Below are 257,230 nucleotides of genomic sequence, written 5' to 3'. Positions count from 1 at the left end.
ACGCACCTTGTCACTTTGAAAGCTCGTTTCAAAAATCCACGTGGGAGACAATGTAATTATTTGTGTACATAACAGTAATACAGTTTTATTGGTGCTGCCAGGTGGCTCAGTGGTAGAGCGAATGGCTCGTAATGAGAAGTTTGCGAATTGAAATCCTGGTTGAGAGCATAAACCATCACGCGGACTCCGGTAATTTTCGCAACGGCTCTTGGTTGGCCATCGGAACAAAAAGGGGCATTGCATCGCGCGCTTTCAGATGCACTTCTGCGGCCGTCTGAAATGCTCTTCCGATATTAGAAAGCTACTGGAGCTATGGGGTCGTCCATAAATGACGTCACGCGATTAAGGCCAATTTTTACCCCCCCTCCTCGTCAAATATGACGCCACAAAGCTCTGCCCCCCCCCAAAAAACCATATTTCCATTTTGAAAATAAAACATGCTTTAAATCGCTTTCAACTATCGTCATTATAGTGCTATTTAATGTGGCGCTGCACTCTGATGTTGTAGGAGAAAACACGTATTAAAAAGGCGTTGGAAAGCTGAAATTTAGCATAAAATTCACTTGAAAATATTCAACGTCTAACTAAAACTGCAGATTGCAGATGTTCAGAATATTATATTGAAATTCTCTTATAATTATACTTGAAACTTTGTAGTAGAACGAAGCAAAATGGAGAGTACAATTATATTTATCACATATTCATTCCACAGAATGAAAAGCTCTGGTAGAATCATTAAAATCAAAATGTTTAATAACAATCATTCAAAAAATGTACAAATTGCTCCTTCATGGAATAAATAAAAGGTTACCTTAGTAAATTTAAATAATCAAATAGTTAATAATGAAAATTAGTTAAAAACAATTGTGTTGTTATAACAATTATATTGTTTATATTTATTTAAAGTTGCGCATTTTGATGTGACGTCACATTTCTCACCTCCCCCCCCCCTCGTCACACATCGTCACAAATGTCTGACCCCCCTCCCCCCCTAGGTGTGTGACGTCATTTATGGACGGCCTCTATGCACTTTTAAATCCAGATTGAAAACTCATTTCTTTAGAACTGCATTTTGTGTTGCGTTTATTGTTCTTCCCCCGCACCTCCGATTAGCACGGTTGCCTACGTACAGTGTGAAAGAAGTTCAACATACATCCCATCATCCACCCGGGGTTAACAAAATAGGTACCACTTTGTAGTCAGTGGTTGTCGTCCCCTGCCATGAGTGCCTCCTCAATGCTCAATGGAGCAGGGTATTACAGGGTGTCAACACTTATATTGGACTCGTTTTTAATGGAAAACGAACGGATAATACACTATAACATGATAACAAATTTAACACGTAGGCTTTCGCGACCAATATTATTCATAATAAAAGATTTTGGGTTAGATCGCGTAAGTATAAATGTGTCGTAACCCTCCACCACCCGACACAGCCAATGAGTAAGGGATTTGTCACTTAAACAAAACGCCAATAAGTTTCTACTTCAGCCCACCGGTGTGTTGGAGAGTACTCACCAGTGGCGGCTCCTGCAAAATCTCTCAGGGGGGGCAAATGTCTGGATGATTGATAAGGATAAGGTCCACCCATGCAATGAATAAATTAACAGCTTAAGCATGTAAAGGCAACTTCACTTCTTTAATATTAATGAAAAATAAAGTGACTCTTACAATACATCTTGTTTGTTTATATACTCACTATTAAAACAAACCACTCAAGTTTATTAAAGATTCCACTAGGTGGCGATAAATTATATTGTTGGATGAAACGTGCTTACGTATGATGACGTTGGCACGTATGATGACGTAAGCACGTTAGTGCGAGCCCTCCCGGAAGCAATAGAGAATGCATTGCAGCGCCCCCGTTCGAAAAAAAACATCTTTGAATGTAAGTCTATGGGGCCACTCGGGGCGATTCTCAGCCGTAGTGAAATCGCCCAAAAAGAGGCGGTACTCCACAAAACGTGACATGACGCTGATTGGACTATATCCAGAGGCTGACAGTGACGGCTAGCGTGACTCTGTGGTTGAATGACATTGGTGGTGCGTCGCCCAATCGCCCTAATGAAGAAACCGCCCCTGGTACTCACATTGTAAATGTTGTGTATTTATTCTCCAACACACTGGTGTGCTCAAGTAGTAACTTACTAGCGTTTTGTTTAAGTGACAAATCCCTTACTAATTGGCTGCGCCGGGTGGTGAAGGGTTACAACACATTTATACCTACGCGATCTAACCCAAAAACCTTTCATATGAATGATAACAAATGTATGTTAATAGCTTCAAAAAGTCAAAGAGTCTCCACTTGTTCGCCATCATTGTCAACACGTGCCTGGAATCTTCTCCAGGTGGTCTCCAGAGGCCGGAGGCACATTTCTTGTGGTGTTGTTGCACTATCTCAGAAGTGTTAAAACATTTTTTTGAAGCACCCTGTTATTTGATCATTGCAAATAATTGACAGCTCTTCATGAATAGACTGCTGGATGAAGGCCTACCAGTGATGTGTGGGGCATGGGGGTTTGTTTGACCATGATTCGTGCTGGGTCGGTGCAGGTTGCTGAAGAAAGGAGGTCCCAGATACTACTCGCCACTGAGGAAACCATGTCCACGAATCAAACTTGGGCCACCGTGTTGACAGCGCAGTGCATAAACCACTGCACTGTCAGTCAGCTGCAGGAAACATGTAACTATATGCATATAAAATATATACATATATCAAGGTTTGCAGAAACGTATTGCAAGTTTTGGAATAATATTGTTTTCAATGTTCATTCTTAAATCGGGTATGTTTACTTTATGGATTATGGTTTTATACCACAGTAGTATGACGAACAGAAAAAATATATTCTCAGCACACCACATATCCAAAAATGTCGATACAGTAATCCCAAATATTTGCATATGATAGGCAAAGGATAGAAAAAGTCAAACAAAATAATATTGCAGCTTTTTTATTGTTTGACTGGCATGTAGTAATATTTTTCACATTGTCTCCAGGTCGGCAAACATCCCAGTCCATCCAATCCAATTTACCGGGAACTTTTTCTATTTTCTTTTGTCATTATTACCAAAGAACCTTTGCTGAGCTTAGAAGTCATTTTAGTTATCACGTGTCTACAGGAAGGCACCGCCACCACCATTTATGAGTATGCAATTTAAAGGTTTTTCGGGTGTATAGAATTATTGACATTAATCTTTCATCCATTTTGGGATGAAACGCCATAAATGGTACGCTGAATGATACGTCTGTATGTGGTTAACAGTTGTGCAGGGACTGTCCATGATCATTTCAATGGAAGGGAATGTTTATAATTATAGAGAGCCATATGAGTTTGTGAGTGTTGCAATGAAATGCTATTCTATCGTGCAGAGTTTGACATTGGTTGACCTTTACACTAAACTGCTACCATGGCTGGCCTCCAGCAGTAATGAGTGCTGCCCTGATGGCGATTGGTTTTCTACGGAGGATGCAAAGTGCTAATCAATGTTCCAGCCATCATTTCAGGCTGGGTACTGCTAGCCTTCACCTGTTTCCAAAAAAGACACCACCGATCACATTGACGTATTCATTAGAGACCCCAGGGAGGTTATGTGCCCCTTAGCCTCCCAAATTCTACATGGGCACTTGCTCGGTTGTCTACCCACAAATTGGTCCCTATACGTTTAAAGGCATGTGGCTTTCCTCAAAATTAAGTGCTGCCTCATAGTAGCCACTCTCGTTCTTTTCAGGAACGAATAATGTGCCAATGACAACAACTTAACACACACGTCGATAACGCTCACCGAAAACGCTTGCCCTCAGAGCCAGGGAGTGATGGGATCGGTTCGTACGCAGATGCTGTGTGGATTACATTACATCGAAGTATAGCGAGAGGTTGTGGTAGCTTTGGAAGGCAGCAGTGGATTGGTCATGGATGATGATGGTGCAGAGAATGATAATACATATATAATAGATGACGTCTCGGGCAATGACCTTTCTTTATAGCTGAGATGAAGAAGAGTAATTACTCAAAACATCGCCTGTCGATGTTTTTTGTTCTGTATTCGGGCAGCACTATTGATAAACGTGTCGAGTTTTTGTTATTGTGCTTTGTGCACTACTGCCAGAGCAGTATCACGACTTTGTTGTGATTTCATTTTAACATACCAAATGGTGTACGATGCTGTATTTTTGCCCGTGATTTTTGGTCACGTGAGGCTGTATTGTACTTAGTAATAAGGTCCAATGGACTTAAATTTGCAAGTTACAAGATTCTGATTCCTTATACATTTTTTTTTACCTTAGGCAAGCTCCTTCATCCACCACCACCACCTCCCTCAAGAGCAGTACATTGCAGCATGCCAAGAGGTCAATTTTTGTGGTGCAACAAAGTGTGAACACTTCCTCCATCCCAACTTGCCAAACACTTAAATATGTAATAACAATGTACAGTACCAAATATCCATGTAAGCTATACGGACCAATAATTTATGAAAATTGTAGTTTTATTCCATCATAAGCTACCATTGACCCTCATACGCCACCCTGTTGGGTATGCTGACTTGAGTGTCCATTGAAATAATTAAGGGCAAATTTGGTTAAGCGATTTAGATTAATTCATTTCATTAATTTGTATTATGCATGTTGGACTTCTTTGGCACCGTACGTTGCCAACCGTGCTAAACGGAGGTGCGGGGGAAGGACAACAAACTAAACACATCACGCAGTTAGAACTAAATTAGTTTTCAATCTAGGTTTAAAAGAGCATAGCTCCAGTGAGTCTAATATTGGAAGAGAGTTTCAGGTGGCCGTAGGAGCGCATCTTAAAGCGTGTGCTTTGTCCGATGGCGAGCCATTTACAGTCCAAATGCCACGGGAGATAAATGACTTAACAGTTGACACCATGCTGACTATTCCATCTGGATTCCAGACACCCGAATAACACTGTCATAACAAAGGTCTTTCCTGAACAACTCAACATCCGAATTTGTAAATATCCATTAAGCATTAAATATGCTTCTAAAATCTGCATGCACCTTGTAAAATAATAACTGTTATGCATAGCACACCACCACAGTTGTGATTAAAGCATACAAAAACAGTACGCAACATATGTAGTGTATATGCAACGGCCCAGCCAACAAAATATTAAACCGAATGATTTGGATTAGCATTACATAGGCGATGGGAGGAATGGTGGCACTTTCATAAGCACACTGCCACACTGCATTCTAAACCCAGTGGTCTAAGTTAAATTCCTGATCACGTTCAAGATCAGTGGCGAGTTATAGCGGAGGCAAGTCCTGAGTTTCTGACCCTTCACAAACCCGCACTGACCAGCGTGGTGAAGTATGGTTAAACAATTGTCATGCCTGACACGGCGCGGGGTGGGGCGACCTTCATCCAGCAATTGATTGATGAAGGGTTGTAATAATGATAAAAGGGAAAATGATTACAACCTCTCGATTGAAAACCATTTGAAAATGGCAATAGCTGAGGTGCCCAACGTTATTTTTACACACCCGTATGGACAGATTTTATTGCAACTGTGATGATAGATTTGTGCATTTCACATTAACTCCATTAGTCGCAGCTGACATGGGGATTTCGTAGAGACAGGGATGAAGTCCCTGGGCCTCCATCATCCAGAAATAAAGTGGAAAACCCACAGACGTTGCTGTGCATCGCATTCTTACCTGTGTCAGGTCTTCATCCAATCGTCGACGATACATCTTTCAAATATTTGCACAGAAATTAATCATGTTCCCTTAAATAAAGATCCAAATGTAACTTTGTGGATTAACTTTAACAGTTGTTTTCATGTAAATTTAAACAGTGCATATCTATGCTTTTCTGAACTATTAAAATACTACGCAAGCAGCCGTCTTCAGACGCTGTCGCCTCGACAGACCTGGTTTCACCTGAGGACGGCTGCTTGCGTTGTGACCGAAACGTCGTGAGAATTATGTTTTATTTGTATTATTTTATTGTTTCACTTCTACGTGACTTTACCGAAAGAACCAAGAATATGAATCTCTGCAGTCACGAAAGCTTTAAATCAAAATTTATATAAAAAAAACTACCAAGCTTTATCACCATACATTTGCATTTATCCCCAAATTCAATTCAAGTTTTTTTTTATATGAAACATTATTTTATAACGAGAGCGGTGGCGCAGTGGTTAGCACGCTGCGCCATAAGCCTCCCGAGTTGCGTTTGTTTCTCGGCCACGGCTAATGTCCATGGTCGAGTGAGATCTGAACGTGCCCGAGGCACTCCTTAGGATCAACCCGCAATTTAATTACATTCTGATAAGGATTACAATATTTTTATTACAATATTGTTGAATTCCAATATTGCGATTACAATACTGTGAATGAATCGATGAAGGGTTGTAATAATGATAGAAGGGAAAATGATTACAACCTCTCGATTGAAAACCATATAAGCTCCTAGCTTGGCAGTGTCTCATTCTTCACCTGAAGACGGCTGCTTGCGTTGTAGCCGAAACGTCGTGAGAATTATTTTATTATGTTTTATTTTGATTATTTTATTACTTCCCTTCTACGTGACTTTACCGAAAAAACCAAGAAGATGTGAATGGCAGTGAAACTCTGCTAATCTGTGGCCGCTATCCCAAGTGTCTAACATCAAACATCCACGGAGCCTGGCTGATCCATGAGTCGTATTCCCCTGCCCATGGAATTGGCGTTCCCCTCACATTTAATTTTGTGGATACGAGCCACAGATGGCCACTAAATTCATCATGTTGATATCCATCACTTGCTCCCATCAGATCACATTAAGGCTGCAAGAGAGTAAGGTAAATACATCCATTCCATTATCCACTATGATCGGTGGATAATGGATACGGTGGTAACAATGATGATGAATGTGTTGCCAATGATGGCTAAACTCTATCGTCGATGTCGCTTCCTTCGTCACGGAACGTGGCTGCTGCCGGCACCACTTGCCGCCGTCGTCAATGATTGATGATGACGATGATGTAGACCAGTGACATGCGGTGAGGTCAATGGCTGGGGAGGCACTGGTTAAGTGTCAGAGCCAGATTCACGCACTGACGGGGGGGGCGTGTCCTCACGGAGGAGGCGTGGCTTCGATGAGGGGGGCGTGTCCTCATGACGAGACCAGCGAACCGAAACACATTGTCCTGCGGAGGGAGCTGCTGGTAGGAACGTTGGGTTGCTAGGTCAATGGCCAGGGTCAACAGCGGCGTGGTGTATTCCGCAAATATGCCCGACTGTGAGGGCGGGCACAAGCCGGCGTGAGTAGGTTACACGTTGAGTTTTATAAGGGCACCACGGGGTGACCAGCCCCTCCCCACCCAGCCCCACCCCTCCCACCCCCCACCCAGCCCCACCCTCTCCACCCAGCCCCTCCCCACCCTCCCCTTCCCACCCTCCCCTCCCCACCCAGCCCCACCCCTCCCACCCCCCACCCAGCCCCACCCTCTCCACCCAGCCCCACCCTCCTCACCCAGCCCCACCCTCCCCACCCAGCCCCTCCCCACCCAGCCCCTCCCCTCTCCACCCCTCCCATTTTTGGATGAACGACGGACGGACACAATAATCCCCTGTGGGCTGGTGTAACCAGGAGGTTCCTACCAGTAATATATTTATACACATAAGTGAAATAAGTTACCTGGAGTATGGAAGGCGAGGAAATGAAATGAAGGGGTCTACAAACATCACATTGGTGACATACTGAGATAGTAACAGGCACGCGCTTGTTGCCCGCGCTCCATCCAGTTGCTGAGGGGTTGCGCAATCAGAGGGGAGGCTGAGCTCGTCGCTGCCTCACCTCTCGTCACTTCCTGTATTTGCAGCGGAGCTCCGCAAAAATAGGCGATTTTGACTAGAAAATTATTGGAATCGTATAGAAATGATATTTATAACACAGATCAGTCGAAAATTTTTAATATTTCTTTTATTTGATTATTCTTTTTTTTTTTCGTAACAGCTATTTTCACTGGAGTATGACAGGTGAGGCTCTGCCTGCCCTGCCTCCCCTGAGCGCACGTCCCTGATGTAGACTCCAAGTCGTCGCCGTTGTATCGTCTCCACTGCCTCCGGTCACTGTCGCTGAGATGGTTTCATGGGGCAGGCGTCGACAGACGCACCTCGAGAGGTGGATGACCACACAAGAGACGTGGATTTAAAAAAATGACGATCACGATGAAGATGATTCATTAATCTTCTTGGTTCTTTCGGTAAAGTCACGTAGAAGGGAAGTAATAAAATAATAAAAATAAAACATAGTAAAATAATTCTCACGACGTTTCGGCCACAACGCAAGCAGCCATCCTCAGGTGAAGAACATGTCTGTCGATAAGACAGAGTCTAAATGACACGTCTTAGGCTTGGAGTGTCTATTTAAGCTGTGAGGGAGGAGGAAGAGAGCCTTGACAAAAGAATTTGCATTTGAAGAGGAATTTAGCATATTTATGGGAAATGCAGGATTCATTAAGGTGATGATGCTAGGGATTGTCAACTGTGCTTGCCTCCTTCAACCTCTGCCAATGTCATGGCAGTCACACGATCCAACACATTGCAAAGACGCGAAGGATACACATTCATTTCGAAGTTCCACATCTGTTGTGAATAAGTCGCAGTACTGCATCGCATGTGAAATGAATCCTATGCAGAAGCCATGTAAAGAACGTGGCAGTGTCGTAGATAGAAGTAGGCAAAACAACGGTTGCGCTTGGTGAGATGGAGGAGGGACAATGAGTCCGGCGACCAAAGGGAAAAGAAGACTTAAGACCAGCAGATTGTGGGATACTCAAAAAGGGCATCTTTTGTATGTCTCGTATCTACTGTGCAGCAGTTGTGGCATCTGGTTTTCGGGGAGAGGTTGGTTAAGGCGTGGGGGCATCGATGGCTGAGGCCATGATTCTAGATTTGAAGCTTTCGTGACTGCCATGATTCATATTCTTAGGTTTTTCCGGTAAAGTCACGTAGGTAAAAAACATTAAAAAGTAAAATAAAATAAAAATCACGACGTTTCGGAGGCAACACAAGCTTCCGTCTTCAGGTGGTACCGTCACAGCCACGACAGCTGTATCAAGTAAAATGTGAGGCTATGATGACATCTTGATCTTGAATAGTGCTTTACCCTCGGTCGTCACAGTTGAGGAGTTCATTGAGTACTCTTATGAAACAAAGTATTCCATCTAGATTTGAAGTTTTCGTGACTGCAGGGATCCATACTCTTTGGTTCTTTCTGTAAAGTCACGTAGGTAGAAAATAAAATAAATCACGACGTTTCGGGCGCAACACAAGCGTCCGTCATCAGGTGGGACAACCACAGTAAGAAACAATTGCTGAAGTGGGCAAAAAAAACAGGATGATGGACGCTTGTGTTGCGCCCGAAACGTCGTGATTTAATTTATTTTATACCTATGTGACTTTACCGAAAGAAGCAAAGAGTAAAGTATTCCAAATTGTTGCGGCACTGATGCTCCTCCAATATCCAACACCAATTTTGTTGATCGTATTTCATTAATTCGTGAGGCTATTTTTCCCACACCCCTATACAACGGCATAATGTTTCGCATTTTCTTTCAACAATAAACATCACATTGAGCAGAATACAAGATGTATACAGCCTATGAAAATATTTAACATCCAGAGCACGTGCTTTCCTTGAAGGAGTTTAAAAGCGCAAGCCTTCATCGAAGTGAAATAAATTACGCTGAAAGAAAATGAAAGTTTCGTGCTCGTATTTCACGATTGGAGGTCCACGGTATAATTGGGCAGCTGCCACAAATTGCAGCAATGCTATCGGCCAGGATCAAGTGTTGAACATAAGTAGATGCCTAATGAGCATAGTTTATTATCCATCCGTATTCTCAACACTCGTGTGTGTTCGGCTGGCAAAAATCATATTTGCACTCCTTGGCAATGTTTATAAACCCAGCAATCCATGAATATTTGTCAAACATATTTTTGGAAATACAGTGTATTACCTTTTCGTAACATTTTTTTTAAACAATACCTCCTGAAGTAAATGATTTACGATTTATCGACTTCAATACATTCCCATTTAGTGTTTAATGATATAACAACAATTTACATCCCTTTGTCGATCCTATACCGATGAAGACATTCCTCACAATGCGCTGGTCGTAGGAGTTTCAACTTCCACGCCCGGAGTTGGAATCAAACCAGTGCTCTCTGTATTCCAAGTCCAGTGTGTGCTCACCTTTACACCATCTACATATATACTGGTAGGAACCTCCTGGTTACACCAGCCCACAGGGGATTATTGTGTCCGTCCGTCGTGCAGGGAGGGGCTGGGTGGGGAGGGTGGGGCTGGGTGGGGAGGGGCTGGGTGGGGAGGGTGGGGCTGGGTGGGGGGGTAGGAGAGGGGGGCTGGGTGGGGTGGGGAGGGGCTGGGTGGGGAGGGTGGGGCTGGGTGGGGGGGTAGGAGAGGGGGGCTGGGTGGGGTGGGGAGGGGCTGGGTGGGGAGGGTGGGGCTGGGTGGGGGGTGGGAGGGGTGGGGAGGGGCTGGTCACCCCGTGGTGCCCTTATAAAACTCAACGTTTAACCTACTCACGCCGGCTTGTGCCCGCCCTCAGTCTGGCATATTTGCGGAATACACCACGCCGCCGTTGACCCTGCAGGCCATTGACCGAGCAACCAAACGTTCCTACCAGCTTCCGCCGCAGGAATGTGTTTTGCAAATTCCTGCTGTTCTCAGTAATGAAGATGTTCAAAGCGACAGGTGAATAACCATTTTTCTTGCTGTGGTTGTTCCACCTGATGAAGATTGCTTGTGTTGCGATCGAAACGTCGTGATTTGTTTTATATTATTTTATTTCCACCTACGTGACTTTTCCGAAAGAACCAAAGAGTATTATACTGACGCTCAGGTAAAGTCTGTTCCAACTCTGGCAGAATATGTTGTAGGTATATACCCAGCAAGAGTTTTGACAGGGTAGAGAAAACATCGCAACTGTCAAAACTTTTAATAAAGTCAGCAAGCCAGGCTGTCATTTAGAAAAAAAAATATTCCTATCTTGAGCTTTGTTAGCCTCAGTGTCACTTTGGCAACAATTTAAAACTCGTTGCACCAGATAATAAGTTTTTCTACTTTCTCTGGCAACAAACAGGTGTTAAGATGTTAAAACACCAAACTGAAACCTTTTACAAGGAATCATGTCTGCATTAACCACAATGCTTGTGGTCAGAATGCAAACAAAACCACTCTGATAATATATGCATTATCTTTGAAACTGATTGGTCCACACCAGAGACAGCTTTCTTTTGAGCCTCGTCTCAAACGGTGTTAGACCAGAGGACGCCAAAAGGCGTTGCATCTTTTAGACATTCCAAAACAAAGGGACAATTCAAGTTCATAAAAAACTAAGATGTTCAACTTAATTGCCCTTAATTCAAGAGCACGAAATATTTCGCCTTTAAGAATTTGACTGCATTTAAACGCCGAGTATTAAAACGTACCAGCCGACAATTTTAAGTATTGATGACGGTTAGTGCTCAATTATACATCACCTTTACTCTTCACGCCCATCCGTTATTTTGCATCCACAGCAAAATTCTGCGACTCAAGTTAAAAAAAGTTTTTTTTTCCCTTCACAAATGTATGCAACTACATGAATATCTCAAATACCAGCTCCATTTCATTTGTTGTTTATTAAAACCTACCTAAATGCAAGATGATAATTAAGTGTGGTTGCAATTGTGCACGACTGTTCGCGACAAACCATAAGTCATGGTTGTCGCACGGGGAAAGGAATTGGAGGTACATTTCAAATTGAAACATTTCCCGCACCTCCGATTAGCGCGGTTGCATACGTACGGCGAGAAAGAAGTTCTACATGAATACACTGCGATTATGTGCATCTCTAAGATGCGTGTGCGTGCGTGCGACTTTCAGGTCCTGAAGAATTAAATGCCTGAAGAGGGCCCCCCCCCACCACGTGGAGTGAAACGTTCGGCATCGTGCCAAACAACACACTGCACAACCCCAAATCATGTCGAGATGCGCTGCTTACTCAGAATAATCTCGCACCCGCGAGGTGCATAATACAAACGTTGGCAATAACAAAAAAAAAATCCTTCAACGTGCAGTACATTTTTAGACTGAAAACAACTCTTCCTTACGATAGTTCTAAATGGCTTTCCAACGGCTCGCAAGAAGAGATAGCAAACTTGAGGTAATATTACTGTAAATGGTTTTGGAAATGCGTTTTTGCCCATTACCATCAATATATCTGTACATTGAGTATATATACAATCGACCTTATAAACTGCTTTAATACTTTGCTTGAACAGTGTGGCATAGCACAACTCTGCAAACCAGACAGAATCCAAAAAATATAATCGTGATTTACAAACTCAAAAGCATTTCACCCAAGGCTGGTCGAAGCTGGGATGTTTTCATTGCATATCGGATGGCTGCATTGAGAGCACGACTCTTGAGCAAACGAGCACTAAATGTAAAGTGTTACTTTTCATGTATGCACGTGTGAATGCGAGTGATGAGGTTCGTATTTCAAATTTTCTAAGATACAATTCCGGATCTTGTTTTTGGACATTCGCATCATTGACACTGTCAGAGTGCCTTTGTTCTAACGAAGGTGATGTAAACGGACACCACGTGACACCACTTTGTGGAATAGCATGGACATAATGATAAGATTACATCATTACCTGTGACATCATACTAGGATAAATCCAAAATATTTCACGTGTGGTTTTCTGATGGTTTAAATAATCCGAAATTTTTAAATACACCAGTAGATACATGTTCTACACCATGCTGTTTAATAAAATAAATGCATTTTAATAGGCTTGCTATTGTAAAATTAAAGTAAAAAAATGACTGTGATTTCAATTGGCAGGTTTTTTAATGGTAGCGTTTAAACTATACCCACAAGAAAATAATTTTGTAACTAATCCAAGCAGTTATTGTTTTTAGAACACCAGATTTAACTCCACAGGCCTTGTTTACAGAACTGTTTGTTGTGTATAGTTTGTTGTCTTTCCCCCACATATCTGAGTATACTGGTAGGAACCTCCTGGTTCCACCAGCCCACACGGGATTATTGTGTCCGTCCGTCCGTCGTGGAGGGAGGGGCTGGGAGGGGAGGGGCTGGGTGGGGAGGGGCTGGTCACCCCGTGGTGCCCTTATAAAACGTTTAACCTACTCACGCCGGCTTGTGCCCGCCCTCACAGTCGGGCATATTTGCGGAATACACCACGCCGCCGTTGACCCTGGCCATTGACCGAGCAACCCAACGTTCCTACCAGCTCCCTCCGCAGGAATGTGTTACCGGTTGGCTACGTACGGTGCAAAAGATATTCAACATACATACATACATTGTATATGTAATTAGCTGAAGATCACAGCAAGTAATCCATGCTGTAGCAGAGGCAAAATTAATCCGATACAATTTTTTGGTGAAAGTAGAGGGAAGGCGGTAATTAACGTAGACAAGAGTGACATTTAATTACTGCACCCAATCCAGGCTTGCAAGCATCTCACCACAAGCAACTGGCAACAAACCATCCATTACGATCAAAAGCACGGGTGGTATGGTGTGGGAGGGTGTTGCCTATTAAAAAGGAAATACAAACCAGTCATGATTCATTAAGTGGCTCATCCAGTTTCTTCACAACTTAAAGAATTTAAAATAGCACCGTGTGCAGCATCCCAAACCAGGGCAACTTGTTAATTATTATCGTCACATTCTCCAGATGTTTATGAAAGAAACCTGCCACATGCCATCACTCTGACTTCATTAGCAAATAGGAATAGTTCAGGCATGTAAAGTATTCCCAATGGGGAATTTTGTTTTAAAATGTACAAATAGGCGAACAGAAATTCTATAATGCCATACAAATTATCTGAGAATATAATTTCGAAAATGTAAAAAATTACAAGCACGAGTTTGTTCAGGAAACACTTGCAATTCTGTTGACTCACAATTGATGTAATAATTGGCCCAGGGATGAATTACAATTTGAAGACATTTGTAATCCATCGCAGATGTGACGTTTCACACATTTGTTTATCATCACATTCAAATACGTGTATAGTCGTGATGTGTGTGGAATCGTGAGAAAAAAAACTGACAATGAGAAAATGCATTCACTGATATTTGTTTTAATTCATCCAGTAAAGACATGTAGCTTCTATTGGTCAAACAGTAAGCTGCCAGTATACAGCAGTTCAAGGTAGCCAAACCAAGGGTTGTACCAATACTGACTGAAATGGTGAGCATTATCGACGATGATCTTTCACTTCATCAAACTAATTATAATTACATAGACTGTATATACCTTTCAGTCATATAATTAAAACAATGCAACGTTCCAAACAGCTTTCACAGATTCATGTATGGTCGAAGATGATTGTGGGTTTTGATTAAAAGGCAGAAACAACTGCGAGAAGTATGTTCATTACATTAATGACACGGGCACATAACATTTTGGAACAGAATAAGGAAGTTGCAATCGGTCATCAATTACAAAACTATTAAAATACTATTCATGTCACTCTCCCGTGCCAAAAAGAGCCCTGTTGATTTCTTTGTCACAGCTGAAATGTACCACATCCTACCTTAAAAGCATTTGGCATACGAAGAAATTCCCCACAGCCTGAGCAGTCTACCCCCCCCTCTCCAACTGACATCACAAGAAAGTAGAAGCAGAACTATCACTAGTAAATGGAGGCTTGAAATGGCACTAAGCAATAAACTGTAGGCAGCTTACAGTATTTGCAAGTTGATAAGATAGTATGAGAAATGGCTACATGCGACTTTTTTTTTCAGGTGAGTTTTTTTTTTCTCATTTCCCCCATGAGTCTGCTTGGCTCTGTCTAGCGTTTATAGCCAAACTCCACGGCGTCGTCTGCAGTGAAATCGCCATAGCGCCAAATGTTCAGCTGAAAGAAAACAAAAACACATGCAATGATCAAAAGAGCCTCATTTCTTGCTCATGCCACCGACGTCGGAAGGGCCCTCTACTAACTACAGGCAGCTTCCTTGAAAAGGTGGCAGTATACAAAACACTTCCCACCACCACCACCACATACGACCTACTACTGATCGACTAACTGTGCTATGGCCATTTATACAGAAGGGTGGACAGAGGCGGATGTAAGAAAAGTGGACATTGATTTGACTGCCGTGTCAGGAGATCAAACTGGAGAACCTCTCGATTGGAAGTCCAGTGTGCGAAGCATTAAGCCGTGGCAGCAGCCCATATACAGTAGAACTAATTCTAATAGATATGAAAACGACATCATACAGGCCAGTTGATCAGAAATTAAATATAAATATATTTTTTTAAAGATAAAAGTGAAATATTGAAATAAATGTTACCACATGTGACCAAGCACATTTACAGCAATATATTATTTTATAATGGTAGTAATGCCACTCCTCTCGATTAACACGGTTGGCTATGTGCAGTGCGAAAAAAGTTCAACATCCATAAAAACAAACATTTTCACAAAAATGTTGTAAATTTGGAGCTTTGTGACTGAGAACCACATACACGACATGTTTAGTTACAGTTCAAAGAACTATCAAAATATCTGAACTAAACAATAATACATCTGAAAAGTCAAATGAAAACTTACCCTGCTTCCTTTAGCAGACTCTTGTGCCTTGAAATACTCAGAGACCTGAATAAAATAAAATAAAAAAAGTTCTAACTAGGTCATGGGTAACAACAACAGTTGGAGAAATCAAAATACAATTATTTTGTGGTAAGAAATATTTATTATTTTCTGTGCATTATTGAAGCATTGTGATGATTTTATATTTTTTTGTTATCCTGCAAACCATTTCACTTATTACTGCCATTGTGTTTCGACAAGTGCAAATTGCACACTGGGTAGACGCTTCAATAACTCAACAATAAAATAATGTTTTTGGAAGTTTGAGGATTATTTTAGATTCTTATGAAATAAAATGATTATTTAGTTATTCATAAATAGTGGTTTTAAACTATTTCAATGTGCACTCACATTTATCTCATTACAAGCAGCCAGTTTGCAAATGTAGAGCGTGAATGTGGTGATTGTTGTTACTCGTGGTAAATAAAATACACCCCTCAAGCGGCATTCCTTTTGGAAGCTTGGCATTGTTCACAATTTCACATGCTTATTTAAGATTCACATTAGAGAACACATTTAGTCAAGATCATGTTTTAAGCTTGGCTGTAAGGAAGCCGAGTGTGTTAACCTAATATTGACAAGTGCTTACCGTAATTTAATTAAAATGTTGTGTCCATGGTGCAATGTGAAATGAGAACTCAAGTAAACAAACCCTGAGAAACCGGTTCAGTTACAAGCTGGTTGGAATCTAGATTCTCAACAGAAATCTCATCAGGGGTGCTGGCTTGGTGGTCTGAGCTCAAACTACCAATATTTTTTAAAGTAAAAATGTAATGTGTGTATATAGCGCGGTTGACTATGTACGGTGTGAAAGAAGTTCAACATCCAATGCATTTAATCACACTCCTCAAATAATTTTCGGGTTTCCCGACTCCACACCACGAACAACTTGGGGCTGATGTTGAAATACGTTTCCAGCATAATCCAAGAGGACACTTGCTTTCAGTATGGGATAATAAAACATGTACGCGTGCATGGGAAGGCATTAATATGTTGTGAAGGTAAAATATAAATAGGCAAATATAAATATATCAATAGACAAATGAAGGGTGCTTCAAAAATGTTTTAACACTTCTGAGAATTTTCAAAAATACTACGAGAAATGTGCCCCCGGGCTCTGGAGACCACCTGGAGAAGATTCCAGGCACGTGTTGACAATGATGGCGAACAAGTGGAGACTCTTTGACTTTTTGAAGCTATTAACATATATTTGTTATCATGTTACCGTTCTTTTTCCATTAAAAACGATAGTCCCATATGAGTGTTAACATTTTTTGAGGCACCCTGTATAAAACCATTTCAGTGAAATAGTTTCTTAAATTAGTTTTCTTTTGGAGCCAAAGTGACCTGGGGAGAGGTTTGAAGATCCGACAAAACTCATAAAACGCATGCACCTAAGAAAAACACGAATTCCAATTGCACCAGTCTGTCTTTTTGTTCTCTACAAACATACTGGACAATTCACATTTTTTGCAGATTGTTCTCACTACAACTGTCATGTAATACTATTATATTGAATATCATATTATTAAGAGTTATTTACTATGTAACTGCTAACAGCTGTTTTACATATTCAAGTAATTTTCATATTTGAATTCGAATCTGCAGTATCTATTTTGGGGATAATGAAGGAAATTTGGTCAAATATTCGATTAATGACGTTAGCCAATACAATTTTAAAACTGCTGGCGGTCTTAAGCAGTTTACAACGTAGGCTTTCGTGACCAATATCATCCATAATACAGGTTTTTAGGTTAGATCGTGTAAATATAAATGTGTCGTTAAACCCGCCACTACCCAACACAGCCAATTCGTAAGGTTTGAGATGTCTTTTTCACCCATTGCTTATCAAGCCATGACTAGCACTGACACACATACCAACTTGATTATATAAATTAATTCGCAGAACAATTTACCGTGCTATTTAAAACAACGGCAACCTGCAAAAGATAGACTGCTGTAGATTGTTATATTATTGGGTCTTTTGATAAAGTCACGTAGATAGGTTCAAGGAATATAACAAAAAATAACCTATCTACGTGACTTTACCGAAAGACCCAAGAATATGAATTGCTGCAGTCACTAAAGCTTTAAGTCAAGATTTGCTGTGGATTGCATACAAATAAAGCAATTTGGTCATAAGCATGCATTATTATGGAACAGAAAACCTGGTTTTGCTCTATGAACATTTTCCATGTCCACTGAATTTTGCTCTTGCATTATAGCATACTAAAACTCAAGACAGCCCCAAATTATTTTCATGAACCCGCATTAAGCGCCATTTAATAATGGAAGCAAGCCAAGTCATCCCCATTCTGAAACCTGGAAAGCCGCAAGCCTTGCTCTCCAGCTACAGGTCAATATCACTCGGAGTGTCCTCCACCTCCAAGCTAATGGAACGTGCCAAACTTTCCAGACTTTCCCCGACTCTCGACCACCAACTGCCTCGCCAATAAGCCGTGATGTCGAACTGGCCGTAGCTGCTGCTGCTGCAAACAGACCGTTACCGTCACCATCCTCACAGAAGCTGATTTCCAGCCTCAACAGAAAACTAGCACAGCAATGATTGACCTCTTTTGCTTGGCATCGTGGCCTACTACTGCTGTTGACCAAAGTAATCAAATACACATAATCAACCTACCTTCAGGGTATACCTCGCTGGAAACACAGACACAAGAAAATGATCAAACAATGGCCTCCCTCCTCAAGGTTTGGTACTAGTGCCGTCACTATTTAACATACACGGGACCTGCCATTTACATCATTTCGCAAGTTCATATGTGCAGATTACATCACCCTTGCTGCACGTGGCACATACCTTGAGGACATTGCCAATTCTCTAAAATCTGATCTAACTTTATTGGAGGCATATTATTGTCATTGGAGACTGAACAAATCCTTCCAAAACGATCACAAGGGCTCCCCATCTCAACAGTCATGCAGCAGATGCCACAATTGATGTGTCCTTCTGTGGTAGCCTAGTATGCTGTGACCCCCACTCCAGGATATAGAGGCGTTATCATGGATAGAAGCCTGACCTTCAAGCCCCACATGAAACAGATCTGCGAAAAACCCAAATCAGGAATTCCCCTGCTTCAGAAACTTGCAGGAATGACCTGTGGCACCTCGGCTGATGTGCTGCGAACTGCCGCCCTCTCACTGATCCACTCAGCGGCAGAGTATTATGCCCCAGCCTGCAGCAGGAGCTCGTACACAAAACTGCTACATACACAATTAAATAACGTAACGCGCATGATAAACGGAACACTGAAACCGATACAAATCCCCTGGTCCCCTTTATGCCAAACCACCTACCCATAAACCAAGACTTCAACAATGTACCTCATTGCCGATTCAAGTCACAATCCCATTTCTGGGCCCATGCTGTTACTATCCGAGAATCTCATCCAGTTCCAGACGAGCGCTGGCGAACAGAGGAACAACGTGGACATCCAGAATATACAACTCGTATGAGACCCAAGCATCGCACCTCTCCTGGCTTTGACATTCCTCTAAGACACTGGTATAACTAGGGGCCATCCATTTAGTACATACGCAAAAATCTGTCAAAACTTGACCCCTCCCCCCTCCCTGTACGCACGCGTACGTTTTACACCCACCCCCTCCCACCTGCTTGGGTACGCTTGACGCACCCACCCCCCAGAATCCTATAGAACGGCAGATATTTAATCCACGCAGAAACGATCAACGATTAATAATACTAACGTGTTGAAGCAAACAGATAGTCCACCGCCGGACTATCTAACTCATTTAAACGCGAATGTAGACAAATTATTATCGAGGCTTCACCCCCCCCCGCCCACCGTTTCCTATGCGTACATTGTCAGTAGACCCCCCATACGCAAGCGTACGCATTTGGGTTAACTCCCCCGCCTCCCCCCTCCATGCGTACGTACTAAATGGATGGCTCCCCATGAACAGCATCAGACCTTCAGCGGGCCGATGCGCACATCTCCTTCATGAATGGCAAATGAAGACGAGCCACAGTAGTGCGATCGTGGTCACGCAACTCAAACTATGGACCACTGTCGTCTGCCCTCCTTCAACGGAGGAATATAAAAACTGCACGAAATCTCACCTGAAGCCCTCTCGTGGCTAGCAGACTACCGTCATTGGCATTTAGCTCCTGAGCATATTGCCACACGCACGGCAAGAATAGAAGTATGATTAAGGGGAGATCTGTATTACATTTTATACTGCTCTTGGCATTGTGCCTCTTTGGGCCTGAGGGTTTTGCTCTCACTGTTTAATGATGCCCCTACCACTGCATGAAGATCGATAAATTGCACAGCTGTTAGGTGTTTCATAACCATCACTTATAAAGGTGGCAGAGCAGTCTTAGCCAGAATGTCTTTATTTATTTATCACAGCACACTAACCGATAAGCATGGTTGGCTACGTAAGGCTGAATGGTTGTCACGTTTCAAACTGCCAGCAATATAAGAAACTTATAATAATGCGTAGTGGCACCTGCTTGAACTATACTGCAAAGTATACTGCCATGGGAACACACTATAGGCCCCTGATCTAGGCCAGAGGGTGGGTGAAGGCTCTTAATAGGCTCCTTGCCATTTACAGGTCAAAGGACTATTCATAGGCCATGCCTACACATCCTGGCAAGCTCCAAACACTACCACCATGATTGCCCCTCGATATTTTTAGAATCTAGTGGAAATGCGTAATAGTCTATTATATACTCCAACCAGATGTAAAAAAACACGTTTATAAGAAGGGATGAGGGTAAATGCATTCACAATTTAACCATTAACATGAATATGCTTCGCTTTCTTTATATTTCCTGAAATGTTTATGTATGATCATGGTTGATGATGATGCTGTTTATGTATGTTTTATACATTCTTATGTAGAGGCAAAATTTAAGACTCCAATGGAAACTGATTAATGTGCAATTTTATTGGGGGACTGTGTGTTGTCTTGGTGAGGTCTGGGACTGTTTTTTGCTTGTTTTGCTGCTTTGCCCCAAGCCTTCATTGAGCTGAAAAGTCGGCAGGCATTTATGTACTTATGCAGGTTATATCATACACTTTATATCTAACAAAACAATGTTTATGTTGTTATTTTAATTAGCTACTTTTGCTTACATTTGCTCTATTTTCCACCCTATCGTTTATTGTATTGTATGTTGTAGCGTGCTGACATCTGTGAAAAAGAGCTCAATAGCTCATCGGATTCCTCCAAGATTCCGATTACCAAAGAAAACGATAACCCTGCATTTTAATGATAGTATTGCTTTACTACTTTATGATTTACTCAGCGTTACACAAATTGAGAAGTGCAATGCGAAAATGAAAATAACGCGCTGGATCTCAGGCCAGAATCTAAAATGGCTGGCCAACGTACAAACTAAAAATGTAGCACACAAAGAAACATTTCCCAACACTTTATCAGACGTCTAAAATTAAGTCTTGGCTAAGTTTAAACACAAGCGTCGGTATCTTCGAGCCCTCTGTGGATGCACACAATAATCAAGTCTAGTCCTACAGGGTTGGTTTGTGCACCCAAACAGCTCATCAACCAGCATGTGCCCGCGAAAGATGGGCATACAACCCGCTGGTAGAGGAAATTGAATCTGGCGGAGGGACTGTACATCACTCCCACTCAGCTTCGCAGCTGAACAAGAGCCGTCCCTGCATGCAGTCTCAGCCTCCCCCATCTTTGGGCTCCACGGATATACGATTAGTCAGCAACAGGATTGGTGATCTTTTTAGTGGCTCGTGTTAAATGTCACTGCCAGATGGCATCGTGGCTAAATGAGTTATCTCTTAAATTGATTGAATGTTTTCCACGTGTCGGTGTGGTACTTTGATAAATGAAGGCGTCGCAATGCAAATGACGGAACCGACGAGCAGTTGAGCGTCGTCGCACGAGCGTCTAGATTGGTGTCTCACGTTCCGTGGCGTTAATGCGTGCAAGGTGAGACGAAGAATACCGCAGCTTTGCTAACGAAACTTGTAACGTTCAAAAAAACCTTCATAAATAATAACCAACAACACGTGCGCTTGTTTTGTATTTTTGTAAAAAACTGAAAATAAAGCCAAATGGCTCAAACTAAATTCGTATCATTGGTTTGGGAAAACATCAAACCTCACGTGATTATTATAAAATAAATAATGTATTGACATTAACTCACTTTGCCAGCAGCATTATTGTGTTGCTATATGTCAGTATTTCAATATAATTGACTTGTAATACCCTTAACGCACCAATTTTAAATGTGATCAATAAAATGATATATTCTGAAAAAAAATCGGCCAAAATAAATGTTCACTCTACAGTAAGAGAAAATGTAAGTTGCATTTACAATACTTAACTAAATCATTGCGAAGAGTTCTGCCGTTATTACTGAATCACACTGTGTGGCTCCGCGCGTCACTCAAATAAAACCAATTTTTGTACAAAAATCCTCAAACTCGAGACTGCAAATGCCTCACACACAGTCAGACAGGGGTTTTATCGTCCACAACAATAAATGTCAAATGTGTAATCATACACTTGACATTTTTCGTTGGATTTTGGAATTCAGTACTGCCTCTTACTAAACAATTCTAAAGGTTTCTCTTGAGATAAAAAACTGATTCACAGCTTCATTGAAAAAAGGAAGATAGAAATGATACAGTAGCACACAAACAAACCTATCGGTTTCACACGTTTCTTGAGTCAACATCTCAAAAGCAACAAACAAACAAAATGGTACTGTACGGACTTCCACAAATGCTGAGCAAAGTCTCCAAAAAAGCAGTTTTGGCAATCCTCCTGAACCGCACAGCAATTGTCTGAAGCCAATGACTCAAGTTCACCTTCCTGAACGCCTTTTTCAATGAGAGGGAAGGGGGGAGTGTGACACAGATGCAAAAGCAGGGGACGATCACATGCAAAATGAGACTCACCAGCTTGGCCAGCCGCTTTTCTTTGCGAAGCTCGACAATGACAAGGCCCTCCTTGACCAGGCCCAGACCCACGTCATCCTGCGTGTCGGCGTAGAGCAGTGTGACGTGGTCGCAGGTTGCGCCACGATACTCCACGTTGAGGAGACACTGGATGTTCTGAACGTCACGAACCAGCGAGTCCACCGTATCCCCCTTGGCATCCTCCTGACATGCATTCAATCCGCAGACACGCGCACACGCCACCAAACAATGCACACGAAACTAAACAATGCACACGTTATGGAGTCCCATCGGGGAAACTGCCACTGGCTGCTGCAATATTGTAACATACTTACCATAGGGGGGTATTTATCACATTGCTGACCTTTTAAGCAAGCCAGAGGAGGCATCATAACCTTTTAAAATAAACACTGGGTAGCGAGTATAAAAAAGGAGATAGCTATGTAAAGCATGCAAACACACAATCGCTCCACCATTGATCGTGCGCCTTTTTCTACCATCTGTAGCCAAAAGATAAAGGTTTGTGCATCAACATTGCTAAGCTCTGACTGTTTGAAATACACCTATTTCTTTTTTAAACACTAGTCAAAAATATTTATCTTCAATATGGAAATGTTGAACAAGGGTCAAACAGTTGTACATTTAATTTTTGTACGCCTATTAACAATTTTTTTTAAAACGTGGCACAATAAACGTGGTACATGGAAATGGTACTTGAACTCACCTCTCAAAACAATCTTTTAATGATTATTATTTTAAAGATGTCTAATGTGGTGGTTTAGACTGCACAAAATAGTCGTTTTGTATTAGTACACAACTAAAAAGGAAAAAATCCTGTTTGAAAAAATAAGAAAATACAACAAATAAACCACCACACAAGAATATAGAAAAATGGTTGAGTGTGTATAACAAGAAAGACAAGCTAATCAAAAACAGTTTTCATATGAAAGCTAATGGAATGCTTTGAACATAAAGAGTCAACACCTTTTATCCAAATGAAATAGAATAGACTATTAATATAGTAAACTACAACGTTCATACAAATTAAAAATTTCCACAATAACAATTTCTCCAACCCAATGAGCAGATTTGCATTACACCAAATATTAAAAACACACACACACGGCATATTCTACAGCGCAGAATAGATCTACATCGTCAAATATTCTGTTTCGAGCTCGAAATGGTCTATTTCCTATTGAATGACCATTTTTTAAAATTAGCATAAAGATGAATGTACAGTTCATTCAATAAAGGCATTGCTTTTTGACTCTCCATACCAACAACTAGTTATTAAGTAAAGGTCTTGAACGGAGAGCAGTGGCCGTTTTATTAGGTTTTGCAGCAAAGCGCGGGCAAGCCTGTGAATACAAATCAGCTTGCAAGACAGTAGTGTTTATGAATTACTGGGTGCAGAAGACCTGACCCCCCCCCCCCCCCCATACAAAGCAATAAAAATGATGTTACATTTTCACCAGTGCTATTAGCTGCCAGGGTGCCACACATGTTCAAAGGAATGGGATATTGAGGCTATCTTAAAAATTGATGATGCGACGGGCTGAACCAGACAATTTAAAAAAGAAATTCCCGTACGATGTTCGAGCAAGAACATCAGTTCCATTGCACACGCTTGTACCACCAACACAGCAATCAAAACTTAATGTGGACTGCTGTACATAATGCTACAGCTATATATAACGTATTTGGTACCTTAAGAATTTTATGGAAAATGTAAAACACTTTCGTCACAGTGAGCACGTTGCATCCTTTAAAAAGCAGATGCACAAACGTATTATTGTTTGTATGCATTTTTCAATTGCAAACATTCTTTTTTTTCAACTATGTTTGTATCACATCCAATTAATGCATTTCAGCCATGATTACAAATCCCATGAAACGCAAAAGTATTTAGTTTTTATTTTGAGGCTCAGTTGAATGACCTTTTTGGACGAGAAAATGACTTTGTACGTGGTTATAGCACACTGCTGTTCTTTCTACACAGTACAGACCCGCAGTAGCAGCGTGAGAATATACAACGTGACGTAAGCTGATATATTGCGCAGATGTTTTTTTAATAAGATGAAACTGGCAAAAAACTATCCTTATTTTATAACTACTGAAAACTATCATAGGTGTGAAGGTACAGAAATGTTGTTACGTAAAACTGTTTATTTTTTACGATGAAAATACTAAAACAATCATCCACACAGTGCTTGCAGAAATAAGCCACCTAGAGACAAAAGGTAATGTTCATGTAAATGGATGATAATTAACATCGTTTAGAAGGACTATGTTTCAGCAATTATTGGTCTGGAAAGTGTGAACAAGAGGTTAAAAGAAGAATCAAAATAACCAAGACCGCTGTTGAAAAGGTCACAGGAATCTTAACAAGTCAGACACGACGCAGTAAGGCGAGGATGAAGATATCGAAAGCTTTAGTGTGGAGTATAGTGGGGATATGCCAGTGAAACATGGACACCGTGAAAAGGATACGATCAATAGACGAAATGTTTTTGAGATGCGGCATTATAGAAAAATGGACCAAGTACGCTGATGTGATGAGAAGAATAAAAAGCACGTGCTGTAAGAGAATGGCTACTGGCAAAAAATCAGAAGTCTGATGAGAAGATTGCTAATGCTGGACAAATGCTGAAGTCACGGCTGGAGTTATGATGAAGGTAATTATGCCAGGGATAATGGAGGGAAGAGAAGAGCAAAGATCAGTTGGCGGGACAATGCAAGCCGTTAGGATGGCACTCTCCAAGAGAGACTGAAGATCACAAAATATGGAAAGCATCAACATGGACGTCAACCCTCTGTCATGAACATACTGCTAGATATAGATGTCACATTGTTATCATTACGGTGATATGCTTAAATTTCGATTTAAAGCTTTCGTGACTGCAGGGATTCATCTTCTTGGTTCTTTCGGTAAAGTCACGTAGAATGGAAACAATAGAAATAATAAAATAAAACATAATAAAATAATATAATACTATAACATAATAAAAGAATATTTGATTTTATTATGTTTTATTTTATTATTTTCATTGTTTCCATTCTACGCGACTTTACCGAAAGAACCAAGAAGGTGATACGCTTCTCCCATTTATTGTAACATCCCACAAGTTGCACTTAAAATAGTCAAACTAATAATTTCTGAATTAAGGGCCTCCTCATCCCGTGTCGGCCATGTTGGTTGTTTGACCATGCTTCGCCATGCTGGTCAGTGTGGGTTGGTTTAGAGGGAGCAAGGATTCGTTCAGTTATCACCGACGACTGATGTTAGCCGGTGGCTTGGAATCAAACTCAGTTATCAGGTTTAAAGCTTTCGTGACTGCAGGGATTAATCTTCTTGATGGTATGAATGACTCGTACCGAATTATAACGGTGTGCTTTGTGTCAGTATTAATGGCAAACATAAACAAGCACTTCCTGTTCGAGCAGAGCAAAAGTTGTTCAACAACCGCCTAAAGCTCTCTTTTCACTTAAATTCACTAAAATGCATGTGAGGAAGTGCACACCACCACGCCTGGCACTAAAACATACCACTAAAACAAACCATGACCGTGTATTTTGATGGTTCAAAAAAATACCCAATGCAGGTACATGTGTCGGGGTGGTTACGGGAAGGGAAGCGGACAAACACACAGGGGGGTCTACACCCACACACAGGGGTGTCTACATCCACGTCCGCAACGGTTAACCCTGGGGGGCTATGGGTGGCGCTGTGATCCCCCATAGCCCCACCCCTCGGAGGCGATTCGTATAAAAGGCGGGGAGCCGGAGGGCTCGGGGTCCAGTGTGTAAAGCTTAACCAGCAAGACTTGAAGACCGGCAGATAGGCCCTGGAACTCCCCTGACTCGCTGTCCTTCTCAGGACCGAGCAGGGCAAGCCAGTGGTGTGGCCCTGAGAGCTTCAGGACCGATGCTCTTGTAAGAGCCGGTCTGGTTAGCTGGGTGCCGGGATCCGTGCTGGACCAGGGCCGGATCAGATAGCCTCCCCTAGCACTCTTAGCGGAGGACTGGGATTAGAACAGTCAGGGGATAGTGCTAGGGGTGTTCCCATTTAGTATGGGTGAAGGGGCCATACCCCTTCAAGTATTGTGTTACTGCGCTTTGGTTAAATAAATGTGCCTCCACTACGTCGTCTCCGTCTCACTGAGAACCCACTACACATGTAAAGGTGCAGAAGGACCTCTGCTAGAGGGAGCTCTGGAGAGGCCCCATCAAAAATGTGGCCTACTCTTCCATGCTGGGGAGACATCTTCGGAGACGGGCAGACTCTTAAGATGATGCCATCACACGTGATCTGCCGATCCACATAACTGCTCAATGCAAAAACCTGTTAAACTAAAAAAGATAGCGTAGAGTATATTGCAACTGACACGAGAACAAAAATGTATTCTAAACAATGTTCTGTAGATTGTCTTGAGATATGGCTGCATCGTAAATGCTATACAAATACAAATTGGATAGTAAAAGTCATTAGGTTGTGTATTGAGTTTCTGCTCAAACACAGCTCTGAACAGACATTGTGTATTTGTAGAAGTCCTTTGGGCAGGACAATTTTCAACCGCCTAAAATAACGACTTTGAGCATATTATGTCTTCTTATCTACACTCTGCTTGAACTCTCTTTCAGTGTCCAACGGCTAGCCTTGTGAATTATATACGAACCATCTCTTTCGTATAATTATTACGCAATGAGTATGCAGATAAATAGCAAGTCTGGAATATAACAGCAACCTTTAATCTTTCATTCTTCCAGCTGAAAAGCACATTTAGAGGCATCTCGCATAAAAAAGTACCCGTTCTCCCAGAGCCCCGACTAATATTCGGCAAGAATTGTTTTCAGCGTTTAACATTAAAACCCTCTTTTTTGCAGCAGACACTTCATTTGTAACACAGTCGGAAACGGCGAGGAAACCTTTGTGCGCTGTAAATAAAACATGCAGTAGAGCCTACCCATTTGATCATGTATTCAATCACCTGTTGCCACAGCTGCATTAAAGCACGAGAGCTTGTTAGGCTTGGGAACGGTACAATGTACACCCTAATTGCCTACACGGGAGAATCGGAATGCGTCGCCAAACTTTTTCCCGTCATTCACGACCACGATAAATCTTAACTGCTCAAGCACCGGTACAAATCGAATGTGCACAATGTATAAAAACGTGCAATGACAAGACGTTTGCATCCATATACCCATTGCATTTTTTGTTGTTGCTTAAATCGTACAGTGTCCTTTCGAGAATATGGTTTCTTTAAAAGTTACTCTCAGAATAGAGACAAGTCACTCTTTCTTTTAAATCATCCATGTAGGAAAGCTCCTAGAAAAATAAATGAAACATAACAATTGTACATTTCTATTGCAGAAAAAACTGAAAATATAAATATCTGAAAGCATAAATATTGATTCACTCATGTACTTACACATTTCCATTTTCATGGATGGAATGGAAATATTTTAATATTCAGCAACAACAAAAACCGTACAAATACGCACTTCACAAGAACAAAAGTGGTGTGTTTTGTGGCCATGAGTGCTTGAGAACTCACGTCGTCCGCAACCTGGATCAGGGCGAAGGCGTACTCTTTGGCCTGTGCTGGGAAGGAATGTACGCTGTAGCCCGTCGGAAGGGCTGCGAGTTTCGCGTTGGCCACCGTCTCCCTCTGCAATGGTGAACGATGACCGGCTTGTTTAACAATAACCGCAGCTTGTAACGCTTTCTCTTTGCCTACGATTGTGCCCAACATTTCTCAGCGTCATCTAGCCCCCAAAATGTGCTTGAGCAAATGGGGAAATAAATACATTAATGCTTCGGCATTATGTAATACATATAAATAAAGCTGCAGCCCTGCTTTACATTGTGTAGATTACTTTTAAACATGAGAACTAAACATGTATATTTGAAAGATGAATGCAAAAAAGTACAGTTGCAGATGGCAGACATGTTGTCAAGAATCGTGAATTGAAACATCGTTGAAAAATGAAGCTGCAAAAGCAAAAATATGAATTATTTAATTTAACCGCATTAGGTTACATCTTTCCTTTAAAAAAAAGTAACATTTGCTGAAAAGATACCAATGCTTATGTGCACTGCTTTTCAATCTGACAAACATCGTGTGCATGTGCGTGCGTGCGCGCCGCTGGTACTTTGAGATTGATGTGGCCATGACAGCTTTGGACTTACATTGCCGTAGTCAATGTAGAAAACGGACACCTTGGACAAGCCCTCCACTTTCTCAATGCGTGCCCGATACCTGTCAAAACAAACACACAGCCGATCTGATTTGCCATGCTGGGAGACACACACATAATTGGACAGATATATAGGCAAGAACCTGGCAGCCGAAAACGGTAAACCTTCCCATATATTGCAGACAGCAAAAAAGCTAACATTGCCAATGGCAGACTTGTTCAAAGGAATGTGTGTTGTTTCGCCTTTCTGCACCGTGACATTGAATCAAACTGGAAAGTGACACATTTAGCCATTATACTCATATGTTATGTTTAAATAGCACCGGATGTGCAGGCTCAAATGCTTCTAGGCGTATCAATACTGTAATTGCATTAGGGAGGAAACATCTGAAATGTGTTTACAACTGCTTTCCCCACCGCTTGAATTTTAATACATTGTAAGTGGAATGTAAACATAAATGGTAGCATTTCTCAACTCAAATGAGAATTGAACTAGTAACATATGACTGCATTAGTGGTTTGTAAACAGCAACCGCAGCAAAAACAAACTTCGTATATTGAAGGCCTGGAGAGTCAAATCGTTTTAGGATAATGAAAATACTTGAAAAAAAAAGATAATGAAATTGGGAAGATCGTATATGTATATACCAGTAAGGGTTAATACAGGCACGTGAACTCAAGGGATAAGTACGTGCACATAATTTCAAATACTTCACCGCCCTATTGTAAATGCTTTTTTTTTCCAAGACAAGCCAACAGTTTGGTTTGCTTTATAGGGGCCAAATGAGGGCAGATGCTCCCACATTAATGTTTAATGCCGCGTGACTTGCTTTCAGTCTTTCTGGCGCAGATTGTGTACATGAGGGAAAGGTGATCAGTTTACCATTCTCCGTCGGAAAAGTTAGAAATGCAGTAGTCTCCACGGTGAGGTGTAAAGGACCCTTCCAGGGGCGGGTTGGCTGCAAGCTCGGACCGCATGCTCTCCATCAGCTTCTCCAACTGTGCGCCTGGCACGTCGGATGCAGGCAGATCACATCGCAGATTTAAGCTTTCCGCAGCCTTTCTTAGCATCGGCAATGGTACACTTTAAACGTGGGTTTTTTACGTAGCCAGTAAAATGATCCGTATATGTTCTTGTGAAAGGCCACGTAGTAATTTCATGTCAAATGTCTTGTCATTAACCTGCCACCACCCAGAAATATTGTCCCAATTACAAAGATATGATTTGTGTAAATGTTTTACCATTTACAAATACCATTTGGTTCTTTCGGTAAAGTCACGTAGGTATAAAATGAAATAATACAAATACATTGGTGGCTTAAGATATTTCAGTGACTGATTTTAACATCAACATACTGCTACACAATATTACAATTCATATTCTAAGAACGTTACTTGTGTAAGACTCATCTGTATGGCTTCGTCACTAGAATATAAATTTTGGATGACATCCGAGTTCCCCTTTTTTTATTATAACCGATCAAGCTACCATTCATTTGCACGAATATATGGCACCATAATCATTACGTATACTCAGCAGTGTTTCGATGACAGCGTTCATTGTAATAAATACTTTAAAAATATGCAACCTATCTCAGTTTATTAAAAATATATGAGCTGCGGATATTTTCTTGGCTCCAATTATTAAATATGACGCGATTATTTTTTTCTCTTTCCGTGAAATGGAGATATTCCATGAAAATAATATTCTCTTATCAAGCTGCTAGGTAAGAAAATTCTAAAGTCTAACGGAAGCACAGTTATATCAATGGTAAGTACACTTAAATTAAAATCCGCTTTCAAGTGCACCACTAGATTGTATATCCATTGTGTGGTATCATTTGCGACAACGTAAAGGCATCAAAACGCCACCGCAAATTCATGTATGTGTACACATGCTGCAGAGTGGGCACTTAGCTGACTCTGAAAAAGGAAAACAAACTGAGACTTTGTGAATAATCAACTAATTCACAGCTCCTTTTGGCAATTGTCATCTGCTAATAAGTGTAATAAAAAGCAAATTGGAAAATATACCAATGTAAATGGATGATAATGTGGCAATTTAGCTTTCTGATTAATGGCTCAATAAAATACATTTTATTACAGTTGTCAATGACCAGAATCACATACGGCCATTAACGTGTAACCTACACGTATATTTCAACCACAAAGTAGTACAAATCAACAAAATGTGGTATGCAGTGGCCGAGCGTGAATACAGTTCCTGAAGGTGAGTGAATGTATATCTACAGTTTTGCATCCAATGCTGAAGAAAATCAAGACATCCACTGCAAATGAAAATTCGTAGTTTCCTGCTGCTGTGCAATTATCCACAGACACTGAATAGGATTAATTTAGCGTCTGTCTGCAACGAGTGCTAATTTGTGAATAATGGGAGGAATTGCACATTGGCCCAACCCAGAAAATAGTGGGCAGAGAAAAAGGGGAGATTTTACTATGCGAAAATTATATTTTGGTACAGAATGTTGAAGCCCGTGTGTGTGACATGTGCCACATGAGAGTTAATTGGAATCAAAATAAAGCTTTGAATTAACGATCACATCTAGGAAAGGTTTCTATTTTCTTAATTTAAACACAGTTAACTTTTGATTATCCAAGGGTGTATAATCCAGGTCGTGCATTAACCAAGCTTGCATGAGAATATACGTCTCTTTGAAAGCAGGTTTAATTACGAGCTGGCCCTTATTCTTCAAGGGTTGGCAACTGTGCGCAAGTGACCATAAACATGATCGCCAGTAAACCGATTACCTTAAAAAAATGTTTTAGATCTTCACTACACTTTCTACGGAGGTAAGCAATGTTTTTTTGTGTGGTAATTTACATGTGATTGTATTATCTGTGTTTTTGTTTTATGCATGCCACTCCCCTGCTCCCCCTACCTCCCCCCAATTACCCCGAATGATCCATAGTTCACTGTATCTGTATGACAGGACAATAATAATATACTTTTGCTCCAAGATGAACAAATCACAATTAATTCCACATGTATTTCCCTTGTTTTACGTGCCAAACACATCTAATTAAGAAGATGCATCAAAGATATTCATGTAATGCAAAACAAAATTCGACAGGTGAAAGCTATTTAAGGATTCAGGCTACATAGTGCTCCTGTAAAGCCAAATTTTTTCCAGCTTCGCCAAGAAAATTGTGTTTAAAACAGAAAATGGTAAAGCGTTACAATAATTAGATTCATGTATTTTGCGATAGAAATAAGCAGCCTGTTCTGTACGTATGCATGTAGAACTTCTTTCACACTGCACGTAGTCAACTGTGCTATTTGGAGGTGCGGCCCCAAATGGTTAATGGTGAGCTTGCTAATTGGTTTTTTACCCTTCTATCTGGCAACAAAACTGACACCTTTTTACAAGGAGTCATGTTTGCATAGACCGCAATACCTGCAGTCATAATACATACAAAAGACATAACTCTGATAATGTGCACTGTCCTTGAAGTTGATTGGTCCACACCCGAGACAGCTTTCCTTAGAGCCTAGTCTCACATGGGTTGGACCAGATGACGCCAAAAGGCGCACAACTCAAAGACAATGCACCATCAGAGTATGAGAACTCGGGGCAAGCATCTACACTATGGGAACCTCATTTGCCAGTAAAAATATGATAATTGTTTTTTTACCCTTCTATCTCGCAACAAACCTGACACCTTTTTACAAGGAGTCATGTTTGCATAGACCGCAATACCTGCAGTCATAATACAAACAAAAGACATAACTCTGATAATGTGCACTGGCCTTGAAGTTGATTGGTCCACACCCGAGACAGCTTTCCTTAGAGCCTAGTCTCGCATGGGTTGGACCAGATAACGCCAAAAGGCGCACAACTCAAAGACAATGCACCATCAGAGTATGAGAACTCGGGGCAAGCATCTACACTATGGGAACCTCATTTGCCAGTAAAAATATGATAATTGTTTTTTTACCCTTCTATCTGGCAACAAACCTGACACCTTTTTACAAGGAGTCATGTTTGCATAGACCGCAATACCTGCAGTCATAATACAAACAAAAGACATAACTCTGATAATGTGCACTGGCCTTGAAGTTGATTGGTCCACACCCGAGACAGCTTTCCTTAGAGCCTAGTCTCACATGGGTTGGACCAGATGACGCCAAAAGGCGCACAACTCAAAGACAATGCACCATCAGAGTATGAGAGCTCGGGGCAAGCATCTACACTATGGGAACCTCATTTGCCAGTAAAAATATGATAATTGTTTTTTTACCCTTCTATCTGGCAACAAACCTGACACCTTTTTACAAGGAGCCATGTTTGCATAGACCGCAATACCTGCAGTCATAATACAAACAAAAGACATAACTCTGATAATGTGCATGTTATGTCTTTTGTTTGTATTATGACTGCAGGTATTGCGGTCTATGCAAACATGACTCCTTGTAAAAAGGTGTCAGTTTTGTTGCCAGATAGAAGGGTAAAAAACCAATTATCATATTTTCACTGGCAAATGAGGTTCCCATAGAGTTGGCTTGCTGTTCAAGATACCCTCGTCAAAAATCTCGGTGCCGCATTGTGAGTCGACTGTCGGTTCACCTGGAAACCCATCGGCTAATGTCTACAGTACTTCAGTTTCAATTCACGTGATATTCCTAGTACTCTTTGAAGCCACATTTTGCACCGTGTGGAAACTCACATCTGGTATTCAATGCATCATCCTACTAAAGATGCTAAAATAACAAAACTGAAAAACATAGCTACACATTTATATTTATATCAGATTTTAGTCGTAATGATGTTCAGTTACAGGTCAAGGTATTCCCAAAGTTAATCAAGATACATAATTGCTCATCATCACAAAGTTGATTGTTATTTATGAGCACAATTATTAGGCTGAGTTGTCAGTTTAGCAGCAAATCAGATTTCACCCCCTCGCAGTGAATTTTTTTGAGATAACATACCATAAAATAATATCAACGACACACATCGCCACAAAATAACGTTAACAAATACTTGCGTGCAAACGGTTTAATTCATTAAAAAATAAACATGATAAAGTGACAATTAAGCAATCCTATTGTCAATGTCAAACGTTATATTTTCAATGTCATGGTACCTTTGTAAAATACATTTTAAATGGTTGCTATTAAAATATTTTTTTCTTAAATGAATGTTTTATTAATTAAAAATGAACATTTTCTGATTAAACCCAGAATTACTTCAATACGTTTTTCCTTCCACATTTATCTCAATACATATTTATAAAATAGATGAAATTTTATATATATGTACAATAAATGGAACTTGTTATAATAACATTAACTAAATGAAATGTCATACGTTAAAATACCCATGAAAGTGAATTTTATATATACATATGTGCTGAACACTTTCAATTAAATAGTTAAAAATGGACTTCATAAGTTACTTAATTATTTAGAGTTGAATTGCCACAAAGTTCTGCGTTTTTCAGTTGATGCATCTCTAAAAAAGAGGTTCATGGCTCATCTGATTCCTCCAATATAAATAAATATTCTGATTCTGAAAAATATCCAAGCTTATTTGTCTCAAGGAGGCTCCCCCGTGGAGTGGCGGACGCACTGAATGTGTGTGAAGGGAGACCACGCGTGCTTACCAGTTTCCACATCCTGGGCAAAGAAGTGCAAGTCATCGTTGATCTCTGTGATGACCACTTGCTTGTAGACGGTTTTACGCTCCGTCTCTTCTACGAGCGGCACGGTTGTCCCTTCCTCTGGCTGTTCCGTATAGTCGGCCCAGATCTGTTCAGTGAAAAGATTGTCAGTGGATCACACTAACAAGGGCTCACGGCGAGTATTTCGACAACACATTTGAACAATTTCAAAATATGTATGTTTTTTTTTTTACTACGTGCAGATTCATCTTCTTGGTTCTTTCGGTAAAGTCACGTAGAAGGGAAGTATTAAAATAATAAAAATAAAACATATTTTATTTTATATATATAAAACATATTTTATTATGTTTTATATAGTGGTGGGGGGGGGGGGGGGGGGGAGGCTCCCGGCTAAACGCTGTGGGATGCCTGCCTGCATGCCAGCCAGCAAAACTTTTTTTATAATAACATAGTATGACACTAAAACCATTTGATTGTCAGTGTGGTGTGATGTCTGGGATTTACACGTACGTGCATACAGATGATAATGCATGGGACCGTCCATAAATGACGTCACGTGATTTTGGACTATTTTTGACCCCCCCCCCCCCCTTTTGTCACACGGCGTCACAAAAAGTCAGACCCCCCCCTCAAATATGACGTCACAAAGCTCTGCCCCCCCCAAAAAAAAATTAAACATGCTTCAAATCGTTTTCAACTATTGTCATTGTAGTGCGTATTTAATGTGGCGCTGCACTCTGATGTTGTAGGAGAAAACATTTATTAAAAAGTCTATTTAATTAAGTAGAACGTGTTGTCTATATTTATTTAAAGTTGCGCATTTTGATGTGACGTCACATTTCTCAAACCCCCCCCTCGTCACACATCGTGACTGCAGGAAAGCTCCAAATTAAGATTGAACCACTTCTACGGGGAAGTTTTAAGCTTATCTTTTCTCTCTCTCTGGGTTTTTTGTTTTCTCTCTCTGCCTGTGTCCTCTCTTTGGAATTTTCACACTTAAATTCTAACTTAGCAATCTTTGAAATACGTAATCAACCAGGCAATGCGTTAATTGTGTGTTGACCGACTCTCTGTGTTGCATTACATTACATTTCGATAATTTGCAAGGTTATTTAATTTTATTGTGGATCTCCCCCGTTCTACTTATTGACATGCTAATTTTTTCTCTGCCCCCTCCCTCTCTCCGCCCCCGCCCCCTCTCTATTTAAGGCCTTGTTATAGAGACGATCTCTCTCTTTGGGCCGATACGTGTTCTCTCTCTGTGTATCTGTGTGATATCTGTCTGCTTATATGTCTGTCTATAGTTTTCTGGTTAGATTTTTGTTGCTATTTCTTTTATACCTGATGATGATTGCTTGTGTTGCAATCGAAACGTCGTAGTATGCTATTATTTAATTTATTATTTTATCTTTATACGTGACTTTACCGAAAAAAACAAAGAATTGATTTCCATGTTTACATTTACCAGACTTACCCCTGTGCATGAATTCTCCAATTATGCTAGCAATTTCGCTCACGTATATTAAAGAAGATGTGTGGCTCACGACAACAATATTACATTAGTGTCCAGCACAGAATAACATGAAATTATATAAAGTGGCTGTAGAATAGCTTGCGTGAATGTTGTATACTTTAACTATAGATATTTTTTTCATACATCCCCTCCCGTTTTCTTACCCACAATGAATCAATATGAAAGCTTCCGGTGACTCATTATCTCAATGCATGCAAACGCCTAGAGGATAAAAAAAAAAACTCGCCAGCCGCTTTTGAAGTGTCCCCATCGCGTAAGCTGGCGATTTGGCGGCATGTGCTACAAATACCGAGGTGCGTTTTCCACCGAGGATGCAAAACGAAATGAGACACCTCTCTTTCCAACAAGCCCGATCCATACAACGGCCCACACACGATAGCCCCGTGGTTGCCACAGCAGGTGCGGGTTCCCCTACACATTTGCTATACATGGGTTTGTTACACCGCGGTCTCATCTGCAGCTGCCAAGTACAAGACGGGAAACATCTTGCGTCTAAGGCAGGTGGCATTATGTGTACGGTAATTGTGAAGGCGAGATGTGCCAAATTAGCTTCACACACAATTCCAAGAGCTAATTATTTTTTTTTTGCCATAATTGTACGAAAAAAGCGAAATGAAAAACTTCAACAGAATGCCACTAAATTAGTAGTCCAGGGTAAATTTCTTTCCCAATTAAATTGTACTTCTGTCTCATAATAAGGAACGCTCAGAAGCTCAAAACATTTTCCAATTCAAATGGGATATTTTAAGTCTTCGTGCAAAATATGCTCTAAATTGTAGCAGCTACTCATCAAATGTATAAGGAAGCTGACACCAGGCTCCCAATCAGTCTAACTCATGAGTTCAAGTTGATTTTATATAACCAGGTGAGAGAACCCAAAGAGACCAGGATAGTCTCATTTGCAATAGTGACCCTGGGCATTAGGCTGTCAGTACCAGGCAATGATTTTTAGGCATGATCCAAACAGAGCAATTTGCAGGTAATTTTAAAATAGGAAAAAAATTTGGGCCCTGATGTCAGCATACGACGGCTTACTCTTGCGAATGGCGCCTTTAACGTCCACTGTAAAGCAGACAAGCGTGTACTATTATGGTTAATACACCTGCTGTAACAATCGGGGCGGGCAGCAAATGGGTTCCAACCGCGGACCTCTACTGCAAGAGGGGAGCACGCTGCCTACGAGGCCACATCACCCACCCAGGGATAATAGTTACCAATTTCTCAGAAGGTACGGTACACATCATGGTGAGGTCTATAAGCAGAAGCAACCTAAGGTAGAAATATTCCTATCAACATGGGATTTTAGAGTGGTGAAAACGGTAAAAGTTGCATGAACATGTTTATACACGTTTTCCTCAAAGTACAAAACATTTTCTTTCAAAATAACGCACGTGTCAAATCTTCCCCCCCACCTCCCTCCCCCCCCAAATTAAAATCTGGGTTTGGAATGCCCAAAATATAGCATCCCCTGCAAGAGACATTAACTGTACAAAGCAGAACAGCAAAAATATAAAACAAAAATGTTCAAAAGTAAATCCATCAATATATATTTTGCAACCTATGTAAATGGATTTGCTTAAACAGGATAAAACAAAACACATGTTTATACATAACATGGCACAATTATGCTTGGTACAGTATAACATACTGAACATATTCAGACATGTTAAATGACTGAGAAAAAATTGCATGCAATTGCACTGTATATAATATAAAAAACAAATTCTCAGCTGATGGTTCACATCAAGCTATATTGTGAGTTATATTTTGTACTACTGTATCATGAGCACAGAAAGATGTGAAAATGCCCATGTCTATAACAATCCTGTCTGTATATGTGCAGTAAAGTTTCTGGCAACTCGAAAAAAAATGGTGAATTGTAATGTCGGTAATGTGCTTCCTCAACCTAAAATTGGCATCAAATTCCATCTCGTCTTTTTTTTCTAGTGCTGTTGTATATATGTCAGTGCAAGAGCAACCTCTTAACAGTAGCATTAAATAACCGACGCTGTAATGCATGTGCCTCCTGCAAACAAATTTACTGCTCTTGCCATCGAAAGCGGTCGTTTTTTTTACTTACACATGCTTTATTTAAAGCTAGGACAGCCATATACTAAAAACAGCTACATTTAAAAATCCTCTCACGAACGTCTAGCTGTTGCGCCTGCTTTTATAATTGTATTCCAGTGTGGCATCTGTTATATAAGAGTCATCTTAGAATAGAAAACGTATGCTGAATGTCTCTCGTCACAGCATCGTTTCACCCTCCCCAAGATATCGCCCCTGTTACCAAGCTCCGTTCTTGGTCTTGTTTTTTTTCTCTTGATGCCAACTTAATCATGTGGCCAGATAGGTATTTTATACATCTCAAAACGAAAAATTACATAACATCATATTGTTTCATGTCATTTTGAGTGGAATACAGGTCCCACAGTATGTGATATGAGAACAGCAGTGGTTAAATGCAAGGTTCTATGTCCTGTTATGTTAAATGATCAACACTTTTTCCATTTACTATCCGCAGGCCCCTCCACGCAGAATACCACATGGACCTAAATGTGCATACAGCCACCCAGAAATGTTTTATATTTAGATATCAACTGATTTCATTTTTTTTTAAGTACGTGCTCAACACCAAACTGGCAACATGCTTAAAGCGATCCATTTTCTGAGAAGAGTTGAGCACGCGTGTGGCTATTAGCCCAAATGGACTCAACAAGGTGCAACTTTTAATGAGCCAAAACAAATGACTGGCAAAAGTTAAATGAAAACAAAAATGCAAATGAACCCAATTTTCAGTTTGCCTGATTTACAGTTTGGTGAATTCAGAACTCAAACAGATGTATTTTTTTGCCCATGCGCTTTTTTTTCCACCCCCTTACCAACTCCTCTAATGGTTATCCAAATGCAGCTAAAAAAACTAACGCGTAGATTATATTTAAATACCATGGGGCTAACAGCCACGAGTGTTGTTTAATCTACCATTACGTCGAGATGTCTTGGTGAGCTGCCAACAAGGTGGCATTTATCGCCTGCATCTAAAAAAAAAAGTCTCGGAAACTGTCAAGGGGACAACAATTTTGTCCTTTTAGATTTGAAGCTTTCGTGACTGCAAGGATTCATATTCTTAGGTTTTTTCAGTAAAGTCACGTAGGTAAAACATTAAAATTAATAAAAGTAAAATAAAATAAAAATCACGACCTTTCGGAGGCAACACAAGCTTCCGTCTTACAAAGGCTCACCCTCTTAAGCCTCACCTTACCATATTAATAAAAAGTGTGCTGTATTTGGCTCTTACTCCCCCCCCCCTTCTCCAATCATTATATAAACGGAGTGGTAGCTCCTGCAATCTCTCATTTACTTGATACAGCTGTCGTGGCTGTGACGGTTCCACCTGAAGACGGAAGCTTGTGTTGCCTCCGAAACGTCGTGATTTTTATTTTATTTTACTTTTATTAATTTTAATGTTTTACCTACGTGACTTTACCGAAAAAACCTAAGAATATTTGTCCTTCTTGTCTCAGCATTCATCCGGTCTGAAGGACGCTAAGTAAATCCAACAAAAAAAAGTGGAGAGGGCGCATTTACCTTCTCCTTTGCCTTCTTAGCAGCCTCCTCGGCGACCGTGAGATTTTTGAAATAGGAGCTGCGCTCGGCTGTGAAGTGCACCCGAGAGAGTGCGTGCTCAACCAGCGCCACTGACAAGTTGACTCCTTCCACCTGAAGCCAGCCGATGAAGTTTCCGGCCTTGTCCATCGTCTCCACTTCTACCTCCACCTGGGGCACATCGCAAAAGAAAAAAAGGGATGGCAGAGTTATGCTTGGTGAAGTTTTTGGACGCGCGTTGACGCGTCGTGCGCAGTGTTCCCAATGAGTAAGGTACTTTTGTTTTAGGCAAGACTTTGCACCCCCCCCCCCCGCCTTCACTAAGCTGTGCTGACCAACACGGCGAAGTATGGTCAAACAACCGCCGTGACCGACACAACGCAAGGAGGTTGCAATGGGAGGAAAATCTACATACATTTTTATGGTATTATATACATTGATGAACGTATAATATACAGAAATGTATTATAATTGTATATTATATTAAATAAGCATGAATATTACGTTATCGGTGTTATATAATTGGCCCATTTATAATCAATAAAAGTAAAAGTGTTTTGCAGTGTTGTGCCCAATAAAGTGATATAATATATCAACCTGTACATTGTATTGCACCTGCGAGGTGTTCTCTGAAGACTCTTCTTATGGACATATATTTTGTCGAGGTGATACTTGAGGGAAATTTGGAATGTCCCATATGCTGTGTGCCAAGGAATTACATGGGATTTATAACACTGGCAATCAACGTAACGTGCACACGCACAACACGACGTTGAATAATTTTAAAAATAATCTTCTCTCTGATAAGTGTGTAAATATGCAATTATAATATAAAATGGATAACAGCTGCAGTTGTTACTTTATCATTTATTAAAATATAATAGTTTGAACATAAAACATGCAAAAGGGTATTTTGAAAGTGCAACTAAGACAGATCCATGGAAATTGCATCCTCAAACCAAAGTTTATAACCCTAATCTCGTAATTTGTGAAAAAAATTAAAGCAAACTGGCTGTGATCTTGTGAAGAAACTTTCAGAGAGAGCCCCATTGCACATCGCCTTTGCTCATGAATTAGCTTTACGATTGCCACTTTCCAATTTCGCTAAGCTTGTACTTCAATACATGGTCACTGACCCTTGAGACCTTTTGAAGATGACAAATTCCTTGATATAGTCTTCCATTTCAAAGTGTTTCCAAATCGTGTTGCCCCCCCCCATCCCTCGTTAATTGTGTGCTTCAATCACGCCACCATTCCAGAAAATCCAATGTAATACTGTTTGGATCTTCCGTACGAAACACACAACTATTTACTATTTTTTTTCTTATTATTTATTCTACCAGGTGAGGCCCACTGAGCGATGTAGCTCTTTTTCAGAAGCGACCTGGCCACACGTGATAGCCCAACGAAGTGATTTGTCACGTGGAAAGGTACAGCAGCCAAATACTCTGAACACATATTGATTCTAAATGTGGACGGGAAAAACCGGCGGACCCGGATAAAAATCCACGCGACCACAGGATGAGAGAGACATGCAAACTCCAAATATACAGCAGGCGTCAGGGTCGGGATTAAACCCACGACCAGCATACCAGGCGACGGAGTTAACCACTCGCCACTGCATCGCCCCAAGAATGTCAGAGAGCTAAATACTGTGCATAGAAATTACACATGTTAAAACATGCTCTATTAGGATTGGCAAGGCAAGGCCAATAGTAACAAAATTCGGAAGTGCTGAGCACTGTGGGTTATTCATTACTCGTGGGATGCAAACTGAGATTCAATGGCTCTTTCAACCACCACACATTCCCCTCTCTAACAGGACACACCTAGCCATTATATGATCGTGAAAGGGGGCATTCATTATGCATCACTTTTGTAAATGAAAGAGCGCATAAGCAGTCAAAAGGATGGGCAGAATAAGCAAAATTATTGAGGCAAGGGTAATTTTTTTCCTTCATATTTAAATTTCATTCGCATAGATTATGTCATAAGCTTTGAAATGACGCCTCATTTATTTGAAATTGGTGGAGTGGTTCAGGAGGAGTTCTAAAAAATAAATGTAAAAATGAGTGGCTTATTTAGATGGTATGAAAACTATATAAGGAGACGGATGTAAAAATGATCCAGTACTGCTGAGTTGCAGAAACCCTCCCGGGGATGAGTACCCGTATTACATCTTAATAAGAGCTATAAGTCACAAAATATTGTCCTGGTGCAATAACAAAGGAATTTATTTTTAAATAACGATGTTCCCAATTAGATCTACATTTCCATGCAGAAAAATGAGGTATTACGTTCATGAAATGACAACAGAGGACTAACACGGGTAGACACAACATTAGATGACCTCAACTCATCATGTGCGAGTTCAAATCTTGGTCAACTCAAATCCTGTGACGAGTCAGCCCATCATCTCTCTGGGTTTGATAAAATTAGTAGTACCACTTTGTGGTTGTCCGATGGATAGATGTGCTACCGCCATATGAACGTGGAATGTCCACCACTCGTTCAGGGCTGCAAATGGGAGCAGCATGCACGTCAATGCTCATTTGAGCAAGAATCAGATTTACTTTTTAATTTAAGACACGGGTAACTCTCTTGTGAAACGTAGGTTTAAACCAGTTGTATACATTCTTACCAACAAACTTTCCTGAAATGATACACATTATACTACATAATATCCCAGCCATCAAATTCCATACAATTTAAGTATTACGATAACAGTGTTGTAAAACATTGTTTTTATAGCTCTGAAAAAAAATCTCATGTGGCTATCTCAATTTCCATGAGAGAATAAAAAAAGAAACAATCGTTGGAAAATCAAAACCATCTGTCATGCAAGATAATCCTCCCAAGCAATTATTTTTTTCTCCGAGTGACAACTCTGCCATTAGGCCGATTATCACAAGTACTGGACATTGCATTTGAAAGTTATGTGCTACTTAGAAATTTAATTTGAACATTGAGCATATGCCTGAGGATTAACGAACACTTGAGCTAACTGAGAAAACTAATACAGTCGAGAGGGTTTTTCTCACCAAAGTCTGCGAGATGTGGATTGCCAGATTTTCCTACTTTCTTCAAGAATAATCAGAGAGCTTTGAAATTTTTATTTATATACCCAACAGCAACATATGCATGTCAAGCAATTAAGATTATAGAAATTTAACGACTATCCCAGACGAATAAACACAATTAACTATTATTTTGAAACGCAAAAAAACCTTACATTTAGATGCATTGTGAACCTCACCGTTGCATCTATAATGCAGTGCAAATGTTTTTTTTACATGTTCAAAAGAAGGCATTGTTTGTGCTAATGTAAGCATTTCTGTTGACAAGGTAATCGTGCAGAGTGCCATGCTTACATTTCTAGCATTGTCGGGGAAACACAATGAACGTTTAAATAGAATGAACCAAAGGGTAGGCACAGATTAAGTCTGTAAACGACTTTCATTCCACCATGAAAAAGACCCAACCCAACCTCAACGTTTCGAATTGCTCCCCAACAACATTGGTGTAAATATGGGAACTTGCAAAAAGGTGAGCCACATCCAATGTGAGATATATATTTCTTACGGTCTATTTATTTCACGGGCAAAAGCTGTCAAAAGGCGTTTGATTGGCCGCTCAAGGGAGCTCCTGGGTTCTCGAAAGCATCTTCATGGTGCTCAAAACCTGCCCAGGAACCTGAGGCACATTTTCAAGACCTCAGCTAATTGACTTGAGTCAGCGGTAACAAAATAACAGAGCCATTTGAAAAACAAAAATTATAGCTTTAAGATGTTTTTTTCTTTTCTTCGTCAACACTAACCATGTTTCAAAAAAACCACACAAATTGAATGTCACATTTGCTGCATCAACCACATGTCACGGTGCGCGCCATTAACCCATATACACAAGCGGTATTGGTTCACCCCTTCCTCCAGAGAGAGAGAGAAAGAAAGAAGTTGCACCTGCAAACGTCCACGGATTAACTTTGTAAGCAGAACGAACAGACTTTTATAGGGGTGCTTGACAAGCTGGCTGTGGTGTAGACCTGAGTTGGTTTGGCCATCTGCCAGACAGGGGTCTCTGGGTTGCTTCATGTAATGGCTGCAACACACGTAAGCCAATCATTCTGATGGGAGGACACCGGCAGAAAATCTGCAACACTGGAGTAATTAATGTGGGAATAATCAGAGACCCCCAATATGATGGGCAGTTTCTGGAAAATGACAATGACTTCAACCACTCACTGATCATCAAAACTAGACTAAACTGGGTTAGGGCATGGAAAACTTTGCATCATGTATATCTCAGGCCTATTTTATGCATAGTGCTTTCCTGCTGATAAATGTGTGTTCAAAAATGTAACGGGAAAAAATGCGCTACTTCTACGGATTTACCACTGCATTAGCATCACAAAGAGTTTGGTCCACATACTCAAAATATCTCTTGATTTTGCTCACTTTAATTTAACAGAATATCCTCAAAATCAAACCAAACACCACGTGAAATTCACTGGCTGACTACTTCTGTCCAAAAGACACAAGCACAATAATAAAATGTGGGGGGGGGGGTTTCAAACTCTTGGACTACATTACAATTCGAAGGCAGTGCTTTTTGTGAAATGTGAAAAATTCATAGAAGGACAGTATCCAGTGTGTGATGTCAGAGCAAAGTGAACTGCTTTCCAGGAGCAATAAATCTTGGGCTACTTAAAAATTACATATACACAGTGAGCGTTCTCACTTTATTAATAGGCAAACTTATACAGTAGCAAGATATCAATAAGAATCAAGAATGTGATATTCAAGAATCTCTATTTACTAGTTTTCTTGACTTCGCAAAAGAAAGACACGCTATAACAGTTTCCATGTAATCGTTTTTCAGCCCTGTCCATTCCAATCGACCAATTGCTCAGTTTATTGGAGCACTTCCAGATGGACCTACTCACATTCATACTGTTTTGATACTTTAAAACATGTCGTACTTTTATTTAAACCTTGACACATAATTGTAGCACAATACAACTGAAATGAAAACCACTAACAGATGTAAAAGTGCTAGATGTCATGGGTGACAATTCACAAATCACCCCAGATGCCAAGAAGTAAGACAAACTGCAACATCAACACCAAAAAGGTTGTTGCCAAATTGAATCGGCTATTTTCAATACCATAAGTATTTTTTTTAGATAATGTATTAAAATATTAATCAGACCACTCTCGTACAACAAAGCACGTGATATACCTACGAACATATCAAAGGTACAATTCTTGCCAATGCTCCTGCTATACAGTGGATTTACAACAAAGCCCTCGACTGAAACACCGAAATGCGAAAGAGGTCAACATTCCCAAACCCACGGCGCTGCCCAAGGACCACCAACTGCGTCAAACTTCCTCACCTCAATTTGCCACTCCAAAGCCTGGTTTCACTGCGAAAGGAATGACAAATTTGTAACAAGACCAGAAACGTGGCCGTATAGTAAGGCCTTTTTTTTGGTACTTTTTTTTCCTCTCTCTCACCTCCCTTAGAATTTCGAGTTGAAGCCAATTACAGAACACTCAACCACGCTCTAAATGTTAGGCACCCCCAGCACGGGGTCGTCAGGCTTTGCTCTCATTAGTTTTCTAAATAGCACCAGTGCAGGGGAGGTGAATGGTAGAAATCAACGAGCACCATTGATTTAAAAATACTCGCATTACACGAGGATTTTAAAATACCAAATTGACCGAACAATCGAGTACCACAATACGAGGGAAGATTATTGAAACAGTAGGCTATGGTTATTATTCTATTATTAGAATGAAAAACGTGTGTTTTTAAAAATCTATTTAAAGTGCAGTCTTAAAAAAACACAATGACCTGAGTGTATTTTTGTTATCAAAGTATATTGTAATTTTTTAAAGATGTACTGGCGTACTGAAGTTACAATGAGTTTAGGAACTAAAAGAGATCATTTATTCGTGTAACTTTTGAAAATCCGCCATTAGCAATGTGTTATCAATGTAAATCCGACACCAAAGCTACATTCTGATGTAATGAGAGTATGATGTCGTATACATCATTGTGAATTAAGCTATGAACATTGAAGGCTATATTTACAGAAACATAACAAAAACTTTTTCCGCATTGATGTATACCAGGTCCTGTTAATATGTATTTAAATCACCTCATTTAGGAGATATGCATTGCATTGTGATTAAATAGATGCAAATTGAATGTTTAAGCTGAGACAGAATGCAGTAAACACAAACTGAGTATAAACGAGACTCACATGAGAAATAATCCGAATGAGACGAAAAATTATCTGTTTTTCAATCGAATCATGACCAATAGTCATGTAAATGCATCAGACTGATGGGGTGGGAGGGCGGGGAGCATTGCTGCTGGCCCAGTACATAATAATAATGCATCTATATAAATATACATTTTTATGGAGAATTCTTTTTTTCAAAATTTTGTTTTCTTTTTGCTGACAATATTCGAGCATCCTCAAATAAGACAAACGACTGAGCAAGACAAAGATTGCATCATTTTGCTAAGTTGTGTCTACGTCAGATCAGGACAATGCTTATTTTTGTCACTAAACTAAGCCATTTCTGATAGATGTATGTTGAACTTCGTTTGCACTGTACATAGCCAACCGTGATAATCAGAGGTGCGTGGTAAGAACAAATAAAACACAAAGCAGTTCTAAAGAGATGAGTTTTCAATCTCGATTTAAAAGTCCATAGCTCCAGTGGCTTCCGAAAATCGGAAGGAGGAGCATTCCAGACGGCCGCAGAAGCGCATCTGAAAGCACGCGATGCAGTGACCTTCTTTGTTCGATGACTAACCAAAAACTGCTACGGCGAGGATGACCCGAGTTCGCGTAACGTAACAGCAGCACCATCTGTAATGCACTCTCCCTGGATTCCACTTTGCTCATTCCAGCATTCCTCACAAGCAATGCCGAGTGCAAAAAGGAATCCTTGCCGCTGGCAAGAGAAAACCTGCCGAGTGTGCAAGGGACCTGCTCATTTCCATGACATCCTTTTTCACTGCAAGTGCTGGGCTGTCACTCTTTTCTAAACCAGTGTGGATGTACACAGTTTCTATCCGACCGTAAAATTATAGCGGTGTGTGTCACACAGTACAGTGCATTTTCAACAACCTCTTAATTAAATGTGTTTATGCTTTCATAGCCTATACCAGCATACTCTCTACTACCACGAAAGTAAACATCAGTACGTACATATAAATATAAACACACAGAGTATATATAACAAAACATAATACCGCGATGGCATGCAGTGTAAAGCAGTAATATTCAAGTTATTACTTGGCCTTTTTTCCCCTAAATAGATTGGAAAGGATAGGCGACGATGAAAAACACAGTTCACTTTTTCAGTGAATGGGCCTTTTACTTCCTGATGACACAAGGCTCAAATGTCAACCGCGGACAAAAGGGAGAAGCTGGTGAACACGAGAAAATGTCACGATAGGCACCAGACACACCGTCCTGGCAATGTCAGTTACCAAAAGAAAACATGTTAACAGATCACAGGAGGGTAATCTCTGATCCTTGAGGTGGGGCTTCAAGTCAGAGGTGAGGAAATTCAAGTGACTGAGCAATTAACTTACCTGTATTACAGATTGAACTGCCCATCTTAAAGAAAGCTTAATTTCATCTTTTCACACCATCCAATTGCAATTTCAGGAAATATCTCTTGGTCTTGCAATTTGGAGAATACGACCACGACTATTTTGAGACGGCTTGAAATGATACTTGGGACTTTTAACATCTCGTAGGTTTTCAGTGTCATCTAAATCAGAAAATATGCAATACTTTTCAATGTGAAATTTTCAAGGACATTCCATGTTCTTCAAAGAGTGAAAGTAAAATGTTGGACTCAACCATTTTGTTCAGATTATACATTTTAACAGTGGGTATGTCTACAACACGTTCATTGCCCTAGCTAATAATGTGTATTGACTAGCAATTGCCAAGAGTAGGGTTGAAAATGTCCTACAGCCTAATGAGAAGCTGTCGCGCAGCATTAGCCCAACTTGTGATCCAATAGCTCCAGGAGAACTGCTGCCACCACATTTTTACGTCCTTGTTCATGGAGACAATATCAGGTGTGATGTCTCGCCGTTTTAGGCTATCACCATTTAATTCCTTGTCCACAGAACTAGCTATTGGAGGACATTTTGTGGAACAAACAAGTGTTCAACGCTTTGTCCCTTTTGTTCATTCATTGACATTTCTGCCTGAAATCTACAAAAAAAGTTAAGCCTACCGCAGTTGCAACAGTACGAATGCAATTGAAACATGATGGAACAAACATATAATTCAAAGCTGCTGCAAAGCAAGAAAAAACACTTTTGTTACGAGTACAAATTATGAAAAAAACATGACAAAGCATGGCAGAAATATATTTGCAGTTAAAGTGGGGCAGCGCAAAATGATGTTGTTGATTTTAAAAAATTAAGGCAACACGTTTCAGCCGAGAGTTTGTACTGAACATCATAATAGTATAATTCACAAAATTTGCAATTAACACTTGCAAATAAAATTTATATTCTGTCCTGAGCAATGCTTTATTTAACTTCAAGGGCTTTACTGTATTTATTTGGTTAAAAACATTTATAAGTAAAGGTTGTGAATCTTAAATTCGTTTCCAAACTGACATAACCTATGGACGAATTTCATTGGGAAGAAAAGTATAATGATTTATAACACATTTTGCCAAATGCTTAATCAATAAACAAAAGTCATCAAAAACAGAAATTATTTTACTAAATTTATTTGAAACTATTCATTGACAGTATTCCATAAAATTAATATTTATTCTATCCATGTAAGTAGCAGATGTGACGATATAAAATTTTGTGGTAAACGTTAATCACGTAGCAATATTGCTCTTCGCTGGCTTGTGCTGGATGACAAATTGCCGAGGCTGGGTATCTGATTCACAGTTTTGCATGATTATATGCAAAGCACCACTGTTAGAGGGCCCAGTTATTGAATATGCACTGTGAAAAAAATGTAAGAATATTATATTTATTATTTATGATATTCAGGACACTGCATAGTGTATTTATGGAAGTCTATTAGTCGAAAAGATGTACAAATGCACAGATTTTGTTGATTGCTGCGCACTCAAAACAAGGCTGATTGATAACCACGATGAAGCACACACCGTAACGTACCCTGCCCAACAGTGTCTTATATAAGTTAATGCCCGGAATGTAACTGTTTTTTAATTGTTGCATTTAACAATCTGTCCACCCAGCAGCATAATTGAGTACATCGCAGTTAGTCGATCAACAGATCTCGTGGGGTGGGACAATGTGTCGGTACTCTCCCCTCTTTAAAGACATCTGGCGAATAAGAAGAGTAGGCCAAATACTCCCAACAAAGAATCTCTAGAGTTCCCTCTAGTGGAGGCGGTGTAATACAAACAATGGCAGGATTGCACCCCTTGACGTTAAGAATTGTTACAAAGTACGTACATGATATTTAATAATCTACATCAAAAATACTGGTTCTGGAGAAATACAGAACCCCTCTGAACGACTAATCGCTAAACGACGGGCCTCCATAGAGCCCGATGTGTATTGTATAGTAGTGTATAGTGTAGTGTATAGTAGTGATGTATAGTTGTGTAGAGTAGAACCCCTCTGAACGACCACCTCTGTTAAGGACTAATCGCTAAACGACGGGCCTCCATGGAGCCCAATGTGTATTGCATAGTAGTGTATAGTGTAGTGTATAGTTGTGTAGAGTAGAACCCCTCTGAACGACCACCTCTGTTAAGGACTAATCGCTAAACGACGGTCCTCCATGGAGCCCAATGTGTATAGTGTAGTAGTGTATAGTGTAGTGTATAGTAGTGTATAGTGTAGTGTATAGTGTAGTGTATAGTTGTGTAGAGTAGAACCCCTCTGAACGACCACCTCTGTTAAGGACTAATCGCTAAACGACGGGCCTCCATGGAGCCCAATGTGTATTGTATAGTAGTGTATAGTGTAGTGTATAGTAGTGGTGTATAGTTGTGTAGAGTAGAACCCCTCTGAATGACCACCCTTGTTAAGGACTAATCGCTAAACGACAGGCCTCCATAGAGCCCAATGTGTATTGTATAGTAGTGTATAGTGTAGTGTATAGTAGTGGTGTATAGTTGTGTAGAGTAGAACCCCTCTGAATGACCATCCCTGTTAAGGACTAATCGCTTCAGGACGGGCCTCCATGAAGCCAAATTGTTCGCTTACCAACCATTCCCCGGTTAACAATGGGCTGTTGGAGGTACAGAAAACACAAATGCATTTATTAACCATGTTTCTTTTAAAATTATGTGTTTATAATGTTGTTAGTACCGTTATGCATAAATAACCATTGTTTAAAAATTTCAAAAATATTTTTTTGGGGTGAATAAGGGAAACTTTCGATGCTATCGGAACGAATTAAGCCTTGAACATGTTTTTCCTATACTCGTCAAGGACTAAATCACTTAACGACCTGTTTAGTGGAACCAATTACCGTCATTAAGAGGGGTTGTACTGTAATCCCATTGCATTATATCAGCATGTGTAAAGAAAATCAGGTAGAACCCACAAAATAAGTGACAACTGCAGACTGTGCTACTCTGCAAACATGTACAAGCCTTCTGTTGTAAATTGAGGTATATTCCCTACTGGACATATGCCTCGTGCCTTTAATGGCTCAAGCATATGGAAAATGTGAGTATGCGCTACCAGTATGATACAGAAAAGAGCAAATTACCCTATGTTCGATACATTTGATGGGATGGAGAGAGGAGGGCAAACATGTTCAAACTACCGTTTTGGAATCATTTATACCATATGATACAATTCAACGGTACAATTGTAATCTGTGCTGTTTCCAAGATACAGATCATTGCATTTTCTTCCAAATATGCACTTTGTGTAAAAAAAAAAGTCATGTTCGGTAAGTAGATGGTTTTTTATTGCGGTTCTATGTGATATGCAGCAGGGGGCAATGTAGCAAAATACCACGTCGTGCTGTACCTTCTATGCTCCCATATCTTATGCTCACTGCCTTCACCAGCGTGGTAACGTACGGGGAAGGGGTGGGGGGGAGGAGGAGAGGCCCTCATCCAGCAGGTTATTGACATGCACATGCAGATAAAAACGGTGAGAAACGATTAACGTCGACCGAAAAAAAACCTCTATTACTGGGCAGCTCTTAAACCAACGTGCATTCTGGTCCAGAGGGGGGGTGGGCTGGGTGGGGGTTGTGGGCCTGGGTTGGGTGCGAGCACGCAACGCACGGCGCCCATCACTGGTGGGCCTCCTGCGCACTGCAAAAGCTGCAAGGCTCAGCTCTCCCGTGGCTCGCGCCGACTATAAACAGCATCAATCTTGCTTGTGTCTCAATTTTAATTGCCGCATGTGCTCGCAAAGATATGCACACGCCTAATAGGACATTCCTAATTAGCCATTTCAGAAAATGGGGGGGGGGGGGGGGGGGCAAAACACATTTTGCAAATGACACGATGCCTGGGATCCACCGATTACTTTTAAAGATGCACTGTTTTCTTTTGTACAAATCGTAGCAAGTGTTTTAAATAGCCCTTGCCGAATATCAAACGTGCATTGATATATTAGGCATTACACCGTAATGCAGATGAATTCATAATAACGTGTTTAAAGCGTTACTACAAAACCAAGATATTTTTACATGAAGTTGCCACAAATAACAACACGTAAACAGTTAAGGAGTGAACAAGAGTCAAAGATACTTCCAATATTTTGTTTCATCGTAATTTCAAAAGAATGTTAAAATGTAATTTTTTTAACAGATCTTTTCAAATTTGCATGGATTAAAACTATTACTACATTGACATCACCCACCACATTACATGAGTAGCACCCTTTCCCCCACACCCCCTTAGCATCCCAGCCCACATCAACTGAAAATTATCATTTTGTTTTTTGTTCATCATCACCAAACAGCCATTCTTAATCCACTGCTGCATGAAGGGTCATACCGTTAATCCGTTGGAAAATCACGTGCTGTGGTGTCAAGTGCAGGTACTCACACCTCTTCCAAGATGTCTACTCAGGGTGGAAGAGTAGGCCAAATACCCTTTAAAGAAGCTATATAAACTCCCTCTCGAGGAGGCAATGTGTAAGCAAGCAATTGCAGGGATAGACCTTGACCCCTACGATACATATGATGAAGGTTAGAGAACCACAAATGTAGTTATTTTACAAATAGCAAGTTCTGATTGTCTTTTAACTCGCATTATTAAAATTAAAGATCACATTTGCTTTGGACAACATAAAATAGAGAATGTGTACACACCTCTCATGCTTGTCAAAAATGTTACAGCTTTATAAAGATATTTTAATATTGTTTCCTGATTTTTCTCTGTTATTTTAGATGCAACCTTTGAAGTCCAGACAACCAAAAATGAAGTGTATTTTATTCAACCCCAAAATTCGAGCTATCCCCTCAGTTAAAGCTAAAGCAACTGCAAATAATTGTATGTTGCGATTAAAAACAAACGGATCAAATAAACATATAACCGTCATCTTAGTACGCTTTACGATTTAGTTTTATACAATAAAGATAAAGAAACCAACCACAAATAAATCCCAAAGCACATGGCAAATCAAACAATTCACTCAAAGCCTGCAGATTTCATTTCCGATTCCAGGAAGTCATTTGCTGTTGGGATCAACTACCAAAACCCTTTGATCTTCTAACCATCGCCAAATTGTGTTTTTTAAAGATGACACTTCAAGCTATGGATGTGGCTTTAAACATTAAATTACTCCATGTCCTCTATTGGCTCGGTATAGTGTTGATTCAGGATATTTGATGAGTTGCTCAGTTATACTTAGTTTTGAATGTTTTCTAGAAAATAAACGTAACGGCCAATTAATTGCAAAATTCTATTTTCAAGAACTACATGGGCAATTGAAAGACAAATTAACAATTAAACACTGCTACCAAAAACAATCTTACTAGGCTACGACCAATGCAATGAATGTTCAAAAAACAAGATTTGCACATATATGCATTAAACTAATTTACAGTCTAACCTAGTTTTTACCTGGATGTTGCATAAATGGAAAAAAAACATTTTACGTGAGTACATTTCAAAAAACGAATAACAAAGAAATACAGCTCATGTAGTTAACATGGCCTTGCAATTGTTAAATTTAAATGACTAAATATAAACTAGGGGTGTTAAACAGTCCTGTTTATATGCATATAAAAATGTTGTGTGGCAAACAGAAAAAAAACTATTTCCACAGTTCAAGTCCGTACACCATTCTGCGTCAAAACAGGAGCAGTGCTGCTTTTAGTTTTCACCATTAAATAAAAATTCCAAGCACATTCATTTCCAAGGATCAGCCATGTGGGCACAGACACTTGCAGTACAATGGATTTCAATCAAAGTGCTGTAGACTCATTCAGCCAGGAAATTGTTGCCGTTCCATCAAATGATCACCTTCAAAAGGACTGATATATGAAGGTCAGGGACAGAATTATTGCCGCTCGCTGCAGTACCGTTTTGCCGGCCAGATATGAACTGTTGATATGTTGGAAGGATGGAAAGAGACTGGCTTAGTTTTCCTTATAGACCCAGCAGGATTTGTCAAGATGTAAATTACTGGACCTTATCTTAAAAATGAATGTACAATGAAAAGGTCAATATTGAAGTTTATATGTCCATATTTTATAAGTTCATATGCAAGGTCCATTTTTTTTGTCCCATTAAAATGCACCACATGCTCGTAGGAAATATGAAGTCGTCTATCTGTGACATATAAAAACTAGCATGTTTCTTCAAATCTCTTTTGACATTCTCAAGACTAATCTCACATTCTAGCGCCCAACTAAACAAGAGTGCAGTAACAACATGACAAAAGTGAACGGCCCATTTCACGCCCATTGAACCATTAGAGCAGAACACTGGTAATACAATCGCTCCACACTTATAAAATCTCATTCCATGTTTAAAATTTGAATTGCATACCGTGAACACGGAATTGTAAACATAACGATGGGGACGGTAGGCGGCCGCGCGTTTTGAGAGCCTTTGAATTCACATCTCGGAAATAATGCACCTTAGGTGATACTCCAATGTGGTAATGCTACAGTGATATGCAAAGTATTGGTTAATCATTTAGCATATATATAACAAAAACCCAGAAAACATTATAGCAATAATAACAGAAAAAAATCCCACCGCATTTATAATAATGAGCTGTGACAGGACTGGGGATCGCTGATGGGACTCGAGGCTTCAGGTTCAAGAGTTTGGAAACCCCTTCGTGGCCCTCATTATTTGGGAACATCGCCCATGAATGTGCCATCTTTATTGAGGGGCATTGAAGTCCCTTCCTCCCAACTGTTTCTCTGCAAATTAGGGCGTTGAACAAACACTTGCTGAAGAGAGACATTATCATCATCATCATCGTCGTGGTCCCTGGGTCCAATGCCAATGTTTGAATGAAAGTTTGTCACGGTCAAAGAAGACCATCCACCGCATGGAAGACCGCTTAAAGGCTCCACTACCCACAGTGGTGTACAATCTTCTTGGTTCTTTCGGTAAAGTCACTGTAGAAGGGAAGTAATAAAATAATAAAAATAAAATAATTCTCACGACGTTTCGGCTACAACGCAAGCAGCCGTCTTCAGGTGAAGAATGAGACACTGCCAAGCTAGGAGCCTATATATAAGCTGAGTTGGAGGTGGAAGAAGAGTGCCTTAACAAAAAGAATGTGCATATCAAGAGGAATTTAGCATATTCATGGGAAATGCGTAGGAGGTGGGCGGGGGGGTTTCAAAGTCATATTATGCCCATGCATTATACAGGATCAGCAGCACCAAGGGAGGGTGCAGGGAGTAGCATTAACAAAGGAAAGGAATGTTAATAGTATGTAGCTGCAGTTACTAAACAACCACGTAGAAAAATAAAGTATACAAGTACGGCGTTTTGTTTCATTCAGCAAAACCTGTTTAAAATGTGCACATTTAAAATCAAAGAAGTGCATGTGTATTTCTAAATTTAATGCTGGTAGAAAAATAAAAAAACGCCTTTATAGTCTGAGGCTAATGTTGGGTACAAATAATCTCCGAGCTCTTTTTTTTGCATCCAATATATAAAGCATAGTCAAAACTACTTTAATTGCCACCTTGAGCCAAGTGGTGATGGATACATGGCCTGTAGTCTAGAGCTTTGGAGGCCAAAGTTTCTGGGTCACATGTTGATGAAACTCCCCAACCCACTACCAGTACCAACAATTAAAGCCATTGTGAAATCACCACAGATATTCTTCTGAGACGATAAGGAAAAGTTATTTGCTCAAACAAAACTAAATCAAAAGCACAATTATATTATTCCAAAAGAATTGCAATACATTTTAAATTAAAATTACTCAGTGTTACTGTTGCTCCCGGTTTGCATATTAAAAACGTATAAATTACTGCAATAAAAATATACCAGCTTAAATCATTTTTTACACGATAAAAAAATAACCCAAAATCACAGCTTTATTATAAAGAAGTCACAATGTATAAAAAAGATAAAAAGGTAAAAGCGCAGTACTGCAGTTGTTTACTCGCAACAATGCTGACAGAAAGGCCTCCATTAGAACTATCTGCCGTGTAGTTGTTTGGCCTACTCGTGCATGCTGGCGAGATGTCTTGGAAGAGGTTGCGTTACCCACACTTTACTCCACTACACGCAACCTGCCGATCCGACTGCGGTTGTACCCATTCTATTCTTGCGTATGGCAATATGTTCAAGAGCTAAATGCCAATGTTGAAGTCTGCTAGCCACGAGAGGGCTTCAGGAGAGGGTCCGTGTCGTTTTGCTATTCCAACCCCGGTGAAGGAAGCGCAAACAACAGTAGTTTACTCTATGGTCCATGGTTTAGGTGGCATGGCTACAATCACGCTAACTGTGGTGATTCCTCTTTAAATGTTCCGTGTATGGAGGAGATGTTTCGAATAATCTGTTGATGTTCTGATGCAGTTGATGGTCACACGAGTGTCTTGCAGGAATGTCAAAGCCAGAAGGTGCCATACTTGGCTCTCGAACGAGGCATTTTATTCTGGACAACTGCGTAGTTTCCACTGCTCACTAACGTTCTTCTGAATCTGGGTGAGATTCTCTGAAGGCGACAAGCGCGATCCCACGAGGGGGATCGCGACTTGAGTTTGGCGGCGAGGTACATTTTGTTGAGGTGTTGGTGGATGCATCTCTCTGCAGATATTTGGTGCCAAAAATGTTTGCCAGAACAGGGACCGTAGGGGATTGGTATCGGTTGCAGTGCTTCGCTTATGATGTGCATTGCGTTATTTAATTGTCCATTTGGCAGTTTTGTGTACGAGCTCCCGGACCAGGCTGGGGCACAATACTCTGCCACTGAGTGGATCAGTGAGAGGGCGGCAGTTTGCAGCACATCAGCCGAGGCGCCACAGGTCATTCCTGGAGGGTTTTGTAGCAGGGGGATTCTTGATTTTGTTTTTCACAGATCTGCTTTATTTGGACCTTGAAGGTCAGGCTTTTACCCATGCTAACCCTTAGATATCTTGAGAGTGGGGTCGTAGTCACTGGAATACCAGAGAACGACACATCAAGGGTGCTTGTGGTCGGTTGGAAGGATTAGGTCGGAGTCTCCAGCGACGTAAATATGCCTCCAATAACTTAAATCGGCTTTTATGGTATTGGCTAAGTTCTCGAGGTATGTGCCCTGTGCAGCAAGGGCTGTCATCTTCATATATAAACCTGTGAGATTATGTAAATGGAATTTCACTTATACATGGATATATGAAATCATGACAGGTGCGAGTAACGAGGGAGACCACTGTTCATGATCCTCTTGCGGCTGTGTTTACCAGTTGGTTGCTGAGCATCATGGCAATTAGGTGTACAATAGAAAGGCATGTGATGATTTCGGTCAAAAGCAGCAGTAGCAGCCAGGCCACGATGTCAAACAAGCATCATAGGCAGCAGAGAGGTCAATCATTGCTCTGCCAGCTTCATTGAGGGCGGTGAAGGCAATGGTCTGTTCGCAGCATCAGCTGCGGCCAGTTCGACATCCGGCTTAAATGGGAGGCAGCTGGGAGTTGATAATGGGGGAAAGTAATTTATACTGCTGGATCGACAAAGGTGGGTGATATTTAATAAACGTGCACGTTGATTCAACTGCCGTGCCAGGAGATTGAACTGGAGACCTCTCGATTGAAAGTCCAGTGTGCGAACCATTAAGCCGTGGCAATATCCCTTACAACACGATACAAATTCGTTGTGTAAAGTGAGATGAAAAAAATATATTTAAATGTTACAAGAACATCCCGTTTAAGCGGTCAGGGGGGGGGGGGGGGGCGGGGAGACGCCGGAGAGAAGCAGCCTTCGGCAAACACAGGACATCAAAACCCATTGAATCTTTCTCGACAGGAGCACATGTCAACAAGATATGTCGGCACTATGAATATATTATTCTCGACGCTGAGGTGGGAAAACCATAGCCATATGTTATGCAAAGACGATAACAATATACAAGTAACCTAAAACATTCCTCCACCTACTACTTTATCAGGTTACCAACTGCTTCTGGTAATCAGATTGTAGATGTATAGCTAACGATCAAGTCACTCAGCACAGTAATAAAAAAACTTGTATTTTACGTAATCTGCGTGGGACTTGTATGTAAATGCACAAACATGTTATTTAAATGCTAAAGCAGCATTTGTTTAAGTAAACGTGTGTCTAATATATAAGTCACCGATGTGTAAACAAATTCTGCTTGAAAATACTGTCTATATTGAGCCTGAAATGAAGAAAAAAAACGACCAATTTTGGAGATATGAACGAAAAGATGTTTTTTTATAACACATTTCCCCCCTCAAATCCTGAAAATGTATGAGCCCAATCCCATGCGGGGGTGTGTTTGCCAGGTTAATTGGCACAGGGCTCTGCAGTCATACACAAGGGAAGTCCTGGTCAAGAGGTTTAGCCCTTGTGGATGAGAGGCATTCCCTCTTCATAGACCTTCTCATGCTTGTTGACCTTCACCATCTGCAACGGTCACAGCCGCACCACTGGCTTTGAGAGGATGCCTCCGTGATTTTGTGGCTTTAGTTTTTAAAGTTTTGAAAGCTTTCGCTTTATCGGAAAACGATCAGAAGTAGCCTTGGAGCAGTGTCAAGGTTCAAAGTCTGACAGGCAGTCAATAGCAACAAAGTACAATTATTTTGAGAGATCATATTTTTTAAACCTCATGTTAGGATGGCTAAAATGGGCAATTTAAATAAGACACACACATTTTTTTAAATAAACACTCAAATCACAGATTAATCCAGCTATACGAACAAAGATGAACCCAGCTCACATTCCTTTGCTGCTTTCCGCTTGCTTACTCAGCACAAGGAGGCCATATGCTGGGTGTGGTCTCTTGCAAAAATGGGTACGTTTAAAAATGTCCCATACAGATATACAAACACATGCATGTGTAAAAAATATATATATTTGTTAGATTGTATTGGGATTGATTACATTGCACCATGGTAGCTATTAAATATTCGTCATTTAAAGTTTATTTTTTTCCAAAACAAATGTGTTGTCACTGTTGGCTTCAGAACCATACAGAAGATGCATTTGCCATTTCTAATGTTATCCATGAGTTTTTTTACAAACAATGTTTGTAATACAGTGTCGATTGGGGATAGCAGTTTGCTGCCATATTTCAGGGAGCTATTTTTCATCTTTCAGTTAGCTTGCTTTGTGATATACTGAATACCCACGGCTTACGGCATGATTTATTCATTAAAATATTTTGCATGAAGATAAAGCTTATCATAAGCAGCATATAGATAATATCTTCATAATATCACTCTTCAGCTGTGATGCACGCAAAAAATCAATTTGTTAAAATACCAATGTAATGCAAATGCTTTGAAAGCCTGTGCCTTATCAAATTATTGATCAAATTAAAATTGAAGGCTTTTGGACCACAATTGGAAATATGTGGTGGCTGAGGTACTTTCTGAAGTGAAACATTAAAAGGCAAGCAACTGTTCAATACGTCCTTTCATATAGCTCTGCTCTCAAATGCCAAATCAACTTCATTCAAGTGAAAGAACAATGATTAGCACAGTTTCCCCAAATGATGCATGAGTAATCTTTTTTTATTTCCAAGCATTCCACAAATACCTCCCTGGCAGCACTAAATAAAGTACTGCTGTGCATCCCTATAATAAGTGTAGCTTTGAAAGAGCACATTCACAAGCCTAATAGTGGGTCGATTGTAAATGGCCTTGACCTGAATGTCAGCCTCTCGTTGAGCAAAGGGACCGCGAGTTGAGCATGTTGCCGAAAGATTTATACACTCAAATGCAGAATGGGGTTTCAGGCAGCCGACTAAACTTGCGTCCAGGTGGCAGACAAGTGGCGCCTGCCCACACTAAATGGCCACAACTTCTCCAATGGCATTATCCAAGATCAATTGCTTATTTTGAAGCAATCAGCCCTTAATGTTGTCACAGGGCACTTTCTTTGCAGAAAATAACATGCTCTTTTCTAAAAGTGAGCAATCCGAATACAATGCCACCATTGCACAGCGGTCCCAACACAGCATTAAAACAGCTGTGCCAGAAACTGTGAATTAAACGGCGGCTTAACTACTTAAAATAAAAAAAAAACTGTAAAGACAACGTATTCCTAACGACCAGGTTACAGTTAAGGGCGAATTGATATGTAGCGATGGACGTAATTGTGAAGTAAGAAGATATGTGAAAATGAGATCACAATAAGATGAATAACTTTTTATATTTCAAAGAAACTCATTTTCATTACAATCATAGAAGGAATTTTTCAAAGTCTATGTAATCATCTCTCAACTCAGTAACATCACTTCCATCATATAAAACACATCAATATGAATCACTATACCAATGACATATTTCTGTGATGATTACAAAAGCAATGTTCAGTCCATTCAATTCAGCGTCGCACAACATTGAGCTTCCTGTTAAAAATCAAGCAAACTGCACATCCACAATCACAAACACACCATTTCCCTCTGCTGCTATTCTCACAGTAATATACAGTTTGCTTAAAATAAATAAGATGTCAGTATATATTGAAGATATTGATTGACACAAATTTGTGCGAATCAGCACCTGACAGGGAAAAAGATCAAATCCATTTCTTTCCGCTTGGCATCCTCAGCCACAATAATACTCCTGGGGCGCTGCACAAGGTTACAACAGCAGTTTTCTAAATGCTCTATAGATGCGTCTGTCTTCCTTCAACACCTGCCAGATGGAAGAATGCTTTCTGCTGCTGGCTATGTTGTCAAGTAAGCCTCGGATAACTAAAAATAAAAGAAATAATTTGGAGGACAGCGCACTGCACTACATACCTGTACCCTTGAGTTCAATTCTGGCCATGGATATAACTTGCGTGGTGAGTGTGGTGATATCTACATCGGTCGTGGGTGCGCCGCCATTAACCTACTCACACATGGTGATGTAAGGCCAAAGAACACCCATGACCGATATGATACTGGATTGACAAAGACCTGGCGTTTATTTGTTGACCACTGTTAACATTTTATTATCTATTTTTTTGCACCTCAACCATCGCCCACTTACACAATGGTAATTAAATACGTAAATCAAGTTGAACTCCGAAAATTAAGGTGATTGTTCGAGTGCACGCAACAGGTTTTATTAACTGTGGGTAAAAATGTATTTGTATTAATCAGCAGACTCTTAAGCAGCAGCCCTTGAAACCTAAAAACACATTGATCAGCACCCACAAGAGAATCAATCAATTTCTCACAAGGAATTTGTTTTAAGGGCCAGTTTATGCATAAAAGAACTTGCCTCATTCACCGACTCTCTCTTACCATTATTCCGCTGCCTCCGAAGCAGCCCCCAATGTGACACTCATCAGAAATCCATCAAAAAGCACCGGGCGAGAAAAGGAGGAAATCCCTGCGTATTGTGGAGAGGTAAATGGCTGCCATCAATCAAGGACCTGAACGTGCACTGGACACGTGGCACGCTTCCTCAGTCAGAACATCTTTCCTTCTGCAGCCCAATCAATCCTGATGTTGCTCCAAACGAGCCCCCCCCCCCCCTTATTACCTGCCATGTAACATTCCATGCTGCATTATTTAAAATCAAAGCAAGTCACTCTGCTCGGCAAGATGGCAGAATTTTGTATGTACATGACACTGCACAATAATGGAAACTAATTACCATCGCGCTGCAGAGACACTCATTCCAAGCCCGTGTTACTGTTATGCCTTTCATGAGAATATTACAACATTTTATTGTTTCCATGGCTATTTCATTTTACACTGTTTACTTGAAATATTCCCAGACTATAAAATGTATTATTTAAGAAAATACACAAAATTATCTCGGGCATACATGTTTGTTTTTCAGAATGATGTGCCTGTGTTTTCTTATTGTTTTATACTCTGGTAAGCTATATCACTGCCTATCACTGTAATGCTGGCCATCATTTTTTAAAAATACACTCCATGGCACAGCATGTTCCTAACAAACATGTGTATCTAAACAGGATACACATTTTACAACATTAAATAGAAAACAATAAAAAAAATATGATTATAGTGAACCCTGTCCTGGCAGTTAGATATTGACACATTCAGCAATAATTAAACTGTAATCTGTGCATTGTATTCTCTCGACTTCAAGAATCGCTCAGCCATGCAAATGCTTGCCCACACCACTGTTGGAAGACGTTCGTCCAAAGTAAACTCTAAGAGAGCTTCTGTTGAGGATAATAATATGGCCTGCTCGTGCATGCTGGCCAGATGTATGTAATTATGTATCTTGAACTTCTTTCGCACCGTATGTGGCCAACCGTGTTAATCGGAGATGAAGAGGTGGGGGTACCCACACTTTATCCTACTTCACGCAATCCGCCAATCGACTACCTGTGCTATATACCCAGTTTTCCTGTTGGGTGCACAGGGTCAGGTGATTTAAGAAACTTGCACAACTGTTTCAACTGCCACACGGGGAGATCGACTGGCGAGCTTTGGATTTTAAGTCCAGAGTGCTGCTAACCTTTGCGACCACACCAGTATTCTACAAGCTGAACCAATGAATAATTGCTCACAGTTCACAAATATAAGTATTATGGCGTTGCACCAACATGCACTACATTGTGTGGAAGACTGCACACCTTGCCCTTAGCGACAAGACATATATCTCACTTTGACAAAAACAGGTTTAACAATGATAGGTAGCACAATAGAAGAGGGGACTGAACATTCATATTAGACTTGTAGGTAGCAAGGTAAGGATAGAACTAGCAGATGTCAAGTTTGTGAATTATAAAATCCCAATTTTTACCACACTTTGTGATAAAATTATGTACAAGTGTAAACAAAAATAAACTATAATTACAGTTACCCAGGTCTCCTTTTGCAAGACGGCTATACAAAAAAAATCTCAATTGGAGCTTACCTGAATGTATTCCATTTCGTAACTTTACCACTTTTAAAATAAATATTTTAAAAGTTTGTTATGAGGTCAGCAACCCGAGTTCAAATCGTGCCCTATAGCTGACTCAGTGACAAGTGGTGGCTGAAAAAGTCCCAGGCCCTCCGACACCAACTCGCTTTGACCAGCGCGGTGAGGTATGGACAAACAACCCTCCTCCCTGCAGACTCGGCTGAGAGGCAGTCATCCAGAAGCACATAAAGCACAGCTGTAAATTATGCATTTATTTATTTTATTACGAATGGGCTCATGTAACGTCTGATAAACATTTCTACTTTTCTGCCTCTGTAAGGACTGCACTGAATATCAAATATTGCATTTCAACTTTACTAATTGAAATAACATAGCATACCTCGGTAGCTCATTATAACGCATAACAAATTAACATTTTAAATATAGATGAAGCATTTGCAAACAAAAGTGCATGTGAAATAATATACGCAATTAATCTGAAACGTCTTTCAGATGTTTCACATACTGTGTGTATTTCTGGCAAAGCCACCACTCTTAACTAATTACCATAATGGCAGGGCAAATTAAACAGTGCAGTCTGTTTCATCAGTACGAGATGCATATCAAATGCACAATGTGGTTCAAGTAGGACAATTGAACTGAAGCTTAAATTGTTTCCTGAAAAAGTTGTATTTCCTTGTAACAGGAAATTTGCACAATGTCATTGTATATCTATCAAGTACAAATAACTCTACTCCACATTTCTTACAAAGCTATTAAAGTAATAAGAAATAGCCACAATCTCTCAAACGTATACACAACCAATGACATCCTAGACATAGTGCTAGCAATGGGTAAAATACTTTGTGTGCAAACTAAGATTTGTGTTTCTTCCACGGTACTTTTGTTCTTGGTTACTGAGATTGCCTCATTGAATTTCCTTAATGTTAGTAGCATCACTAAGTCAAATGTTCTATCATAGCTTGCTATTGGATTCTTAAACAGTATTTTTCGTGCTAAATATTTTTGGAAAATGTTTAAATACCATATACTGCCTACAGACAAACTTAGCCAACCCTTCATTATCTGTGCGGCACAGACATCCGCGTCATTACTATTCAAGTAGCTTGAAATTGCTCCATTGTGCAGTGTCAAGCTGTAATATGGGGTATGATAATAGAGGCTATTGATGCCCTTAGCATTGAGAGATTCCAAAAGACAGGTCTCTACGCACACACATTGCAATTTGTAATAATCTGCTGGCAACAGTTGTAGGCTAGAGTCAACATTTTAAAATATTTAAATGCCACACCATTTGACATATTTTAGCTGCTATAAAGTGATTTGACAGCAGACTCATCTCCCCAATCCCCACTTTTGCCATAATGTACCCTCAACATGGCACTCAACTGCTTCATCAGGTGAGGCTGACAGTGGATTTTAAAAAGTACACAAAAACTGTTGTTTCGCAAGAGATAATTTTATCAATTATTATTGTGTACTTTCAAATAGTTTCTTTCAACGATTCCCTAATTAACCCTTACATTTGTCATGCATATCCCATACAATAGCTTTTCTCAACTTTCCATGCCTCTACTATCAAAATAGTTAAATTATGCTTAAGCGGGTTTAGTTTATCAACATTGATCAATTGTTATATTTTTTTGGAATGGGAAAAACTGTAAATTTAACATTGGCTCATTGACCTTAACATTTCAAATTCACTTCTCATTGCTAGTATTTTTTTTCATTACACTTTTAGAACATATAACAAGTCAATACTCTATAACAATGAACATGTGCAAAGCATATGTGGCCATAACAAGTAGACACGTACTGTATAGTCAAAGGGACCTATTGTGACTAATGCCATTTTCATCGCTCTCTTGAAGATAAAAAATATGTCTCTTGAGTCTCAAGCCACTAGATCTCAAAGTCAAAGCTCTTTTATTGTCATCATCCCTCAGGACTTTGCAAGCTTCCATGTTGATAATCGGTTTAGCTGTGTAAATGACAATACAGTTAAAATCTGAAATATGCCACTAATCTATATATTTTAAGTCAATGACTCCCAAACCTAACCGGTGACACAAAGTCAATACTTTACCAACATCTTGCTAAAATAGCAGGCACAATGGAGCCATTTTACAAATCTTCCACAAACTCTACATTTTCCAACTTACAATGTACAAGCAATAATCACCAATGTAGGATTTAAAACAACTGCTGAAGACAATAAGATTATATTGAACGGTTAAGAATATTTAAGTTCACTCAAACAAAGGTAATATCATTAACACTTATTTAATACCGCATTTATTTAATAAGTAACCAGATCCATTTCATCGCAATTTTTTTTTCAAATATGCCCCTGTAATATGTTTGCAAAATGGTCAAAATCTATCAATATTCGTTCCAGGACAAATATGTTTACAGTAACAGTTACAGAGCTATTGAGAGTAAGAAATCAAATAAGTGATTAAAACCTCAAAACATTGAGACCAGAGGAGCCAAGGGAGCATTTTTAGAAACAATCAGGCCACTTAGAGCAGACAATGTGGAGAGCTAACTGGGCCTCCAGTCAATAGCCAATTAACAACAACCAACAGCTGGAGAATGTTAAGGGTCAGAGCTTAGGCTGTGTGTGCACTCACTAATTCTTGTGCCACAAATAAAGGTTCTGCTGAATTAACCAAAATTTGCTTTTCTAGCATGACCCCAAGTGAATGTGCAAGGTCTTGGACAAGCAATGTTCCAAAGCAATCGAGCATTACCGCTCGAATAAAGGAAAGAGTTGTATTTATATCAGACATAAATTATGCGTGAAGTAAATTCTTCTTCAACAAAGCAATTAGTGAAACTTGGCTACCAGAAACACTTAAGCTCTTTTGTTTTTAATTATAAAAGAATACTGGCAAAATTGTTTTGTAAAAAAGAAAGTCGTTATGTCATTATCGTCGTCATCATCGTCTGTCATTCTTCCCCAAGATCCGCGATACCACAAGCAATCAAACACATCGGTTGTCGTCTACGGTGCATTCTCTCCTTTGGCTTGTGCATCAGCCATCAGCTCTCTCCTACGTTTGTGTCCTTCCCATGCCACTGAATTTCTTTAACGATCAATATTATTCTCTCGATTTGCATATGTCCCCTTAACCACGTGGTGCCCTTCTCGTCTCTCGTCTTAATTCTGAGCACGCATTTCTCGCACGCTTCTTTCCAAACTGTTCAGTTTTTGTTAAATTTTCTTTGTCAGTAATGACATATATGAACAGACTTTTGCTTTCAACTACAACTATGCTCAAAAGTGTCTCGAAACGTTCATTTAATCCTGGTGTTCGAGTAAATGTCATTTAATCAAAGCGCATAGTAAGGCAGTATATTATATTAATAATGTCAAACTTTCAAAATACAGGAGTCAAAATACATTAAAGACTGCTTTACTTTTAACGAAAAATAAACGGTTTAAATCTTAAGCGACTTTCACGAGCCCATGTTTATTGAGAACATGAATAATACCATTGTAAAATTAAGAGCATTTTCATAGAACGTTGCCTCTCATGTAAAGATGAAAGTGTGAATTGATTTATGACTAAAGAACATCCAACAGTCAAGGAGGCTAAAAACAACCATACTATTTTTTGTACAAGTCTTGGATGTGTGAGTCATCTACTTTGAATGCCAGTTTTCTATCTCGGTGTACTGTACTATAAATGCTAATTCAATCACAATGTCTGCCAACGGAAGATGTACTTAAATCAAGGTTACACGGAGAAAATGAAATTAGAAAGCTGATCAAAAAACAACAACTCAAATACACACAAAGGGACTGCCTTTTTAAATGACAGTATTTTTTTGTTGGTCACCACCAAACCGTACAAAAAACATTACAAGTTCACAAAGTAATCCAAAGGAGAAAACAAAAATGTCAACATGATCCCTCTCCCAAATGACACTTTTATTGCAGCCCACACACACACAGCCACACACAGCACACAGCACCACCAATGGGTGGAAGCACATCACAGCAGGCGGCTTTCGCTGTGTGCTAGCCGGTCTGTCTCGGGTGCTTGGCTTGGTGGTGGCAGTGGTTTGAGAGAGAGAGAGGAGGGTGATTTAAAAAAACCCTTCCCACGCTGCAGAGAGAGGTGGCGCAGTCTTAAGACTTGCAGGGAAAGGAAGGAGGAGAGGAGGAGGAGGGGTGTTCGATGTTCGTCACGTGGCATTGCAGCAGCCACGTCATGCGGTAATCCAATTGACCAATCAACGCGGAGATGATGGGGAGTAATTGGATGATTATGTTTTATTCATCACGTTGGGGGTGGGATTGTGAGCGGGGACGAGAGCACGGGGGGGGAGGGAAGAGTGAAAGCAAAGCCGACGGTGTAGCACTGGGGCTTGAAGCGAGTGGGTGAGCCTGCCCGGACGGCCGGCCAGCGAGAAGCGCTGCGGGATTAGCGTGTCTCGTCGTCTTCCTCCTCCTCTTCCTCGTTGGCGTCTGTGCGAAAGCATCGCAGCTGCTGCTGCTGCTGTTGTTGTGGCTGGCCGAGCAACAACCCCCCCCCCCCACCATCGGCCTTCGGAGATGCTGCGAGCGATTTAAGTCAACGAGCCCATGAGGATGACATAAAAGAAAGAGAGGTGCTTTGTGGTGGTTGAGGAGGGGGGGGGGTGTGAAGAAGGAAAAAGCCTCCACCCCGTGGCTGTCGAAAAAGACTTTCTCGTTGGACAAGAGAAGGCTGTTTTATCAAGAAAAAGGAAAGGAAAAGCCAAGCAAAACCGGGCGCTTTGCGAAATACGCGTTCGCGCGCGCGTTTGCAGTATACCTGTGGACTGTTCCGTTTATTATTTTCGTTTTTTTTCCTCTCCCCCCCCCCCCCCCCCCGAAGAAATGAATGAAAATGCGTCAAAGAGCCTTGCTGTTGATTTTCATTTCGTCGCCGACTACGACGAAGTGAACGCCGCGCTGTTCGCGAACTAAAGAGAGAAAAGATAGTGAAGGAATGAGTGTTCAGCAGAAGACGAAGACGACGACGACGAGAACGACGAAGAAGTGAAAAAAAAAAGAATTGCGCACCGCTGGGCCATTTAAACTTACCCCTGGGGATACAAACGTGCTCGCCCGCCACTCGCTAGCACACACCACCACACCACCACCAACAACAACAACAACACCACCACCACCAACAACACCACCACAACCCCACCAACAACAACACCACCACCAACACCACGACAGCTTCGCAAACAACACTTCTGCCCCGGCTGCGGTCTCTCTTGCTCCGGCGCTCATCATCTGCGTGCTTGCGAGCGCACCGGGTGGTGGTGGTGGTGGGTTGGGGGGTGATGGGTGGCTGAGTGGTGGGGCTGCTGCTGCTGGTGGTGGGTTGGGGGGGTGATGGGTGGCTGAGTGGTGGGGCTGCTGCTGCTGCTGGTGGTCACAGCGAGCGCACGAGGGAAGGCGGAAGGACCCCGCGGGTGCACGGGGAGGGGGTTGGAACAGAGATCATCGGCGGCTGCAGTAGCAGCAGCGGCAGCAGCAGCGACTGCCAGGTGGTGACTTGCTGCTACGGTCTTATCTGCTGCACAGCTCTTCTCGGACATTTGGAAGTTTAAATAACCAAAAAAACCTTCTAACCCTCCCCCCCTGTCCCCCCCGAGAGATATTGGGGGAGCTCCCCCACCGAACGACGAGCAAGAGGGTTTTTTTTTTGGGGGGGGGGGGTGTGTGATGGAAGCGAACGAATGATTGAGAGCTCCACACACAACAAACTCTGCCTGGGAAGAGGCTCGCGGGCCGTGCCAGGGTTCGTTTCAACCGGACAAAGGGGAGGAGGAGGAGGGGGGCAGTGAAAAGACTTTTTTCGAGCGGCAAAAACAGCAATTGTTGTTCGTGCACCGACCGTCGTCGAGAAATAAGAAACGAGGACATCGACAAAAAAAATCGCTGCCGCAACAGCAGCACCACCAGCCGCCTCCTCGAACTCCGCAACGTTCGAAGTGACGGCGCTAACGAATGGAAGTCATCATCTTCAGAAAGGTACCGAACGCTCAAGTAGTTATTATTGTTGTTGCTGCTGCTGCTGTTACATCGTCTTTCTGCATTCGGCACGGCGGTAACGCACGTAACGCACGCGCAATGGCTAAAACCTGATGTGTTTCTTTTGCTGGCTGATCTTTATGTCTTTCTCTCTCTGTCTGTGTGTCCCTCCTCTGTGCCTTGTTCTTTTGATCGCGAAGCTGCAGCTTGCGCCCGCCACACTCTCGGAGCAGCCTCCAAACGAAGGGGGCAGCAGCAGCAGCAGCTGCGCGAATGAAACGCGAATTTGGAATTACGCGAACGAGCAAGAGAGAGATCAACCTCGCCAGAAATACCAAGAGCTACACTTAAACCCATCGCCGCTTGAATGAGAAGGAAAACGCAGTAAGTTTTATCGATACGGTTTTTTTTTGTTGTTCTTCATCTAAGAACGATTTTTTTTTTTTGCTGCGTGTGTAAAGTACATCCTCTGCGAATAAGAACAAACGACAAAGCATATTGAACAAACAAAAAAAGTACATCTATCCGAGGAATAACGTAACGGGGACGTAGAAGACGCCAGTAAACCCGTTGTTTTTGTGCGTGCGCGCAAGCTCATTTTGGTGAACACGGCACGGGGACCCCCCCCACCCCTCCTGTCATTCCTCGTGATGTAGAGAGAGAAAGAGCTGAGAGCAAGGACGCGCTCCTATGAAAAGGTTCCACACGCAGCCATTTTGCTGCAAAGAAAACCGCCCTGCCGTCAAAAAGATGTGGTCGGTACGTGTTGGACTGACATAATAGCTGTCGCGTAATTTATTTGCCAAGTTTCGACGGACTGCGGCTAAAAAAATAACCCACCCCCCATGGACCATACATATGCGGAGCAATGCATCTTTGTGGACGGCGAGTGGAAAGTTGTACAGCACTCTTCAATGCACACTGCAATGTACATAGATTTAGAAAATTATGAACGTTGTCGGCGAGCTTTTAGAATCTTCTCTTGCTGCTTTAATCAGTTGCATTAATGATGACGTCAGATTTGGAGATTCCAAGGCAAATATCCGAGCTCCGGTTGCCAACGTCTATCACGCAATCTGTGACTCTGCTGTGCCTCTTTGCCATGGTTGTGACTTTATTACCACCAGTCAAGGGGCAGACCTGTCCAGCTGTGTGCTCATGCACGCAGCAGTTCAACCGTGTCATCTGCTCCCGCAAGGGGCTGAATCAGGTGCCCAGTGGCATCTCCAACACGGCGAGGGTTCTGAACCTGCAGGAGAATAGCCTCAAGATGGTGCAAGCAGACAGCTTCAGAAATCTGCACAGGTTGGAGGTGCTGCAGTTAGCGCGCAATGCCATTCGGCAAGTGGAGGTGGGGGCTTTCAATGGGCTGACGAGCCTGACCACTCTGGAGCTTCTTGACAACAGGCTTACGGCCATTCCCAGCGGAGCCTTTGAATTCCTTTCAAAGCTGCGTGACCTGTGGCTAAGGAACAACCCCATCGAAGACATCTCGGCATATACATTCACCCGCATCCCGTCGTTGCAGCGGCTGGACCTGGGAGAGCTGACAAAGCTGCAGTTTATATCGAATGAAGCATTCGAGGGCCTCAGCAACCTGCGCTACCTGAACCTGGGCATGTGCAACCTGCGTGAAGTGCCGAAACTCTCTCCACTGGTAAGACTGGAGGAACTGGAACTCTCGGGGAACCGAATTGAGGTCCTGAGGCCAGGGTCTTTCCAGGGCCTCGCCAACCTCCGCAAGCTGTGGATCATGCACTCCGAGGTGCGACTGGTGGAGAGGAATGCGTTTGATGAGCTGCAGTCCCTGAAAGAGCTGAACTTGGCGCACAATAGCCTCATGTCTCTGCCACATGACTTGTTCAGCCCTTTACAGAAGCTGGAGCGGGTCCATCTGCACCACAACCCGTGGACGTGCGACTGCGACATTCTCTGGCTCAGCTGGTGGCTCAGGGAGAACGTACCCAACAACGCCACCTGCTGCGCACGCTGCGCCTTACCTGCGGACCGCAAGGCAATTAACCTTTGGGAGCTGGACTCCAGCAGATTTACTTGCTACCCTCCATTAATCGAGGTTCCTCCGTCAGACGTGAATATCAGCGAGGGAATGGCAGCCGAGCTGAGATGTCGAGCGCCATCATCTGCAAGTTCCGTGACGTGGATCACCCCAAACGGCACGTCAATGACGCATGGATCTTACAAAATTAGGATTTCTGTTTTGCACGATGGGACTTTGAATTTTACGAACGTTACTGTGCAAGACACGGGGATTTACACTTGTCTCGTGGCCAATTCTGTTGGCAACTCTACTGCTTCGGCAACATTGAATGTGACAGCACCGGACACGGGCACCAATGGATATACCTATTTCACCACCGTGACGGTTGAGACGAGCGAACCGACGCGCGGCGGTGCCAGGGACGGCAAGGGGTTCACGCACTCCCCGCGTTTGACCACCACGCCGTTTTCCCTGAACGGGCCGTCGGATGAGACCGCCGTGGGCACACGGCCAGCGGCCGTCTCGGTGAGCCCCGGGGACGAGGCGTCCACGGCAGGGCTCGACGAGGTCATGAAGACCACCAAGATCATCATCGGATGCTTCGTGGCCATCACGCTCATGGCGGCCGCCATGCTGGTCATCTTCTACAAGCTGCGCAAGCAGCACCACCGTCAGGGGCGGCACATGATCCAGGCACGTGCCATCGAAATCATCAACGTGGACGAGGACGTGGGGGCCGGCGCCAGCGGGACTCTGGGAGGTCGGCATACGCAGCAGCACAACCCGCACTACCTTCACCATGCCTCGCCGCTGGGCCTGGACCTTTCGCTGGGATCGCCCAAGCAGAAAAATCACGACGGGGTCATTAACCCCACAGGGCTCTACAGCACATACAAGCCCATGTACGGCTACAGCAACCACATGGGGACTCTCAATCACACAGCGGTCAACTCATTTCACCATTCCATACATGAACCTTTACTGATACGTACAAACTCGAAAGAGAATGTTCAGGAAACGCAAATATAATTGCAGGTTGGGACTAATGTATGTACGTACGTATGCGTGAAAGGACTACGTGGGTTTTAATTGTGCAAAAACTCAAATATCTTGTAAAAGATTTATTTTATTCAAAGAAATATAAGGATGTGGTCACAATGTCCTGATAAGGTGGCCTATGTAAGATTAACTGGTCAATTTGCCAATTAAACCTCTGTTTTATATAAAAGTACAGTTCTTACAAGGTAAGTTAGTTATGAAACAGTTGTGGAGATATACATTGTTATTAGTTAATTTGGTGAAGTGATGTACGACTACTACACAACAATATGCGTCTTTTAAACATTTAAAAAAGACACAATTTGTAGCATTTGTCACATTACCAAAGTTTATTTTTATGTTGTCAGATCATCAAGCATCTATTCCATGTGAAGTTTGAATATTTACAAATGTAATTATGAACTGATTTGTAGTAGACATGCCAATAGAATTAAATAAAAAATTGATAGTTTTCAAACACTGATGACAGTCCTGTTTTAAGAGTGTTTTTACAAATGGAGAAAAAATATTTCTTCCAGGTTGATATAAACAGTATTTTACTTTACCACCTGTGATGGGAGGAAAAAAAAGAGCTGCATTTCAGTTCTTCATTTATTTCATTTATGTATATCTTTAGTTCAATATGTGTACTAGGTAGCATCACTGATAGAATCTGTTTTGATTTTGGGGAATGAGTTATTTATTGTGGCTGGTGTAACTGGACACGGAAACTGACATGACAGCCCACTTTTGAATCTGGTGTCGTGTGTTCTTTGGCATTCACGGAGGAAAACATATGACGCACTTCTTGATACTGTGCCCACGGAAAGGTATCGCAAGAAATGAGTCGAGGGCTTCTCTAATACTTCTAATGCATTGTCATAGAAAAGCCAACAAAAAGCTGCATTGCATATAAAAACAAATATTTAAAAGAATAATAAAATAAGAATGTTGCAGCCCATATGCCCCTGACAGTATTTTTGTGCCGGGAACAGTTTGTGATTTACTTTGCCCATTCTTGCAAAAAGCACACAACTTACACAAGATGCGGTACTGAATTTACGACCTGCTCTTTCATGGGGGAAAACAAATAACACTTTAATTTGAAGAGGTCGAATAGCAAGGGTGAGAAGGAAAAGAAAATGAAATCAACGGTTACTGCAAATGGTTATATTATTGCTCCCCTTGTCTGGATGTAGTTATGCCATGCCACCTCGCGTCATACGCTTGGGCAGCGGGCATCGTGTTCGGATTGCGCACAACTCCTTTACGATCTTTAAAGGGATTGGTTAATGGGGCTAAAGAAATAAACACCATTGGAAAAATGAATGTAGACAGGAAGGGCATTAAGAAGCCCCTACAGGGGACAAAAGGTTGTTCCCAAAAGGTTTGTCAATCCTCTAATAGTGGACTATCGACCTTCAGAATAAGCAGCCAAAAAAAAGTCTTATCATTCGTTCTTGACAGACAACTGGCCCCCTCGGGCTCACCATCATTCTAAGCGCACCGGGGTGCTCACTATTGATTTAATTATGTTCACATTCTGTGCCGTGACTTTAACTGTCATCAACACGATAATTAAGACAAGCTCTGGGTGGCGAGGCACGCCTAATGATATCACACCTAAGACTCATTTTGCGGTGTACGGTGCTGTGACAATTTCATAAATCCTAAAGGGTGAAAAAAAAACGATCCCGTAGGGTCTGAAAGTGAGGATTAACATTTCCGTGCAACAGCTGTTTGGCAGGAGAGCTAATTTTTCATAAACAAAAAAGGTTGACGAGGTTTGTGTAAGAAGGTGGAATTGGTGCGAGCTGCCTACCATTGGAATTTTTATTTTCGCAAAGTGGAGCCTTCCCAATTGCAGCGAATACCGCTTCTCTTTTTGAGCAGGAGCAAAGGCTGCGTGTCAGAAGGCTGCCCACGCCACCCACCCAGTCTTTGCAGACGTCGCGCGCTTTCACTTAGAGGCTCGTTGCAACAAAAGCGAATTTTTTTCTCTCTCAGTCTTGGTCTGCTTGCTTTCAATGACTAGGTATACGCAATGACGTGACGTCACGGACTTCTGGTAAATTCTTTAAAGATGTAGATGTCTCAATAACGTAATTAAATTTTCTGTCTCCCAGCACTGGTTTAAAAAAAGGGAAAATTATTGAATTCATTTGTAAATATGTTCCAGCTAATAGGGTTTGTAAAAAAGAAAAAACAACGTGAAAAATATACATCATCAGAAGGAACCGATTTAGAAAACGGATACTGTTGACAACAGTACCAAATAAGCAGCTCTAAATTTGGAAATCTAATTATGAGTTTAAAACCCCAGGCAAATGTTCTTCAAAAATAATCTCTTACCTGATACAAAACCCAATCAGGTAATAATTCGTGGTTTGAACGTCTACACTGAACAATTAATGCATCTCCAGGTTTTGAAAACATGAGAGAATAAGATTCATTTCAATGTATTTTGCCCAATGCAGGGCAATGTCGTAGAACTGCCAAACAGAATTGAAACCCTTGATGTTAATGGCCATCGATATATTTTAGCTGGCATCCGTCTGTCTTGAGAACCATTGATACCCTGCGAGTGTGGAAGAGGTTCAGTTACTCTGCGCAGTACTGTGGTGTACTCACAAGTCTTCGCCACAGAGTGTAAGGTGCAGGTGCAGGGCATGAAGCTGGTTCATAAGCGGCACTGGAGTTACTATATATGAGACTATTTCAGAATTTAAAATGTACAACTTGAGACAATTAAAAATGATATGTATATAAACATATGCTAATGAACCAGCATAAATTATGTTTATTACATTTATCCCCAGAATAATGAAAATGCTGTTTCTATAGCTTTTATAACATTTTTCAATGATAACCGATTGTTTTGTTCAAACATAAGCCTTGGTAAAAAAAAAATGGTTTGCCCTTTAATTAAAACCTATTTTTTGCCTACAAGTTCCATTACAATACACATTCCTAATTCTGTTGCTATGCAAGTGAGCATGTTTGAATCGCAATTTTACATCAATAGCCCGCTGTCCTTTCGGCTCCACCAGCACACAATGTTGACTCTAATCTGCCTGCACAAAAGGCCCAGCTAGTTGTTTTTTGGAATTGCATAATACTGCGTGTTGGGGATTGAATTCGAATCAAATGCAACAATAATTATTATATAATTGGTCTTGCCAGTCTCACCTGATATGGGTGCTTTGCAGAAGAATGTGTTGCTATTTGCGCAGCTGGTAACTCTAACCACAATACTGCGGCAAACGCCTGATGGCATAACCTATAATTTTAAATGGCATGGCAGGTCCGTATTGAACGACCAAAACACCGCAAACCATTAAATATTCCACCTCAGTTGTACAAATATTAAATACTGCGACAAGATGAAAAATAAAAAGTCAGTAAATCAAGAAATCAACCAGATGAACATATCTTGTCAGAATTAGGTAGGCAGCGAGCCTAGATATTCAACAGAGAGAATGATGGTCACATGAGCAATAAGGCGTAAAGCAATGTGCATTGACATTACTGCAATCTTAGAAACAGGTGCACACTAAAAAAAAATGTTCCAAATTTTTCACGAATCAAATATGAGCAGGACCATAAAGGTCCACCACCTAGCCGACTGATTGCCTCTACAATTTCCTCTAGCATGGGTCATTACTTCCATCTGTTTCCTGACAACTAGTGCATACAAAACATAAACATAACATCGTTCATAAACAAAACAAAAACCCCAGTAATTCAAACGCAGGTAGCTCGCTTTTCCCCTAATACTTATTAACCTTGTGGTGAATAGATGGAACCACACCAATGCTTATTTTTTTCGTGACAGGCGTCTCTTGGATGCCTATTTTTACTAATAATTGCTTTCAAATTCAGCACTGAGCAAGCCCCTGGTTCTTATACGTTCCCTCATAGATTATACTGCCAGATGACGCCCGGGGTAATAGTAGGGTGTAGTTTTGAAAGGCTGTAGCTCAAACATAATGACAATGCGGCACGTTGGCACTTTACATTCAAACCAAAGATACGCACAACTATAACAAACGAATTTTAACACTTGACTTTCTTTTAAGCAATCTTGCTGAACGTATATTGTACTTCTTAAGGACAATTAATTGGCACATTAGGAAATTAACCAAAATGTTTGTCCCTATTTCATTGCGGATATTGTCCGAATTCGGTGACACACCAATTAGCCAATAACTGGACAGTACACTGTACTATTTAAAGGACAGCCCAAGGAGGTGTTCCATACAATCACCCACCTCCTCCCTTTCCCTATTCTCCTCTCCTTGCCTGAGGCATGTGTGCGTCACACAGCAGTCAAGATACCCAGGTGCCAGCCCCCTGCGAGGCGGGAACTGCCTTGGTATACAAAAATGTTCCCGACCCGTGTATACCCCGTGTAACGGATGTTCTACTGCACACACCACGCTACAAACTTACTATCTGCATCATCCATTGCTCTGCAACAAGCTCCTCACTTTACCTCGCTGGTGCTCTGCAACTACAGCAGCAGCAGCAGGTTAAGCCTCAAAGAAAACATGGAAACGCGATGATTCCAATGTCCATCAACACCTTGGAAGACGGTCCTTGGCCTCACAGCAATGTGTCACACCCCCCCCGCCCCCCAGTATAAAACTAGGAATGTTCAGCTTTGAAGGCCTCAAGTGACAGGATGTCCTACAGCGACCTACCTTGAGACACAAATTATTTTTCGCCATATGAAGTGTTGTAACGTGGGATCATAGCAAAGGATTATAAGAGGGGACCGACATCCTGTGCTGCTGACAGCAAGAGCCCAAGCTCACACTGCGAAAACAATTGAAGCCAAAACAGCTTCAGTTTTATGAGAAGGAAAAAAAAATTTGGAAGCTACTTGAAAGCCAGATGCTTCCAAAAATAAGAAAATGGACAGCACTGGCATTTTAGTATCTTATTGCATCAGCAGGGCACTTCATTTATACCAGTTCACGTGTAGCAGAGTGGCTAGAATAAAAAACGTGGATAAATGGATACACAGATGGTAATGGAAGGATTGCTTCTCGAATGGGAACAAAAAGTCTAAAGTGTGGTCCTCAACTCACATTCCCACCACTTATGTCACAGGTGGAGAATATACAATCATACGGTAGAGATGGCTTCCCCTAAAGTGGTACTTATTTTAGACCCTTAATGGAATAAGGGCTGAGTCAACCTACGACTGGCATTCAACTGGCAACCTTCTGATTATAAGCCACATGATCTGATCACTCTGCCATCCAACTGGATGAAAATATGGTTGTAAATGGATGATATAAAGATGAGGGCATATACAAAGGAGACAAGCATCGGGTGAAAATGCAAAGATATGCCAAAGAAATGCTGTTATTACATATCACTAATTACCAAACGTTCACAATTCAATACAAAATGTTTAGTTGAAAACATTTAATTAATACTATAAATCTATCACAATACATGCTATTTTCATTGAAAGGCCAGTGTGTACAGAATGTCGAGAAATCGTAAATATTTTCATGACCATTTAGACGCTGGCCTAAGTTATATATTCCCAAGGATACGCGACAAAACAAAATTGTGTACATCTACAATGGTAAGTGCAGCAGCCTTGCTGTGCAACATACAGTACTCAATGCACGTATACTGCACATCAGCTGGTGTGTCAGTCACACTTACGTTCGGTTGCATGCAGGTGCAAAGGTATATACAGGGCTGTACAGCCAAAGCTATGGTATCATTGTTAATGCGATTACCTTACGCGTAACGCGCGATAAATTGTGATGCGACTTTTTTTTTGTTTAATCGCACTGCATGCACCACTTTGCATTACTGCCCGTCGTTAATGTCCACACATTATTGATAAAGACAGCACGAGGCGTCCCCCCCCCCCCGCATTTCAAAACATGTTTTATTTCTAGCTCTGGACCAAATCCTGCTGCTATTTTTACACTGCAGAGAAGGCAGAAAAGACATTTTGTACCATCAACGAAAATACAGAGTTGACAGGAAGGAAGCAGAAGAGAAACAAAGTAACCCCTGGGGGCTCTATCCAAGCATGCTCTGGCTCCGGCTCATCTTTACAGTGGGGTACACCTTCAATAACATCACCACAAGCCAATGTGAACACACACTTACTCTGTGCACACCGTCTAGCACAGCAAAGAGAATTTACCCAATACTCGGCACGAGTTTTTAATACACGCTGTACACAAGAAAGGAATGTTTCTCGTGGAAGGTGTGGAATAACGCAGAGATGAAACCAAATGGATGATGCCATCAAAAACCAGTGTGAATTTCTGAAATGTGAAGAGTGCTGTTATAACCATTGGCTGGGTTCATATAATGAATCAATAAAGGAAATATTTTATTTTATCAGTTTCTTTGGATCAACAAAAACGGCATGCTGTGTCATTTCTTTCCAGTTTTATAAATATTTGTATTAACAAATCAATATGATAAATATTTTAGTTCATACTCAAAAAAACAGTATATATGCTAATCCTTTAAACTTAAATTTATCGTGGCTTCATCCTTTAATGGACCCCTTTCTCCAATATTTTTTCCCCCTCAGTAAATCAATATTTTTGAAATGACCTTTCTCAGAACAAATGGTAATCCACAAGGTTTAAATAAGTGTCAAGATCCCAAAAGTGCGGGTATGCACCGCCAGCGACGGAATCCTCTGTGGTACCGTGGGGGCCTCAGTGCCTGGTAGTTAACCTTGGGAATGCCCTCCCTATTCAAAGACCAGGTCTGAACTTATCAGCACCGACAATTCCAATATAATTGTTGTTCATCACCCCAACGGCATCTGGGAAATGTCATGGATCAGGTAACAATGCCTGTGCAATTATGAAAAACACATTAATGTCTGAAAATAGTGATTAAAAGGCTGCATTAGCCGAAACAAATTTAATGGTTCGAAGCTTTGATTCAAGGTGTAAGCATCGTCCGAAAAATGTGAGGATTTACTTTCTAATTTTAACTTTTATTTATAATTAAAGGAAATAATACGCCGTGTGAGATTAATAAAACACAAACTGTGAATTATTATACGAACATTGTATAGCCTCAGATGCTAAAATTAATACACTACCAAGCAGATACAAAGCAGTATTCAAACAGCCTAATTAAATTGAGCATATCTTCTGTTAAACTGCTCTGTTGAACATGATACAAGGTGCACAAAACGGAGCATGGGCTGGGGGGGGGGACAAAGACAAAGAAAGAAGAGGACACAGCCAGAAGCAGCAGCGCAGAAAGGACAAGAAAACTGCCGAGCTCTGACAGGCCAAATTAGTGCAGCCTTCCCCTCACATGGCACTTTGCCACGGACAGCTTCCCCGCTGCACACTGCCTGCAAGTCACCCACATGGGGCCTTGTAAGCCAAGACTGGCCAATAGAGTCCAAGCTACAAATCAGCCTAGATTGGATGGCCGTTTATTGGCAAGGCACATTGTAGAATTACCGTGGAAGCTCCTTTGCAGCTTTTAGCAATAGACAGAATGCCAGAAAAGCAAATTACTGGAAGTACTATAACTGCTCACAAGTGCCAAAGAACTCTAACGTCAGCAAATGATTTACAACTATTCAAGTCTAACGGATTGCCTATTTGATTCTAGATTGTTTTTTATATAAATGGACAAACTGTGCAGCTTTAATACCAAGCAACGTATTGGAATAATGTTTGAAGCGTTCAACTGTTGCAGGTAGATGTGATTCATATTCCCTGGAGATTCACTTCTTTGTTAATTGCCATACTTGTGCTGTGTATTGAGACCCCAGTTTCCATTGGTTTTACTGCCTCCCTCTGTGCAAGCTTTGCAAGTATTCCCTCACCAGTCGAACATCTTTGGAAGAAGGTTTTCCTTTTCAGATTCCCCAGTGTCTACTTAATCAGCGTAGATAACTGAGCATATGTCCAAGATATTTATTTGTGCCCAATATGAGAAAAGAACCCAAGTATTCCCACAAGATATTACTCATTCCATTTGTTTCTATGCGTTAAATACGATAGTGCACATACGCCTCATCGTGTCTCGAGACTTTTCAGGAGGATTCTGCAAACGTTTTTCGCAGTGGGAAATTATTGCTTTTATCACCCAGTTAAGTTAGTTGTTTCCCAATTCAAGTAATTAGAATCTTTTTTTCAGATGTGGACCATGATGCCGGCACAATGGTTACTCTTTTTCGAATTATACCACGGGCTCGTGAACAACGTCAACTGTGGCCAACCTGCAGTATTAACCAGGGTGGCCAACTAGACTCATAAACCACAACCTGCTGAACCAGCGGCGAATGCACTACTTCCGGACCATGTCACCGCCCCAAGACAATGCACCTCTCCTTAAAAAAAAGTGATGACATCGTTCAAATCCCTGATATTCAACCCTGGTTCATTGTGGTCGACAAATGGCTCCACTTTTTTTACGTCAACAAAATTAAGAGCCTCACTAGCATCTCACATTTTGCTCTGTAAACTCCAACATGTTTATGCAGTACAGTACAACAATGGTGTATCCGTGTCTCTGGGGACGACTTGTGTGGTCAGATGTGTGAATATCTGGAGAAAATGTAATTACACCGTGCACAAATAGGTAATGAGACAAAACTATGCACAAACTGTTTTAAACATTCTTTAGTGTACTTTATAAGTAAGCGAATATATGTGAGATTAAGAACACCTTACATATTTGTGAAAAGGTTCGATTGTAAACACCTTTAGGAAAATGAGAGTTACGCCACGCACATACTTCATACGCTGGGTGCGGGCGGTTAATTGGGCACTGGGTGATGGTTGGATGTGCAACGCTGCACTTATATATACGTAATATTTAACATTGCATCAAAGTTTCACACTTAAATGCACATACATACATTCGCAAGCTTTATTTATACCTAGGTCAGAGCCCATTGCGGTAAAAAAGTCTATTTTTCAAGATGGACGTAGTATACGGTGCCCTCTGGACACATGCATGGAAGTGATTTAAGTGTATTCACTAGGGGAGGTAGGACAGTCTCCCGCTGGAAAAAGTCTAGTCGCTCAGACACGCCCCATCCCTAGCCCTTGACCCCACAACTGACAAACGGGGAGATTTTAAGTGCTGTGTTTGCCACCGCTAAGATTGTGGATTACATTACGTAACCCCACAGAATCCCCACATGATGGAATTCTCTGCCAAAGAAATCTGCACTGACAGTTGGGAATGATAAAGCTTGGACGGGTGTTATTATATGGTGCTTTTATTCACTTTTTCTCATAGTTCTGAAAGAATAAACAAATAAATTCACTGCACTGAAGCTAATAATGGATTCTGATGCAACATTTTTCAAACAATCTATTTTTCCACAAAGTTGCGGACTACTCTGCCCTCCCTAGGTAATTTATGTCACTCGTATTCCCCCTGGCGGCCTTGCAACCTATGAAATATGGGCCTTCCCTGTCTTTCAGCCTGTCCATTTAGTTGCTATATTTCTGGAGGCATGTACAGACACCCACATCAATAGCTGCCCATTTTCTAGTCCATGTCCCTATTGTTAAGTTAATTAAAAATCCACCTTTCCCAGGTCTTTCGAGGGTAATGAAGTGCGTTCTGAAAATAACGAACCAAGCCTCCAATTTGTGCTGCAGTGGACATGAATTTACAGCGATGGGATTTCACGGTAGCAAAAAAATAAAGCACAATAAAAAAAGAGACTGAAATCAAATATTTTTACAGTCCACACATTTCACTGCCATGAGAGCTCCACTATAAACTGGCCTTTGGGGTCAGTTATTTATATCAATCAGTACGAGTGCCAGGATGGAAAAAGTATAGTTGAGGCATCACATTTTTTTGAGAGCGCTGCATATGTCCACATGTCAGTTTACCCACAAAAATTCACAGTGGATACCTTCATACCAGCTATAGCATAGACATGTTCAAAGTTATTGTAATATTTCAAGAATGCGCATGCACAGCTCTTTGTCAATCAACTGCTGGAGAAAGACCTCCCACACCATGTGGCTCATGAAGTTATTTGATCATACTTCACCACGTCAGTCATCGCGCACATCTGTATTGGTGATGTGGGACGCAACGACGCAAGGTCATATAATGTGTGGTGCAAAGTTTCTTCACGATGCGCCACACTAACTCTGCCACTTACAACCTCCAGTATTTGTGCATGGTGGTCACGCATCCAAGTACTATCTAGCCTCAATCAACTCAAACAGCTGATGCAACTGTGTGCTTTCCGTGTGATTTGGTCACGTGCACATATAAACAAGAGCTGTACACATGAATGACAATTCATTTAATGCCCTTTGTTAATCTACTACAGTATGAAGGCTGCTCCAAACGCCCCATCTGTAATGGGGTTTTTTTTCCTTACCATAATTTCCATGCAGGTTGGTAAAGGAGGTGGGGCCCAGGACCAGGACCAATTCGTATATCATGAACCTCCGATGATAACTGTGCCTGGGAATCTGATTCAGGTGGCAGGGTTTGCAGTCCAATGCGCTCACCACTGTGCCACTACTGTCTCCCACCTATACGTTAATATATAATTCTCTTTTTTTCCTGGCCAAAATGTAAATTGTACCTATGGAAGTTGTTAGGAGTTTACATAGCATAATGCGAGCCATTAATAAGTACTCTGCAGCAATTTATTAAGTGACCTCACGAGAATAATGATCGATATAACCGAACGTTATTTTTCATGTAAAATGATAGTTCAAAGCTAGGTGCAGAAATATGAAGAAAAATATTTTAGGTCATGAGGTTGCCAAGTAACCTCTATACATGATTATAAGAATTTATTGTTGCTTCATAATTTAATGAGCAAGACACAAAAATCCTGCGGAGGGAGCTGGTAGGAACGTTGGCTTGCTCGGTCAATGGCCAGAGTCAACGGCGGCGTGGTGTATTCCGCAAATATGCCCGACTGTGAGGACGGGCACAAGCTGGCGTGAGTAGGTTAAACGTTGAGTTTTATAAGAGCACCACGGGGTGACCAGCCCCTCCCCACCCAGCCCCACCCCTCACCCAGCCCCTCCCCACCCAGCCCATCCCCACACGACGGACACAATAATCCCCTGTGGGCTGGTGTAACCAGGAGGTTCCTACCAGTACCAGAGCTGTGTAGTACATCTACTTTGAAGACGACAGTAATATGCAAAGAATGCAGTGACATTTACAATTGTGGTAGCAATACCCCAAAAAGAATGTTTGAGTGATGTATGTCAAGCATTGTGCATCTAAAAAACAGTGTGAGATAACGGATTGGTACAAAACTGATATCTTGACAGTGCAAATGTGTGATGCTGAAATTCCATTACATTTGCAATATACAGCCTTTTAACCAGATCCCAAAAAAATTTGCTGAAAAGTTTTTTTCTTAACAATACGGTTCTAATACTTGTACATGTCAAGCAACCGTGACCACAAATATATGACAAGGTCTGATAAAGATTTTTTTTCCAGCAGGCATCAAAAATAAGTGCTCGATTCCAAACATGTGGTGACAAAATTGTTATCTCCACAGATGAATGTCTATCTATGATGCCTGTGCATTAGTTTGCGAGGCTAGTCCAAGTTCTTCCACTTCTATGACTCTTCAAAACTTTTAATATGCTTATCTGCCGTTGGCCATATGTTTGTGTGAGAAATTGTAGGCTGTTGTAAAATAGAAACCCAACGAACGAATCTGCCTGATCTTGAGTATTACGAATTTAAATAATGTTTTAAATCTTCACACATGGTTCAAATTGTTTTTATCACAAGGGAGAATATGTACGCTTAAAAACTAAATATATTTGTTGGCACATGCTGTCTTTTTGGATTTGTTTTGTTTCGCTCAGTTAGCCTTTGAAACAGGAAATACAGGCAGGTGCTCCTGAAGTTTAAAATCCAGTTTGCCTCACTTGAAAGGGTGAGGATTAAAGAGAGAAATAGAAACTCTATGTTGACGTGGCAGTGGCCAAGAACTTAAAAACGTAACAAAGGCTGCACACATAAAAAATGTTAAGTCAAAAACGAAATTTACCCTTCAAAATATGCAAACAATCATACACAAAAAAAGTCGAGTTATTGGCATTACCATCATCAGCCAATGTCTAACACCATCACCATTACTCATGGTTTGTGATGCCACAATCCACCTCACTTCGGCACTTGACCTGATGTCATAACTCCCATGTTCATGGTGGTTGCCCTCTTTGGCACTTCCTCACCTTTGGCTGCCACTCTTTCATCAATCTGTTTCCCTGGCCATCATCCATTCCAGAAATATGTCCTGCCCAATCCTATTTACTTCCTCAACGGTGAAGACGATGTCTCTAATTAGCGTTTGTTCCCTGATCCATGCATTCCTTTTTCTGTCTCTCCGAGTAATCCCCTGTAGAGCCCTATGATTTTTTTGTCAGCTTTTGTTCCATTTTCTTTGGCAATTTCCATGTTTTTTCGAAGACACTTATCATTGCAAGTAATATTTCATAATTGAAAAAGAAAAAAATTTCAGGCATGGTGAGTGGGTTGTCTTTCATGATCAAAATTCAGTTTTACAAAATAACTTAATTCTGAGCCTTCTTATCCCGGAGCTTGTTGAAGGACAACAAACTTAATTCTGCCTAATTATTTCATAACTTTGATCTTTATTTCCTTAAGTATACATATTCTATCGTGGTTTTCCAGTTGATTTCCTCCAACAAAATTTTGGCTAAATAAGTATTGGCATAATGTTATTTTATTACGGTGCGCTTATGAAATGGCTTCAGTTATTCTCAGTGGGTCTCACTGCTAGGTCTCGTTCTGAACATTTTTATCAGCAGATGTGATTTTTGTCAGTCAAATGCCACCGTTACCTGTGCAATAAGTCTTATTGAGTAACATAGGTGAATCTACATACAGGCCCAGTTAATTCAGACCAAAGAGCTTCAATAACATAACCTATTTTCAGGTCAAGAGCAAGTTGCTTCATAATGTATGATGCAGGGCATAAAAATCTAGCACATGCCAGCAGACAGGCAATGAAAAAAAAATCATAATCACATTTTTCAGAAACAGATGGGTATCATGATGTCACGAACACCTGCTACCATGCCACCCGGTCACGGGCAAATTTTTACTTAAACTACACCAGATTTCAAAGCTCTTACCTCCCTTCAGGTCACGTAACTGCACGGCAATCGAAACCGTCATAGGTTCGTATACTACTAAAAGCAAATTTGTATTTGTATTAAATGGAGGTTTTATTTAACGTGGGATGTTATGCAATTTAAAAAATCTCCTACATTAGTATTGCAATCATGGTTGATCAGCCTTTTTTATTTCACTTCAGCCGACTTGGACACAATTAAATAAAATACAGTGACCTAAGGGATTAAGATACAACATATTCCCGTGGAAGAAGGCTTCAAGTAATTAATCTCATTTGGCCGTATAAAGTAAAGAGTGAAAATTTTCAATTAAGTAAAAGGTATACAAATATATTGTTATTTGAATTCTCCAAATTGCAATGGTTCAAAATAGGTAACCACATGTGTACAGATGTCCAGCCCTTGCTAGGTAAACTATTTCATCCATTAATTTTCCAAAATAGCAGTTGACCTTTTAGGTGAAGATACCCTTGCTCAAGTCGAGTTGTATCAGAGTTCGTAACATTTGCAGATCAGTTAGAACCTCAGATTTACATTTCATGCGAAAAAAGTGTAACTTTCCCAGCAGAGAATCCTGAATCCCAACCTCGACAGAAAAGCACTCCCTATTTAAGCTGCTAATGCAACTCACCCACAGCGACCTGATATTTCTTTGGTGCTCACCCAAGCAAATAATTATCTGGCTCGACACTGCTTAGCTTCTGAGCTATGATGAGATTGTGTTACCGGGTGATTTACATCTTCAATAATTACATCTTTCAACATTGCAACTCTTGGACAGAGATTTCACATGTTTGTGCTTACATCCCCAAGAGGTCAAACGTGAGGAGAAATTTGAAAATGCACGATCAATTATATATTTGCACAAAAGCTGCAGATATATGGAACAGTACAATTTAATTGTAATTTTTTTTTACAAAAATGTTACTTCGTCAATTATGCACTTTTATCATATATTCCTCGGTGTACAGAACATGTTCATGAGGAAACATTACAAATGGTATTTGCATTCAAATGTATTCAATACGTTTCAATAACATTGATTTGCATATAATGCAAAGCATGTAATTCATGTAAATTTAAACATTTACATCGGGCATATGACACAGGGCTAAGTGGCATGAACGTCTTTGTTTTTTTTAATATAAAATCTACAATGTGTCTCTGTAAACCGACTCGAAATGTCACCACCTTTGGATACCGCAAGCCTAGGAAAAGGCCAATTAATTCAGCTCTTGTTTAACACGCCAGAGTATGTGCTGATACGGGGTAAATTAAGAGGCACTTTTGTAGCCTAATAATTTATGAAGCCGCTGCTACCGCTGACAAAATTTAAAACAAGTCCTGTGAATTACGCCGTTACACGTTTTTTGTGACGGTCACCTGAAGCCGTCTTAATCCTCCACTTTTGCCCTCTTTAGTCAACAATCTGCATGACCATCTGCAGGTAGAATTTACTACGACAGAAATGATAAATTACTTTTTAGCACCAATACACAACTGCAACTTAACAAAGCGGCCCACTGTTGCTCTCAAAGAGCTGATCTCATCTTGGTCGTGGTCATTTGCAGTCTGACCTTGCTCAGTTTATTAGTCTGCTTGAGCCAGTTTTTCATCGTTGTTCAAGCCATGTTTTATCATCCCAATTTTTCCTACTGAAAATCAATGAGCTGTCCAAATACGACACATTTTGCTTCCTGTGCAGCCTTCGAAATGAAAAAAATAATCGGATGTGATGTTCTTGCAGGATTAAAAAAATGGTTGTGCACTAAACAACAAACATATTCATTATCAGAAAATGAGTCTCTTGCAACATTGCAGCAAAAAACAATCAATTACATTTTCAAAAGGTGACAATTAGTGTAAAGATGTCAATAATTGTAATGAAAATAAATAAATAAGCCTATATAAAAAATGTCGGCATTAAACTAATTGATCTACCTGTGATAAATTCACTAGCAGCCATGATGAATCCACTCCTACATGAAGGCCACCCCCCATTATCACCATCCCCCTTTCCAAGGTTTTGCCGATTCCCTAATCCATCCCCGCTCCTGCCCACGAGCAAATCTGATCACTCCATCTCTGTAGTGGTCGCTCTCTCAGGGTTCCATCAGCCACCATCCCTTCTGACAATGTGTCCTGTAAAAGCCCACTCGCCCTTCTTAAGTCAGCATGGTATCCCTAAATTGTATTTGTTCTCTGATCCACGATTTCCTCTTTCCATCTCTCGTGTAATTCAAAGCACACTTCTCTCCACACTTCTTAGTATACTTTTCAGTATTTGCTCCATTATCAACGTCCATGTTTCTGATCTATGTCACAGCAGGCAATATGCATCAGGGTGACAACCGTCCTCCTCAGGCAGATTGTTACGGTAACTTTCATTATTAAACTCCATTTTACAAAATCACTCTAACCTGTTCTCACTTCTTCAGGTGAGGTCTTCCAATGAATTCCTGCATACATTTTAGTTGGTTCTTGTAACTAGAGTCAGAAAATCTGGAATGGGTAATGCTTCTCTATTATGTTTACCTCTTTTGATTATGCAATCAAGTGTTTTGGAAAATATCTTCTTTCACTGAATTTCCCTGGTAAAAGCCTATCTCTCTGCAACACTTCTCTTCCAATTTGTGTTTTATTTTATACAATCTCAGTGTAGCTGTTCCATCTTTGAGTGGTTTTGATAATATCTATATAATATAATTTTCATTCAGGCCTTAGGTTTTAAGAGTATGAATGACTACATCAGTTTCTACTGAATCATATGTCACCATCTTCTACACTCGGCGTAATGATGATATAATGGCATTTAATATTAAGTTGTCTATCAATCAAATTCTAGAAAAAAAGACAAATGGAAGATTAGTTCCATTAATTAGTAGGAGGAAAATGCATTTTGCACAGTACACGTTTCCAAATCCTTTATATTTTAACTTGAGCGTATAATGTGCATTAATTACATTAAACTAAAAATACATCAGAATGTTCTCTAAAAAATGATCACATTCCTCACTACAAATTTGCCTGGAACATCATTATATATATGCTTCTCTTTTTATATATATATATATATAAAATGTCAAGGTAACGGAGGTTTCTATTTCCAGCAGCAAGCATCTCGTTCTGAAGTATAAGTCCAGTTCCATCCATTATTCGTTCTTTCCTTAATAGCCACGAAACACACAGTGCATCTTGAATAATCTCCATGTTCCCTGTAGAAACCGTCCTAATGAAGCACTATAAACTGCAAAGAAAACGTCCCCAGAGTGCTCACACTGGCTGATGCTGCAACACTGTCAGGACTTCCACTGAATGCATTGCTCCAATCGTACAGATTAGGGGGGGGGGGGGGGGAGTGAGATAACGGAAATGCTGCTCGCATCTCCCCGTGTCATAGTTGCGCGGAGTATACACGCTCATTACACTTAGATAAACGGAGGGCAGAGTTCACACCTTTTAATATGAGTGTCAATTAAAGGCACGGCGATTGCCCGAAAGAGTAGGTCCTTTAAAAGTGTATTTTTTTAGTTGTTTTCCCGGGCAGAAATGACCTTGGCATTACAAATAACAAACTACAGCTAGAAATCTTACCGCTGTGTAATGCCAAGAGGATTTTTTTTATTTCCTGTTCAACTGAGCTCCACGACTATATTAAACATATTAAAACGTGCATATCACGTTACATTCTGTTTTTATCATGCCGTTTAAAGCATCCTTTGTCAACTGTACAAGTTAAATGATGCATGATGTTAGCTAGAAAATTATAACCGATTTTAATTTATCACAATGCGCCTTCGATTGTAAAAAAAAGATTTCATCAAAATAGATGGAACCATCCCTTGGAAAAGGTTATTTTTAATCTTAAAATTTTTGCAATAGATAATGCAACAATGCATAAGCAAAATGACAGTCAAAATGAATCCGACTGATTTATACATCAATGCCAAGTAAAAACCTCATGGTTTATTCCTGCATTTGTGGATTGCATTTTGGACTTTACGGTCCTTGATAGCCATCATATGATCACAATTTATTCAAATATATCCAAAGTAGTAAAAGCGATTCATTTTTTTATGTTGCAATCCAAGATGCAGGTTTTTATGTACATCCGGTTCTCCAAGTGTGACTGCAAAAAACATTAAACAATTCAAGCACAACGCCAAAAGACACAAGCCATATTCTATCCACTGCTAGATGAAGGCCTCCCCCCATATCATCGCCACTGCTCACAGTCCCACGGCGCCACAATCCCCCCCCCCCGCTTGCTCATGCTCACAAGGCCGACGTCATTGCTCCACCACCGCAATCCATGCACGTATCCTGAACTTCATTCACGCCGTACGCAAGCCAACCCGTGCTAAGCGGAAGTGCAACGTTGGTCGGGTCCTCTCGGGTGCACTCCATCCCATCGGCTGCCACTCGATCACCAGTCCGTCCCTCAGCCGTCATCCCCCTGCTGGCGACGTCTCCTGCCCAAAGCTCACTTGATTGCCTGAGCAGTTAACGTGACGTCTCTAATTCTGCATCTGTTGTCCGGCCCGTGTGTTCCCTCTTTATGTCACTCGGTGTGCTTTGAAGGCATGCATCTTCTTGGGCTACTTTTGCACACTTTTCTGCATTTGTTAAATATTATTTGTCAAAGTCCATGTCATGGCTGGTTTTGCGCACCAATTAAAAACGTCATCATTCAGCACATTCTTTTCTCAATTTTCTGAAGTTTTTGCAAAGCTGTGTGCATTTTACATCGTGTTTTGCATTATTTGGATAACTTGTTTTCTGCCTTTCATGCCTACTTCCCCTGTCGGCATACACTGTCCATTACGATCTTATATATTTCACGATTGAATGTGGTAACATGTATTTAATCATTTTGCTTTTCTATGGATTTAATAAAGAGTTTAGAAACAGCCTAAATTCTCCTACCTCCTGAGCTAGTTTTTGATGTCAACCGTCATGTTCGTTCCTGTAATTAGCTTTGCCTTCTCCTTCGCAATTGTAAAAATGTAACTCACATGCCTGTCAGCACTTCCTGTTTTGAATTTGCTTATTGAAGATACATCTTCCGATAACACCGAGGTGTGTCTGTGAGAACCAAGTCAATGTAATTTATAATTTCTCCATTTGGGCTCGTCCGTGTCGATTTTGATCGAATGCATTTCAAACAAGATGCTCATTCCATTCCTGTCCTTGCTAGCTGGGAACTCAAGCGGACTCCCACTTCTTTTTGCCCTCTTTACAATGATAAATTGGCCCATCATCATCCTCCCATCTCTGCTCCTTTCACCACCTACCTTTGCACGGAAGTCGCACATTATGATACTCTCATTTTTTTCGCCTTCGTTTAGCAGTTGGTTATTTTTCTCATACATCTGTCCAATACTTGGACATGTTTGCAGCTTCTTGTTCGAGCGTACACTTTAATAACCTTCAGCTGAGAAGTTCGAGAACCTTAATGTTAGCCGAGTAACTCAACATAAAGTGACTCTTTAAACTTTCTGGAGAGACTACGAATTGCACTAATCTCCCCTCTATGATATACAAGGCTACCGTTATTGACATTGATTGAGTTCCCTCCTTGTTTTACTCACTGCACCAAGTACAACTACGTCCCAAATAATTTACGTGAGTTTTGTCTCCAGTTTCACAAGGTTTCATTTGTTCTCCACATGTTTTCCACATGTTTTCCACATGTTTTACACATGTGTTCAAAAATAGTTGATACTGAATCTCCAGTTGATAATATTAACTTATCTAGTGCAATGAGGCTTCCTCAAATGAGCAATTTTACTTTCACAAGAGTAAATAAAAAACATGTAGGTACGTATGTAACGAGAACAACCTTAACACGGTCTGCTGCAATACAATTCACATGTGATAATTTTAGGTTAAATATACTTCACACAAACCAATTGCATCGACACATATTTGAGCAAGATGGGGTTTCTAAACTAACAATGCTGACCCAGCATAGAACGATGATATTACGCAGTGGGAAATTTAACAGGCAAGCAGGCATATTGTGTGATGAACAATAACATGACCTGGTCTATCTAAAGCTTTTATTTTTACTTCAGAAAAACATTGCTCAGTGTAGTTTACATTTTTTTTTTACACAGAATGCCATGTGACACTTAAGGACACCGTTGCTTCAAATAAAGACATAAATGAAAACAAGCAAAACTCACTGCATCTTAAAGATGAGCATTTAAGTTCAGACAAATGTTGGTCCTGTGAACCTGAAATATAGCAATGCTTTCAAAATGAAAACTAAATAAAATTGCAATAATATATATTGTTTTAATCAAAATGCTACAAACACGCAGTATCCAGCCTGCCACCAGGAAACAAAGCCACAACATGACATTTTAAAATGCAAATATTCCATCTCAAGAGAATTATTTTATTAAACATATGCCAAGCTGCGATGTGCCTTCAATAAAAGCTTTTTCAACTCTTCAATTAAGCAGCTCTGCATCAATCACAAACGAGGTATTGAAGTATCACTGGAGTGTACAGCCGCCGTATCACTCTTCTCCCTTTCTCTCATCTCCCCCACAGTACACGTGGCTTTGATGAAATATTCCTACAAGTCACCTGTCATATGCTCATGATGTCAAAAGCGTAAGACTCGGTTGTTTGTTAAATGTAAAATTTTATGGACTATAATTGTGGGCGGCACTCTTTTGTTGAATTTTAACAAAACAAATATCGTATATAAGCTCAGGCACATGGGACGATTAGCAATCTCTGCACATGCATTAGTTACAACAATGCGTAAGTCTCATGCAGCCAAAATAAATACCTAAGTAAGGCAAGTAAAGTCCATTCCTGATCAATAAACAAGACACAGAACTGAAAAGGGTGGTCAAACAACTGGCACAGAGTTTGGTGACATTTAAATCTTACATAATAGAATTTTCAAGGTAATGGCATTCATGAACAAATACATCTATTCAGCTATAAACAAAATTCTGCAACTTTAATCGGGAATAATTTGCGAAAGTACCTATCCCTGCAACGGTTTTCACTTGAAATTATGTTTTATGTAAGATAATATTTTATGCATTGCAGGATGACCCATCGCACAATCCATATCTTCAAATAGCTGTGCAAAACTTACATTGCTTAAAAAATATACCAAAAAAAGATAACGTTACAAATATATCGAGTTTAAGCCACGTGAAAATCAACCAAACGATAGATTACAGTGCATATCAAAGCAACACCGGTGGCATGGTGGTGCTGTGGTTTAACGCACTGCGCTATGAACTCTGCAACCTGAGTTCGGATTCCCAGCCATGGCTAACGTAAGTCACAAGTGAAATGTAAACTAGCCCCAGGAAGATGACTACTCAGCGTGGTGATGTATGGTAAAAAACAACAACGCCGTGACTGACACAGCATGTGAAGGCCTTCATACGTCAGTGAATTGACAAAGGGCTGATAATTATTGCTTTCATTATCCACCAATACGACGCACACGAGCAAGCGCAGGGCATGCAAACATGACAAAGCCACAAAACGTAAATGACACGCGTACGTTATTACACGCAAAATAACACGTGCTCCAAGGGCACATGACCAATACGTCGTACAACACATGCCCTGTAACCCAGCCACTTGTTATGTGGATGACAAGGCGAGACCGGCTTCCAAGGCATGCCGAATCGTCCTCCTCCGACGCCTGCAGCTTCTCCGAGCCTCGAAATTGAGCGGTATGCAAACCTAACGGTTCAATTAAAGATATTCACTGCTGTGCCTTACCATGTGCAGTCATGCAGGTATATTTAAGCAAGAGGTGAAACGTCACGTGAGAGATCGCGCTTCCTTGGAAGCAAAAAGGTTTTGGTAAGTTAAAGAATGTACTATGTATGTATATACAGTACTACCATTTTGAAAATATACGCTGCACACATAAAAATTGGACAACATAATCCTTCTTTCAAGATTAAAGAACGTGTAAGATGTATGTGAATGCAAGGACCCTCAGATCAAATTAAATTAAATGGAGACGCTGACCCATGTATACGCAAGCGTCAATGCATATTTATGCAATTTTAAAGAAAAAATACGAATGTATAACGTATTGTGTTGCTAGGCAACTATAGAGTTGTGCAGTTTGTTGAATATAACGACATCGTCAAAATCGCCTTTTTCAACCAGAAATAACGTGGAAAAATCTGCCCAGAACCCAAGGAAAGTTATTAACTGACCAATATATATTTGGGAAAGCACTTCAGTGACGTCGACCTAATCCGATAGAGGAACAAGGCAAGATGAGGACAGTGTTAGATGAGGTGCAAATCCACAACAAGCCAAAGAAAGGTTGCCTCATGAATTCCAATCCTAGTTCCCTCTCTCTCTCTCTCATTCCCCCCACAGTCCAACCTATTACCATGGGCTGTGTGGCAGCTCCATTGTAATGGCCATGAGACAGGATCTGCATTGCAGTGGCTTGAATGGCAGCCATGGAAACCCTAACAAGCCACCCTGCATGATACCACAGCACTGGCTTGCATCGTGTGGTACTCCAATGTGTGCATGGGGGGTGTTGGGGTTGGGGGTGGCGTTGGGGAGGGGGGGCAGATGGGTGAAGTTTAAAGTGAATGAGTTGCTCAGCAAGCAGGAAGGACTGATGAAAAAAAAAATACCGCGCAACAATAATCAGAACACAATACTCGGAGGAGAAAGCCGTGGGTGACGAGCGGGCCGAGGAAGACGGCAATAAAAGGAAACAGCTTGTAGTGCTTGCCTGAGTGGCAGAAGAAAACCGTGCATACACTCCATGCATAATACATTTCTGTCACTCCGAAACTTAACGCTGCCAAAGAAATAATCAGGTTTTGGTTATGAGACAATGAATGAAGTCCGCTCTAAATTGAATAAAATTAGCTCAATCTTTGATTAAACCAAAATAATAATTTAATATTGATTACAACTTAATGCACTGACATATTCACAACATTCTTATGTTTGGTTGGCTAAACCATTTGTCAGAATCTTTTGATACATATTTTGATACTGCTTGGAATTACACCCAGTAGTGGCTTGGTGGAATGCAGTAGAAATACTAAATAACCTCAATAAAAGCGGATTCTAGGCAGCTAATTTCCAACATATGCGCTGTGCTAAAATAGCCTCGAGATTTAATCAATATCTTTGTGTGCATAATGTATCCTCCGTCTTGCTTGAGTGAAGCCAATTAATAGATAGTTTTATAAGTGGCATGCCTAGGTTTTACAAAAGTAATATTTTAGAGAGATTTTGCTCCAATATACATGTTGGTAGTGACCATCTCTAACTACCAAGGTTGGCACAAAAGGCAGTTCTATCAACAGTTAAATAAAGTTAACTGGAAATGTTTTAGAGTGGCGAAGACCTTTAGCAAGTCCAAAAACGTATTTACCACCAATTATTCTTACTGCTGACATCAATCTAGGCCTCATGTAAAAAAAAACTGAAAAGACCTTACATTTTGTGAAAGAAAATCTGTACCATTTAATTGGCTCACGTGTTTATATCCTTTTCCAGCACTTTTTCAGTGAAACTCAGAAAGCATGTATCAATTTATCGCAAGTCCACACGTTTTTCACTTTGTATGCTTCTGTATGCAATTGTAGTTATATTCCATCGTACGTATGTTTAACTTCTTTCACGCCAACCGTGCTAATTGGGCATGGTAATTTGGGTCACCACACATTATGTGGAGGGGTAAACTTCACTCACTATAACTTGAGGCGAGAAGACAGTGTGGCAACAACAATGTCATACGGAGACATTGCAATGGATCTCGTGTAAACAACCATTATTTATTTTGTATTACATTGTTCTATTTATTACCACTCACCCAGAAGTTTAGGGTGTATATCATTAACAAATTTTCAAATTCCATGGTCTTAATAACTTTTTTTTACATCAACTACATAATTATCTCGTTGCCATCATAAATTATATGAATTAACAAATATGCTAAAGTCTAAATGTGATTTCAAAGAAAAAAATGTCAGGTCTTCTGGGTTCACAATTAATGCACAATTTCACCATTGCAAACGGATCAAATTTAAGAGTGCATTTTAATGAAAATGTTGAAGATTATTTACACATTATATGGTGAAAAAAATATAAATTTGAACTTATGGGGTAAAAATCAAATTTAAAAAAAAAAAATCTGACACTGCCAAGAACCTCTGTAAATTTATATGCAACTCAGACCTCCAAGCACTTTCTTCAATAATGAACAAAATGGATTTTCCTGCCTGCGTTTGCCTGAAGGGCACATCAGGAAAATGCAAAGCAATTCTGCTCATAAACCAGCAGCCACCTTTACCCCGTGTGTTTGTAACTATGAAAAAACATGTTATCATGAATGTCCACAACACAAGGTCGAAAATATTGTAGGGATGCTATATGACAAGAGGACGCGATGCGGCAAAAGAGGACGCTATGCAGCCGAAGCTTCTAAAGGCAACCATCTCAGACGCATATGTGCAGAGAAAAAAAATACAAGGATGTTTCTTTTTGAAGATGATGCCTTTGGCAAGCAGGCAAGCAGACAATCAGCACACACTTGTCAATGTGTTAACCAAGGCATCTAATGCCATATCCGTACAATTTCTATGCGAGCTTCTGCAACACTTCAAAATACATTGACATTTCTGGGTCATTTAAAAAAAAAACCTTAAGTAATTGTTTTTCATCATATATTTAAATGTGACGATTTATCAAGAAACCATTTTTTCATTTCGCATTCTCTGCACTGAGAATGCTTCCCTTCTCCGTGTTTGTTGAGCAGAGATGTTCGCTCCTGCGGAATATCACCCTTTAGTGGACACTACTTATTATTGTTTCTGTAACCTTTTCTCTGGATCTCCACATTATTTCGAACAGCATACAGCCATTCCCAAATAAGTGTCCTATACTTAGCTTTATCTATTTTAAGAAAGCTCTTTGATCATCTCAGATTCAACACATTTTCATCTATTCCACTAGAGTGTATCTTGTAAAAATAAAATCTGACTTTTATGCCTAAATATACCTTATCATTTTGGGAAATCTAAAATTCCATATGGGACATTCAGCCTTGAAAGCAGCCTATCAAACCACGTAACAATCGATCCTCCTTGTTTTTTCACAATCCCCGGACGTATTTGCAATACCTTTGTGCTTAGTTTTATTCAAAATAACCATCTTGTTTATTCAATTTGGGGCCACAATGGTGGTTCTGCCTTTAAGAGTAAACACGAAATTATACATTAATATTCCTGTATACACTAAATTATATCACGAGAGGAACATCCTTGAATTGGCTTGGTCCAGGTTTAAACCAATATAGTTTGATGCATGTGCATATTTTCTGATCTACAACAACCATCACAGGCACTCATTCATTAAAAAAACATTATTATACCCAAATAAATTACAGCCATGTGTCCATCCCCTGCTGGATGAAGGCTTCCCATGAACATGTTAGTCATAGAGGTGTTGTTAGACGAGACTTCACCATGCTGGCAACTGTAGGATGATGACAGGAGGGATTCTGAGCACCGGTACAGATTTGACTCACCACTGATATTAGCCAAGCCTGGGAATAAAACCCAGTAGTTAGCGCAGCGCACTAAAATACTACACCACAACACCAGCTCATTGAGAAATTACGAACGTCACGACAGAAACTATTCATTGCATTTGCGTACGTAACTTATTCATCACCACCGGTGGTGGGGGTTGCTTTATGATGCGAAGATGTTCATGACGTGCAGTACCGCTGTTAAATCTGCCCAACAAGTTGTTTTGTTTTATTGTTCTCCATCGTTAAAATTATTTCACGTTCTTGCCGTGTTGCGAGATCTTTGTTGTGCAGACTTTTACATAAATAATCTGGAGCTGCTTTTTCATTGGGGATACTATATAAGTAAAAAATATTGACGTTTCACTGACCGTCAATGAATCATTGATTGCCCAAACAAAACTTTAACTATCAGAGAATTCCAAATCCATGTTTTCCATATGATATGCAAACATATGCATACATTGTAATTTTTAAGAGTTTGTTGTAAAATATTTATGTTAACGAAATATTTTTGGTTCATTATAATTACTGTAAACCTTTGATTGTAAAGGAGTATGGCAGATTTATTTTTACAATAAATTAGCATGCCATAGACTTCATTATTTTAAATGTGCTTTTTGAGATGTATTGTTTAAGCATCAATCAGAAATAGGATGGAACACCTAGATCAGATAGCATATACAAGTCAGAGGCCCCAAATGTATCATAAATAAGAGTAAATGGATTTGGAATGAACATATCAGGTCAAGACTAAAGATACAGTGGCACGTCAAATGAGGCAACACACTGGCCACAATGGAGATGGAACATTGAAATCAGCTCATGCGCAGGTGTGAGCTGGATTGTTACATCGCAAGATACTGAGAGATTTTTCGATTTAAAGCTTTCGTGACTGCAGGGATTCATCGTCTTGGTTCTTTCGGTAAAGTCACGTAGAATGGAAATAATAAAATAATTAAAATAAAACATTAAATAATTCTCACGACGTTTCGGTCACAACGCAAGCAGCCGTACCCAGGTGAAGAACAGGTCTGTCGGGAAGACAGCGTCATTCTTCCCGACAGACCTGTTCTTCACCTGAGGATGGCTGTTTGTGGCCGAAACGTCGTGAGAATTATGTTATGTTATATTTTTATTATTTTATTATTTCCATTATACGTGACTTTACCAAGAAGATACTGAGAGATGGTGAGGGCTTGGGGAGGCCCCTTCATCCAGCCATGGGCACATTGTGGCTGCTGATGATTTTGAGATAATAATAGCAATTGAAAGGGTAAAAATGCCAGAGATCGTGGCAGTCGCGCCAGCCAGAGCAATAAAGGAAAACACCACTCTGACCAGTCACACAATGAGCATGAAAGATGGAAATCCAACACATTCCTCTCAAATGGACCGAAACTCGTTGTTCCAAATCCAACCGTCACCAAACTGACAATGAAAAGGACCAAAAACCAAGTGCTTTCTGCCATCTCATCTATCATGGCTTAACCTCTGTTGCAGTAGGGCTCAAAATAATTTCCAACCCTTTCAAGGTTGGCCAAACATTTTTGGGTTTGACACATTATGGCAGATAGACTTATGGCATTGACCATGACCTTACAGGACACACTTTTCCCTAAAAGAAAATATATCTTAATTTAATATTTAAAAAAGTGCTTGTCAATATTATTTTTTCTGTAAACATAATTTTACATACAGCAAGGAATATACACGGGATATTAACATTCAATAAATAGTCCAATGCTCAAGATGGAATGGTATAATAGTACTTTGAGTTCATATAAATACAGCAATCCAATGCAGTCTAAATCCAATGTATCCTGCAACATTTTTTCATTAACATACAATTAATTTTCACAACAGTTTTTAACACTTAAGCGTAATCATTTTTGTATGATAACGTGTGGAAATAACAACAATGGACACAACTTAAAATTTGGTATTGAAATAAACATACATTTGGATGTGGTTAAAAAATATAAGGCATTAAACATAGCGATGCAAAGTTTTTGTAGTCACTCGACATCAACGTACTATTATAACATGATTATTACATATTTCAATGGTGTAAACTGTCTATAGGGAACGGGGAGATTATATTCTTTGGGTCTTTCGGTAAAGTTACGTAGATAGAACAATAAAATAGTAAAAATGAAAATAAAGTGAATAAAAAATATAAAAAATATCAAGCAATCAGGTGATGACGATTGCTTGTGTTGCGATCAAAACGCCGAGCATTTATTTATTTATTATTATATTATTTGCTTTATTTAAATTTTTATTATTTTATTGTTCTAGCTACGTGACTTTACCGAAAGAGCCAAAGAATATGAATTCCTGCAGTCACTAAAGCTTTAAGTCAAGATTTAACGGGGAGATATTCAAATTGAAATAGGGTCCATAACCCACTGAAAAATGGGTTACTTTTCGAAGCACTGTCATTCTCTCACCATGCATATCTATGCAGACAGTGCTCAAATACCACGCACAACAGAGTATATGATGGCGCACGTTCGCACACCTCTGCCTTTGTGAGGACCCACGCTCATGCTATGCACACAAAATACAAGATTGTGTACATTCGCAAGTGTAGCATGATGGAGACAATACATAATTCATAAGCAATAAAAATTCGGAATTTGTGCAGATTCTGTAATATTAAGTGCTTCGCTGAGCAAGCTTTTTGTACTTGTTCAACCAGCTTTAGCCCTTCCTTTGCACGCCCCTACAGAAAAAAGGATTCTAATGATGTCCCGAGGGAGATTAGAACGCAGATACCATCTCAGATGGGCAGATTCTGCAAGGACTGCGTTTGAATAAGGTCACCCCTCCACACCCTCCTGCTGTGTTTGCCTTGTGACAAACAGTTGGGTCTCCCAGACCAAAGCATCCACAACTACTTGTCCCAATTTAAACACCTGACGTGCCCCTCTGCTGCTCTCAATCTTAACTAGAGCTTAATAGGCCTGATGAACGGGAACATTTTTGCAAGGGGATGCATTATTGCATCAAATGTGGCATGAGAGGTTGTAAATACATTGGTACTAGGATTTTTATAACTTTGTATGACAATAACTCCAAACATGTAATATATTAAATACATCGTATGAGCAGATTAAGCCTGTATTACGCAATATAAACCGACATTGTTGTCTTTGAAGATGGGGAGTCAATATAAAATCACCATTAATTATATCAAACAATTGTTAGAAAATTATCATTATCAAATCCTTTCGTGTGTCCCTCCTAGTTCTATACAGGCAAACCATCTATTCACCCGAACACCACGGGGGCTCCTGTACAAATACAGTTGTAAGAAGGCGACAAATTTTTTTTGCAAATGACTGAACGTTTGTTTGCAAAATACATTTTGTAATGCACACATTATTATTACCATTGAAAATCTACTAACTGTTGGATGAGGGCCTGCCCATGCAATCTCAGTGTAGCTGCACGCATACATAAATACACAAATACCTAGAGATAAACCACGTGCACCATCGATACATCTACTGCTGGATGGAAGCCTTCCTAAGCAATCTCGGTGTAACCAAACATTCAACACCCGGTGTAAATTTCCAGGGAGATACCCCCCCCCCCCCGCGACCTGATTCGTGGCCTCTCCTCTGCGTCGTAGCCCGACCGTGTGCCCCTCGACCTCCTTCGAGGAAAGCCGAGATTGACGCCGCTCTGACCCTCAGGGAGGGCCAGGACCGAAAGTCTCCTATTGAATGCTTCCACCAATAATTTTTCAAATTTGCGCCAAATCCGCAAGACGCTGCGCTTCGTACTCGAAATTTGTTCCAGTGGAAATCGTACACTCGGCAAAGTGGACCTCCTCCTGGGGTCCAGGAGTAAATCCTGCACCCACCCCCCCCCCCCTTTTATGTCCAGACCTAATCTGGAGAACCTGGCCCAATAAATGTCCATGCCGTCAAGGTCAAGGCCTGCAGGTCCTGACACGGGAACTCCCTCTGCTAGAGTAGGTCTGGCCTCGACGGACCCTGCCACACTTCACCCACCAGAATGGACCTCAGGTCCAAAAACCAGGATCTACTTGGACCAGTTCGGGGCAATTAGGATTGTTCGAACGTCTTCCCTGGCGATCTTCTCAAATTGCCTTCGGAATTAGTTGGAAGGGAGGCCCCCCCCCCTGACCGACAATCGGACATTACGTCCGTTACCACAACTTTCTGCCGTCAGTATCTCTAGGTAAATCACCTCACTTGTGCGTTTTCTTTGGACATGAACCAGACAATCCAGGGCATCTTGAACCTCCTGGTGACCAACTTAAAAATCTTATGATGCAGTGACCACTCGGTCAGGCTCAGGGTTTCACAATTCAACAAACCTGCGGTCTGGCCGACTAGCCTCGGCGAGGTGACAAGAACAAGCCCAGCGGCAACACTCCCCTTCTTTCCACCCAAGCCAAAAGGCGAGCTGGCTCGCCCTGCTCGTTCACCATGGCGACCGCCGCAATATTGTCGCATCTCAACAGCACATCTGTTCCCATGACCATCGCTCCCAGTTGTTTCCGACGACAGCCTTGCCGTCCTGAGATTGATGTTCTCCATTCTTTCCTCTGCCGACCATATGCCCTATATGGCTCTGCTTTGGCAGCATGCTGCCCAGCCGAATAGGCTTGTGTATATCTCTGACCAGCTGCTCCTTGATGAAAACCCAGAGGAACAGCCACATGCAAAGCAAGCATACTCAAGCCACCACAGGGGGACCCTGCCTTGCCGGCAGGGAAAGTGCCTAATGTTGCCTCAGCAGGTGTCCCAATCCATTAGGAGACACCATTAGAGAGCCCTCATAAGTAACCTCACCCAAGGGAGCATGTCTACTGTTGCCGCCATATGGCCCAGGGTTACAAGGAAGCACCTCGCACTCCCCCTGACTGCCTCTGCTTTGAAGTATCAGATCTCCGCTGCGGGAAGAACCCTTCCTAGGACGGTGTCACTTATGGCTCCCATTCGCAAGTTGAACTTGGGGCCGTTCAGACGAACCCGTGCTTCTGCAGGGTTCGAACCATCTTGGACACGGATTTCTCCAAGGGCCACCTCGGAACCTGCTTTTATAAAGACGTCATCTGGGTATGGATACACGTGGATGCTGTTCTTCCACAGGTGACCACGATTAACACCTTCGTCAATACCCTCAGGGAAGCCAAGTGTCCGAATGGCATGACCTGAAAAAACACCCTGTTTCTTCTTGAAATGATCAAATGCAAGAACTTGTGGTTGCTTTTTAAATTTGACAAGCGCTGGTGCACGTCCTTCAGGTCTACTGACACCATCCAGTCACCGAGCCTGAGGGCACTTGTGATCAATGGCAATGGGTCTAGTGTGAATCGGCAACAGCTGAAGTACCTGTGGAGCCTGCTGAGATCCAGGATGGCCCTATAACTACCAGATGCTTTGGGGATCATTCAGAAGGGTGAGTAAAACCCCAACTCCCACAGCCTCCCTGAGACGTCTCTTATAGCCCCCATCTCCAATAACCTCAACATTTATGCGAATAAGTCTCCCTTCATATTTAGATCCAGCATAAGTTGAGGTTCTACCCAGGCTATCCGGATGACCCTGTAAACTCCAGCCCGTATCCTAGCCTGACTTTACTCAGGACCCATTTGACTTGAGTGGTCTTCTCCATGACTGGGGTGAACTGCATGCAGCTCACCTCCCCCTCTCTTCGTCGTTTGAAAGAGGTGGGCTCGGAGGTCTTGTCACCTTTATCCTGAGAGGGGGCAGCCTCCACCTCGGAGGTGCTTGGGGACTCACTCACACTACAGGTAGGCCCAGCAGCAGCAGCAGCAGCACTAGCTCTGGAACCTCTTTACAAGAGGCTCAACATTTCTGCCACCAGGCTACCGATGAGCTCCCTCAAACCTCCTAACAGGGCCCCCCCCCCCCCCCCCCTCTTGGGCCTGCCAGAAGTTCTCCTCAGTCTGAGCTGGTACAGGCTCTGCCACCGTCAATGACACCATGACCATACCCCCCCCCCGAAACTTGAGGTCCCAGTTAAAGGCCTGCTAAGAGGCACTTGACATAGGGTACATGGGCCATGAGTGCGTTGTCACGCAAATTCAGCCCTCCTGGCAGCCGATTTCTGGAGCGCCGTCGCCCAACGACGGTCAATGGCCTCCATTATTTTTACAGGCCTTGGCACTGCGCTCCTCCCCTTCCCCCCACCATTGCATGTGCGTACATCACCTTGGAGGGGCTGGGGATGCTCCCCGTCAACTCCACGTCGTCGTCCCTTGGCGGGCCTCGATAGCTCGGCAGGCGTATTGCGGGGTTGCTGACGCATGTCAACCCCCCGCTTCGGGAGCTTACGGGTCTCTGACAAGTTTTTTTTTTTTACCCAGGAGCCTCTACCTCACCTGGCTGCTCTCTCGCAACTAGGGGTGTCCAGTGCTAGCTCCGGTTGCCAATGTGCCTCAGTGGGGCAACTGCGTACTTTGGAGCCGCTTGGTGCACTGCCTCATTTTCGAAAAGAGCAAGGTGGCCTCTTGCCGGGCCGGCGCCGGCTATTCTCCATGGCATTTAGGTGCCAAATACACCGTACCTCCATGCTCCATCCGATCTGTCTCGTGAGGGTAATGGGCTGCGGTGAACATAGATGTGCTTCGGGTCCGAGGAAGTGAAAACACCGTGAATGCGAATCGCTTGCCATAATTACTGATCTGCAATTGCGGCAACTTTTGGTGCACGCAGGCACGTTGAACTGCCGGCGTTAAATACAGCACGTGCACACGCAGCAGTAAATTCGACCAAAAAGGCTGCGTTGTGCTGCTAACTCGGGGTAAAAACCGCTATGATTACCTGCAGGACGCTTTGTACATCTCACCTTAGCAAAGACTTCAACTTGAACTCTCGCATCTGAGCCTAGAACTTGAAAAACTTTGAGTAAGTGTTTAGCAGATGGTGAGGGAGAGGGCAAAGGGGCAAACTGCTGATCGTCCAGTAAAAATAATTTATCAATTTAGTGATTTCTGAGTCCCAGTACAGGAATGTACGTATGTTAAACCTCTTTGTAGCCAACCGTGCTAATCGGAGGTGCGAGGAAGGTTAATTAAACACAAAAAGCAGTTATAAAGAAATTCGTTTTCAATATAGATTTTAAAAGTGCATAGCTCCAGTGGTTTCATAATATCGGAAGAGCATTCCAGCCGGACACATGAGCGCATCTGAAAGCACGCGATGTGGTGACCGTCTTCGAACATAGTTCAACCATGTGGATTCAGAGCGTGTCAATGCATGAAAAAAATGTAACAAACACATTTCTGGTGTTTGTTACACCGGAAAAGGCAGAGCGAGATCAGACAGGGCGAGGATAAAAGAGTTTGGGGAATTAATTGAAGCTAGGGGGCTGCCCCTCGTATTATTATTTAGGAAACATAATTTCACGTAATTTTCAAATATGAAGACACACACAAATCGATTAATTGTTTGTTTCATATCTATCTGAATTGTTAGTATGTAATGCTTTTATTATGCAGGTTTTGGTTTTAACATCGAACAATACTTGTACGTGCGTATGTTGAACGTCTAACCCTAACCGTACATAGCCTCACCAGGTAAATTTACTTCCTTGCAGAGGTCGCAATCGGGTACCCGATACCCGGCTACCCGTACCCGGCCGGGTATCGGGTAGGGTACGGGTACCCGTTTGCGACCCTGGTGCGGCCGGGTACGGATAAGGAATCAAAACCCGATTGCGACCTCTGCTTCCTTGCTGGTTTAAAACCGCATGTATGTATTGGCACAAATGGTGAATAAAATAAACTTGGTGAGTGCCAAAAATAGTGTTGTTTTTTTCTCATAAAATCCATACCACCTTCAGATTTTCGATTTAAATGTAACACTTAGTGGGATGAGATTATAAAAACACAAACTCCGAGGGAAAGGATACTTCCATGAAGGTAGACGGTGATGCTACCTCTATAAAAAAGGCAAGACTGTGTTGGTCAAAACAACTTTAGTTTATCCAACCCCTGGCCATAAAAGCATATTAACGGCCATCAGTAGAGGCAATTTGCCTAACCCTCTTGCCCTTGCACTGTCATATTTGTTACCAGCAGCACTCTGGCAGATGAAACAGAGTCACAGTGACAGCAAATCGATTGCTGTGTTGTTCTCTGCAATGCCATCCCCATAACAATGTTAAATGCAACATGCAAGCCATGCAACTAAAGATTAGTCGTATAGCCTATTCGTTTAAGCTTAGAATTTCGGATTCCATCTTGTAATGAGCGGATTATGGTTCCGAAATATGAATTCAACATGCTTGTTGTCAGCAACGTTAATGAGAAACAATAAATAAAAAAAATTCCATTTAATTTTCATACGTACAGGAAATGGATAAAGCATATTTGATGTTGATGCTTTTGAAAACAAAATGATTGAGATGTTTATTTAAAATGTATTATAAATGACTAATTATACTATGATCATAAATGGTATGCACCTGAGTCAAAGCATAGTCACTAAAATGTATTTAAAATCTTTGTGCATCAGTCACCCACAGTATATACAGCACATACATTGTAGTATATTTATACGTATTGCATTTTATATTTTGGCAAAATCAACAGCCAATTTCAGTTACAAGAATATTCTTGTCAATAAAACTGAAATATTATGTGGCATGGGTTTATAAGTCATTTTATTTGAAAACAGGTATTTATAACACCAATAATTTGTGATTTAAACAATTGGGTGCATTAATAAGCCAAATAATACACTCTCAAGTCATCAGAAACGGCACATGCCTCACTACATAACCATAAAACTGGGCCGCATTCATTTTCTGAGAAGCCTCTCAAATTTTTCTACGTAGAATGCACAATAACTCTGCGGGTTATAATGGGAGGCAGTCAAAATGCATGTAATACTCTGCGCGCCTACATCCTCTTCCCATTCTACACCACCACCACCACGACCCCCAACCTTATTTCCTATCCTTGGCTCTCCTTAACCCCGGGCCCATTAGCAAGGGCGAGGACACTCCACAGAAAATAGAAATTCTTTACACCTCAAGCTTTTGTTCCAAATGTTAAAAAAATACTCATCAGATTGCAATGCAATTCCGTGAGAAAATATTTGCCGATACTCAATACCACATTCTCACCAAAATGAAAACTGTCAGTGCGGATGATACCAGCACCACTGTATGTTTACTGTTAGTGTCCTTTAGAAAAGGGCCTCTACATGTTTCAGCAACAAAAAATGCAGGTGCCAAAAAAAACAAAGTCCAAATTAATTTCTAACACGCGTATTAAAAGCTTCAATTAAATCAAACAACTACGTATGATTTACTTTCCATTAAAAGAGTGTTTTTGTGTAGATATCTAAATCATCATGGAGTAAGATTGTTCCAGTACACACTATGATCCATTACAATTTTGGCTGAGAAAATATGACAGGTTGCGATGACTACTAGGGTTTGTGGCAGAGGATAGGATGAAAGGTGGTGAAGGGCACCACTGTTCATGTCATTTTGCTTCGACATGGGCAGGTGTATTGGATGCCGGGCTTCATAAACATCAAGGAACTCCTGAAGGTAACCTTGTAATGCTTCTGAAAACGATTCCATTGTCTTTGGAAAACTAAACTGGAACACATTTTAGAGAAAACATCAACGTGGAGTTGCCTTCTTTCAGAATCACGTTACATTGTTGACACGTTCACACTTAAATTACAACGGGAGATTATCTGAGTTTTAAGCTTCATGCCAAATTGCATGTCAGTATAAATAGGTCATGGTTTCAAGTTTTGTACATTACCCACATGACAAGCTCGCACCTCTACTACTTTGTCGCATTTTTCGATTTAAAGCTTTCGTGACTGCAGGGATCCATCTTCTTGGTTCTTTCGGTAAAGTCACGTAGAAGGGAAGTAATAAAATAATAAAAATAAAACATATTTCTAACACACAGCTGCACAGCTGCTTGCGTTGTAGCCAAAACGTCGTGAGAATTATTTTATTTTATTATGTTTTATTTTTATTATTTTATTACTTCCCTTCTACGTGACTTTACCGAAAGAACCAAGAAGATACTTTGTCGCATTTAATGTCAGTAAAAGTAGCACTAAAATGTCAGACCTACACTGTTAAAATATATACATGCAAGTTAACTTCTTTAAAATAATTCCTTCTTTTAATAAGAAACGTGGCTCAAAAACAACTTCATCACGGGATCCAGTCGACGCTCCATGTGGATTCTGGCAATGTTTGTAGTCCCACTTTGTTTCCAAACTTTAGCACCAGTTTCTGAGTCCAAGGTCACCGAATATGCACCCACAACTTGGCACTCTTGATTGCATGCTGTGAGAATAGCATCAAAAAACGTGTAGTCCTTTGAAAAGAATGTTTGCCCTGCTGTCCCATCAGTTTGCTTCCAGGATTTAAAGATCCCACGGTGCTTCTTTAGATCTTAAGGCCATTGTTCACCAGTATAACAGCCAAATTTATCCTCTCGCAAAGAAGGTGCTTTCCACATTAACGCAGCATACATTTCCCGCACTAAGTGTCACGGCCGTAACCTCACATTAACTGATTACCACCTGATTGAAGCCCTTCACTCAAGTGACAAACTGCGAATCCCAATTAGATCAGGGCAGTGAAACCAAGTGTGCATCTGTAGTGCTGCTTGAACAAAGATTTCTGGAAGAGGAAATACATGAAAAATGGTCACGTGCTTGTAAATTATGATTCTTTTTCATATAAATTGATTAGTTATGGTCAAAAAAGAACTTGTTAAGGTTGATTGAATGAATTAATTTATAGCAATAATTATTTACTTTCTATAGCGATTGAAGCCAACCAATGCATTCATCTTTTTGTTAAAGAAAATCTTTCATAAAACGTACATAAGATTTATGCAATTTTGTGAAAAGAACATATTCTTTATTAATATCTAAAAAAAGATACGTAAAATATTATTAAAAATGTATGCAGGATGGAAAATAAAGAATTGTGCTGAAAATGTAATATTTTGCAGGTGTAAAAAGTGTACAACGTAACTCATGCTACCTGAGGCCATCTTAACCGCAACTCCTATTATCTGCCGGTCCGGGCTTTCACATTCATTCATATTATCTGTGTATCGGCCACCTAGCTATTACTTTGGAAAATTCATCCTAGGTTATCCTTGGTAAAAAATATGAAGATGATGATGATGAATGACGATGATGGTTATATTGATGACATTGAGAATTCGATATTTATTGCTTCCATCTCAAAGTCACCGGTTTACTGCAAATTACACCATATCGCACCACAATATATAGCCATGGCAAATCCTATCATCCATCTGTAGTGTGCTCAGAACAAAGCTGCAACACTTAAATAATAGGCACATGCAAACCTACCTATTTTTAAATGCCAATGAATGCAAACACTACGCAAGGTGGATGAGTGGTCAGTGCACTGAGCCGCCACTAATGCGATCCTCAGTTTCAATCCAGATTTCATTAGAGCAATTACACCGGTTTCTCAAGTGTAGTAAGTGTTAGTTCTCTGAGTGCATAAAAAAGCCATCATAATGAATTTGCTTTGTCGCGAAAGTTTACTAAATTACAGCTCTGAGAATTTATTAAATATCAGCTTGACTACCATATTTGGCAAACGTGTGTTTGGGATATTGCATGCATATCAACATAATCCAGGCCCTGCATCGGCATTGGTGTAGAAACACTGCCACAAACGGTATACAACAAAAACGAGCACCGCACACGTTGTTGTGTTTATAACATTCCAGTAAGCTCGTGTGAAATGGCTTGAAAATACATAATAACATGCATTGAGAATGGAGCACGATAAATTTAAAACAAATAAAAAAAAGGGGCAGATAAGAGTCAGCAAATATTTGTGGAACTCACATTGACTGAAACTATTCAGCAACATGGGGAATTCACTCCTAATTTAAAACACTGCATAACAATTATAGCGTGCGTGTCACAGTGGAAAGCTGTTTGTATATCTGTAAACAAGATATTTTGAAAATAAAATCCATTCATTTAAGAGAATACAGACTTAAATTAAATTGCCCAATAGGTTAAAATGCCTAATGATACGCAAAATAATACAGAAATATCAGAGACATATGGCAATTTAAAGGAAAGTTGCCACTGTTTGATATGCCAATGAAAGCAAAAGCATTTTTTTTTTACTTGTAGACACTCTCTGAAATCAATATCAAATAAATCCACAAGTAACAAATTGCCTAACGGGTGATTTGTAGTATTCAAAACAGACATGCTGTGCACACGCATGCACGGATGCAGGCAGAAGCAGCAGCAAACACACAGGACGTGACACAATATCCTCCAATGCTGCAGTGAGCCTACATTTGTCTCACCCGGTATCGTAAGATGAGCGGCCGTGGTGCAGAATATCAACCAGGGCCTCTGCGGCTCACCATAAATTTTCATTACTTGGGATCAAGCACAAACGATGCTGCTCTCAATTAGGCAGGTTCTTAAATCAAATTCTGTTTGGCAGGCCACGTTAATCTTTGTTAAAAAGCATCTATCCAAGCAACTTCTTTGTGGGTTAGCTGTCTCTTCAGCACAAAGATAAAACACATCCTTTTAACCAAGATGAACCTGGAAAAAGGTTGACTTAATTGGGCATGTATGCAGTTATTTGAAACAGCAAGAGACTAAATTGCATTCATCAAATACATTTGAAGCATTAACATGTGGCTTAATGTGCAGTGATAGAAATATACATAATATTTGTTTAAAGGCATTTGTGCGTATTACTTAGTAAAACACATCTGTTGTCCTGTATTATTAATATACCAAATTAGTATAAACTATTTCTACTAAAGAAAAAAAATCCACATTTCCCATTTTCCTAATTACAATTAAATTAATCTAACATGGTTAAGTGATACATTATAAACAACAATTTGTATCTATCCAATGTCATAATCTATATGACAATTAAGGTCTAGCTGCAGTAAGATCAATTGAGAGAGCCACCACAACTCAACATACAGCTTCCTAGTTCAACACGAACATAAGATGAAAGGGATATTAGAGTAAGGGTTTGTGATTCAATTACACACATCTTTAAAACTCGTGATTTGATCCAAAAACATGACATGTCCCAAGCATGTGAATGATGTTAAATGATATCTAACTTTTAGGTTTCATAACTTCATTGGCTCCTGGATTTTACTCATCAACTCAGTGAAACCATGATCAACGAAATGCAATGTGTACGATCTCAAGTAACATGACAATTTCACATCTGCCATCACAGCATGTGTAACCTACCTTTGGCAAATATTTGATGCAATGGAACGTCAATATAAAACAGTCTAGCTTAACAAGAGCATATCACCTATCATTGCTATCGTATTATTATGGGTAAGGAAATCTACATGAAATACGATGCCCGTGCCTTTATTCCATATTAAAAGATGAACAAAAAAATACTACTTTCGGGACAACCTGCCCGCCGCCCCCCACCCCCCAGCGAAATTGTCTCGTTAAAGGAGGGAGTACAAAACACAGTTGCTGCTGACTCACGAGAAAGTGAAATCCAAAACAAACACGGGCAAAAAAACCAACATGATTGTGTTTCAGCAGGCTATTCTTACGCAACATTGTGTGGCTAAAAGACAACGTTTCTAAAAACTGTAGTAAACAAACCCTCGCCGGGGCTCTAGAATTGAAGCCGATAACTCCAAAGGCACAATTTGTTACAACACGAGGACGTTAACAACAGCCGATATTTGCGCACTTTTCTTTTACAAAAAAAAACCTAATTGCACATCACGTTGTAATAATGACACGTGAACGAGAAATGTAAATGATTTATAAGCACGGGTAAGTAACCTGCATTTATTTATTTCAACGCATTCATGTCCAAGTGAAGAAGTCAGGATCCCAGCATATTTAAGTAGCAGAATTAAATTCAAGAATTAACAACTCTGTTTAATGAATTCATCAAAGTCATTGTAAAAGGTCACGGTCTTAAGTTGCCAATATTAAATCAATTCTATTTGCTCACAAGTGAAACGTAACTAAATAAGTTGATCAAAAATTCTCAGCATGTTCGAAAACTACACATTTTTCTCTTTTTCAAACTGAAATTCAGTCAAATGGCAGAGTTACTGAAATCATGAGCCTGTGAACATAAAAAAAATCCAGTTTTTATAATGAATCGTACATTCTCGAGTGAACAATGTTGGCACCTTCTTTGGCGCATAAAGCAACGTACAGTCACATAAGTAAATAATACCATTGCAGACCAAAACAGTGATGCAAGTCCACACGATGAATTTCTGAACACAATGCTAAAAATCTCTGTCAAGTGGAAATTAAAACTAAAACATTTCGTGAGACGTCAAATTCGGCACAATCAGATTTGACAATAATACTGTATAACACTTGGGTGGAGCATATCAAATACACTATATGCAATTATTTGTTGAGAATCAATATAATTGAATTGGTTTACAAGGGACTAACGTCTACTTTGGCAATCCAATAAAAAATGATCGAAGCATTTAGACATGACAGTGTGAAGTGTCACCAATGAACTGCATTTGAACAGCAGAAAGGAAAAATAAACAATCCAAATCATCTGTAGTGACCGTATCTTAAGAAGGAAACTCTATGAAATGTAGCCTTGACCATTGTACCACTCGTAGCACAACACAAATGAAAACCATGCCTGCCATTACCTACAATAATCGTACAATTTTTACATGTGACATTACTAAAGCTCGCATGGTGTAGAAATTCTAGATTTGAAGCTTTCGTGACTGCAAGGATTCATACTCTTAGGTTTTGTCGGTAAAGTCACGTAGGTAAAAATAAATAATAAAAATTATAGAAATAATAATAGAAATACAATTATAAATCACGACGTTTCGGAGGCAACACAAGTCTCCGTCATCAGGTGTGGGACCGTCACAGCTAGATTTACTGTATCTGAATGTGATTCCACATTCGATGGCATCATCTCTGCACGATTCCACATTCAGATAAGCCCCTCCCCCCTCCCCCCTTAACTTGTATTTAAGAGCTTGTCCCTTGGAATTTTGCCTCACTTGATACAGTAAATCTATCTGTGACGGTCTCACCTGATGACGGAGACTTGTGTTGCCTCCGAAACGTCGTGATTTATAATTGTATTTCTATTATTTTTATTATTTATTCTTACCTACGTGACTTTACCGAAAAAACCTAAGAGTATGGTGTAAAAATTAACCCGTAAAAACAAAGTTTTTCACTATAAATCCTTTATATGCGTGGCATCGGTTTTATTTTATTATTCATTTCTGTTTTTCTTGAGTAAGAGTTTCATTTTTATCACATTGGTATTTTAAATAAAACATGGAAAAAACATTTTCCTAAAAAGTGCTAAATTTTGGAAAAAAAATTTTCACGAAAAGAAATTGTCACGCACAACGAGTCTGTGTGCAAAATGTCAGCTCGATTGGATCACGGGAAGTGGGTTAAAAAACGACCGAAAGATTTGCACGGTCGTAAGCGCGCAAGCAAGCAAGTGAACTTAATATAAAGGATTTAAAAATGATTCGTCACGTGCGCGATATTGTGAATGCAAATTTAGAGGCAGCAAGATTGCCGTATCGTGCAGAGATGATGCCATCGAGTGTTTGAGACACCAATGAGCGCAACAATAAGGTAACTACGTAGGGTTGAAAGTGCAGGTAACATAAGGCCAAGGTTGCAGCCCCTGCAATTTCTTGCTCATGCAACTGCTGGCAGAAGGGCCTCCCCTGAGAGGGGTGCTGTCGGAGAGCTCCTCTGGAGCAGGGGTCGGCAACCTACGGCTCCGGAGCCGCATGCGGCTCTTTACGGGCTGCTTCTTGACGATGAGTACGTATGTACTCAGATGCATTTCGGCTCTTGAAATACTGAATTTTGTACCGAATTGGAAAGAAATGGCTCTTCTTGTTATTTTGTGGTTGCCGACCCCTGCTCTGGAGGGTATTGGAGAGACTGTCCAGTCAGTGTACGTAATTATACATCCCTGCAGTGGGCAGCTGCTGGTGACATTTTATCCTGGATGAATTTCTCCCAGTTCATTACAAGAGTCTTTTGGATTATTTCAGTGAAATAAAAATATAGCTTCAATGACATTATGTAGAAGCACTTTAAGCTTCTTCTTTTTTTACCTGACAAGACATAAAATGTATGAAAAGGTCACTGTTAATATTGAGACACTGGAAATACTACTGGTTTTTAATTTTCTTCTGCCACACAAATTCTCGAACACAGAACATAGACTGCATGCAAAAAAAATTTGCAGTGTTGTACGGCAAAACGTTATCCTATTTACAACTCAATTTGTTGTATCTTGTGTTTCAGGAGCTTGCCACAATGTATCAGGAATGTAATACATAATGAAATTAATAAATAGGACTCACTTGATCATGCGGAAACCTTAACAGCTATCTATTTACTGGTGGCAGTGTATGTTCTTTACCGACCAAATCAAGCAATGCGCAACTTGAGGTCTTTCGACGCCATGAAACAATGACCTTGATACGTCTCATTCCACACCATTTACTCAAACGAAGCACATGCAATTATTTAACCACAAACACGTATTGTAAATTAGACTATGGGCGATATACTACACGCACATTTTCAAATCATACAAAATATAGCCAAGTTCATGGTCCTGTACCAAATCAACTAAAACAAACATTACATCGTTAAATTGGCACACCAACCAGAAATGAATTATACTGGTTGCAATATCACCACTGCATGCTGATGTTGCCCATCCGTGTTTGGATTCAAGTTTCAAAAACAAAAATCTTTCTTTCGTCACATTTCTTGCGTTGTAATTTATTGGGCAGTGATGGCACACGTGCACTTTAAGTACTGCAACCAATATATAAGTACGGGAGTAGTTTCCCCGAATGGTCTCATGGGCAATATAAAATATATACGGTAAGCTTTGAGCAAAATACTTCCTCACATCGAATTCCCCAAGGCATGCCAACTTAAGGCAATGAGCAGAGCCAACATCATGAGCATTGCACTCAGCATAAATTATTCACACTTTCCCTGCAGTCATACTGTGCTTCTAGACTACCAACAGGTGAGCATATCTCCTGCAAACAACACTTTCACAATTAGTCTGCCGCAGATGTGGGGGACCCCACCCTAAATAATTTATCGCAGCTTGACTCGCGCTCTCACATTTTTCTGGATGAGCAGCTCTCATCGGCTTCGATTAGCAAGCACACCAAGTACAAAAATAAATGATGCATGGTCCATCATTTGCCGCACACATTTTGAAGTCGCAGACAGCCATCAGTTGTCCTTAATTGAAAGTGATCGTGTATATGTTGTGTATGTGCGCACGCATGTCATCCCGCAATGCAAAATTAATGTACAAAGTTCACGCGCGCAACTCGTTTTGCTAATAATTTATTAAATGTGAATCCCTCGTGAAGCATATATGATGACTGCAAAAATAAAAATACGCGACAGGTAACAAAAATATGCAGGACAACCGACAATACGGGAACCATCAAATGCGATGAACTATTAATTATATGGGTGGATAGATATCCCGGTAGTTAGAACTTGTCGCAGTTAAAGGTTACGTATATTACAATTGCTTACTCATAATTTTTCTGAGAAAGTGATCAGTACAAGCTGTGAATTTTATGGTTGACATAAAAAATCCGGAGATATCTTTCAAAAGAGTGTGCCACTCTGTGTTGGTGTCATGATCAAAATGTGAAAATCATCTACGATTGAACTAGTTAAAAACCATCCGTACATAACTGTAGATGCTCAGGTAAAATTATAATTAAGCCAAATACTGCAAAATTATTCGATTCTTGCAAATAATTTGCATCCACTAGCATGCAAAATAAACAACCCTTCATTACAAATAAAACCCCACGTACAATCCAGAAAATAAGCGAATAAAATCCATAATAGAGGTGTTTTGGGTTAGATCGCGTAAATATGTAAAGGTGTCGTTAAACCCACCACCACCCGACACAGCCAACTAGTAAGGGTTGTCACGTAAACAGAACATGCCAATTCGTCACGAGTACAGCACACCGGTGTGGTGGAGAGCCAAGCCACAACATTAACAATCTGAGTACGACGTTTCGCCAGTAATTACAACTAGCTTCATCAGGCGACAGCCAGATTTGTGGAGAAGTCCACCTGTTTCGTTCCTTATATAGAGGCGTCAATTGTGCGTATTAAAATAGCCGTACCAACGGTAATCCCTATTGAAGTAAACTGCCCTTTGTAGGCATGCATTTTAATAATGTATTATTTGATGATTCGCTTCCACGCAGCACTAAGGCGGTAGCTATACGAACGATTAAAGTTATTTTTATTTCTTTCAATTTCGATAGATTCTCTAATTAGTCTTGGCCAGTAGTAGCTAGTTTTGCACAGAACTTCAACATCATCAAACTTAATTGAGTGTCCTTGTTGGCACGTGTGTTCTGCTACTGCTGACAGTTGTATTTGGAGGTATTTAATATTTCTAATGTTCTTTTAGTCTCGTGCTGATCATTCGTCCTGTTTGCCCAACAACATTTACCAGCTCAACAGAAGGTGTGTACAGGATTAACTGCACGTGTGGTAAATGTTATGTTGGGCAAACAGGACGAATGATCAGCACGAGACTAAAAGAACATCAGATAAATATTAAATACCTCCAAATACAACTGTCAGCAGAAGCAGAACACACGTGCCAACAAGGACACTCAATTGATTTTGATAATGTTGAAGTTTTGTGCAAAACTAGCTACTACTGTCCAAGACTAATTAGAGAATCTAGCGAAATTTTAAGAAATAAAAATAACTTTAACCATTCGGATAGCTACCGCCTTAGTGCTGCGTGGAAGTGAAACATAAAATAATACATTATTTAAATGCATGCCCTCAAAGGGAAACTTACTTCAATAGGGATTACCGTTGATACGGCTATTTTAATACACACAAAAGGCAGGAAAGGCAAGTTCAAAGGGCTCGCATAATGCATGATGTACGCTGTCTCCGTTATACCCCCCATGTGGAACAAGAGCGCAGAAGCGTGGTCACCAAATCTACGCCTCTATATAAGGAACAAAACAGCTAAACTTCTCCACAAATCTGTCTGTCGCCTGATGAAGCTAGTTGTAATTACTGGCGAAACGTCGTACTCAGATTGTTAATGTTGTGGCTTGGCTCTCCACCACACCGGTGTGCTGTACTCGTGACGAATTGGCATGTTCTGTTTACGTGACAACCCTTACTAGTTGGCTGTGTCGGGTGGTGGCGGGTTTTAACGACACATTTATATATTTACGTGATCAAACCCCAAAAAAAACCTAGATTATGGCTGGTATTGGTCGCGAAAGCCTACGTGTTAAGCTAATAAAATAACTAACATATTAAAGAGCCTTGCATTTTACAAAAGTCAATGTCCAGGTTTCAAATCTGAAGGAGAATATGTTCCTGACAATCCCAGTGGACAAAATAGACTATTTAAGCTTACATACAATTAATTTTAAAAGAGATCTTGTTAGCAGGATAATTGGTGTGAAAGCTGAATGTGGGAATTTTGGCATAGGATAATTTACACAAAAAGTGTTAAACTGTTGCTCCATCTGGGCTCCCGGTACTCTCTACCATAATGTTTGCGTTTGTTATTTGAAATTGGTGGCTTTGTGCGGTTAACCTTTTACCCTTGATTTTCTTAGCCTTACATTTCGATGCACTTGCACACTCACTCTTAATCCCCGAGAGAAAACACAAACACACACGACAGCCCAGTACAGCGACCAGAGAAAACACATGCCAATCGCGCAGACCAAGAACACTCCCGTTATCTACACAATTAAAACAAAATATCTGCACGAATGCATTGATTTTACAATGTCCTTCATAACTATAGTAAGAACCCATCCAAATGCGATGTCTTTTTTGCAAAGAATACGCCGATAATTGGAGTTACGTAGTCACAAGGTCTTTTTTTATGTGGCTACAACACTTGCTCGTGATTGTCCATTCTTATAACTGATGTTGCAGAATCTTGAATATCCAGTTCACAGCAACTAGTGTACTTTATTAATTATATGTGCAATATGCCAATTCATTTGTTGCATGAACTGAACCATCAATTCCATGCAAACCAACTGTCCCGCTTTAGCGGCAATCACGCTCGCAGCGCGGCGATTGAAACAATTGGCACGTTCCTTAAAAGCCCACCCCACCTCTGTTCACCGAGCAATATAAATGGGTACACCACAGGTTTAGACGATCGGCAGGTCCCCCCCGTGTGGTGGGGTGAAGCGTGAGTACCCACACATCTTCCGAATATCCAGTTCACAACATAGTACTAATCACATACCTGCATTTCCCAAAAATATGCTAAATTCCTCTTGAAATGCAAATTCTTTTGTCAAGGCGCCCTTCCCCCTTCCAACCCAGCTTAAATAGACGCTCCAAGCGTGGTGGTGTTTCATTCAGACGCTGTCTCCCCGACAGACCTGGTCTTCACCCGAGGACGGCTGCTTGCGTTGTGGCCGAAACGTCGTGAGAATTATTTAATTGTTTTATTTTTATTATTTTATTATTTCCCTTCTACGTGACTTTACCGAAAGAACCAAGAAGATGAATCCCTACAATCACGAAAGCTTTAAATCGAAAAATCCTCCGAAAAGTCAGACCAGAGGCCAAAACATCCTCTGGTGGAGGACCATCCACCAGCAGTGATGTGAGCCAGCAATTGCAGGGCTGCGTCTCTACATTGTTCACCTTTTTCACTGACCCAAATACTGTCTCAATCCTTATAAATGTAGCGCCATACAAAAATTTGACACCTCAATATTCATGTACTGTATATAATAAAAAAAATCACCAAGTAATGCTGGTGTTGCGATAAACAGTATGCATAGAAGACCGACCCTGTCAGTCAGATTAAATGCTTTGCCAACCAATTTTACATTTTTAATCAATCCATGTAATCACTTAAGCGGTAAAATGTCCACCCTTCTCTATTTTCATACACACATACCCACAATTAGACATGCACATCTGTAGAACATAATGGGATGGAAAATCTGTCTAGAGAATTCTGCTTGGAAGCTTCATATCCTACGACGCAATAAATCAGCCAAGATAAGGTAGGTTGCCTGGCTTGCTGCTCTGTGTGACATCGTCTTGGAGGAATAACAAGCAATGCACAAATAGCTTTCAAAGAACAGCATCGGGGTTGTACAAGGAAATGAACTCCTTACACTCAAGAACCCACAATGGGGCTTTTCTGAACACGAGTCGGGGGTTCTCTCAAAATGTTGCATTATGTTAAAGCTCACACGTGAACGACTGCATAATTACAGTACCACCATGAGTATCATTGAAATGGCGGGACATTTACCACATCCCTAGACATCTGTCTTTGTTCTGCCGCATTAAATACATATACAGTACAAAAACTCAGGGGGGGAGAAAGATTAAGAATTTCTTCCAAAGCAATTACATTCGTGGCCATGACAGATTCAACAACTCTTGCATATTGTATTAAAATGTTGCATTAAATATGTATAATTATTTGATTGTGCATTAATACTGTAATTTATATAATTAACTCATATTTCATTTTACTTCATTATATGAATTGATATATATTTTTATTGTGCCCTATTTAAAAATTACTTTCCAGCAAACAATAGCGACTATGTAAACTGCGCATTTCGAACACGATCTGTTTGTAACAATATCAAAACAATCTCAAGAGCCGCTGCAGTAATTGCCTTTCTTTGCCTAAATCAAATCTAGAGACCCTGAAAATCCTGCCTTGCAAATTTTATTTTCCTATCAACAATTTTCACAACCGTCCTTCAGTTGACATCGACTATAGCTCCACTCAATCCGCAGATTCCAACTCTCCAATCAGCACCAAATCACTTTTTTTGCGGATTACAGTTTGTTGCGCTCGCCGGCTCAAGCTGTGTTACGTGTACGGCATAAAAGTAGAAGCTTCATCTCATTGCCACCAAATGGCATTTTCCCAGCTCCATTAATACACACTGCCCATATATCATGGCGCATACATTCACAAATAGTACAGTGTGTTATTTCAGTTCATGTTTGAAGGTGCCTTGTGCATGCCTGGAAAGAGCTTCGCAATTCGAAACGGTTTCCGCAGATGCAGAATATATATAATAACACGGTGAACCACCCTCTTTAAAGGAGTATTGTTAAGACTTGTTTGGTGAAACTGATCAAGTTGATACATGAAGAATGGTCTTTGGGAAAGCTAAGGGATCATTTTTTTGGAAAGGGAAGTAACACAAGAATGTGCATTGTATTTTGTAATTAAATCTTTGAAATATACCAATGCAAATTGATAGACCTGACGTCCAAGTACTCTGTTCTAAAATGGCTTTCCAGCTAATTGGGAAAACAAGGAAATTGTAACAACATTTTTAAATGTATATACAATAACAAATATAAGAAATGTACAGAAAATATATATTTCAAAAAATATTAAATGGATTCAAATTTACCAGCATCACCCCGAGCATAAAATGTAATAACAGAAGTGTAATACAGTGTGATTAAAAGCTGTCCGAAAACTGATAAAAATATTCTCCATTTTTTATTTCACCAAGTCAATAGGACATTGCAGCTGTATTGAAAAAGCAGTGGAAAATATGTTGTTGGAAGATTGGCTTGGCCTTAATTATAGAAAATCACATTCTGATCCAATTACAGAAGAAACTGTGGAATTTTTCCAATATCATAGCCAGTAGTAGTGGGGGGGGGTAAGGACAGACATTGCAGCCTTGGCCCTTCCCATCGGTTGCGTGGAAGCCAAGCGTGCAATTACAGGTCACCAGGGCCGCACGGCGCAAGAAGAAACAATTTTAAAAATGCCGACAACACTGCACATTACGAGTCCCACCGGCATCCACTTCTGCTGCCCTTTAAATCACGGGACGCAATTATATCAGGATTCTAGTCGATCAATACATCTGGATTTGCAACTTTGCATTGCAATTTTTTTTCTTCTTTCTGCAAGGGTATGCCTTGCAGAGTCTCAATGGACACGAAGTAACCCTCTTTTCTAGGAGCCAGAGGCTCAATTACTCTAATGAGGTTCAGGTTCCCAGACTCTGGTGTCATTCCTATCGTCTTTATTGCATCAACCTTGTACGCTTAACGGCTAAAATGCAAAACCTATATTAATGAGATAAGCAAGGCTTCAAAAAATACGTAAATTTAAGCACACGTAGCGAATCTATGTCCAGCAATAACGTAACTTAGAAGCTGTCTGGAAGCTGCGATATTATTATGCCCCATTGCAATGCTTGACCAGAACTCGCGCTATTCAGCAAACATTCTGGGTTGTTTTTTCAATGGCGACTGGACATGGTACACAATTTCCAATTACTGCTGTTATTCAACGTGCTAATCGGGTGACAGACTGTGATAATTACACGGAGTAATCCTTACAAGTGTGATAGAGCTTGGATATAATTGATCAAATAAATTTCCAAAAAAGGGAATGCAGCCTCATTTGAAATTGCATCTTACAACCCAACAAGAAATCAACTGTCAGGAGATGCAACCACTAATTATATTTTAAATCAAACCCATATTTTCTGAGCACCATTGGCTTAAAAGAATGACGTTGTAGCATGTCGGTGCTGCGCAACGACACATAAATAGCCCGTGATCATTAACATTTAGAATGCTTTTAATTCTCCTCCGGGCCAACCTGGAAATGTCCACTCAGCAGCACTGCCAAGATATCCACAATTCTACAACTCCTTTGTGAGACGTCCGTACAGCACGTGGACTTAGCAGTGGTATGAGGAATAAAGCACATTAGTCAAACACTTAGGCCCACCAGAGGCTCACGGGGCCCCAGATTAAAAAAGAGGGGGTGGCTCCACAGATCAGCTCCAATTCAAATCCAAAGAAACGTATCGTCGTTAACCTAACAAGGTAATTAACGTCTCACAAATTAACGTCTCATTGCTCTTCTTGGTTCTTTCGGTAAAGTCACGTAGAAGGAAAATAATAAAATAATAAAAATAAAACATAATAAAATAATTCTCACGACGTTTCGGCCACAACGCAAGCAGCCGTCTTCAGGTGGAGAACAGGTCTGTCGAGAAGGCAGAGTCGGATTTATAAATGTATAAACTCCTGCTTAGGGCTCCCATTGAACCAACATTGCCATTGGGCCAGCAACCACCAATTCAATGTATTCCATTTAATGCCCACTACCAAATTTACAACAACAAAAAGTAATACCAGGCATGTGACGATTCACATCCGCAAGTTAGAAACATCATATTGAATAGTGGGCTTGGGCAGGACATGTTGCTAGATGGGTGGTGGTTGAGATTAATGACAGGGTGGCAACCAAAGGAGGGAGCGTATGCCTGAGAGGATGTCGCATGCTGAGGTGGCGTGATTAAATCAGTTTGTGTGGAGGAGCCGGATGGATATGATGGCCTCAGGAGTCCTTCATCTAGCAAGGGATAGATCACGGACGATTATGTTGAATTATTTAAGTCAACAATTTAAATTCTCACAGTACGTGCGTAAAATTGTTCCAATAAGAATCCATTATTTACAATTTATGTTGTTGGTAACGACGGTGGTGATAATGATCATGGTGATGATGGTGGTGATACATTAAAACCCTTTCACACCTTCCCATTATCCGTATTTACTTGCAGGTAGAAGGAGTCACCTTGAAGTTGTCCCCCATAATCGCCAACTTAATGAGCTATTTTGCGGACGAGAGGAAATCACCGAAAAGTGGCAGCAAATTCATCATGGTATCTACATTTTCCAGCAGATAACCATGTGGATTATAGGAATGCCAATAATGCCCCTACATCCCCACGGAGAGCTGGAGTTCCCATTTTCTAATAATTGTGAAACTATTGATTGTCTCCATCATGTACAGCACATTGTGATGCATGCCTTTAATTCTTACGTTTAATTACACGCTTTTTATTAACTCACTCCGTTGTAGTTGTTGTTGTATCCTCAAATCTTGTAACTCAATTTTAACCCACTTCCAAATGTGGTATCGACTGCAAACTTGGTATACTTACGTCATACTGATGACAATACTATATTCTATAATAAAAAAAATAACATTTTAAACCATCTTTTTACGTTATGTTTCAGCTTGGCTCTAATTGTCCACGCTCAACTCACGTTGGCTGTAAATCACCACGGTCCCTTACGTTGTGGCAAGCCTCGGGGCCACTTCCTCGAGTCGTGGAGTTCTGCCATTACTAGTACGGTACATTTAATTAAAGCGTGTTTTTTTTTCAAAGTATTTTTAAATATTACTTATTTATTCATACCGATGGAACTCCCATCTCATTCACTTCTCAGTCCGAAAAGCCACATCAATGAGAGATATATGCACGACAAGTGCTTGATGCTAATGTTATCTTTTTCTATCATTAATTAATTACATTACAAAGTATGTGCTTTAGACGTGTGAAAATGTATTGCTATGATAAAAATATACAACAAAAATGAAGGGAAACTTTAGGATTTTAACAAAATTACCGTGGACGATTGTACACTTTTACATGGTGAAGATTGTCAGCTTTAGCAGTAGTAAACAACTATACATGTATCATGGCAGGGAAGCTGCATATCCCTGAGACATTGCAATACGATGTTGCAGGTGGTCGTCAAGTTCCTCGCACGAAAAAAGTCTGTTTCATTTACCAATGTTTTTTTTTTAACAGCTCATTCACTTTAACAACCTGATGATTTCACTATTCCAAAGTTGAATGCAAGTTGTTGATTCAAATATGTTTATATATATAAACAAAAAACCCATAACAATTGTATGAGGAAACCCCAATTTATTTTTTTATGTGGGTGTGCTTGGAAAATAAATGATGGCAGTGAGCATGATTGCTGTATTTTTAGACTAAAATTACAGTCGTATGAAGCGTCTAAAAACCACACACTGGGGAGTCTACATCTTAATGAATGTACCCAGAAGGGGTCTGAAACTCAATTTACTTTGGACTAAAAAAACGGTTGGAGCCTTTTTCTGATGGCAAACAACTGGATAACTGTGGAATCTCCATAATGGAGTAACAATAGAAACGTGCTTTCTACGTTCTTTAGATGCACTCTGCCTAATGGAAAAATGTAAGAATTCGGTGAGTACACAGTGGTTATGTACATAAATGTTTATCAAACAACATACAGACATAGGCTTATCTAAATGCTGAATGTGTCGTGGTGAAGGTGTGCTCCAACAACACATAGAAGCAAATTATTACATCGGCGTCATTCATTCATCATTGGTCACATGAGCTTGCATAATAATGCGAATTATTCCCATTTAAATTTATGAGAAATAAAAACTAATCTGGAGATGCCAGGCGGTGGAGCTGGCACCAACAATTGCTCTGCAGTTCTCTATATTTTAAGATGTTCTCATCCAAACAGTGTTCATACATGTGGGAGGAAACTGGAGCATCCAGCAAAAAAAACCCGCACGGGAGGGGGCAACACTCTATCCCATACAAAAAAAAACAAATGATATCAGTCCACACTTTGTTATCCTGGGTTATTGTACTTTTATGCCTAAAACTGGATCTTATAAAATGTGACAGTGCTGGATTACAGGCATGCATAGCCTCCACAACCCTTACCTTGCATTGGAAATATCAATATGTATACACAATTATACTCATTGTACGTATGTTTCATTTCTTTCACAACGTACGTGGTCAACCGTGTTAATTGATAAATTATGATGAATACAATTATTATAAATGCATGTGACTTTCATTTTTGTTGCACTCAATTTATAATTGTAGCAAGTACTGCATGATTAATTGAATTAATAGTCAAGGTTTGTCTTTGTTTAGACTATCATATGTGCTTTCCCAATGAACCAAACACAAATACGGAATTAAGAATATATAACATGAATTAACCAAAACACAACATATGCTACAAATTTGGGTAACAGAGTGAATCAATTCTATATGTACCCTGAACATCCTCCCAGGCGTCGATTACAAATTCAACAGGTACAATCTAAATGTTACATGTATAATACCTGTCAAGATGGTAATACAAAGCACATCCTTTCAGTGTCAGAGAAGGCATAATAAAATGCCACACGTAGGCAGGGTTTAACAATGTGCCTTTAAAATTTTAATTCTGGAAAAATCCTACACAAATTCCCAGCAGCTGCTTGAATAACAATGACTTGACAGGAAACAAAATAGGCCAGCAAAAATATAATCCATATTACATTGCCATTCCGTGGGCTATTCAGACTCATTTTTGCACCATCAGACACATGCGGATTATATAGTATCCAATTTTTGTAGTAAACTGAATTTATTCCGTATGAATATACAACATTTTTGACGTTAAACCCTTTTTTTAAATGTTATCAGTCTTCCTCGCTCAAATATACCGCTGGCTGAAGAAAATAAATCACAGGGTTCTATTTATTGCTAAAAATTGTAGAAAATTACAGGTTAAACGGCTATATTTTTTACACGCAATTGTGCCCAAGATATCTTTGGAAATGTCTGCAGCTATTCCCTCACTGCACAATCTGCTTGCTCATGCTTCCCACTACACTTTGTCCTGGCCGCTATGCCCTCCGTCGAACCCTTGTGTTGAATGCAAATGTGCTCCACGGCTAAAACAAAGTTTCCCTCATCAGGACTTTTCAAGGTCTGGCAGTACCCTGGGACCAGCCAGCAGTGGCAGAGCTATGCATCAAAGCTCTTATTCTTCTTCTTCTTCTTCATACAAGAGCTTCAAAACTGTCTGCTTTCCTGTAAAACACTGCACTCTGCTTCAGAGTCAATGCACGGTTACAGGACTAAATTATATATATATATTCCACATTCAATGTGAAATAACTTCTGTGACAATTCTGAAGTTGATGCAAATGCTATCCAGTGTATACACTGTAATATATACGTAAACATGGTAGTCTCTCATTTTTTTAATTGAAAAGGGAGGTAAAATAATATGAATATTTCTTTCAAATTTTTAATAATTTGTGGCGTTTTGTTTTTGGTTGGCGAGCCTTAGAGGGGACTGCAGATTGCTAAGAGTTGCACCTAATTCGTATGTGGGTTGAGGTGTTCGGGGGAAATAACCTTCCTAGCAGGGATGCATACATAGGCATCAAATACAAGCGCGTCACAGCACATGAAACGGCCATAACAATGACCCCGTTTCTCACTGTCAGAGATGCTGGAGGCTGCAGTCTCAGGACCCCCATCCCAGGAACTGATGTACGTGAGCCTGGGGAGCATTGGTAGCCTTAAAGGGCACAAGTCACCAGAGCATCCAGAAATCAAGCGAGTAATTTACTGACAATAGCCTCAGGAATTCATAGGAATTCACTCGTTGCTTCTAATTAGCACCATATAGGGGGCAGCCACAGTTTGATCAATACTCGTGCTTGTTAGTCAAAATGTTGTCAACAGCGATGGGTCCATCATACGGCAAAGTGTCGGTGAATTTTTTGGAGATGAACCGTTGCCATACGAATTCCAACATATGTTTGTACCCTTAAGATGAATACAATGGAATTTCCAACTTATAAGAAGGTTTTGTTGCAGGTGGTGGTACAAAGGACTGCAGAAGTGCTCAACAAAAGGAAATACTCCCGCGGGTTTCCAAACACCAAAATAAAGCACAGATGTCACAAAGGAACGGCGATAGCAAAATCATAATCCTGCAGGGATTGCATTTCGAGATGGCACGAGGGGTTATCGTGCACAGCAGTGTCCATGAAACCCAGAGGTGGCACCTACCGAACTTATCCATCACCAAGATATTCCGGTGACATCTGTGTGTACTTACCACTTCTTGCGGCCTCTCGAGATTCAGACGGCTGCTGCTTTGAAGATTATAGTAAAATAAAGTACTAGGAATGTTCAATGCAATTCAATTACTTTTGCTTCATAATGCAAAGATAACTGTTGCAATTTATGATAATGTTCATTAACATTAAACAAATAGGTTTTGTGAAAATATCCCCAGCTTTTTCAATTCCATCCAAAATGTTCAATTACCATAGTCACTATATATTTCATTGATATGCATTTCATTATTTAATGAAAATGTACATGTAAAAAATGCCATTGTATAATCTTCCCTGCAGGAAGGACACACTCACCTTGTGTGTGCATTAAGGAATTCTTGTTTAATAACCTTTGTCAGTGGAATTTAAAATATGTTGTTTAACCCCTTCGATATATCTTTATAATAGAGGTTTTCCATTAAACGTGCAAGGTAATGTGTTACCCACAGTGCCTCATGTCATCCACATACAGAGGAACTGGGTTCACACAACTGCGGATTAAATAATTCAATGCTTGTCACACATGACAACTGTGGGTAATGGCAATGACTTAATGCTTTCAAATTTTATCGCCCCCTTTAATGTCATGCGTATTTTTACCCCCGCAGAAACTTTACACAACGCCTTCCACCGTGTGTGCCCAACGCGGTCACTTGCGCAAGAGCACGGTGCGCGCACTGGAGGCAGGCAGCGAGATACGTTCCAAACACAAATCAAAGCAGGCAAAGCTCAACGCGAGGCTCCCTGCAGCGCGAGAAATGACTTGCCTCTCTGTGAAGGACCATCTCCTTGGTGAACAGCATGGCCTCATTGCTGTAGGGCTCACTCTCCTGGGCTCCCCCTGGGCCGTTCCGAGCCATGCGTGGACACTCAATGCCTAAACAAAAAACAAGCGAGGCATTGTTGGCCAATATCGCAAGCAGCGAACTCTTTTGTTGTTGTTGTTGTAAAGACAGCCAGCAAGACAAAAAGCTCGGAAATAAACAGCACACGTATCACCCAACAGACACTCTGAAGTTGCCATGTGACAGCGAGATACACAAATAAAATTGGAAAGTTCATAATATATAAATAACCGATTATCTCTCAATCCTTTATGGATCAACATAAAAAAGCTTATTTTCTAAGAAGCAATTCATAGTTATGATTACAAATGTTGTAAAGTAATGAATTTAACTTATCAAATTTCACTGTTAATCTCTAAATATTTTGAGCTTAAAACACATAATATATTCATTTAAGCCAACAAGAATGACTAATATAACACTAAACCAATTAAGCATGTTAAAGTAGCATTCACAGCTGGAGACAGGAAAAATTGCTAAACTTGTAACTGATAAATTATGACATTTCAGAAATGAAAGCCTAAAAAAATTTTATTGTGAAATTTGATTGAGACTCACAGTTTTACCATTATCAAACTATAATGATGTCAGTACTTTATGTTCTAGAAAATAATTACAATGAATGGGACAGTTAACTATTTAATATGCAAACATTTTTTCTATTTAATTTGCAAAAATTCATATGCCGTTAAGTTAATTTACTTATTTGGTTACGAATTAGGCTATTCCATGACTTTTCTCTTAATCAAGGACTTTATGAAAAATTACCATCATCGTTCAATTCATATACTTGGCAGGATCGATCAAGCTTCAAGCCACATCCTTTGAAACAGCCTCACTGTTAGTCATATTCGAATTATCAGGGAATATAGTTCATGAATTAGGATAAATGTCCAACTGCAATATATTCTTTTTTTACAATATGAAACTTTAAATGTTATTTCTCCAATTAAGTTAAAGAATATTTAATTGTGCAAAGAATGTCATACAAACAATGGTAAAAATAGCACCAACATTTCTGAAAATAAACGAGAAATACGTTTTATAATTCTGGCTTCACTGCCAGATAATAACCATTCCATTAAAGAAGAAACTTGTCTTATTTAGCTATTTCCCTGAATGATATCCATGGATAATCCGTGAACCAACTGTGCTATGCAGAGGACAATTGTGCCATACACCTCAAGCTTCTAAAACATCCACTTCAATAAAAATTGATTGCTTGCAAGGCAATTTTTCGACAAATGAAATGATTACTGAAGGACTGTGAGCATCCATCCATTAAAATATAGTGAAATAGACTTCTCTTTGGGGCACACATCAGTGAAAACCTCCAATTCATCCATTCACGTCTCAGTGCCACCAATATCGGATGTAGCCATGATACATGTGGGACTTGCTTTGAAGTGCTTTGACACCACTCATTATTGTGCAAGAAAAAAGACCACGTAAAAAAACTATTTCTATGGAACATTAGTGATATCCCCAAGAATACATGTACGTTATTTACAGACGTGTTTAGCCCTCAAGGGAAGAATTTATTTACATATAAGCCAATGCAAGCCATCTTCAGACAAAAGTAATTGTCATGATAAAGGCAACAGAGGTCCCTTCGGAGTGGGCAGGTAGGAACTTGGTTGGACAACGCATTCGTGCACGACAAACAAATATGCACGACAGACAGACAAATAATCCCTGGTGTGCAGTGTGGAACCTGTTGTTCCTACCTGTAAAAAATGGTCTAACGTTGAAATGTGTGTCATTGGGTCATTAGCATTTACACCACATATAGTGCAAGACATTGGATTAAACATGTGGTAATAATGACTGAATATGGGACTTAATGAAAAATCTTGAAATGTACTATCCCATTGGTAAGCCCATTAACTGCAGAACTACCAAACAACGTGTTTAATTCACGAAAATATTATTACAGACTAACTTCTGATCTAAACACACATACCAATTAGTTTTGAGTCAGCGGTATATGAATGAAATAATGAATGCATAGTATTCATTGCAATTAAACACTGCAGGAACAATTTCAAAAACTAACAATATTGTTTTTTTTTACTAAAACAGCTAATGCTGCAGATACGATTTAAATAAGCAAAATGGCCTCAGCTTTCAGGTGCGATGTATAATTCTGTTCATGTTTGAGAGTCGTGTTCTTTCAATAGTACATTTAGGAATGTGCCGATTAAAATTGGGAAAGAGGTGATCCGTCTGCTTGTTTATCTTGTTACTTATATTCTCCACAATGACACTTATGATTATTTAACACGTAGGCTTTCACGACCAATATTATGATTATGTTATGTATCATATAGTTTAGTGCCGAACTAAGGCCCATATCATAAGAAACAAAGTCCTTGCCTATAAACATTGGACAGGTGACCAGGCACAGGTTTAAGTGAGCTTGACTGCTGATGAGATGCTGAATTTCGATTTAAAGCTTTCGTGACTGCAGGGATTCATCTTCTTGGTTCTTTCGGTAAAGTCACGTAGAAGGAAAGTAATAAAATAATAAAAATAAAACATAATAAAATAATTCTCACGACGTTTCGGCTACAACGCAAGTAGCCGTCTTCAAGTGAAGAATGAGACACTGGCAGTGTCTGATCCAAACCTTAAATTATGTCTTCTGGATCTGGCCATTGCTAATCATAGATTTCCATTAAATCATTGTTGGTTAAACTGGATACTGGCAGTCTCATTCTTCACCTGAAGACGGCTGCTTGCGTTGTAGCCGAAACGTCGTGAGAATTATTTTATTTTATTATGTTTTATTTTTATTATTTTATTACTTCCCTTCTACGTGACTTTACCGAAAGAACCAAGAAGAGATGCTGAATATCAAAACCGGTGCAGAGTTTTGCTCGTGTTAAACCAATGCTGTTGATAGAATGCACTCCCAGAAGCCAGTGTGGCCAATGGGATGCGATAATGTTCGTTCGTTTATTTTGCTACTTTTATTCTTCGAATTCTCAAATTATCTGGAAAGGCCCACATCAATCAAAAAAGTTACTGATATCTGGTTCAGAGTTCTATATGTATCTTCTTTTATGGCAAAAGCTTAATAAGCTTCAGGTATTAAAATTTTAATTTTATCAACATCAAATATACCGGGTATATAAACAATTCAATTTCAAAATACAGATGCCATATATTGAGCTTAAAACATATTCTTTTCTGCCTCCAGCACATAATATTCAACAATAAATATACCTTTTGATTTAAAGCTTTCGTGACTGCAGGGATTCATATTCTTGGTTCTTTTGGTAAAGTCACGTAGAAGGGAAATAATAAAATAAAAAAGATATAAAACAAGAACATTTTCTTGCTGTGGATTTCACACCTGATGATGATTGCTTGTGTTGCGGTCAAAACGTCATGAGAATTTTTTCTTGTTTTATAGTTTTATTATTTTATTATTTCCCTTCTATGTGACTTTACAGAAAGAACCAAGAACAATTAATATACCCCTATATAAAATGCAGTTGTGGCACTGTCTCCTCATCCATGCACATGTAAATACGTGGGACACTTCTGAATACTAACCTCAATTAAAAGCTTCACTGAAAGCCGGGGTCTATTGTAACTAACAAACCACATGACTTGTGAAATAAAATAATAATTCATAAATATTATACACGCTTTTTATTATGGAGTCAAAGAATAGTAAAGGATTTTAAACCAAAAAAAATTTGATCACTGTTCCCCCAAATGTGGACTTCATATGTATAAGACACACCATGGATTTAGATAAATGTCACAAACAGTACAACAGTGTGATAAGAAGAAAGCTGATACATATACACGTGTAAAAAAAAAACATGTGACAGTTACAAAAGGCAACAAGAAGAGGACATTAATGTGACAGATAGATAAAAACTGTTGATATTTTATGTCTTGTGCCAGAACAGCACAGATATACAACACAAGCAACACCCATCCAAGGGCCAAAAGCTGCTCATGTGAACAAGCCTCTTGACAGTTGACAAAAAAAAGTGTGAAGATAAAGAAATAAAGCAGGAAGCCTTCCTGTGTTGGAATAGTGCTTCGACTGACAATATTCAAAAACACAAAATTGTTCCCAAAGCACTTGAAGATGCCATAGCAACCAGAACAAAGCTACCATGTGTATGTACTAACAGGATACATTGAATGCAGCTCTGATGTTTGTGAAAGTTTCCAACGATGATGCTTGAAAGGAAACCTCAAAAAGGTACCACGTGTCTCCAAAAGATAATTCTGAATTCTAAACACTCTCGTGTCGCGACCAAAATATGGGTTCGGGGACAAAAAACAAGCGCCGCTGCGAGATTATATTTCCCCTCAGTGCTCATTGGAGCACGAATACATTTTAATTGGATATTAAAATAAAGCAACGACTAAGGAGTCAGTGGCGAATCGTCAGCACTGCCTGAGATAGCTCTTAATGACCAAACAACCAAAAACTCCAGGTCACTAAACCGCGGTTGGATCTGTGATAATTAGAGGGGCCACGATTCACCACCGTCCCCCCCCAACTCCTCCATGCTCTCCTTGGTGATTCAAGGGAATCAGTCGCAATTAGATTTGAACAAATGTATTCTATTTTCAACTTCGTGGTGAGTGTATACATGAATCACTGCAACCGTTTCAAAATGACAATTAGAAATTTTAAAGATAACATCATCCAAAACACACGATTCCATGCATGTAAAATGGAGATTTTTGTTTCAATTTATACTGGAGGAATCCGATGAGCTACAAAGCTATTTTTCACACATGTCCAGAAAGGGCAGATTATAACGATACAACAAACAACACAAAAACACAATAGTAGTGCAACATCTGCAACAATCGATGAATCAATGCATCGTTAAGAGCTCTAACAATGACATGCAATGTACAGTTATAGTTTTTAACAAAAATTTTGTCCTTTGTTTTTTTTACAGCTTGGATGACTGCATGAATTTCTGCCGAGTCAACGACTAGGCACAATGGCAAGTCTGTTTAAGAATCTTATTAATGGGAAAATATGGTTGCAGAGAAACCTTCCCTAAACCTGCTTTGCTTGAATGGTTGGCTTGCATTGACCAACCACTCTTCGCAATGATATTCGTCAACAATGTATATTCGTGCAATAAATGGTGCATCATTCTCAAAGTAAGCTTTATTACCCATTTGTTTCAAATAAAAGAATGATCGAAATATAATTCGATGATGACAATATTGTACGTCTAAGTGAACCATTTATATGAAAAAAACTGCTACACGAAAGTATCAAAATACTATAAACATGTTAGTCAAGAAGAGTGACATGCTTTCTCCAACATTATTCAGTGGCTAAATGAGAATATATTTCCAAACATTGGTTTGGAGAAACAAAGGCATACATATAAATAGAGCAAATACTTATGCAACTTAGATTTTTCTGACGACACGGGCTCAACATAAATGAGCAAAAACAAAACATTTACGTACAGTTTCATTAGAAACTGGTGGAAATGCCACAATGAGAAACTGGAGAAAAAAAAACACGGAAACATTGGCAAAAAATAAACAAAAGCTGAAAAGTGCACAAAGAACTTGAAATTACATAAAAGCACAGATCAGAGAACTTAAAAGATTTAGACACAATATTGACTGTTAAGAAAACTAAATGGGATTGGACCAGGCCCGTCACTCGAAAAGATAGTGGTGAATGGTCTAGAGAAATGTCAATGGCATCCAGAGGAGAATACACCTCAGTCACTAAAAACGAAACTTTCTATTTTACCAAGTAGGGCCTACTGAGTTACGTAGCTCTTTTTCAGAAGCGACCTGGCCACAAATGATAGCTCAGCGAAGTGGCTTATCACGTGGAAATGTATAGCAGCCAAATACTCTAAACGCATATTTCTAAATGTGAAGAGAAAAACCCAGAGGATATGGGGAGAAATCCACGGGGAGATGAACATGGAAACTCCAAATATAAAGACTTCAGGGTTGGGATCAAACCCATAACCTCCTGCATACCAGGCAAGGTAATTAACGTCTCGCCATCACGGCGCACCAATAAGGCCACCAAAGAGATGGAGCCATGAAATCAACTCATGTGCAGAGGTCCTAGATGGATTGTTACGACTTGCAAACTATGTAAATAGCCATGAGCTCAGGCGCTCTGTAAATATAAGATAAGACAAGACATTGCAGGAGCCCTGAGAAAGTGGCAGCTTGAGACCTTCATCCAGCTGTGAAATGATCATGGCTGAGGGTAATGAATTAGTAAAAATTTAATTGAATAATATACCAAATAAAAGAGCATGTTTCATTACAACAAATAAACGTGTTATATTTCATTGCTTGCTAACAGCAAGCAACCTAGTCCTTAGACAACAACCGTAGAAGCAATAGCCACCTATCTTTGATTTCCTGAAATTTCTTTCATGTACAATTAAAACTCGCATGGGCTTATGTTACCCATGCTTTCACTGTAATATGACCTCCTGCAATGCAAACATATTATTCACACATACGCACAAATTAAAGTTCACATCAGCAACCTCTATAAATCCAGTCAACCACAAATGTTCAGCTCTGCATGACATTTACAATTAAATACTATGGACAAATGAGTAACCGTTTTAAGTGAATTCAATATCTTCTTGGTTCTTTCGGTAAAGTCACGTACCGAAAGAACCAAGAAGATGAATCCCTGCAGTCACGAAAGCTTTAAATCGAAATTGAATTCAATATAATAAGGGGATTTCATGAAGTAAAAATTCAGTACCATACTGTCAACTAAAACGTACTTGCAAGGGTAACCACAAGGAGGAAACTGGACCACCCATTACAATCTGTAAGCAGGGGAAGGGGGCTTACCAGCCAACAGGAATGTGATGAGGCAGGTTTCTTTGGGCAGGAAAAGCTTGATGCGCGACCCGCTGAAGACGTGCTCCACGATAGCCTCGCTCCGGCCAGCTCGCTGAAGGAATGGCAGAAACTGCTTGGCTTTTTGAACGTCCTGTGATTGAGAAGACGAAAAACATGCGTTGATTTACTTACTTACGGCATTACGCATTTCACACACACACACACACATTTAATGCGGCGCTCGTGCGATGCGGAGAAAGAAAAACAGTCCATCCAAAATTTCAACCAAATTAACCACTTTCCGTGACCGTATATCGGCCGTGGTTTACCGACAGATGGATTAAGGCCTTTTCCACGTAGCTTGCCCACGGTTCTTACAATTTTACTTTCCATCTCACTTCTGCTCATGGGATGATCTCATTGCTCCATCTCTAAAAAGTTTCACTCCCTCAGATATGTTCCCTCCTTTTGCTAATACCATCACCAGTCTCATCCATCAGTCATCATCCCTCCTAGCTAGGTGCCGTACACAAGGGCACTTTTCTTAAGTCAATTCCCATTGGCATTGGTTTGAATACACTGCTTCCGAAATTCCTAGTGTGCAACTTAACATGCTTTTGTAAGTGTCGTTCTATTGTTGTGTTCCATGTTTTTACTTTACCAAAGCGAAATTTAACTCATTGCAAAAATAACCATGATTTATTATTACTATATATATATTTTTTTTATATATATGTACATATCGTAGATACCAAGCCTTTTTCCAAAATGGGTCAATGTGCATATTACATGACCAAGGGAACTTGACTTTTCTGTTAAGTGAAGATTAACCTCCTGGATTAGTGCTCACGTTTACAAAATATTAGCCGAGAGCTCAATGTGTTTTGTACACATTCAAGCCAGTATTGATAAGTTTCCAGACCACATCGAATACACTTACAGTGCTCCAGGGATATACCACAGAGCAAGGACAACACTGGAAAGCATTCAATACGTGATATGAAAAACACAAAGGGAAGCCACTGCACAAGGGAGGGGAAAAAAGAATTGCAGTTGGAACGTGAGAGCATTATTCCTCAATTCCGTTTCTCCTGCAGTACGTGCGTCTCCTGTCCCCCAACTCCTCTCAGCCTTTAACACCTCTCTCATCTGTTCCCCCATCCCCCACCTCTACCCATCACTTCCCACGACTACCCTTTTCTTTCTTCGACCATTCTTGATTGTTTCGCTGTAAAAATAGGCGATGCGTGGGTGTGCATAATATGTGTGTGTGTGTAATTTTTTTTGCATATTACGCGTGTGAATTTAGATTAATGTGAAATGTGCACCATTTTCCAGGATGTATTTAATTTCAGATTAAAACGGTGAAGGGGATGCGGCCCTGCAATTACTTGCTCGTTTCACCGCTGGCTTCCACTCGAAGGAGCTCCGATAGAGGGTATTTGGCTGCACAGATGTCTTAGCAGAGGTGGGAGAGTATTCACACTTTATCCCAACGGAAAGTACACGTAGCTTTCTCTGCAAATCTAATCAATATAGAAGGAAGAACATCTTGAAACTATGACAATTCCATACAACAGCACTATTTCCAGAAAGAAAAAAAAAAAACTATTGGCACGTTTTAGTTTTAATCGCCTCACCTGTGTGGATTACCCCTTTCTTTATTTTGGCCACTTTCCACCGTATTTTGCCAATCACAGCAACCACCAAAAAACAAACGGCTCCACCTCCCGCTAAGTTTGTCGCATAATGCAAGCGCCTATAAAATACTAGAACAAAATTCAATCGGGAAAGAAACACTTAAAACCATGAGATCTGGCAGTTAAATTAGCACATGCAATGCAGTACTGTAATTGAGCACTTGCTATGCACGGCCATACCAGCTGCTGTTACACATCTCACTGCAAGAGCAAGTGAGAGAGAGAGAGGAGAGAGAAGTGTGGGTAAGGAATGGAGAAAGAACAGAGCAAGCGAACGATAGGAGGGGGGGGGGGGTGTCAGCCATGAACATCAGCGGGGACATTGGCAGGTCCCGGATAGCCATCTGGTCGTGAATGTCTGCTGATTGGGAGTGCTAGCTAAAAACAACCAATGAAGCACACAGGACAAAACTAAGCGATGATAACCAAGTAAAAAAAATCCTGTAAATATTTTGGCTTGTTCAATTGTTTTACTAAAACGTCATCACAAGCTGTCACAATTACTAACCGAGTGATTGCTAATTGGTTTTGTACCCTTCTATCTGGCAACAAAACTGACACCTTTTTACAAGGAGTCATGTTTGCATAGACCGCAATACCTGCAGTCATAATGCAAACAACAAACATAACTCTGATAATGTGCACTGTCCTTGAAGTTGATTGGTCCACACCCGAGACGTTGCATTATGACTGCAGGTATTGTGGTCTATGCAAACATGACTCCTTGTAAAAAGGTGTCAGTTTTGTTGCCAGATAGAAGGGTAAAAAACCAATTATCATATTTTTACTGGCAAATGAGGTCCCCATGGTGCTAGTGATTGATGTTAATACAAAAAAGTATTTACAACTGTCAAAATATGCCAGTTTATTATAACCACTCACACTTGCCCACAAGGTATCGAGGACAGTTGGAACGGTTTCTAAATATATATTTTACACATGGTAGCTCAATTATCAATACAATTTACATCTACGTATTACAATGTGGACATTGTCTGTTGCCCCCCCCCCCCTCGCACCTCCAATTAGGACGGCTACAGACGGTGGGAGAAAAGTTCAATGTACCTAGACTGTTAAATTAAAATGTTATGCAAAGTGTGTTTGTACTGATGTGTACACAATGCCAGGTAACTCAAGCATCATTCTCTTGGCAAGGCAAATATGACATGGACACCACGAGAGAATAATGTTGAGGTGCAATACAGACGAACTTTCCAGAACTTAATAATTACATGAGTAAAAAAAAAATCCTCACTTGACATCGTAAAAAAAAGTCTAAACTGAGACCGCTTGCAATTGATGAAAAAGTCAAAAGTTTTGTTGAGGAATTGACACTTCTCTTTAAATAGCGGTCATGTAACCTGCAATGCGTGGTTAATCGCGGAAGCAGTCTTGACAGGGTAGTCTTGCGGTACTAAATAGGTCGTTTGTAATATCAGGTGCTCACTGGGTGACCTACCACCGATAATGTCTTTGTAAACCTTTTCTACCAGCCCCTATTAAAAATTCTGAGATAATAACCCAACGCTGACAGGCAATTGTGGTACAAAATCTGAGTCACCCAGTTCATGACTTCAGCCGGAAAGGATAAAAAAAAAATATCCCACAAATTGTACATAAATGATATCACACTTCTAATGTCACCCTATAGCTAAATGCAACACATCAATAGCAAATTTGTACAGAAGCATTTTTGAAATGGCCCGTTCCTTCTCTTAACAGCTTGATAGCGTAACCGTAAGTCGCAAATCAATAAAGAGTAAAGAAAATACTTTCGCCGCAAACATCAATTTCAGACAATTCCTGAGCAAAATAAACTAATAACACAGATGTTGTTACGTGTCACCGACTCTTCAAACACAAATGGAAGGAAGAGTTTTGAAAATAACTTGTTGTGAAGCTCGTGCAATGACTAGCTCAATACATAACCGACATAATAACACACAAGCCAGCTCTGTGTGTGCAAAACAAAAGTGCAGTTGTCAATAAGGAAGGGAGAGAGAATTGATTTGCCATTACTGCTGCACCCCCTGCCAAAAAAAAGGTTAAAGTGCTGATGGTCTGAACGTTATATAGCTACATGGCATGGTAGGAATGTAAGAAAAGGTCAGGGCCTAATGTTGGATAATCATTTCAAAAGCATTTCTCGAGCTAGTGGCAAAGAGATAATCAACCACCCGAACCGGCAAGGCAGCTTACGGCTTGTAATTGTTTAAAGCCGATCCCATTAGGCTACCTAAGCTGTATAAAGATCAATTGCTTTTTTTATTTGTCTTCTACTTTTTGCCAATATCGCCCCACATATTTATTGCCGAAGCTTACACAGAAGTCTGAATGGATGCCGAACCTGTTAATTTACGTGGAATTAGTTCAGTTCAATGTTTAAAAAGATACGCTAACACCTAAAACATACACGTGGTTTTATGAGCAAACATTTGCAACACAAGAAATGGGAGTTGACATAAAACATTAAGCAGTTTTCGGGCTAACAAATGGCATTAAACCAGGTTACTTATTCAGGCTCTTGAATCGAGCTGAAGTGAGTAGCATACGAGTTTATTAAGGCCTTGCCCTTTTCATGACAAATGCCTCCGTCTCTTGATAGGTGCCCTCAGCCCTTTAGACCTGACATATCGTCATAGCACGCATATGAACTTCCATTATGCTCAAACATTCACTCTGGCAACCGGGACAAAAAAAAAAGAGCATAAAAAATGTGCTAAAACGACAAAGAATGAGAATGAGTCCACACCCTTTGCAATTATTTCTAGAGCAATGATATATATGAAGTGGTTTAAAACTATCAAACAGGGCTCGGTCAAATCAAACATCCGTTTTGGGCCAGGGATGAGAATGGAAGATAAATGCGGCAACAAGAATGATTGCTTTGGGATTGTGGGTCGCTGCAAATTTAACACCAGTGCTGCTCAGGTCCGTACGGGAGAAAATGATCACAGCAACTTTGTTTGCTGAATGAAATTCTCCAACTTGGCAGTGTACTTGGGGATATATTCATCTTCATACAGCGGACATCTTGTACTTACACAGTCTAGAAAGCCCGATTGCTAATTTCCTATGAGCAATATCAATGTGAATGTGCACGATAAAAAAGTTAGGTGTCTGCAAAAAAAAAAAGAATCACTCGACAGTTTAATTTGAGCAAAAGTACACTGCAGAGAGTACTACCACCACAAAATTGGTTGACGTTTGGGGAGTACACATATTGTTATATTGCATAGAGGGAGAACTATAATTAATGTACATGGCCATTGGTGTTGTCATAGCGACATCAGTGAACCGAGGGAGATGTTGTTATTTCAATATTAACCTCCCTGTACGGACCAGACACAGCTGGGTATAGACATTGTCCTCCTCATTGGCATTACAACAGCTGGGGAGAAACTACCAACATACTAAGGTATGTTGAGAAACCCGCCAATTGTGTGCCCCCTGCACACAATACGCCACACATCTGACCCTCACATATCCGCCCTTGTCAATCAACTGCCCACCCATATTCTTAGGTTTTGTCTGACAGACTATTACAGGTTTACCATGTTTAGTGGTTGTCTCCCTGTCACAGGTTGAGTCACAAACCGTACCTCTCCATAACAAAGGCTCACCCTCTTAAGCCTCACCTTACCATATGAATATAAAGTGTGCTTTACTTAGCCCCCCCCGTCTCCAACCATTATATAAACGGAGTGGTAGCTCCTGCAATCTCTCATTTACTTGATACAGCTGTCGTGGCTGTGACGGTTCCACCTGAAGACGGAAGCTTGTGTTGCCTCCGAAACGTCGTGATTTTTATTTTATTTTACTTTTATTAATTTTAATGTTTTACCTACGTGACTTTACCGAAAAAACCTAAGAATATGAATCCTTGCAGTCACGAAAGTTTCAAATCTAGAATTAATGCCCACCCATACCCAGCTGCAATCTTTGTGCACGATGTAACTGTCACTTTACATAGTTGTTCACGAATATGATTTTTTCACAGGCACGCTGTGCTCGTACCTCAAACCGTATTTTTTACTTATTTTACAATATTTCAGCGAATGGGTCAAAGTGTACTACACATGTGTGTGACAGTTAAAAAGCAAATCACGGATCTTTGTTGGGGGGTCCACGGTCACCGAAGTAAAATCGGGTTGAGTCCATGCTTCTATGGCTGGTACAGCAACATACCTCTAAAGTATTGCTTTAAGTCACTGCTGATGTACAAGTCTCCAACATAGGAAGCTCTGGATTGCCACCTGGAGAGGGGTTTTTGGCCTACTCCTCCATTCTGGCCAATTATCTGGGAAGATACGCGAGTACCCACACTTTTCCCCCCACCGCATGCCGATAGACTTTGTGGCATTGTGTATCCATGGCTACTGCTGGGTGGGCAGAGGCATTTAACTAAACTTGCCCAACAGTTTCAAATGCGATGCCGAGGGGAGAAAAAAAAATCCGCATTAAAAAGTAAATTTTCACGTTGCCAATGACGAGATATTTCTTCTTACGTCTCGATTTAAAACTTATATATTTTTTCTTGAGCAGAGTAGAATAAACTGATTACAGAAATCGTTATCTTTGGCAGGCGACGACACATTTCTTTAATTGTAAAGAGGCAGGGGCGGTGGCAACCCAATGGTCAAATTCAATCGCAAAGCTGTACACTGCAGCAGTGCTAAGAAAACCGATGTGGCCGCTCCAGCAAAACCCCACGTGTGCCCATCCGGCCCTCACTCATCACATCCCACCCTCCGCTCTCCATTGGTCGAGACACAGTACGGCATGTGGCCGTCATCCCTCATCCCACCCCCCCGGGTCCTCTTAGCCCCCCCTCGGTCGTGCGCGAGCAGTTGGGCAAACGGCGTGCCGCTAACTTGAAGCCAGCTCAAACGTGTGACGTGGAATGAGTGAGGTTGAGAGGCACTGCAATATGGGTTAAAAACACCCCCCCCCCGCCGCCCCCGTCTCAACTCGAAAAAGTGTATAGAAATCCTGGAGCAACTCTTTTGTGTGTCAATTCACATAATGGCATTTTGGCAAATGTCACAGGACAGTATAGGTAAACAAATTATAAATACAAAGCGAAAACAAAATTGTCAAACGTCGTGCCTTATTTCCATTTTATGATTGATTTTTTTTCATTATTATTAATTGATGCAAATTTCTGTTAAATTGCTGATTTAGACAATTTTCGAAAATTCTGAATTTCAACAACGCTGTTAGCCACAAGTCATTAGATTCATAACATGCACCGTAGAGCACCTGCGCTTAGAACATGCCGCGTGGAGAGAGAGGCGTACAGAAATACTCTGTCAATCATCCCTCAACAAATAATAATACTACTTTCCTTCGACACGTTTCATCTGCTGCACACCGCAACTCCACAAAAGGCCTGCCAAAAATCTTCTTAATTAATATTTCGTAGCACGATACTTCTACATATATATAGTTTTCGCTTCCGTAACCTCTAATTCACAAACATCCTCGAAATGCAGTGCGCAAAAAACGTACATAAAAAATGCCTGCACGCCGGTTTCACCATATGGTCTAATGTAATGGATCCATCATTGCCATCAACATCATTATCTCCATCTAGCATGCATCCCAAGGCAAGTTAAGTGTTTCATGTGTAAACACATCAAGGAATTCCGGGATTTATTCCTTTTCTTCATTGTCTTCAAACTTTATTTCTGTGCTTTGGCTACTGAACGTGCTGAATATTAATATAAAAAGCATGCAAACATTTTATGGATTATAATTTGCAGCATATGCCACATCCACACCCATCTCCTCAATCCCCAAAGAAAGCAAATACCACAAAAATAATTTTACAAAAAATGTACAACTTTGGTCAGACCAGTGGTAGGCACACTTTACCGAGACAGTTAAGGAAAAAGACAACCGTTAAATACCAAACTAAGCTTTGGCGATCACTATAAAAGTTACCAAAGTGCACCGGCAAAACTAATATTGACTTTAAAGGCTTTAAAGACCCTTCAGCCTAGCCTAATTCATAGGAGCGAAAATATTCTGTGCTGGAGTTCAATATCAATAAAAAAATGATTTCCCTCGTGTAAACAGTCACTGAGGACTCCTTTGCAAAAAGGTAATGAGTGTATGAGACTGCCACATGAGCGTACAGATTTGCATTTATTGGGCTCTTAAATACTGTGGCTTCTCAAAGCACCTTACAAATCACAACCATGAAAATACTCCAACATTGCACTTACACGTAATGCACTCGCACACAATATACATACACACACACACACAGCACACGCAACATGCATTCATTCACATTGCACACTCATACACTCTCCCTCACGGACACGGTACACTCACTCACGATATGTAATAGCTAAATATAGATGACAAAGCTTGATTTCAAGACCTGCCGCACAAGCCCTGCTCATGGTGAGAAATATGTAAAGGTGGTATTTCCCCTGAAGCAAAATCATCCGTTGCAATGCATTACCCAGGAGCAAAGAGCATCCCCCTGGTGAATAAACTCACGGATAAAAGGAGACTTAATTTACCAGTTTATAATTTATGGCAATAGCTGAAGTAGCAAAACATTAAATACAGTCCATATCAGTCAGTCGGGCTGTCAGTTTATTTTGGTTACGGCTCACGTTGAGCTTAGCAGTTCTTTTTCAACAGCAACCCACAATGCATTAGCGGTAGAGCGAGCGGCTCGCAAGCAACTGACGAGTTCAAATCCTGGCCGGGGGATGATGCAGCCCATCATCCCTCTGGGTTGACATGTAGGATAACCATTTTGTGGGAAGTCACCAGCGGTAGCCATATGCATGACAAGCTCCTGTCACAGACATGTGGAATTGCCACGCACTCGCTTCGGGCTGTTAGCAGGGGAGGAGCACCACCTCAGTGCTCGTTTGAGCAGAAAATAACTTTGACCTTTTATTGTTGCACGTAAGCATATAAGTGGCACTGAAAGATGCTTGAAAGAAAATGGATTGGAGAACCAAAGGTATAAATATGAAATTGAAAAAATATAACCATCTAAGATTTGCTGATGACAACCATAATAACTGATGGGGAAAAAACTTTCAGCATATGACAGAATAACTCAACAAAGAAGGCTGCAAAGTGAGGCTCAGGATGAGAAAAACAATTGAAGATCTCTCTCTGAGGGACCCAAGGTGAAGTGCATGAGAGTAGAGTCCTGCATTAGGTCGGGTGTGGTACCAGCAGAGCAAGATGGAGCCATGACGTTTTTTACTGCTTGCTGTTCGCGGGTGCGATCAGGACACGGTCATCATATCCTTGTTCGCGTCATGACCAGACCCACACCCAAACGACAAGTCGAGAAAATTACTTGGTTCCAACTCGCTTTGCGCAGGTTAAACTATTAAGCTACTATTAAACTATTTTTTTTATTTTAGCAGGCAAGGCACACTGAGCTATATAGCTCTTTTTCAGAAGCGACCTGGCCACAAATGATAGCCCAACAAAGTGGCTTATCGTGTGGAAATTTATAGCAGCCAAATTATCTAACCGCATGTTTATAAAATGTGGAGGGAAAATCAGAGGATGCGGAGAAAAATCCATGCGACTACGGGGAGAACATGCATCCTCCAAATATACAGAAGGCGTCAAGGGTCGAGATCGAACCCATGACCTCCTATATACCAGGCGAGGGAGTTAACATCTCACCACCGTGGATATCCGCGAGGACCCAACCCGATACACGACTCTTCATTACAGTAGAAAAGGCAGTTTTTTTTATAGATTGTTGAAGGTGGACAATGATAAAATTTTCAAATAAAGAGGCAGACAAGAGCCGGTCAGAGTACGTTTGCAAAACTGAACCGAATCATAAAAAAAACAAATAAGCAATTTGCCTCAGCAAGAACGTTTTAATTCACCATTGGAACCTCATTTGCCAGTAGCAAAATATGATTAAAAATCTTTTTACCCTTTTATCTGGCAACAAAACTGACACCTTTTTTTTACAAGGAGTCATGTTTGCATTGACCACAATACCTGCAGTCGGAATGCAAACAAAAAACACAACTCTGATAATGTATGCATTGTTCTTGAAATTGATTGGTCCACACCCGAGACAGCTTTCCTTAGAGCCTAGTCTCACATGGTGTTGGACCAGATGACGCCAAAAGGCGCCTTTTAATAATTCTATGATGTGGAGCCGAAACAAGAAAACTGACAAAGAAAATGGAACGACAGCTCAAAGGTGTGTAAAGAGACATCACGTTGACTTTTAAGAATGTGAGTAGACTTGGGCAAGACACATCGCTAGAGGGGACCCGTGACTGGTGGTCAAGACTAATCACAAGGTGGCAGCCAAAGGAGAGAACACATTAAAAAAGGATGCCAACCGTGGTGACGCAGCGATGGAAAAATAAGCCCGTGCTAAGGTGCTGGACGGATTATAAAAATTCTGCGATGCAATAATCGCAGAATTATGAGAGATGGTGACAGTTTGGGGAAGGCCTTCATCAAGCAGTGGACAGAGCATGGCCGATTATGATAAGCAAAGGCACATGTATGCTGACATACTGTGATCACCGTGAGCATTTTAATCGGACCACAATACACCATGGCAGACCCCTGCCACGACACAGCAACCTCCGAATATCTGAAATCCATTACACAACACTGTGTGTGCGCATTCCCCACACATGCATTTAAGTCACTGCCAAATTGATTACAGTGCACTGCGTGTACCTTAACACAAAGCTTCCTAAACATATTATGCTCGACTCCCCCCAATAAAGCATTCATTAATTACAGAGACATAACCTGATAAATGACAAGTCATCATGAAGGAAAAAAACATAGATTATTAAGAATGCCACAAAGTTACTGAAAACATACCCATATTTTAGTGGTCGAAATCACTCATGCATTGTAACAGGATGTACATAACATATCAAGTTCGCCCAGCCCACTCCCTCCTTCCTTCTAGCACAAGATGAAGAAATGCGTAATGTTAGAAGAAGAAAAAAATCATCCAATACGCAGTATTGTATTGCATCTTCCCCGGTTGTTTATAGGCGAACAAAGATGTTTAGAAGACATTCTAGACCATTAATCAATATTTTCGGTGTCTATTTGTGGAGTTCAAATATATATAAAAAAAAATCTTAGTGCAAACAAATAGAAAACAATTTTTTGCAGGTTTGGATCTTCCTTTCTCCCCCTGCCGCTTTGATCTATTTACCCCTGGTTCATACAACCTTATTCTGGGGGCCAGTGGCTCCATTGAAATTATAATTTATTTGGGCAAAGAAATCTCCTCCGTATGGAAAAGCAATTACCTTCTCACAGCCTCTGCCCACTGCAGTTTAATCAGTGTAAGGACATCTGCTCATAAGGCAACTTAAATTAGGCCAACTTTTAGAAATAAATGTATGGAGGAAAAAATCAAGATGTAGTTCCATTGGATTATCTCAAAAAAAGATCTTGATTACTCAGATTGGTCATAAACAAATTATATCCGTATTTACATTTTTAAAAACGCTTTTGTTTTGGTTACCACTCAACATTACTTGAGGGCAGATAAAAAAATATATTAAATCCTAAAAAGAATTATGTGAACACCATTTTAATTACCGAAATGAAGTGTGTTTAGTACAGTTTACATTTTTCCATAAATATGCCATAGTAACTTAAAAAAAACATTTGTTTTATTTTCAGTATTGCCTACAATGAGGGAGAAACATCTGCCCACAGCAATTTTAAAGACAACCTGAGGAAAGGCAAGTGTGTGTGTTGTATGTAATCAACCTGTCGTGCAAGACACACAACGCTTTGCCGGATATGCCACGGCATTTCTTCAAAACGCATTAATAACTGGGTACCAGAAGATGGGGAAGGGCAGTGGAAGGCCTCAGGAATTCTTGTAAAATATGAGGGGAGGGTGAATGTGTGCAAATAATCGTGTCAGCCTGTAATTTTGCAGTGTGTGAATGTATCTGACATTTAAGGTGCTCCTCGTACATCCCTCGTCACCCACCGTATGTCATACTTCTGAAAATCCTTCAAAATACAAAGTGACTTACAAGAACAAACCCAAATTAATCAATTCGGTAATGGTGCACAGCATTTCAATATGGAAAGTACACAAACACACTTTGAAAATTTATCCTAAGCCTCAGCAAAAAGAAAGCACTTAAAAAAAAATTTAATTGACAAAGTAGTATGTTAATAATCTTGATTGGTAACTTTAAATATGTACAGCTAATTAAAATAAGCAAATGTAAATAGTGGTGACTTCCAAATAAGTGTACTTATTTCATAGTCTTTGTACATTTGTACGAGACATTTTACTTGACAGTATGCCTGTCGATTATGGCTAACGTTTGGCCAGGGATGGGAGGGGAATGCGGGTGGCTATTCACATTGACCCCCCGATGGCATGTGATGGAAAGACTTCACGCTCATCTGACATTGACTTCCATTAGACAAAACCCGTTTCCCTCCCCCCCCCCGGCAAACACTGATAATTAATTATTTGTCAACAAAGAGCAATGAAAAGTGACTCCCTTTCCAACCCTATCCTGTCACCGCAGCAGTGTGACTTAGGCCCAATAATTGTGTCGTCAAAATAAGAGAATGCAACGTAGGTATATATTTTTTTCCAATCGATCGCTTGCAATGCCGTGGAAATCCTTCAGCTGGTTGTTAGAAATCGTAATCCATGACACACGTGTTGAGCGAGCGGATGTTTTCTCATGGTTTATTTAGCAACTGATGACTGAGCTATCAACTTGTCAAGAAAAACAACCCCTGGCGATCAGTTTATCACCGTCGATATATAACAGTGCTATAACTCAACACATACCAAGCTAAATAATAAGTTTAGACTCTGCACAACAATGGCCTGTACTGGGGAGAATGCTATCCTTACGCAAGACAATGTGCATGTCCCGACAGGTAATGAACGGAAACTCAACCCCATAGCACACTAAATATCACCCTTTTTGTTTGCAATGCTTTTCTGCTCTAAACAAGTTCTGTTTTATTCATGTCTTCGGCATGTAAACAGAACACTTGTACGTACATAAACAATTACACGTGCCATTGTGATGTCGAGGTCAAAACATGTCCCTGCACTCAATAATTAATTATATGTTGTCAAACACCAGCTGACAAGACGACTACAAAGATGCATCAGCTGGGGCTATCTATAAAAACACAGACATGAACCGTGAAACAGGTCAAAGTGGAAGCACCACAAATCTACAGCCATGAATTACTGATGAAGGTACAAATACCTAACCCACATGGAAAAAAAAAACTCACTAAAATACCCAAACCATCTAAAATGTTACCTGTAAAGCACCTGTACACCATTGTATGAGATACAGTTCAAAGAGACACATACCACATGGTTATAGTACATCCGGCCTAGTGACTCAGCGATCGAGAAAATGAAAAGCAGCGAACAAATGAAAGGTTGTGCGTTAATATCCTTGGTTTGGGGGTTGGTTAACACGGCCAATTATATTATCCATCCAGGGGCGAATACAACGTCATAAATACTGCCTTGCAGAGAAGTCAACAAGTAGCTGTCCTATGGATAATCTCAAACATTAAATAGCATCGTAGAATTTCCACTGCTGGCGTATGCCTGTAAACTCGGCATGACGCACCACCTCAATGTATCATGGGGGAAACGATGACTTGGCATCCAGCTCCCAGCATGCAGCAGGTACAACTGTGTGGTTGTGACAATATTTATACACGGACAAACGGTAACGTTCTCAATGATTAAACAAACAAAAACATTATATTCGAACGTATTTGTAGAATTTCCAGGATTTAAGAGAGAAGGCTTCATATAACAACTCTAAACGTGATGTATTCTGGGCAAATGCATGACAATCAATTTGTCGTCACTCTCAGAGCAATACTACCGACCTCTAAAATGTTCACATACGTACTGTACTTAAAAAGTATAAAACGTTGTACTTAGCAGCCAAAGTGAAAGCACACAGAGCACTGATCTGGCTATTCAGGGGCTATGGTCGGAACATCAATACAGGACGCTACCGCGTGTACCATTATGCTGGCAGCTATGTATTACTGATCAAACAGTGACGCATGCGGTGAAAATGCCTCCGTATACATTTTGAACACTCATGTGCACAAAAAAAACCCGGATGTTTCTATCAGTCCAAAAGCGGGGATTTTATATATATACATAGAGCATACTGTGAAACACTTTTAGAGAACTTAATTTATGCATATGGTGAAGCGATACAAAGAGACGGGAAAACTGAAGGACCATATTCAGACATGATATACAATTTTAAAGGCATATTTTCTTCAACAGAGCAACTCTACGACTGAAGTCAAGGTTATGTGTCATCACGGTTGGATTTTTTTTGCTGGTTACTCACCTATCGAATCAGGGAGAACATCAAATTATCACTTAAACAAAAACCAAAAATGTTCCCGTCTATAATTTCCTCCAAAAACATATTTTTAACTCCAAGATAATTACTTCATTTACTGCAAGCTCTCAAAAGACCCACCTGGCTCCACACAATATGATAATGTAATTTATGCTTACCAAGGGCTATTATTATTATAATTTCAAATTGTATTATTCTCATTCACTATGTAACATAAAATAAACACAGCTCATTACATTTACCTCAGTCGATGTACCCGGCATATTGAATGCGTACATGTTAATACGTTCAGCTGAAACATAGCGCTATGGGTTGAAAAACCACCCACAGCCCCGTGAAAGAATTCTCGTAGCATTGCCATCTGTTACGCTGAACCAATCTAACTGCAGTTTGTGAATTAGAACCAACTGCCAACAACAATGGCGTTTGGCAAAACGCTTGGATACGACACCCTCAGCAATTGCGCGCGTCTCCCCTGGTGCGTCCAGAAGCCTTCGTGTGGCATTATCTTGGCTGCTAGTGCGGCAAAAAAGAAGGCGACAGCGAGGCAGAATCGACGCCACCACTGTGCACAACGATGGCCGCTGGGGCCCTGTGGGAGGCTTCTTCACCTGTCAGGTCGAGCAACTCGCAGCATCAGTCCCTCTCCCCCAGTGCCTTCAGCATAACTCAGCTCCAGCGCTACTCTTTCAATCTCCATTATATGAGGCGAACACACGCGCACGTTACTGAAATCAATGCAGCCAAGTCGCATTTGACTAAGCCAGGGTCGTTTCCAAATTCATCAAGTCAAGTTATATTTTAATGATGGGTTCCCCCCCCCCCCCTCTATCAAGAGAGCTACGGGTAATAAGAAATATTGTTTAAGAGCAGTGCTTTTTCTCTCGTGTCCTTTTTTTCTTTGAACAGAGTTGTGGGTTATTTCCATATTTTTATTTTTCAGCTGTGACAAATTATTTCGTGGAATGTGTAATGTCCACTTTGTTCATTAAAAAATGATTTGGTAGATCCTTGCAGACATTCTAAAGCGCTGGCTGTAATTTAAGCGTTAACTCTACGTGAAGTGAATATGTGTGTGCTGTGTGATGAGGTAAGTTATTCAAGCCACCCAGAGTGACGATGTCTTGGCAAGTCATTCTCAAGGTCTTGGAGCAATTCCTCTATAATGCATGACATAATCATAGTTACAAAGCAAAAATGGTCCTCTTGCAGGTGCACAGAAACAACCGAGCACTCGGGATTTTTTTTTTGTTCAAAATTGGCATCTGCTGTTCCAATGACCTTCAACGAAGAGCCTTCCCCCAGTGGTGAATTTTTGGTTCGAGCAGTGAGGTGTAAAACGACCACTGCAAGCAGCTTCCGTGCAAATGTCGATATACAAGCATTACCCCTTGAACAGCTGGTCTTCACTGACCCAGCAGGCTTTCTTAAAGTCTCAGGACAGTCTCAGGACACCACAAACCCAAACCATTTGCATTTGAGGTAAAGAAACTTGTTTTCCAGTCGCACAGCAGGGGAAAGCATTTGCGGCGAGGTGCGGAACAGACAGGTATGTGCAATCACAATACTGCTCCCAACAGAACAGGTTTTAAGAATACATAAATCCCCGCATTACAAACTGGAATCGTGAGAATAATAACGGCTCGTGGCATGGATATGATACTTCTTGCTGTGCGTTTGAAGGCTGTATGAAACAGCGAAGAAAATGTACTTGGTGGTAAGAGTTGGCATACCAATCGGTTTCATGATATCCAACTGACATATGACAGTGGCCCCCAACTGGCAATCTGGGTAATTCAGCAGTGCAATTTATGCTGGAAAAATCTCACCGTAGGTAGTAAACAATGAAGGTTATTCCATAAATCCCACATTCAACAACGGAGGTGGAATTGCATTTCAAGTCATGTTGCTTACCCGAAACTTTTTAAATCAGATCACTTAAAATAAATAAACTTGTACAAATGTCAATCGGACACCAAAACAAATGGAAGAAATGAGTTATACATTATTCTGTGCATACTTCAAGTAGCCATCAAATTTTTTTAATGTTTGGACTTTATCATTCGTAGTTTGATCATTGCTCTTTAAAGCACCCCCAAGAAAATGTGAAAACCCACAATGTACAACAGTGTGCAATGTATAGCGTGAACATAATTTAAATAACACCTCACAGAAGAAACAAGCATCAATGAATGGGTCATCAAGTTGATACTTTCCGAAATCCTGAGGGTGCCCTTCCGTTTTGCATCCTAAATTATACAGATTTCACATGATGCGCTCGGTTTGTTTTCCATTATTGAATCATTTTTTCATTCCTCCCCATTTCGTGACTTGTTCCATAGATGATGAAAAAAAACGTTAAAGTTTGACAAAAGATGCGAGAGGAAGGGGAGAAAACCTCACAATATACGAGAGACAAGCCAGGTGGAGCCCCGTGCATGCCAGCTGTCCGTGCTGACATATTCCATCTATGCTATAATTACAAACAAATCAATTCAAGATTTTTCTGTGAAACATACAATCAGCTGTATTTGTCACCATCACCAGCCAGGAAATAAAATCACTTTGTTGAACACCCACAATGAGGAATACCAAAACTGAGCTTTTGTTATCCACGATGCCGACGGTGTGGAGGTCGACTCAATTTATTTTCACGGCTACCGAAGCGAACGCGCGTTGGGGGTTGCCTTACCCCAGACAGGTCAGCCACTCGGTGAATCGGAATCTCCTTCTTGCTGTGCAGCCCCTTGGCATTTTTGATTGCCCTGTGAATGAAATGGCAGCAGAAGGCATGAGGAAGTTGCCTGCCACGCCACCCTTCTCAGCAAACGCGTTCACCTGTGCGTTATACAAGACACAGACAGCGTGCAAAGGCTGCAATCACAGAATGCTTGCGAGGTTGCAGCCTTATTTTTCTGTGAGAAGCATATGCAATTTACCACTGCTGTTGCAATGACATTGAAGATTTAGTGATGCTTGAAACATTCAGCCATGTCCACGTGTATTCATTGTAAGAATATTTTCTGATTATTAAAAACCTGCATTACCTTTCACATTGTTTATTTTAATATATATATAATAACAAAAACCAAGGCCACATGCATTCAGAACATGCTTAGATGGTTAGTTTATATGCATATGCAAATATTAATCATGAATAACTGCAGACACAGTATTTACAATTCAAATTCATCACAGATAATATACTACATTGTGAAAATACTGTACTTTTACTGATGTAATTCCACAAAAGTATTTGCCTGAGATTCTATTCCATTGCCAACACAGATCCTTAAATGTATGAAATCTATTTGTATATACAGAACACGCATACTTTAGAAGAAATTCACATAGCACAATGTTGTGTATAAAGCCCTTTATCAATCCACTGCCAGAGGAGGGCCTATCCATGGCAGAGCCATTCTGGAATACGTATCCGTTATTTAATCAGCTTTTTTCCATACGTGCCCCCATCAAGCACACTCCAAAAGATCTTCGTTTGATATATGACATCTGCAATTATTCGCTAAATCTTGCACGTGGTAATTATTTCTATTCAACTCTATAAAACACACTCTTCCAAGCATCTGGCCAGCTTGGAAGAGTAGGTTAAACACCCTTCGCCAACACACAAGCATTTCGGATTTAAGATCAGTTATGCTCACAAGTGTTAAGGTGACTTTTGCCTTTTATAAAATCACCGAAATTATAGCACGACGTACAACAAAAAAATGTCTTTGACAATCATATAAATAATTATTATTTTACCAAAACAAAAACCACGACCTCTTGAATGAATGGTGCCATAAAATTATACCCTACTGAAATTGCATCCTTAAAATAAATCAAGTGCAAAAAAACTTGCCAGAGCAGGAAGACCATGGAAGGCAAATAGATAGGCACCATTTGGAAAGGACGCGTTTTGAAATTTACGCTGTACAAAGCCTGTCCTTTAGATTTCCACGGCTGTCGCATTACTGACAAACGTGTATTTGTTGTTATTCCCCGTCAAGGTCAAAATTCTGATGCAATTTTTCTTCGCCTGGCCATATGTGCCCCCATCAAGCACACTCCCAAAGCCCTTCGTGATTAAACGCACACATTATCGTTTTCACAAACGCAGGCATTTACCTCTCACGCATGCGTTGCCCTGACAACAAAAAACGCGTGAAGATGTGTGAAATGTACGTAATAAAATTATTTATAATTGACAAAAACTGGCAGCATAAAATTTGAGCAGCAATAGCATCCAACGTGGTTAAATGGTGTCAAGGGTGCAAGAGTTAAATACATTTGAAAATAACTCAAATTATGGGTTAAATAAAAAGCTATTTTATCTACTTTCCTCCCATGCAGACATGATTGTTTGCATTAAGTGCTTTTAGACTGGACCCATTATCAACTTAACCTTAGCAGCCAAATTAATCTTATCTAAGAATAACACAGATGGCTACAAAAAGGTAAAAGCAGATATATAATTCATGTTTATATTAGAGACTAAGTTAAGGAAGTGATCAAAATTGACACTCGTGCTTAAGATATTACCTGAAACATTATTTGAACTAAAAGCACATTTAACTGTATCTGAAGTATTTAAAAAACATCAATAATCCATTCATGGGCATTAAAAGAAACCACAAGCGGTAAGGGTAGGAAATAATTACTCCACTTCGCACCAACTTCAATAAAAAAAATACGCATCAAAATAAATTTCGGCTATATCGCACCACATTTGAAAGAAATAACACAATTGTCTAAAGTATCAAAACATTTCCTTTGCATCATGCTCTGGCACTGTAGACGGTGAAAAGGTATTGGATGCCAGAAATAGGGTGTACAACATAATTTGATCTCAACATTGCTTCTTCGTGTCTAAAATTTTAAAGATTACATAGATATAAAAAAAAAATCACCACATTTGGAGCCAAACGGGGTCATTATTCTTGAAAATACCTTGTGAAATGTAGCATGTATAAATATATGGTTAAGAAGCAAACACACGGCGACAGCAAACGTGATATGCTGGACATCAGAATGTACGTTTTTCTCAGCTGTTTTTCATTGTTAATAATGTATTAATATATCCAATAGTAACAGCTGGGCCCACTTTTTTGATGATGCTCAGGCTTTATTACATTTGGTCCGGGAGCTCTTTCTTCATACTGTAAAGGGCACAGTGGTGGTTACATTTTCAAGAGTGGCATCTCGACCATCACCCTCCTCGCTTTATTTTGTTTAACAGGTCAGAACTCACTTGAACAAAAATGTATTGTTTCTTGGGGAATATACGATTTGATTTCCTAATAGAAATCGACGTGAAATCCCTTCTGCAGGACAACCACCACGGAGATGGAAGCAATTATCCCTCATGTAGCAATGCAATGGACTTGTGACCAGTGGTAGAAATGGGCCAAAATGGACGTGAAAGCCCTGAAATGAGAGTGAAAATTTGAATCCATTCCGGAAGGAATCAAGGATTCATCTGTTTTATTTAGTTAATTTCCCTTCTCCCTAACTTTCCGCTCACGTAAAAGGTTTCCATACGCAAGTATGAACCTGTTCATCATTATTAATGAGGGGGGCTGGCCGACGTGGAGCGACGTCACGCGTGGGACAGACATTCTAGGCTCATTATAGTAGTAAATACCGTGTCACATGACCCATAAATACCGTGTCACATGACCCATAAATACCGTCTACATTTGGGTAGACTGGAAAACTTCTGAGCTCCTGTTGCTTTTGTTTCCGGTTTCATTTTAATTCTATCTTTCTTTATTTGAAAATGAATAACAACACTTCAGAGCAACGACGATTATTCTTTTGATGAAGATTTCAACAGGCATAGAAAATTTGTTTGATGGACATATATGGGCTCATGATCAGATTACAAATTAAATTAAGTGCCAAGCTAATTTCCCAAGCAGACACAACACCACCTGCATTCAACAACCATACCATGGTTATAACAGATGAGATAACGTTCATTGACAACATTGTAAAACACGTGACGCGTGCTAACTAAATGCCTCGACTTGGATCAAGGAAAGGCATCTAGGAAAACATTTGTTTGTGGACACGAAGCAAACGTTAAAATTAAAAATCATATTCATCGACCATGATCAATCGACTGCTGGGTGAAAGCCTCCCTCCGCCCAAAGCTGTCGCCATTACGTGTGGTTTGCAATGCAACAAATCCATCCTCCACCCAGCAGATTCACACAAGCTGTTTCAGAGCTCCGTCTCCATGGAGGATGTGACCTATTAAGGGTGCTCCCTCTTCCCCTTGCATGTAAGCTGGTGCGGCGGGGAGGGGAAGGGACAAACTAAACACAAAAAGCAGTTCTAAAGAAATTAGTTTGGCAGCCACTCCGTCATTATTCTCAACTACGAGCTTATCGCGTCTTCGAGCCAAAAGTCCTCCCGCCCAAGCCCACTAACTTTTCATGAGCAATCAATACTCTAATTTGCTTATGTTCTCGAAACCATGTGTCCCTCTCACTCTGTATCTCAGTGTAATTCCAAGAATACACCAAACGATGCCTCTTTGCACTATTTTCAGCTTTTGTTCATGTTCTTTGTCAATGTCCATGTGTCTGATCGATGTCATAGCAGGTAACATGCACTTATAAAAAAAGTTTACTCTTAAGGCATGACGATTTCATGAATACGTTCAGTTTTAAAAAACTTACTATTTGTTTGTCTATCATTTTTTTTTACAGTTGTCTCTCCAACAGATGAATTCAATTGATAAGCGAATTCGTTGTACATCACTATTGTCTCTCATATATTTATCCTGGACTTGCACTTTTGAAGTATTACTTTATATTTTTCTTCATTTATTTAAGATACCTTTGGTTTGACAATCAATTCTCTGTCAAATATCTTACAATGTCAACGTTAATACCTTTGGTAAAAGTGCATCTCCTTGTCCGAGTAGCCTTTTGGTACTATCATCATGCAACGTCTGTGTAGCGCGTACATTTTTGAATTTGGGTTTAATTATTTCTATATATTTTCTTCCATTTAAGGGCCCTTGGTATGCGAGAGCGTGAATTGCACTGCGACAATTTCCACCACATTAAACTGCTTTCCAGAGCGTACAAAGTTAAGACCATAGTATCGACACTCATTAATAATTTTCCAGAATCTGATTAATAGAACATATGTGGTGATCAATATTAGTAATCCCTTTCCTAAATCTAGTTTGCTCACGTGGTTGGTTGGCCTCTAAAGTACCCATTATTCTATTCCGATTGATCTTTGTGAACAATTTATGTGCTATAAAAAGCGAATGGGTCTCTAATTAATAAAGTCTAATTTACCACCATTTTTAATACCACAATGATGGAAGTAGAATTACGTGATTAAGGCATTTCATTTTTGCATAAACTTTTAATAAATAGATCTTGACTTAAAGCTTTCGTGACTGCAGGAATTAATATTCTTTTGGTCTTTCGGTAAAGTCACGTAGATAGGTGAACCTAAGAATTTTAATAAATAGGCCTGCTAATTGTATTCCAACAGTTCGTTCCACTTCTTTGATAATGTCCACAGCCAAACCATCTTACACAATGAATTTAACACGATTAATTCAACAAGTGAAGTGATCACAGGATAGCGATGGAAGTAGCACTTCAACATAGCCAAAGAAAAGACAAAGCTAATTATAGGTTAGATAACAAGATAGGTAACAATCGAGTCTACGTCAGGAGACAACCAATTTCTAAGCAACAGATCAAATGCATTTTACATAATGCAATAACTACTATGGTAATGAAGAGTGCATTGAAAGCGGTGGAAAAGATTTAAAAGGATAAAGGGAATACAGTATATTGAACAACAGAAGACATGCTGATGGCAAGGAGATGTATACAAAGAGGCAGAGATGCTAAACAAAAGAATGAATACACAGAATCCTGTAATTTGATCAGGAAACAAATGAAAAAAGATCATTGACCAGATAATAGCAAGCAATTGGAGCATGAAAGCAGAAAAACTTTGCCAAATACCAATTAGCAAACGGTACTTCATATGGAGAACAATGGATATCAGCTTTAGCAAATGATGAATTGCGATACCTTATGAGAAAGTATAAGAAAATGTCCACAAAAGTAGTGAGTTTCAACATGAAAGCCAATGCCTCAAGCACACCTGCTGAACAATAAGGGCACAGACAGCTCAAAATCTGATCCACTCCTGAGTATGTTTTGTGTGCGTATGGCCTCTGGTCCTACTTATTTAAGAAACCTCTCAAAAGCGTGAGCATTTTTTTGGAGTCTAAAATCAGATCAATGTCTTTTAACCATCTACTCTCCATTAAATGGAGTACGCCGAACAATTTGAAATAAAAGAGAATTTCGTTATTGTTCTGCCCCATGGCAGATATGGGGGTGTGTTTACACAGGAACTTCCTGACATGGTGTTGAGTTTGATCACGTGACCAGGAAGTTACGGTTTAAGGTTCTCTAAGCCATGAGGCAGGGGGTGTCAGCCATTACACAGAGTACAAAATGGAGGCACAATTAGCGTATCAGTGAAGATAGGTGCATCTGTTCATTGTGGGACTTGAAGAAGCATTGTCTGTAAGTTCGTTTATGTTCTTGTAATACTGGGATTGCCGTTATAATGCTGTAATTGCCTCTATAATGCTGTTAAATTGTTGAGACGAATATGGGGCCGAGCTCACAACGAAGCCTACCACTTGCATTATTGTGAAAGTTATTTTTAGTTGGATAAGTCGAGCCAGACTTGTGCCCATGTAACTTTAATGCGTTCTTGAGAGTAAGGATGAAGAAGTATCTTATCCACAGTTCAGTGTTATATGCAGCACTGTACGTTTAGGCTGCAGTATGGTGATTACACAAAGTGACCTTATTTAACACGGTAGCTTATTATATTGTTGTATAGCCATTCAGTGCTCGTGTAGGTGCCTGGTCCATCCAGGACCTATTGTTGAGATTCATGTTATCCAAGAAAATGTTATGATGCTGCAGTGTTCATTCATTGTATTGATATTCCACGTATTAACAGGTACTGTATTTTGTGCTGTTTTTCCATCAGTTTGACCTCATTTCATTCATTAAATACGTTGGAGTCGGATGTTCACCCTGGCTCTGAAGGTTTATTGAATGCGAGGTTATCTACTCGGATAGTGGTGCAACGCAGCGCACAGCGAGGCCGAGACAGTTATAATTTCAAATAGCAGCACACCAGACAATCAATTACCAGGTTTCCGTTTTAAAGCAATGAGTGACTTTTACTACATTTAAATAATTTGCATCACACAATGGAGACAGAATACACCTTTCAGCAATATAGCTTTAGCTATCCCAGCAACGTATTGTCTCAACACAAAAAAAAGCCTACGGTAAATTCCTCTTGCTCGTAAAAAAAAACCTAAGTAGCAATTTCTAAAGAACTCGGAATACGAAAGAAAATTATTTCAGCAAAAAATATATTTAGATATCCGCATATCTTAATCCAGATATATTTTATCCTCCCTACCACTGTAGGCCTTTACAATCAGCTGCGGGAGAATGATTATAAGCAAGCAATTTTTTTATTTACAATCCAAACGGCACACGGCAAGACTTCTTAAAGATAAGGCATCACACACTGGCTAGGCCCTGTAAGCTTGCACTCGTAAAAACTCTAAGCCCCCCCATCCATAAAAGAAGGCCACTGTGTGCTGGCCAACACAAACCAGCCCCCCCGTTAAGTAATGACAACGCAAAAGAAAAGCAGACATGCCTTGAATGATTTTTCGCACCATAAATTTCCCCAGTATCCACGTTGGCATTTCTTCCTCTAGAAATTAAATTTGTACTCAAAAATTGCAGTTAATTTCCAAGGGCTCTCAATTGCACACTTCATCAGAATAGTTTTGTCCACACTGTGTTAACAGCAATCAAGATGTCTACTGTACGTATGTGAGTTCGTGATTTCATTAAAGTAAACACCAAGCCTGCAATCGAGCAAAGTTGTGTTGTGCCAAGTCTAAAGTAAGTGGAAGAAAATTAAGTACCATTTCGTATTGGCCTTATTTTATGGAGGCTTTCTCCTCTGGTGGATGCGGATTTACGCTGCAGACCCCAGCGCTGCGTTGCAACCTCGGATTGGACCCCGCCAGCATAAATCTCTCACTTTCACTACCAAATAAAAGATGTTCCGTACATGAAACGGAGTAATGGAGCAAGGCAACAGACGGTCCCGTGTTTACTGTTCTTCCCTTAACATTACTTCAAAGCAAACAACGACTTTGTCAGCTTGAGTAAAGTGTCCTTGAAATTAAATTGTTTCTAAACTTGACGTGAAAATGCATTTGAAATCCCCACCACTTAAGGTTCCTGACACCAAAGAGACTTTTCAACATTTTGTGCCATCAATTAGACGATAGCACTTTCAGCGTATTTTTGCCCCTTCTCTTTTTATTTTCCAGAAGCGACCCGCTTGGGTGGGCCAAAACAAAGCTGCACTATTTGCTTAAACAACAAACTCAGACTTAAAACTTTCGTCACTGCAGGAAATCATATTTGCTTTAGTTCTTTCGGTAAAGTCACATAGATAAAAAAAAGTGAATAACAATATCACCTTCATTTTTATTTTTTCTATCTACGTGACTTTCCTGAAAGAACCAAAGAATAACAAAAACACGTATTATTACACGTGGCAGTGGTGCACAGGCACGGTTAACAAACGCCAACCACAAAAAACTCACATTCGTCAATAACAATACCATTAAATGGAAAAAACAAATGTACGTATAGATATATTCCGTGACATTTCTAGCGATTGGATGGTCTCTCCGCTATTAAAAAGGGTTGACTGCCCAAACCGTGTTAAAGAATGTTGAGAAAAAAAACATTCGATTGCATCTACCCTGAAACATTAAAAACTATTTCTGGTAAGCAATTCATGCTGTAGGAATACCCAAAAATATAATGAAAATGTATTCCACTATTCGGAGAACCATTAACACCAGCATGTGGCTGCTGGTCAATTTCTCTTCATCACATTAAATTAATAAACGCATGCGTGCAGCATTTGGGTATCTCAGCATGACTGCATTACACTTATTTATTTAACATTTTTTATGACACATTAAGTGCCTCCTGCATTTAGATATTTTCAACACTTCCATAAAATGTGGAAGTAATGTTTTTTTCTCTCAAAAAAATAATATATTTAAAGCATATGGTTACCTCGGAATGGCTGCATGATACTTGTTATTCTTGGTTCTTTCGGTAAAGTCACGTAAAAGGGAAATAATAAAATAATATTGATAAATAATATTAAACAATAAAATTCTCACGACGTTCCGACTGCAACACAAGCAATCATCATCAGGTGTGAAATCCACAGCACCTGATGACGATTGCTTGTGTTGCAGTCGAAACGTTGTGAGAATTTTATTGTTTTATATTTTTATTTTATTATTTCCCTTCTATGTGTTTTTACCGAAATAACCAAGAATATGAATCCCTGCAGTCACGAAGGCTTTAAATCAAAAATGAAACTTGTTTTTCATTTTTTTGCCATCGTTTTGTACCAACCTGCATCTGTTGCTCTTAAAACAGTTCCACGAAACAAAATGGCGATTACTCTTTCCCTCAGAAAAATTCGGTAACTGCGTTGGCAGTGGCGTGTCCGTGTATTTAAAAATTAAATTCATGCATCATTAACGGTGCCGTATAACAGAAACATACAGTCGGTGGACGTTCTGGGCAATTGCCACAGAGCTCCTTGCTCTGAAGGTCGATTGCCTGAATTGTCAAACAACTGTAAATGCTTCTATCATGAGAAAGTGTCAATGATGAATGTGGCAAGGTGATTCGGTGTCATGTATATATTCCTTGGAAGCATTGGTAGATGCCACTGGAATTTACAATACATTTTTATTTTCAGACAGTAACATTTATCAGACGTTATTTTATTAGACCCTCGTTTGAAATAAAATATTTTTTTCAAAATAATAATAGGTCGAATTATATTATACACAAAGATAAATGTTTACTTGGCAAAAGGTTTAGTCCGACGTACTAGATTACCATAATCCACCATATACCAGAAATATTTCACAAACTTTAAAAAATATCTTGACAAAAAATAAGCGACTAAAGAAACATAATTCATGAAATTGCAGTAAGATAAGTTTAATAAACATCCCTCTAAAAAAACAGATTTTCTTTCACAAACATAATAAGTTAAGTGGCAATATGTAAAGAAAAATTGCCAAATAAATTACGTAACAATCACTCGGAGTTTTCTTACCGAATTGCTCGTCGACTAGCAAAGAAAAACATTTTTCTCATATACGTGCCACTTTCAATGCAAGTTTCACAGTTCACACAACGTACCGCATTATTTTCTGTGTTATGTAATGCTTGCTATCAAAATACTTTAATTCTAAATGCATTGCTGTCCTGTTCATTTGGTAAATACAAACTGCCTAATAATTACTTTAATTAGATGCATCGGCAATGTACTTTAAACCTTTCTTACAAGATTGTTTACTATGTAATTATTCACTAATTCTCTATAGCAGATATGCATTACATGTACTCTTGACTTTTAATAAAATTGTATTCCATCCTTTCTTTTTTGTATACAATTGTGGTTATAGTGTAAGGGATCCTCGGACAACAACCATAATTATGGTAGGAAACACTTCACATACAAAATCACGACTGAAATAATGTACAACTATTATTTGATTTGTAACCACTACCTTTGCAAAAAACTGGTATTTTGTAGTCCACTGACTAGTAATAGCATGCAGTTCCCAACTCCACAGTATTATGAAGGCCTAACACGGCCAACCAAGGCGGATATAATGACATCGGACAGTTTGGCTTCCCTTCAGAGGTAACAAAACTCACTCATCAATAACTCGACCTTAAAAGGAAGAAAAAAAACGACGTTTATGGCAATAACGCTTCTGTATGCATGTATAGGCTAAACTTCTTTCGCGCCGTACCTAGCCAACCGTGCTAATCCGAGTATATGGGCGCTATGGAGACGAGTTACCAGGCAGTTAGCCTTTATTTTCATTATTAGAGTTAATACAGGTGAGCAGCAACAACACACTTTAAACATGACAGTGGCCTTAAAAAAATACAAAATGGACACCCAAAATTCTAGACCTACAATTTATTTCTCACACCACTACTAACAGAAGGGCCTCCAACTAGTGGGAGCTCTAAAGACCTCCCAACTAAAGGATACTTGGGCACTCTTCCACAACTTGCCAGAAATATGGCAAGAAGTAGGAGTACCCACAATTCACTTCCACATGCGACCTTGTTGATCGACGAGCCGTGGTGAACCCAATTATACCGCTGCATTGCTTCCACTACCGTCCCGAAACAAACAAAAAATCGAATCGGCGTTTAGATTATTTGGCTGCTATAAATATTCACATAAGCCACTTATTTGTGCTCTCATTTGTGGTCAGGTCGCTTCTAGACAAGAACCTAATAGCTGGTAAGTTTTCTTTGTATATATATTTTTTAGTGATTTGCTTTACCTACATTTTGCACACCTATTGAGTTTTTGTACTCTTTGTTGCTGTAATATTCTGGCACGCCCTTACTGGACATCGGTGAAAAAAAGCTTTATAAGCTCATCGGATTCCTCCAGTGTAAATAAATATTTCCGATTTTGATTGAGTCCAATGTGCCGACCACGACACCAACCACTGGGTAACACTGCTCATTTGCGAACGGCGCCAAGTCAATGTGTGTAGATACCTGGACTCGGCAGCAAGCAGCTCGTCATAGTGGGCAGAACGCTGGTCATCATCTTGGCGGTATCGCAGGACGGTGGCGAAGCCTTTACTCACAAGGGCTTCGGCAATATTCCTGCAAAACATCCCAACAGTCCAAAATCAAACTGGGAAGGGGCAACAATCACAAATAGAAAGTCCAGCGTATAACGGAACAGCGGCCACAACGTTTAAGTTTTGCACGACAGCAAATTACAATAGAATAATTATTGACTTCATAATTGCTATTTGACATTTCATTGCCATACCCGACTAATCACAATTTTTTACCCAATTTTAAAACTGCTCAAAGAAAGACATTCCGTATATTGGTTAGGAAATCCTTTTTATCGTAATTATGATGATAGCACACTCAAGACGTGCACACAGAAAGAAGCAATTATTGCGCCAGAATCGCAGCAGCCATTCCACCATCGCTACAGGGTTCACAGAATGGTGATGCTGCAAAGAACATGATGCAATTAGTAATCATCTCATTTGCCTACAAGGGATCAGTTGCCTTGAATTTTTAAAAATGTAAAACACTTTGGAATGGATAATCTCGACAATTTTAAATACATTCTGGAGATGTTAACATTTGCATTTGCGATCACTCGTAATAAAACATAACCATTTTTCGACAATAATAATCAAAATAAAAGGGTCCTGATCAGCGTCAAGCTGTTTGCAACATGTTGGATTTATTAAAAACAATAAACATTACATTTCTTCCTCTGTCTTAGGATGAACACTTAAGATAATTATTTTCACGTGGGTGTCCTTAGTTTCCAGAGACAAATGAAGGACATAAACAAAAGTTATTCCTATCGTTAGTGAGCTTAGCAAGGAAATCATTACCGTGGCAATATATTACCCTTAACAGGCTGCACGTGTCAATGTAGCCTGGGTTGTTGTCACAAGGCAAGAGACATTTTATCTACGAGGGGAAAAAAACCCACCATTATTCAAAAAGACAAACTGTAGCCGTTCCCATGTTAGTTACACGATCAGAAATCAATATCCTTGAATGCTACACTCTTGTAAAAATGATTGCTGCATGAACGCATGAACAGTGCAATGCCTCATCGAGGCTGGCTTTTAAGGCACGCATTTGTCTTTTTATTGTCCAATATGCGCAGAAGCACTGTCGAAGGCCTGCTGTGACGTCTGCTCCAACGCAGACGGAGAGGACACCACGTGATGATGTCAAGCCAACGATCCACGGCAAACAAAAATGGGCTTGAATGGATTCACACAGCACGTGTACTATTTCCCCCGTCAGTACAAAAGTGTTGCCCTTCTGAAGAAGCCCCCAAAAAAACGGCAACTTTTGTCTAGAAATGATTCATGCGCTCCCAAGCGCAAATGATTTGTAGAGGGTGCCGTTAGCTGACACTTTATTAAAAATTCTACCCATATGGAGGTTTAATTCATCACAGTTAATAATGCATAAACTGAATTTAACCTCTCCGGATATAACAAAGAATCCTAACGGATTAAAAAAAAAAAGATTGTAACATTTAGGGACCTTTTCAGAGGGTTGGTATGATTTAATCAGGTCACGACTTACGAGCCTCAATAGACTAAGTGATGAATCTCTTCTAGGAAGGTGGCCACAGCATGTGAGATAAAATATTCAACGTTTTTTGTATTTATTTCAATTATATTACAGATTTTAAATCTGAACCACAATATTTAAAAATGTGAAAATATTATGAATTTCAAAACTTGCACCAAGGTGGCCATTTTAATACATCTCTAGGATGCAAAATTAAAACATTTTAATTTAGACCCCATAAAGAGACAATCAAAAGTAACCACCAATTTGGGCATATACATACAAATGAAAATTCTCCTCCGTAAAATTTCCATCAAGCACATGGAATAAATAGGCCAGATGGATTAGCCACAGGACAGGTACCTGAACATTTACGGGTTACACGACACATTTAAATGTATTAGATGAATAAACATAAAATCTCGAATAATAATAAATAATTAAACTTCACATTGTACATAATTTCTCTGCGAGACTCGGCGCTCAAATACATGAAGGGCAACATTATAATACAAGCTCCATCAGTATCCCACTGGTCAGCAAACTAACTTAAAATGTTCTCGTACTTAGAACTCTTTCAAGGCATTGTAGCTATTACGCATCTGATGCCCCTTATTCCTCAATAACACACTTCCTGCGATAACACTCACTTTTTAAACCCATGCACAGACGGTCGACAAGTCATGTCTACTACAAATGACCAATCGTGTTTAAAGCATGCTTCATTCTACTTCTTGGTCCACCTGAGATTGAGCTAATTTTAACAAAGAGGACACCCATCGATTCCAAAAGAGTTTGGTTGTAAGACATGTATATACCCATAACTTAACCGACCGCAAGAAATCACCTAGAAAACTTTCTGGAACGGTACAGCTATTCAAACCTGTACACTGTATTATCATCCGAACAAAATTTAATTGCATCATATAGTTCTGATATTCATGAACTGTAAATCGCTCATCCCATGGCGTTTACAAAAACCCTGCATGAGAAATACTTATAAAAAAAGGTGCACTTTCTTCAAAACAGGTTTGCATCATTTTAACCACAGTGCATCAAACGAGGCTCTGTTTTGTATGAACGTGTATAAAATCAGCTCGTGACCACAGTCTATAATACAAAGGACGGAGCTACGGGGAGGGAAATCTAGCCAAACCCTGGGTACAAGCCATCACTGCTGTTCACGGAAAAAGGAGGTTTTAAGTTCCATTACAGCTTTAACAAGAAATGGCATGCACACATAAAAGATTTGGCATGTAGGGAACAGCCTTTGGGCTAATCATTTTAAATGTAGAGAAAGAAGCAATTTTGAGATAGGGGTTCATATCCCAAACCGCCCACATTAATATTACTTAATAATAAGTCAAAGAAAACATTTCAACACACTTCAGTGTCCAATCCTATGGTCTATAATCTGTCTATATAACTTGTGTTTTACTTCAGTACACTGCACCAGTTAAACACCAAATCGTTATTCTTTGCTCAGAAATAATGTTTTTTATGAATGTGTTAACGGTTGTAAAAGGGCACCTGCAAAGGTTTTGAGAACAGGATGAATTTATAAAAATGCTTATTCATTATTATTGCTTTGAACATAATACGAAATTTATCAGAAAACGTATCTGGTAAGAGCCGGTCTTACAAGGCCTATCTGACAAGGCCTGAGCACAGGAGGTGCATCTGCCAGTCATATTAGCAAGTCAACCCATAGCACCTGGGTTTGTCTCGTGATCTCCTGCCAGTGAGCCTTCGACACTTAACGTCGCCTCAAGATCCACTTAGCCTGGAACAAACGCCATGGTCACATCACTGCTTAGTGGCGAACAGCGGCGTTTGTTGTCTTACAAGGTTTGCCACCGATTCTTCATGTACATTTTGGAGAGGCCTCGTGCTTCATTTAAAATAATACATTATACAGATTTGACTTAACTATCCATGGACTTTTATAATGGGAAAGCAATTTACTATGAGAAAATTACGTCTCTAGATATCAGGTACATAAAAAACACGTGTAAAAACACACACCGGGATATTTAAATGGGGTGGAAAGGTGGTATTGCTGGTTAGCACAATTACATTTTAAACTCAATGACCTGTGTACGATTCCCAGTGATGGATAACATCAGAGGCAAGTGGCATGTAAACTGGTCTTGGAACCCCTTCGCCAACCCACACCGATCAGCGTGAAAACCAATGACCGACATGGGTTGGGGAAGGCCTTCAAAAACCAGCGGTGGATTTACAGATCACTGCAAATTATTCATAAATTATTACATAATTGAGTCATGATATTGGTCGCAAAAGCCAACGTTTTGAACATAAAACAATGGTTATGAAAGTTTTAGTATGCAGGAAGGTTTGTTTAAATGACCAAGAAGCAGGCTCCAAGGTTTTTTCCCATAATTGTTTAAATGTTTGTTAGATAAAAATCCCAAATTCAAATAGGACAATAAAAAAAATTAAGATGTACCCTGCAATATTGAACCAGCATTACAGCTTATACATGCATTTATAATCGGCCATGATACATTCACTGCTAAATGAAGGCCTCTCTAATGCGTTGCCATCTCTCATGGTCATAAAAATAGAATAATCCACCCGACACCTGCACACGAGCTGACCTCCTTGCTCCATCTCCTTGGTGGACGTACTCTCGGATGCGTTCCATTCCTCGGCCGCCACTGCGTCATTAATCTTAACCGTCACCCAATCCAACATTTTACAAATGTCTCCTCACCAACCCTTTCTTTTCTTCATAGGTTGAATGGGTGCCACAGTGACGAGATGTTAAAAACCTCGCCTGGTATATTCTTTGGGTCTTTCGGTAAAGCCACGTAGATAGAAGAAAATGAGAATAAACAATAAAAATATCACGACATTTGGATCACAACACAAGCAATCGTCATCAGGTGAAAAAATATAGTGGGAGAGCTGCTGAGGCAGGAGTTATAAAGGTTAGAGATGGGTGTAGCCCAAGGGTCATAAGCGAAGTGGGCGGGGCTAGAGATGAAATTTGCATGTCAATGTAAGATCGGAGAGCTGGGCTACCTCCACGACGACGAAGCTGTGGAGGTGGCCATTGTATTGTGAGAGATTAGCATGTCAATGTAAGAAAAACGAACAACACGAAAACCACCGCCACATCGAGGAAAACGAACAACGGTGGCTGTTAGAGAGACATTTATCCTGTTAATGTAAAGACATTTAACCTGGTAGAATATCTACGTGGCTTTACCAAAAGACCCAAAGAATATGAATTCCTGCAGTCACGAAAGCTTTAAGTCAAGATCTCGCCTGGTATGTAAGAGATCGTGGGTTCGATCCTGACCCTGACGCCTGTATATTTGGAGTCTGTGTGTCTCTCTCCACGTGGTCAAGTGGATTTTTCTCCGGGTGCTCGGGTTTTTCCCTCCACATTTACAATCAACATGCATTTGGAGTATTTGGCTGCAACACATTTCCACGACATAAGTCACTTTGTTGAGCCATTATTTGTGGCCAGGTCGCTTCTGAAAAAGAGCTACATAGCTCAGTGGGCCTGACCTGGTAAAATAAAAAAAAATAGAATGGTGCAATTAACCCGCATATCTTCTCTCCATTCCACGCGTTCCTTTTTCTGTCAATGTAATTCCAAGCATGCATCTCTCTCTCCATGCATACCAATGTGCCTAAAAAAGAACGTTTTTAATCAGCGCTCACTATCCGCTATGACATACACCATGAACTATAATGCATCATTTTGTGAATCAAATCGTGAAATACAAATCACGAGAATTAATTTGCATCTGCGGAAGAAGCAAAATCTTCCCACCTGCAACCATCGCAGTGGAAATATATTTTGCAACTGCTAATGCTGATGCTTCTTGCTTTAATTACTAAAGAGCTGCTATTATTCAGCAGGTGAAAATCCCTGCTAAGTCATTCCAGCTGAACGTGGAAAGTATAATATTCTATTCACACTACAGTTGGCATGCAGGTAATGTTTCATCATTGAGTTATCTTTTTTTATGAAAGGCAAATTTTAAATTCAGCGCAAGAGGCTCGAATTCTACATTGAAATTACACCCGCTGAGGTTCACACAAAACTACAGCAGGTAAGCACCGAAAAAGTGCAACGCCACAACGGTTAATAGCTAAGCCCGTTGTTTTTACAGATACTGCATAATAGGCAGCCACGAACCTTTTTGTAGTGAACATCTTGTTTCCTTACGATGCTCTTATAGGGGAACATATTGTTCTCAAGAGCACTTTCCAGCTTTTAAAAGTTCCCTGTAGTGCAGGATATGCCTCTACCGTCCCGTTTTTTTTCTTTTGTAAAATAGCAACGAGCCCGCGTAGGCGGCGCTCGGTATTTGCGATATTCTTGACAGCCGTCACCGTGTCTCTTCATCTCCATTATATATGCCACGTATCATGAAACCGTGATATTAAAGGTGTGCAAACTAACACTTACGACTTTATTTTTCGACACCGTTAACCCTTTTGATTTGGCATAAAAGCACAATTTGCATGTATAAAGCATCTCGATACAATGGTATCTCTCAAGAGGCTATGCAGTGACAGGAATATTAGGTGGGGGTTATCATGAAAGGAGGATAAACACAAGGCAGCTGGGCAGCAAGGGAGGGGAGAAAGGGGTCATAATTAATTTATGTGAAGAAGAATGATTGCATACGGTACAGTCAAATTACAACAGAAGATACACAGAGTCGTGTATGGTGCAAATGTTTCAGAGGGATGGCAAAGAACAATAGTGCATGCAGTCTGACTGTCCGTCAGATTCAATATGCATAACACACACCGTACATATGTTTGATTGCGTATGTATATGAAACATATACACTTTGCACATGAATATAAACACGTGAACTGTGTGTGTGCTCGTTACAAAATATGCTTACTGGCCAAGTATGTCCTCACCATTAACACAACTGGGGAAAAAGTATAGAATCAAGTATTCACGGCCTTATGTCAATCCATTGCTGGGTGAAGGCCTCCCCGATTCTGTGTTGGTTACAGAGGTTGCTTGTTGTTTTGCCACGCTGGTCAGTGGAGCGGGGGGGGGGGGGTGACGGTGGGAAGGGCCCAGGAAAGATGTAATTATCACTCGCCACTGAAGTCGCCATGGTCGGGAGTCGAACTCGAGTTTCTGGGTTCATAGTGCAGTGCGCTTTTCACTGTGCCACTGCTTCCCCCAATACAAAAAAATACCTTAAAGCAATGTATAAAATCAGTGGCTATATTTATAAAACGCACCGCATAACGAATATATTTCAAGCACTGCATAATTTTACACGAGCTACACGGTTTAAAATTAAAACCTAAACATGGTTTGAAGCAAAATTAATCGTTTGAACCACTGATAGCTTTCACATTTGTCACTTAGTTAAACGCAATACGACCAAATATCAACTTGGCCGAGCTATGTAATCACTGAAGTCAAAGCCCTGGACAATTTTTGTTCGACTCCTCCGTCACTAGGATTTGATTTATTGCCACAAACCTCTTGCCCTCTTCCCAACAACAAAAAAACCACCACCCAAAAAACAAGGCTTTTGCACCTTTTCACCGTCTCCTTACACATCATAAATCTTCACACTTATTACACAGCCATTGGTCATCGGGCCAGCCTACTTGCTCCCCCCTAAAGTTCTTCTCCTGAACAGGATTTCCCGATGGAATTGCCACATCACGTTACTCATCAAGCACCCACAGTTGTGAACCGGGGGAACCATGGACAAAGGGGGGGGGGGGCACATATCCCGGAGAAGCATTAAAAAATTGCGACGTCGCCAACATGCGACGGGCACGCGGATTCTACACAGTATGTTTCAGTTTCACACGTGGAAGGCTTTCGCGACCGATATTATCCATAACAGGTTTTGTGTTGGGTTAGATCAATTGTGGATAATCGCCAAATATGCCTGGTTGCAATTTCCGGCAAAACGTCGTACTGGAATTGTAAATGTTGTGGGCTTACTCTCCAACACACCGGTGTGCTGAACTAGTAATTAATTGGCATCTTCCGCTTACGAGGCAAACCTTACTAATTGGCTGTGTCAGGTGGTGGTGAGTTTAATGACACATTTATATATTTTCACAATCTAACACAAAAGAAGCTCTATTATGGATACCTGTGTTTCGTCTTCTCTCTCATATTCGGAAGCCACTGGGAGCTATATGCACTTTGAAATTTCGATTGAAAACTCATTTATTTAGAACTGACTTTTATGTCTAGTTTGTTGTCCTTCATCCCACACGTTCGTTTTGCGTAGTTGGCTACATGCCATTCGAAAGAAGTTTCACATACGTACATGTGAGCGTGACCAAAAATGAAAAACAAAATCTGCTCTTAAAGACAAATACTAAGCTGAAAGCCAACCCCTCCAAATAACTAAATATTTAAATTCTGAACAGTGTATCCATCAGATTGAAATGTAATACAAATGCTTGTAATGCTTTAATAGATATACATCTCTGTGCAGCATTAAGCACTTTAAAAATAACACCATTTATTTGCCGGTTTACGCGATGAATATAATACGTGATAATTTCTTGGCAAATGCAACGGCGCGCTCAGCTTTCCGCACTTTTAATTAGGCAGAAATATGAAGCCATCAACAGGGCGGCACTGGGGGTCAAAAGCATCGCTGGTACACACCGAGCTGATGTCGGCAAATTTCTTCACGTGGCAATGCATTTGCACAGCCACAGCCCAATCATGCGTATGATTGATACATAGCAAACACACTCCTTTCCCCCCCCCCCCCCCATACACGTAGCAGCTCAATATTACCCACAGCCTCCTCTGGAGAGCAGAGCCTGGCCGATGCATTCCTAATGTAAGCAACCAGAAGCCCCAGAAGCCGCGCATCTTGGACAGAAAACTAAAGCCTTGGGGAAACGTTTCAAGAGAAATCTACCCAGCGCATTGCCTTGCCAAATACTCCCACAACGTTTTAACATGCAAGAAGAAACATTCAAGGGAACCCACCTGCACCAAAATCTTAGATTAGATCTACTGCCAAAAGATAAATTAGTCTATTTATGAGTTCCAACTTTCTCTCTTGAATCAATTCTTTAAAAATATATTAGGTCCCACTTTGAATATTCCACAATAATTGAGAGAAACGAGCGCTGTGGGGTGATCAAAAGGTACAGGACGGCCGGTTTAATCCGCACACGCACATCTCCAACGGGAACATGCAATTACTAAATCTACACCGCTAAATAAAAGAGCCAACAATTTTAGAATGCTGCAGCCATCGCAATAGCCAAGAACCCATCTTGCTCCCGGCGGCAGAAGCAAAAGCAGGTTGGGGCTGACTTTCATGGACCACCGTGTGAGGGATTTAAAAACCAACACTGCACAAGGGTGGGTGGAAGGGGGGAACGACGACACAACGGAGTCATTGTCGGGAGGGTGCCTATGACCATCGGTCTGTGCGAGCACTCGCACTCCATCGTAGACACTTTATCACAGGTGCTGGGAATGGTCAAGGCAAATTCCAACATAAAGGGGCGTAGTGGCCTAGAGCTGTGTTGCTGTGCACAATATAAAAGTGAGGGGGGGGGGGCGGTCTGGGGAGGGGGGGTGGGGAAGTGTTGCCGACATGAGAATAATTTATAATTTCAAGTGAGCAATTTAATACAGAAATATATCTCTTTTAGGGAGCAAAATACTTCCACATCATTGTTGCTCAATAATTGGCAGTGCATGTTGAGGCAGTTGTTGTTGTTGTTTACAACGATGATGATGTTGATGATGCCTGGCTCGAGGCACGGAAAATGCCGATCTTTGTCAATTTTTGGCAAAAACTTTTACCCGTGTCGGCTTCCAGCCCAAGATGCTCGCCAGAGCTGTTGCCTGTAACACGCCTTTCAAAACAAAGTTAGCGAAGGATTGCTCATTTATATTACATGAAGAAGGATCGTTGGCCTCAAATGGTGGCTGAGAAAACAACAGGGTTTATCAAATTAGCGCACATCCGTGTTTCTAAAGCTGAAGGTCAGAGCTAAATTGAAGTTAACATCCAGCTGACCGCATAAATCCTGAATGATCCTTAAAGAGCAGTGTCACCATACTTAATTATCTCGCACAGGGAAAGGGCCGCAGAGAAGAGCCAACGCCGCGTTCACAGTTCGCGTGCGACGCAGCACGAGGTCCCCAACGCAGGACTTGCGCTGGAGCGCAGCCGACGGCTGCAAAGAGAATTGGATCCCAGGTCCCCAACTTACACTCCGCCGATTGTAATGGTGGCGCACGTCCGCTCGGTGAAGGCTGGCGTGGAGTCCGTGGCAGCCGACGCAGCCCGAATGTAGTCCACGGAAATGTTCACCTACGCACGCACGCAGCAACAGCAGCAGCAGCCCACAGCGGCCACAGCAGAAAGTAGAGCACAGTTCATAAAAATGTGTTTGTGCAGAACATTCTGGGCAGGCTACTTTCGATAACCGAGAAAGATAGTCCACCCACATGCAATAACGTATTATTTTTGCAGGTGCTACTGTGGAGCGCAATTGTCCAAGTGTTTCTGTGTCCCACTTTATTTCACAATAGTTTTTCATTGTAATACAGACAAGTGATTTACACTGGACAATTCAATAAAGTTTCACTGTGGTTCGATGCATCCCTGCACCAGTGTAAATAACAACAGACACATCCCATGGGTCATGTAAATGTAATTTCTTGATGTAATCTCTTCCTTTTTCAGGATGAATCGTTGTATAGCTAGCAGAATGCTGTGGATTCCTGATGAAAATAGTTCCTCTCGGTGCTGTCAGAACGCTGGGAAAGCCTTTAAAGGTCATTTTTACTCTGAAAATATTGTCCTTAGCGGTTGTCCTTCAGTTTGGGGAGAGAAATGAAAATCCATTGGTGTGACGTTTGGGCTAAAAGATGGGTGGAAGAGGACTGTCTGTGCACAAATGCATGTTTACAAGCAACCCAAAAGGGCTCCACATAAAAGCCTCCTAGCACTGACCTTGTAGAATTTCAAATTGCCATGAACATCTACAGGACCAACATTTCAATTTTCACAGACCCAAACCTACGTACACCCATAGATATGTTCTGGAATTAAGTGTTTTGTTTAAATGTGCAATTCAAGTTTGTGTCCGTCAGGAGCGTCGGACACCTGTCCAACATAAGCACAAATACACGCTCTTCTTGGCATCATTGAATTAGTCTCATCACTTGACGTATTCTACAAAATGTTGCCAACAGCTCTTGGTGCATGCATTACAAACGCATCAATATTAAGAAGCATTTTCAACCCTTTGTTAATTCACTGCTGGATAAAGACATCCTTTTCCGTATTTGTCATTGGGGGCTGTGAACCACGCTTTGCCACACCGGTCAATGCGCGTTGGTGAAGGGAGAGGGCTTCAGAACCAGTTCAAATCTCACTCACCACTGATGTTAGCCAAGGCCGAGAAGAGAACTCAGGTCACTGGTTTTATTGCACAATGCACTAGCCAAGGCACCACTGCGCGGCCACTGCTCGTAAGTGCTGCGATTGCATCATAAACGTGGGTTCATGGTCAAATATTCTCAACGCTCGTGTAAAATAAACCAAACAATATTAAAAAATGTGTACTTTATAAGGTCCAAGAGGGCACGTACATCTCTTCCAATATCGTGACTAAGGCAGACAACAATCCATTAAAACGTTCTCACATACACAAATTACGTCAACTTTTATATTACATAAAATGTGTACATTTTTTTTTACTCTGTTTAGTAGGCTGCAATAATGTGCAACTTGTTTAAGGAATTGTTCAGTGTTATTCAGTTTGTTAATTTCCTAAACGTCTCCAATATAGTTTTGCCAAATAATCCCAAAGACCCGCGTGGCATTGGGAGGCCCGGATCCAGCAGAGCGGGCGACGTACGTACTTAGGAGCCATGCTCAGGGCTCCTTTTTTGCTTCTCGAGCTGAATCGCTCGATAATGAACTGTTGCATTTTTTCGTTGCTTAAAGTCTTTTAATTTTATTACATTACACATGAGACTGAGCACGTGACTTTTTGCTCAAAGTATTTTTTTCAAAGCATATTAATTCAAATGACATGGACTTTTACACAATGAGCACAAAAGAGAGTCTAAATGTATTCCACAGGAGTATTATAACCTCAAATGTTTGCTGATAATAGCGCATATGACCAGGATTTCATGCGATTATAATCATCATAAATATTCATACACAAATGGAAGAATTAATCATAAATACATTTCCCAAACCGGCTACCTACCTCCATGCAACTTACTATTTCGGCACCTTCCCAAACGGAGAATTTTAATGACCTTCAGACAGCTGTCTCGAAAAATGTCTAACATTACCAAAATAAATTATTTTCACTCGGCCCACAGATTGACCTACAGATGGGACGAGTGCGCCCAGAAGATAGGCAATTACACAGAAAAATTAAACGCAAACAACAAACACTAAATGTGTTTTGAGGGCTTTATCTACACTGTGCGCGGAACATTTTGTAACTAGAAAAAATATACATAAATATATCATCTTCCTTTTCTTATACAATAAAAAATGTATTAGCATGATGACTAAACAACCATGCGTGTTGCTTCACACAATTCCCATTTGGTCTATTCATAAGTACCAAAAAAACAACCAATCATTTCAATACCCATTCATTAATTATACATTCCATGCAATATCTCCATTGCCTTTTTAAAATGCTAGTGGCTTCCCCGCATCCGTATGCAGTCCGTGTCTGTATAATGTATTAATTCAAGATTATTGTTCTTCTTTATGCACACAATCCCAGTGACACCATTGCTACACTAACACGGCTGCTGAAAAATATTCTCCTTGGCCAAACAATTTTATACACTGGATCACAGAATTAATTTTTGCAGTGTCAATGTGTATATTTATCACATCGCACAATCAAAGGTCACTTAATAACTCTAAGGCCACAATATTTATGTTTCCGTATAATCTGTATGGCATAAGCACATTAAAATTGACAAATCGTTTAGGTGTTTTATCAAGGTTTTTTTTATGCAAATTGAAACCTGTGTCAGGACGTACGATTTCATCTCTTTAATTTTCAAGATTTTCTGTGTACAGAGCAGCACGAAAAAACGCTGAATCATAATCAAACGATGAATGTTTCAATGTTCGGTATATTACACTGCCATTCTTTCACTGGTCAGTCACAAACTCAGTATTTTGATATGCCAAGAGCACTTTAGGCATAATTATGCACCGATACCTTAAGCTGTATTTCATATTAATGTTATCATTAAACAAGACTGGGAATTTTGCCTTTTTTATTTATATGATATTGATAGACGTGAAAGAAAAACGACTGTACGTCAATCTCAATCATCAGGCCATCAATACTCAATTACGCCAACTGTTTGTGCCTTGCTTGGGCTTTGGTGCGTGGAAATACACGGCAGGCGACATAGCCCATAGTAACAACAAACCCACCTGGCACTCTGATGTCACACTATGCGTACATTAACCCAGGGAAGCACAGCAAACAACTATTTATTTCAAGACTGGAACAACAAAACTATTTTTTTACTCATTATTTGTCGTATGAAAGAATGCTTACTTCTTCTGCAGCTTGGCACACTCGTTTTAAAAACATTGAAACTGTAAGATAAAACTACATCCACTTATTTACGCCGGAGGTGTATGAACATAAGATGTGAATTGCGTAACATTTACAGAAAAGCAATTTTAAAATTCACCAAGATCAGGCTTTAAGCTCTTTCTTTATTGCGAGGCCTCAAAAATGGCATCCCTGGTCCAACCTCCATTTTAAACTCAATTTTAGCCCGATAGCTTATCACTTCCTAACATCTGGATGCATTAACTAACAGCAACTTTCAGCAATAACAATGTTAGCTTGGGAATATTGTAGTATAAAAAGGATAATGCAAACACCAGCTCTGAATGCTTATATACGATATTTTAGAGTAATTTTAGTTTGAGTGAAATATAGTGCATACATAAATTATACAAATAGAGTTACGGCTAGCCTAGTTAATATACCTGCCAGACAGCTCACCATCCTTGCTCCCCATCTGCCTGCCAAAGTTGTGCCGTTTCATTTTGAGCGAGATTAATTTTCTTGCATTGCGCATATAGCTATTTTCATTTGACATCTCCCTCCGCCCTGATGAGTTGAGTCTGCACTTTGGGGGGGAAATGTCATGGCAGCAGAAAGGTTCTTCAAAGAAAGTTCATTTATTGGTCAATCACCTTGTTAGCAAGGTTGGCAACCAAAATGGGCCTCGCAGCAAAGGCTACAACAATGAAACAAACCAAGGTGACAAAAACGACCAATGTTATCTCACCATCTGAAAAATGGATGTGGGGTGGTTTTTTGGGGGGGGTGTTATGATATGCTGTATGCGTACTGTAGACACTCCATAATAGTTTTTTTTTTTGGGTTAGATCGTACAAATATAAATGTGTCGTTAAACCTGCCACCACCTGACACAGCCAATTAGTAAGGTTTGTTCACGTAAACAAAACGTGCCAATTCGTTACGAGTTCAGCACACCGGTGTGTTGGTGTGCAAACCCACAACATTTACAATCGAGTACGACATTTCGCCAGTAATTACAACTAGCATCACGAAGGCGGACAGTCAGAGCTGTAGAGAAATCCTCTTGCTTCGGTCTTAAATAGAGAGGATAAATGTGATGTCATCACTTGTGAGCCAATAAGGTGCGAAGGCCAGGGGGAGGGTTAACGTATTACAATGGACATCCATTACCGGTTGGGTTCTTCATAGGGTAATCAACTTCAATAATGCATGCACGCCATGCCTGTACATCCTGCCGTTTTTTGGGTACAAGAAATCGCAATACCTGTAGTCTGCTCAGTCTGTCCGCCTGATGATGCTAGTTGTAATTACTAGTTTGTAATTCCTGGCGAAATGTCGTACTCGAATTGTCAATGTAAATGTTGTGGGTAACAAACCTTATTAATTGGCTGTGTCGGGTGGTGGTGGGTTTAACAACACATTTATATTTACACAATCTGACCAAAAAACCTCGATTAAACTGTACACATACTGTACGTAATGTTTATTTACCCCGGAAAGCCTCACCAAGAGTCTCAAGACAATGTCTTCAGAAGTGCTGCATTGTGACATTTAACAAGCTCCCTTTAACAAGTTGTTTTTACGAAGAAAACACAAGGCACTCGCAGAAAGCCCACGAACACAAGAATATAACTCAAAGGGTACTTAACTTTCGGACCAACGCACACAGGTCACAAACTCAATTTCTGTCCTGCCATATCTAGCCAATTCTGCTTTGAATTTTTTTTTTAAATACGAGCAAAGAATCTGAAATGGCTTATTATAGAATCAAATATTGATATGTAATATTTTGAATCATACATATATAATTACTTTAGGCATTAGCTAAAGGTCATAATTTTTTTTCTTGTGGAAGGAAGGAAAGAGTCAATATTTTTCTCACCTTATCTTGCAAGGTATGATAATTTTAATCCAAGGCAAAACGAATCCTGTTGATACTATTCCGGAACTAATTTGAGACTAATTGATAACGCAGCAGTAGCAGCAACTATATTGCACATGTATGTACATGTACTTTTTCTATTCTTTCGCAAGACATCTAAAACGCACAAATATCTTCTTCTTTTTTTTAAAGGCCTAAAAGTAGCAGCCTCATTTACTGCACCACCGCTAATGCCAGTTCTCTTTTTAAAGTGCTGATTGCACCAGAATATAATTAGAAGAGGCCAGACTTGAGTAGGAGAAACGTTTGTTATGGTGGCCCCCTGCCAACTCCCAGCTGGTCTTCAGCAGTGTTGATGGATGGCACAGGGCCATGCTGAGCTGCATCTCTTGTTCTCGATATCAGCCTCCACGACACACGTTATACCCCCGTCCATTCCAAACAATGTACTTTAAGCAGCGAGTACTCTAATCTTGTGTGCAAAAAAGTAGAACTTTCGCGGGAAAAAGTGTGGCCAAGCATGCCTGTACGTGATTATACTTTACGACAAAAATACAAAGCTGTCATTCTGACCGTGCATGTTGCACAGTATGGTGCAATTTACCTGTGCATATATATATATATATAGCTGCATCTGCAAGTACTGCAGTGCAAGAACGTATCTAAGGTGGGGATATATTGCCGTATGGGATTTACTAATTCGGTGCGCCAAAGTCTTGTGAATATTAACAACCCATAACGGTGTGCGCAGAGTAAATAATTTAGACGTGCTCTGTTAAAATTAGTGTGTTTCAGGGGATGGCACAACAAACGGTAGTGCCGAAGTAAACCATGAGCAAAACACGGCCTCATCATGCCAAACGAGCAGCAAAACACGCAAGGACTGAGAACCCCAATCCGCTACTGACTTGACACTATTGCAGTAGTCCCCATGACATAAGAGCAGTCTGTTGTTAAGCCACCAAAATGGAGCTCTGACCGAGTAAAAATACAACCTACAAAAAAATATTCCGAGCAGGATGAGAGGCGACAAAATAATGTTTTTATTATATATCAATTGGATCAACCTCATCGGAAATAACGTGAGACCGTGGCGGTATTTTGTACAAGTAAAACAGGCAATGTTCAGAGCTGCACACACAGCTCTTCTTGCCAGAATAAATCTGAAATTGATTCACGCTTTTACACTGGCCAGTCGTGATAGGTGGTGTATCCAACCCAATGCAATTCACCAACTGACTTGCAGCTGGTGCTGATTGCACAGACATAACATCTGCTGAAAATAATGTGTCCTACATGACAGCTACCTTGCCCCAGAATAAAACCATGGCTTGTACAATTGTGAGCCCATATAGCTATGTATATATAAATGTAAAAAAGCTGCTTCTTCCCCCCCCCCCCACAGATCGCACAATGACTGTGAGTTCAAAATGATTGCTGTGTTCATGTACAAGTATGCAGTATACGTAATGGCGCACTACGCACAGGAACACACGGTACCTCTGCTCAGTACATTAGTATGCAAGAAATGTAGCAGACACTTGCCTTCTTTCCAATGAGCTTCTTCCGGAGAAATTCTCGAGCTTCAAACATGTAAGGAATGTCATACAGAGGACGTAGCCTTCTGTTCTTGTCCTGTATTAACAATCACACACATGCAAAAAAAAATGTCTCTATTTATTTATTACAAAATGAGACCATTCATCATACACATACAGGCTGACTGTGGACATGCAGTTTGTGTACAATGTCAATTTACAGAATATAATTCTGACAATTACTAATCTGATCGAGGCACATTAGCATGAATTTGCAATACACTCGAGAATGACAACTGGCACAAGAAGAGCTTTCAAATAGCGTACACAATCTTACTGTCAGATGTGCTCCGTATTCGCTTAACAATTCACTGAACTTTAATGTCAGGCACTCAGTCTTTGAGCTGAGTAGTAAGTGATCACACAGGTGTGATCTGGTTGCCAAAATGCACCATTATGTTGTTGTCTGCTAAAACAATGCACAAGTGGCCAAAAACGTCAATTCCGAATGACACGAAAAACTGCCAATGCTATTGAACAATCTTTGAACAAAAATTTGCTAAAAGCTTTGCAAGTGCCATCAGATACAATTACAGTGACACATATACGCATATCCTCGATAAACAGTGCAAAAAAATAAAATGTTGGTATTTCACACAGAAAAGTAACGATTCCAATATTAAGGTATAATAAATTATCAATATTTTTCCTACTGTATTAAAAAAATTGTAATAAAAGCAAAATTAACAAAAAATTTATTTAGTGCAATGCTACATTTTAAAACAAGATTTATTATTGCCGATAATAACCACATACACTTTACACTGACATTTTGTTTAAAGTCACTTAAACAAATTTTTATAAATAACTTAAACTCTTGAAGAGTCAGACATTTTGAAGCAAAAATTTTAATCACCTCCATCAACATGAGTGAAAATAAAATCAGTTAATGCCTCTTATTCAGCTCTGTACAATGCAGCCATACAAAAAAAAACAATTTTCTTTCATCGTTAGCGGAACACCTGATGATTTGCCGAATTTAATGCCGTAATTCAGCAAGTCGGCTGCCCCGAGCATTTGCACTCAAGTCAAGCGGAACCGTGACGGTGGAAAACGTGAAGCGGTTGATGCCAAAAAGGCTTCAGAAGGCTTCAGTGAAGCTGCAGTGGCAACAATGGGGGAAAAATGCATTATATATTACTCAGAATTTTTAAATTTTAACTGTTTTGCACCAAGTGGCTTAAATTCCAATGGATTGTCCACTACGAAACATATGACACGGCTTTGTGACGTGGTTAACTTTACAAAAGCCTCAAGTCATCAGGGCATGACACCTCGAGTCAGCAGTGGCCCCTTTACAAGTCATTAGTCAGTCGTGCCAAAGAAGATTAGTTTGTACCTGGATCACCAATTTGGGGGGCAAAGAACTGATGTGGGGGAAGGGGGGGGCGCGGGGGGGGGTTAAATCACTGGTTCAGTGGTCAGTACACTGCGCTATGAACCCAACGTCCTAACTTTGATTTCCCTGCAGTGGCTAATGCGAGTTGGGGGGGGGGGCGCGGTGGGGGAGGGGGGTGTGGTGGGGGGCAGCGAGGGGAAGTGCGGGTTGGGGGAGTTGGGGGGATGCGTGTGAGGGAAGTACGGATGGAGAGTCACATCCGAAGGACAAGCGTGCAGCTAGTTTAACACAAACTCAACCGAAATCCCTTTTGCACATTTTTATAAAATCAGGCTACAATTATGAATAAGTGTTTAAAACAACAATAAAAATACTCGTCCATAAATAATGCGCACTGTGCTGTGCCCCATTTGCCACACAAATTACTTACGACTGGAGACAATGTACCAGACTGGCACATTCATTAAGAATATGACCAAATCACCGATCTCATCAGATCTCAAAAACGAAAGCACGTTTCAGCCTGGTTAGTATTTACTTGGATGACCACCATGCACAAACATGTTTCCATAGGGCTGCAAGAGCAACGTTCTGACTGTAAAATGCATTTTTGTGCCATACTTCTAAGCCCCCGCATCTCTACTTAAACCGCACTGACCAAATGGTAAAGTATGGTACATTAGCCGTGGGCAGAATACAAACTCAGGTTGACAGGCCTCACAGTGCAATGCATGCACTGCTTCCGCACAGTAGATATATAACAGGATAATGTACTAAACCCAAACAAACCATGCTTTACCCAGCGGTGTCTCATACCTCATCACGCCACATCACTATCACCACACACACCGATGCCCCCGCACGAGCAGCTGGAGAGTTCATCATGATAGATAACGGAATCTGCGCGTAACAGCACTCTCTTGCTCCAAAGAATATTCCCCATTTTTGAAAGTGCACACACACACACACAAGCAAAGCTGTCCAGGCACAGCAGAGATGCGGGATGTCTGGTGAGTGCTGGGTTCATAGGCGCGCGTGACGGACGGCGTGCGGGAGTAGCCCGCTGTGCCGAGTGCCACTGTCCTGCGATCACCGAGCGTTTACGTTCGGATTGGCTTCTACCAAATCGACTCTGCTTATTTTGTAATGGAGTACCTTTGGTACCGTGCGCCAACGTCCGCACCACTGGAAACTAATGCAGCCCCTCCCCCAATGCACCATGCCAAACCAAAACGAGCTGCTCGCGAACAGCGCTCTCACCAGCAGCGCACAACTTTTGTAAAAGGAGATATGTAGGAGCAGCCCTGCAATTGCTTGCTTATTGCTTGCTCACACCACTGCTGACAGATGAACCTCCTCTTGAGAAAGTTCTAAAGCCCCCCCACCCCCAAGTGTATTTTGGCCTCCTCTTCCACACTAGCCACACATCTTTGGAAATGTGGGGTTACCCATAATTTACCTGACCACACCTGACATGCCAATCGACTGTAGGGGATGCATTTATACTTCTGTTGGGTGAAAATAATCAGGAAGATTGAAGGAATTTGCCGATTGTTTCGACTGGGCTCTGGGATATATAACTTGTGGCCTCTACATTGTAGGATCAGTGTTATGACCATTATACAAACGCAGGATTCCAGGGGATTTGTAAATATTTACATAAACGTACTTGATGCACATGCGTATGTGTGTATGTATATGCTTTTTGAAACATTTAATTGACCGTATTTACTTCCAAGTGAAATCTAATGGTCAAACAAGAAGGTACTTTCACGCGTGTCATATTATCTCAGTAGCAAAGATCAGAGTCCATTTCAAATCGCATGGCAGGGGCTGTGTCAAGGGCCAACTGCAGTTGCGGGTCAAAATGCTTCTAACACCCATCACACGCAGGGCCTCCTCACCTGCCCTCCTCCTTCCTCCATCCTGGGCGGACGAATGCTCGAGAGGTGGATCGTCTTGAACTCGGCCGCATTGGTCTTCACCACAATGGCATCCGCATTTAGGATTTGCACCACCTGCACAAAAAGCCAAAAGAGCGTTGGGGTACATCAGTTAGCGATTGTTTCGGTTTCATGGCATCACAATACATTCACCAGGATGCACCACGCAAGCACAATAAAGCACGCCACCATCCACAGCAGGCAACTACAGAATAGGGGCCCTCCTGAGAACCATTTATCAGAATAGAATGCAATCCGTATGCCAAAGAAAAGGAACTGTATACAAGAGGTGTTAATCACACTTTTTAAAATTATACTTTAATGCAGCTAAAGCAACTTGCATTTTGGCTCATCCTGAAGCACCACGTGATAATCTCCCCGCATTAAATAACGCTACATTAGTAGGAGTCATTACATTTACGAGAGAGAAAGTATCAAGCCAAAGCATATTCTTTAATTTTAAAATGCAATTCGAAAGCTGTTGAAAATCTTTACTCTAAGCGTGTGCCTTAGCAGCAAACAGTATCAGGCTGAACTGGCACATGCATCGGTGTTATAAATTAATAACCTAAGTTCACAATTCAATTAGTTGCATCGAGAATTCACTGGAAAGTATACTTGCTGATAATCATTTCCACTCGTTAAATGGCAAAAGAACAGTTAAAAATTGTTAAAACGTGTAACTTGTTTTAACACCAAAATATGTATTTAAATTCTCACAGAGCAGAGTGGTAACACTTTTTGGAAAATGTAGTTGGCTGTGAAACTGGCTTAAAATGCAGCTTCAACTAGTCAGGACAGTGTCTCGTGAATGCATTTAGGTAAATAAATAAGATTGGGTAATTTAAGAACATTGGTCTGCATAGTCAAATTAAGTTAAGTTGACATGGTGCAGTCTCATTCATTTATACTTGCCACAGTGGAGCTGAAGCGTCACAATGATAGATTGCTGTGGCAAACCTGCCACTGCCGATTTGATAGAATACCCACTTTTTTCGGGGGCTGAAATTTTTGTCCATTCAATATGTACCCAGCCAAGGACATCCTCCACTGTAAAGGTAAACTATATGTTGAGGTTTAAATTTCATTTTTGCACTCTTTCACTATTCAAATGAATATTGCACCCCAATGTGTTTTAACAACTACTGAACAATCAAGAGAATTAACAAAAGGCAACACACAAGGAAATTGTATAACTTGGCGGGCATTAAATTAACAAGCATGCCGCTTTTACAATAACAATATGAAAATGCTCTTAAATTTTCAAGAACTATTTTTGCACCCATTTTTCACATGCACCTGCTTTTGGGCACTGTAAAAATTCAATTATCAGAGTCACTTTTTTATGATTGGATGTCACCAGGCTGAACATTCAGCAGGCATTGCTTTCATCGATTAACCCAGCTGCTAACCACAACAGCGATTGGTGCGTCCGCACCTTGGCCGTAAACTGCTTGTCCTTGGAGTCCAAATTGGCCGTTGGTGCCACGTAATCCTTCCAGATGCGACGCTTCTGTTCCTTGGCAATTCTGGGCAGACACATGCACACGGGCAGGGGCAATAAGGGTGAGACGTGCAACAAAAAACACTCTGGAGGGCAGGGGCTAAAACAAGTGGACAGCCACCTAACGCACGGACGGGTAGGGAGAGCGCGGCGATGCAAAGAGATTGTGAGTGACAGGAAAAAATTATCGGCACTGACAGGACAACATGGAATCAAAGAAACGGTAGGATTTTTTTTTTCACTTTTTTTTTTCCAAATGTCACAAGGACAAATGCAACCAAAAAAAGACAAGAAACTGTGTGAAGAAAAAAAACTACAGAACTCAGCAAATAAAGACCCTACACGTGAATTATAGATCCAAAAACGCTTATGTGGAAAAATAAGAATGTTGAACCAGAAATTTTAAAATTTGAAAAATGTTAAGTTCAGAATGTAAAATCATGAAGTAGCTTTATTGTGTGTATTAAAAAATATATATTAAAATTTAAAAGCAACTCTCAGGCTACGATAAACTTCATTATACGGCTTAAAAAAGTGATATGAAATTCAGTACATTTGTCTAAAATAAAATTAAACCTTTGAGTACCTCCCAAATTCCGTTTTTTCACCACTAAAAATTAGCGTCTCCTTGTGCTAGACTGAAGACAACAGGCAGATGATGAAGCTGCGACCCCAAGACACATGGTCACAGCTTCGCATGTAGAAATGTCTGCTTCAAAAACTCATAGCAACCATCGCCAAAGCGTGTCCAACATGGTCACATTGGAAAATTAATAACTTAAAAATGTGTCTATTGCTGAAAAACTATTAAGCTTACTTTTGGCTTCATAAGGAAAGTTATTTCCACTTATTCATTAAAAGTGAGACATTTCAATCCTTCGGCTGTTTGTAATGCAGATCAATAACTGAAACGGAATATTATAATTTAGGCAAGACATAAAACAATATTTGAAATCAAATGATTCCACCAATGTGGTGAAAGAACAACCGTTTTTATTCGGTGAAAATTACTCGCTATGACATATGGATCAGAATCATAGACATGGGAGTAAAAATGCAACAAACGCTGTAAAGTATGCAACGGTGCATGAAGAGTTACACGGTTGGAATTACAATGAGACACAAGAAAGAGGAACACATCGTGCCGATTGTTAAGAAATATAAGTGGGCTTGGGCAGGACATGCCACTAAAAGGGATGATGGCCAGTAGTCAAGAGAAATTACAAAGTGGCAGTCAAAGAAGGGAACGTGGGAATAACCACCATGGAGATGGAGCAACGAGAACATCTCAAGTACGGGAGCGAAATTGGATTGTTGCAATGTGAGACCGTGAGAGATGGCAATTACTCTGGTACGTGTTCATCTATCAGTGGATGAATTACAGCTGATGGTGCTCAAATGATTTTACCGAGGTGCATATTTTTACGTCAATTATTATTGTTTTACGTTAGTTTCATAAGGAGAAAGGAATAGTTTTAACAAGCGTTGTCTACTTTAACGGGCAGAGAGGGCTTGGAAACTGCTGCCATGTCTATAGGCAAGGACGAAAGGTGCTTGAAGAGGCAGAAGATAAAAGAAAGATACCAGAATGAGACCATAAACATTAAATTTTGACATGCTATAGTATCTACTAGCAGCCTGGTGTCTGGAGTCATAAAGTTCACCAAAAAAGAAATTGCAAGGAAGGGAATGGTATGAGCTCTCATGTGACTGTATATCCCAACACTGGCATCTGTCGAGCAGAGAATATTGCTTTCTTGTGAGCAAGATGTAATCAGGACAGATGAAGGCCTACTGAGCAAAGTCATGTTCTAAAGAAAACTTTGAAGACGTAATCATACAGTTCCATAACTTTGCCTTGGAATAGTGGTCGGAGTCATTTAAATAACTAATATTTTACTGAGAAATACATGTAAAATTACATTCATTGCAAAGGGTGGATTAAAGTTGAGGTCTTGGGAAAGTGGAAAACAAGAAATGGTATGCGGTTTAATTTGCAAAATACATCCGTCGATGTCGGCATCATAAACAAGCTGGCATGAAATATGATACCCTTGTATCTATGCCAGATTACCCAGCCTTCAAAGCATACACTTGGTGTTGAGTACTCGATTGTGTACAAAGGAAACCGCACAAAATACGTCAACATTTTAAATATCGCTTTAGGATAACTCGCAAACCAGAACAAAGGAATGTGGAATTTCCGCTGCTATGATTTAACGATATTCAGTGGAAAAATTCAGCAAGAACCGCTATTACTTGATGATGTATATTATCCACAGATGATAAACATTGCTCGTAATTATCTTTTGAATATTTCTATGTAACTAAGTAATTATACTTAATATTTGTATCCAATTAGTTAATATTACTACTGCCCAACCAACCAGAGCATTCGGTATTAGGAGCTGTTTTTTACAGCATATCATCGCTGCAAAGTGTAAAGTCTAAATCCAATTTGATAAAATGCAACACCTTAAAAACAAGGAGTGTAAAGTGCTGAAAGCCGCCTTGTAGACATGTCCGTGAAAATGTCAAATTTAGAACACAATACGCGTCCAATAAGGGTTATAAAACCGCTAAATAAAAAAAATTGTATTAACAGCCTTCTCAAATCCATGATATGGCTTAGATTTTAGTTCACACCACCCAACTTGCGTGCAATTATTGTGTGCCACGAGTGAAGTGTTGTTTTCCTGAGTGGTCGTGTACAAATTCGTGTGTTCAGTTTATTCGGTAGCCCATTACCGAGCAATCCTCAACTCGTTCTTATGCACAATCAATTGTAATATTCAGCCACTACCTGTGTACACTGCCACGCACTGACTGTCACTCAATGCATGTGTATGCTGTCACCCACTGCCTGGGTGTGTTGACTGTCACTCACTGCCCCGTGTATTCTGTCACTCACTGCCTGGGTATGCGGCCGTCACTGACTGCCTGAGTATGCGGACTCTCACCCACCGCATGTGTATGCTCAATGTCACTCACTGCCTGAAAAAAAAATTAAGTCCTTTGTAATGGCTAATCGACTTATAATAGCTAGCCTGTTTATTATGCATATACAAATTGCATTGCCCATTGCAGTACGCTGAAACATGTGCTTTTTGACAACTATCCGGACTTAATTTTAAGTGGAAGTAAACTATTTTTTACAAGATGTAAATGCAATTTCAAAGTGAAAATCTCGTTCTAAAAAAGAAGCTGAAAGTGTAAGCCTGATTGCGTCAACAACTATGAACTCCGCTTAAGCTAATGTTTAGTAGTGGGAAAAAACATTATTGTCAGTAGTTAAAACATACACTGGCAATTATTTCTTCATTCATGCACAAGCACCTATCATGTATCAATGATTGAATGACCAATATCACTTCTGCCATTTAATTACTAGATGCATCTAAAATATGTGAACACTTTGTATTTGGATTTAATAACAGTGATGAGAATTCAATACACATTTTTTTTACAATAATTCTAAAGCAAGCTAAAATAAAGTAGTTTTCTTGTAAATATAATTTCCAAAAAAGTGACCCCTGTGGAAAGAAATCCGACTTTGCAAGCAAGAGAAACTGAACATGACACTATTTATAACATTTCAATCCTGCAATTGTAAGCGTTTTTATAGACAGAGGACCTTTAAGTATAATAAGGTGAGAGCCAATTAAGACCCCAACATCTCTTTCTCAAGAGAAAAAAAAAACCCGGGTCACTAAAATGTAAAATATAACACATTTAATACAACCACTTTTTTCTCGCGCTTCTTGCATTTGACGATGGCGCATAAGCACAAATAACCAACAATACATCTGTCAATAACATTGTTCCTAAAAGGGAAAAAAAACACTAAATATATAATAGGGAATGGTTTGGGCAATGACCCTTCTATGAAGATTGCCTGAATCAGCCTCTTACATATGTTACTGATAAATGTGTTCAATTTAATACAAGTGCATTCCAACAGCAAAACAATACAACAAAAGTGACACACAATTTTACATTTAGAAATGTAGTGCCCATTTAAATGATATATTAACGAGTCAATTTGATAGAAAACATGCATTACCAACATAAGAGAAATGAAAATCACCTATAAAGAAGCGGTAAAATAGAATGACATAAATAACTGATTTAAGTAAACAGAAAATTGAATGCAATATTACACACAAAATGTTAACAGCGCTAAGAGTACATTGGAATAAAAAATTATAATGTAACAATTTAAAAAGTTGAGAAATGGCTCTGAAATGAGGGCCAACAAAGGGTTTTGATAACATATTTTTTCAAGGGAACTAAGAGCGTTGTTATTTAACACAGCAATTACCGCTCCAGCACAACACGAGTTCAGTTTTCTGAGACAAGCACACAACGTTGACGCTTTTCAAGTGAGCCTCACATTAAGTTGCTTGTATATATCCCAACTCATCTCTACCAAATTCAGCGATCCCAGTTCTGTTTTTTGTTTACCTTGGTTCTACCTTTGAATACCTAAATGTGATCACAGATTAAATTAGTTAATTGGACAGCCTTAAGATAATGTTATTTTATTAACTTGCTCCATCTTCTTCATACAGTTTGCAATGGAGCTGGCTCCCCTTTGTCAACCAAACACCACCCACTTGTGTGCTCGCGCCACCTCCGTTCTCATCTCACATGTACACTGACGACACAATTTGTCTAAACGTATGTTTTTTGTGTTTGTGTGCATATTTCTCCAGTTGTGCCCTTGGGAGTGCGCTGTGCATTTGTATGTTTAACAAAAAGAAGATTGCTTTGGAAAATAAAAATAAAACACACACATTGGATGTATATTTCTAAAGCATCTAATTGGGGAAACCTCTATTACCGATTCCTCATTCGGTAGTGCAAGTCTACCGCTCCATGACCAAAGTCAGAATCCTAAATTAAGGGATGTGCAAGTGAAAACGTTCATTTTGTAGACACGTGGCTATTATTCCTCCCATTGGAGATAAAATTACCTCTTGCAGAAAGTAATAGGCCAGTTACCAGGCAACAATCATTACCATCCGATTACTATCAAGTTTGTATTGATGCTCCAGCAGTAGAATTTTACTTTTTCATCAGTTTCTGCACAATAGATAAAAATATATATATCTAGGTTTTTGTTCAGGTTGGCAAAAAAACGGTCCAGCAACTCGTTGCGAATAACCATGATTTTTTTTTACAAAGCAGTGGAATTGAACACTCTTCAACAATAAATATTCCACACACAGTATGAAGACAAACAATGTCCATCCACAAAATACGAAAAATATCATTCCTATATGGAATAAAAACAACAAATTAATATTTTACAAAATAATAACTGGCTACTAACTGAAACTCGATATTATTCAGCACCATTAACATAGTAAAAAAAAATAACCCAACCCTTTAAACAAATGACAGGCCCACCTTTGTCAATCCACTGCTGGATGGAAGCCTGTGAATGCGGTCAATCAGCAGGGGGCTGTGCTTGAACATACTTCGCCACGCTACACAGTGGCGGTTGGGAAGCCGGAGGCACAGGACCGGTTTAAATTCGGTTTAACACGTAGGCTTTCGCGAACAATATTATTCATTATCAACGTTTTTGGGTTTAGATCGCGTTATTTATAAATGTGTCGTAACCCTCCACCACCCGACACGACCAATCAGTAAAAAAGTGTCACGTTGACAAAGGACAAATAGTTCACTGCTTTAGCCCACCGGTGTGTTGAAGCGTAAAACCACAACATTTACAATTTTGAGTACGACGTTTCGCTGGTAATTGCATCCAGCATCATCGGGCTCCCGGTCTTAAATTATCGCGCTCCACCGCTTACGTGAGCCACGCTCGGGAATAGAACTCAAGTCAGCGGATTGATAGTGCAGCACACTGAACGGCCAAGCCATTGCCCTCCACCCAAAGATGAAATATTATCAATAAAATTACATTTAACCAATAATAACCTCGAATATATTCTAAACACTACATATGTGAAAACTTTACTGTTTCCGAAGGTACATATTGTTAGGTGACTTTCGGTGTGCGCGCGCACTGTTTAAAATTAACAACAATGCTTATGAATGCATTGTGCATCTGTTCCAATGGCAGAAGCATTGTGAAACATTTGAAGTAATACTCCAAATGTTAGCCAATAGGGGAAAAATTGTCCAAATGTAAAAAATAATAATTAACATCTGTCAAAGGTGTTTTCTAAAAAACACTGTCGAATCGTTACGCAGCTGGGTGCAACACAATTACTATTTTGCAACCTCTAGATCACAAGACAAAAGCGTTAATTTCTAATTTCACATTCGCAACATTGTCGACATTTACGTACAAAAAACTCTTAATAGGATCAAGCGATAAAACAACATATGGTGCGGAGCGCTGCCAGACTGGATGGGTGCAATGTGGATATGCACTCGGCAACCTTTAAGGTCGCACTCATTACACACAAAGTGCTTGCAACAAATGAACCACAAAACCTTGCTGATCTCGTCAAGGAGCATAAACCATCACGCGAACTCTGGTCATCCTCGCAGCGGCTTTTAGGTAGCTATCCAACAAAGACGGTCAATGCGTCGTACGCTTTCAGGTGCGCTCCTGCGGCCATCTGGAGCGCTCTTCCTTCCGATATTAGAAAGCCACCAGAGCTGTGCACTTTTACAACTAGATTGAAAACTAATTTCTTTACAACTGCTTTTTCTGTGTCCAGTTTGTTGTCCATCCCCCGCACCTCCGATTAGCATGGTTGGCTACGTACAGTATGAAAGAAGTTCAACGTATATTCAACCGGAGCTCTTGTTCCTGGCCATGGCTAATGTCAGTGTCGAGCAATACCTCAAACGGTTGTGGGCACCCCCCTCCTTTCAACAACTCAGTGATCAGTGTGGTGACATATGGCCAAACAACCCCTCATGACTAACATGTCTTGTGCAGAGCCATCATCCATAAGTGTACACATGTACTTCTTTTGCACCGTACGTAGCCAACCGTGCTAATGGGAGGTGTGGGCGAAGGTCGACAAACTAAACACAAAAAGCAGTTCTAAAGAAATGCATTTTCAAAAAGAAAAGCGAAGGGTTTTACATTTACTATATGATGTGTTTAAATTAACACAGCACCTGACTGGAAATGAATTCTGTTCAGTGCCTGAAGAATCAACACATGACATCACTCAACATGATATAATATTTATCTCAGGTGCCTTGACAATTTTTTTTTGTTTTACCATGCTTCGGTGGAAATAATGGAAAGCACAATCGAGGTTGTTTGAGAAGGGAACAATCCACCATAGAACACGACTGCATTTCTATTTACATGGGCCATGTGTATTCTTTGTTTAATGCAGACATGCCTGTCGCAGGTTTACCAGATGTCATTTTCTTGCTTTAGGTCTCTGTGTGCTAGTGACCTTCTTATAATTATTAATTTTCAAAACAAAAATCCCATCGATCGCTAAAAAAATTAAACCAAATTCCAAAACCTCCCATTTGTAATCTTGACTCTTCAAAAAATATACTGTTCCCATAATAAAACGTACAATGTAGCCATGTTTGTTGTAGCAGGTCCACACAACTCATTACAATCCGGCAATATTTCAAGGAAATGGCGTTTTTTTAAATTACATATGTGCTAAGTAATATATCACACAAAGAAAGAAAATAAGACGAGGCAAGGTAATGCACAGGGTCGTGTGCATTGCTGCTATCAGGGGTTCCGTGAGAAAATAAAACAAGACTGTAAGCTTTAGAGACGGCTTCATACAGATCGGTGTGTTGTGTCGATGCACCGTCGAGTGTTGATCATACCGCTCAGCAGCTCGAAGCTTGTCTGGGCCTTGTGTGTAGATGCCCATCGACCAGTCAACACAGCGTGCAAAGCCTTCCTTGAGGAGGAGCTCTGTGATATTCCCATTCTAAATGAGAAGGGAAATCAAAAAGCACACAAAATATAACAAAATGTAAAACATAACAATTATGTATCATCATCATCGTCGTCGTCGTCGCTGATCGCCGAATTAAAATGGTTGGCGAGCACGGACAAAAACAAGTTGAGACCACATCAAATTTTATTCATTTTAGAGTATGCATGACCACTTTCTCTATCACATTTCAAAATAAATGAACTGTGAAATATATTTTTTGAAATATAATATGACTCTACTGTTTGGGGCCCACGGCGCAAGCGCTCATAAATATAAGCGCGAGTGTAGAGGAAGACAGCGTCTATGGGAACTACTACAACATTAAAAGCACGCTGCAATGAGTACGCATTGCACCTGTGCCTTTGCCATGTTGTTACACACTAAACTTTCCAACAACATTATATGAAGACAAAGATCCCCCAAATAGCCTAAACATACTCTCGGGCCAAGTGTTGTTAGTTAGCAAGGCCGGCACGGCACACGAGGAGGTGGGCGGTCAGCACCACGCCCGGCCGCCTTCGTCTCCCTAGTGGCGATGTTTACACACCACACCAGGTACTCATTTGAGGCCGAGTCGACCGAGGGTAGGTCCAGGACCAGTTAAGATAATCATCACTGGTGTTGGCCGTGAGCGGCAATCGAACTCGGGTCGCCGGGTTTGCAGCGCAGCAAGCCACAGCTCCCCACAAAATAATACACACACAACTATCATTTAGCAGTGACCATCATCTTATGCAGCTGTTCCCACAACTTCTAATGAACTGGAGCCAAATTGATGGACCTGAGACGAAAGACTGGCTTATATCTTAAAATAACCATGTCCTGCAATTTTGTTGTGCACTGGTACATTTCGACACACATTAACCAACAAAATCATTGCAGTTACATTTAAATGAGTCACTGCAGAAGCACTACACATAGCAGAAGTGGAAAATGCAATTACTCTTCAATTAATTGTTATTTTCCAATATGCCTATGGCAATTAGTTAACATAGATTTCGCCCACTTTGGACAGGGGGGGGGGGGTTACACTCAAGAGCAATTTATTTGGAATGTTTTCACGTGCAATGGCACGATGCGCAAAAGCACTAAGAGAATGTAACACCTGAACCGCATCACTATTTATTGAGGCTCTGCAATTGTTTGCATTATCTGCCCGAGATGGTACATGCAGCTGAAACACGGGAGAGAGGGGGGGGCTTGCCGCTGTCACTGGCTGTTTGATTTACTGACGTCAGCAACGGGAGCCAAAGCCGAGGCAGCTGCCTACTGCTTGACTGCAGAGTTACACACACGACAAATTCGTAACGTTCATGCCGTGTTGCGTACATTCCTACTCATTGGTTTTACTCGGAAAATCTGAATCAAGGTTGTGATTCGCGATGCCATTTGACTCGACGAAGGCTTGACTAGAGATGGATAACCCCCCCCCCCCCCCTTAATATTTTGGGATGAAATGAATTATTGCGGGAGAATGTGGTGGGCGGGGGGGGGGGGAGCGGGGCAGGCAATTTGCTCACGATGACGTACAACATCTTACTCTCGGAAAAATATCGCCTCGGGATTTGAACGTCTGCAACAAGAATGGAACAATGGCCTTTGTGCCTTTGTGGAAGGACGACATAACCCCTAGCACCCCGCCACAATACTGGCACTGCCACCGAGACGCCGTACAGAAGAATATCGAGGGATCAGGTCACCGTTCGGGGTCCCATCACAAGCTCAGCTACTACTGTAGCACCTCAACTATGAAAAATGATAAACACTATTAATTATGTTGATCGTGGTTTATGTCCGAAGGCATTAATAGGCTAGTGCCCAATAGCCTGCGGCGTTAGGAACTACTCTGGAGGACCATAAAGATCCAGTGTTGGTGGTAAACAAGCGCTCACAGGAAAATAATTAAAGCTTCACATGAACATTCATCAGACGCATGCTGTGCACACATTTACGATCTCTTCAGCATACTTCAAGCTGCAATAAATTGGCACCATCATGCATCACAAATTTTGTTAATGAAAAAGATAAATTAGCTCGCTCCTTTGCTAATTCAAAATGGAACCCTTTATATTCTCCACCTTGCCTAGAAAATACGCAAGTCGGGGAAAAAATAATAATTGCGGTTTCTCTCTACGTTGCTAATTAATCTGTCAGCAAGTCCGCGCATGGTGATCTTTTAAATCCTGCACCGTGATGCATCTGCCGAAGGAAACAACTGCCAAAAATAAAGTGGCAAGAACACAGGGCACTTGAATTTAAAAACGGTAATAGCTGATTATAAGCACACAACTAAGAAGGGTCATTTCTCTTTGCGCCGGACGCATGGGCAAGAATTGAAGGGAAGTTAATTACTTTAATATCTAACCAATGAACATCATAATCCAATTGTACAGTTACAAGCGAGCACTGGTCCTTGTAATCACCATTGATTAGGAGGTCTGTTGAAACACAAACGGGTCACCCACATAAGGCAACGTGAAAGCCCAATCCACTTTTTTTATATCTATGCCTCCCCCCCTCCCCTCCAACCCTCTTTGCTAGCAGTCAGCCTGAGTCAGCAAGCACACAGACCAAATTACGCCTCAATAAGGTCAACTCAACCCGCAGCCAATCCCATTGGCCATACGGCTGTTGCTGGGGTAACCAGGTTGAAAAGCAATGCATCAGCGATGATTTTTTTTTTCTCAGTGAAGTGGGGTGGGGGGGCGGTGGAATGAGGGGGGGGCAGTGGTGGGGGGGGCACAGCTGTAGCTCCTCATCTTCCAGCTCGTACATCTCGACGACAGCAGAGCCCTAAGTCCACGCGCCACAGGCTACAGCTCCCAAAGACCCAAAATTATTTCCTCCTCTCCTCCAGACCGCCCCAGAAAATAAAATATATTATCCCAAGGAGAGCCTTTCGAATGAAAGAATGTGCTGTGCAAAGAAAGAAGAAAATGAATGGTTACCATGGGATTAAAAGGAAAGGCTGACTTGCACTGTATTTACACATTTATTGTGCATTGGTGGATTCCTGACATTTTGGGGGAAAGGCCTTGGCATTGATAGTTAGGCTTGCCGCTAAATTATTCTTGAACATGTTGCAATTAAACAGAGGTAATAGCGTGAAGAAATCATTTTACGTAAATCCATTGAAACAGAACAACAATATAAACCGCCCATACACCGTGGTACTGCTGCACTACACCCTCCTGGGCCTTGTAATGTCACGACCGGTGGCTTCAACTCGGCGATGCAGTCCCTGACCCCGGTTATCACTTCAGCCAACTGGATTACAGGACAGGCAGCTTCGATGTCCCTTGCCAATGGGCTGTGTCATCAGCATCTCATCCACTTCTGAAAGGAAGCCCTTCAGATCAACATGGACATTTATTTTTTTTCAAGTCCGACCCTCAAAAGAGAAGCACAATCTGCCACTACAGCCATCGCCAGGCACAGCTACTCGTGCCAAGATACTGCATAAAGATTTTGGTCAAGGATTACGCAAGTTTGCTGCAAAGACCTAACGCTCGCAGTCGAACAAAATAATCCACAAGAGGTTTTTGGGTTAGATCGCGTAAATATAAATGTGTCGTTAAACCCGCCACCACCCGACAGCCAACTAGTAAGGGTTGTCACGTAAACAGAACGTGACAATACGTCACCAATACAGCACACCGGTGTGTGCTGGAGAGAAAACCCACAACATTTACAATTCTAAACAAAAAACATCTACGATGGATAATATTGGTCACGAAAGCCTACGTGTTAAACACGATTAGCACCAAAATATATTGGCCACCAAGATAAGAGTTGTACGGTGTGAACACCACGTACGGAAAAAAGGCGTAAAATTATGTAACCTTCATATTTGTGTTGTAGACAGATTTATTTTAACCTCTTGAAACTCTTCGGATCCTAACAAGCAGAGCTTTCGTACGACTGTTGTTCAAAGAGAAACTTTAAAGGTAATCACGTAAATGCCCCCATGCTGTGTCCTGTCAGTGGGATGTACTTCGTGGGAGTGTTCATCTACCACTGCATTGGTTTATGGAATAGATTCCTCCATAGTGAATGTGATAAATTAGTAAGGTAATCTGAAACTATCATTACATAACTCGCAGGTAATGTGGTTTTGAACTTGCGTGTGGATATGGCAATTTGATAATCAAGGGTGAGATTTTACTTAGCATCTTGAGAATTACATCTTAGCAGTCTGTAAAAAATGTACATAGTCCATAATTATGTGTTTTTTCGGATAGATCGTGTAAATATAAATGTGTCGTTAACCCGCCACCGAGACAGGTAAACTTTCTTCACATTTCTGGCAAATCGCCTGATGAAGCGAGTGGTAATCACGAGCAAAACATCACACTCAAATTGTAAATGTTGTGGGTTTACTCTCCAACACACGGGTGTGCTGAAGGAGTAACTAATTGGCACGTTTTGTTTACGTGACAAACCTTACTAATTGGCTGCGTCGGGTGGTGGCGGGTTAACGACACATTTATATTTACGCGATCCAACCCAAAAAAGGCCTTCATAAAAGATAATATTGGTCGCAAAAGACGTGTTAAATTGACATGGGAGGCAACTTAATTTTCCCGTGAATCTAACCTTCAATAACAAATGAATTTACATTCTTTCACAATCATCAACAACCATTCTCAATCCACTGGTGAATGAAGGCTTCACCCCGGTACTTCCGATTAGCACGGTTGGCTATGTACGGTGCGAAAGAAGTTCAACATTCATAATCTCCTACGATCATGCGACATAATATATACCACCCGACGATGTCTTCATTTTTGCAGATCCATAAATGTACTTCCATATTCATTAAACATTTTCACCCGTGTCCCCTCCAACAATTATTTTATTTCGTAGAAAAAAATACATATACCTATGGTTGTGATTGAAGGTGAAATGGGATCACTATGATGGTAAATAGGTGAGTAAGAGCAGGATGGTATGCTTTTTTAAAGGTTTTTCGTCTGCACGAGAGTACCCACACTGTGACACTATCAGAAACGTGGACACCGACAAATAAAATTAAACAAAAATGCCTGAAAAGTGGGAAAAGAAGCAGAGAGAAATGACACGCTTGGAATTACAATGAGGTGCAGAAAGAAAAACACGTGGATCAGGGGAATTAAATAAAATTAGAGACATGATGATACTTGACTGTTAAGGAAAGTGGGCTCAGGCAGGAAACCATCGATAGAAGGGGATGATGGCCATTGGAAAAAGACTGGCAATGGAATGGCAACCAAAGCAGGGACATATGCCCACGACCGCTCGAGACACCAAGGCACTGAGATCAATTCACATGAACAGGTTCACATGCACAAACCGTGAGGGGACAGCGATGTGGGGAAGTCTTCATCTAGCAGTGGATAAACCGTAGCTAACGATTATTCATGAAATAAAATGCTAATCATCTTCTTGGTTCTTTCGGTAAAGTCACGTAGAATGGAAATAATAAAATAATAAAAATTAAACATACTATTTTTCTTTTTATTATTTCCATTCTACGTGACTTGACCGAAAGAACATACAATTTTTATTTTTATTATTTTATTATTTCCATTCTACGTGACTTTACCGAAAGAACCAAGAAGATGAATCCCTGCAGTCACGAAAGCTTTAAATCGAAAAATGCTAATCGTTATAAATGTATGATATGATGAAGTGTTATTTTATACGTTTCAGATATTACACAGCAGAATTGTTCAAAAAGTTGAGAGGCCTGAGAAAATAACTCGTATCATATTAAAAAGTAACAAATATAAGACAGAAGTGTAAATTCATTTCTAATCTTACAAAGCAAATGTTACAAAGTTATATTTAAACCCATTGTGTAGGTTATGAAGCATGTGGTTTCAGCAGAGTCCATAAGAATTTAACAGCAGAAACACATTGAAATGTGAAAAAGCCCTTTCACCCATCTGGCTCATGCCGAAATGAATCCAGCTGTTTCCATCCACGTGGTTTACATTCGTACATTACTGTACATGAGCAGAGTGATAAAATCACAGATGCCAACTATTTTTTGGCCATAATCTTCAAATGGTCAGTTTACAAGCATTGGCATCTCAGCATCATTAGCAATTGATGGTGTTTGATAAAATACACATCCATTAGCATTGCTTTTTTTTACCGTCTCCTATAGCCCATGTCAGATTTCTTTCCGACATGTAAGAATGACCTCTGGTCATAACAGCTGTGTCTAGCTGAAATTGCTCATCTCTGTTAATGCTACCGAACTCAATTACAATTCAAAAACCTATTACATGTCACCACTCAGTCTTCTCTGCTGAAATGAAAACAATTTCGGTTCCCTTAATATTGATTTGTAGCTCATACACCTAAATCTACAGATCATTATCGTAATTCTCATTTGGACTTTTTCAAAACCCCTAAGCAACTTTATTTAATCGGAGAACCCGGATTTATACGTAATAAAACTGTCTCAAGACAATAGTAATTTCAGCCACTCTGCCAGTGAATCGGGACGGTATTTATGTTGGCGGCCAACGAGTTTGGACAACAAGTTATATAAGATATGCAATAGAAGCCTAATTTCTATCACAATATTTCATGCAAAATCCGCAACAATTCATAATTATCTCCTGCAGACAACTAAACTAAATCAAAGAAATAATACATCAAATAAATAATAACGTTGAAATTATAATGCAGAGAGAATGAGGCACAATAAACTACAGAGAAGCGCGAGGACAGTAAAACATGGCACCAACGATTTCCAAGTTCTGTGGTCCTATATTTGGATTTTTGGACCACTCCATTTATATATAACTTAGGGATATAAAAAGCAGCTCTGAGGAACCAAGACTGTCACAAGTCAGAGGCACGATTCGATTCGAAAATCGATTTCCTGAACATACCGTTTCCATTTTAACATCTGATTTAATATTCATTCTTACTTGTTGCCGTCTCGTTTGTACAGTTTTTTTGCTCCATTTACCTAAATATAACAAGAGCATATTATTTGCGTTGATCAAATAACATTGATTCTCAGAAGCACTGCACTGCAGGCATGGAGAGCCTTAAGAATCAATATTAATCAATGAATCAATGCAGTGACCATGCAACAAATACATGGTCAATGCCACTCATTGGCTATGCGTCACGCTACGCTTTAATGGTAATGAGGCCATAAGCACTCGTTGTTTTATGAAAAAAACACATCTGGATCTGCTACTCTCATAGAAAATTTAAAAATGGGTTTTTCAAATCCAAAGGCTACCCCCCTCACCGCCCCTTTAATGGACAGAAATTTGGCCAAAGTGTATTAAGTGAGTAACTATTAATGGTGCCAAATTTAAATGGAGGGTTTATAGGGCTATGTCAGAACCTTGCCTCTCTATTCTCATCTTGACACTGCACCAAATACCCACTTTAATCTGCGTCTATCAATACAGTGCAGGTCCTGGCCAAGTTCAGATACCAATCGTCACTGCTGTTAAAATTTACTACTCTTTGTCAATCCACTGATGGATGAAGGCATTTCAATGCCTTATCGTTCACGGGGGTTGCTTCACCATACTTTTCCACACTGTTCAATGCACGTTGGTGAAGGACCCAAGACCGGTTCAGACGTCACTCGCCACTGATGTTAGCCGTGGCTGGGAATCGAACTCAGATCGCCGGCTTCAGAGCGCAACGCGCTAAATACTATGCCAAGAATTAATTACAACAAATGAAACAGGTGACTGGAATCACAGGATCAATGGTTATGTACACCAGCCACCACTCCTGCAAATGCATATACACACACACAAAAGAGAAAGCTTCCCATATAGCCATAAATAGACTGTTGGGACAAGTGCTGTTAGCGAACACTTATTCAGGCTAGCATGGCACACGAGGGGGTGGGTGACCAGCACCATGCCGGCCGCCTTCGTCTCCCCAGTAACAATGTTTGCAAATTGCACCAGGTATTCATTAGATGGTTGAGTCGACCTCGGGAAGGCCCACAACCGATGCAGACATTTGTCACTGGCGTTGGCTGTGAGCGGAAACTGAACGCAGGGCACCAGGTTTGTAGTGCAGTGCTTTTGCTACCCACTGTTTATACAAAGAGAAAGATCCCCCCTATAGCCTTAACAAACTGTTGGCGCAAGTGCTGTTAGTGAGCATATATGAAGGCCAGCATCGTACACGAGGGGGTGGGTGGCGAGCACCACGCCCGAACGCCTTTGTCTCCCCAGTGGCGATATTTACACACCGCACCAGGTACTCATTTGAGGCTGAGTCGACCTATGGGAGGCCCATAACCGGTTCAGATAATTGTCACTGGTGTTGGCCGTGAGCGGGAATCGAACTCGGGTCGCAAGGTTTGGAGCAAAGTGCGTTAACCCGCTGCGCGACACCGCTCCCCGCTGTATACACAGACAACACGCACTGATAAACAAGCATCAGCTTGCAGTAAAAAAGATATATGCTGTGAGTACAAGCACATGTCAATTTATACTTACAAACAGAACAATATTAAATGCCATAATAAAACTGCGTACCAAGTACATGCTGTACTGTGGAGTACATTGTGCTGTGGTGTTTTGCCGACTAAGCAGTGCTTAATCCATTGCCAGCAGCATATTGCTCTCTAGGGTATACTAAAATGTAAACAGTAGAATGCTTTGATATATTATTATAAATAGAGGTGTCTGTAATGCCAAGACTGTACTGTAATGTAGTTTGTAGATTTAATGTGAACCACGACTATGAAAAAACTAGCTAAATATTTAAACTAAAAAAAGGTTTTAATTATATTAATATAATATTATATTAATATAATATAATTAAAAAACCACCATACGATAGTGAAAGTGCACAACACATTATTGGGAGTGAAAAGCAGTACGTACACCAATGTATCTAAAGAAAAAAGTTTTCAACCCGTGCATGTCAGTGGTGACGAATGAATAAGAAATGTAGACACTTGCAAAGGGAATGGAACCAATGTTGAAAAGTGCAGAGAAGCATGAAGATGCAAACAGACAAACAGAGTGACCAACAAAATGAACGTGGATTATGGAGCAAACTAAAATCAGAGGCACCACGTGCGGAGTAGAAACTGGTAATGGAATGGCAGCCAAAGCAGAAAACGGATCCAAGAGGCGAAGCACCATGTACATGGAATGGTGAGGTCAATCCATGTGCAGGAATAAACGATCTAAACATTCAACAGTTTTTATTATTTTACCAGGTAAGGCCCACTGAGCTATATAGCTCTTTTTCAGAAGCGACCTGACCACCAAATGAGAGCTCAACGAAGCGACACGTCATGTGGAAATGTATAGCGGCCAAATACTCTAAAAACATTTTGATTCTAAATGTGGAGGAAAAAGAACCGAGGAACCGGAGAAAAATCCATGTGACCACGGGGAGAACACGCAAACTCCAAATATACAGGCGTCAGGGGAGGGAACGAACCCATGACTTCTGTATACCAGGCGAGATAAGAAAGATGGTACCAGCATTAAAGTGTGAGGGATGGTAATGGCCAGCGGAGGTCTCTATCCAGCAGCGGCTAGACAATGGCCGATGATGATTATTTGGGTCTAACAGAAGCCGATCGACGATCAAAAACAGATCCCAATCCAATCAGATCCAATCGGTGATACCTTATTTATTTTGCCAATCCAATTGTCAGAAAAAAATATGATAAACCAAAGTCACGTAGAAAAAGTTGGCTTATTGGGAGGAACGCCTGGGAAAAAGGTGGAAAATATATGCCAAGAACAACTTTTAAAAGTGAATTGGGATAAAAAAAAGATGTTATGTAAAGAAATAAATAACGACAGCATACCAAATTACCTGAGGAAGACGTTTTAAATCAGTGCACATGGATCGTAAAATTGGACATTGAAAAGAAAATATAACTTTGTTATAAGCATGAAAATTGGCATGGAGAGAAACATGCTGGAACTTACACTGAGAGACAGAAAGAGAATTGCATGCGTCAAGGAACAAACGCAAGCCAATGTGCAATGGATGATGGCCGGTAGACAAGACTGGTGACAGAATGGCAGAGAACCTGACAACTGCAGAAATGGAGTAACGCGATTGGCTCATACACAGGAGCAAGATGGTTAATAACACTGCAGGATCGCGAAGAATGGTGGCGGCATGGGGACGTATTTATTCAGCAGTGGAGAGCCCATAGATCATAATGATGACTCTATATTCTTTGGGTCTTTCGGTAAAGTCACGTAAATAGGTTCAAATGAATAAAAATGAAATAAACCAAAAACTACGTTTCGATCACAACACAAGCGATCGTCTTTGTTGTGATCTCTGTTTTCCTCCTGATGACGATCGCTTGTGTTGTGATCCAAACGTCGTAGTTTTTTGTTTCTTTTATTTGTTTTAATTGGAACCTATTTACGCGACTTTACCGAAAACGTCAAAGAAAGATGAATTCCTACAGTCACGAAAGCTTTCAGTAATGATGACTGTAGCCTATTTTGTTCGTGTTTCATGGAAATCCAGCAGCAAGAAGATATTTAATTTGCACCACAATGGCCCAAAATAATCTATCGTAAATCAAATGATAGAAAATCAGACTCCATAGTGTGTTGACGAATCAATAAAATCATGGAAGTGGCGAATCATTACACGAATTTGTAAGCATATTAGAATTGAAGAAACTTTTTAATCCAATCGACTGATCAGGTTGTGACCCAATCTTCATTGGATAACATTCATATCTGCGTTTTATCCGTGTGACTATTTAATCCAATTCTGATCCTTAACAATGGTGCACTGTATGAAATGTGATAAGGTCTGTACACTTCAAAGTCTAGCTTACATCTTCTCTGCAGTGGGCACACTTAATAATTTCAACTGGAAACACGTGGGATTCGCTTGTCCTCAGGAAGAGAGAACGACTCATATGAGAGGAACCACAGGCAAAGTGGGAAAGGCAGCCACGGGTGAACCGACGATAAATTACGCTCCCCCTCCAAGCTCTTATGGTCCTCTATATATTAAGGTATTATCGGCTAATGAATGAGTGTTTCATTGTGGGAGGAAGCCGGAGCACATCCGAAGAACACATTCCTGCAGAGGGAGCTGGTAGGAACGTTGGGTTGCTCGGTCAATGGCCAGGGTCAACGGCGGCGTGGTGTATTCCGCAAATATGGCCGACTGAGGGCGGGCACAAGCCGGCCTGAGTAGGTTAAATGTTGAGTTTTATAAGGGCACCACGGGGTGACCAGCCCCTCCCCACCCAGCCCCACCACTCCCACCCCCCACCCAGCCCTACCCTCCCCTCCCCACCCAGCCCCTTCCCACCCAGCCCCTCCCCACCCAGCCCCTCCCCACCCTCCCCAACCAGCCCCACCCTTCCCATTTTTGGATGCACGGCGGACGGACAGAATAATCCCCTGTGGGCTGGGGTAACCAGGAGGTTCCTACCAGTAAATCACACGTGCAGAAGGGGGGCAAGCACTCTATCCCCATACAGATGGTCTTCCACACTTTGCTTGACTGCCTTCTCCTGGCAAGCCAGGGGGTATGGAACCTCGACGCCCACGGGAAGGGTGTTTCACAACGTTTGTGTGATCCGTCAACCCCCGGGGCCTCTGCAGTGCTAGATTAGAGGTGTGCGTCACGCTTGAAATCCGCAAGCGGTGTTGTCAAGACTGCATCCACTCGACGAAATGTACCACTCGTTGTGTTTGTACAATTTATGCAAACCAACTTAACATGAATTGTGCATCTTATGTAAATATTACTAATAATTTACAGCTTTTGTCAATGCACTGCTGCATGAAGTCCTCCCCACATGCCGCATTAAACAAAGGACTTTCTTGGTTTTGAGTTATACTCCAATTACAAACATAATGCTGTTTTATGCAGGTGAGCACATTTGTGCACTTCTATTTAACTAGCCCATAGGTCTTAGCCGTTCTCTGCATTTGGAGCTTTTCAACTGGGCTCAACAAAAACACATGCTGCGACTGCTCAGGACAGAAGCCTGTTCCATTCCCTGCATTCAAATGTGGCTTTTGTGGCCTTCCCTGCACAGCTGGTTTCCTGGTTTGGCTAATACACAGCCTTTATCCAAATGAGAAATGAGCCACCCAAGCCTGCACTAATCCCTTTCAGCCTCCCTCCTTTTGTTCGTATTATTGCATTCAGGATGTCAATTGTATTTCGAAGGGCCCATTTCAGCTTCAGTCGTTTCCACATTGCGTTAATGTTAACTTCTCCTCACCCTGAACTTCTCCCCGGCACACCGAAGAGTACGTACGCATGTCGGATTTTGAGTTCGTCACTTGAGCAGGCCATGCCTCTTTAACACTGGGCAGCTTTCTTCGCTGACAGTGTACATTATTAGCGCACAAGCCTCAAGGCACACAGTTATGAATGTGTGTACAAGACAATGGCATACTGATAAAATATTTTTTTTTACGTTTGTGAATAACATGCCGCATCGTACGTATTGTTAAACAAACACGTCTGCAGCCAATGTTGCGGGCGCCTCGGTCAAAAAAAATCGCGCCTATACCTTTGCGGTCGCTCAAGAGAAATGCCCATGTGCAATGTAAAAACAGTCCATGTATCGAAGCAAAAGAAAGATATAATTTGGTAGTGGCCATTTAAAACCGTACGGCATACTGGCTAAAATAACCTATTAAAAAAAAAATCTCATTCAAGCCGCCCGCTATTATAGTCAAGTGGCAAAAACTTGCGGGTGTCGTCATCCATACTAAAGCAGACGCGGGGCTCATTAATGTGCATGCCTTCAGAGGCACGTAGACGCTCCTTTCAGCGTGCCACTTCTCTGCGGAGATGTTTGCAAACAGCCAAGGAGATCTCAATGTTGTTTACAGATGGCACGGCACTGATGATGACGATCCATCATGCACACATCAGCTCACGTTCTCTTATCTTGCACCCATAACGGTCAGGTTCAATGTAACAGTCGATATAATCGCGTGACTTTTTTGTAAAAGAGAAAACGGAAACAATTCGCTTTGTAAAATGGAATATACGAAGTATAAAATGTCAATAACATAATAGCGGTTTTCCTAAATATTTAGCTCAAATTGGTACGTTCATCGCACTTACCAATACATAGCTCTGTTCACGCAGTGTACGTTCTAAAGTTGCTACGCGACAGATTTGGATTTTGTAAATAAGATATAGTTTTTTTAAAGATCAATGCAAAAAAATATTTGTAAAAAGCAACGCAAAAAAATTCACGAAAAAGGAATTGGTGCAGCCGCACACTGGATACCATATCCATAATAAAGGATCAACAACAATAACTTGGAGAGAGATGTGCCATCACTTTGCAAAAGAGGGAGAAGGGTCTAATAGATTAAAATGCAGAACAGAAATTCCACAGCAAAGGATTAGTGTAAATTGCATTAAATTGTGGATTGGAGAGTGCCTTAAAACAGTTGCATACACATTACATTTGCATATCAGAGAAACAGTCTGGGCTAAGCCGCAGCATGGATAATGCATTCAGGAAATGTGTTCTGCCTTCGCTACACTGTGCCTGGCCTTATTTAAATAGGGACAACCATTTTCCATCCCCTTGATATTACCACTCAAGCCCTCTGCAGCAAAAAAAACAATAGCTCTTTTTTTTTAAAAGGAACCACTCTGGTAATTTTGGGTACTGCACAAGCCCATCAATCATCCTTTAAAATAAGTATGTGAAACAATGCTTTGGTTTCAATAGAACCAATTATTTTTAATGGACTTTAACCAATAAAGAGAAATAAAATTGAGGGTTGATTTTTTTTGGCATCAGGCAAATTTTACATCAATACTAACACCAAAGCAGGTCAGTCCAATTACTCGTTTTGTAGAATTAACATTTAAAAATATATAATTTCAACAATATTTTGAAATATATGAAGCATTTGTTAAGACCAACAACAGCACTTACAATTTCAGTGGTAAATTAAATGTGTAATTCATCACCCTGCTTTGCGGGACTTTCATTTATATATATTTGTTTTAAATTACAATCTTACCGAACTCGGTGATGTTTTGCACCCAATACTGTGTTGTATCTGATTCTACCAGCCTCGTTGTAATTATTGTGATAGTTGTACAATGTTGATACATGACCTTGCCATTCGGAACTTGACTATGTAGTGGTTTTGGAATGTATTTGCTCGTGTTATTTTGCTCTAACCAAGTTTCTATTGTGTAATCAGGTCCCCCCCCCCGTTGAAAAAAGGCATTGACAGCCCAATGGATTTTACTTGTGCCAAAATAAACCAATTTAAAACAGATGTATGAAAGCAAGCTAAAATCTCGTTAAATAATTGAAAAATGTTCAATACTAACAATGTTTTGGCACAAAATAAATACATCAGATGAAATGTGGCAGGCAAACATAATAAGAATGTAACAAAACAGTTAACCCACAATCAGCCCAAAGCGTTGATGTATTCTAATCAGAGTTGTGTTGCAAATGTCAGCCACCGTGCGCGGATAACAGCTCTGCGTGTCCCACACGACTGCACCCAACCAATTGTCCACGAGAAGCAGATGAACAACTCCTTTAACGGTCACATCAGCACGTAAACGCAACATGTCGGGTTTAACCACGCAGTGCAAATTAAGTCTTTTCGGCTTCATTTAAAGCCTGCAGAACAATTCCAGGTATCTTGAATTTCATGGCAGGCAACTCAGAGCTATAACGTGCTACGTGGAAATATGTCAGGAGCAGCGTGTATATCCCACAGCTCGGAGGTTTCGGGCCCGCCGACCGGCCAGAGCAAAAACATAGCGAAAGAAGCTCATAAGCTACCATGTGGGGGTTCATCGTACGCCCGTGCTGCGGTTAACACAAACACGAACCCTCAAGGCCATTCCACCTCTCCCAGTATACAAAACCTCTGCGACTGGTATTACGCGCGGTTTGACAATGACCACGAGTCGTGTCTTATAGATTTTTTTAAATTCTAAGAACTACGAGCGATTTCCTCGCGCGTGTGCATTTCGCTCGTTACGGCACGCACACCGGCTTCGCTTCGCTCGGCATTGCTCCGCGGGAAAGATAGCAGCTCTTTCAAGAGCGCATTTTGAACCTCCAGATATAACCTTCACGCGTAGTTTGCGTGTACGTAGGTATGTACACATGCTACAACAATCTGATTTTCAAGCTGCGTAGAATTTTAAGCGTGTCTGTTTTTTTTTCCAATGACTACGGTGAAATGCGGCTATTAAAACTGCATCAATAACAAACACGACGTAAGCATGTGTGCCCTGACGTAATTAAAACGTTATATTTTTCATTACAGCCAAACGCTGTAGTTAGCCTCCTCCATTTGTACCGAATCGGAAACATGTAATTTACTGTATACATCTGGCAAAAGCACAAAAAACTCTCGCTGGAGAGCAAGGCAAGCTACCAATTTAAAGAGCGGTCAATTTTACACATGAACTAACCTCCACAGTAAGCCAGATGCACGCGACAAAAAGCCTGCCAACACTATTCAAAAACTAATGTTAAGCAGGTGTTAATACCCGGGCAATCTCAAACTATATTTTTTTAAGGAGGGGGGGGGCTCTCTGGGCTCAAGATTAAAGCAATTTATCACGAAGAAATATTAGCGCTGTCAAGGGGGGGCAGGGGGGCTCTGTTCCGCCCATGTTGGAAGAAAGATGATCCGTACAGAATAGGGGGGAAAGCATGACCAAATTATGACACTCCTTAGCACTTGTCAACAGCTCAATAAACCTATCCCCCAATATTTTCTGAATACGGAAACCTTCATTTCTCTTGTCAGTAATTGTTGCACCCTGCTGTGTGCTAAGCAACATTAAGCCAGGCTATGAATGCACCGACTATCACCGTAAACAAATGCATTGTGACCGACATCTCATAGATAAGCAAAACACAAAAACAAATCTTCTAATGTATCATCATCATGTCCTTTCCCAAAAAAAACGGATTCTCCGGTTGAAAGTCTCTCTCTAAAGACAAAAATTTACACGCACGGTTTTGGAGACATCAACAAAAAGAACTTAAATAATTATCTTGAATGTTTACGCGTAGAAAACTTGCAAGCAGGCGTAATATTTAAAGATTGTGCAGTTAAAGGGTATTTGACAATTACATTATAACAACAACGAAAATTGTACGTGTTGTCAAAGCAGCAGGGGAAATAATAAGCATCTGGCTCCCTCTAGTGTCATAATTCAGAACAGGTCACAATGACGAAAATCCTCGGATCTAACCAAGGGAGTTGGGTTTGAAAATATCAGCCATGCTGAACTGTGAGGGTGCGTTAAGTGTTCAAATATGTACCATCACCTAATGCTGTGGGCGGGGGGGGGGGGGTGAGAAACAACGTGACATGTACGACAGGAAATGTTCCTGACAAGCCCTTAAAATGACACCTCAATGCTGTTATTTCTTTTTAAAGTATTCAATTCCCAAAAGCGCACGTGACCAAACGAAACCTGCAAAAGTACAAATTATGATCCTATATTACATTGTAAGGGAAGAGTGGTGTGGGCCAGTCATTTTCCGCACTGCGCTCTGAAGATGTCGGCACGAGCTGAATTCCCGGCCACAGTTAACCATCAGCGGCACGTTAAAATCTGACCAGCATGAAGTATGATCAAACAATTGCCATGACTGACAATGGGGCCCTGGTTATTGTAAATAAAATGAATCAATTCCAGCCATTTAAACTCCACCGTTGATGGAATGCCATCCCCCATTCAATGTTCATCATGCTTCACCACCCTAAGTCAGCGAAGGCTGGCAAAGGGGGTAAAATGACGGGACTGGTTCAGGGATGTCTCGCCGTTTATGTTAGCTATGGTCAGGGATCGAACTCGAGTCACCTTGCTCATAGCAACGTAGCACAGGAACCACACTGTGCCACCCCTCTACACCCCTTAAAATGATTGTTTACAATTAAACTTTAGTTTTGCACCATGTATGGCTTCCACACATCAACATGCAAAGGAACAATTAAGGAAACGTTCAATTTTTTTTAATGGTCACCTCAAAAACTTTAATAAGTACTGAGCAGTTCCAGCTCAGTTAACTAGATTAAAGAATATTTTATTGAAGGCCAAAGATTAAGAATTTAAATTAGAAATTGCAATTCCAAATAAGTAATATAAAACTCGATTTAAATGTTGGCTTTTTCTCGATTCAAAACTTGTGCAGGTCAACCATTATGCTTGGTGTGTCATATCAGTAAGACTTCTTCAGTACAGGCAGTCCCTGGGTTCGTAACCCCAATTTTACCTATGTCGGAAACCGAACAATTTTCCCCCAAAATCAACGATAAAATCCCATTGGGAGAAAGTGGCGTCTCCCCTACCCGATTAAGAGTTCGTTTTCTATCGCTACCTTCATCGTATCGCTGTACATACGCTCTGCACTTCCTACGATTCTTTCATTTAATCGAATATCTACCCTAATACTACCCATAATGAAACTAATGGAAGATATACTGTATGCAATTGTTTATAAATACCACGAAACATTTAAATAGTAATTGTTAACAGAAAGCAGTCACTTCCGAATGTTTGAATAGCGTGCATTAGGCGAGACCTAGACTTCTCCAATCGCGGGTGGCTGAGACCATGAGCAATCAAAGTGTAATTGTGTTAAATAAAGTACAAAAGGTAAATAACTCTATGGGAGCATTTCCGTAAAGTTAGACTTCTGTAAGTCGGGCATTCCGCAACCCAGGGACATACTGTAATAGGATCATTCATTTCTAACAATCTCTCAACACAAGATAACAATTATTAGGCTTTACTTTTATATTTACACACACAGCATGTTTGAACTATACCAACACATGAATCAGTTTTTGTTCCATACTTGCGCACAGGGCATAATGAGGAATTGTGGCAGCTAAAAGGATTGCATACGTTTCAAACACACACAAATGTGTATAAAGCACACAACCTTTGTGCATTATGCAATGATCATCAGTATTTCCTGAAGAAGTGCATTGTGGTCATCTTGTTTTAAGTCACCGTCAAAATAAATTCGAGCAAATGTGACCAACTGACAGTGGCAGTGATGGACAACTGTGGACTCTTCAGCAGAGTTATAATGTAAATAATGCTCAAGCCACGAATGCTTAGCTCACTGCTGCAAAGTCTGCCTCTGGAAACCATACAAGTCGCGTCCTTACATGCACACTCAGAACATTTCAGAATTATATGTATTTATACTGGAGGAAACCGATGAGCTATAAAGATATTTTTCAACAAAGATGTCCACACTATGGGGGCCCCCATTAGCTTGGCTATTGACAATAATCAAATCTCTAAATAAGAAAAGAAAAAAGATCACAACAAAATGGTGCAGGCCGGAACAAACCATACGTATCAACCAACACACAAAAACGTGTAGCAACCACACAGCCTTTACTCACATGCAAGCTCATGGGCCACATAAGTGTGCAAGTGGGGACTCAACATGTACGGTTTTTTCCCAAAGGTAGACTTTGCAGCAGTGAGCTTTGGTGACTATATTGTGCCGATGCGTCCCCAATGGGGATAAAACCGGTCCAGGTGTCCATCCCTGCCTGCTGTCAAGTCCGTCACATTTGTTCAAATCGATTTTGATGGTGATCTAAGACGAGAGGGATCACGATGCACTCCTTCACGACATTCGGATGGGTTTTTTGCGTACGCTCATAGGCCGTGTGCTTTTTATGAATGTTTGCGTCTCGTGTGAAAGTTATGGTTTACCAGCCTGCTGCGATGGGTTTTCTGATCATTTACAGATTTGATTAGAAGGGTTCCACCAATAGCCATGTTCCAAAAAGTCTGTAATTGGCACATATAGGACGTAATTATACACACTCTTTACGATCAAATATAAAAAGCTACACGGAACTTTTGATGTTTAACGATGATCGTTTCAAACTGTGAACACGAGTGTTCTTAGAGCACAAAACAATCTTCAAATTGCAAACATTTCTATCACGTTGAGCTAAAGTTGCTTCGAATAATTAGAACACACCTGCTCTCACCTCCCAGCACCTCCCCTCCGACACAGGAGTAACAACATAAAACAAGCTTCCATTAATCCCATAACATTTGCATATTTTCGATGGGTTTTTTTTTTCTTTTTGAGTTGAAATTTAATGATCCAGAAGAGGTGATCGTTTCATTACCTGGTGAGCAATTGGCATTCACGCTATGTTCAAAACATGGGAGATTTTAATTTAAAAACTATTTTGACTGACCACATGTTACATTTTTAAAGATGCTGGTTATCCAAAAAGGAATGCCAGTCTTATTAGCGAGCCCTCTAAAACGTGTCTTTTTCAAGACTCTTTACTTTCTATGGGTCTTGTCTCAGGCGTTATGTTTGGGGGTGGGGGATGACAATAAAAATTATTCTGAGTGAATATTTTCCTTTACATAAAAAAAAACTTTGTTATATGCATGTATAATGCCTAATTCAGTGATTAATATTTTTTACATCACAAAGCAATTATATACGGATTAAAAGTATTTCTAATTACTTTACAGTTCAGTCCACAAATTGTCATCAGCCATATTCTATCCACTGCTGGATGAAAGTCTCCTCCCGACACTGGCACTATCCACTCAAAGTGCTGTGACCACCCAATTCATGCCTACAAACTCATCGCCGTGAAACATTAAATGTGCATCCTCGCGATACTTACCTCCTTTCACACAGATTTGCCATGCGAACAGATTGCACTCGTGCAACATCCACTTATATCTATGAGCAGAATCAATTCTGCTCATAAAATAAAATTATTTCACGGGTCAAAAAATGTCAACGCAACTATTAAACACTGTGAATAAACTTGGCAGTAACGAAAGCATCCCGAGTTGGAGTAGAAGTATTTTGCGATGTTGCCATCATCAATGCTGGCGCCACCACTAGTCAATGCCCTATGTAATCATAGCCTAGCCTATTGCCCCTCTGTCACCCACAAACCTCAGTGGTCTCTTCCCCTTTTTCCCCCACTGATTTCGGGTCTCCCTCATACAAATGAGGCCACAGCACTTTGAGTTAGCCAGCAGTTCAATTTCTGCGGCTAATGGACTGGGATCTCAGGAGCGTACAAAGCAGAAGCTGGTTGCTCCCTCAATCCAGGGCATTTTCTATTTCAATTCCCCCCACATCGCCCCCCTCCCACCAAACCGCACTTTCCTCACTCACGGGGAAAGCCCTGACAGTTTCTCATGCACCTTTCAGGTTAAATCAATATTCAATATCTTACCGCCTCAAGGTACATTTATGTTGTTCGTACTCATTTAGGGCAATGTGCTCTTGAAAGCGCTTTCTAAAAGAATGTGCGGGGACGCGCCGACACACTAGGACAATGCACGAGCAGTAAACGTCAAGTCAATAAGTAACTCATTTGTACACCTCCGATATTTCGGCGCAAATTGAGTCACAAGGGTGCAGTGAGTCTCAAAGGCCCATCAATTTCTGCTGCACGAGTGCGCGGCTGGCGAGCCACTCTGTGGCTGCCAGTCTCGCGATCGATTCTGTCCCAATGTAGCAGAATCCAAAATCAGCAGATTCTAAACTAGCAAACAAACGCACATACACGTGCACGCGCACACAGGCATGCCTTCCATGCACTGGCTATGCGATAAGCTCAAGGTACGTCTCTAATTCTCAATTTCAAATACTCCTGCTAACCAAATCTCCAACAAATAAAGAATGGAAATTCTTTGTGTCTTCACTGTTGGAAATATTCATAAAAAATTTATTTTAAAGGAAAGCATATATACCCAGTTTCTACATGACAAGTATTTTAGCCCTTTTGTCAAAGCATTAGTACTTCAATGAGACAGCGCTCGATACTAAATTATAAAAAAAACACATCACTGTGCCAAATACCACTGGTCCATTCAATATTTGCAACCACCATATAACAAACTGAACGCTAAAGGAAACAGATGACAATATTACGTAACAATACCTTTAAAAAAATTGGTCATTGAGCCATAAAATAAACAAGCTCAAAGCACGGCCTCATGAGACTTGTTTTAAATTCAATAAAAGCCCAGGCATCATCTACATAGAGTGCATGTGTAAAAAAAATCTGCATCTTCAGCTCAAATTGGCCTGCAACACTACTCCATTTTTTTATGATTGGACAAGGGATAGGGCCCATAACCTTATGTTAACACATATTTGTTCAGTTCTTTGCCTTCAAGTACAAAAAGGACGTGCGATATAAAGGGTCACAATAATTACGTCAAATGTAACATTGGAGCAAACAGCCCGAGATGCATAGTGAATGTCCTTGGCCTGTTGCTGCCACTGCAATTTGTGTCCCCATCAGTTGATACACTTTGCAAAACCTAAAACTGAGTTGGACAAACCAAAGTCGGCCCAGTCGATTACTTGATGGCCGTTGTAATCACTTGAAAATAACACCTCTGGTGTGTTTTTAACTGCCGCCTCTTTACAAACTACCATTCGAGAAAATCGGACTTGTTTCAAGGTGCAAATGCCAATTGCGATGGACTTGTACAACTGTGGCAGCATTCACTGCCATGCATCATTCATATACCACGAGTCCTCGCTCAACGCATGTTTAGACAATGCATTTTCTCCACAAAACGGTTCTTCCATAAGGGAAGAATTTTCGCACAATGCAAAGCGCGCACCATTGTGACGCAGTTTCTGTCTGGTCGATGACGAACTACTTTCTTCAGCTGCGTGGCTGAGCAGAATGGAAATTCGGGGTGTATGCACGGAATGATATACGGCACACAGCGGCGTTCCCTCATCTCAGTTCATAATAAACGTTTTTGGGTTAGATCGCGTTATTAAAAAAAATGTGTCGTAACCCTCCACTACACCCGACACGACCAATTAGTAAAAAAGTGTCACTTTGACAAAAGACAAATAGTTCACTACTTTAGCCCACCGGTGTGTTGAAGAGTGAATCCACAACATTTACAGTTTTTTCAGTACGACGTTTCGCTGGTAATTACATCCAGCATCAAAGGGCAATTCGCCAGAATGGTGAAGCCCTCACTTGCGAATTGCCTGATGATGCTGGATGTAATTACCAGTGAAACGTCGTACTAAAAAAACTGTAAATGTTGTGGATTCACTCGTCAACACACCGATGGGCTAAAGTAGTGAACTATTTGTCTTTTGTCAACGTGACACTTTTTTGCCGATTGGCCGTGTCGGGTGGTGGAGGGTTACGACACATTTATAAATAACGAGATCTAACCCAAAAACGTTTATTATGAACTAGCTTTACTACCCAGCTTCGCCCGGGACTTGGATTCATCACGCCCGGCCGCCTTTGTCTCCCCAGCGGCGATGTTCACACACCACACTAGTTAATCGTTTGAGGCCGAGTCGACCTAGGGGAGGCCCAGGACCGGTTAAAATAATCGTCACCGGTGGAGGCCGTGAGCGGGAATCGAACTCGGGTCGCCGAGTTCGTAGCGCAGCGCGCAAACCACTACACTACAATGTGTTACGCTTCCACATGCGTGGGTCACGTGACAGATTTGACGTCACAGCTCACTTGCCGTGCAAAAAATATATGCATTATTGAGCTCTCCCCCCCCCCCCCCCCCCAAAATAAAAAACAAAAGTGTATTTTTATAAATTTTGCATGGTGTACAGTCTGGAAAGTACCCACATGGCAAATTTCCAGTTTGTTGCATGTCGGGAAGTACGCTAAACATTTCGAACAGACACACATATTCACAACTTTTATATATATGGAGATAATATTGGTCGCGAAAGCCTACGTGCTAAACTCATCCCAGTTCTTTGCCCCCACCATGGAATGACTGCAGAGTCCGTCGCTTACGTTATCATTCCGCGCACCGAATCAGACCACTCAGCCGTGCAGCTCAAGAAATGAGTTAGTCGTCGACCGCGCGGATAAGGCACGAAAACGGACGCATCCCGCATTGTACGAATAGTGTTCACTAATAATAGAATAGTCTTATAGCTAAAACACGTGTGAAAATGGGTTTAATGAAGACTCACCGCAATGTAAGAGGGGAACAAATAAACAAAAATGATGACACCATCCAAACTCCACAAACAATGAAATAAACTTTCCTCTAGACAGGGTAAAAACACTTGAATGCTAATGATTGTGAGAGACACGAATATAGTCGAAGTATAGACCACAATTGTAATTGTTCTCTGCACAGTACACCAACGTGAACACTTTTAAGCAATAATGGAAGCAGCAAAACGTATTAATTTTGGATGCCCAATTTTAAAAAGTGATTTCAAATTTATATCATAACTGCATCACAGGTGCGACATTAAGCGCAAGTAGCAGTTTCACGGAATTCAACAACATTCCAGATAACTGTACACAGATGAATGCCTAGGACGAGGCGCGAGGTAATTGAGGTCCACGCATGCATGCTGTAAATTAACGGAATTGAAGGATAATTTAACGCTTCCATCGGGGGGCCATCAGCATGAAAAAAAACAAGACATCTGTACGAAATCCATAGGTCATCGCTTTCATTTGCCTTTCAAAATTTTCACAATTTGCATACATTAAATCAAAGCCATAATTATGTGACATTCACTTCGCCTTTTCTCAGAGTGCTCACGAAATCACTGTTGGCTATTGCGGTCTTTAACACCGACCAAACCACATTTGCTGTCGATTATAAATGAAGCAAACTTTCAACGGGCATACTATTTTCGTGTGACAATCGTGGGATGTTAAAAGTATAGAAAAAAAGCGAGAATATATTTGCAATCTTATTTAAATGTATTACGTTTTGCAGATTAATTCAGCAATTGCCAATAAACACAAGATAGTACTCGAGTCTTTCAGAACTCCAGCAGACAATTAAAATTTTGAAATTGCCACCCAACCGGAAATGAAACAAAGGGCTCAAACCTATTCTGCAACTTTTAAACCCCACTATAAGGACTGCAAGGCACATCAGCATGTTAACATTTTATAAAGAAGTAACAGGCTCAGATTCCAACAGAACAGTTTGCTGGAGAATCTCAATTGGTCATCTCTCAGTTCAACCTCCACTGATATGTGCATCGCATTTGTGTGTTTTGATGCAGATGGAAGTTGTGGGACATCTTAACAATCTGGTTAAGATTCAAATATGCAAAAAATATTTATGATTGTAATTATACAGCAAAAAATATCTGAAACCGGTTTCAGAATTATAATATTTTAATTACGTGACTTTCATCAGCTTAACCGAGTTAAATTGCAAATGGATATAGCCAAGGCATTTTAATAAAAACACATTATTAATGTTCATGTGGATTTTTGTTTATTAGCCACCGACTAGATTATGTATTATAACAATTAAAAATGAATTAAACATTTTAACCAGCAACATTAACATGAATGAATAACATTAGTTGTGGAGGTTTACTATTTTGTTTTGGCTTGTTCCATGCATTGATATCTCTTCCGATTCATTCGTTGTAATGTTTTTGTGTTCATGCTGACAATAATTTTGCCATCGATTTATTTTACAGCTGTAACTGTTTCATGTCTTCTTATTCTTACCTGCTAATACAGTTCTAGCGAGTGATGCTTTAGTTGAACAACACATTACATTAAAACAAAAACATGTATTTAATTAAATTGCCTAACTTTAGCAGTTAAACAGGTTAACAAAAAAACAACCCCTCATAATGTTGGTATATTTCTACACTCCCGTTGGGGCGGCGCTTTTGACTGCAAATACAAGTTGTCATCTGCTCGCGACAAACGATAACAAATGGCATTGCGATCCCCCCCACCTCACTCTCGTCGCCTCCTCCAAACATGCACCGTTGCACACACAATGTGGTGACCACTCACTTATCTATCCCATTGCAACGTGCAGATGGAAATGAGGTGGTGGTTGCAAAACTTAATTCCCACCATTAAACGTGTTTTTATGCCCGCTCACCAGGTCAGGTCACACCCCCTCTCAAAAGCCACACCTGCATTTTGGAAATGGGATTTCTTTTTTTACTTTCCTGAATTTGTAGTGCATTGCTCATCATCAAATGTAATACTTTTGCTTCTCTGCACTCCCTACACGATTTTAAATATTTTGGTAGCTGTACTTTACCAATATATAAATGTATTTCCATAAAGCAATGGTTGTACCAAGATGATGATTTAGCCGAGAGGTATACTGATGGTTCCTGACACAGTATAGTTAGTGCACTGAACTTGCAAGCCAGAGGTTGCCAGTTCAACCTCTCAGCGCGGCATTTGAAATGGACACATTTCTTAAATCTTCTGGCCTCTCAACTGTACAATTGTGGAATGCTTTGATGTCTGTCAGCCGAGTCGCCCTTGAAAAAGAGCTTATTAGCGCAGTGGGCTTTACTCAGGCAATACACTGCTAAAATGGGGTACATCACAGTTAATCGATCGGCAGGTCGCGCGTGATGGGGTTAAGGTTGGTGCTTTGACATTTTCCAAGACATCTGGCCAGCGAGAAATAGCAAGTAGGCCAAATACTCTCTAGTGGGGGCTCTCCTCAAGTGGAAGCCCTCCCCACCTGCAATGGCATGATTAATCAGTTAACCCGTTTCCGTTCCGATGATGTACGTCATCAGTTTTTCTTCTGATTCCGTTCAGATGACATAAGTATACATCATCAAAACGAAACCGGAAGCAAAACTAAATAACAAAAAAAAATATTGGCTACCGAGGCTCCCAGAAGGCCATGCAGGAGGGCGTGTGGCAGTTTGGCGCCAGCTGTCAAGAGTGCGGTCATGTCGCTACAGTTCTCTGAGGTGAGTACAATGTATCTTAAAAAAACGGCGCTATGCCTCCTGAAATAAAATGTATGCTGAGCCACTTGCACGGTCCGAGATTCAGAGGTGAACGGGATCCACCCTGCAACTTGCAGACGTGTAGGGAATGGGAAAGGGTTAATTAAGGCTGCCCCTAGTAACACGTGGATGATTTAGCCGAATGACTGCAATGGAGGCCTCACCGGATGAAGGATAGTCCCCAAGATATTCTGGTTGGACACCCCTTCCAGGACGATCTGCACATCGCGCTGCAGCAGACGCGACTCGGTGAAGAACTTTGCCTCTGCTGCGAACGGCTCTGGTGTCTCCGTGCCATCGGCCTCGCGCTTAAACATGGGGCACTGCAAGAAACGGACACTGTCATTCAGCACTCGCGTGGTCCCGCGTGATACCAATCCTCCCCGCCCCACCCACCAGCATTCACCACTCCACCGAGCCAGACCAACAATTGTCCTAAATCGCAGCTGAAATTCTGACCTGTAAGGTGACGTATTTCTGAATAAAAGTGCAATTTGTCAATTGTAAAATTTCAACATGACCATCAGCCATGGTTATATCCACCGTCTCTCATGATCTCGTGATGTGACAATCCCGCCCAGTGCCTGCACCACTGGTTGATTTCATCGCTCCGTCTCCTAGGTTTACAGCCTCTAGGCTGTGTTTAATTCCACATAAATATAAGCAATGTGCTTTCCTGTGTTTTAACACTGTCCCTTAATGTGAATAAAATAACATGTTTTTAAAAAATAATAATAAATAATACCTTCAAATAAGATGTATTTAACCAGGATAAACCTTTAGATTCTCATTCCAAGGGATCTCAAGAAAATGGAAGCAGCTCAATAGTCACAATTAGACTTTAAAGAGAAGAAAAACAACATAAAGAGATAACCAATCAATAATACGTGTCAGAATAATAAATAGGCCATTTTAGAAGTCATTAAACTGAAAAAAAATAACGATTTTATTTGGGAGGTTTTATTAAACTAAAAGAAATATATGCAATTTACAAAAAACGCATTTGAAAAGTAGAAAAAAACACAAGGTAATATAATTGTTCTTTCACAATTATATCCACAACTGTTAAAGAAACACTAAATACCCCAAGAACCTTTTTTCTTTTAACCTATCTATATGACTTTACCGAAAGACCCATGAATGCCTATATTGCACATTATTATTCGGGGCCAATACAATTGTTGTAAATGGCGGGGGGGGGGGCGAACCCTTTAAAGTTCCATTAACGGCACACCGGTCTACGTCACCTCCCACAAACGTACGCCGGGCACTATAGAGATTCACGCAGCGTCGTATAATTTCCCTCATGAACTCGATCGCAACGCAACATTATCCCCAGATTAGCAATCCTGCCGATGTTAAGGCACGAAATATCCCACGGGGCATTGTTCGTGGTGACCGCGGGAGGACCGATGCGGGGGGTGGGTTACCTTGACTCCAGAGAGCATCACAGTCACCATGAAGTTGTCTGGCAGCAGCAGGGCACGGAACGTGCAGCCATCGCGCACATGCTCAATTATGGCTGCGAAAAACAGAGAACAAAATCCAATACAAGTTCATTTGCCAAATAACCTCACAGCAAACAGCTTTTTATAATTTCCTGCGATCCATTCCAATTAACCTTAAATTACTTGGCTCAATCAAATGAATATTGATAACTTTCATGAATGTGTTATTAATTTCAGGCTACGTTTTTTTAATTTGACGCTTTTTTTTGGTTGATAAATACATTAGCATGAAGTTAAATTCATGATTTGATCTCTCACATGAATCAATGCAGAATAAAGCTCTTGAAGGAGGAAAAAAATATGCTTCAGAATGGATGAAAACACACTGCCCCGTGGCTATGAAGAGGCTATAGAAACTTCACGGTTGAGTTTAAACCAATTACGGTTACAAAAAATAGTGCACTGAATAAAAAAACATAGCATTCTGCAAGCGCACCGTTCACTGGGTTCTGGTGAAAGGAGTCCACAAAGTGACGGGGATTTTCCACGGTGTATTTGAGGTCGCGCGTGGTTTGCGAGCCCGTGCCCTCTCCCCAGACGCCCTTCTTCTGCGCCTTCGCCTGGTCTTCCAAGTCGCACAAGCGGGCTTGGTCTTGGCTGCACATAAAGATGAAGATTTCCTTGTTATAACCTTATGATATACAAATTCTATGGGAACCTCATTTGCCAGTAAAAATATGATAATTGGTTCTTTACCCTTCTATCTGGCAACAAATTTGACACCTTTGTAAAAAGGTGTAGATGCTTGCCCCGAGCTCTCATACTCTGATGGTGCATTGTCTTTGAGTTGTGCGCCTTTTGGCGTCATCTGGTCCAACCCATGTGAGACTAGGCTCTAAGGAAAGCTGTCTCGGGTGTGGACCAATCAACTTCAAGGACAGTGCACATTATCAGAGTTATGTCTTTTGTTTGTATTATGACTGCAGGTATTGCGGTCTATGCAAACATGACTCCTTGTAAAAAGGTGTCAGTTTTGTTGCCAGATAGAAGGGTAAAAAAACAATTATGATATACAAATTGTTGAGACTAAAGTGCTATTCGTGAGCACCAATTATTTTAAGCCCTGCACAGAGCATATGGGTGTGGTCAGCACAATGCCTTTGATTCCCCAATGCTGATGTTTACAAATTAACACCAGGTACTCATTTAAGGGTCGAATTGACCAAGCACGCATATGCACACACAAAGCATGCACAAAAACAAACGACTCCCTCGCGTAGCCACGGTAAACTATTACGGAAAGTGTTTGTTAGCAAGCGCCTATTGTGGCAGGTACATCACACGAGGATGAGCAGCTTGCCCGCCTCAATCGTATGCCAAATTTTTTTAGTGTACACACTGCACCAGGTACTCATTGTAGGCCACTGTGAATTAAGGCTACCACCGGGCCAGTTTTAAATAACCAATTTCCTTTGCCTTGCATGGCTAGGAATCAAACACGAGTTACCAAGATTAGGGTGTGCTCTGCACCAACAGCTACGTGATTGCTCCCAACTACACACATCAGGTCACACACGCGTGGGCATGAAATATCTGCATTCACAGAAACGAGCAAAGCACGTGCATCAAATTGCAAATAAACAAACCGCACAAAGCTAGAGCCTGCACCCCCCCCCCCCCTAACTGCCTTTTCAGCAAACCTAACCAACCATGGCATCCACACGCCAGCAGTGCCAATACCGCGTAATGTCAGAGACCCCTCTCTCTATGAAAAAGAAACTGGCCAATCGCTCAAACGCGCACGCTCGCAAGCGAGCGCGCACGTGTGAGCACGCACAAGCACCTGCCTTATTCACATAAATGAGCGTTTTCTTCTCGCCTGTTGGGTGAGCGAGATTTTTTTTTTGGAATACATACATATGTATAGTGCACTGTGAACAGGTTCATGTTTAAACACCAAAACAAATATATAAACGCACATTTGATTCAAAAGGGTCGTCGGCTTGAAATCCACTGTGGATGGATTTCAACTGAAGTCTATATAGCCCGCTCACCGTGGTAAAGGAGTAGCTAATGGATTTGCGGACACTGACTTTTCTCAAGTCTTCAGTGCCAGATAACATGGCTATGAGGGATGGGGAGGCGTTTGGTGCAGGCTTCACCACTTTGAATCGATTAGGCGGTGCAGAGAGCACAAATTCAAAATGCGGCGCTGCTTTCGTCAAAAGGATACGAACATTTTGTTATCTGCTCGTGGAAGTACCCATCGCTTATTGACAGCATAGCCCCCCCCCACTACCCCCCCCATATCCCCCCCCACTACCCTCCCCCCCATATCCCCCCCCACTACCCCCCCCCATATCCCCTCTCCCCACCACTGGGTTTCCCCCCCCCCCCCCCATCACACATCAGTGACAATCCAGTATGATTTACATCAAACAAGTGGGTACTCCAATCTCTTCCGAGATGTCTCGACATCTCAATACCCTCCACAGGGGATCTCTAGGAGCTCCCTCTAGTGGAAGCCCTTCTGCCAGCAGTGACGTGAACATGTAATAGCAGGGCTGCACTCATATACTTGTAATTAACATGAACCAAAAACTGAGCAATGGTTCCTACATGAGCATATTGTTTGCATACAAGTCATCTGGATTCTACAGCATAAAATAATTTTCTAAATAATGTACTGCCCTCCATCAATCCACTGGTGGATAAAGACCTCTGCATGCCATGTCAGTCATGGGTTTTTTTTTTTTACCTTATTTTACCACGCTGGTGAAGGAGGGTAGGATTGCCACGGCTGGTTTAAATATCACTCGCCACAGATGTTAGCCATCGCTGGGGAAAATAAAACTAAGGTGTCCGGGGCTAAGTAGTGCCGCACGCACGAACCACTGCAGCACCGCCCCTCCGGTGATAAATCTCTTGCAGTGATTCGTGTGGTGGCTACAACAAAACAATCATTCCACAAGTCTCAGGAGGGCAGGTCTGGCATATCAGCCAAACTCGCATCTATAGGGGCCGAAGTCTCCCACCACCCCCGCTCCCCAGGATTAAGTAGTTACCCTCCCTTCGCTACTGCACTGCCACCAACTGAATTCATTGCCACTCGCCTTTGCAATTCTGTAATTCACGTCTGGTCACCGAAGTAAAGAGAGGTTCACTGTATTGCATGGCGGTTGTGAAAACAATTCTAAGTGTTAGCTCTTCGGCGTGTTTTCCGGTTGGATATCGCGCATTGCTCCGCATCATGTCCGTTTCACTCCACGGTATTCGGAGCTTCTTCACATGCACAGTGAAACGCCGGACATCGTGCCGAACAACACACGATAGCAACTAAAGCCATGTTGGAGAGCTATGCGGCCACAACCGTGAAAACCTACGCAGTAGCAATAGTTCCAAGTATAGACCAGCGTAATGTAAGACCCTCGAAATCGAAACTCCAAAGACTGCCCATGGATCAACTTGGGAACATGTGTCACGTGTCTTTTCAAGAGCATGAGAGTATCGCGGACAGTGGTTATGCTGCGGAAAAATAATATGCACTAATACATTTGGAACCATTCCCCAAGGCTCCAGTTTGTTGGAATGCTGGCTTGACGGAGTGGCCGACGATCACAAACCGCAGCTTCTACATTTCCTAATAAGTGAACATGCCTGTCCACATACATAAGCATATCGCCGTAACGGCCAGAAAAGCTCTAAAATGATGTGAAAATCAATGCCCCAATATGACATTTTAATGCCTAATATATTCAAACATGTTATTACTTTAAATGTTGCTGTTCCAATAAAAATTGGAATGGCGTGCGAGTACATGTTCGTACCGTCCAAAGAATTTTCACATGAATTTGTTGCAGTTGAGAACCATTGTTAAGCTACTGCTAGATGAAGGCCCTCTCCATGGCATGTAGCTCAGGGGTTGTTGTTTTGACCATACTTCACGACGTTAGTCAGCGGATGTCGGTGGAGGCAGGGACACATATGTGGGAGCATAGACGTGAAATAGAATGGATTTTCCTGCACTGTTCTCTGCTGCCCACAACACAGCACTGCAACCGATAACACTCGTATGTATGTATGCTGATATTCTTCCGCACCGTACGTAACCAACCATGTTAATCGGAGATGCGGGGGAAAGACAAAAATGCATTTTCAAGGTCATATTTTGTTGTCCTGCACTTGACAATTGTGATTTTGATTATTAGAATTTCTTCAACATGCATGTAACTTAAATACACAAAAGACACATTGTGAAGAAATTAAATTATGCAATTAAATGAATGCATGAAAATTGCACAAGCACAAAGTGATATTCAAATTCTGGAATAACTTTGCTCGGTGCATTTGAAATGATGCATAATCTTTGCTTTTCAGACATGTGACTTGGGAATCGATTGTGTTTTCCCTTGTAATGTATAGTTAATTTCAGTTTACGAGGTCAAACAACAATAATAGGCAGTGCTGTCTCTTATGTAAGAGTTGTAAATTGAGAACAATAGGATACTAAAACATTAGAAAAAATACAATGCTTTTATTCTATCTTGACCAAAACACAGCTTTTTTTAAACTAAAGCATGGGAAGAAATGTTGAATTCTTCCAGCAGCAAAAATTACATTTGAAAGATGACCATGCACTTCACACACCTAGGAGAATGTAGTATTTATCATAAAAGTACAATAATCATTATCACGGCACTATTTTGTCCAAAACAACTTAAAATACAAAAATATTAATTGTTTAACCTTACAGACTGTGTAGGTAACTTTTTTCTTTACGGTTTCTGAGCACAGACCTGAAGGCCCAAACGCTGAGTGGCCAGTAACAAACAGAACTACCGAAGGTGTAAGAGATAAAAACATTTCTTGAATTGGTTGAGAACTTACTAAAACTAGTGTGCACTTCCTGGCCACGTGAAGTCACACGTGTCACTCGACTTCTTAAAGCCACAGCGCCATGTGCACGAACGTTTTAATGGCACATGGCATCGTGACATCATAACGCCTGTACATCATCATTATCAGCCAGGATCTGTCCACTGCTGGATGAAGGCCTCTCCACACCACCACCACCACCACCATCCCCCAAAGTCATGTGATGCAACAATTCATCCGAGCTCCGGTACACGAGCTTATCTCCATGCTCCATCTCCTCGGTGGACATCCTCTCGGGCGTGTCTCTCCTTGGACTGCCACCCGATCATTAGTCTCGACCACCAACTATCATCCCCACTGACTTTTATTGTTAACAGTCAATATAATAATGAATTGCACACTTAAGGCTTTTCCAGCAAAAATTCTGATTCACAATTGGTTTCTTCTGGGTCAGACCGCATGTTGTTAGGTCAATAAGAGCCATCACCCTCCACCACCCGACACAGCCAAATCAAGTTGTCATGTAGAAAAATGTGCCAATTGATTGTTTTCCAGCAAAACGCTTAGCTGCCAAGATCCGGTGAGAGCAAGTGCCTTCAGGGTGATTTTGTCATAAGCAAACCACTCTCAACTATACTACCAAAACACATCGTTGTTGCGTTACTGGAAGAAATTTGTCGAGCATTGCCTTTTGTTTAACATCGTCATCATCTTCAGCTAAAAAAACGTCAAATGTTCAGTGCCACGACGCGGCAGCTCAAAACGGTGCACGGAGCCCCTTGTGGCTACAGATGAACGTACGATACCACGACAACGTCTATGCGGCGACGTACTTGCTCGTTCGGATTCCCTCTCGGCGTACGGACACCAAGCCCTCAATCACCAAAGACTCCGTCACGTTCTCCCCGCTCGTGTCTGCGGACGGGAATAAGACAACTCAATTTGAGCAACGCAAAGCAGCTGCGAAACGACAAATCTGTGAAACTACGATTTTTGCAGCTACCTAATCTCTGCAAACCTGGCAATTGTCTAGAAAAGGCCGTGACACAAGGATGGTAAGCAGCCCTGGCCAACAGAGTTTGATTTCCAGCCATATATAACCCATTCCAAGACGTCTGCAAGTTGCAGGGTGGGTCTCGTTCATGGCTCAATCTCGGAACGCGCAAGTGATTAGCGTTAATTGTATTTAGAGAGGCGTAGCACTGCTGTTTTTAAAGACATTGTCCTGTACTCACCGCAAAGAACTGTATGTAGCGACACAACCACACTCTAGGATAGCTGGCGCCAAACTGTGTCACACGCCCTCCCGCTTGGCCTTTTACTTCTGATTCCGTTCCGATGACGGACGTTAACATGAGCATGCAGCGACATCCGAACCGGTCCTGGGCCTCCTCTTCACCAATCAGCACGGACCACAGTGGTGAATTATGGTCAAACAATCCCCACAACGTACAGTGTGGGGTCGTCTTCTTCCACCGACAAGATTCACAAATCGTTGAAAATTATTATCATTACTGTATTATTCACTTTTATTATTGTACTGCACAAAACCCACACTTGTAAATGCAAACACCATGAGCAGACATGGATATAACGAAGATCAAACTATGAATAAACGCATATGCACCCTTGATGCAAATTATTTACTTTTTACGTAACGTCCCTTCTGAGTAAAATGGAATTTTACTTTTGGTATTTGGCAATGTGCATACTTGGGCCAACGTGCTCTAATGTGCTTTCCAAGGCACAATAATGCAGACTTATAGTTGTAACATTCATGTTGTTTTAAACACTGCAATGTCTAATCTTTTCAGCAATTTGTTTATTGCTGGGGTTGGATCATTTACACGATGTAAAAATGTCACGTGTTTTCGTGATTACAAAAGTGACTTCACGCGACACTGATGCCACTTTCCGTGGGAAAAGCGTAGGATGTGAAGTGACCGAAGTTACATCACGCTCAGTAACATATTCTAAGATCAATCTAAAACAATTTGTATTTTCATTTGTGAAATATATCTAGGCGAATTTTTTTGTTTTTTTCAGCTTAAGAGTAAAATCCTGTAAACATCTCTGAAAAATAAATACAGTAAAACCTTGGATTGCGAGTAACTTGGTCTGCGAGTGTTTTGCAAGACGAGCAATTTTTTAAATTAATATTAATTTGATAAACGAGCGAGGTCTTGCAATATGAGTACTGTAGTACGTACAGTATACGCTTTGTCTGCCGAGCGTCACGTGATCACAACTGAGCCGATGGTTCTTCTCTCTCTCGCTGCGGGATTGTGGGTAATCGTCTCCCATGCTCGGGTCTCAGTCTACTCACTCGTATAGCCAACATCCGTGCGAGCGTATACTGTTTACTATAGTGTTGTGACAACGAGTGTGCGTAAAGCGTTTTTTTCTTTTGTGTCCAAGTGTAGTGACTGCTCTTTAGTAACTGTACTGCAAGTGAAAGTCATCCTACACAATAACCCTCCTCTCCTCTCTCTCGTCTCCCTCACTCCAGCCACGATTAAATTTAAATAATAAATTTTATTACTTTATATTAAATTTAAATCATGAATATATAAAAAGGTATTTTGTATTCATAATTTTTATATGAATACAGTATTTTTGGGTTGTGGCACGAATCATCTTAGTTTCCATTATTTCTTATGGGGAAATTCGCTTTGATATACGAGTGTTTTGGATTACGAACGTTTCCGGAACGAAATATGCTCGCAATCCAAGGTTTTACTGTACCTTGTCGGAGACAGTATTCTATGAATTCGAATTAAAAGCCAAGCAGTAATTTTTGTAAGCTTTTTTTTCAACAAATAAATATTTTGCTGTGCTTTTGCTTAGATTTGGTGAGGGGAGAACATTCGGTCTCACCTTTACCGATGTAGACCATTCCATATTCACGCCCGGCAGGAGCCTTGTACTCCACAACGAAGCACACCTCCTTCCCGATCAACTTCTTCCGCAAGAACTCGCGCGCTGGGAAAGCCCACGGCTGTTGGGCGCAGCAATAAAACAACAATGATGGGGGGAGGTCAGACCCAATTGCAAACACCAGTCCCCACTATCGACGACAAGCAGTCCGGATGGAAAATGTGCACTTAAGGTTGTGCCACTGCAATCCTAAATTTTTCAGCAGAATATTTCTAGTACGAATCAAATGAAAAAAAAACGTTTAAGTATTAAAGGCTGCCACGTCTACATACTTTCTTTTACTTGTGGCTGATGTTGATGTAGAGCAGTGTTCTTCATTGCAAGGCCCGCAGGCCACTAGCGAGCCCCTGGTGGCCTTTAGTGCGGCCCCTGACGTGCGGCCCGCGACAATACACAAATGTGAAAACACATCATGCTGTCAAACCCAATGGTTTCAAATGTGTGGCAGTCCTCACACCGACGTCTTATCGGCAAAAATGGCCCCCCTATAAAATGAGTGAAGAATATTGATGCATAGCAACAACTAACATCTTACATTTGGATGATTGAGCCAGATAACGGGGTCAGGAGTAACGGGAGTACGTATTGCTGAGATGCCTGGTTCATATTTGTGAATCGAGCAACGAGTTGTTATACATGTTCTATGGTCTGTTCTGGAGTGATATACAACACAATCGCGGAAGACCTAGGTTCGTTTAAGTTACAATTATGCATGAAATACATTCAGTACCTTCATGATAGAAATAAAACGGCAGTGACAATTTGTTGCCACTGTGGAGCAAAGGAGCAATTTCAGCTGGGGATGAACTTGAGATTAAGGGAAATGTAACTTATTCAAGGCTTTATTCCATGAAACATCCAAGGAGGACATGGAAAAACATCTTTGAAATTCAGTTTGCCTACGGCCATAATGTCCTGCTGCCAAATGCTGTTCCTGTTGGACACGAGTTTTTACCATGCACATGGGAAAAAAGACGTGTTTACAGCAGCTGCTGCTATACACGTGGCAGCAAACCAGCCACACTTGCACATGCTCAAAGCAAACGCACGCCGGTCAAATGGAAACACCAGCCATCTCCTGCAGCCCCAAAGTGCCCCCACCTATAAAGTTACACACGTGTTAGTCCGAAGCCAAAAATGAAAACACATCTGCAGAACGCACATCGCATCAACAACAAATTGTTTGGCAACTGACGAACGCGTTGAGTATCGAAAGAAGACGGGGGGGGGGGGGGGAATAGGTATTTTTTTGTTTCATTCACGTACTTGCTTTAACTCCCCCAATCTTGAGTTACAAAATTCGCGAGTGACAAGTGAAAAGCGAAATCTACTTTCGGAGCAATAAAATTCGTGTTACAAAATTGGCCCTCTCAGACGCAGCTCCGTGACAGTCAACGGCATCATCCACCAAGCCCGGACACAAATGCTTCAGTGGATAAAGGTACAGTCCTGCAATTTCTTGCTCATGCCACATCTGGTGGAAGGACCTCCCACTAAAGAGAACTCAAGAAAGTCCGCCTCTAGAGGGCATTTATACTATTTGGCTATTTGCCACACATTTGCCAGCTGCCACGTATCCGGGAAGTGGGGGTTACCCACACTTTACCACACCACACACAATGCACTCGGTTGACGGAAGCGGAGGGGATTTAAGAAACGTGCCCATATTTTCGGTGTTCATATATACAAGTAGAGTATCTGTGGGTTTTCACACCTGATGATGATTGCTTGTGCTGCAATCGAAACGTCGTGAGAATTGTATTGTTTTATTTTTATTATTTTATTATTTCCCTTCTACGTGACTTTACCGAAAGAACCAAAAATATTCTGATTCTCTCTCTCGGTGTAATTCCAAACATGCTCCGTTGCACTCCTTTCAGCTTTTGTTTCATATACTTTGTTCAATGTCCAAGCTTCTGATCCATATTTCATAGTGGGAAATATGGACCAAAAAAATAATCTTCTTTGCGAGACAAATTTATTGACGGCAGACCCGGGATTAAAATGACAAAAAATAAGCAGGCGGACGAGAGCAGATTGCAGTGATTTTGGAAAGTTGAACTCAAGAATAAAAAGCAACTCACCAAAAGTTAAAAGTAAATGACAAGAGGCCATACTTTTACATTCATGGGCTTGTTATAATTCCGTAAACAATGGCACAAATACGCTTTTAAAAGAAAAACAATGAACTCATAACTTTTTAGGCTTCAACTCTTTTTGGAAATAATTAACAGGAACTATTTCAGATTCTCTTGTGGCTGGATGACGAAATTCCCAGCAAATGCAAGGCGTGTTTGTTGTCCTTCACCCGCACCTTCAATTAGCACGGTTGGCTACGTACGGTGCGAAAGAAGTTCAACACACATACACACTTTGTTAAGCATCCCCCCCCTAAGGCAGTGGGTAGGTTTTGGAGTGACTAATTGGCAGGGAATGTGCTTTTATAGAGTGCTGGCATTCATATTATGTTCTGTATATATGTATGCATGTGTTCGCATGTAACCTACATGATGCAGACAGCACCGATTAAATTCATCAGCATTCTCATTACGAGGGACGTGTTAAACAACAGTTCAACAGAGTTAAATTGGTCAACTCATAAAACCTATACACTGTAGCGGGTCACGAGGAATGCAGTATGGGGGAAACCATGATGCAGCCAAACGTAAGAGCCAACAGCAATGATTCAAAATTACATGTTTTCACTTCTCAGACATCAGTGCTCGATCTGCACGTTTGAAGTTTGTACTCGGGCGCATTTTGTGGAGTTTGGCAAACCGTAAGCGACTCGCGTCACATCTCAAACATTTGAAATGGCCACCTCCAGCAGCAGCTTTCCCTGTGAGCATAGGGTGACTCGGCACCAGGCCTGCAAACAAACATGAGTGTACGAGTAAGGGAGCGATGATTGATAACTGGTATCCCAATTGCATAAAAAGTATGTATGTTCCGCACCGTACGTAGCCAACTGTGGTAATCGGAGGTGCGAAAATGCAGGTTATGTTTCCAATTTGTCAAATTTTGGACCATGACGCTGGCACACAATGGGCCTACCCATTTTTAAATTATCCGAGAGGATCTTCAACGCTAACTGTGAAGCGGATAACTCGTAGTTGTATTTTATGGTTGATACACCCACAACAATAACCAGGGCAGCCACAGGGCATCAACCGCCAACCCACGCAACGAGCTCGGCGATCTCACTTCCGCCGAGCCACATCCACCATCACCACCACCCCACGCTTGATAAAGGCGCTCCCCTTTGGGTGCGAGCGGAGGCCCTGTGGCGCACCTCATCGGGGATGTCGCGGGCGTCTGGCTGGCTGAGTGCAGCACGGCGGGCCAGGGCGGGCGCCCGCACGTTGCTCAGGTTGATCTGCCGCTCGGGCGGAGGACCCCCCCGGGGCTGCCCGCGGACGATGATCGCGCCGCCGGAGAGCACCTGCGATCCCGGGTGCACAGAGCAAGAAGAGGGCGCGCAGAGACAACGCGTTCGAAAAGTTAACGAGTGTGTGGGAGTGCGGGGGGGAAATCGCATCGCACAAGCAGATTGCGTCACGCTTTCCAACACACATTTTTTTTTTGTCCCAGGATGTATTCAATAGGGCAGTATGGAGCCGGCAAGGGTAGCTTTCGGCTTTTGGATATTTGCAAACGGTTGTTTTTGTGCTGGTTTGTGTCTCTGGGTTTTCATCGATTTGGCCGGTTTTCATTTGGGTCCTTCCGACCAACACCATGATATTAAAGTTGTGTCCATATTGGATCAGCTTTACGAGAGTTAGTGCCCGATCTTACGGACGGACAAAGTGAAAGTACGAATGTGCTTAACCTTGGTTAAAAAGACGTTAAAAACACAACAGCGTGTAACCTTTCCTTCTCTTAAACAAAAGCTTAATTTGTTTGCAATAAGAGTCCCAGCTAATGACTCTTTGTCTGATCAATGTAAGCCTGAAAACCTTCGATAGTCATTCAATTATCCACGTAGTTGCTAACAATGGCATATATCTCTTAATGGTGTTTAACACTTGTTTTGTAATGACTTGTTGGGTTAATACAGAAAGAGTCAACACTGAGCTAATCACCCAAGTCGTGCATTCAAGATTTCTAACCCCGTATGGGTCATTGCAGACATGTGCTGGACTGCTGATTGAACTATTTTCAAAGACAGTGTTCAATTCACAACAATCGTGAATTAAAGTTAACTAGATTCTGAATCAAACTTAGTGGAAATTCCTTTGTAAGGAGTACATTGGGTACTGAAAGTAATGTCTTCAAATGTTGCTCATAAATTGCCCATCTGGAGCAAGGTGTACAATGAGTCTTGCTCTGTGAATAGCGGGATAAGTGGCGCTTCATCGAATTCTGCTAACGACGATTTAATTTACGCATTATTTTTGTGGGTGACGTTTTCATTCAGCAGCCCTAAACAAAGTGTTCCCCTTTTGTTTAAAGTTCACCACCACTAGTTATGCATTACACTTGCGACAGGAAGATCTTTGTAACCAGATAAAACACCGTTGAGCCCCCATACATTGGTCTCTTTCGTAAGGGTTGAGTTTTTAATAATTGACAGAACCATTGGGAAAAAAGTTTCTACGTTACACAATTTTCTTCACCTCCTTCAACTCTACTATCTGAAAAGTCCTAAACGGTCTTTCATCGATATTTTACTTCACTGCACACCACAAACCAAACAGTATACTCCATATAACCTATTGCAATGCTGCATTACATAACATTACAAATGTCCAATTTTCTTTGGCACTGCGGAACAGTAGGCAAAAACACCCCCTAGCTGAGGCCCTTTCATACGCAGTAGCGCAAGTAGGCAATTGCAGATCTGCGCCTTTTGTTTTTACTCTGAACCCATAAAAAATGTAGAACTGTACTTGACCACTGTTATATATTTGTAATTAGGTTATAGTATATTGTTTACACACTACACGTAACTATGTGTGATGTGAGTGCACAAGGCAGTCGTTGTAAGATGTCAACTACCTCGCCTGGTACACAGGAGGTCGTGGGTTCGATCACGACCCTGACGCCTGCTTGTCATGGATTTATATTTGGAGTTTGTGGTGTTTCTCTCCCCGTGGTGGCGTGGGTTTTTCTCCGGGTCCTTCGGTTTTTTTTTGGGTCCCTCCACAGTTACAAATCAAAGTGTGTTTAAGAGTAATTTGGCTGCTATAAACACATTTCCACGTGAATGCGTTTGCGCTTATCATTTGCGATAGTCAGGGTCGCTTCAGAAAAATAGATGCATTAAGCTCAGTGGGCCTTACCTGGTAAGGAAAGAATAAAAGAGATAATTTACTTTAAATCGGGTCTGAGTTTAAACTATTTGTCGATTAACACGAGCCGGATGGCGGCCGGGGGGGGCAGCAAACTCAAGAAAAAAACTTTTTTCAAACCTTATAAACTCAAACGTAATATTCATCGTATGGGGGGCGATGAATACTTGTAATTCCAACACGTAGATGAAGGCATAATTGCGAAGTGAAAACATTTCATTAATCGTTAAAAGCAGAGTAGTGGCTTGGCACATGGGAGGGGGGACACGTCAATGGCGAGGAGTGATGGTGGCTGATGGTTCAGAACAAAGTTGGTGGTGAAGGGGAGCTTGCCAAAGTGGAGAAAAATATAGAATATCCATAAGAAGAGGAGACACGGGAACGATGAAATCAACAGCTTTGTAGCTATTATAGTGCCGGGAAGAAGATGTATATATTAGATCGCGACGGAGTGCCGTGTCCACGTTGGCATTTCATCCAGCAGTGGATTTGGCTTGGTGATAACGGGCGCCGCGTTTATTTAGAAGCATTTACGGTAGTTTTTTTCTCAACTTAATCTCTACTTTTTTGCTAACATATGCTGCAAACATTCGCGGTTTTGTTTCTTCTTAAAACCTTTATTGCGCCGAACGATGGTTAAACAAAAAAAAATTTAGGAGGGAAAATGTTTTTTTTTTAAACATTCGCTTCGACTTTATCAGCCAGTCGGCAAAGAGTTGGGCTAGGTGGTGGTGGTGGTGGGGAACGAGAGGCGATAACAACAACAACAACAAATCTCGTAACAAACAAAAAATGTTTAAATTATTGTCAAAATCTTTGCAACGTTGTGTGGATGTCAAAGGGGAAACGGAAACGCGTGGCGCACATGGCCCGGCCCAGACTCCCACTACCATCATCACCACCATCATCATCACCACTACCATCATCATCACTACCATCATCACCATCATCACTACCACCATCATCACTACCATCACCACTACCATCATCACCATCATCACTATCATCATCACCATCATCATCATCACCATCATCACTACCATCACCATCATCACTACCATCACCACCATCATCACTACCATCATCATCACTACCATCACCACTACCATCATCACCATCATCACTATCATCACCACCATCATCATCACTACCACCATCATCACGGGCAGCAGTAACAACCAAGACCCCCCCACCCACCCACCCCCATTGACTCCCGTAGTGCCAACGTGTCCATACATCCCCCACCACCCGGCGAGGCCTTCACTTCTTCACCACCCCCCTCCTCCTCCCCTCCTCTCTCTCTCTATACCCATACAACTTAGTGGATGGGCTTATTTGTATCGTGTGTTACTGCAAAGATAGTGGGTTGTTGTTGTTGTTGGTGGTGGTTTAGAGTTATAAGAGAATTGCACGAACGACTTCGTGGCGTGAAACGTGTCAAAAGTCAAATAAATTTTAAAAACCCAGCCCCGCCGCTAAAAGAAACGCGACGAGTGTGGGCCGATTTAAAAAGAGTTTTCTTTTTTTAAAACATTCACAGCGGACACACACACACAGAGCTAGAGAAATAAAGAGAGAAATATTCCATGTCTGTGGCAAGACAGAGGGGGAGGAGGAGGAGGAAGGCCCTTCCGTTGGTAGCACGTGAAGTGATGATGGTGGTGGTGGTGGTAGTGGCTTCGGTTGTTGTTTGAGGCTGAGCAAGAAGGGTCTCTTTGTCCGCCTCTCTCTCTAACTCTCTCTCTATCTCTCTATCTCTCACCTGCTTGACGATGCCGCGTTGTGAGACGGGTTGCGTGGGAGCCGCCATGGTTGTCTGTCTGGGGGGGCAGGGGGGGAACTTGGTGGTCGCCGAGCAAAGGAAGTGAGGGCCGCGGCAGCAGCAGCGCCACCACTGATCCACGCCGAGCCGAGCGCGTAACCACGTCCGGGACGGAGGTTACAGACGTGGCACCGCCTCGAACCACGTCCATCACTCCCCCCCCTCCCCTCCTCGCCGCCGCTACCGTCACCGCCGCCTCCTCCCACAACGTGCTCGGCACGCCTCCCTCCCGGCCGGCTGTCTCCACTCTGCGCGTCACCGCAAGGATGATGATGGTGGTGATGGTGGTGGTGATGATTGTGGTGATGCTGGTGGTTGTGGTGGTGGTGATGATGGTGGTGGTGGTGATTGTGGTGGTGGTGGTGATTGTGGTGTTGATGGTGGTGGTGGTGGTGATGGTGGTGGTGATTGTGGTGATGGTAGTGGTGATGGTAGTGGTGATGATGATGGTGGTGGTGGTGGTGATGATGGTGGTGGTGATGGTGGTGATTGTGGTGGTGGTGGTGGTGATTGTGGTGATGATGGTGATGATGGTGGTGGTGATGATGATGGTGGTGGTGATGGTGATGATGATGATGGTGGTGGTGGTGGTGATGATGGTGATTGTGGTGATGATGATGGTGGTGGTGATGATGGTGATGATGATGGTGGTGGTGGTGATGGTGGTGGTGGATATGATGGTGGTGGTGGTGGTGATGATGGTGATTGTGGTGATGATGATGGTGGTGGTGATGATGGTGATGATGATGGTGGTGGTGGTGATGGTGGTGGTGGATATGATGGTGGTGGTGGTGGTGATGATGGTGATGATGGTGGTGGTGGTGGTGGTGATGATGGTGGTGGTGATGGTGGTGATTGTGGTGGTGGTGGTGGTGGTGATTGTGGTGATGATGGTGATGATGGTGGTGGTGATGATGATGGTGGTGGTGATGGTGATGATGATGGTGGTGGTGGTGGTGGTGATGATGGTGATTGTGGTGATGATGATGATGGTGGTGGTGATGATGGTGATGATGATGGTGGTGGTGGTGATGGTGGATATGATGGTGGTGGTGGTGGTGATGATGGTGATTGTGGTGATGATGATGGTGGTGGTGATGATGGTGATGATGATGGTGGTGGTGGTGATGGTGGTGGTGGATATGATGGTGGTGGTGGTGGTGATGATGGTGATGATGGTGGTGGTGATGATGATGATGGTGGTGGTGGTGATGATGGTGATGATGATGGTGGTGGTGATGATGATGGTGGTGGTGGTGATGATGGTGGTGGATATGATGGTGGTGGTGCGTTATATGGGTGATGGTGGTGGTGCGTTATATGGGTGGTGGTGGTGATGGTTGTGGTGGTGGTGGTGATGGTGGTGGTGGTGATGATGATGATGGTGGTGGTGATGGTGATGATGGTGGTGGTGGTGATGATGGTGGTGGTGGTGGTGATGATGGTGGTGGTGATGGTGGTGATGATGGTGATGGTGGTGATGATGGTGGTGGTGGTGATGGTGGTGGTGGTGATGATGGTGGTTATGATGGTGGTGCGTTATATGGGTGATGATGATGGTGGTGATGATGGTGGTGGTGATGGTCGTGGTGATGGTGGTGGTGGTGATTATGGTGGTGGTGGTGATGGTTTGGTGCGTTATATTGGTGATGGTGGTGGTGGTTTGATGCGTTATATGGGTGGTGGTGCGTTATATGGGTGGTGGTGATGATGGTGGTGGTGTTGACGTGGCTTTGGGGTGGGGGGTAGCGGTTAGCACGCTGAGCTACGAACCCGGCGACCCGAGTTCAATTCCCGCTCACGGCCAACACCGGTGGCGATTTGTCTGAATCGGTCCTGGGCACCCCCCCCCCACCCCTAGGTCGACTCGGCCTTAAATGAGCACACCGGGTGGCGATGTTGTGAGCCACTTCATGAATCCCAATGGCCACTGATCCCCTCGTGTGCCTTAATAGGTGCTTGCTAACAGCACTTGCCTCTTAGGTATTTGCAGGCTATACGGGGTACCTTTGTCTTTGTTGACACGTGGCTTCGGGTCACGGGATCGGGATGCACGCTGCCACGAGAATGTGCGTCTGGGGGTCACGCCCCCCCCCCAACCTCGTTCACATAACTAAACAAATCTGTGCATCTACAACAAAAACTAATTATTAAAATGATAAGAACAGATGCTTCACTTGATCTTAGCCAAAAGGCCAAGGAAGCGATGGGGGGGAAGAATTATCAAATGTATCATGGGACCTTTTTGCCAGGACCAAAGTGTGAAACATAATAGGTTTTCCCCATTCTGCCAATAGAACAGGTGTCAAGATGTTCAAACGCGTACTTGCTGCGAACAAGTACATGTGGTTAATGCAGACTTGATTCCTTGTGATAGGTATAATCCGTAATAGAGGGTTTTTTGGGGGTTATATCGCGTAAATATAAATGTGTCGTTAAACCCGCCACCAATCGACACAGCCAATTAGTAAGGTTTGTCACGTAAACAGAACATGCCTGATGATTGTGAATATAGGTGAGGCGACAGCCAGATTTGACTGTCGCCTGATGAAGCTAGTTGTAATTACTAGCGAAACGTCGTACTCAGATTGTAAATGTTGTGGCTTGGCTCTCCAACACACCGGTGTGCTGTACAAATAACGAATTGGCAAGTTCTGTTTACGTGACAAACCTTGCTAATTGGCTGTGTCGGGTGGTGGCAGGTTTAACGACACATTTACACGATCTAACCCAAAAAAAACTGTATTATGGATGATATTTTTGGTGTTTGAACATCTTAACACCTGTTTTATTACCCAAAAGGGTAAACCCTATTCTTATTTTTCATATTGTAAAGATGTTTGCATATTGTGAGTATAGGTCAGTCATTTAAAGCCACTGGGTAATAGCCAGAATGATTGAATTCACAGTATAGTATTTTACTCTTAAATTATTGTGAAAATCATTTTTAGAAATCAGAACAACACAATCATGATTGATGGTGATCTTGATGTCGTCTTACTCATGAACTGAGAGGCAAACGTTCTAACATCTCATGTGCTATGAAGTTGAGCCATTACCCGAAACGTTGCCTATTTTTTCCTTTTAAGGCGACATTGTTATTTAAAAAACGTGTTGAGTGTTGTTGTTAATTATGATTGCATACCACTGCCAACGCAGCAGCAAAATCTGGTGCGGGAAAACTCACCGTACCAATTAAAGTTTGGGTATAACAGTGTTTTAAAATAAAAGCAAATGGTAAAATGTTATATATCGTGAAGAATAGAGAAACTGCATTTAATAACAATATATTTGATTATAACCGGCTGAGAGAGCCCATTCACACTTCAAGCCTCTTTTCAAGTAAAATCTTGGACACAAAAGCCAATACCGTACACTCCAGCAAAAGCTATGCAGGTGCATCCATTCAAAGGCGGGGAGCGCCCACACTTTAGTAAGAACATTTGTTACCGTGCACTCTTATGAGTCCAGTTCATCACGAAAACGCATTGATCATGCGTTGAAGTAGGCTCTGAAACAACACTGTTTTGAGTCTGTTGCGAAACTGGCTTAGATTCAGGGATGAATCTCGAACATGAGCTGGTAGCGTGATCGAGGTCGTTGGGCCAGAGACCCCGAAACTCCACTGGCGGGTACAGCAGCAGGTCACTGCCCGCAGCCACGGATCGTAGTCGGAGTCGATGTGGGTCTGTTGAAGCTGGTACGCACTGATCGGCGAGATAGGACGGACCAGATGGATGGAGACTCTTGTGGGAATAATAAGTCCGCGATCTTGTATTTATTTAGGTGGCCAGTGCAGCTCATCGCGTATCAAAGCTCGTGATGGGATCATATTTCTGTTTCCTATCAGACGAGCTGCGGCATTTTACAACGACTGCAGTGGCCGCAGGTGAACGGAGCTGGCACAGCCGAAGATGGCTCATGCCAGTAAGTCCACGTGGCTGATGAATGCTGTGGACGAGTACCATCGGAGTCTCCGCAGATAGGGCACGACGGACCGTGCGCAGTTGTCGAAGCTGGTAGAAGCACCGTCCAGTCAGGCGCCTAATGCGAATGTCAGTTCGCTGCTATCGACAAGGACACCAAGGCATGTTGCCTTTGGGGCCGTCCATAAATGACGTCACGCACCTGGGGGGTGGGAGGGGTCAGACATTTGTGACGACTGTGTGACAAGGGGGGGTGGGGGTCTTGAGAAATGTGACTGTGACGTCACGTAAAAATGCGCAACTTTAAATAAATATAGACAACACGTTCTACTTAATTAAATAGACTTTTTAATACATGTTTTCTCCTACAACATCAGAGTGCAGCGCCACATTAAATACGCACTACAATGACAATAGTTTAAATAGATTTGAAGCATGTTTTATAATTTTTTGGGGGGGGGCAGAGCTTTGTGACGTCATATTTGAGGGGGGGGGTCTGGCTTTTTGTGATGCCGCGTGACGAGAGGGGGGGGTCAAAAATCGTCCAAAATCGCTTGACGTCATTTATGGACGGCCCCTTGTCCGACACTGGGATGTCGCAGTTGTCTTTGTGGATAGGCTCACGTTTGACTCTAGACAGGTGATGGCGGGTCCCAAGCACGATGAATTTAGTCTTAATCCAGTTAAGCTTCAGATGGTTTGATGTCATCCAGTTCCATATGTCGTTTAGACACAATATGAGGCGTGGCACGTGTGAGACGTACGAGTCAGCTTTTGTATGGAAGTAAAGTTGTGTGTGTCGTCGGCATATGAATGCACGCCGATGCTATACCGGCGGGCGATGCCGATGGCATCAGCGGTGTCAAGTAGGAAGAGCACCGGGGCCAAGGACACGTCTCTGCAGCACACCGCACGTCACCGATGACCTGCGTGACAGGTTACCGGCAAAATTGACCCTTTGTATCCGACCTGTAATGAAGGACTCAATCCATGAAAGCACGGTACCTTGTATACCATCAGCAGTTCGGAGGCGGCTGACTAAGATGATATGATCAACCGTGTCAACAGCAACAGACAGGTCAAGTAAGCAAATATGCGTGATTTCCCCACGGTCAGCTGCCATGAGTGCATTGTGGTTGACCTTGAAAACGTCTGCCCGCACTCTCTGGCTCATGAGCTCCATAGAGCCACCTGGCGATCGACTGACTAACTGTGGGACGCCCATTTATTCTGCTGGGTGGCCAGTGGCGGGAGTTATGAATCAAATTGATAACCCCAATGTTTGAACTGGGACGCCTGGAGATTACAGAACACGCTGATAATAAGCATGTTAAAACAACATAGTATGGGTCGTATTATATACATTTTTTCTATAAAGTTCAACAAATCTTATATTTAAAAAAACATGAAAGAGCAATACAAGTTGACACGCAACTTTAATGGTCAAGTGACATACATTGTGTGTGATTAAGAAGCAATTGCCCATTACATCTTCATGAAAAACAGAGAGATATGGATGCAATATTTTGTCAGGTGTAGGAGAAAGCACGAAGCAAGTAGAAGGCGTTACCAGTGTACGCATCTAAATAACATTTTCCATCAACAAACGTTGGTGATTATCATGCTCGGCAGCCTTCATATCAATTGCTGGATGAAGGCCATCTGTCCCCAAGCTATGGCAACCATTCATGGTCTTGCGATGCAACAATCCATCTCGCTCCACGGTCGACATCCTCTCAGGCGTGTTCTATCCCGTGGCTGCCACTCCACCGTTAATCACGATCACCATGAAGTCGTCATGCCTTGTCGCCACATGTCCTGGTTAAACCCAATTACTTTACGAACAGCTACTAAATTATGAAAAAATAAGAATAGGGTTTACCCTTTGTGGCAATAAAACAGGTATTAAGATGTTCAAACACCAAATAGAAATTCTAGATTTGAAGCTTTCGTTACTGCAAGGATTCATATTCATAGGTTTTTTCGGTAAAGTCACGTAGGTAAAAATTTAAAATTAATAAAAGTAAAATAAAAATAAAATAAAAATCACGACGTTTCGGAGGCAACACAAGCTTCCGTCTTCAGGTGGAACCGTCACAGCACGATAGCTGTATTAAGTGATACAGCTATCAACATCGCTCCACCTCATTGCTTGTGTAGTGACTTACTCAGAGACGCTAAAGCTTGGAGGCACTTCTTTTATTTAACCGAGCACCCTTTGCACAATGCACACCCTACGCTGGTACACACTCTTCTGTCGCTCGTTTATACACAACTCTACGTGGGTTGCTAGCCTATACACAACGCTCGCTATCTATCACTAACGGCGCTGAACCGAGACAGTCAACTACCGTCGAGCAGCGCAATGTCGAGTGGACACGGCAGAGATGACGGCGACGAGACGACAGCGACGATGGCGACGATCTTCAACAGCACGACGGGGATCCCACTCCATACGACAGCCCCGAGCTCTTGCTCAGGGCCCCCTTTTATGCTCCCAGCGTGGCCTCGCTCCGCCCCGGCCACGCCCCCCCTCTAGAACCTACCAGCGGGTTCCCAGGGCTTCCCCTCTGGTGTACCACCTGGCCTGCTGACATCAGGGCTGCTGTAAGCTGCAGATCCCCTTCCCCGACAGCAGCTGTTACATTACTTATTCTATGCCACTACACTTGTATCTGTGTGTATTATAAATTACCTGGTCATGCTTATTTTTTGTTATATGAGTTGGTGTTAGCACATTTGATCGGTGTGTACTGTATTGGTAAGAACAGTGATCATTTTACAGCTCCTTTGTCAATCCACTTCAGGATGAAGATCTTCTCACAATGTCGGTTGTAGAGTGGTTTGACTAAACTGTACCATATACGAGTAGTGCAATATGAAAGATCATCCAGATGGATAAAAACACGTTCCTTCGGAGTGGGCAGGTCGGAACTTGGTTGGACAGCGCATTCGTGCACAACAGAAAGCTCAGCGGTCACGTGGCGCACTTCAACCAATCCGGGAGTGTACATGTTTGGGAGGGGCTAAGCACGACAGACAAATACTCCCTGTTGGGCAGTGTGGAACTGTTGTTCCTACCTGTAAAAAATACTTTTTACACTTCAAACACTAAGCCCTGTTTAAAATTTAAACAAACTGCCCACAAAACTTGGAATGTTGGGCCAATAATGACCCAACGATGCCAATTACATGGCAACGTTGGGTAAATATTGCAGGATTACTGTGTTATGCGTATACTCGTTCCTAGGTATGAAATTTCGAATGATCCGAGGAAAAAAAAGACATTTCGGATTGATCCCAAAATGTGACGTCTCTAAAGCGACATCACTTCAATTATATCATGCTTCTCCGTGCTTTTCCCGCCAAATGTGACAATTTTTTACATATTTAATGTCACTGTCGCTTTAATTATTAAAATATATGTTTCATACATTCAAATTATTGTTTTACAAATTGCACTTCATGTTAAAATTTGAAATACAATTATCGATATTTATGATTATAGAAATAATTTATATCAGTGCCTAAACAATGACGTTAAAATTTAATCCATTTAACATTGGGCCCAACAATCCGATATCCAACAAAATTTTAATCCAGAATTCACCCCGATGTTCTGAAGTGACTGCATTGCCACATGCATTACGAGGTTTGAAAAAAATAACTCAATCTAGCATGACATGTCGAAAAAAACCACGCATAAAAATTTTAATGTCTTCATATCACACGTATCGATTTTTTTTCAAAGCACTTGACTTTTATTTTACATTATGCTGTCTAAGAATATGTGCGTTAAAAGGGCATCGTTCATGCTTTTCGACGGATTCTGGACGTAAGTTGCAATAGCCAAGCTTACACCAGTAAATATTCAACTTTAGATCCAACCACTTGCCAACGTTAATCCAACGTTGAGATGTTTTACTGCATGCACCTTCCATTGGCCTCTCCCGTGCATATATATAAATTCTTACCGTAGTCTCATTGTCGAGAACATAAGTAACAACATAAACAAGCAGGCAGTATATCTCCCTCACGCATCTGTCTCTCAATAACCCGAACGAAAATAAATACGAGTTTTATTTATTACACTTACCGTCCACCACAAGGCCTTTTGGGAGTGCATTTTTTTTATCAGCAATTGGTTCAACGCAAGCAAAACTTTGGAATGGTTTCAGCATACATTGTCTCACCAACAATCAGGCTTGCTGGAACCAGTACTGATGAACTGCCAACTGTTTATAGACAAGGACCCTATCTTTAAGAAATGGGTTCGAGTGTAAATGTACTTTTATTTCTATGTGGAAGGACAGATCGTTTAAGGAGATGCATTGCTTGCTTATTTTTTTCATTTATCAGAATGAGAATATTTATTTACACTGGAGGAATCCGATGAACTCTAAAGCTATTTTTCACAAATGTCCAGTAGTCAAAGATGTCCATTAGATAGCCCACTGACATCTACTCGTGCAGTAGAGGTGATTGGTTACAAGAGACGTCGGTATTGTGTTCGATTGGTCATGATTAGCGCAATGCGATACGAACCCGACCATCCCTCAGTTCAAATCCCGCTCGCGACCAATAACAGTGGTGAATATTTGAACCGATCCTGGTTCTCCCCTAGGTTGACTCAGCCCTGATGCGGTGTGTAAACATCAGCACTAGGGAGACAAAGGCAGGCGGGCGGCTGTGGTATTGGCCACCCTGTCTACCCAGTGCCCGATTAAGCTAGTGCGGAGCCTGTAGCATTTGTTATAAAGGGGCTCTAAATAAAAAAATACACATAAATATTAAAACACGAATTTTTTACTTGCATAGTAAAGCAATTGTATTTTTTCATCTGCTCTACAGCCAGATAATCCAACAAATCGCGAACCTTAAACACCCAGTCGTTCATAAAAGTTGAAGGCAGTACAGTACTATAGTAAGAGAGCGAGTGCAGAATCACTAAATCGGAATTTATAGTTTTTAGCGCGGGACCCTTGAAAGTGCGGGCCCGTAGCATATGTTACTTTTGCTACTAGGATAATCCGGTCCTGTGTGTACCGTGCCGGTCTTCATCGATGCTTGGGAACAGCACTTGCCCTAAGAGTCTGTTTAAAGGCTATATGGGGGAGGGTCTTTGTCATTGTCCACGACAAACCCCGTGAGACATCGTTAACTTCAGCATACGCATCGTCACTGAATTCCCAAAGCAAATCACACTGGCTATGCTAAACAACATGAGTCAGGAGACACGGGTGTTTAACCGATTTGATCAAGTGTATTGAGATTGGTGGGAGACGCGCAGAGGCGTTGTCATGTAAATGATGTTGCCTCTATTTATCTCATTATTTTATATCTATAGGAACGTCGCATATTACTTATTTTCCATTTACAGGACACAAGTGTTTTTGACGAATGTGTCGGGGTTTTCTTTGGCTAATTGTGCTTGTGCAGCAGCATCACCATCAAATTATTATTCTATATGAGGATCACCAAGATTAATAATAATAAGAAACAAACTCATTACACGTTGTTATGTTTAGGCCATCGGGGTTTTGGCTTTCCACACAAATGCATTTAAGCAAACAACTTCTGGACCGGTTTCAACCTTCTGGGTCTCATCAGGAGTCAGGCTTGTTAAATGCTGCTGGGTCATCCCATGTTTTTGGCAAGGGCACTCCGTCTTAACTACGGAGTTGCGTTTGAAGGCAAAAAACCTAGTGAATAATAGTTATTCATTGTTGCGGCGCATTATGGATATATCTAGCATAAGCTGAACCTCGCTTTTTGCATTATGCTAATCATCCCAAGCGCGTTACACCAATCAAATTGCTGACATATGGCTGGGTGTGTAGAACATTTGAATAATAATTCCCTCTTTTGAACCTTTTATGAGCTAGAACCGTAGCAGGTTTTAATTGAAATGTTTGGCAAAATAGGGTATAATTTCCGTTTCAATATTGTTAAACGCTGACGTGTAGAATGATGTAAATTACTGTACTGTAAAATGTATAGGGTCACCTAGACGGGGAACTTTAACTAAACAATATATCCCCCAATGTGTAGTGGAGCATCAACTGATTGAGTCTTATATGCGCAATAAACATAATGCACATTTAATAACGTGCGCTGGAGGGCATGTTTGTACTTCGCTGTTATGGACGCAGCAATACAGTTGTGATTTGAGATGATATTTCCAAGAAAATTAAATCGCTAACCAAATGGCGCATTTTTTTCAACATTTATTTTAATCTATATTTTCAACAAAGCTATATTACAGAGGGCGAGAGACAAATAAAAAACACACAAACAGGATATATCCGGTACAAACGAATGGGTCTTATGAGGAATCGAATTCGTGATATAAAGCAGGAGAAGCGAAGCAGAAGAGAGTTCACATAGAAGAAGAGAGAAAGAGCGGCATTGTAAAAAGAAAAAGGTATTATTTTTAAATATCAAACTTAAAAGGGGACTCAATAAAAATGGTGAATGAGCCAACATCAATTTCAGGACGTGAATCGCATTAAGGTATTAAGGCTCACTACTTTACATTGCACTTGGCATATGGACCGCGGCACTTAATGCATTAAGGCTGCACGGTCACCCGCTGTGCCATCAAATATCTCCACTGAAGCCGTAATCAGTACCGCACGATTCATTTGTGGGCAGTTTTAATTAGTGCCGTGCAAATAACTCACCGCCGATAATTAAATTTACGGCGACCCGGTTGACCCGAGGGTCGAAAGGGAAGCGAGGAAACGACTAAAAACCCGAGGCGTCCAGGATCAAATTACAAAGGCACGCGGAGACGAGATGGCTCAATGTCTCCCCGTGGCTGCGACGACGGCCCTCTCGTGTCATTCATTAGCCACGAGAGAGCGTGAATCAAAGGACCAGAGAGGAGGGGGGGGGGGTGCGAATACATCACACTCATTGTTATCTTTAATTGTAACAAGATAATCAATATTTCTGAAGAAAACGACCGCAGGCCCGGTGAATAATGTACCCGGGTCCCCGGCGTATCGAGTTCTCGCTTTCGGGTTTGTGTGTGCGGTCACTGTTGTGTTGTTGGGTGCCTTTTTCACTCGAGCGCTCTGATCGATAACAAGGACACTTTCGTGAGCCGGTAAAGTGCAAAACAAATATAACAACAACACGGAGCAGCCTCTCGCTCCGAGAAAATCCACTGACGGCCAAAATCCCTGATTTGCACGTCGGCTTCACTTGCAGTTCGAAAAAATCGTTCCGATCTATGCACAACCGCGTGATGTCCACCAAGTCATTTTTTTATTTAAAGAGTTTATTATTACTTGTTTTTTCGTGAAATAAGCCAAAGTTTTGCACACGCACGCACTGTGTGATTGTGCGGGCATCGGCAAGTATTCAGCCAGGCGTAGAATTCTCCACAAGCTTACCAAAATTAAGATGTATATCAGCGGCATAAGCCAGACTTTCTGACGTTATAGATTTGGGGGAAATAAATGTTTTCATCTGTGATGTTTCACTAACATACGTAGCATCTCATTTTACTTTTAATGACCGTACATTCTCAATCGGGTTCCTACCATAAAACTGAATCGATTGTTTGGTAACGGATATTCGGGTAAACGCCTTTGATGACTGTATTTGCATTCTACCTCGGACAGCGGTAGAGTATTTGGTTACCCGTATGCTCTGGGAGTATTCATAAATTACCCAGTGCGTTTTACATATTTTGTAAAGCAGTGCCAAATAAAAGCTAATTTACGTTGGGAGGATTTTTTTTAATTTACCATCTAAAACAATACATGGCCAGATTATGAAATAGATGCTTAAATATTTAACTCAGAATTCGTTTTTATTTACATAATACGACTTGGGATGTCACACTTGCAGTACTGTAATTGAAACAAAGGAGAAGTCTCATGGGCCACACAATATCTGTGAACATCGTCAAATTAGTGAGTGGGTGGTGAGGGGGGGGCGGACAGTCTGGAATGATGGCGTGGGGAGACCTACATCCAGCAGTGGATTGATCATGGCTGATGATGATAATTATTAGGCATTTAAGTTGATGTAACAGTACGTTGATCATTGATTTAAACTCAGTTTCCTACGCTCATGACATGTATAGGTAGATTGTATTCTATTTCTTTGGGTCTTTCAGTAAAGCCACGTAGATAGAAAAATATTTTAAAATGATAAAAATTTATATCTACGTGGCTTTACCGAAAGACCCAAAGAATATGAATTCCTGCAGTCACGAAAGCTTCAAGTCAAGATTGTATTCTATTATTGAGTATGGCAATGCATGTACGCATGTGGAACTTCTTTCGCGCCGTACATAACCAACTGTGCTAATCGCAGGTTAGGGGGTGGAGGCCAACAGACTAAACACCGAAGGCAGTTCTACAGAAGTGAGTTGAGACGAGTTATGAAGTGACAGCTAAAGGAGTGACTATGCCACAAGAGTGAGTATTCAAGAGCTAAATGACAATGTCAAGGTCTGCTAGCCACGAGAGGTCTTCAGGCTATTCCTGCGATGAAGGAGTGCAGACTACAGCGATTGCACGCTCACGTTACATTTAGGATAAACGAGTGGACAAAACATAACCAGCAACAAAAATGAGAAACGATGAAAACTCGGCAACGGAAAATTGATTATTTAATTCAATCACGACCCCAAATCGTTGCAATTGATCGAATTTCTCAGGATTGGTGTTGCGGTGACGCAAGGAGTCGATGGAGTGGTGGGGGGGGGATGGTGGTGGTGGATTGTGCCACGTGTGGTGAGCCCTACAGTGCTGAATTGGCACAGCGATGAGGTGGAGGGCATGGCGACCCCCAATCACCATCTCAAACTGTCACGAGAACACGTCTCACCTCCTCGTGATGTCACCCATTCACGAAGCAAACAACAAGAGTCGACTATTAATGCAGTGATCTCAATCGCCCAAGCGTGCGTTTATTAACATGGCAGCAACGGGGACAAAGTAACGGTACAAGGACAGCCATGGGCGACTTCTAAGCAAGTTCGCTTTCGTCAAAAGCACGCGCGTCAAAGCAACGGTAATGCCGTTAAATAATGGTTTGCAATAAAATCAATAACGCAATGCAATACACATCGCTGCTGCAGCCTAAACTAATACGATTAAAACACAAAATACTAGAATACACGCAATACTTTAGAATACGACTCATGTCACGTTTATCCCATAATTTGATTGCATTGTGCATCCCGTGTTTGCGCCCAAGCGCGTTGTGCTTACGCAATGTTGCATGCATCCACTATCTCGCTCCCAGAGTAATTACAATGCAGATCACTAAATCAAATTGCCAACGGGGCACGCGGTGCAGAGCCAGTAAGTTCGGAGTTTAGACGCACTGCGGGCGTTGGTCTTTGTTCGAAAAAACAAACGCAGCGCGATGCATGCCCCGTGGATCTTTGGGGGTGACAAAATTAGAAATTTTGCGCTCTGAAAGAAGCCTGTTTGTGTACACGTTCCATTCAGATAAAAAAATAGTTGTGCGATGCAAGTGTTTAGCACATAAAACATCGTCAGGCCCAATCACTTTCCAAACGAATAATTGATTGAGTTGTTTTAATGTATTATATATATCTAAGGAACTCAACTCCCGTATAGCCCCAACTGACTTGGGTTAAATGACGCAAAACGCTCACATTAGATGCAGGTTTTATTAGATTTATGCCTGAGCAGAACTTTACGAAACATAACTAGATGCCCACATTCCGTGCGTACGGGTTATTCTGCTTCTCTGGCAATACGAATAATTTCGAAGATGCGCGACACAAAATGCACACTTCAATGTTCTGCGACAAATTAAATAAATATCACCAATATTAGCCTAATTAACTCGGAAACAACTTGGTGCGGAAGGCGAGACCTTAATTACACCGCTTGTTCAATTCTCGCGCAACCAACGGAGGGTTCATCTTCTTGGTTCTTTCGGTAAAGTGACGTAGAAGGGAAATAATAAAATAATAAAAATAAAACATAATAAATAATTCTCACGACGTTTCGGCCACAACGCAAGCAGCCGTCCTACGGAGTGTTCTCGTCTTTGCGTTGTTCCCCGTTCCCACTCGCACGGTCTCCAATCTACGGGGCATCCAGCCGACGGCCCCTTCCTCCATCGTCCGTGCCGCTAGACCCACGCTTACCCGGGGCTCACTTGGCTCGTCGACACAGACGACACCGCGGTGCGACTGTTGGACGTCTCTGACTCGTCTGTGATTAACTTCCCGCACACGGTCTCCGTGATGCGGGCCCTGAACTGGAACACGAAGGGGAACGACGCGCCGTCGTTCGCTCGTTCGGCACACACCCGGTTCCGCAGAGTCCTCTCTGATACCGTGGTATCATGCGAGTGGAATTTGGCCCTAATGCTCGCCCCCCAGCGCCCCTGTCCATAAAGGCTGAGAGCTTCGCTTTCTGTGGGCTGGGCAAAATGTTGAAATGGGCACTGCAATGAAGCCACGAGCGTTGCAACTTTTCCTCCTCGTATACACCACGGTGGGTGAGAGACATGGAGCAGAATACGCAAGCACATCACGTCGTTACTCATTCGCTTTTAGCGCTTAACGTTTGTTTAACATTTACTGTTGTTCCCCCAGAATTTTTGTAATGCACCCACAATTTAAAGAAGGTCCCGCTACAGGGGTTGGCATAGGGTGGTTGGCATGGGCCCTCAGAGCAAGGGATCGAATAGCCTCACCTGCCCCGACTTTGTATCCCGGTTCCTGGGTCGAGCAAGTCGGACCCAACGCCGTTGCACCGCCTGCACACTCATAGCTACGCCACTACTTTATTGTGCGTGGCATATCGATTATCGCACAAATGTAATTCCTTTTTTTTACTTTTTATCATCAAATGAGGGTTATCAAAGAAGATATATATATGCTACCACATGCACAAATATATCCTCCTGGACATCTGCTGGACATCTGCTGGACATCTGTAAAAAAATAACTTTATAGCTTATCGGATTTCTCCGGGATAAATAAAGATTCTGATTCTGAAGATGGGCCGCATGAACTGTTCATTTCATGTTAACTCAACGTCACTCTCGCCGAAATGGTGCATTTAATTAGGCGACATCCGAGCCGTTTAAATCGCAAGATATTGTTGTTAATGTGTTGATGAGGCTCGCCCTGGCTCCTCAAACGTAGTGGTATTGCCACTCCCCCTCCAGCACGCATCCTGATTAACTCCCACTCGACCCCGATCCCACATTCCAAGACCCTTTTTCACCCCGGGCTCCCAGCAGTAGCCAGTGCAGCTCTCATTCTATTAAGGGCAACCCCATCTCTCCCACTACCACTCAACCTGTATAATTAAACCCGATAAGTACTCTATTATTGAGTCTTTAGGAAGAAATGTTGACCTATGGAGTGTAACATTCTTACTGGAAGATGAAGACCTCCAAACGACCGGGAGGAGGCAGACGCACTCCCAATAAAGGACTATAAAATAAAATAATAGTTTTTACCCTTTCTGACCATAAAACAGGTGTTAAGATGTTCAAACACTTAAAGAGAAAGCTTTTTTTGCAAGGAACCAAGTCTGCATTAACCACATGTACTTGTGGTGAACATGCAAATAAACATGCTCTGATAATATATGACATTGTCTTTGAAACTGATTGGGTTACACCAGAGACTGGCTTCTTTAGGGCCTAGTCTCAACTAGGGCTGAACGATTTGGGGAAAATATCTAATTGCGATTTTTCTGACAGATATTGCGATTAATTTTTTTAAGTCAAGCTTCAGTTCAATATTCACTGTGTAATAGATTTAAAACATGTGATGGAGCATTACCACATGATACCATCAAAATATGAACAGCTCTATTCTAATGCAAGGATGAGAACTTAAAATATATGAATTGCTTCCAACATGTATGTATTAAAATGTTTTAATTGAAATAGAACAATCAAACATAGAACAATTGTTAAGTTAATAAATAAAGTTATAATAATAATAACAAATAAAAACATTCCAATAAGAAAATAATAGGACTTTTTAAATCGCAAAAAATCGCAGCCTTTGCGATTTCCTAATCGCATTGTTTAAAATTGCGATTTCGATTTGAAATCGATTAATCGTTCAGCCCTAGTCTCAACTAGTGTTAGACCAGAGAACGTCAAAAGGCGAACAGCACAAAGACAACGCACTAAATGACTATTGGTGGGATAGCTTCCACGTGGTTCATTTATTTGCTTTATATCGTGTGGAAGGCAACCCATGTTAGTCCGCCACATGGTATGCATTGGGTTGCTGTGTACTTCAGAATATGGCAACCCAATCTTCCCCCGCCGCCCCCACTCTATTCCAATGCAACAATTTTCGGCACATCTTTAAACAAGAGCTTTATAGCTCATCGGATTCCTCCAATATAAATACATCATTTAGGTTCTGTTTGCAAGGATTGGGCCACGGGCATACACACACGAGACGAGACTTGTTTCCTCTTCCTCCGATCCAATCGCTTTGGCGCTCACCTGCTTGTTCATGAACGAGCAGATCAAGGGGTTGGAGACGCACGACGCCTTGGAGAAGAACGCGGGCACCGTGGCGAAGCGCAGGTCGATGTTGTGGTCGCGGTTGGTAACTATGTCGAGGGCCAATGCAGCGTAGGGGTACGTAGCACGTACAGAAGGAGGCCCACCATCACGATCACCGTGCGTGACACTTCTCGCTCGGCCTTCTCTCTGTGCTCGAAGGACTCCTGCTGCTGCATCGCCACCTTTTATGTAACGCAGAAGCGAACGGCGCGGCAGGTCTTGTTTTACTGACCGAAGATTCACACTCAGGGCACGCGTGTTAATGATGTTTCGTCGCGTTCCGAGTGTGCGTGGGCATTTGTGCGCGTTGAGCGTCTATGCCTTCTCTCAAGCTTGCGCCCGCGCGCTGCTTTTGCGGGGCAATCTTGAAGTGTAAAATTAGGATGCGTGCCGAAAGTTTGAGAGAAGACATCAATGCTCCAACACGCGGAGCCCAACCTGGAATACCACACGTGGGTTACAGTTGGCTGTGAAAACGCGTGCGTTACGTGTGGATGGAGACCACTCGCTAAAACAATCAAATGTCGCACGAAGAGAGTGCGGGTTGGTGAAGGAGGTGGCCCAGAACCAGTTCGGATAGGATTCGCCACTGATGTTAGCCGTGGTCGGGATCAAACTCGGCATGCCAGATTCAAGATCGCAGTGTGTGTGTGAACCTGCATGTTCCACTTCACATAGAGAGTACAATCCCGTATATGGAAGAAAAAAAACACGAAAAATAGATTGGAAATTACCGCTGTTGCAGTTTCAATCAAATTGTAAAATAAATTGCAATCTATAGTAATTCGTTTTGCAGATATGCATTGCTATTCCAATACACTGCGAAGTGCTTTGAATGCTGGATATGAAACACAAATAATACAATAATGTCCATGATGATGGCCTTTTTACAGACTGTGAAAAAAATATACGAGCCAGAGCACAACGTTTTTTTTTGCTAATTATTATGCCTAAATTTTATCTAAGCCTGTAGGCTATTTCTTTGCAATATATTTAACTTTTATACTAAAAATAACATAGAAAATGTAATTATACCCTCTGACGCAGATATCTCTTCCAAGATGATTGTGCAGATTCACATTTGGCGACTGCACAATTTTTGCCATTTCCCATTAACCATGATAATTACATAGCATTTAAAATTATATCAGCGTCGTAATGATTATGCTGGTGGAGGACGGAGGCTCCACTTTATAAGCACTTGGGGTCACGGGCCACTATGCTCCACAATAAATCTTCAAGAGAATAAAACTTGAATTCGGGCCATGAAGCAGGCAGAACTTGAAATCACTCCACCGTGGCGACAGGCTTTACGGTTTCCATGCCCCGTATTTTAAGAATTATAAATTTAGGACCTAAATCATAGCAGCAAATATTTTGTAGTAATGCTGCTGCGTCGGCAGTGGTGCACAATTAACAAAACTCGTCAACAACACCACCTTAAATAGAAAAAAATATATATAATCGGCAAAGTTTTAGGCAATGACCTTTCTGCATTGCACATAAAGAGAGAGGCCAGAGAGGTTGCGTTAGTAAGAGTTGGAGACTGCACTTCGCACCATGGGGACCTGATGAGAATACTTTGTTGTTGTTGTTTATGTTTTCATCATTGACGCCTGAGACTCGCATGGTCGGCCGATGGCACAAATCTCCGGTGGGGCGATGGTGGCACCCTAATGTGAGCGGGGGGGGGGGGGAGAATAGCGGGTGGGATAGAGGGCGGCGGGTTTAGGGGAGCAGGGATATTGGCAGAGGATTGTCCTCGTGCAAATGGCCTTGATGGGCCCCATTCGCTTCATTTTGGCACTCGCTGGGAGTGGCTTTGAATCGGCCAATGAGATCGCCGATATATCCCGCAGCATTGTGGCGGTGAGGCTGAGCGCTGCGGTAGCGAGATGTTGTCTCCCTCGCCTGGTATGCAGCAGGGACGTGCGGGCAGGGGAGGCATGGGAGGCAGAGCCTCACCTGCCATACCCCAATGAAAATAGCTGTAATTTTTTTTTTTTTTACAAATTTGTAAAATACATTTTGATTTAAAGCTTTTGTGACTGCAGGGATTCATCTTCTTGGTTGTAAAATACAGTTTTGGATTTTTCCCCTGATCTGTGTGATAAATGTAATTTCTGTATTATTGCAATCATTACAGAGAGATAGTAACAGGCATGCGCTTTTCGATTTAAAGCTTTCGTGACTGCAGGGATTCGTCTTCTTGGTTCTTTCGCTAAAGTCACGTAGAAGGGTAGTAATAAAATAATAAAAATAAAACATAACAAAATAATTCTCACGACGTTTCGGCCACAACGCAATCAGCCGTCTTCAGGTGGAAAACAGGTCTGTCGAGAAGACTCTGCCTTCTCGACAGACCTGTTTTCCAAGAAGAGGCACGCGCTTGTTGCCCGCGTTCCATCCAGTTTCTGAGGGGTTGCGCAATCAGAGGGGAGGCTGAGCTCGTCGCTGCCTCACCTCTCGTCTCTCCCTGTATTTGCAGCGCAGCTCCGCAAATTTGGCGATTTTGACTGTAAAAATGATTGGAATCGTACAGAAATGACGTAACACAGATCAGTGAGGAAAAAAAAATCTAAATTTTTATTTATAATTTTTTTTACAGGTGGGGGCTCTGCTTCCCCTGCCTCCCCTAAACGCACGTCCCTGGTATGCAGGAGGTCGTGGGTTTGATCACGACCCTGACACCTGCTGCTGTATATTTGGAGTTTGCATGTCTCACTCCTCGTACGTGGATTTTTCTCCGGGTCCTCTGGTTCTTCCCTCCACATTATATAATCAACGTGCGTTTAGAGTACTGTATTTGGCTGCTATACATTTCCACATGATGATGAGCCACTGCGTTGAGCTATCGTTTGTGGCCAGATCGCTTATGGAAAAGAGCCACATTAAGCTTAGTGAGCCATTCCTGGTTATAGGGGCCGTTCATAAATGACGTCACGCGATTTTGGACGATTTTTGACCCCCCCCCCCCCCTTGTCAAACGGCGTCACGAAAAGTCAGACCCTCCCTCAAATATGACGTCACAAAGCTCCGCCCCCCCCCAAAATAAAACATGCTTCAAATCGCTTTAAACTATTGTCCTTGTAGTGCGTATTTAATGTGGCGCTGCACTCTGATGTTGTAGGTGAAAACATTTATTAAAAAGTCTATTTAATGAAGTAGAATGTGTTGTCTATAGTTATTTAAAGTTGCGCATTTTGATGTGACGTCACATTTCTGACCCCCCCCCCCAGGTGCGTGACGTCATTTATGGACGGCCCCAAATATAAAATGGCGTTTATCTGTATAGTTTAATAGAGTACTGTACAGTTCTTTATTCTAGTTATATCGATTGTATCAAGCCGGATAACGGTGGCTATGCACGCCTGTACTTATTAGCACTGTGGAGACTGTGAGAGCCTTGGTGGATCGTACAAACGTTGCCAAAATTCCCTTCTCCTGAGCGTCCAGGTATCACATATCCTAATCTTTGGTTCTTTCGGTAAAGTCACGTAGATAGAAAATTAATAGATCACGACGTTTCGATCGCAACACAAGCAACCGTCATCAGGTGAAACAAACACAGCAGGAGAACTGCTGACGTACGAGAAAGAACCAAAGACGATGAATTCCTGCAGTGACGAAAGCTTCAAATCAAGATAATCACAATTCCTGGCTGGCCAGGAGATGGCAGTACAACAAAAAAGTGGTCCACCCCCGTTCCGTCTATATGGAATCGAGTGTTTCGCCCCTCGCACGCGTGGTTTTCTCCCACTTGTAAAACACTCGTGAATTGGCCGATAACACCTAAATACATAGTGGCCCGCAGAGCTTTGGCAATTGTTGACGCCACTGGCTCATCGTGTAATGCTTGCCTCTGAGAGAGTGCGTGCCGTTGCAAGTGAAAAAAATGTTTAATCAGCTCTATCTGAATAGAATAAAAATGGAAAAATAAAAAAAACTCCAGAAATCAGCCACATTTGTATTTCCCCCTCCAAAACGCAACACCCCACAGAGAAAAAGAAGAGAGGGGTGGGGGGGGCAGTTTCTATGTGTACAACCTCCTACTGAAGGTGCGGGGTTATGACTCATTTGAACCTTCAGGATGTGGCTCATTTGTCTGCAGCATATTCAAAAGTCATGACTGCCATTATAAACGCATGAGGCATCTGCAGCGTGCACGGATGTGTGGGGAGACTGCCACGAACGTGCAGTTGCATACGCTAATGTATTCATTGCACCAATAAATAAAGCGCGTACTTAGAAATAAAACGCAAATTATAATTGGACGGTTGGAGCAAATTGCACACTTTAAATTTGTAATCAAAATTCCGGGCCTTCCGACTCATGTGACGCGCGCGTCATTTATTAAGTTGCGTGTGGAATTTATATCAATTTAAACGAATTTTCTGGCCTTTTATTTGAGAGGAAGACCAAAAGAAAAAAGCACCCCAAAATGTCGTTTTAACGGGTGATCCAGAAAGAAAAAAAAAAACCCCGCAACAACTTCCAATCACGAGTTACCGCGGGACGAACCGGCATAAGCGCACACACACACACATTGTGTCGTAATTATTCACCAATAATTAAAATCGACGCGCGCGCACGAACCCAACAATCCACCGCTCGGAGCGTGCTCAGCAGATTGCAGTGGGAGAAAATGATGATCGATAGCGGCACGACGAAGCAGAAGATGAAGAGGAAGAAGTCGGTGCAATCCTCGCTCTTGTACTTGGTCCCCACCGTGTACCAGTCGGGGCCGCAGGAGCACTGCAATCTCTCGGGGAAGCATCTTTGACCACGCATCGAGGGAAGGCCAGTGTGAGTAGTAACTACATTTTAAGGTCAGAGGGGTGGGACAAGGGCAGAGGGGGGGGGGTATGTCAATCTGTTAGGTGGGAGCCCGCGATATTTGATTTGTCTCGCACGGTCGCATCATTGCATGCGCTTTTGTTCTTGTACACTGTTGATGAAAACACATCTCGTGGTGCTTGTGAAGGGGGCCCCCCAAATCGTAGCTTTGGACACCTGGCAAGAGGGAGGGCAAGGCACCCCCCCTGCCCCCACGCTAGTTATGCTATTGGTAAGCACCGTCAAAGCGTGCATCTCTCTCTCTAATAGCCAGCAACTGGCATCATGTGCAAAATATTGCAACATTGCTGCAGCCTCAACGTAGCAGCGGTGTTTCAAGGCCGCTACCCTGTTAAAGATGTGCTGCACCTGCGTTAAGGAGTGATGTAGTTGAGAGTGTAGCTGCTCAGGTATTGGGTTCAATGACACGACATGCGTTTAATGTTGGACTATGGGACCATCTGAACGGACAATTCCGTTTATATTTTCTCGAATAATTGTCGCAATTTAATCCGACGAGGTTGCTCAGCAGTTCTAGAGTAAGTTGTTTGCAATCAAAAGCTTGCAAATTAAATATCCTGATTAGCGGGGGGGGGGGGGGGGGCGGGTGGGGGTTGTCTCAGCCCATCATCTCCACAGGGTCACTAAATTGATACTGTTTAGTTTTTTCGGTAAAGTCACGTAGGTTAAAAAGAAAATAAATGAAAACAACTAAATTAAATCACGACGTTTGGGAGGCAACACTAGCTTCCGTCTTCAGGTGGAACCGTTGTTTTGATTTATTTTATTATTTTTTACCTACGTGACTTTACTGAAAAAACCAAAGAGTATGAATCATTGCAGTCACGAAAGCTTTAAATCTAGAATCATTAAATTGAGTTACTACTTTGTGGCGAAGTCACAACAGTTCTGGACAATGGAGATATTCACCACCATAGAAATATGAAATTTCCAACAATGGCTCATTTGAGTAGATTTTTTTTGTAAAAATGACTTTCTGGCATATTATTGGATACGTTGTATCTGCCAAGCAGGGCAGCCAACCCCATTTTATCCGTGTTGGGCACTTCCCTTGAGAGTGTTTCATGCAGGGTGCAATCCCTTCGCTTTTGGATGCCAAGGTTTTAAATTTCCGCACCCCATTGACTTTACAGAATGTAACAGTCCAGCCCTTTATTTAACCGTGTGTGCAAGATCCCTTCGCAATGTGTTATATTTTATGCAGGGGTTGCACATGATTTGTAACCACGACAATGCCTAGACTCCAACATTTGTCCTGGTACAAATGTGACAAATGCATGTAAACAATCATTTCAAGAATTGATTCTGTATATCCTACAAAAAAATCGAAAAGAATTTGTAATATTATTAAATGAATATTGGTCAAAACAACAGGTCAACTTAACCAATGGTACGATTCTTAAATTGTACTCACCCGCAACCTTTTTTATATATTTCACATGTGCTCGTAAAAAAAAAAACTATTTTAGACGCCGCAAGAATTAAAGTCAAGATAATATACCGTATAATCACAGCTTCAAACTGGAAATGCATGTGTAAACAATTGAACCCCCCCCCCCCACTTTCACTCATTACGATGCAATAAAAGCAATCATCCGTTGCATCTTCTGATAGTTCAGTAGGGATGTTGAGCGACGACCAGTATAATGCACCATGGGGGCAGCAGCACCAATTGTTTTTTTGAAGCATCATGCTATTTTCTTTACCGAACTAAATCATTACCAAGATGAGTGCACCATGAATACATTTCACGAAATCAAGTTTAAAACTGGCTTGTTCCAACCTCGAAAAATCACTTTGACTAACGGGACGACAGCTTGACACTCAACAGAATCAGTGCCTCGGTTGTTTTTTTCCTTTCAGTTGTCTACAGCATCCATCAGAAAATATATTATCATCAGCCACATACGTTGCTCTATTAAAGGCCAAAGAAGTAGGATTATTTATACTGGTGTTAAGGCACGTAGCTTTACTTTCATCAAAGCGAATCACACTCGAAAGTCGTTTGTTTGTCCTTACGCGTACGAAGATCTCACCTGCTCCAGCCGAAGAAAGGTGGCAAAGCCACACCGAGCCCCAGCACTCAGGCAAGGCCAAACGCAAAGAGGGCATGTTTGGAGCCAAAGCGAAAATTACCAAACGGCTTGCAAATGACGATGTAGCGCTCAGCTGCCAGGAAAGCCAACGACCAGCCTGTCACCAAGACTGTGTGGCGGGCAGACACAAACAATGCACCGTGTAATTAATGAATGCGGCATTTACAAATGACAAATGATACATTGTCCCGTGCAAGTATGTGCAAATAAAACGCACCGAATTAAATATTGCCTTTTTTGCGTAGCACTCCATAACGAATTATAAGAAGACTTTTGTTTCATATATTCACCGAAATAAACTATGTATTTAAGTTAATTAGCCTATGAGCGCTTTTAAGACAAACGTCAGCCGGGAGCATTTGGTTGCTTAAAGCAGATTTTAAGAGTAAACTGATTTGACATCTTTCAGTGGATGATTCCGTCCATAGTAAACGGTGTTTGTGAAAAGGCTGGTGTGAGACAACCGTTACAGTAGCATACCTGTCAACCCCCTATCAGTGCCTACCCTATTAGACCAATTCACATCTTATTGGTCACCCCATGCCCTTTTAAATCTCAACGTTCATCCTACAAAGTGCCATCACAAGGGAGAAACACAAATAGACAAAACTAAATTTACCCGTATTGAAACGGCTTTTACTGACCTGAAAACTCAATTTCCTTGCACAAGAATACGGGTAAAGCGGATGGGTTTACGGGCGTGCGGTAGACCAGATTTCAAGTTCCAAGTTGTGTTCCGTCAATAAAATGCCATTCGAATTCAAATACAGGTCTTTCCATCGGACAAAAAAAGTACAAATAAATCTTTCAGAAAAAAAAAAATGCACGAACAATTGTGTGTAAGAGCCATGTTAAACATACATTTATGGTTATCGTTATGAAAGTATATGCAACAAAGTTTCTGCATTTCCTAATTATAGTGGACAAATCATACGTAATTCATTTGGTGACCGGTGCACCTTAGTCCACTGCAAACTGGACATCAAAACGATTGAAAGACTTACCGGCCATCGACCCAAATAATGATTCGAGCGCACAGGACCGTGGGGCCAAAGACGAACTAGCCTTGCGTGCTGAAGATGTTCACCGTGGAGATGCAGAAGAGACAGAAAAATTAACCCGTAAAAACAAAGTTTTTCTCACTATAAATCCTTTATATGCGTGGCGGCTAGAGTCCTCTCGTCCTCTGGCTTGAGATGGCTGCCACCTATGGGTCAGATGATTGCCTGCCACCATTAAGCAATTGGTAATTAAATATTTAAAAAAAAATTCCTAAAAAGTGTAAAGTTATTGAAAAAAAATTTCACGAAAATAAATTGTCACGCACAACGAGTCTGTGTGCTAAATGTCAGCTCGATTGGATCACGGGAAGTGGGTTAAAAAACGACCGAAAGATTTGCACGGTCGTAAGCGCGCAAGCAGCAAGCAAGTGAACTTAATATAAAGGAATTTTAAAACGAGGCCTGCCGCCGATATGTTCACGAGGATGTAATCGAGTGGCTGTCGCAGCTTCTTGCATTTGACGGTGACGATCAGAACGATGGCTGTTCAGTGGCGTGCCGCACAGGAACACGAGAAGCCCATGAACGCGGCCTGTAAGTAGAAAGCCCACTTTGGGGCAATGTGATACAGCGGACCATCGAAGGGGCCCACTTTGGAGATGTTTTTGAACAAGTAGGACTCTTCATCTCCGGACATGGTTGCTGGTTGCTCACCCCCCCCCCACTCCCCACCGCTTTGCAGGCCGTGTCTGATGAGGCTCAAAAGCACATGCCTTGAATTACGCAAAAAAATCCAGTGTTTGCCAAACACCCCATGGGCTTTATATGCTTTCCATAGGATAATTGGTTGGATTAGCTCCGGCTGCCACAGTTTAAACCACTTAACTCTGCTCCGGCTCTGGTTTTAGCCGCTTACAATGAGGCTCGTCGTAATCAGCATATGCGGAGGGGGGGGGGGCGGAAGGTTCTTACGAGGTCCATTAGGATATCGGCTAATTGCGCTTCATAAAAGACAAGCAAATGCCCAGGTAAATCTGCTAATGTCTTT

General features: G+C 41.1%; 2 protein-coding genes and 2 pseudogenes across 2 annotated transcripts; 1 reads left to right on the top strand and 3 right to left on the bottom strand.

The window, feature by feature from the left end:
- Positions 1-14,115: 14,115 nt before the first annotated feature.
- On the bottom strand, positions 14,116-231,866 carry SND1 (staphylococcal nuclease and tudor domain containing 1). Its single transcript, XM_061564429.1, has 24 exons — positions 231,694-231,866; positions 227,933-228,082; positions 224,581-224,701; positions 222,537-222,618; positions 217,325-217,485; positions 216,811-216,902; positions 215,545-215,703; positions 189,488-189,594; positions 181,625-181,715; positions 180,148-180,261; positions 176,852-176,941; positions 170,071-170,171; positions 160,261-160,371; positions 149,205-149,277; positions 132,418-132,559; positions 125,488-125,597; positions 39,548-39,736; positions 34,408-34,552; positions 29,666-29,789; positions 28,775-28,844; positions 28,140-28,253; positions 22,579-22,782; positions 15,611-15,655; positions 14,116-14,911 (listed from the first exon to the last, which is right to left on the bottom strand). The coding sequence occupies exons 1-24, from the start codon at positions 231,739-231,741 to the stop codon at positions 14,846-14,848; spliced, it is 2,709 nt and encodes a 902-aa protein (XP_061420413.1). The 5' UTR covers positions 231,742-231,866; the 3' UTR covers positions 14,116-14,845.
- LOC133350264 (leucine-rich repeat-containing protein 4C-like) lies at positions 66,403-71,609 on the top strand. Its single transcript, XM_061564428.1, has 2 exons — positions 66,403-68,088; positions 68,289-71,609. Exon 2 carries the CDS (start codon positions 69,095-69,097, stop codon positions 71,114-71,116), a length of 2,022 nt encoding a protein of 673 aa, XP_061420412.1. The 5' UTR covers positions 66,403-68,088; positions 68,289-69,094; the 3' UTR covers positions 71,117-71,609.
- A 1,931-nt stretch (positions 231,867-233,797) lies between the features above and the next one.
- LOC133350455 (U2 spliceosomal RNA) lies at positions 233,798-233,961 on the bottom strand (annotated as a pseudogene).
- Positions 233,962-245,822: 11,861 nt separating this feature from the next.
- Positions 245,823-256,879, bottom strand: LOC133350263 (ultraviolet-sensitive opsin-like; annotated as a pseudogene).
- Between the last annotated feature and the right edge of the window lie 351 nt (positions 256,880-257,230).

Source organism: Lethenteron reissneri, chromosome 33, assembly GCF_015708825.2.
Source record: "Lethenteron reissneri isolate LAM-NWPU_2019-01 chromosome 33, ASM1570882v1, whole genome shotgun sequence".
NCBI classification, from domain to species: Eukaryota; Metazoa; Chordata; class Hyperoartia; order Petromyzontiformes; family Petromyzontidae; genus Lethenteron; species Lethenteron reissneri.
The sequence above is the reverse complement of the archived record's forward strand: the minus strand, read 5'-3'. Positions and strand labels throughout refer to the sequence as shown.

Excerpts from the sequence above, each read along its gene's own strand:
- LOC133350264 (XM_061564428.1), top strand. The coding sequence starts at position 69,095 with ATGATGACGTCAGATTTGGAGATTCCAAGGCAAATATCCGAGCTCCGG.
- SND1 (XM_061564429.1), bottom strand. The coding sequence starts at position 231,741 with ATGGCGGCTCCCACGCAACCCGTCTCACAACGCGGCATCGTCAAGCAG. Across the intron at positions 189,595-215,544 it reads TGGGGACTATCCTTCATCCG|AATGGGAATATCACAGAGCT; the intron begins GTGAGGCCTCCA and ends CTTCTCATTTAG. Across the intron at positions 149,278-160,260 it reads CTGCTTGCTGCCGAGTCCAG|GGCAATCAAAAATGCCAAGG; the intron begins GTATCTACACAC and ends TTTCATTCACAG.